Source organism: Nyctibius grandis, chromosome 23, assembly GCF_013368605.1.
Source record: "Nyctibius grandis isolate bNycGra1 chromosome 23, bNycGra1.pri, whole genome shotgun sequence".
Classification (NCBI taxonomy): Eukaryota; Metazoa; Chordata; class Aves; order Nyctibiiformes; family Nyctibiidae; genus Nyctibius; species Nyctibius grandis.
The window spans coordinates 5039223-5301073 of record NC_090680.1 but is presented as its reverse complement, the minus strand read 5'-3'; the positions used below and the strand labels follow the sequence as shown (position 1 = coordinate 5301073).

Here is a 261851-nt window from a genome sequence, read left to right as displayed (position 1 = left end):
TGTGTGTGGATAAGTCTTGCACTATGAGGTTAATCTGCCTCTGTAGCCGTACCCAGTGACACTTTCTGGTGAAGCATGGAAAATGGAAGGGTTTGTCTTCAGTAGCCATCAAATACTTTGCACCAGCTGAAGGAAATAAGGGCCGGAATCACAGAACCACAGAATCGTCTTGGTTCAAAAGGACCTTTAAGATCATCGAGTCCAACCATTAACCTAACACTACCTAGTCAACTACTAGGCAGCCAGAAGGCACCTCTGGAGGTTTCTGGTTCAACCTCTTGTTCAAATCAGGGTTGGCTGAAGATCTGACCAGGTTGCTCACAGCTTTATCCAGTCTTGAAAATCTCCAAGGATGGAGAATGCACAACCTCTCATTTTTCCACCCGCAAACAGAAAGTATAAGTTACAGTGCATGGCAAAGTAATATCTTTGTGACCAGAGGAACTTGACAATAGAATCAAAGCTGCTGTTACTCTGCTGCTTGTGCACTCCTCTGCTCTGTGGCTGTATTTATCACTATCCACTTCAAAGTGTAACATTGAAAACAGTACATTTTTCACTTTAGGAGGCATGTCCTGCCTCTGTGACCTTAGAATATTTAGCAGCATGGATGCAGATGCATGCCACACATGTAGTAAAAGTTGAAGACTGTCTCTGAGCCTATGTTAGGCACATTTGCTAGCTCTTACCTGGTTATTTTTATGAAGGATGCAAAACCCAGCAGCTAAAAAGAGTGCATCAGTGTTCTTTTATGTTGTCAGCAATGGGTTAGACCAATTGTCTGGGGAACTATCACTGTCCCTAGCCCAGTAGTGCTGCAGCTCTCCAGATGCCCTGGCAACCTTGCACCCAATAAAAGAACTGTGCTAATTGCTTGAAACTCTTTTAATATCTTTCTTCCAACAATATTTTTTGTGTATTTAAACCTAAGCTTCAGAACATCAGCAGTTCAGCAGAAGGTGCTGGTTTAGTAAATCCTGGAGTCCTGGGTTAATAAATCCTGACACACTGGGTTTAGTCATTGCTCAAGCTGGCTCTGCCACTAGACTCCTCTGTATCCTTTAGCAAATTACTTTGCCCCTTCATGTTCCTGTTTGTCCTTCAGCTCATTTTTGGTCTTTCTGATGCTGTAAGCTCAGTTGTTAAGTTACTGTCTCTTAGTATGGATTTGACAATCGATGTCTTGCAACCCCAAGCAAATGCCCGTATTCCCCAGCTGTTAACAATTTGTTTCTTGCTTCTTGCTCTCTGTTTTCACTGGAAAACCCACAAGAGTCTCTGTCTTGTCCTATTGTGGAAGAAGATGGGGAAAAAATTTTCCAACTGTTCAGCAGAAAATGAAAAATTGTTTCTTACCCAGCAGTTATAATAACTACTATGAGCCTGTCTCTCTAGATATATGATTTCCTGACATGAAATGAATTTGACATTTACAGCTGCTTTCATTTCTTCCAAGACCCTTGTCTCTTTTTTCCCCACTTAAAGTGCTGTTGTACTCTGAAAATTGTTGTTAATATTGGCACCATGGGGGCTCCATATTTCTTAAGTCAAATTTACTCAGAGCACAAACGTGTGGATCGACAGCAAGAAACTCCTCAGCTCTTGTGGTCTTTGCGTCATGGTGGAAAAGGCCTTTGCTAACTCATAACCCTGCAAACCCAGATCTCAGAGTCTGCCTGAACTGTGCAGAGGTGATGAACGGTGATGAAGGAGAGCGTGACGCACAGTGCTGAGAATAGGCTGTGCAAGAACAGCAGAGACAGCAGGCTTCTCTCCCTTGTCCTGCTCTTGCTGCTACGGAGGATTTGTGACGTGGTAACAGGCTTTGCCGTGAGTTGAATACAAATAGCACTCCTCCCGGGCTGTAGTACAACCAGCATTTTTGCTGCATTGCCTTCATCGCTTTGCTTCAGTACTCCAGTGAGCTGACTGGCAAAGTCCAAAGCTGCATGCTAAGATCCCTGCAGCGCCGCAGGCAAAACGATGCCCAAGCTGCAGGAATAAGGAAATAATGTACCTTGTAAGTGCCCTTCACTTAGGCAGAGATTCCCTGGGGAACAGTGAAAAACCTGGAAAGGGTGTTGCCAAAAATTCCTTTTTCACTGTCATCCACTGCAGAGAAGATAATTTGCATATAGTTACTGCTCTGTGAATTGCCTGACACAGTCTCAACGCTCCGCAGCAGAGAATTGCTGGCTGCCTTCATCCACAACAGACAGATCCAGATCCCCATAAACATGAGGCTGGGATGATGGGATTGCTTATAATTTCACCAAGATGAAACCCAATTAGAAAAAGCAATTTCATTGCAGTGTGTACCTTTCCTACCAGCTTACTCTATCCATTGTTGTCTCTTGCTTACAGTCTAAACATGAGACTCTCGAGTAAGGATCATTAGGTGTTCACAGTGCTGAACACAATGGGATCCTGATCTCCCTTCATCAATCACTCTCACCATCACATCAGCATTTATTTGTTTACAGTCTGTTCTTTCAGTAAGAAGCTCTGCTGGAACCATAGTGGGAATAAGGACAGAGCACTGCTTTTCTTAGTTATGCCTCCTTTTAAGAATATAAATGGTTTAGCTCTTTGTTGCACCCAAAATTACATTTTTCCACAGATACCAGTGATTATTTTCTGAGTTGGCTTTTCTCTTTTATGCCTATCTGATTTTTTTTTTACACTGTAACGTTTTATAGATTTCTAGCACTTTCCATTTAAGGATCTTGAGGCTTTTATATCTAGTGAGGTATAGAAATGTTATATCTATTTTACAAGTGTGGGAAACAGAGGAAAAACATGATACGGTTTACTTGTCATCAAAGTCATCCACTGAGTTTATAGCAAAGCTGGCAATTAAATAAAACAGGTCACCACCATTTCTTCCCCTGTTTTTAGCCATTCCCTTCCTTTGTGCTTAATCTCCCTCCTGTTGTCTTATTCTTCTACCATTTTGCCACTGTTTTATGCTCCCTTTCAACAGGTTGTATCCCTAAAAGTGGGGTTTGTTTTGCAGTTTTACGAATCTGGATCTGATCCCTAACCGTTCCTTTCATGTACGCATATGTGCTCACACACTGCCAGTCCTGTTTCTCTTTTACATGCTAGCAGCTAGGGATTTCCATAGCAAACTCCCAGCTATTTCGGGGACCTTGGACACTGGCAGTAATTCCCAGCTCTCCTGCTTTTTTTTCCTGTGGCCCATTATAGTACTGGTGTTTAACTTTGTGTTATTAGTATTTTGCTTTATAAATAGGTCATTTTGAAAAGTGTCTGTAGGCTTGGAGAACAGTGTTCCCTGGGCCCATCTGGGGATGTGGGCTGTCTTTTCCCAGCCTGTATTTCAACAGAGATTCCTAATAGAAATTTTCTGTTATTCCCACATTGAATAAAAAAAAAAAACCAAAACAGTGCTTCCTGGATGAAATCTTCAGTGCACCCCAAAAAGACAGTCATCTATGTATGATGCAGCTGGATAAAGGGAAGCGTTTAGGGTTTGAGTGGCTTGTTTGGGTTTGGGTTTGTTCTATTTTTTTTACCCTTCACAAAAAGCAACATAACTTCTGCACATGGTTATTTCAAAAAGCTCTGGGCAATGTACTCTGTGAAGTAAGAATAGCCAATTCAAAATTCTGATTTCTATGGATGTGGGCACTTTTTGTGTTTTAGGCACTGTGTAAATGCCTTTTTTGGATAGATTTGTTATCTCGTTTTTAATACATTGAAACAAGCGGCAGCTGCTAAGGAGCAGGGGAGGTTCTTTGCCCATGTAAGGACACCAGGGAAGCTGTCTGCCAATTTCAATATGAGAAGAACAATTTTTTTTCCCCTTTCCACTCCTCTACTCTTTTCCAATGCATCTACTCCTTCACATTTGCTCCTGGATAGAGGTAGGAGTTCAGTCTCCAAGCTGAATCAATTCTTGCTCCCTTCAATAAGGCTGTCAGCAGAGCAGAGCTATGTGTCATGACAGTGTTTTTGTGTTGTGGGTAGCTCTTCTCTATGCACTGGGTTGATATAAGTGGGCTTATAGCCCCTTTCTGCTTTAGCCTGCTCAATGCAACATGCATGCTGCAGATCACTAAGGCTGAGGTTACTTGGCTGTACATATCTTGCCTAAAATGACTTCAACCCCTATCTCTCTCCTAAAAGCACCACAAGATATCTGAAACTGTGTCTTTTGTCTGAGTGTGCTCAGAGGAAAAATTACTGATTTTAAAGATCTCTTTTTCTTCTCACTTGTTTTACATCACCAGTTATCTGTATGAACAAGGCAAGGCAAAACAGCCATGAGAAAGAGCAGCCCCATGCTGATAAGCTGGCTACCAGCTGATCTGACTTTGCAGCATGTTCCAATTAACTCTACCCAAGAAAAGTATCAGTAACTGGAATAACAACTGAATCTCAAGGGATTCAGCCAATGCCAAGTGGATCAGCAGCCTCATGTTAGATGCTCTGGTACCAGCGGAAATGGTAGTTTTCAGACGGGACAAAAAATTAGCTCCCTGCTATGCTATTTTCCACAAGAGTAGAGGCTGTCACAGTCTTATTCTAAACATGCGATTACTCATCCGTACATGTCTGTGCCACTTCTTACTAGATGCTGGTTACGTTTCATTTGCACTCTTCATCTGCAAAAACAGTCGTCCCTACTTTCTGCCCTGGACTGCTGCTAAATAAGTAGATGTGTTACTGTGTTGGGGGGAAATTTGTCCTGTATGCAGAGCAGAGAGTATCCTGGAAATGGCCAATGTCAGCTAGGCTAATCAATGGGATGATGAAATTTGTCCCAGATGCTTAAATGGTGTCATTCATATGTCTAGTGATGGAGTATTAATCTGGAAAGAGGAACTTATCAGCTTGGAAATCCATGCATGGTTGGCGAAACAGCATCTGAAGTTGGCCTCTTGTTCCCCCTTAAAGTTTTAAGTGCACTTCAGCTTTTGAAGCTAAACCACTCTGCTGGAGGACTGCCCAGTCTTGCTTTGGCTTGCCTCTTTCTCTGGAATCCCGCCACATGAGAGATGTTAGCTACTTTGGTTGTGTTTTAGAAACATGGAAAATGTGGCTCATGTAAGCTTATGTTAATGAATTGCTAGACTCTTCAGGCTCACGTTGACTTTTGCATTCTGCATTTCATGCTCAAGAAGGCAATTTTTTTTCCCCTTGTCTAAACCTCGCCCCTGTTGTTCGTTTGCAAAGAGAACTCTTTTGCAGAGGTGGCAGGATTTGCCGAGAGTAGGAAGGGAAAGGGGCTTGCCATGTAGATGTGATGTTTTCTGTACCTCGCTGGAGCTTTGCAGCAGGATCTTGTTTCGCTGCTCTCTGATGTCTTCTTTTGCTGTACTTTTGACAGATGTCTGTTAATGCTTAATCACCAGTCAGCAACACTTGATCTGGCTCATGGCTTGTTGAGGTCCACTGAGTATCACCATGTAACCCACAGCAGCCTTGGGTTTGTAACATCAGAGTGAGAAGAAAGTTAGACATCTAACAAAAGCACTTCTTCCTGGAGCTTTCAAAGACAGCCACCACAGCTGTTATCCCAGTGTGGGTAAAGATATGCTCATGAGGTAACAGGTGTGAAAAAAGTTATTTATTTAGTAAAATGACATATATATTTATATATCCATCCCTATTTATATATCCTCCCCCCTATAAATAAATATTTATATACCCTTTCAAAATTAGGGACTGTCAGTGATTATCTGCAGTGCAGGTACTAAAATGGACCATTTTGATATGAGGCCCTTGGGCATATGGCATCCTGGCCTCTATTAGGAATAGTGTAGCCAGCCGGTCTAGGGAAGGGATCGTCCCTCTGTACTCGGCACTGGTGAGGCCGCACCTTGAATCCTGTGTCCAGTTCTGGGCCCCGCACTTCAAGGAAGATGTTGAGGTGTTGGAGCGAGTCCAGAGGAGGGCGACCAAGCTGGTGAAGGGTCTGGAGGGTCTGACCTACGAGGAACGGCTGAGGGAGCTGGGGTTGTTTAGCCGGAGAAGAGGAGGCTCAGAGGTGACCTTATTGCAGTCTACAACTACCTGAAGGGAGGTTGTAGTGAAGTGGGAGTCGGCCTCTTCTCCCAGGCAACTAGCACTAGGACAAGAGGACACAGCCTCAAGCTTCGCCAGGGGAGGTTCAGGTTGGACATTAGGAAGCATTTCTTCTCAGAAAGGGTTATTAGACATTGGAAGGGGCTGCCCAGGGAGGTGGTGGAGTCACCATCTCTGGATGTGTTTAAGAAAAGATTGGACATGGCACTTACTTAGTGCCATGGTCTAGTTGACATGGTGGTGTCAGGGCAATGGTTGGACTTGATGAGCCCAAGGTCTCTTCCAACCTGATTGATTCTGTGATTCTCTCCATACTACAAGGCATGGGCTCCCCACATCCCTAAGGCTTACCTGCATAAGAACAGTTATGCTAAGGTATTGTGGGGCTTCACTGTTTCACTTCTCCCCTCCTTTCGTCAGGTGTGACTTCGTGCCAAGGGTATGGCAATATCATCTTGGCATCAGACTGGCTCCAGGGAAAGAGGGTTGAGTTAAGAGTTACAGACCCAGCTTGTGAGACAGTTCATTTTTTGTTTGGCCTTTGCATGCTTCAAGCGCTTCAGCCATTTCATGTTTGTAGGGCAGTAACAAACTTCTCAAGCAGATGTTAATATGTGAACACAGGGAAGAGTGGTGAAGTGCACAGCTCCTATCCCATGCTGTGGCCCTAATTGTTCTGAAGAATTACATACTTTGTCAAGTCCCGTTTGTAATTCCCCTCTTGATTCAGCCTATTTTCCACCAGAGGGAAGGGAAGGTGAACCGCTTAATTTACATAGCTCTTGGAGGAAAAAATTTTCGGAAAAATTAGGGCCTTGACATGGTGATTTTGTATGCATGTGGATGTCTTGTCAGCTCATGGTCATCCCACAGAGAGAGCGTTTCCCTGAACGGGTAGGTAAGGCCTATGTGTACAGAGTGTATGAAGTGCTTTTGGTTTCTGATGAGATGAAATGCCCTTAAAATAAACCCTGGCCCCACAGAAATCGAGAGAAAAGCTCCCAGTAACTTCTGTGGGGCCAAAGCATTACAAAACTTGACCTTCTAGAAATGGCTGAAGTCTAGATGGGCCAGACTTTTCTAAGCTGCTAATAGACTGCTATACAGAAGGATCTTTTTTTCTTAGCTTAGTTTGCTGTGAACATATATATAGTGACCAGGTCAAGAGGGGATCATAACCACACACTTGATAAGAGTCTACAGCTATAAGGGATGAGGCAATAATGCTCCTCTTTGAGCAGCGTGGGGTCTCATGGAAAAATCCTGAAGCACCCGTCTGGAAAGGCTAGGGAGAAACCTAATTGCACATCTTTGATTCAGCTACCCTGGTGTTTTTTCAGGGTTCAAATTTCAAGCCTGAACTGGAATCCAAATAGAGGAAAATGATCATTCTCTCCTTAGACAAGACCTGAAATTGCAGGCTGGCATTTCCCTGACCTCTGAGTTGTTCCCACTGTGTGTTTCGTGGCGTCAGCCCGTCTCACCAGCGGCATTAGGTCAAAAGAGACCCAGAGGCCTCCGTGTCAATGACAAAGGAGTTGTGCTTTCTTCCCTGACACATCATTCCCACCCACAGCCGAGCTCTGAGATAAAGTTGGCCTAGGAGGATTGCTCTGACGTGCAGGTCACGGGGAGGCCAAAGCATGTAACCTTGGAGTGAGTCAGCCTCAGTACGCCTGTGAGACTGACATTTGAAGATGGAGAGAGAGAAGCAAAGACAAGCTGTGAGTGTGGGTGTCGATACACTTGTGTGTGTACATGTGTGAGTGAATCTGTGGGTAAGAAGCTGAAAGCAGAACTGCTGCCGTGCTTGGCAGGCAACAGGGGTAGCTGGACTGACCCTGAGGGTGGGAGGAAAGGGTAAAGGCAACTTCAGACCTGAAAAGTGCCATCAAGGGGACTGGACTGGATTGACACCATGCCGTTCCACTGATTTCTGTGCCATGCAGTCGTGGTGACTGCAGCCATATTTAATCACAGAATCACAGAATCAACCAGGTTGGAAGAGACCTCTGGGATCATCGAGTCCAACCGTTGCCCTGACACCACCCTGTCAACTAGACCATGGCACTAAGTGCCATGTCCAGTCTTTTCTTAAACACATCCAGAGATGATGACTCCACCACCTCCCTGGGCAGCGCCTGCCAATGTCCAAGGTTTTCCTCTTCCTCCAGGGGAGGAGAGGGTCCAGAAAAGACCCACATACATTAGCCAGTTTCGGAGCTGTGCTATAGCTCTTGTTCATCCAGGGGCCTCTGAACCAAGTTTCTCACTGCAGTATGACCAGTGGGTGTTCGATACCCACTGCACAAGGCTGCACAGGATTTGCTTGTATGAGTGAGGGGAAATGGTTTACTCCATGCCAGGCAGGGTAACACCAACAGGAATTAGAGGAAGACTTGTGCATAAGAAGGAGGTGGAACTAAATCTGGCAACCTAAAGCCAAAAAAGTGTACTTCTTAGGAATTACATTAGTAGCGGTTAACTACAGGATCAAGATGAGTCATATGGGCAAAGGGCAGTAATGGGACAGTTTCTACTACAAATCTCCCTGTAGCTGTTGCACAGATCAAAAGAGACCTTCAGCATTCATTCCTGGGAACAATAACATGGAGGCCTGCCTCTCCTCTTGATTATAGCGGTATGAACCAGGAGTGAATCTGTTGGAGTCAGTGCAGTTGTCCTGACATAGTGAAACAGAGGATGAAGATGCATAAATCTATCAGCCAGGAAAGGGACAGCTCTGAAGACTTAAAGATACGCTGAAATGACTGGTGCTAGAGGCAGTAAGAGTGCAATTTCTTCTGTTTTCTGTATCTATTTTGGCTTCTTGGCTGCTCTGCACCATCAGCCAGCAGGAGGGCTGCTGTGAAGTGCCTGGCATCAGGGTACCCAGCAAGGCACCCTGCTCTGGTCCCAGCACAGGCCAAAGGCTACCTGTGGCAGTGTGAATAGCTCTGAAGGAGCAGTCAGCAGCAGGGACTGGTGAAGCCTTTTCCTTGCTAACCCTGAGGACGGGCAAGGACTCACAGGGATTTGTACTGTTTAGTCTCATTGTTTGCTCCCGTTTCTCTCAGTGCTGGATAATTGGCTGCTGAAGCTGAGGTTATTTCCAACATCTTTGGCAAAGTTTTACTTCCACTCTCTAGCTGGTCACATTGGTGCTTTCTTTTCCCACTGTTGTGCATGACAAGGCTGGCTGGACAGTGCAGCCCAGAGCAGAGCTACGCGTCCACAGAGCACCCAGAAGTGAGCCCAGGACAGCAAATATCACTGCTTCTGCTTCCATGTGCAACATGTTATGCCCACAGCAAGGAGAGGGTTTGGGATGCTTGTAGGATCTTTTTGATACAGATGACAAAGATGGTATCTTCTCCTTCCCCAAATATACACTGTCCTAGGCTGTAGCTTTGCCTAATTTCCTGGGAGCCCAGACCTTGGTGGGAACCTGTTGGCACTGTGGTATTGTGCCCCTCCACAACACTGGTTAGCCTTCATTGGCCTAGTTTTCCACTGACTCTGGCCTCCTATCAACACTGTCAGGGAGACTTGGATGTAAGGTGTCCTCTTTTATTCCTCTGCCTGTAGGAAGAGTTGGTGATGAGGCTTGGAGGACAGGCAAAGATAAAAAATTCCTACTTGCTCTCCATTTCCAGTCTCCACTTCCTCCTCTTACCAGATTAGGAGATGTCTATATTTCAGGTATATTTTTCCAGTTTTAATGGAGAATGCCTGCTAGTATTTTCTGGTTGACTGCATTTATTTTAGAGAGCAATGTTATAATTTTGTCATTCATTGTGGCCTTCTGTTCCCTCTAGTGGTGGCTGGGCTCTCTGTAAGCCGTAGCTACATAGGGAGTTTGTTTTAGGTCTGAGGCTACTTTCTAGATCTAATTTACCCTCAATCTGTATTATTCACCACAGATACTCACTAAGAGGGCTAGGAGACATTTAATCCAAGCTCTGGAGTTTGGGTATAGTCCTTCTGCAGGCCTGAACTTCACACGACCTCGTCTGTCAAGCACTGGTCCACCAGCAGGTATCCCAGAAGCCCATTGGTTTCTCACCACAGTAGGCACAAGATCTCTCCTATCTGGCCTTGGATCTTCTGAAAGGCAGTGTGGATGCTGTGCCACAAGCAGGATACAGCCAGACTAAAAGCACAATGTACAAAGGGAAAGAGTGTGGATCGTGGGACTGGGTATGCTTGAGCCACGATCTTCACCTCACCACGGGGATACTCTCCTTTCAGGGGCTGAGGAGCCTGCTGTTGCCTTGGTGACTGGAGCTGGCTCTATTAGCACGAGCAGGAGAGCCTAATCCAGTTTAGTCCAGAGGATTAAGAATGATTCCCTGCAGCACAGCTAGAGAAGGTGTGATTTCAAGGATGACGTGAGGCAGATACGGTATTTTGTGTCATGTTTGGCCAACACAGGTGTACTGGATTGAGACAGTCATCTGCTTATCATTCCCCCATGCTGCAAAGAGAGCATTATCTTCCTTATATTCCAGAAGCCCTTCGTCTTTGAAAGGGGCAAGAACTTCACTGGGGACTACCAGTTCTCTATTAGCAGTACTGTCAACAGACAGTAGTTTCTCTGGCTCTTGCAATGGAAATGAAACCTCTCTAAAGGAAAAGCAGTGATAATGTATTAGTCCCTGACAAAAGCACAAGAATATGTGCTAGCACCATCTAGCCAGCATCCCCATCATTGCATCACCAGCTACCTCTTTCTCCTTTTTTTTCCGTCTTCCAGCTCGATGCAAGTAGTTGTCCTCTATTTTCAGCTACAACTCGTATTTACTGCCTTGTATCCTTTGTCCTCTGGCATCATTGCACATCCTCCCCCACACCCCATTGTCTTTCAGGGAGAGGCTGCAAACTTGCAGGCAAAGCCATCAACTATGTTCCAGTACTTGGGAATGAGGAGAAAGAGAGATGTTCTGGTGATATCTAAAACCTCATAACCTCTGACAAGGGTGAAGCCGAGGTATTCCTGCACTCTACTTACTGTAAGTGCCTGAAACGTTGTGAAAATTGCTACAGGGCGTGTGTGGAAGCAGGCCCTGGGGAAGCTCTAGCTTGACACAAGGCACAGTCTATCAGCCCTAAAAACAGGGAGCTGTGAAGTCACATTTGCTACCTGCTGTCTCCAGGCGGGGTAGCCCCAGGCATGGGTCAGCTGGGCCCAACTGTCTCATTTCAAGACCATGTGTTCAAAGCAGCAGGGGAAGGGCCAGATCAGCAGCAAGTAATCACCTGAGGCAACTAATCACCGTAGACTAGGCAGGGCTGGGGGCCAGCCATCCTTGCACACCATGTAAGCAGCACCCTGTTTCGTGCGGTGGAGGCTGTCCTGGCAGCCTGTTCTGTCTTGAAGCTTGCGTGGCTCCTGAGCTCATCTCCCGGCCTCCTTTTTTTGGGGTGTGCTCTGCCTGGACAGTGACATGGAGGTAGCACAGCAGCATGTGAGCGAGGGCAGGAGATCCCTGCAAGCCTTGAGTCCTCATCCCCTGTGCGTGAAGGTCGCTGGCTCCTGGGTAAATTTCCATCGGATGCGGCACTCTCCCGTTGCGACTCAGCATTTCTGACACCCAACTGCAGTTTCTCTTTCTCATTTGATCATTTTCTTGGTAAGGGGAACTAACAGCCGTTACTAGAGTGATTTGGCCACTGTCCAACAGTGTGTATATTACTCACACATTTCCCTGCTAGCAAAAGGCTTTTCTTTTTTCACTGTCTGGTTGCAGCCTCTTCCTATCTTCATCATTAGATAGCTCAGAAGGTCAGTGCTAAAACAGAAATCTCGGAGGCTTTTTTTAAAACCCAGAGTAAGGGAGGGTGGGGGGGGAGGGGAAGGTTGAGAGGGAAGGGAGGGTATGCCCAACTGAATTGATTGTTCACTAGGATTGTCTCTGATACAGCTGAAAACACGATCCTGGAAAATGGGATATTTATAGAAACTGTACTGCCCCAGTTGGGTAAATCTCAAGGTCATCTGATGATCACTGCAAAAGGAATGGCCAGATACTGCTGCTGTTGCCCAGCATCATGAGACTGTAAGACCTGCAGTTCAGCACTGAAATCTGCATACAAAATGGGATCCTGCTCCCTCTCCCTAACAACCATCTCTCCTGAAACTGCAGTAAGGGAATACACAGCCCAGCAGTAAGGCTGCTCAAAATGCCTGCATGGTTGTTTGTTTGTTTTTTTTTTTTTTCTGTGAGAACATTAAGCTATTAACTCTAATTCCCTCAGAAGTAGAGGTCTGCAATTTATTTCACATATAGGGCATCTCAGGAGTTTGCCTGAACAAGCGAAGGACCAAGTGCTGGCCTGAAGCTAGTTCTTTAATTTTTGAGCCGTTCCCATCCCTTGGGTAAATTCTGCACGGAGATGCTGGATGCCAGAGTCCCCAGAGAGAAAAGACGAGCTGAGGAGTCGTGTTTTCACTATATCTGTTATATTCCTACTCAAAGACAAGTCCTGACCTCATTGTCAGGTGAACACAATCCTTCCACTGCCCTCACATCCCCAAAAGTACCAGCTGTCAAAGAAATCTGTGGTAATGGGGAGAGGTGAGAGCAAGGTCATGACTGCAGCTATTTCTCTCTGGCCCAAACAACCATCCAAGTCTAAAGAATGAGGGGTCTCCTCTGGAGAGAGTGGAGTCAAGAAGGCACTGTCCTGAGACAGCTACCCACTTCTGAGAGTTTAAAACACTACTCCTTCCAAAACATTAAAGGTAAACTCAATGTGACCTCTAGACAACCTTCCTGAATTGCCTTTCCTGAGGACAGAGCAACATCTTCCCTAGTATTTTCTGTTTCTGACATATCTTTTCTCCAGTGGTGGTGCTTGCAAGAGCCTTTAAGTTTTGTGTACAGGGTTAATAGGGTAAGTTAGGGTAATTATTCATGTATTCAAACATTTGTTCTGCTGTGAACCAAACTACTTTATTGCAGTGACAGTGTTGTAGCAAACACAATGCAATGCAAAGCTGTAACAAAAGCCAAAAAAAAGTCAGACTGTGCCACAGTGGTCTGTGATATATGTGAGAATAACTGTGTGGCAACTGCAACACGGAGCGTGGAAAGCATACAGCAAAGGCAAATGCTCACAAGAGTGTGCTGCATGAAGGGTACATTTTTTCTGTTACATGACCTTGGGTCAGATTAAGCTAGGACAAGCAAATACAAGTGTGCCAAGCTGTACTGGAGCATGTCCTTTGAAAAGGTGTGCTCACTCAGGTAAGGCTGTAGAACTTCTGCAGTCACCTCCCAGATCCTCAGCCCTGTAGTACCCCAGGGGTACATTTTCTTCTTGAGTAGCTGGAAGCTGGTCTGGTTGTCTCCATAGAAATACTAGCAATATTGCCTGCCCATCAGACTGCATTGCAGGTGGATTTAAACCTGGTGTATACTGTCTTAATGAGGGGCCATTTCTCATGTGGAAGTAGCGAGTAGATAGCTGACCAAGAATATGCAGCCCAAGGGAAGTTATGGAAAAGCACTGGAAGACTAGCAGTTTTGAACATGGTGGCTAACAGTCTGAGCCTGAGCCAAGCTGAATGGCTCATTAAGCTCGGGCGATAGGTTTTTGTGGGTCAAGGGGAAATGGATCAGGAAAAATGATGTGGAAAAGCTTAACTTAATGCTGCAGGTGAAGGTGAACACTGAGTGTGAACATGCAGTGCTGCACAAAAAGGTGTACAAATACAAAAGGGAGATACAGGGAAAGACAGTCCAAAGCATTTGACCTCCAAATTCCCAGACTGAACTTCCCTGTTCTGAGAATAAAAAAAATTATATATAAGTTTAAAGGTGGCTCCTATGCGAAAAGCAGTGGTTGCTTGTGTCTGTGAAGAGAAGAGACTGTATGGGGGGTATAAATTCCTAGCCTAGGATGGTCTGTCTTGCTAGGACTTGTGTGAAATTGAATCCACTCTAGAGGATTCATACCAGAAAGGCTGCAGCTAATACACGTGACATTCTCAAGGATTAGAAAGATGATTTTTCATGGGCCAGATGGCTTTAGAGACATTGGTGCTATTATATCAAGGTGAATCCTATTATCCATCCAGGAGTACACATGACAAATATGTGAGCACCACTGGGGTATGAAATATAGAGGCAGCTTACTTACATGGGAGGAGATGGTTAAATGCAACAGTGGGAGAGAAGATTGTAAGTACGCTGTTTGTCTTAAACTTTCAAAGTTTACGGCAGAGATTGTCTCTGCCTTGTGTTCAGTGTTCTTAGCCATATTTTAGAGAATGTAGGGTTGGCTTTTACTTAGTGAGGCCCAGCTCAAAGAGCCAAATTGTGTATGAAGCACCCAAAATATGGCTCCGTGTAGGAACTCTACACTGTTTCTTGATAGATGTTGTAAATTTTCATTTGAACACTCTCAAAAGGGAAACACATTGCCCTGATCTGCTGGCTGTCTTGATGATTAATGCACTGCTGAGGCTCTAGGTGTCTTCAGGTAGCCTCACAGAGGTGTCTGATAAACAAGAAAGACAAAGCTGTAGCTCAAACATTGTGGAATCCTGTGTCTTCTCTTTTTTCTCTTATTTATTAACACTTCTTGTTGAAGAACAACTGTACCATAATCTTTATTATGCTTATGCCCCAATCTATGTAATCGAGGCATGAGCAAAATTGTCTTCTCTAAGAGAATCTTTTGGGTGTAGCACCCAAATGTTGGAGCAAGAATAAATCCACACGTTTTTAACACTGGAACAACCATCCCCAACAGTGCAGAATGCTAAAAGGGCCCTGTGGAGAGTGTACGGGTTAGGGTCGTGCCAGGTAGGAGGGACATAATCTGTTCATTCACTCCCTCTAACACTGTTTTGTGCCTTTTAAATTCCACAAAGTCACAAGAGGCTCCTCCTGCTCTGCACATTTTTGAAAGACCTCCAGGCAGGATGACCTCCTCCTCCGCTCCCTTGGTGAGAGGACACCCTTCTGCCTACAGTGAAATGAAGCAAATAATAGCATCTGCTAGTCCAGGGGGCATCTTTCAGCAGCAGAAGCTTATAGGTTTTGCCTGGTATTTTCCCTCTTCCTAAAGCACATGTCAATGATTTTGACCTTTCTAGTAATTTGATTCCAAAAGCAGTGTTGCAGCAGCTGAGCCCTAAGCTGTCATTTTGAAGAGAGGATTATTATCTCTCTGAAGTCAAAGCAACGGGCTGCTTGTTCAAGCCTGTGTGGAGATCCCTTCATGTATGGAGATCCTCCTCCCTCATCTCTCTGTGTCCTCAGCTCTGGGCCTGCTGTCAAGAAGTTCCAGGCTGGCTGGCCAATGTAAGGATAAATCTGCTGCCAATTCTTTGCATCAGTGTAGTATAAAAAAGCTCTGAGAGCGCCAAAATGGTTGAATATTTTGGGGTGATACCAAAGGAATCCTTGAACACAGGTACCTAAGACAGAGGCGGGGGGGGGGGTGGGGTGTGAAAACATTTGTTCGTGGTGTGCAATAGTTGAAAGGACATTTAGGCTATTTGCAGATAGACCAGAAAGTGCTCCCTGCTTGCCTTAAGCAGAAGCTGGCTTGTGTGAAAGGTCTCCTCCCAGATCTGTGTTCCCTTGGCTCCTCCCACAGCGTGAATAATCCCTAACATTTCTGTGACTCAGGGGATTTGCGATAGAAATCACGGCAATATTTTCAGAGTCCCAGTTTAATACCTGAGCCCCGACAGGATTCTTGCCCCCACATCTCTGGCATTTTCCATAGTTACACAGCGCCTTTTACTCACCGCACCAAAATCAGGAGTACGTCCGCGTAGTGAGGAACTAGCGAAATTTGGGGTAAAATCCAAACCTCCCTTTTGTTCACTCTTGAAAACCTTTTCATTCATGTTTGAGTTTGCAACTGTTTTTTTTAATGTGATTTGCAGATAGCTTGCTCTATGGGCAGGAAGAATAAAGTCACAACTTTATTTTTAACTTCTTGCTTTTGTATTGCAAAATTCAAGTTACTGTGTAGAAAGAAAGTCCAAATATCTGCTTCACGAGACTAACATGAGCATCTGCCTTCAGCTTGGCTTTTCATCCCCTGTTCTCCCTGTCCCGTTCATCCTGTTCCCTAAATGCTCATTAAGAGCAGCAATTGGAAGAGCAGGTGTGTAAAAAAAGAGAAAGAAGTAATCTCATCTACACAAATCCCTAAACCCACGGCTGTGTTTCTTGTATGGACTGAACAGAAAGCTGCTGTCCTCAGAAAACTGATAATCAAAAACATTTGGCAGGCTCACTGCTCAGTGCAGAGCAATGTCTGTTCTCAAAGAGGACACAGCCTCAAGCTTCGCCAGGGGAGGTTCAGGTTAGACGTTAGGAAGAATTTCTTTTCAGCAAGGGTCATTAGACATTGGCAGGGGCTGCCCAGGGAGGTGGTGGAGTCACCATCTCTGGATGTGTTTAAGAAAAGACTGGACCTGGCACTTAGTGGCATGGTCTAGTTGACAGGGTGGTGTCAGGGCAATGGTTGGACTCGATGATCCCAGAGGTCTTTTCCAACCTGGTTGATTCTGTGATTCTGTGATTCTGGTTGCTCCTTTATGGAAAGTGTCCTTTCTGCTGTGCATGACAGAGGTGATTCTCCTAGGTTAGATGGAGCATTCACAGCCACATGCAGAGGCCACAGAGTCTTGTCATGGGGCAGGTACACTGGGGAATGGGCACAAGAGGACTATTCTGATAATTCTGTGTCATATTCAGAGAGGGGATTTTACCTGGCTAGCTGAAAGGTATGGGTAAACCACTGAGAGACTCACTGCAGACAGCTGGTGCAGCTGACACGGTGGTTGCCACTGTGTTGGCTCTGATCTGACAGTACTGCTGAGGGACCTTCCCCTTTCTTTCTCCTGAGGGTGTCTATGGTGAGAAAGTAGCTGATTATTTACACAATAGGTGCTCTTTCTTAAATTAAAATAATTCCCTCTGGGTTTTGGTCCTGTTCAGCTCAATCTTCCCTTTTTTGGCATGTGATGTAGTTGGGTGACTGAATAATTTATAGGTATCACCTGGCAGGAGCAGAGACACTGACATTTAAAGAGTCAGTAGGGACGAAACAAAGGCTTTGTTGTTTGATGGTGCTCCAAGAATAGGCTGCACTGAGAGCAAGCCACATCTAATCTGCCAGTTCTTCTTGTCTTTCAGGAAAAATTATGAGGTGGAAAAGAGCCAAACAGATTAGTTTGTATTTGGGCTAGGACTTTTATGGCTCATATGGATCTTTTATGGCTTACATGGCTATAGGCTATATCAGGCTAACCCATGATTCGTTGACTTTTCTAGTCATTCAGACTTTGCCTAGCTGTCCATCATCCTAGGAGCCAGCTAGTTTCCTGAAAACTAATTCTCCCTGCCAACACTCCCATTTCAACCCAATATCTCTGTCAATCCTAGGACACTTCTCTTACTGTTTGGTATGCTTGGGTCTGGCCTAGATAAACTAGGAGACCTTGCTATTGCTCTTTGAACAGCACAACCCTCTTTGCACTGATTAGCTGTTAGGCTAAAGTATTTGAATGCTCTAGGTGATGTGCTTCACTTTTTAAAAGAGAAAGACAGAGAAGAGCACAAATATACACACAGAAAGTACCAAATTATGAAAAACAAAGAGGTTTCTAAAGTTCTCTTTTCAGATTAATAACTGGCAATCCAGTGTTAACGGTGTATTGCCCATGTCTCCAAAAAAGATATTTAGAAGGAAGAGGGAGTTGCAGATTTCTGGATCTAGATGTATTGGAGAGGATAAACAGCTCCATCCCATAGTAACACTACTCAGTCAGGCATGTGCTGTGTGTCACTCAGTGGAGGAGTGCCTGCTCCTCACTTGTCTCGACTGTGCCATGTTTTTTGTGCCTCTGTGCCTTTTGCAGTCTCACATGCTGACCACTTCCACACTTTTAATCTCCTTTATTTATTCCCTCCCCTCTTCCCCACCCCTGCTCTTTTCAGCGTTATAATAGTATTTGGCACTTCTTCAAAAAACATTTTTAAGCCATAATCACATTTTCTTCAGGTTTTTATAGTTCTAGCCATCTCACAATGCCAGTGGGGAAAGTAAAGCTGAGCACACTTAGTGATCATCACAGAAAATGTTCATGTCAAAATCAGCAGCACACTTCAAGATATCTCAGCCTCAGTGCATGGTTCTGGCTCTCTTGCAGGGCACAGACACTGCACGCCAAGCCACTCCTGAGGTGGCAGTTCCTGCCATCACAGGTCAGCCAGTGGGATGGGCTGTGCCAGCCCCTCATAGTCTGCTCCAGTGCAAAGTCAGTTGGGAAGCCAGGCTGGTGAGCTTTGTACAGGTAGGTGAGAGTCATTCCCAGGATCCCATTCCCAGCCCAGTTCTGGGGCACCGGCGAGCGGCTGGCTCTGCAGGACTACTCTACATCTTCTCCAGATGCTTGAAACACACGCCTGAAAGCCACGGACTAGGCAAGAGGGAAGGATGTGATAAATTGGATAGATCTTTTATTTGCCCCTTCTGACATGCATGATACTACCATTTATGGAGGCTAGTCTATGTGTCTGCTGTATATTGTTCATCCTTGGACTGAGCTGTGCAATGGCTGTCAGCACACTGAAGGCTTTTATATATAATAGAAAGCCAACCTAAACTTCCCTCATCTGGTCCGGATAATCCGACTGATCTCACCATTCCTGCCGAACAATGGAAAACTGCCTGAATATTTAAACATGCATTGTTCTTAGGGAAACAAAATGTTCAGCTAGTTCAGTTGCCTTAGCAACATCCACTTCTAAAAATACAAAAGAGACAATCTACAAAATAAGTGAACGTGTAGAACAGGCAAGGAGAGAAAATGCTTCTTTCTCCCTGACCCAGAGCAACTGGGTCGTGGGCATGAAATGCTTTCATTTAAATCTCAGTGAAGTATTTAGGGTGTATCTATCTTCACGCACTTGTTGCACAAGTTTAATAGTTTAGAACATCACTAATGTTAAACCCACGCGAGCCCCTGTGACATCTCTTTTATACTGGCTCCAAACCAATTCTGCCGATGGTACGTTTTGAGTGATGTGAGCCCAGAAAGCACAGATTGCATCAGAACTAAGCAGCAGGTCACAGCGATGGTTTCTGTATGTTGGGGAGGCAAGGGGGCTAAAACTGTAAGGACTAATTAATAATGATCAAAGGCCAACCTGAGACAGACCTTGTGAAAGCAAGTAAAAGAAACAACAAACAATTCCTTTGTGATATGATGTGGAAAGGACCTGTAGATGCGTGGGGCAAGTAATGAGGGATGATGACCCAAGGACAGCATGAATTAAACGAGTAACACTTCAGTTTTCAGTAATTCTGACAACGGAGAACACAGGGCAAGCGCTGTGTGTTTAGAAAAGGAAATGACTGCGTTCGTGATGAGACAAGAACGTAAGCATCTTGATTAGCTCCAGTCACAGGGACCAGAATATCTCAGAATATTGAGATAGCTGGCATATGAAATGGCAAGTCTTCCAGGGTGGATTTTTAATTAATCTATCAAGTTGGTGGTGGCACTGTCTGACTGCAGAATAACAGATGCAGTACTTCTGTTATCTCTAAGGAAACGGGAAGGGTGCAATCTAGGGAAATGCGGACCCATTCTTCCGACTGCCACAGTGCATACAGCTTTAGAGCCAGTCTGTAGGAGGGAATAATAAAAAAAAACATGGAGGCAAAGGAACAGTGAGGTACAATGCAATATTAGTTTGTCAAAGGCAGAGCATGCCAGAATAATTCGATATTTCTCTTTGATAAGACAACTATTTTGGATAGGGGAAATGATAGAGATCTTATCTGTCCAGACTGCAATACAGTACTTGACACAGTGCCATATGTGCAATTAATAGCTAAAATAGAAGTTATGAAAAAGTTAGAAGGCAGACAAAGAGCTGGCTGATGGGGAGACAAAGGTAGGGTGTACGAAAAGGGAAGGTATCAGGTTGGAAGAATGGATTTCAGTAACTGGCTTTGCTAGTGCAGTAGCTTTAATACGCAGAAATGTACTGGCTTCTGTAGCAGCAACGCTGCGGTGGCTCAGCAGCTGGAAATGCCAGACAAGGACAAAAGCTCGCACTCAGTAATACACTACACGGTTATCACACAGTGACTGTAGGCCCCAACACGTTGCAATTGTGAAAAGGCAAATAATACCCAACAACTTATCCAGAGAGAGAAGGAAGAGTGAATAGTGGTATGCAGGACTCAGGAGAGATCTCATCTGAAAAATGGAGCGCAGTTCTTGTCGCCTACTTACTCGAAATATGTGTTCCAATGGGAACAGGTGAGGGGAAGAGCGAGCAGATGATACCAGGAGCAGGGAGACTCCCACCCTATGTGGAAAGACTAAGAGAGACTGGCTTTTACAGCCAACAAAGTGAAGGATGAGAGAGGCTGTATTTCCTCTCTATGAATGTATCAAGGTGTAAAAATCAGAAGAGGAGGAAGTTATTCCTCTTCTGAAGGACAATTGTATCCCAAGAACGAGTGGGTATAAACTGACCATAAAGCACTTTAGCCTGGAAATTAGAAGGAAGCTTCTAGCCATCAGAGCAATTAAGTTCAGGAACTGTCTCTAATGGGAGAGGTGAGGAAAGGAGGCCAGCGTGCTTTAAGAGGATTTCACTCAAATGAAAGACATTTCATGCTGTAGCTTCCTGTGGTACCATTTAGTGACCAAGAGGTTTCTAGGGCTATATTTGCCTAATCATAAATCAGTTTGGCAGCACCCATGTCCAAGAGGTCTCCACTTTACCTAAAATTAGGTATATGCTTTCAGCCATACCAGTACAACCCAGGGTACAAAACAATGATTCACTGGAAAACACTTGGTGGGGAGAGAGTGACAGGAGGGAAAGGAAAATATTATTTCAGCAGAAAGTCCTTATGCTTCCTTGGTGCTGAGGGACATGAAATAACACCACATTTGCAAACTGGGGATACAGCCCTGTGATGCTGATGCCAACAGATGAGCCAAAAGACCTTCCTAAAAGTATAGTAACTGCATACACTGTGTGTAGACCCATTGTGGAGACAGACAGAAATAGCCCCAGCTCTGTCCCAGTCTGTTTCTGTTTGGTTTCCCCCATGAACTGTTGACTTTGTTGAGGCTGCTTAGATGAAAGCCGCCTTTTTTCTGGATGTTGTTCAGCCTTTTTTTTATCACTTACAAGGTGGTTGCCATGCTGTATTTATGCTCCTCATGATATTTTGTGACAGTTCCTCTCACAGAAACTCTTTACTGAAGAGGAACTGATGTTCAAGCCGATGGGCTGACTTGCCTAAAGTGGCTTGGGAAGTCCATAGTAGAACAGATTGTCTACCAAATCCTGCTCCCTGCCTAACCACAAAACCAGTACCTCTGCTACCCTTTCTTTCTTGTTTCATTTTCCACTTCCATTTTAGTCGTCTTCTGTCAAGCTCACTCATGTCCTCTGAGAAACCTTCTCTTTGCCAGCTGAAGCACATGGTTGGGTGCTCTGCTGCAAGCCTCTGCCCTCTGATTTCTCATGGTTCTCCATTTGCTCCATTCATCGCTCTCACGGTTGTAGATCCCCACAGCAACAGCACAGGAGTGGTTAGGATGAACATAAAAGAAATGAGTTATTGTGATTCCAGCTGAGGCAATTTGCATGTACAAATGGGAAGCAGGGCTTTGGGAGAGCCCTGGGCAGGTTTCTTGGTTTATACAGTGGGTAGAAGCTAATATAACAGACTTGCCAGATCTTGCTCATCAAGGGTAAAACTCGTGCAATGAATTCCCACCTTGTACTCCCCTCAGCAGGCAGTTTTTGCTCTGTTTTCTCTGCAGTGTTGCAGCCTCTGTCTCCCCTGTGCCTCCCCTCCCATGCCAGGCACAGCTGGTGAGTGTAATCTGTGATCCACTGAAGACCTTCTGGGAGGACAGGGGTGCCACAGAGCAAGACACAAACCTCTCGTGCTGTCATGTAAGCCAGTGGGCCACATGCAATGCCCATCAGTATAATACAGGGAAGAGAAAAAGAGTTGGCAGAGAAGAAAGCAAAGGCAGTGGATACTGCGGTTGCTATGTAAGACTGTTGAAATGATCAGAAATTAATATTCTGGGGGGATCTATAATGCGAGGAAACTCACGTGTGCGTATCCTTCAACAGACAGAGTGAGCTGCAGCTCATCTCTACGTGTGCTTTGATTTGGAACAACAGCTAATTATATATCATTCACACTCTACTGTAATTATTCTGTCTTCAGAAACAAAATTTATGTGCAACGTTGAAAGGGTCTGTCAGTGCCACTGCAGCCCTTTGGGTAAGCAGGCTTGTGCAAGCCTGGTGTTTTGAGTAGGGAGATTTTATCTGAAGTATCGAACTTTTCTGTATTTAAGTTGTGATGGAATGGAGACCTTTCTCACCATCCACGTGTCTTTCCATGCAGGGAGTCTCAAAAACAACTGTGATATGGTGAACATAATTTCTGACTACACAGCCAGTTACAGAGATTCTTGCCTTTCACAATCTTCCTGTCGCTGTCCCATTTATATGTGTGTAACTTTTGGTGCAATTGCAGCATTTGTTTACAAGGAAAATGACTTGGTTATGTACAAATGTGGTCAGTGCCGTAAGTGTCTTGAGAAATTATTAATCATAAGGGACCAGATCTTCAGATGAATCAAGTTAATATTTGTCTCAGAGAAAAGTGTGCAGGGCAAGGTGACATAAGTTAACATTTTACCCAGCTAACCCTCACCCTGCAGAAAGATTAAAATGGATCCAAAGAGAATATTATTAAAAGGAGCTTAGGATTTGTGCTACCTGTGCCACAGGTATATGTCCCTTGGAGGCTGCTATAGTGACCAGAGAATTAGATGTGCTCTCCCCTGCCTGCTCCTAAATAGCAAGAGAAGCAAGAGGCATAAATCTGGGTGTTTCATGTCAGTGCTTATGAACTTGTCCAAAGACCACAGGTGCTTGGTAAGACATTAAAGGTTTTCTACAAAATACTGTAAAATATACACTGAAAGAAAACACACACCTACATTCCTGCTTGCAAGCAACAAAAAGGAGAGGGAGAAAGAAAATGCTATTTAATTTATATAAAAGGGAGGAGGAAAAAATAAAGGCATATACAAAATCCTAGTCTAATTTTTAGTTGATTATAAAGGAAAAGCAGTAAGCTGTGTCATTTTTTTTCGTAAAGACTGGATTGCTAAGAAACACTGCTACACACTGCCTCAGCACAATCCTTTTGATCAGCTTTCTGCCTGCTTTGTACCACAGGCTCTCTGACAAAGCTGAGGCCACAGATCTGTCCCACTTGCTTCCTTTTCTCTCCATCCCCCCTCTCAGCTAAGGTGCTCACACAACATGGTGAAGACTTGAGGGCTCAGATCTCACTATCTCCACTACTGTGCCTCAGTCTTACCCCCTAGAGAGTTATCACTTTATTGGCAAGATAATTAAAGGGAAGCCCGCTTCATACATCAGCAGCTCCGTTGCAAAGCTTCATGCAAAGCTTTCTGCTTTGACGTATCAGGAGGATTATTCTCCTTCCTTGTTAGCCAAATGGCTGATGTGGGCTCATGCCCTTTTATCTGAACCATCACGTCTTGATAACAGCAAGAGATTCTAACCCTCTGGTCCTATGGTCGAAAGCAATGATCCCATGACATGATTTTCTCTTCCCTGCATGTGTATTCCTGCTTGGCCTCTTTCATCAGGCTGCCTAGCTGTCACATCCCCTTCCCCACTGGTGATTTCCAGCTGCTGGTTTCCTGCTACCCCTTCTCTGACCTGTGATTAAAGTAGCTGTGGGAGTTCACTGACTCTGGGAATTGTCATCACAGGCTTTAATGAGTATGTGGTGATGTGGCAATGCATCACTTTACAGTTTGGGGACACAGAGTAAGAAAGAGGAAGGGAACAAGCAATGAACTAAACTCCAGCAGAGGTTGTGTCTGCTCGAAGACGTGGTGGCAGGCAGCCGCAACATCTGTATGTGTTTGTCTGTAGTTACATATGTCTCCTCTGTCATGCTCTCCTACGCTGCTTTCCACCAGGTGGGAGAATCTGCAAGGAGAAAAGCTAATCTCAGTGGGGAGACCCCAGGATTTCTCTCGTTAATTACAAAACCTACCCAGCTTATCTGTCACCAGCTTTTTGCTTGTAGCTTTGATCGCAATTACTGATCTGTTCCTAAAACTGGGGGCAGATATGAGTAAGACAGTAGTAATGCCTTTACTCCTCTTCCCTGTGTAGGAAGCAAAAATGGCCACGAACTTGGAGATCCAACTGGGTAAGTCCAGGAGCTGAGCGGGGCTCCTTGTTGAAGAAAGACTGCCTTGCTCTGTGGCTGCTTCTGCTCTTCCACTGTCAGAAAATGTCCTGAGCCCAGGAGTATCCCTGCAGACAGACACTAGTTAGAATCATAGAATCGTTTAGGTTGGAAAAGACCTTTTAAGATCACCAAGTCCAACCGGTAACCCAGCACTGCCAAGTTCACCACCAAGCCATGTCCCTAAGCACCACATCTACGCATCTTTTAGATACCTCCAGGGATGGTGACTCCACCACTTCCCTGGGCAGCCTGTTCCAATGCTTCACAACCCTTTTGGTGAAGAAATTTTTCCTAATATCCAACCTAAACCTCCCCTGGCACAACTTGAGGCCATTTTTTCTCATTCTATCGCTTGTTACCTGGGAGAAGAGACCGACCTCCATCTTGCTACAACCTCCCTTCAGGTAGCTGTAGAGAGCCATAAGGTCTCCCCTGAGCCTCCTTCTTTCCAGACTAAACAACCCCAGTTCCCTCAGCTGCTCCTCATAAGACTTGTGCTCTAGACCCTTCACCAGCTTCGTTGCCCTTCTTTGGACTCACTCCAGCACCTCAATGTCTTTCTTCTAGTGAGGGGCCCAAAACTGAACACAGTATTCAAGGTCTGGCCTCACCAATGCTGAGTACAGAGGGACGATCACTTCCCTCATCCTGCTGGCCACACTATTTCTGATATGAGCCAGGATGCTGTTGGCCTTCTTGGCCACCTGGGCACACTGCTGGCTCATATTCAGCCAGCTGTCGACCAACACCCCCAGGTCCTTTTCCACCAGGCAGCTTTCCAACCACTCTTCCCCAAGCCAATAGTTCCTGCTGTTGCTTCCGCTGCACAGCCTCTACCTGAGACCTGGGAGGAGTGTGAAGGAAAACTTCCATTATAGTAGAAGTATGGATCATGAAACCTGGTCTTGAATGGGCTAGTGCCTGTCCTCATGCGGAAAAAAGCTTTGTTTCAAGATATTTAAGAAACAGTTCACAGGACCACATGGAGGAACAGGGGAAGCTGTTCTTGTTCAGCTTTTCTGTCTGAAGCCAAGAACTCCCCCAAGGTTTCAAAGGTTTTGGAGATGGGGTGTATGATGTAACTAGAAGTTTGTACTTTCTAGCTAGCAGAAGGTTTCCTCATAAACAGGTCTAGTTGGCATTTAAGTACATGGCAGTACCGTACATTCACCATGCTTAGACTATGAGCAAAAACGGTTCCTGCAGGCTTCCAAGCACAGCAGATCTCCACAGCCAAACCCAGGCTCCAGTGAAGTCTTTATCTTGGATTTCAGTAGAGCCAGGATTTTGCCCCCACATCTACTTTCATCCGAATAACTTTTTTTAATCCTCCACACTGCTTCTTAGCCAGCATGCATCCCAAACCATCTATCTGACCAGTGCCACCTTCTCATTTAAATCCCTGGCTGTCTTCTGCTAAGAATTGCTTAATATGAGTTACTGCTTTTTCATTATGCGGTTATTTTAGATATCTGTAATCTGTAATCTGTCTGCCTATGCTATACCAGCCTAAACCGGGTCACTGTTTGTTGCAATTCCTCTCCCATATTGTCCCCCAATGATTTCCTTACCCCTCCATTCCCCTGCGATGAGATTCCAGGTTTCTGAGGGGAGCCCATCTAGAGGAACTAAAACCAGCAGGATTATGCCTACTGGAAAGCTCTGACTCACATCTGCGTCTCAAGGGTGAGTGCCTCCCACCCCTTGATGTCCCAGCTGATGTCCCCACCACTGTGCATGTCCATGGAGGCATGCCACCCAACCCTTTCCGTTCTTCCCAGAAAACCTGACTGGATCACAGCACTGCAGTGGGCACAAGAAAAGCTGCCCTGAAGGTTGCCTTTAAAGCCGTGAACTGATGACGTTGTCAGCACATAGTGTTCATTCCCAAGTCATGAAGTTTATTCTGGGACCACTTGAGAGCTTCAAAGGTCCGTCCCCTTGCCAGGAAAATATCTGTGCCGTAGAGCTCTCCTTCGGATTCTCTCCACATGCCATAAAGGAAATGTTCAGAAACCTAATCTGAGGGGGATCGGGCTGCCAATTCTCCTTCTCTCCGTCGACTGCATGAGGCACAAAATCTGAGGGTGCTGTAGGAATCAGGCAGCCTTTCTAATGCACACCAGCTGTGTCATGTGCATCCAGCAGGGAGGCAAGTGCTCAGATGTCCCTGCTACTTCAGGCTTTGCTCTTGCTGGTACCCTGTCACCTGTAGATAGGACTGCTGCTGTGTAAGCAAATAGGAATGATATGTTCTTCCCTTGGGGTAAGAGTGAGAGATGAAGGATAATCTTGTGATTGAGGCACAGAGCTGGGACTCAGAAAAATAAAAATTTCTGTTCTCATCTCAGTTGCTCCATTCTTGAGTGACCTTGACAAATCACAGTTACTGTTTCAGGTCCCATCTTTGACCTGAGGAAGATAATGCTTTCTTTTTTCTTTGACTAACCTGTGTCAGTCCTCAACTTTTTGTGCCACAGACTGTCCTCAACAGTATGTTTGTGTGTCATCTACCACAGTTAGCCCTTCACTCTGGGTGAGCCTTTAGGTGCTATTATGATATCCCTAAGTAGGAACAGGAGTGGAGCCTAGGGCATGCATGGGCAATGCACTGATCCTGACAGCTTCTTGCTGGTCCTGTTCTCTTGGCACATTTTGACTCAGCAAAGGCTGTCACAGTCTCTTGAGCATGAACCCCTTGGTCTGAGCTACAAATAACTACCACAGCCTCAAATGGATATACACCAGATGCTAAACATTCACTGTCAGATGCTGCATTGTAAGTGAAGGCAGATAGTTGAGCTACTTTGGGTACCTCATCCAGGATGTCAAGATGTGTTCTCAGTTCTGCTGACACAGACTTGAGGAGATAAGCTAAATCAAGCTACATAACCCCCATGATCAGTCATGTGGGTCATGTGGGCTTACGTGCCATCATTTAGAAGGACACAGAAGTGCCAAATGCCTCACAATATTTGGAAAGGAGACAACTTCAGCAAAGCAATGGCTGTTTTGGAAATTATATGTAACATGCCTATAATTGTATAGGGGGATGCCTAAAAAATGGAAGCCGCTTCTGCAAGACAGAGGGCACACAGAAGTTAGGTGGGAGATGAAGGGAGAATATGTGCCCATGCAGAAAAGACATTTCTTCACTAGAACATACTTGTTGGTAGGCTCTTTTCTTGGTCCATGTGATCCCAAGTTAAATCAGCTATTGAGAATGACTAGATGTCACCAGAATTCAACAGGAGGGTAAAGCCTTGTATAAATGAGCACCAGAAAAATATAGTTTAAGGATGTGATCCTGTAAGATCCTGCTTCAGAATCCAAACCTGGGTCAACTCTTCTACATCCTGAGCAGAACAAGAGCTGTGGGGTGGGGCAAGGTGAATTGTGAGGGAAAAATTGAAAGGAGGACAACAGAGAAGGATCTTGTGAAGAAATTGATGGAAAAAAGGAATGGGGATGAGGAGGTTTGAGAGAACAGGGTGAAGGAATGCCATGGGGGAGTTAGTGAATGGTTGGGAAAGAAAAAGAAAAGGTGAAAGAAAATTGAGAGGAGATGGAAGGACAGAAGATTTTTAGTGGGCGTGTGGTGATGCATTTGTTGAGCCAAGTGTACCTTGGAGCACACCTTGAATGATGGCCCTCCTGGTAGGCCTTGGAGAGGAATGTCTTATACTTTCCTCTTACCTTTTGATCTGGATGGGGAGAAGGATATTACTGAGGCTCAGACCTCTTCTTTTGGGTCCCTGAATATCGGAGTAAGCTAAAACCAAACTGTTTTCCCAAACACGCTTATAAAGAGTGACATTTTTTCAATGCCTGGAATTCCTTAAACTCCTATCTCTGATTTGAATAATCCCTGCAAAGCTATGTGATTTCAGGTATATCTTGCTGACAGCAAAGGCAGATTTAGGGAATGAGACAGTTTTACAGAAGTATCCTAGACCCTGAAGGACAAGGTCTTCTTTCATCAGGGAATAGCTTTACAGGCTCTTCCTGTTATTTTTATAGGCCAGTTGGAGACTCAGTGCTGGCTTAGATCTAGTATGAAGCTGTCTTTGCTTCAGCCTTTCTCCCAGACCAGCCAGTCACCGATTCCTCAAGAGCTCACTATGGCAGTTACCTCCAGCTTTCCTTATTTTATTGGGAGTTTCTCAGCAGTCAGAGGTTTTGTGTCAGAGTTACGGGCTTAACCAAGAGTCAGCTTTCTTTTTATTTAGTTAGAGTATGTTTCCCTGATGGTTGCTGAGAAGAGCTTTAAAACGTGAAAGTTAGGGGTTTAAAAACAAGAAAAAAAAATAAAAGAATTCCCCATTTCGAAAAAAATAGTTTTAACATGAATGTCATCATTGCTAGTTGCCTTATTTGTGACTTTTTAACAGATTGATTTTTTTCAGAGATTCTGAAAAGGCAAAATGAGATGGTAACCAATGTATTTGTGTAATAAATGTATTTGTGTAATAAATTTTCTGCAGGATTTTAAGGTAGGTCAGGCAAGAAATGTGCAATACTGTCACATAAATTTCTTTCAGTGTATTTTCTTCCCAAAAGTTGTTCCCTTTGAAACAGTGGCCAAAAAAAGTGTGAAACTTCATAAAAGTAACTCACTAATGGAAGTGAAGCTAAGGGCTTCTTAGTATTAGGCAATCTGCATAGATAAAAACTACACTGTGAAGGTCTCAGAATGGATCACGTTGGGATTGAACATGTGTTCTGGCATTTCCATTGGTGCACCTCCTGCATTTAAACAAGCCTTAAAACATTGTGGTATGCTGCGACAGTGTGTCAGAAATTGTGCTGCCCAGCCCTGGGAGTCACCTTTGTCTCCGATTCCTGCAGAGTCCCCTGGTTACACACAACAACATCCAGGCATTTTGCATGACCTTCCAGACAAGCAACAATGCTCAACCCCAATTCCTTAATTTAATCTTTGTGGTAGCAAAACCAAATAGACCCTAAAATTACTTCCTTGACTAAATTATTAACTTGTATTTACTGTTGCTTTTACCACAACACAATTTGTTAATAACCCTTAAGAGCCTTCTCTATCAAAGCACCCCACTGGCTAGTACAGGCTACACCACAGACAGATTACGGAGATACAATTGCAGAACAACAATCTTGCACATGTCTTGAGTCCCAGCTCTACTTGCTGTGCCGAATATATTCAGTCCGCAAATCTAGACAGCATCTAGGAACTCTCATGGTCTCACCCCACAGACACATCCTAAGTCCCACTGAGCCCCCAGGAGCAGCCAGCTGGTGGCTCCTCACCTGCCTGCAACCTGCCAGCAACCCATGGGCAGTTCTCCTGTCGATGCTTCAGTGCTCAGCCAGGAGCCCGGGGGCAGGAGTGAAGTGCTGTCGGCCAGGGGATTGCTTGGTGGTGGAGGCACAGAGCTGGGGCGTTGCAGTGCTGGGGCACTTGGCTCAGCAAAGTCTTTCTTACTTTGCTGACACAATCAGGCAAGGTTAGCTGTAGTCAAGACCAAGCGGTCATACTGGTGGCTTCTTTCCATACCTCACAGGCTGCAGTGCAGTGAAAACAGCATCTCTTTCATTTCACATTGTCTCCAGCCTTAGTAAAAGGATCACCAGCAGAGAACAAAAAAGGCTCTACCAGACAAAGTTGATTTAAAGCCTAAAGGGCATATGAGGACAGATCTAAATGGTCATCTTGGTGTGTGCTTGACTCAAGCCCTACAGCCATCCACACTGCTTCCCTGCTGGTGCTTATCTGGGCCCGTTCTGGTGTTTTTCTGGCTCCCCTTGGTGCCCTTGGGGGCTGCCACCACAGAGAGTGCAGGGGTAGCCTGAGAGAAGAGAGAGGAGTGCAGCCATCCAAGCCTGGAGAGAGGGAGACAGCAACAGCACCTGGTAGGAATACAGAAGCCTCAGTAAAGAGAGAGAAGACATAAAGAAATTGGCGGTCCTGTGGTGTAGGGCTGAAGCTCTTGGAACCCAGGATTTATGATATCCCACCAGTTTAGAGAAGGGTGGACTCTTCCTCATTTCGTTGTTCCTACATAGACTGTATATTATGGCAAGACTCTCTTGGCAATGGATTTGCATGAATAATGCGGCTGTACTGTACCCAAGTAAATCATATTTCATTCTCAAGCATTCCCAAGTGTTGTCTGTCTTTGGAGTCTTAAAATGCTACCTGCCTGACAAAAGGTGGACTTTGGTAAACAAAAGAAAGTGATTTATCCTGTAGGACAGAAAACCCTCTTCAAGACTGTAAGAATTTGGAGATTCCAGGGCTGCACAAAACAAACTTCACCCACTGTGGAGCTGTAGCTACTTCTGGGTTGAACAGCAGCTGTTGGGTATTGCGTGATACTATGATGTAGCAAATCAATTCAGGAAATGGAAAACTGTCAAGCAGATGCTGCTAGGACATTCATGGTGGGAGGAAGTACCAGGAATTTTGATTGAGGTACACCCTTTCCAATAGTCACCCTCTAGAAAAGGTATCTTTAAAGAGTCAGTCTCCTGTTGCTTTTACAGTGCATTAGAGAGCATCTTCAGAAGTGTAAGACTGCATGATACCACGTGAGGGTATTGGATCAACCCTTGAGCAGGGTTTTCTTTAAGGTTTCCTATCCAACTGCTGACAGGTGTAACTCAATAAGAATGTAACTCAATAAGAGTGAACAAACAAGACCATAGAAAAGTGGAATAAACATTATTTCAAGTCCGTGAGAGAATAACCAAAGCAAACATGCTGAGCTCTTTATTTCTAAAAACTTAGTCAGAGAAACCAGTCACCAGCCAGCAAACACCTCATAAGCTGAGGATCTCTGGAAAGGGAAACATGGTGTAAAAGTGGTTTGTAACTAATTAAACTAGAAAAAAATTATTTTTTTTCAATTTAAGGTTCTCTCATTACTAACAGGAAAAAAACAGAGAGGATGCTGTGGTAACTTGAAGCTTCTGGTGTGACTAAGGTAATTAAAGCAGCCCATATGGATTTCAGACCACCCACCTACCCACCCCAGCCCTTAGTCAAGTCAAAACAAAGCATTACGTTTTTGAAGAGTTGCAGCTATGGAAAAATATAAGCCTCTAAAAAGCTTGTTATTAGACACTGCCAAGATAGTTATTTGATGAGCATTTCTGTTAATTTGGCAACATAAATAAAACACCAGAGTTTTTTATTGTGGCACATAATTTGAGGTGGAGGATGTTTGGCAGGTATTCCCCTTCAGGGCTTGTCTCTCAGGCGTAGGAGATGCAGGTGGCAGGGCATGGTGGCATCTTCTCAGGTTTTCACACATTCATCTCAGTGAGCCAGATTCTCCTCTCTACAACGTGGCAAACCAGGAATAATTCCGTAGAAATCACTGGTACAGAGCCAGCGTGAGGTCATCACTGGAATGTGAGGTCACAAGCAGCTTCTCCCTGCGGAGTAGCAAGGGACACCCTGCTCCCACACAGCTGAGTTTCTGCAGGGGAGAAAAAAAATCTGTGGCTTAGGACTACTGCTCCTGTGCATTACAGAAGGTCCACTGTGAAATTTTCCAGCCCGAGTGATCTAAAAGCCTAATTGCCATTTACATGCAAAATTAGGCTCCTAAGCAATTTGTGCCATGCCTACAGACAGGAGTTCTGCAGCTGTTAGGTTTCTTGGTTTGTGAGCGGTGCCTTTATCATATCACCGAAGATGGTACTTGTCTCCCCGAATGTGGATGGTTGGCTGAAGTCGAAGTGCCCAGTGGAGGGTAAGCCGATGCTGTCCTCAGATCTTGATACAGTGCCCTGCAGGACATCTTTGCAGAGCGTTTCTGGAGACTGTTGCGACACTCAATAGACCATGGGACTGTTGTATCAAATTCCCATGGCTCTATCTTCCACTATGCATTTTCCACCTCTTCTAGTGTTTTCACCTCGCTGTAAATCTCCACTGTTTCTTGTGTCCCTCTTCAGGATGATAATGTTCTTGGTTCTGGTGTATAAACGGATCATGCATCCTGAGGAGACCAGACATGGGTTTCAGGAAAATGCCACAGCCCAGTGGTTGCATCTCAAGAGGAGGAGGACGAGGAGAAGGCCTTTGAGGCGTTGCTTCATTACAGCAGGCAGCACTTCTGTTTTTCTGTCTCTGAAGATCTTGAGGTCCCAGTGCACCTCTGTCCTCATGCTTCTGCTGTGACAGGTCGTCCTTTTACCTTCTGCCCATATGGGTTTCCTCTTTCCTTAGCCAGAAACTTTTGGATAGGATGAGCTCTAAGACGCAGTCTACGTCACGCTGGGTTTTTTTTTTCAGGTTCAGGTGGAGACATTGTGCATTTCAAGGACACACTGATAGGAGAGACCAGTTTAAAAAAAAAAAAGAAAAAGCAACAATAGAAACCTTATTAGATTTATACCAGTAGTCAAGAGGAGAAGTTATTTTTTTGATTCTTAAATCTTTTCTGTAACCTTCTGGGGAGATGCACGGAGGTGTTTTCCTGTCTTTGGAATTGCTCAGCTTCAAGTTATCCTTGTGGTCCCAGCTGTCAGCTTGTAGCAATAAAGCAGGGAAGATTGGTAAGGTGAGTCCTAGCAGAAAAGTGAAGGAACATGGCAGTAACTGTTGCTCTGACTGCTGTAGGGAGAGAGAGGTGGCTGTGGCTCACGCATCTCCCCCATGGCTAACGAATTGCTGGCAGGAGCAGATGCTTCGAGCTCATCCCAACTCATCTACTGCCCACCTGCTTTCAGCGTTTGTCCCAGCTGAGCTCCTCCTTGAGGCTGTAGAAAGGACTCCTCGGCAGATTGGGGCAGCAGAAGTGCCACTGCTAGGGCCAGTGTTAAAAGATCAGAGCACGTGGGAGCAGTTTTGAACCATTAGGACTGGATTCACTGACTGTTCCAAAATAATTGATAGCACTGCAAATTAGTGTAATTGTCTCTCTGCTGAGAGGCAGTCAGGTCTTTGAAAAGTGATACAATGAGTTCCAGCTTCTCACAACAGAGAAAACACAAGTCCGAAAGAGGGTCATGGCAGGGCAGTTTTGGACCTTTTTTGCTAAGAAATGTTATTTCAAGTGGAGCTTTTTGTTTCTGTCATTTAACTTGCACATGAGACACTCAGAGACATGGATAATGACTCAGGAAAGTCAGGCAGGGCAGAGCAAGCTCTTCAGTGCAAGAGCAGAGGGAGAGAGAGAATAGCTGCAGCAAGTACATTTCAAGGTCAGCTTTGGGGAAGAGAAACAAAAGGCTGTTGCTTTTGAAAGCCAGTGGCTCCTGGGTGTAACTTCTGCCTGCTTTTATGAAGTGGGACTGCAGGGAAGGATCCTGCATATTGTGACAACATTTCAGGACAGCGAATTTTGGGAAGCTCTCCAATACTCTGACAAGCCAAATCTCAAGAACTGTGATAGATGAATCTCCAAGTGTTGGAAAGTATGAGGTTTGTCTACGCAGAGAAATCGCAGTGGCTTTAAATATCCTGATGGAGTTAAAGCTCTGTGATCTCTCCTTTACTGTGAATGAACACTGTGTTTGTATAAAGGTGTATAATGCCAATACAACCATTTCTATATGTGGGGGGGAAAAAAAAAAAAAAGAAAACACACTCCCAACTGAAATAGTTATGCTACACCAGAGGGATCATTTCCTAATTTTTTCAGCCCCTCAGCAGCCATGGCTGTGGAATTTGTTATTGGCAAGCAGATATATAGTAGCTTTGATAATTCACATGGGAATGGATTTCAGATTGAAAGTTACCCAGATAAACAGCATTTTTGCTCAAGTTCCCTGGCTTCTCATGCAAACATGAGCCTATTCTCGATTTTCTCAGATCTTCTGAACTGAAACAACTTTTATGGTGATAGATGGGGTGACTTTCTAGAGGTATATACCTTTCCCTACATACATATCTGGACTTGAGCTTGGGGGTCCGCTTCAGTGGAGTATCAGCTGATAGTGGAATATTAGCAGATTCCTAGTTTAGCCTGAATTGACTTCATTTGCCTCATTCCAAATATAATTCAGAGAACATTATTCTAGGCAGCAGTGACAGCAAGGGACTTCCTCATGCCATCACCTAGGGGTGCAGGGGAGGATATCTCCTACAAATAGATGTGACAGAGTTAGGTGCCCTGGAAAAGAATAGTGTCCCCTGAGAAACTAGCAGAGGAGGGAGAAAAAAATCAGATGAGTGACTGGCTGAGTGACTGAATCCTGCTTTATGATTAGATGGGGTAGAGGTGTCCAAATAGGTAATTCCACTGGTGCAGTTGCTGGTATTCTGAAAGGGAAGCTTGGACTGCCTGACTGCTGGTTTCCTTGTCTGGTTAACTGATGAACAAAGAGTTTCAGTGTTGCTTCTCCACGATGTTTCTTCACCTTTCATACAGCCTACAATTACATGAACTCACTAAATAGTCACTAAATTTTATCTCCCTTAAACCTGTATTACTTTAGCGAAGTTGCAACCAGTTTACAGTAATGCTACTAAATTTATCCCAGTCTCTCGTCTAGCCTGTGTAACTTAAAAGGATGTGATGTATTAGTCTGAGTGCAGAAGCCAATAACTGTACATTATTCAAGCTTTATATTGAATAAAAAAGATCTGTGTAGCTCAGTAACCTACATGCAGGAAAAGGTATATAGCTTAACTCTCCCACAGAGAACTGCTATGTTTGACTGTAGCATCTGTGCCTCAGTTTCTTCCCTGTAATGAGACCAGACCTGCTTCTGTCAAGGGCTTGCAGCTTTCTGAATGACAAATAGCTGCTGTAATTGTTAAGGTTAAGAGCAGCTCTCTTGCTTGCACTAGGAAAATTGAAGCCCAAAAATAAGCAACTCATCATCTGAAATATTTATGTATTCAACCCTATAAAAGCATCTATCCTCTCTGCAAAACTACAGTGAAGCAAAATACACTTACTACAACTTAGAATGGCTATCAAGGTCTTCCTAATTGATCAATGTGAATTTCAGCGTATTTTCTTCTTTAGTTCTCTTTACTGCGTCATCCTTCTTTAGAGAGCAGATCAGCCCTCCTGGAGCATTGAATGCAAAAACTCATTGTGTACAATGCATAAAAACAGCGTCCATATTGCAGAAAATTAGTTCCAGTGTCAAAGATCTTGCATTAAAATTGCCTATCCAGTGGCCCCTTCTTACTCAAGCTTATTCTGATACTTGATGAGTTTAAGAGAGTAGAACAGCAGAAGTGCACAGATCTAAATCTTAATGTATTTCTTGGGCTACTCTGTCACAGTGGATGCTGAACAACTGGAATTATGGATGAAAAGGGAAGGAATGTATGACAATTTAAGCATTAGTCCAGGATTCAAAGACCTGCATTCAGTTCTTAGCTGTCATGCGATCTCAGTCTCTCTGTTCTCCATCTTTAAAACACCTTTAACAGCTGTAGCCTTTCTCTTTGGGAAGTCTTATGAAAGTGGATGCATTAGCATCAAGAAAATGTCTAGGTACCACACAGCTGTGTAAGCCAGTAATGTAAGCAATGTATTGAACAGTGTATTGAACAAACCATTTTTTCCATATGCCCTATTAAAAACTATGAGTCTGAAAAACGATGAAGTAGTGTGATTTTCCCTTTCCACTGATTCACAGCATTTTAGCAACCTGTAACCATTTTAGCATTCTGTAACCTTCTGTAGTCCTTTCAGGTTCCTTCCCAAGCCAGAAGGTGACTCAGATGTGCCTTCTGTGCCTTGCACATGGGATACAAAGCATCAGGACATGGTGAAGAGGTGGTGAGAAAGGGTTGTGCAGACCCATGAGGGGACAGGTAGTTCCCCCTGATGTCTCTGCCCGCCCAGTGTGCTGTAGGAAACCCAAAATGTTGGAGTTACAGATATGTTTCTCACTTGGAGCTTTTAGGAACTTGATGAAATTGAAGATACTCTCGTCTCCTCTTCCCTGAAGCCTCTCTCTAGCTTTAGCTGGTACAGCAAAGAATCCTTTATTCATTGGGAGGAAAGATAAAAAGGGGAGGAGGGGAAAAGTGGGAAAATAAACTTATCTTTAAAATCTAGTTGGAGCCGGTGATGCAGTAATTTCAGCTACTCGGTTGCTGCTTTGCAGGTTTGTTTCTGCTATCACCCACTAATGTAGTTGAAAGGCTAATTATTGAAGTCATTGAATGCCTTCTGATTTATTCTTTCCTCTGTTTTATATCCAGTATATGTTTTCATAAGTTGAGCTGTCATTACAGTGAAGGTAAAATTTCTGTCCTTTTCCTAGAGACTAAATGTAAAAGAAAATAAAACTACTAAATATGTATAGTATCACTTGCAGTGTATCTGAGTATACCTAGAGTCTAAAAATACTCATTTTAATTAGCGACCTCTTGGGGAGTGAGATGAGAGCTCCATTTTTAGTTACAAGATATTGGAGGAGGCGGAACTCCAGGACAGTTTCAGGGCAATAATGTAGCGTGGATTTCAGTAGGAGTGGGGAAAATTTGTGACTATGCTGTTCAGCGTCACAGTGCGCTTGCACTGTAACTACAATGTGACTGAGACATCTTTAAAGTCACAACATTCGATATTAAAAATCCTGGTGATGGCTAAGTGCTTAAAACATGGGGGAGTAAGAACTGCTAGGGCCTACTGTTATGGGAAAGCAATTAGATACTAAATACCTAAATGCAGATGCATTTGATAGAAGGTATTGGTTGATGGGATACTACCTGCATAGAACTGGGCTTGTAAAGAATAATTATAAGTTAATCAGTGGTATAAGACAATTTTTTAAAAAAGCTACATTAGAGAATTCTCCTCTGAGTTCTGCTTTTGTGTCCCCATTGGCATAAATGTGAGTGCACTCCTAAAGCGAAAGGCAAAGTAACAGCACTGTGTTAAATTATTTGCCAAATTTATAGTCTGTCACATCCTGCTGTCTGACTAACTCTGTTGGGCAGGGTTAATATTGCTGTGGAAAACTGAATTTAAGGTTGTCTGATTTACTAAATCTCAATCTTAACAAATATTGTATTAGGTAAGTGGGAGGAGGGAGGGGGAGCATTTATGTTGCACAGTGCTGTAAAGCAGTAATTGTAATTGAAAAGCAGTTGTGTTTTGTTATATTTACTTTTATTGTTCTGAAATAGTAATGATAGTAGACTGTTCCCTTGTTTTTCTCTAGACATTTGCAGATGTTATTGCAGGGTAGCTAGGGAAGGAGCTTATTTGCTACCAGGAGTACCAGCTTGTGTGCATGCTCTGCCCCTACAGTAAGTTTCAGCCAGCTTGCTTCCTTTTCACTAAGCATAAGCTACTTCAAGCTTTTATTTACTGCTGCATAAGAGCATGTAAGTGAGAAAATAGATAATATTTATTCCTGTGTTTGTGCAATAATAGCACTGCACTGACTTCAGAAGAGCAATGCCTGATCCTGAGGGTAAAGGAGATCAGACTGGGATCCACAGGCTGGAGTTTTCAACAGGGGGGAGTAGGGACGGTACCCACTAGCTCATGAAGTTCCCTTAGACCCTTGTGGAAGTACCACATGCTGTGCTTATCTCTGCATTCCTAGTTATTAGCTCCAGGTAGTTTAATAACAGTCGAGTTATTGCTCCATACTGTGATCAGTATGAGATACTGTTCATGTCCTGTCAGTGTGGGACATCTGGGCCATTTAGGGACACACACAGCTATCAGCAGTAGGTTAGGTTAGATGGAGGGCTTGAGCTGACTCTGCTGAAGCCAATGTGAGTCTTGCCGATGACTCTGATTTGAAGCTAGATAGAGCCATTTTTTGGCATGAAATTTATGCACACTTCTTAGAAAGTGTCCCTGCAGGACAGAGTTGAAACGCAGCGTTGAAGGAGGGCTTAAGAGAAACTTGTACAGCTGTGGACAGTGTTACACTTAAGAGTGTTCTCTGAGACGTACAAGCTGGCCCATTCCAACTCCGTTTACAGTGAGACCTCTCTTTTTTCCTAAGGGAGGTGGCATTTTTGGTACTTTATCCTTTCAGATGCTCTTCCTCCTCCAGCTGTTGTCAAATATACTGAACTGTTACACAGCGGCTGCATTTGTTATGCTGTTATATGACTGCATTTATAGGGACAAAAAGCCCAACAGGTCTGAAATGGTCTCTCTCTCTCAATGGCAGGAGCAGTGGCAGCAGCAGCACGTATTTACTAAGAATACCTCTGGAAGAAAGAGGAAGAGCAAGTACGCCTGTACGTATCACTTTGCACACTGACAGTCCTCCCAAGCGAACGGAGGAAATAAGCCAATTAAGCTTGAAAATGGCAGTGTTTGTTGAAGATCCTTCTGCCTGATTCTGCAAAGGTTTAACCAGACCTCTGAGTCTGACAAGAGATCCACTTTAAGAAACAACTGCTTAAAGAATTCCCCTTATTTGTCTGCTGTCAGCCAGAGTCTCAGCTTGCTGCCCCAGCGGTCAACATTCACCTCCACACTGTGAGTGGCTCTCTCTGTGTCCCCAGCTCTTTCCAGACAGTGGGAACTAACACCGAGGTGTCAGTGCATCTTTATTACTGGGAAGTTACACTATCTGTGTGCCAGTGCTGCTGCTGTTAACTTGAAAATCTGGCTGTGTAGTGCCAAGAGCGAGAAACATCTGTAAAACCGGGATTCCCTTCCTGGGTCTGCTGCTGAAGCCTAATCATTTGACTGTAGTTGGTGGAGGCATCACAAAAGATACACCAGCAAGACTGGTACACATAGTACTCTCGAAAGAAGTAGCCACTCAGGTGACCAGAAGGAGCTGCTCAGGTGCATTTATTGCAGGTTAGAAAGCACCCTTTAAGGTAAAATCTTCTAACTAGTCACAGAATAGGTGCAGCAATGGTAACAATTTCTACCAATGTGTTCAAGCTCTGACCACAATTAGACTCTGTGTCATAGTATCTGTCCCTGAAATCATACCTACAGGTTGTAGTGACGTCGCTTTATATGGATGACTCTCCACCAGGAACCAGATGAATTTGCTCTGCACAGACTTCTAATTGCCTGTTGAAATTAAAATAAGTTTTGGCCACTGTACCTTGGGCTGATTTTTAGTTAGGTGAAAGCATGGTAGTTCCCATTTGTATATATTAGAAAAGCTGGGAAGAGGGATGGGTATGAGATGGTAAAGTTTGCAGATAATTAGGCAGATAATTAGTTTGTTTAGGCTAGATAAATCTTCAAAGAGTGAGAAGCTTCACAGGGATATAGCCAAAGGTATGTGGATGGGCAGCAGGCTGGCCAATCTGTGCAAGTATGCATATGTATTAGTAACTACTGGGGAGCTAAAGGCAGGTAGGGACTATTAATGCCTCTTATATGAGTTAAATGCAGCCACAGAGCCAAGGCGCTTACTGCCACTGACTGTCTAATGGTGCTTCATTAGCACTATGCTTTTGAAATAAGTTCTATCTATTATAGATTACAGGACAAATTTATACTATTTCTTGTGTTTTGCCCAAAGCTTGGCCTTTCAGAGAGAAAGGACCATGGGCTGGATGATCTTGTGCGAACTGATCTGCTACAAAAGACTTAAAAAATAAAGGGCTCTGTAGTCCATTACCATTCTTCTGAATCTTTCGCATTATTAAATTAATCTCATTATAATGCCTCTTTTCAACAGGAAGCTATCAAGTGGATCCCAAGAATGTGGTCATTCTGACCCAGCTCATTCAGATACACTTATCTCACGATAAAAAGCATAGCCAGAATACACCGGCTGTATAGGAGAAGATAAATAGTTCAGATGTCTATTTGGAACCACTGTAAATAGATCTTTTCTCTCCAGTAATGTAATTTTATCTTGCTGTATCTAATTGCGGGTAGTTGCTGAATCTAATGATGCGGTTGCTCTGTTTTCTGTCTTAACAATGTCTCTAAAGCCCAAAGCAATGAGTAAAATCGAGATTATTTAAAATTGTCCTAAGTAATTCCATTGTTGCACAGAAGCATAATTTTCTTGGGTTTTCATGGATGTCAGTAGGTCAAAACTACATTGTCTTCTTTTATGGAAAATAAGTTCTAAAACCTACTGTAAGATGAGAAGGTTCATGAATTGGTTCAGTAGTCAACCACTGACATGTGAGACAGAGACTGAACTAGCCAAGTGTTCTCTTAAACACATCACCCCCAGAAGCCATTTCTGACACTTCCAAAATGTAAAATTATGCTTCTGTTTTGTGATACTTTACTGATTTACCTGTGGTTTGCATGATAATTTCTGTCTGTGGCAGCAGAAGGGATAACTGGTTGCTCTGCACTGTTAAAGCAGATCGGTGGCCTCCTGGAATGCAACTTGGGAGTCTCCTTGCCAGCCATAGACCCCTGATACCTGAGCAAGAGCTGGCTCACCATTCAGCTGTAGGTGTCTGTTTGATTTGTAGCTATCCCTGTCTTTTAAATTATTCAGCAAGTTTGATCCCTGCACTAGAGGGCAGTCAGAGTCAGCTGCACCAGCTGGTAGGTATGTCACACCAGCCCCAGGAAAGGTGGGAAAATCTGTGAGCAGAAGGGGCTGCCAAGTCTCAGGACTTGCCTTTTAGTCCTTCAGCCCCTTAGTATTAGCCCTTTGCCAGGTCCAGGAATGAGCAGCACAGGCACTGCCATTTCTCATCATGAATGAGAAACTGAAGTGTGGTGGCTGCTGGATCCCTCTCCATGAGGCGTTTACGCAAGTTAATCCCTTTTTCTTGGCTATTCTTAACCCCAACTTTGCATGTATTGGGTATTGTCTGGTCCCACCTTATAGATTCTTAATGTAGATAAATCAAAAGGAAAATAACTGGATAGGAAAGAAATGCTGAAAAAATTGCTGAATTACATGATTCCAGTGGGATAGGACTTGGACAGCTGTCATTGATTTCAATAGACATTTAAGTGCCTGGGTTTGTCTGGACGATCAAGTGTGATACATTTACACAGTCCCTTATACCACTGTAGAAGCCATCAAAGCATTTCTGTCTTCTGCAAAGCTTTATGCTGTTCACAAGTCCAATCGACTAGCTCCACATCACCTTCATGAAGGGCTACATTCACGTGTTTGGAAGGTCCTGCAAGATTTCAAATCCTGTTTGAATTGTAAGCAAGACACTAGGAGTATCCATTCCCTCACCTTCTTTCTCACGAGGGTGGCTGAACATGCCTGGCTTCTGGCTGCAGTTTGGTGTGGACTGTTGGGCTGTGTCCTGTGGCATGCCAAGGGCAAGGGATTTGGTAGATCCTTTTAGAAAGAGTGTGGCTCCCATGGGACAGAGTTCGCCCAAGATTTGGAAAGGAAAGCCCTCATGTGATCAGGGAAGTGTATGTGAGGCACAAAGCAGAAGAGAAAATGGAGTCTGATGGCCATAGGTCTCGGACACTGGGTAGTTGTTTTATTTAAGAGAAAGGAATTTTTCTCCCTCATAGCCAACACTGCACCATCCATGACATTCTGAATTTGCCTCTTGAGAAGCAGGCATAGCCTGATGCCTCAGACAAGATACTAGACTTGGTGGTTGCTAATGCGACCTGGCCTAGCAGATCCTGTGGTGTGTTGAAGGGAGAACCCTGGCAACCACCTGCTTGGAAATTCCTACCCTTGTGTGCAGCCAGATTTACAGCACCACAAGCATGAGGAAAGCATATCGAAACAGGAACCTCATGTAAATACCATGCTGCTGATTGAATGGTGACTTTGCAGACTGACCCCAAATAGATTTGGGGTAAGAGCTCTTCTTTGCTGTCAAAAAGCTGATGAAAGGCAGAGAAACAGACAGCTCTTCTGTCAGCTCTGGTTGAGGGCCCATGCCGCTAAGCCATCTTGGTGAATCCTCTTCTTCCCTTTGCATCTCACATGCACTGCTCAGGGCTGTCCGTAGCCCGCTAGGTGCCAAGCCTGGTTTTCCACCATATGCACTAGAAAACCTTTTCTTTTGGCTTGCTGGTGCTGTTCATGGCTCTCAGTTTGAATGGCAAACACGGATACAAGCATTACCAAATGCAAAGCCCCCTGTGGAGGTGGCAGTGTGCATCGGGAACTGGTCCACACTGAGTAAGTCTTCCTTCTTCCTTCACATGCTTAAGCAGGAACCAGGAAGTATCTTCAAGAAATTTTTTTTTTCTATAATTCCTGCTTATTCTTTGCATAAAGGGCTGGCAATTTGTAAACATCCCCAAAGCATAATGTGTGCTCTGAGCTTTTGCTTTCTCAGGTTTCATGTCTGTTTACACTACAATAAGGCTAAATACATGAAGGGCAACAGTAGCATCTCTTTGCTTTGTTTTCTGGCTGCCATTTCCAGTCTGGTCTGGAACAGCTGAACCCAGGAAGGGATTCCCACTGTTGTCAAAGGGCTCTGCATGAATATGTTCAGGGCCAGTCCTACATTTGTTTTATTTTTCCTGCCCTTAACTCCCACCAGTTTCACTGGGTGCTGACACTTTTTGCGAATGGCGGCATCAGATCCCCCAGCAGGGATCTCCTGTGTTGAGGCTAGAGGAGATTTATGTCTCATTTCCCTGTGCTGTGTGTAATCCTTTTGCTGCAGCATAAGGACATAGGGAGTACAAGGTCCTGCCATTCTGATTTCATAGTATTTTGTGCCACCTTTGTACTCTCGTCATTTCTGTAGGGGACTGCATGTGATGCAGGTCATGAGGAGGAGCACTGCTAGAGCCTTGGGAAGTGCTTGTCCTGATCACTGAGACTTACTAGCTCTTGGGCATGAAGAAATTAATCTAAAGAAAAGAAACCAAATCCATCTTTAAAATGTTAAGCTCTTTTCCTTTTCTTCCTTTCCCTTCACCTTTTCTTTCCCTTTTTTCTCTTCCTCATTTTTTTTCACTTTTCTCCTTCTCCTTCTCCTTCCTCTTCTCCTTTTTTAATCTCCTCTCCTATGAGCACCAAAATTTCTTTTAACCTTCTCTTCCAAATTTTCAGACAGCTCTGTCCTCAAACAAGAGCTGCTGTACCAAAACCCCGTGAGAGAGGTCTATTCTTACTATATTTCTGGCCTATTTTTGCTACAAAGATAGATGGATGCCCTCTGAAGCTCAGAATGGTATCTAGAGTCTTGTATGCTTCTCCTGACCACCATGGCACTTGTCCATCACTTGTCCAGAACACACACTCTGTTGTTTGTAAAGTACTCGTCCGCTTACAAGGGAAAAAAAAAAGTCACTACAGAGGTGAACTGCTGTCAGTCTGGAGAGTGGAACGGTGGGAAATGACACTGTCTTTCTCTTCTGCGGGGAAAAAAGTGGGAGAGCATATCATAAAATGAGCACTTGAAAGGCAGTAAGAGTAAAGGACATTTCAGGTCAGCTAGGTGCTAGGTTTTCCCCCATCCATGGTACATTACCTATTTCAAGCATTTTTCTTCACAGTTAGTAGACAAGGTACTTGATTTATGAATATGAAACTGAAAGACAGAGAGATAAAGGGGGCATTTGCTCCACAACACAAAGGTGAGGCTGTTCCCAAGGAGAAAACGCTGTCTTATAGAGACAGACCTAGGCCACTTCTAGGTGAGGCAGCAGGGTACTCGGTAGTACAATTCCATCAGCCTGGTGCTTACTCCAGCGCTGACAATAAGTCCTCAGGTAGCTATGGCTTTTTCTGTAGCTTTGTTTCCAGACAGTATGGCTAGTTTGGAAGGCAAACACCATAGTGATGATGCCTGAGGAGGGAAGTCCGTTATATTGCCTTCATGGCGCAGAATAAATGCAGGCAAGTGCTGAAGGGATGGGGGAGCAACAAACCCTACTGCATTTCACTGAAGTGAGAAGAGTTGCTGGAGAACCATTTCCATGGCAGCAGTTCTGTTGAGTTAATAGTATTTTTGCATAACAGTTTATCAGACTAGAAGTACAATTCCAAAAAAGACCCCCAAAACCCTTAATAATAATCGCTGGGTTTAAAGTAAGATGTATTTCACCTTTTTTTGTCTCTTTGGCTTTCCTTTTCCTTTGGAAAAATGCCTAATGGAAACCATATGTGTCACTTGTACACAGTAGTACATAAAATGAGAAAACTTTTCGGAAACTTTTCACCTCTTGTTTTAGAAGTCGATTCAGGCCTGTAAACAGATGCATTCTTCACTGCATTAGCAGTTTATTCCATTTTTAATCAGCCACACGATGCTATCCAAATATCATTTAACCTACAATTGTCTTTTGTCCAGAAGCCCAAATATTTGTATCACTAGTAAGAACTCATTAAAGTGGCACTCAGATTTTTTGTCCCCTGAATGCTGCCGAGTAGTTAAGTTATAATACATTCAGAGATATGAAAGGCTGCAGTCTGAGTACTCTCCCTAGTTATAAAATTGCTGTTCTGGGAACTAACTATCCAGTTAGTACAATTGCGTATTTCCAGTAGCAGCAGGTCCAACCTGGTTCAAAGGTAATATACCTGGTGATGTGTGATATCATAGTCTATATGGAGGTTCCTCTGAAGACAACTACAGTCACCTTGAAGCAACGACATTAAAAGTCCTTGAAGATCTGTGCTGTACATGGTGTTGGTAGAAATGCTGCTTTTCTTATATCCTGATGTTCTATTTAAGTAAAAAGTTAGTAGGCTCTTTTCATCACCAATAGATTGTGGCAATGTGTAGGGCAAAGCCAGGTGACGCTGCGTTCTAAAACGTCTGACTTAGCAGAGCTGAAGGGAAAGCCAGGAAGAACATGTGCTGTGCATGGTAATCTGGAATTGTGCACATAAGCAAATATTCTGGTACCAAGGATATTTCAGATCTGAAATACATGCATAGCCTTTAGATCAAAGGATCCCTAAGTGTTTTATTATGCTGATCTATCCAATAATATTGTGCAAACTCCAAAGTACCAGTATTTGGTAAACATTCACTTACCCACCTCTGATATGGAGCAATTGCAGGAATCAATCGTAGTTACTGTCTAACAGCGTGTAACAAGCTAAGCTCAGATTTGTGGCAAGAGGAAAGGAAGCTCTTACTCATATGAAATGATAGGACAAAGTCTTGAAGCTGGTGCCCTTGCCATAGTTTTACGTGTACATAGCTTGATCTTTCCGAAGGAGCAGAAGAGACAGAATGCCAGGTTAGAGGCAAGGTCTCATGGGGGGGTGCACTAGCACTGACCCAGCACAGGGAGACCAGAAGCAACTGAGATCTCCTTGAAGGTATACTGAGCTGACAAAGAGTGACTGGGGAAGTGAATTGGGGAAATGGACCTTCAGTGGTGGGTGGGTGGGTTTTGGGAAGGGGTGAAGGGGAGGGTGAAGGAGTCCTAGTGTTTGCAAGACGCTGCCTTTTCGCTCCAGTTCTGTCTGGTGTTGCACAGGTGGCTGTGCAGGCAGCAGTGGGGACTTCAGCACTTCTGTCAGGTTTCTGTGAGATTCAGCTACAGAGGGTACACTCAAATGGCTGGCACTGAGTGTGTACGCAGTGACAATTCTTGTTCAGGCTGGGAAGTGGTATCAGCAGTATCAAATGGTGCTGGTCCAGAAATGTCACTGCTGGGTTAACCACTATTGAATACGTTAACACACAAGGTGATGCAGCAAGTGGCTCTATGCTTGTCACAGCAGGTGATTGCAGAAGACTAGGAAGGGCGGCAGGCCCACTCAAGAACAGGGCAGCTTGATCTTAAGAAGGCAGAGAAATGGCATGAAACTGGTAGAGGAAGAGAAGGAAACACCCATCCCATACTCCTCAAAATCTCACTGGCTCCTCATTCATCATGCTTACTGGTATTGCCATGCTTTTCTGGCATTTGAATTGTGAAAAGTTCAAATGATGTTCTCCTGTGGTCGGCCGGAATACTGCAAATCAGCCAGAATCACATTTTTTCTCTGCCAATGGGACAAAGAATCACAATTTTTCCTATGGAAAAAAAGGAGTTAAGATGTTAGAGCTAGGGTGATCTTTTTTCTAGGCGTGGTTGGATTTTGGTTGGTTGTTTTTTTCCTCCATACCAAGCTTTTTCAGGTCTGTATTATTTTAGTTAGAACATGTTACTATTTTAATCTCTCATCAGCCCAAACCATTGACCTAAGACATCTTCTGAGATAAAATGCATTATTTGATACAGGAGAATTTGTGTCAGTTTAAAAAAATAAATTGCGTGCTCACCAGCGAAAGAGAGCCCTTAAGGATCAGGTCTCAGGTTCTGAATTTGCAAGTGAGTGCTGATTCAGGTAATCCAGTTTTTGACAAGCTAGTCAGCACCGCACAATGTCACATTGAGGCCCAAAATATATTTAAAGCAGCTGTTTGCTACGATCATGGATGTGTCCATCCATTTGTTTACAGAACTATCCTAAATACAAGGTCAAAACTTCACTGTAGTTTAGCCAAGATTCTGAAAAGAAAGAAGATCCAGTATGCTTTCCTTCTTGATTTCAGTATATTACGTGTTAATTTAAAACTTTTCCACTGCTGTGGAGAGCAGAAAATGAACCCAGCTAGAGGCAAGTGGTGAAGATAAAGACTCTGAATTGTTCTGACCCTGCAAACAGAAAATCCCAAGCACACAAATCATCTCTACTAACAGAAAAATAAGTCAAGTCCTTAACATTCTCACAGCTATGTCTGAGTCATGGCATTTTAATAACACCACTAAGAATGATATTGCAAATTGTCTGATTATTCAAGGAAGAAATTCCCCAGCCTAGGCTTTCTACCAGATCTCTTCTCACCATTGCTGGAGGACTGCTCTGAAAAAGGATGGCCTTACGCTGGCAGAACCCTTGTGGAAGTCTGTGGGAGTTTGCTTTCACTGTGAGCTGCAGGAAAGAGTTGGTGAAAATCTAAGTCTGATGGTAAGTGCTGTCAGGCAAAAGGCTAAGTCCGAGAAGGAACGCAGACACCTAAATTCTTACTGATCTCCATGACAGGCTGTGGCTTACATTTCTTCAGGTGGCTGGTCCTGTATCTTCTTTTGTCTTTTAGGATTAACAGACCGAAGTTCAAAAGCTTGCTTATTTTCATAACGAATAAAGAAGTGGTGTGTTTTCAAGAGCCGTGAGCAAACTGGGCAGCAGTGCAGAAAGGAGAGTCCTGGTGAGGATGGTTAAATAGGCAGGGGCAATCTTAGATTACCCGACATGCAGATAGGTTCTGCTGCATGCACAGTCCTTTGGCTGTGCTGCGTCGCTGGATGGAGGACGCCAACGAATGCTGGAGCATATGCAGTGATGCCTGGCAGCTTGCTGATGGCAGCTGTTCCAGTAAGGCAAGGGGTACACTGGAGAGAAGAACTAGTCCCAGGGCAAATGGAGCTGGTGCACTGGGGGCTCCGAGTGTCTTGCACAAGCATCCTAGGTGCCCCAGGTTTCCTAAAGAAAACCAGGGCATGGAAGGAACGAAATACCAGGGAGAGTTGTACCCTCCAGTTACCTTGCATCCTTGCAGAAGTCTTCAGAGGCCACTAAACCAAGTGTACATCCCTCACAATCCATGAGGCAAGAAAATACAATCTGACTGAAAAAGCTTTCCCTTTACAGAGATCTAGGAATGCATCAGATATAAGCCTGGGTGAAGTGGTATGCTGAATTGCAGCATATGTAGCTTTGATTTAGGAGTTGACAAGCCAAGCTTCCATTAGTATCCACCACACATGCAGAGCTCTCCAAGAGTTTTGTGATCTTCACAGGCCATGACTCTTCAAGGTGGCACCACTGTCCTCTTAGAGTCACTTCAGCTTGTTGCTGGGGACACACGTACCATGCAAGTGAAGTCCTCGTACAGCACCTTCTTTCCTGCCCTGTTGCGTCTCTACGCTGTGGAAGTTCTTTCAGACCAACACTCAGGTACAGAAAAACATTGCACAAGAAATGAATCTTTACCTGGGCAGGCACAGAGCAAAGAGGACCTGTTCCACCTCTCTTCAGATATCTAGAAGGTTAGTCTTGATGGTGATGCAACTTGAGATCTGCTCTTTCCTGAATCCCACCTTTCGTGATCCACAGTGGACTTTGTCTTGCTTTGATACGTAGTCTTCAGGGTTGGGCCAGCAACCAGTCCTCCCAGCTCACAGGAGCACAGCCTACAATAAAGTGAGCAATTTTGCCTGCTGAATTGACATAGACCTTCACTTCATTTGTGGCTCCTGTGAACCAACTTGGCTGTAAATCTAGCTAGGCAGGTTGAACAGAAGTTTTGCTGAAATAAGATTAGCAAGTTCAAACCTGGATTAGCATCTAACTTCCAGAAGCGGATGTGCTCTAAGGAGACACATAAATGTTTGTTTCCTTTGTGAGAAAGTACAGTATTATTTAACTCATTGTAACATGTCAGGATTTCTATTAGAACGAGAAGCTCGAAGAGGTGTACATGCCTTTTTGAGAGAGGGAGAGAAAAAACAGAAATACAAAGAACCATCACATATGCATAGCTGCTGGAGAAATAAAGAAAAATCCAAACACTACTGCACACACACAACAGAGATGATATAATTCAAAATGTTTTAAGTGCAGCATTCATGTCTGGGGTGACCACTTATCCATCTTTTTTTATGTCTTAGGGAAAAGAAAAGTATTATTGCAGGCCTTGATAAATGGTAAATGAGTCATTTAATGACAAAACTGTAGCAAAGAGTCCAAACCTTTTAATTCAAGTACATTTTAATCTCGAGTCCTGTTTAATTATCCAGTTATAGCAACTTGCATGGAGAGTGATAGACTGTATATATCAAGTGACTTAAACTCTAGATTTTATTTGTAAATTATCAGTGAAGAGGATGGTAATAGGACTAGATCCTGACCTCTCCTGAGTGGTGTTGCACTCTTAACCCAGATGAAGAGCGTGCCCAGAGAGTTAAAAGGAGTTCAGTAAAACTTCAGTGAAAATGGAGAGCCATCACACTTTGAAAGGCAGAAAGAGGAATATACGACAGCTTGCATTATCGCTCAGTCACTCCATTTTTATAACCATTCTGCACTAAAACCAGAAACATAGCCCTGCCCTGCTCCAGAAATTATAACATCCAGTCATACAGTTTGTATGGAAAATACAAGTGTTCTCTGAACTTACTGTAGGCCTTTGTTTTGTTTTGCTTTTTATCTACCTTTTTTTTTCTAGTCTTCTGTGTTTTTCCCTTGGTCTTCTGTGTTTGCTAAAGCTATTCAAGAATGCAGGGCCAAACAACGCCCTGTTACTGCTCTGCAGCTTTTGTATGAGAAGGTAGCCTCTCAAGTGTACCCATCCTAGGCAGTGGTAGCTACCTTCACCCACAGTTAAGGTTGTACAATCCACAATCATTTCCATTACAAGAGTATAGTCTTGTTTTGGTTTTTTTTTTTCCCGAAGTTGCTTGCAACTTTGCTAAACTCTAATTCAGGCTGAAATTTTCCATGCTGGGTGTCTACCTCAGGCCTCTTTTGCTTAATTTAAAACCAAACAACTTAAATATCACCCATTTCTGAGAACAAGATAATGCAAACCAGCGTACAACTGCCCACACTAGAAATCTTACTGTCAATTGAAAAGCTCTGGTGCATTCACTCCTTTGCCTTGTCTGGAGGTCAATACAAAGCTGCCCTGCTTTTTAGAAGTGCCTTTATCATTACTGTGGTATTTCTTGAAATCTGAAAAAAAGTGTAGGACTGAAGCACTCGGGCTGTGCCTGGTTAGAAGGGGCCTAGAGTTTGGAAACTAAATTCTGTAAAAATATGCCAGCCTTTCACGTGGAACCCAGCACAGCCTGAAGTGGAAGTGTCACAGCAGTGGCAGCGCCTGCCTGGCCTCAGACAAAGAGCAGAGAGAAGAGGGTCAGCCACAGGCAGAGGATTTTCCTTTCAAGATCCAGAGCTTAGGTCTGGGTCTGTTGTTCATGTTCATAATTTTGAAATTCCCTGGCAAACTAGGTACTTGGGAGTTCTTCTTAGGGTAAGCCTACGGATATGAGTTTTCCACCATGGGTAGTTTCTCTCTTCTTCAGGTGGGGAAAGGCGGATGAGGAGCTGATGTTCCAGCTACATATGATAAACCTAGTGAGGACTAAGGTGAAATTTTGATGTTGCCGTTGTTTAGTTTTCTTTTAATACTTCGGAAACATTGTGGAATGTAATTCACACACCACCATTAACACTGCAGCCATTCAGAAGCCAGAACTGTCCTTGCAACCACATTCAACCCCCCTTTATGGCATGAGAATGGAGTGAAGAGTATAGAGAAACAGTTGAGAAATTATGATGTCAAGGTGACCAACTGGAGAACCACATCCACCTCCGGACTCTGCTCATTAAACTGTCTCCTTTTGGACTTTTGACTCTTCCTTAAGACGCTTCAAAGTATTGCCATTTTCTTTATGTCAGGTTTCTTCCTCTCATCCCCTCTCCCCCTGGCTTATGATAATTAAAGTATTACTACACTGTGAATAAAGAGCACATATGTAGCTAAAAGCCAGGATTACGGCAAGATATCAGACCTTTCGTCGTAATAACTAGGTGTCAGAAAGAAAAGGCAAAAGTGTTTTTTTTGAGATGCATATGCTCTTTTATTTCCATTTTTCCTCTTCTGACAGAAACTGTAGGAGCAGGTCTGCGATACTGCCACAAGGCCGGAGCAGCTAGAGACAGGCAAGAACAGACAACACAGGTCTGCCTGGGGCAGCAGAATGCTATGGGCTGCAAAGTGATGATTGCCACACTGCCTGCTTGGCCAGTACAAAAACTTTGGCTACTGTTGGAGGTGCTGCTGTTGCAGAAGGGGCCAGGGTCCTTCCCTGGCAGCTGCCGTAGGCCCCAGTGCATGAGGACAGGGTCTCAGTAAATTCAGCCCCTGTTCTCCTGCTTCTTCCTTCCTTCCTTCTGCTCTGACACCGGCCTCTCCTCTCCAAGCAGCAATGGTAACTTTGCCTGTGCTGCTCAGTTAATTTGTTCTGTAAGGGAAGATGCGCTTACTGCTGAAGGAATATTAGAATAAGATTCTTGAAAAACACCTCACTTATTTAAAAATATTTAAGAGTTTTTCCTCTAAAATGCAGAACACAGTTCTAGGAATGAAACTGAGGCTTTGCCACTCATGAGTAATGCAGTCATATCAGCCTCAAGCCATCTCACAAGTCTCACACCATTGTAAACGATCTTTAATTCCCTCCCCAACACACATGTAAAAAATTATGAAACATGCAGAGACAAGTGATGTTGAGAAATAATATACATGTAAGTTTTTTTAAGTATGTGAACAAAACCAGCAGGACAGTTTTCCATATTTTCTGGTGAAGTTTGCTCTTGGGATAAAAATTAAAAGATGGATAACCCCAGCAGCTTCGAATTTGACTTGTGTTGTGGACTGCATCAGGATTGATCATCAAGGCAAGATCACAAGGCAGATCTTTAGCTGCACTCAACTTACAAAAACTTACAATGAGGTCATGAAGCTGGAAGTGTGCATGTTTGAGAAAGTTGCAGTGCTAGAGTGGCTGTAATCAGGATCTCTGATACCCTGTTGATGTTGCTTAACTCTTAGTACTAATGAGTTTTAAGTGGCTTAGTTATCTTAAACTGCTCTAAAGGCTTAGACTGATTTAAGCAGTTTAGCTTATAGTTGTGCCAGTCATGGTTCATAGGGTTGAGGGATCCTTATTAAAGCAGTCTATGGTCAGGAAGTGTCAAGATATATAGTTTGGCTCTGATGAATGTTCAAATTTTGAAAAGGTCATAATTTTCAGGCTTTTTTCCTGATTTTTCTTTTAAATAGAGGATTATCACACATAAAAATCGAGGCTTTGCAGCATCGAGGTTCAGGGCAGATATGAATTTCCTAACAGTAAGGATGTTCCCAAATATTAACTCTGGAACTAAGAGTTGATCTGAAAATCTGAAATGATATTTCAGTGCTCTTTGGTGTCAGTAATTTGACATGTTGCTTATTTTTGATTTTTCACTGGTGTCTTAGGATTTTTCCCTAGGAGTAGATCATTGAAATAATGCCTAGCTTCTCGTAGTGCTTCTTGAGCTTTCTGGAGCTCAAGCTACAAAGGAGGGTTGCAGCCCTGTTCTTCTTGTCTAGAGTTGAAGGGGTCCATGGCTGGGTGAGTGGCCTTATCTTCCTATCACAACTCCTCTCTCCTCCTGAGAGTTTATTTGCTTATTGGCAGCGAACTCCTCCAAGAAGGGATTGCTCTGCCATTGATTCAGTTGGAAATGTAAGAATGGACCTTGCTGAGTGAATATTTATGTCTGGAAGATGCTTAACATGCTTGGCACATTGCTAGGAATACTCCACTAATAATAACAGTAATACTGCCTCTCTAGTAAAGATCTTTACAAACACAGAAGAGAAAAATGCAATAGGAGTGAAACACTACAGCTGTCCATTCATCCTGGGGCAGTCTCAGGAAAATCCTTCGCCAGGGACAACTTTGAGTTAAAAAAAATGCTTTTTGCTAGTGCCACAAGCTCTAACTGGTGAAAATAAAGGGTCTGTTTGCATTTGTGTCGAAGAGATAATGTTTATGTGTTCCTAATTTTTAGATAATACCACAGAAACATTTAAGAAGATAAGAAACATGGCTGAATAACAAAGAATAAGACAATGCCCGTTGTGTTCCTGTGGCCTCTAATTTTGTTTTTAGAGCCTATTGAGCACAGACACATTAGTCATAGGCACACATGATGTGTCCTTTGGGATCTGCCTTACTTCTGTCATTTTAGGATGAGACTGGGAACACTTCCCTGCTCCCCTTTCACCAGTCATTCCAAGTCCTTCAGCACCATCATCACTTCACCACTTTACATTATAAATACTTTACCAACTGCCTTGTGAGGAAAGAGACTGTTATTGTACCCATGTGACTCACGGGAAACTGAATGACAAGAGTATTGAGTGGTTTATGCAAGGATACATCGAAAATCTGGGCGAGACAGGGAGTTGAACCCGCATCTCCTAAGTTCTAGTTTTCTTTAAGGCCACAGGACTTTAGCAGAGGATATCTGAACTCTCCTAACAAGCTTGTCAACACACCTACTTAAAATCTCCAGAATAAAAGCACACACAGAAATCTGATCCTTGTGTTAGATCAGAATTCAGAAAAAAAGGCATTAACTCTTTAAATCTCAAATGTTAATTGTTGCCTTTAGATAGCCACACTTAATTGCCAAAGCTCTGGGTTGCATATCCAAGTTTACCTGACATAAAGGTACAATCAGTTCTGGAAAAGAATGCAGTAGCAATCTTACTGCATACAGCAATTTTGTAAGAAATCACAGAACAGCTTATAAGAAGGACAGAGAGGGGATGATTTGTGTATTTGTAGCCTGGCTCAAGCTTTTCTAAAGAGCTAATGGGTGAGAGGGACCAGAAATTCAAACTATCTATCCTGTTCTGCTGGTTCCTAATTTCCCCAGCAAGATCCCTGATTATGGGAAGTCGTGCAGGAACCAAACAAAGGCACACAAAAAAAAAAACCCATATCTGGAATTGCAGAACAAAAATGCAAAGCAAGCTGGGAATCCAGAGAAAAATATCTGTGCGATTAACGTGAAAGAAGAAAATGTAAAGCTCAGAAAAGGTTTTTTTCCTCTGTTGTTTGAGACAATAGGGAGTTAGTAAAGGATTAGTCTCTATCAAAAGGTGAAGGAGTAAGACCACTGTCAAAGAGGAAAAACATGTCAGAACCAGACTCTTCACTTGGTCTGTATGTCAGCCTGTCTTTATAAGGCTGTGAAGTCAGTGCTGAGGTCAGCACAGTGCCTGGGCAACAGATAAGACTTGGCTTTCTTTCATAGAAGAGCCTGGAGAAAGTGGGAGAATCAAAGGTGGTTGTGCAGAGGTGGTGGTCTCCTGAACTACCTCTCTTGCCACCAAGAGGAAAGATGGAGAAAAAGAGGCAATCTAAGAGGCAGTGCTGGAAGGAAAAACTGAGGGAAGTCAAAATTAGGGCCAGAGGACAGGAGAGCCCAGGAGGACATGTGAGGATTTATCCCAGTGCTGGAACAAATTTCTGGGAACATGAATATAGAGTAATCCTTCTTGGGCTGAAAGTGTGGATCCGGGAATAATTCTCCAAGGCAAAGAAAGTGATCCTGGGATCACAAGGGTGTTCTAATTGAAACTTTGGCTAAGACAAGGCAATAGTGCAGACTTGTTCTTAGCTTGACCTCAGCTTATGATTGAGGAGGAGATGCAAAAGATGACTGAAGATATTTTTTAAAGGGTTATTCCAGTTCAAAGAATGAATGGAGCTTGAAATAACTTGCTAAATATAAATACAGAAGGCTTACAGGTCGGGAGGTTACTTTTTGTCCATGTCTGCATCCAAGACTAGATGATCTCTCTCGTTAAACCTCTACTTTTCATTTGCAAAGACTGGATGATACCCCTCACCTCTTGAAGCTGAAGTAAAGGAGAGCATCTTCCAGAGTGGAGTGAGCTGTATTCTGCCCTCACAGCTATTGGCCTTGCCATTATTTTAAGTTTGAAGTGAGAGCTGGAAGAGAGAGACTGGCTGTCATTTCCATTAAGTAAATCTCCTTTCTAGCAAGGATTTTTATTAATTCTCAAAGTGTCCCTTGGATTCCTTTACTTTTGTCCCTGCAGATGTCAGGCAGGACTTCTCTCTAAGCCTCTTGGCTGAATTTTGAAGGCAGATTTATCCTCTATTATTTGCAGATACATGTCAGCAGGTTAATGGGGAGGTATGGAGAAGAAAGGACACGCTATCTAACGAGACATGAGTGCCAGGAACTTAGTCCCACAGTGAGCTGTGAAAGATCTATGCCACAAACAATGTCAAAAGAAGCAAAAGCTAATGTTTACCTCCTCTCAGTTTAATGCTCTCAGCTGCAGAGAAACAAAGCAGAAGAGAATTCAGGAATAAAATCCAATCAGCTACGTGCTGTCAAAGGGTTTCACCTGCGCCTGGGAGCACAGGTTGGCACAGCTGTGAGACACAGCCCCCACCACTGTCCTAGTCTGAAAAAAGAATAGGCTCAGAGGGACAAGCGTTGCTGACAGAAGTTTTGTGCCAGCTAAATAGCTGAATGAGGCTATAACGGACTATGGGTTTTTTTCTTAAGGAATTCCACTTTGTGGAAGATTACAGATTGCATTGATTGACTATTTTTATTGCATGGAGAAGTAATCTGAAAAAAATAATTTCCTCTAGATCTTAGACTGGCCAGCCAGAAAGAGTTAGAGCTTGTGATTTCTAAGACTCAGTCCTATGTGTGTAAAACAGGGTTAATATCCTTTCCCCACCATCTCTCAGAGCTGTTCTGAGGATGTCCATTAAGAGGTACGTTTTGGTGGCACAATGTAAGGCTGTGTAGCTGGGTATAACATGGCTGTAGGACACGTGCAGCGTTCAGAGCTGGCCCCGGTGAGCTGGCCTAGCACTTCTTTGTGCCGTGGAGACCTGCAGTATGATACTGTGCTGAGAGTACCGGGGAGAAATATGTACAGGGAAAATACCAGTTTTGCATTCAGTGCAGGATTCAGCTTGTGGGAGGATACAAGGTGCAGAGATTCACGTGGAATGAGGACAGTAAGGATGAGCAGGTTTGTTTATTTGATCCATGACTGTATGAGATGGTAAGTCCAGTTCTAGGACCAGAGCAAGCGTACCATGGCTGCACGATGCACCGTGCTGAAACAGGACATACTTGCACTGCTGTGTCAAATGCTTTTTAAAGAAGTGAAGGGACACTCTGTTCTGGCAGACTATATATCATGCACAGTCTGCCTGCGCTTCACTGACTTCGTGATGACTCAAGTATGGTCTGTCCTTCCACAGCTGGTATAAGTCCCCTATATGAATATAAAGCTTTCTAAATGCCATCTTGTGAGCGTTGGCTGAAAAGATTGTTAAAATGTGACTGTATGCGTGCGTCTGGTACAGATGAAATTTGTAGCGCGGTGACCCAGAAGTGTGCAGGCCACATATCAATGATCGTACAGTCCATGGTCAGGTTCATCAGTTCCCTGTGCAGAGTGTGGCACGGGTTCCTCGGATAAAACACCTTGTGATCCTGCGCTTGGAGATTATATCACAGTGCCTTCCCTCCAACAGGGAACAAAGGTTTCATAGGCAGTTCTAATACCTGTGAGTGCATGATTTTGTGCCTGTGGTGATGTTCTTTTTGTGTGTCCTATGATCCCAAGTCTACGCTTGTGAGCATTTCCCATGCAGTACTTGGGTATTTTGTCTATAACTCTTTAACAGTGTGCTTTGGTGTCTTCCTTTACAGAAGTTTTGCTACTACTCTGTTTGTAATCTTTAGTGATCAATTCTGCTATGAAGCAAAGCAGCCTAAGACATGATTGCTTAAGCATTCTACAATAATGAGACTAAATTTTGGCATCGAGGAGCTGATGTATACAGAACTCCTTTGTGATGGATTCCTACTGGAAGTTATTGAAATCTCATATCAGTATTTTTTGCCAAGTTTTAAAACATACTGCTTCCTTTATTACCTGCATCCCTGTCAATTCTCTTTGTAATTCAACAAATTAATAACGCAGCTGCACCAGAAGCCAGTTTTGCATCTGAACTTGAGGGTGACTTTCACTAGAATGCAATTCAGTTACGTACTGTGTCAGGTGCCAGGCGCTGGGGCCAACCTGGAACAAATACTGAGCTGGTTTGTTACAGGGCTTTTTGGAAGTGGGGCTGCTTTCATGCCTCTGCCAGGAAGGGACGAGCAGCCTTCCTCGCTGTGAGGCTGCTCCCTACATCCCTAACCAGAGGCTGCTGCTGGCTGTTGTCCCATTAGGAGCTACAGCAGCTAACCTGATTTTCAAATGGGAGCTTGCCCTTGGTAAAATCACAAACCTTCACACTGCAAATTGAGTGCGCTTTTAAATAAATGCAGCACCTCCCCAGAGCAGTGCCAGGTTTTCCAGTGACGTAGCAAAAGTGAATTTAGCTGCTTATGAGGAACAGATACTGAGATCTACTCCTATGACAGAAAAGGGAAGGAAGGGAGGGACTATGGGTGGGAGGAGCAGTGGTGGTGACCCTGCGTAGAGATCAGAGGAGTGAGGACAGATCATACTGCTAGCCCTGATGATGGAAATAGCAGCTGCCCACACACTCTGAACCCAGTCAACCAGAGGTGGTGGCAGCAGAAAACAATCTGGCTCTCCAGCATCCTGGAACAGGCAAAATAGACAGCTAAGTCGTAGCTGGTTTGCGTGCTTTGGTTTTCTCCTCTGGCAAGTTAAACGCTTTATTGATTCCTAGATCCAGCCCTGCACCTGTCTGCACATGGCCTCAATTATTTCTCTCTCTGTTTGCATTGCACTAGTTTTCTCTCTCCCTGCTAAATCCCTGCCCATTCTTGTGTGTGGTCCATTGGGAGGGAAAGACCTTATCAGCGCTCTTTTGTAACAAGGATGCTCTTTTAGTTAAAATGGTCTTTGTTTCCATCTTCTGCTGCCCACCTCTGCAGGGTGGACTACTGCACACATTTCAGGTCTAGCAGTAACGTGACGGATTGTCTGACAGCAGGCATGGCTGAAGCATATGAAAGAACAATAAGCATTCCCCAAATTGCCAATAAGGGTTAATATCAGCTTCATTAGTGGGGACTTCTCTCTTTTTCATGCCAGCACATAATTTCAGTGTTGCAACAGCATCTTTAGCTCTTGTCTGCTAACTGGTGAGGCCATGCTGGCTGGGAAAATACCCATGTGCCTGAATCCAGGAGGGCGAGGGGAGCATTTTCCCCCGTGTTGCAGCCAAACCCACTTTCTTCCAGCACAGCGCAGGCTGCTACACAAGCTTCATGCCAGCAGTGTTGAGAGAGCGGGGTGACATACGAGGAAAAGATGGAAGTGTGGCCAGAAGGCTGGTGCCCGAATACCTCTGGTGTGGAAGCTGCAGCTGCGTTTCAATGGCAGCAGCAAAGCACAAGAAAAGTGAGCAGCATCTCTTTTGTCCCAAGGGGCAGAGCAGCACAGACTCTAATCCAGACAATGTGTTAGGGGGGCAGCCACAGTTTTGTCTGGACCCTGGGGACCTGCCAGCTGTTCACAGCTGGGAGCCGAGGCAGCGCTTCCGAAGGAGTGAGTAAATGTGAGCATCATCTGGAGTGAGATGATGAACAGAAAGGAATTGGCAGATGGAAACAGAGAGGTTATCGTATGTTGGGGAAGTGGTTGGTGTTCAGGAATACTTGTCCTGGGGACAGTGCTAGCTTATGGGCTTGGAGATTGCAGTGTGTTCTGTGATCCAAAGGTTAGAAAGAAAATTAAACTTAGCAAGTGCAGCAATAAAGTAGGGAAGCCAAGCCGGCTCACAGAGTAAAACTCAAGAGATAGTGTAACTATATCATAGGCTTGCACAGAACTGCTTAGTAGATTGCTAGGCCTTGTTGTTGAACGTGGGTTGCAAAGCTTTAAAATGCAGCTTCCTATGCTCTTCCCATTTTCTGATACAAAAAGTACGTATGGCAAGCTTGTTTGCATCTCATAAAAGGCTAGAGGGGTGTTTCTGTTCCTCTGGAAGAACAACAGGGAGAAGTTTCCCACTGTGAGTTGTGGGCAGGCTGGATTGGAGCAGTGCCCCTGCTGCTCCCATGCACCCTGCTTCCCAAGCAGCCTCCCACACAGAGGGTACTGTGTGTTCGCATGCAGGGAGCAAGTGTGGAGTAGCTTGGGTATTGCAAATGATTCCCTCCATCTTCATATGTAGAGGCTTTCATCACAGAAAGTCGAGCATCCATGCAGACATTTTCACCAGTTCCACTGTACCAGTTTACTTCCACATCTGAGATTGTGCACTACTGAGCTGCCCTAAACTGAAAGAGCCCTCTGAAAACTAAGAGGTGGTTACCCAGCCCTTTGCACTGGTAAAAATTAGTTAAATTAAAAAAAAAAAAAAAATTAAATTTAAAATGTAAATTTAAATTTAAAAATTAGTTAAATTTTGAAGACTTAACTAATCTTCAAAAAAATACTTAAAAATTTATTTTTAAAATCCATTTTAAACTTAACTCCTGCAATTTTCTTGTGGTAGCAGAGGCAAAGAGGAGAAAGGAAGGCAAGAGGGCAGAGGTGGACCACCTATGTGTGTATGTGCGTGCTGCCTTTAAAAACAAGGCCTGGCTCAGGCATTTGGATGTCGCTGTTTCTCTTCTCTTCAGGAACCAATCTAGGAACATTTTATGAGCTGCCAACTATTGATAATATACCTGAGTGGGACAGCCTCAGTTTGGATTTGTAGTCACCTTCTCATTGCAATTTCAAACAAGACCAGCAGGGCAGAAGCATGCCTGGAGTTGAGAGGGGATAAGCAGGTGTCATCATCTCTTAAAATTATGCTCCCTGCCAATAACTTGCTCTTTTCCTGTGGACAAGTAATTTAGTTTCTCTGTGCCTGGGATGGTGGCTTGATGACACAGAGTCTTCTTTGGTAATACAGGCTTCAGGTATTGCTACTTCACTTCCCAGCATCATCATCCTCTCTTTCGCTTTCTCCTGCCTCCACAGCTCATTCCTGCTCCTGTGCCACTGCATGTTACTACTGTGTTCATCATCAGTCAGCATTTTTCCAGCAGTATTATCAGTCTGGTAACTGCTGAGACTATAAAATACAACAACAACAACAAAAATGCTTTGTTTTTCAGTTGGAATAGTTACACCATCTGGTTTATGGAGTAGTGCACAGTTGAGGGTCAGCCTGTTGGGAGGTGGCGATGGCACAAGGAAGGAGTGAGGAAGAGGCAGAAGCAGCAGTCGCTGAAGACCTTGCTGCCATCACATTCTTCATACTGGCAAACTATGGCCTCCATTTCAGCATTAAACAGTAACAAGAGAAGGTGCTGTGAGTCACCACTAAAGGATGTTTGCAAAGTGTTTTGAGATCTTTACAGATACCTTGCAGAGAAATGTCCTTGAAGAACAGACATCTCTGTTCTTACCCTACAAGGTTTTCTAGGCAGACAGTAATAAACAAGAATCGTTGCAGGTCATGGCCAGCCTTGGAGCATGAACTCCCACTTGGGAAAAAGATGCCTGGATCATGTAAGAATCACATGTTTTGAGAAAAAGGAGGGAGGAGGGGTTGTTAGGTTGCAGATAATTTTCTGTTGTCTAATTGAGAGAAGGTGGAGAAGACTCACATCTACGGGTCAAGTTTTTGACCCTGTGCAGTATGCAGTGGGCTAAGCAACTTTTGTCTAGCAGGCTGCAACTGTTGAGAGCAGTAAGGATATAATTTGCAGTTACCAGCTTAAATGTTATAATTCTCCCATTCCACCATAGTTGTTTGTTGTCATTCTTCTCCTGCAACTCAGCTGTCCCGTCTGTGGTGCTGGCACAAGCATTTATGTCGTAGTGCTGTGAACCAGATAGCCATTTTGAGGGGAAAGTTATTTTTCATACTGAGCTAATTCAGCAGCCAGGTGCACAAAAACTGGGGACAGCTCAAGAGAGAGTGAGGTACAGGAGCATGAATGAATGATTAAAGGTGAAGAACACCAAGGCTTTTTAAGCCAGATTAAGGAGCAGTGGTGTGTCAGCCCAACCAGAGTAAAAAAGGAAAATGAGCTCTTGCCTATCTTATGGAAATCTTGGCTTTCGCCTTTTTAGAAGGCAAATGAACAGAAAATATGCACGAAGACTTGACAGCTAATTACAGCCAGGAGAGAAAAGGAGGAAAGAAAAACATAAACAAGTTGAGCAGAAAGATCTTACAAAAGCATTTTCTGTTGCAGAAATCTGTTTATAAAGGAACACACAGAGGCAGCCCTCTTTCAGTGGGTCCCCTGATTTGGCTGCAAGTTCACTGCTCTCATAAGGTTCTTTATCCACCACTGAAGCACTGAAGAGATTCACCATCGCACCCATGCACCAACTGCTGTGCAGCCCAGCTGCCACTTTGGGTCACCCAGCAAGCTGGATCGCCTTCCCGATCTGTCTGAGAACTGGCTCAGCAGAAATCACTAGATCTAGCACAAAAGAAGGGCTTGAACCATGCAGCAGCCCAGGGGTTGAAGAGTTTAAGCCAACTGTGAAATGGCCAGGGAGCAGATCAGGGACCTACATTTTCTCATTCCATAGGATACCTAATGTGGAAGCAAGAAGGTAGTGTTTAGTGAACACAGTTGGCCATGTGGTGCATTATACATTATACTAGGCAGATGGTTACAACCATCTGCAGTCTACAACTACCTGAAGGGAGGTTGTAGTGAAGTGGGAGTCGGCCTCTTCTCCCAGGCAACTAGTGATAGGACAAGAGGACACAGCCTCAAGCTTTGCCAGGGGAGGGTCAGGTTGGACATTAGGAAGCATTTCTTCTCAGAAAGGGTCATTAGACATTGGAAGGGGCTGCCCAGGGAGGTGGTGGAGTCACAGTCTCTGGAGGTGTTTAAGAAAAGCCTGGACATGGCACTTTGTGCCATGGTCTAGTTGACAGGGTGGTGTCAGGGCAACAGCTGGACTCAATGATCCCAGAGGTCTCTTCCAACCTGATTGATTCTGTGATTCTGTAACCAAGCAAGAGTTCTATTTTACAGAAACTCTGAGATCAGGGTATTGTTGCATTAAATGTTTTGTACATGAGACCAAAGTAGAGTGCCTCTTGCTCTGAAAAGCCTCTAAAGCCTCCAAAGACAGCTCCAATGTGGTGGGAAAGGTTGTCATCTGCAAGGGACCATTCAGCATCCATCAGGTGACAACTCCTCTGCAATGACATCAGTGCTGTTTTTTGGGAGATTTGAGATGGGAGCTCAGTGAGGAAGGAGTTGCTTTTATGACTAGAAGGAGGTGGGGAAGAATAAGGAGAAAAGAGGACAGAGAAGTGAGAATCAGTTGTGGAGGGAGGCTGGTCTGAAGGGATCAGAAAGCAGGATGTAGGAGCAAACTGCTATTCGAGAAGAAATACCTAATTTAAAATTGTAGAGAATGTGGATGACGTGAGTACAGCTTTGAGCTTGCTAATGTGATTCTATGGCTGTTCCTGCCAGCCTCCAATACAATGACCTGTGCACCCGGCTCTTTGCAGTATGAATTTTATCTTTTTTTTTTTTCTTTTTTCCACACAAGCCTGTATGGCTCTGGGGTAGAAGACTCCCCATGGCTCTCTAAAGGGAGTCAATCTTGTATAGCTACTGGTGGGTGAGAGGAATATTTACTTTTAGGGGAGCTTTTGGAAGTGCATGCACAAAAGAAGGGAGGACCCGTGCAACAGCAAAAATATCTTTTTTTTTCTTTACTTGTATGCTGCTGCTGTACACTGCTAACCTGTTACCCCAAATACGGCTGGTTTCAGGAGCAGGAAAAGTCCTTGTAACACCCTGTGGGATCCCATGGGATGGGATGCACTAGGCCAATGTGAAAACTGTGCAGCACTTGTCCTTTAATTGCCATCTCTGTCCTTGCTCCTGCAGTCAGCATGCTTTTCTGACTGGACTCCCCATAGGCTTTTTGCCAGCCCAGTTCTGTAGAAATTCTACATCATTTATGTGGTGGTTTTGAATTAAAGCACAGCTTTAAACATTGCAGGCTGGTTCTCTTTTTTTTTTTTAGTTTATTGCTTGCTTGCTTTTATTTTTCCCTTTGTTTCTTCCACCGTATTGTTCATTTATTTGCACTCCCTTTGTGCCTTGTCTCAAGGCTGTGAGCAACGTCTCAGTGCAGGGAATTCATTGCACTACCACGTCATAGTGGAAAGAGCTCCCATTCAGAGACAAGGCAGTGTTTTTTTAAAGGGGAAACCGTGTTATCCACAGACTCATGTTTGTACAGCGCAACGTACAAAGACTGTCCCCTTTGGCACGACTTTATCTCCTACTGGTTCACGACAAAGTATGAATTGCGGGAGAGAGAAATTATGACAAAGGAGCAAGTTGGAGCCTGTTGAAGGGGAGAGAAAGCAAGCAGGGCAAATGTCCAAAGCCACAGGCCACGGAGGGACCCCATGGACCTCAGCTATGATTTGGTGCAAGACATCTAACAAGTGTGTGGGAGAAGAGAGCAGGGTCTACACCTCTGCGTGAGGTGTCACACTTCTGCTCCTGAGCTGCTGCAGTTTACAGATGAACACATTCGGTTGGACTTGATGATCTTAAGGGTCTTTTCCCACCTAAATGATTCTATGATTACCTTGAGCTCATCTCAGTTTAAACTTGCACTCAGATGTTCAGCTGTGAAATGCAGCAGCTGAAAAGCAGGTACATACCCCTACTTCTGAATGGTCGGAGCGGACAGTGAAGTGGTGTAACTGCCAGACAGCCCTGCAAAATCTGTCCCTGAATATAAGTCAGTGCCCGGGGTTCCCATGTGAGGCTCAAGACAGTGGGGCCATCAGAGGAGCAAGCTGCTATGTCAGCAGTGAGAAGATTAACTCCAATGGATATGATAAAACAAGGGCTAAATGAAAGGAAAAGCTCACTGCTGTCAGAGTTAAAAATATGAACAGGGATGCTTGGGAGGGCAAAAATAAGGATGCTTTGTTAACTCCACTGCAATACATTGCAAACATGGTACCTTCTTGAGCCTGGACTGCAAGGTGGGTAATACAAGTCCCATTGGTGCTCACTGTAGTAGCTTAGGCCTGCACTGAGTTTCGCCTGCTAGGGCTCCATGGAGAAATATGAGGTGATGGTGGAAAAGGCAGTGGAGACAGCTGGTGTCTGTGGGCAAGAATGGGGAAGGAAACTGAAGGAAAGATCCTGAAACTAGGCAGACCCATAGCATAGAAAGCTTTATAAGCAAGGACCCAGATTCCGTGTTGCCTTTTGTAGGTGCTTCTGCTGATACCAGCGTGCGGCCTCTGGCTCGCGTAGTACTCAGCAAGCAGCACGTGCTGCAAGACAGGAAGGGAGGGTGGTTTGAGCCTGTGCGCTGTAGCGAAAGGAAAACTTGCAGAGTTGCTTAATACAAGTAGAGTTTCATGAAAACGCAGCTTCCTATCTGTGGTCCCCCTATAGCAGTACTTAGCAATAACTGACTGGCCCTGTGACTCGGTATTGGTCCTTGGCAAGACCAGGGCTCTAGAGCTGCTCTTGGATAAATTCACTTGCTGACATTCACACCTGAACACTTAGATTTGGCTCCCAAGCACTGGTGCTAAAATGTATAACACACTGAAAGAAGTTGCGTGCAAATACCTATTCATTGTACTTGAATGAGCTTTTCATGTTTATTCTTCAGATAGTGGATACTTCTTTGCATATTATGAGATTCATAGCCTCCATTTCAGAGATTAGTGTGACTTCTAATAAGCAATTAAGTCCATGGCAAATCAATCACTCTATAATTAGCTCCAATATGTATTCCCATCAGCTGCAACATCCTTTATCAGCCATCAGTAAAAGGTGTGAAAATCTCTGTGACCTTGGAAATGCACACAAAAACCTGAAGCAATCCTCTCCGACCAGATACTTGCAGACGACTGAGAACACATAGCAGGAGTTGTCTGTTGGAGAAAACACTGCTGAGGAAATCCTCAACTGTGGTATTTAGTAAAGCTTAGTTCTTTTTATTAGTCTTGAGAAACTATGACAGGTAATTTAACTGATGGGAAAGTAAGGATAAACAGTTCCCATTAAGGTATTTTTTGTCTGGATGTGTATCAACTTTGAAATAGCTCTGGTTTTACAGGCAGGACCAGATTTTTTTAAAGCCATACAGTGACGTAAAGACACAGGCACTTAAAAGGATTTTAAGCTGCTACCAGGCACTGCAGGGGAGATAGATACCTTAGTCCCACTAAATCCTTAGTTTGATACTGCATAAACCAGCTTGTAGCTTGGGTTTGGTTCTCTCGCTGCTGTGCCTTTATGTACCAGTTGCTTTGAATGGATCCTATCTAGTGTTTCTTTAATATGCCACAACGCAGGGATAAACTTGGAAGCTAGTTATTCGTCCCAGTAGTATTCTCTTGCTTTTTTATCATTTGATGGTATTTCAGTGCGTGTATTTTTCTTCAGATGCAAAAGACTAATAAACATTCATTGCCACGGAGAAAACAGCTCTCCTGTGTTCCAGTTAACAGGTACCTCATAGAGTGTGAGCGAAGCTAAAGACAGGCAGGATTTAGAAGGAAGAGTGTGCCTCATCAGTGCTTCTCCCCACACACTTTTAATGGCAAAAATTGCCACTGACAGAAAGATATTAACAGTGAATAGCCTGGACAGCCCATCAAAACAGAATCACAGAATCAACAAGGTTAGAAGAGACCTCTGGGATCATCGAGTCCAACCGTTGCCCTGACACCACCATGTCAACTAGACCATGGCACTAAGTGCCAAAAAACCATTCAGGAGGTCTACACAGAGCATGGGTATCTATAATCAGCTCATTTTTAACTCTGTGACTTGAAACTGTGTGCTGATAGCAGCATTATCCTAACAAGAGAAAAGCTGTTCCTCTGCAGAGGTCCCTGGCTTCCTAAGTCCTCCTTTGCACCCAGCTATCTGCCCTGCTGGAATCAGTGTACCTCGCTATGGTTTGCACATCTCCGCCTCTGAGGCACCACAGACTGGTTGTGCCAGAGCAAAGGGCCACGATGAAAAGGAGTAGAAGTTATATGTGCATGGAGGAAACCTTTCAGGCACGGTAGGAATATTCATATGTAAAAGGTGCTGAGTGGGCATCCAGCACTATACCAAAGAGCAGCATACTTGTGAACATAAGAAGGACATGGACTGGTTGGAGCAAGTCCAGAGGAGGGCCACGAAGATGATCAGAGGGCTGGAGCACGTCTCCTATGAAGACAAACTGAGAGAGTTGGAGCTATTCAGCCCAGGGGGACCTTATAGCAGCCTTCCAGTACCTGAAGGGGGCCTACAGAAAAGCTGGAGAGGGACTTTTTACAAGGGCATGTAGTGATAGGACGAGGGGGAATGGTTTTAAACTGAAAGAGGGGAGATTTAGATTAGGTGTTAGGAAGAAATTCTTTACTGTGAGCGTGGTGAGACACTGGCCCAGGTTGCCCAGAGAAGCTGTGGCTGCCCCCTCCCTGGCCATGTTTAAGGCCAGGTTGGATGGGGCTTTGAGCAACCTGGTCTAGTGGAAAGATACCTCTGCCCATGGCGGAGGGGTTGGAACTAGATGATCTTTAAGGTCCCTTCCAACTCAAACCATTCTATGATTCCATGATGATTCTATAAGGGAAGGAAAAAAAAGTCAAGTTAGGGAGCTGATCCCACAAAGACTTCTGGAGTAGTAACCTGTTACTAAAGCTGGAGGCAGGAGAGTAAAAAAGAAATTTTATTCTGCAACATTTTTATTTTTGGATGTGGTTTTTAAACAGAACCATAATGTTTTCCCTAAAGTATAATTTTTTCAAATGTGTAATTTAAGTTCAGCTGGAGCACTCAGAGTGGCTCAGGGTGCTTTTCCTTCTCCCTGTTAACCTTTTGCTTCGTAGAAAGTTTAAAAATGGAAAATTCTTTTTTTTCCGTTCTGCTACACACAATATCATTGCCATCAGTGTGTGCTCTTGTAGAGAATGGGCAACTTTACCTTGTATTTTCCCTAGGTAAACATTTTGCTGAAATATGTTTGGGACTTTGCTGTGAATGGCTCGTGCACACTCTGTGAAGGGCTTGGTTGCGTTATGGGGAGCTGGAAAGGTCAGAGGAGCCTGCAAGAGTTCCCCATGCAGCAAGCAGTTTTCTGAACTGGGGAGATTTCATGTGTTTTAATTTACTGCATTCTCCTAGAGAAATACTCCTTTAATTTACTGCCTTCTCCTAGAGAAACTGATGTATTACACTCTAGACAAGTGGTCTGTGTGGTGGGTGGGGAACTGGCTGACAGGCCACCCCCAGAGGGTGGTGGTAAATAGCTCCTTTTCAAACTGGCAACCTGTCACAAATGGGGTCCCCCAGGGATCGATATTGGGCCCAATGCTGTTTAATGTCTTCCTAAGTGATCTGGATGATGGGATCATGTGTACCCTGATGAAGTTTGCCAATGATACCATACTGAGGGGGGAAGTGGACCCTTCAGAAGGGAGAGCCACCCTGCAGGAAGACCTGAGTAGGCTGGAAGAGTGGGCTAACAAGAATCTTATGAAGTTCAACAAAGAGAAAAGTAAGTTCTTGCACCTGGGAAAACATAACCCAGGAGTGCACCACAGGTGAGGAGCAGCTCTGTGGAAAGGGACCTGGCGGTCCTGGTGGACAACAAGCTCAATATGTGTGAACAGTGCTCTGCTGCGGCAAAGAAAGCCAACAGGATGCTGGGTTGCATCAGCAAGGGCATCACCAACAGAATTCATTATCCCACTCTACTCAGCGCTTGTCAGGCCACACCTGGAATACTGTGTTCAGTTTTGGTCCCCGCTATACAAAAAAGATGTGGACAGGCTGGAGAGGGTCTAGAGAAGGGCCACAAAGATGATCAAAGGACTGGGAAGCCTGCCATATGAGGAAAGGCTGAGAGAACTCCTTTTGTTCAGCCTTGAAACAAGAAGGCTTAGGGGAGACCTTATCACCATGCTCCAGTATTTAAAAGGTGGCTACAAAGAAGATGGAGACTCCCTTTTTACAAGGAGTCACGTGGAAAAGATGAAAGATGATAGGTACAAGTTACTCACGGGAAGATTCCAATTGGACACAAGAGAAAAATTTTTCACAATAAGAACAATCAGCCATTAGGATAATCTCCCCAGGGAAGTGGTGGATTCCCCAACATTGGACACACTTAAGATTCGGCTGGACAGGGTGCTGAGCCATCTTGTCTACACTGTGCTGGAAGGTTTTCAACCTTCTTCCAATTTGCCAGCCATTAAAAATTCCAGCAGAGGTGTGGGCTCCTCTGGGGAGAGAAAGTTTGCTGCTCTTGGTCTTTATCCATGGACTCCTTAAAAATAATTCGCAGACCCTTGGGATCTCACATACCATGGGTTGAAAACCACAGTACTAGATCACTAAACAGATCCACTGGTGAAATGAGCAGATCTATTCTTGTCTGCAAGTAGTGCAGAAGTAGGGTGCGAAGTTAGCCCTGTTTCATTTGTTTGTTGTTAGGCAATGTGTGGATAAAGCACTGGTCTGGCAGTCAGGAAATTGGGGAACATACAGGACCTATAGTTGTGCAACAAGCTCTGCAAAGCAGAAAGGATAGCTGATGCTTGTGGAGAGATGAGACGGGTACTTAGTACAATATTTTAGAGCCATATTAGATAAAAAACTGGCTTCTGAAAAGGGCAAGTAATGAAGCGTGGTTGTTGGATGGGATAAGTTCTGAAAAAGACCTTTCCTGAGAAAGGAAAAGGTGCCTCTCTGTGCTACTACAGAGAGACATTTTTCTGGGACATTTAACAAAAGTGGGTTTCCTAGAGTGATGACAGTAGTAATAGTGCTGAAGATTTTGTGTTTGCATGTCCGAGTGCCGCCAGAACAAATTTCCTCTTCAGTGTGTAGAAGACCTGTTTCTCCTGTATTACACAAGGCAGTAGGAGCATAGTACTTCATCAAGAAGTTCAGTATGTCTCCAGTTAAAACTGCATGAGCTGGCTGTGGTTCAGCCTAGTCTTTAAAGACACCATCAACTTTTTAACTTTGCCAACAGGCTTTGGAAGAGCATCACATTCAGATAATGAAGTACAAAAGCTAAATTTTCCATTCCCCTTCCAAGTTGCTGTCTGAACACGACCTGCTGGTAGGACATCATTATCACATCTTACACCTTCTCAGTAAGCTACTGGGCTGATGAAGCTATCTGTAAGAGGTCATGAAAGTTTTTGCAAGAGTGTTGTGGAGAAGTGAAAATCTGGGAGTGGGAGAAAGTCTCATCTTTCTACTAAACATGCCTTCAGCCTGATGGACAGAAATATAGGAACTGTTTGGATATTGCTTTTCTAAGGTGGGGTAGGCAAATGAGGGCTGCTGTCTTGCTGTTTGGATATGCCTCAAAATGCTGAACAGGTTCCTGCAAAGCTGCTGCAAATTCCTCATATCTCACAATGCCAGAATGTTTTAAGTGGTTCTTGCTGCTGTCCTGAACAGCCAGTTCTTGCAGCTGGGTGTTTAGAAAGCAGAGAGTTTGTTTTTTTGTGATCACTTTTAACTGTGGACTAAACAAGGGTTTCTGCTGGAAGGGGAGTCAGTATAGGAAGATCTTAAACCATTTCCATGGTTGGAAATGAAATCTTCCAGACAGATTTAGTCTGGGTGAGGTCCAGAAGTAAGTGATGCAGGAGCATCACTTCTTTTGTAGGTACACTGAGTATTTTGACCACAACGTCTACATTCTGGCTGTCCTGCACCAGAATGAATCTGGATTCTTTCCACTGCAGACAGAGAGACAGAACATCCTGCAGTTTACAGATGAATCTTCACGTTTGGAGGCAATCAGGGGCGATCCCAGACAATCACCTGTGACCCACCGCATTTGTACGCAGTTTTTATTCTACATGTGACCTCATGTCCCCTCCATATATCTGCTAAGCACTGCAGATGTCACATTGAGTCCTAGGACTTGCAAGTGGAGAGTACTTGTCTGATAGTTTTGTAACTCCTGGAAGGCTTCTCGGGAGCAGGATGTGCTGTTCGGGTCTGATATTGCCTTTAGAGTGTCTGGCCCCCACCTCTCTTTTATCACACATACTCATATGGCGTTACAGAACTGCCTCACAGCCACTCCTCTGCTGTCATTTTGCTGTAGGTCCCTGCTTTTTGGTTCAGAGACCAAATACAGTGACACTTGGCATTTACAAAACCATGCAGCCTATGCAGAGTATTGTCCAAATATGAAGCTGCTGACCCACATGCCATCTGTACAAATTAGGTCACCCTGGCTGTGTTTTGTCTTCATAGTGCAGATAAGGGAAATGACTTATCCTTCTGGAAAGTGGGATGGAAGTCAGGACAAGGTTTTTAGTCCCAGCAGGACTTGTGCTGCTTTATTTACCAGCCCTAAGTTGGAATAATAAAAATGAAGAGGGGAAAAAAGTCATAAAATGCAAGGTGCATATTGTGCCCCAGGGAGAGGATGTCATGTGTATGAGTCAGGGCACTGCCTCTAAACAGAAGTCTGTGTTATCGTGGTAATACTGGGAGATCCCAGCAAGAGGCAAGCCTTATTTTAATGATCTGCAAGTAAACGCACAGGGAATTCTTGCCCCACAGGCATTACAGTACATTTGCTGGGAGGAAAGCAGGAAAATGTTTCAGCCCATGGAGAACTGAGAGGAGGCATGACTTTTCCCAAGTTGTATTACAACTTGCGGCAGAGCCAAGACTTAAACCCCTTCCCCCTTTCAGTGCTTAACCATCCCCTCTCCAAATGTCCCTCCGTGGCTGTGCCTGCAAAGCTGTCATTCTGAAGAGCATTAGGAGCTGCCTCTGAAGTGACTCCAGTGCAGTTTCTGTCTTCCTCACCCCCGCACCCCCTCTCATTAGCTTGAAAACTCCTATTTATAAACCTGCTCAAGCTTGCTTGTTTAGGGAGGAGGAGCTGAAACACTCAGCACACAGACTAGGAGACTCAGCAGAGATGCAGGCAGAGCTACTTCTCACTCAAAGGGTAATAACCAGATGGAACAAGTCAGCAGGAAGAGTGCCTGAAATGTCACAGAAATGAGATCAAGCAACAGCTAGAGCTTTGTGTCTGCAGGCAGAAGGGAGAAAATCACAGGATCTCAGGAAAGAGTAAGAAAGAAGGGCTGAGTGTAAGCAAAATATTTAAGTGGATAAGCACATTGGACTAAATGGCCTAATCGTCTCCCCACACCACCACACTTCCATTATGCATTTTTGACGCTCTCCCCCAGCCTCTCTGACAGGGAGAAACAGGAGGCCCATAAAGCTGGCTTGCTGCAAAAAAGTGTGCCAGGCTCCTAACTGTGGAGTGACTTGTCACCTCTGTTGTTAAACAGATCACTTGCCTCTCTGAATCTCACTGAGATGCTGTTTGTAAGCACAACACTTGTTAAACTCAGGCTTGCCTGCGATTTCTGTAGCACCTGGTGATTTTGTGCTGGCAAGCTAGAGAACAGGCTGATGACAACTTGAACCCCTGTGAGGGGAGAAGTGAGTACCTAAATAGCTGTCCTACATTGTATGGCACTACATACAACAGCCTGACTTCCCTTAGCTTTCCTCCTGACTATATTTTATGGTAATGATCCAGACATGACCCAGCTATCTCTGCTTCTCTGGAGAACCACAGGACAATTATGAAAGACCAGACAAGCTCATCTGCCATGAAGAAAGAAAAAAAAAGCCAGTTCCTAAGTTTTATGTAAAGAATAAACAAAACTGCAGTAACCCATAAGGAGCTACATTCATGGGGAGAAACAGAATCACATTGTTCAAAAAATCAGAGGAGAACAAAGAGGTTCAATGAGAATCCAAGACCAAAGCCATTTCTGCTAAGGGGCCTGCATCCACGTGCTGAATATAACCTCACCTCTTCCCCTTCCGGTTTACCCAATGATTTCATGGAGCTCTTTGTGCTGGTGTGCAGGCACCTCCCTCAGCTGCTTCTCTTCCCTGAGCTTCTGAGCCAGTGGAGGGCAAAGGACCTGCTGTCCTGAGTGCTCTGCTCTTCTTCAGTCTGAATTCCTCCCATTAGTCTCACTAATACCAGATTAACTCTCCTTGACATCTATGCTCTTAGGTGCTTTGTTATCTGATCCATTATTACGTTACTTCAAAAAGATCTTTTAATGCCCACAATCTTACCAGGCTGAAGTCACAATGTATTGACAGTTTACAGATCTAGTAATGGACAGTCATTCCCACAACATGCTCACAAGTTGTCAAAGACGAGACACAACCAGTGAATTTTGGAGTCACCATCTCTGGATGTGTTTAAGAAAAGACTGGACATGGCACTTAGTGCCCTGGTCTAGTTGACATGGTGGTGTCAGGGCAATGGTTGGATTCGATGATCCCAGAGGTCTCTTCCAACCTGGCTGATTCTGTGAATGAAACAGGTAGACTGCGGGCATGAGACTAAGAGGGTAACGAAAGTAACGTGATGTGCACAATTGTGGCGTTTTCATTCTGATTATTTTAATGATGTTGTGTTGGGCATACCGGAGTACTGGGAAACTCTTGTGATAATAGTAAAAATTTTCTTAAAAGAAAGTTACTGAATTTGCTTATATGTAATTGCTCTCTTTGCTGGAGAAAGCCTGTTCCAGTTTGTGGTATCATCTGACCTATCTTAGGTGTTTAAGAAGCTCTCTGCTAACATCAGAGAAAAAACATCAGCCTATCTAGAGCATGTCTCTGTATCAGACACAGACTGAAGTGGGTTTAGAAGTGAGCAATGAAAACTGTCACAGGTCTAGAAAACCTGGCCAAAGCAGAATGATTGAAGGAATTGGGTTTGCTGAGTTTAGGAGAAAGAAAATTGAGGGGGAACACGGAAAACTGTCTTCTAATGGAGCTATAAAAAGAACAGGGATTAATTGTTCTCTGCTTCTGTGGCAGGAGGGGTATGCAACAAATAGTGGCCAGCTTTGTTTGCATAAACAAAGATTTTGGTTAAGTATCAGAAGTAGATTTATTCTGAAAATAGGAAGAGAGAAGCAGTGAAGCAGCCTTGAAGGCTGTGAAGTCCCTGTTTATGGAGTCCTTTAAGAACAAAGCTTTGTTAGTCGATGATGGTGTAGGCATGTTTACTTTGTTGTAAGGAAGGGACCTCTGAGGTGCTTCCAGCCCAATATTGCTATGACTTCTACTAAGTCTACAGTTCTAACAGCAAGGCTGCAATCTATAATCTCATCATATAAATAAAGATAAATGGAAATCTCCTTTGGGTTCCCAGTGATGAACCCTGGAAAGGGAAACACAAGCTTTGGGTAAAACAAATGCCACAAGAACCTTTAAAGATTTATAGGTATAATTTGACCCTGTAGTTTCAGGAGCATCTGTGAAGATGGGCCTGGGTTGAGTGGGCTAAAGAGGCAAAAAAACCCCCTACTCCTTGTCCTTAATTTTGTGAAGGGACGAGCTGGAGGAAATGGGCTTGTTCTGTGTTTAAACAGGCGGCTTCAGGGCTGGCAGTGGGATCCAGCCTGCCTCTCAGTGACTACACTCACAAATATACAAATAACAAAACTCACAATAACAAAATACCCTGGCGTAGCTAAAGTGGTTCGCTAATTCAGAGCTGGAATAGGAGAGAAATTTGTGAAATTAAGATGCCTATATTCCTTGTCCAAAGTCAAGGGGAAAAGCTGAACAGCACACAGGTAAAACAGATGGATTTTAAATTACATTATCGGTAGCCTGTGGTATAAGCACTACATTTAATGTTGTTGAGTATTTTTAAACAGCAACCACTGGGCTTGAGTTGAAACATTAGATTTACTCAAGTGTAACTTCTCTTAGTTAATAAAACTACATATGAGTTGCCACTGTATACATGAAAATCTAGTACGTTTGCTTTGAGATATCTTTACTAGGTTTCTTTCTTTCTCCCAAGTCTCTTGCTGGTTGCTCATATTTCTGTAGTCTCAATATTTTTGGTTTTTGCTTTTTTTTTTTAAAAAAAGAGTTTTCCATATCAAATATAGAGGTTCCTAAACAGTGACAGACCATGACTGATGGTCCTACCTTAAGCTCTCAAGCATATGCGTAAGACTGGAAACACTGTGGGCTTAACTCTGGAAGATGATAAGAACTGTGGCTCCAGTCCAACAAACTATATTTGTCCTGGGCATAGTCTGATTCAGCTGAAATACTTGCATGCTCCAATCTAAGCACCAGGAAGGAGAGCAGTTCAGTCAGGACCTGTTGGGATAAAGAGCAGCAGTGCAGTTCTGATCACAGCAATGAACTGCACCTCCTTGTCTTTGGTGCAGTTCCTCTGATGTATGCAAGGGTAAACGAAACTGGATCTGGATCCCTAAGATCCTTTCTCACTTTAGACTCCAGCCTTCAACAGGATCTCTTTCATTTGGAATAACATCAGTTAATTAAGATAATAGATACTTATCACTGGATTATGACAGAAAGAAGTTGCTCAGGTTCTGTAAAAACTATCTTTGTGTTAACAGAACTTAATTAACATACCTCCTCCAAGAAGATTAAGCTTGGAGTGCCCTAAAAGTCCTGTCCAAAGTCCACAGTGGTGAAAGGAGCAGAGTCTGTCATGCTCCAATTATTAATGGCTTGGAAGGATGGACTGTTTAGCCAGGTTGGTGCGAATGGGTAAGTCTTGGTCCGGCTCATGATAGACTATGGTCGATCTCAGAGTGGCTCCACGTGAACATCCTTGCTGAGTGAGGGACTCATTCTGGAAACCTTCTCAAGCTAGGAGAGTTAAAACTGAGGCAGTGTGCTAAGATGCTAGCCTGCTAAGGGTTACAACTTTAATTCCAGACTCCCTGCATCCTGTGTTGTTGTGATTAGACAGATGATATATTTCTAGGAGTCCCCCAAGATACAGCAGGTTGATGTGACTTCTTAGCTGAAAAGGCATCATGAGGAAAGTTCTTCATAAGTGGCTTCATCAGATGTTCTTAGCACAGGTATAACTATTGTAAGGATAAGCTATGTTGCTATTTATCTTTAGATTACATTTACTGTTATTGTTGCTCCCTGCTACCTGGTCTCTCTTCTGTTTTTTCCGTCCCTTCCTTCCCAAGCCAACTCAGATCTGAAAGCAGTGTGTTGTGGCCCAGCAGTGCATAAAAGTAGCTGTACTGCCCCCACATTTAAACTGGGTACATCAGCATAGCAGCATGCTCCAGGGATCTGTGAAGGAGCCTTGGCTCAGTTTGGCCCTGCCATGAGCATCTCTGTCCCATGCTCCACTGCACAGTGCAGGGAAGCCCAAAACCTGATGGGAAATCCACAGACCAAACTGTTTCAGAGTTCAGATCCATCCTAGGTCTAGATGTTTGTCACCACTTCTCTGCCTATCAGAGCTTTGTTCAGCTTGGCCCAGAAATGAATAATGCATAAGGCTATTTGCATCATGTGGCCTCTGCTTGCTCTCAAGTTTCATGGATGAACAGTGTTTACTGTTATATGCTGCAGCACCAAAAATGCATCTAGGACTATTTTTCATCTCTTTCTTGCTTCAGAGTAGCAGGGCTTGGACCACTGAAAAAGATTAATGAAAATTCAGAACAACATCAAGTTCAAAGCTCCTGGCTTAGAGAAATGGACACTTTCTGTTTCCTGCCTCTCCCATGCAAGCTGCACAGCCTGGATCTGAAAGCCAGTTAGCCGGCCTCGCTGGCGGTCAGCTCTTTGCAGTGAATCACTCCAAAAAGACCTAACCTGGTGTGGAGCTACAGGGCCACATACAGATGATTACTCGGTAGTGCTTATTGTACGTTGACAGGAGAAGGCAAAAAAAACCACCAAACCAAAACAACTAACACAAGGTTGCCACAAACTTCAAAATAAGAAGGTAAACCACTGTTCTTTGACATACACTTGCAGTTCTCCGCTATTTGCTCTCCTTGCTGTTCTCTGCTCCTTCCATATTCTCTCAGTGTGTAAAATAATCATCCTTACATTGCATAACGTATAGTGTTGATGTCAGTGTGGAATTTGCTGCTTGGCTGTTGTATTTTTTATTAGATGTAGTGATTAGAATCTAAGCAGTGATCATAGCTTTAAAACTTCTATAAATATGTACTTGTTTCTAGTGGGATTTTCTTTGTATTTATTAAATATCTGTCTGATTCAGAACACTTATCACAACTTGGGAGAATGAGTGTGTATGGGGAAGCATGTCAGGGGGAGGTTTGGATTGTAAAAGCCTAGTCAGATGACTTAAGGGCAGCAAATTTGTACTGTAGGGTAAGGTGCTTTATTTCTTAGGATTCTGACAACTGGAAAATAGCTTCCGGAAAAAACATATGATCTCAAAAATATTGGTAAGGAGCTATGATGTGTCTTTTCATTGCATTGGTGAACCAAAGCTAGCGCAAGGCTAGTGAGAACTGCTCCTGTTGAACTTGCTGGGAACGGTGGAAAAGGGGCTCAAGTTCCAGTGCCTGCGTTCCCAAACACCAGGTCACCAGCGAAGGATCAGGAATCAGTGTTCACCTTTCCTTTACCTACATGAGATGAGACAGGGTCCCAGGAAGAGGAATGAGGAAACTGCACTTCAAGTGACTCAATTTCTGTACATCTGATTCATCTGCTTATGTGGGGCTGAATTGGAGCATCCCACTGAGGACAGTAGGCTAGGTCATGAGGAGGGAAACCCATCCTTCTGTATGTATTTGATTTGTTCAGTTTTGCCACAGGAAGGACAGTCTTAAAAGAGCTGATTTTCCCACTAGGCTAAAAATAGTGTTTTCCACATTTCATTTTGGTGGTGCCTTTCCTTGGCATGTCTGGCTCTACCTGCAGTTGCAGTTATTCCAGATAAGGAGTGCCTTTTTCTGGTTTAACATAAGCCACTTCTGTACTAGTTTATAGGTGCTGCTCAGTGTTACCTTGACTGGTCTCTTCAGTACTATTTGCTCTCCTCTTTTATGGCCATCTTGTCTCTTCAGGTCTTGTCTCTTCAGGGTGACAGTTTTTCTGTCTCTAGCTCTCTGCCTGTATAGTCCTTGGAAAAGCCTCTTATTATGAGAAAAAGAAAAGATTTTTTTGGACATTTCTCAGCATGTGTTCATGGGCACATGCAGCAGGTATGTCCTTGGGAGCTATCAACTCAGAGTCTGCGTTTCAAAAGGTGTTCTGGGACACATGGTTCATTCTGGAGAAGTCATCCATAGGTATTTCTGAGACACCTACACCTCGTTTATCAGTTCAATGTCATTTGACATTTTCTCTTGTCCTTTCACCAGAAGAAAAAAAAAAAAAGTGCACACAAAAGGGTCAATGTTTTTGAAAGGTCAGTAATTCCAGATGAAATGCAAACCTAAGGCTTAAAAAAAAAAAATCTCCATTGAGCAATAAAGCACTTAGAGTTTGACTTTGTTACGCAAGAGAGAAACTTTCCAGCTGGCTGGCAGCGGTTCGGAAGGGTGTCTGTGTGGTTACTGATTAATTAAATCTATTGTTACTCACTTCTTTCATTAATCCAAGTGTTTTCTCTTCACTTGTGTCCCTGCACAACCTTGTTTTAAAGACTTGGAATCTGTCAGAGACAAATACTTTGAATATCAGGTTGCTTCTTTGCAATGCTGACTCTTCCTGTCTCAGAAATTTCTAGGTGTGGCATTTGAGACCTCAGAAAAATGAGAAAGCTACTTAAAGTTGAAGGTGTCTCCAGTCTCATGTTCAGACCTGGAACTCTGTGTCCATGCATAACAGAGAGGAGAGTGCAAAAGCCTGGGCCAGAGAGGTGGCTCCGCTGTTTTCTGTAGGACTGTGCTCAGTTCCAGTGCCAAAATGCAAGCCCTGTAGGGGATTCCCTGCTGAGGTGAGGGGCAGATGCCTCTAGTGGATTGACACTTGCTGTTCAGGATTATAACTTAGTGCCATGGTCTAGTTGACATGGTGGTGTCAGGGCAATGGTTGGACTCGATGATCCCAGAGGTCTCTTCCAACCTGGTTGATTCTGTGATAAATCTCTGGTGGAGTGTGTGGAGGGTGGGATAGCAATATCAGCAAGTCAGCAGTACAGTTTTGCTTGTCCATATTCCCCCCCAGGCCCTAACGAACATTTCCAAATAGCCTTATACCCATGCAGGCCTCTGCTCATGGTCCCAATAACCAAAAACCCTGAGCAGCACTGCTACCCTGGCAGTAGGAGGCTCTGTCTAAAAACCCACAGAAGAGCTCAGCTTTTGCTAAGACACGTCTGTGGTTGCTGTACTGAGGGTACTTTGTTTGCTGGTCCCTGGCCCAGCGCCACTGACTCATGTCACACAGGAAGCTGAACGCCTGCCAGCTGGGAACCGCTTCTGGTCACCACCTCCAGTCATCGGTGCTCGGTTGGAGCCTGTTAACCAGGCTCCTGACCTGCCAGCCTTGCAGGTCCCAGCCATTTGCTTTCCCTTTTGAGCCCTTGAGATAGCAGAGTTTATTCTACTGGGGTGAATGCATTTAGGAAATGCCAAATCCAAACTAAGCACCGCTGGGTACCGGGAATTTTTAGCTTCAAGACTTCAATCCTGACTGGAAACGTTTGCCAGAAACTAGGACGGACTGAGTTCAAGCCCAAGAGCAGGGCAGACCTCCTTGATAAAGCTTCCCCACAGCAGCAGTGCTCGTTAAGGGATTCGTTATCGCAGCAGCCACAAGCCACTCCTGCTTCCTTCCTGCTGTATTCCAGCGTTACTTCCAGTGAAATACAGGGGTCATTTCAAGGGTAGGACTGCAGCCGTCAGTCAGGTCAAGAGATCACCATCTCCACCTTTCTGAAGCAGGGAAAGGGAGGAGACACTTTCAGTCCATAACTATTTGGCTGCTTTATAGTTTTGTTTGGTAGAACATAAAAGAGACCTGGAAATTTCAGAGGGCTATTTTAGGAAATCCTTTGCAAGTTCCTTTAGGAGATGGGTTTTACCTTAACAATTCAACTAATTACAATTAGTCACTCGATCCTGAAAGGAGAAGGAAATTGTATCATGCATATTTCACACAGGATTTACTTAAAAGTATTGTGGTTTTTAGCTTTTTGGCACCTGCTGTTAGTCCTTTTGCCTGTAATTTCAGCTGGCAATACTGATGCCTTTGTACCAGAGAAGTGGGTTTCCTCTTCTGAAGAGCTTAAAAACAATAGCATCTACTGGCAAGCTCAGTTCTTGTAAAAATCAGACGCAAACAAAATATGCGTAGGTGGTCTTCCAGTCCAGGAAGAACAGAAAACATTTGTGCCTGGGGATGTCCATTTCCCCCCAGCTATATCCGTAGGTATCCAAAGCCCACCTTGCTGGTAACGGTAGATTGCTCTGGTTATAGCAGTACTGCTAATAAACACTACAGTAAATCTTCACATAACATAGTACCAGGAAGACCCCCTACTTTCCCTAAAGCATTTAAAAATGGGACTTTTTAACCATTTCCTAGCCACAGCAACGTTTTGGCCATTGTGAGAGTCCCTCCAGGGAAGCTGAGACCTTGGAGTGGGGCTGGCACAGCAGATGGGGAGGAGCAGCTGGTGACGTGTGTAGCTTGCGTGCTTGCTTAGCAGTATAAATGTGTTGAGCACTGAGGAAAGTTGCAGTCAATTTGGTGTACAGAAAATAATATATTTCAGCATAATTGCAGTAATTATACGGGGACGCTGCTTTTAACTTAAACAGCTGTTACCTTTTTCTGATTGAATTAAATAGTTATAAGCCTCTGAGGCTTGCTATTACTCTTTCTTCCTTTCTTGCTTAAATCTCTTTTCCTGTTGTCTGTTTTATCAATCAGCGATTACGCCTGAGGATTTTGCAGTGTCTCTCTTTGGTCAGATTAGAAATGTTTGTGGTGTCTTGCTCTCTAAAGCCTTGCACACACAGGGCAATTCTCCTGGAGAAGTTCCTTGGCCGCCTCAGAAGTGCCCTTGTGCCGGCAGCCGCCTTTGCTGCTCTGCTGCTGCCCCGACCTCTGTGGAAGGGACTGATCCTGGAAATAAATTGATCCTGATCTGAATAAGCCTGTCTCTAGAAGCAGCCGACGCTTTGCTACTCATAAAGCAGTCTCTAACACACAGGAACAAAGGCTCAGCATTTCCCTGAATTAGGGTGGTGCTTCACCTGCTGTTGCAGTTGTGTTAGAGCAGCGTAAGGTGCTATGACCAAAGCGGATTTAGGCAAAACCATTTAACTCTGCACTATATCAGACGAAGAATTTGACCATTACCATCTTCCACCTGAAAAGCCACCACAAGCAGTGGTGTGGGTGGTAACATTTACAAACTGCACTGCCTGATAGCAGGGCAGTAGCAGGAGTGACTCTTCCAGCCTTGCGTCCCTTCAGAACATTTTCCGTCACTTTCTCATGATCTTATCCTCACTCACCCTCAATGTGTTCTTCATTGCACTCTCCAAACATTTCTTTGTTGGTGTTTCAGGAAGAAAAAGCTGGAAGAAAAAACTACTTTTGAAAGAGCAACAGTGATAACCAGCTCAGCAGCACAACTCCTGTGTACTCAACTCTGGTAGGTTCCCTCAAACACCAGTGCCTGGCCCCACCTGACCTGTGGCCCCAGGCAATCCTGTCTTTGTATTGGCGTAAATTTGCTGCAGATACGTCACCCTATCTCAGAAAGACCATAAGAAAAGGATCCTAAACGTTTTAATTCGCAGGCATTTCTGAACTGGCAATACTTTTGGACAGTGCACAGTTGAGCTTATAAATAGCGCTTCGAGTGCCCGTGATGTCACCAACCACAGGAGCGTCTGAGTTGTGATTTATTACATCAGATCACAGCTTGTTCATAGGCTTGCAACTCGCAGCTTATTTACAGTCAGTACACCCACTATTATTCCTAAGCCATCCCAGTGTTGAGCAGATACATAAACGCTGCCTGGAACTGAAACAGTAAACAACCAATTAAAATTTTAACCTCTTCCTTTCCAATCTCTTCCTATATTATTAACTGAGGATACTGTTGTTTAAATTAAGGTTGTGTGAGACAATGACAAATAGGTGTTCCTTCATTTGCCCATGTATCACATTTGCACAAAAAATACTTGTAGATTTTTTGAGTATTTATGCTCAAAAAATAATTTCTTATTAAAACTGCATTTATTTGAAGACATGTTCTTTCCTTTTCTTCAGTGCAAGATTGTTCTGTTACAAGATTCTTTAGAATAAAATAGTGAAAGCTCATTTCTAGAATTTAATGAAAGAAGAATTTTAAATTTTTTTTATAGTTCTTGACACTGCACACATGCACACATAAATTGGTTTACCTAAACAGCAGTTTGCAAAACCAGAGTTGGACAACGTAATTAGAAAGGGAAAAGCTTGGTATTCAGATTGATTAAGCTAAGTAACATTCAAATTTTATGTCACATCTTTTTGGTGGGGGGAGAGGGATCTCCTTCACTTTGGCCATGGTTTGGAAGAGGTCACAGTTAAGATTTAAATACAGGCCAGTATAAACCTCAGGCATTAATGACTCGTGAATGTAGCGATTCTAAGATTGGAAAATTCTTTGTCCTGCTCATGTTCCCCAGTATTTCTGAGTTCCAGGGATGACTTGGCTTCCAATAGCCCAGTCACAGAGAAAGGCATCCAGCTAGAAATCTACTGAAAGAACTAAGACTTTTCAACCAATGGTTGTCCAACTAGACACATTTCAAAATAAACAAAAGCCCACCCTGAGAAAAATGTGTGATTATATTCAGGTGTCTAAAAACTGGTATATCCTGGTATCTAAGAGTGGGCAGGGGAGTTAACTGCATCATTCAGAAATGGCAAAATGGGAAATAATTTATGTAGCTACTCTCGAGTATCAGTGAATCTCACTGGTACATTAGCATGTGTTCTCTATCAAAGGTTACTATAGAGCACTCCTAAATGTATTGTTGTGATTGCAGTCTACAACTACCTGAAGGGAGGTTGTAGTGAAGTGGGAGTCGGCCTCTTCTCCCGGGCAACTAGCGATAGGACAAGAGGACACAGCCTCAAGCTTCACCAGGGGAGGTTCAGGTTGGACATTAGGAAGAATTTCTTTTCAGAAAGGGTCATTAGCCATTGGAAGGGGCTGCCCAGGGAGGTGGTGGAGTCACCATCTCTGGAGGTGTTTAAGAAAAGACTGGACATGGCACTTAGTGCCATGGTCTAGTTGCCATGGTGGTGTCAGGGCAACAGTTGGACTCGATGATCCCAGAGGTCTCTTCCAACCTGGTTGATTCTGTGATTCTGTGATTTACTCCCTCTCTTTTAAAAAAAAACCTTCAGGTAAGTCTAAGGCTGTAGGAGAAGAAAAGTCATTAGTAGTACTAATGTCCCATAAAATAATTCAGTCTATGCCTCACAGTTTCATAGTCTGTGATCTTAAAAGCATAGCCTATGTCCTGAGATCAGAAGCTCCTTTTGTATGCCCACGGGACAAAGTACCCTAAACCAGCTAGTCAAACGAGATCAAACACTACGTGTCAGTGTGATTTGCAAGAGGGACACGAAGGAAACTTTTCTGTAGCCAGCTGGTTCTTTCTAAGCATTCGTTTATATTAATTAAAATATTTACAATGTTAGCAGCCCTTACCGGAGTTGGGGCAGAGTTCAGGTAAGATGGTGCATGAGAAATCTGGTTTATTGCAGCCTTCTCTGTACAGGTTTTGCATTTTATATTTAACCTTGTTTAGTAAATAGTGAGTTGCCTAGCTAAGGTGTACTGGTGGCCATGAAAGAGAAATCTACTGCACAGCATGTCAGCAATATTTCTTCTAGCTGGGTTTATTTCTAGCTGGGCCATCTGTAGGTGGCCTCAAAGCTATTTGTTTTTTTTTTTTTACTGGTCCTGCTTTTGAATACGAGTGTTTTCAGACTTTTGCTGAGGTAGGCAGAGGGCTTAGTGGAGATCGTGGGAGTGCCATGTGCTTGCTGTCTCTGAAAAGAAGTGCCAAGGTGCCTTGAACGTCAAGAAAAATGCTTATCTTTGTGCAAAGAAAAATATTCATATGCACTGCTACTAATCTCAGGTGTTTAGTCATCAAGAAAGAGGCCTTCAAAATGTAGAAATCAAAGGATTATTAAATAAATAAATAGGAAAAAAAATCCTTTTTTATGCCCTCTGGGTATGGGTGCCATTGATGTACAGGGAAGTTCTGTTTTCAGGCTCTTCTACGCAGTCATGACAGCTCGAATCCCGTTTCCCTCTGATCAAAGCCCTTGTTACTGGGAACTGCAGCTTTAAGGAAAATATTGCAAAACTTTCCTGTATAAACGTATGCAGATTTTTTTGTAACATTTATCATCCAGTTACTGGCATGCTGCCACTGGCACGGGGTAGTGCTGGAGGCTGACTGGGCGCCTTCAACAATTATCAGTGTGTATTTTCTGATGTCTTACCATCTCGCTGGACACGTGGTAGCAGCCACTGTCAGAGCCAGGGCAATGGCTAGATAAGCCTTTGCTCTGCTCTGATGGGGCCTTTCTTATGTCTTATTTTGGATTTGGAAGAGTTAATAAATATACAGTTTCATTTTTCCTCCTCCCTCATTAGATTCCAGAGGAAAAATGCCACAAGCCTCAACTACGTCCTTAATCTCCTGAACAATAGAAACCGTATTAAAAAAAATTAACTGTCTTCCTGGGAGGGGTGGATGCTAGTCAGTGACCCAGAGCTGGGTTTCTGGTGGGAGCCTTGCACGGGCTGGCCGGGGGCAGCAAGGGTGGCTGCCCACAGCTACAGGGGCACGGGGGCACCTCCTGCTTAGCTGGGCTGGGTTGGGTCCCTGCCAGGCAGGTATGTGTGGCCCAAAAACTGGCAGGGCACTTTTCAGCCGTGTGGAGAGGCATTGGGGAAGGGTGAGCCTGGGAAGGCAGGCAAGCAGCTTGCTCACCTCTACAAGAAACGGCTTCCTTCCAGGTCTGGAGCGCTTTGGCAGAGGGACGGGGTGGATGGATGCCCCACACTTGCCCAACTCAGCTTCTGGAGAGGTGCCTTCCCCCTCCAGGTCTGTCAGCTCCCCGGCACTAAAAATACTTCTCTGAAACGTGCCCTTCTCTACACGCAGCCATGCAGAGAGCCTCAGCTGGGCTGGCAGAAAGCAGTCTCCTGGCATTTTCTGTGTACTTCAGGAAGCGCACAATCAGCTGCCCAGGACCATTATCAAAAGAATTGGGACGGAGAACTACATACATTAACCCAGCCTCTCCTCTCTTCCTCCTCCCTCTGACTCAACGAGTGGTGTAAGCTGCAAACAGCATCCTTATCCAACAAGCGTGTGTTTTATTTCCATAACAAATTGAGGTATTAGGAATTTTAAACCCCAGATGTTTCTCAGAGTTATGCAAACCAAGAGGCACTCAGATGCCCACATAAGAGCAGAGGGAAAATCCCTTTGAGAGCACGTGCCTGGCCCATGGTTGCGCGTGAACTCAGGCAGAAAGCTAATCAGCAGAAAAAGGCCTAAATGGCAAAGAGTATCGAAAGAAAAAAGATGTAACAAGACAGGTAAATTTTACATTCAGTGTTTCTCAATGTCCTGTATTTCATTTTCCTCTCCTTGTTTCACTCCCCTTTAGAGACAGAGAATTGTCATCTGGAAACAAGGAGAAATTTCCTCTTGTTTTGTCGCATTAGGGCACATAGGGAAAGTTTGAAAATGTTTAGGTTTTTGAAAATTATTTTCTATCTTTAGAACTGTCACAAACACTGAGTCTGGTCCTTGGAGGTCTGTCTTGGTGGACTCGAGATGTTGACCAGGAGGTCTCTGAATTCTTAGAGAAAGTAGCTTGGACTTTATTTCCTTCCAACAGTTTATTTTGTCCTTTCAATTGAAGAGATATTAATGAACACACACTGTTCAAAACAGCTGTTCTTGCCTCATACTAGAGCTCATCTCCACCATAGTAGCTCTGCTGAAAAGAGGAAAGCAATCTCCTGGTGTGGGTTCAGTCCTGTGTGAGCTTTTGCTCTACTTTCTTCTGCGAGGGTCTGTCCCTCGCCCAGAACGGGCAGCCTGCCTCCATCTACCTCCCATCTGCCCTGGGATGTTCTGCGTTACAGAGATCAATGACATGACCTTGCCTTATCTCATACTAGGAAATTATAGAGCTATTAGGAATGCGGAAAATACCTTTTCTCTCCCTCTCCTCCCACTAGTCAACTGCAATCAGCACAAGCTTTAATGCAAATGCAGTGATAGAGGCAAAAGCAGCAACAGGAGGCTTTTTACTGGTGTGGTTTATTACTACCTGAGAAAACAAGCTGCAAATGCAATACTGAGGTTTGCTAGTTACAACATTGCCCCTGTAGCTGTACTTTGTTTGGTGGAGGCAAAGAAAGAGATTTGACCAGTACAACCAGTGAGGCAGGAAAGTACTTTATTAAAAGCTGCAGCACCCTGAGGAGCAAAGGAACTAAGTTGTAGGCACCTAAGAAAAGCGTTCGATAATGGGTTGAGGACATCCACATGCACATGGGGTCTTTCTAAGGGGAGCTTCACAAAACTATCTATGTGGCTTCTCATCCCAACTTGCCTCTGTTGGGATACCAAGGAATCCATGGTTGGGATACCACCAGGCCTTTCTGGCTGAAAGGTACTGACTGTAATAGCAAGTGGCTGACTCAGTTTTAGCCTAGTGGCCTCCTAAAACTTTCAATATCTGCCAGATATGAGGAGCTCTTCATCATGCAGGTATCTCCAAAGAACCAAATTGAGGCCAGCATATCCTGGCATGCAGAGTACTAATCAGCCCTCCGAGGCTGAGTCACCATCCGTTCTCACCAGACCAGGTTTTGAATCAGGTCAGAGGATCTGTTGTTTATTGTCAAAATCCTTAAGCTCTCTATCCCTCCTTGCCAGTAAAGCTATTTAGCTTTCCGCCACTGTTTCAAAGCATTACTCTTTCAAAGTGGCCTGTGCTTGACTTCTCCTTAATGCCGCTCTCTGGAGAGAAGCAAACACAGCTTCACCCTCGGTCAAGGTTGGGTGCCCTGTGTCCATGACCTTTACCATGCTAACCTGCCTTCACCTTGCCCAACAGCATTAATTGCCTCTGAGGGCAGCTTTGTCTCCAGCTCTGGGATGTTAAGACAGACAGCTCATGCTTCTGATAGTTAGGAACTAGTAATAGCCAGTTTAGGTGCCGGTACGAGAGAAGGAGAGGCTGGTAATACCCCTGCTTCAGTGCCCCATTAGAGCGGAGGAATCCTCAAAATGTGGGTTAGTTTCAGCTGAACCCCCTCCCTTGCCAGCCCAGGCTCTTCCTCATCTTCTGTTTCAGCTCTGCACCACAACCCACGTGAGGAGGGCGTGATGCTATTTATTCTTGTTTCCTCCCTCTCTGGGATCCTATCAGAAACACCAGTCTGAGTCAGAGGCAGAGGCTGTGACTGAAATGAGAGAGAGAACTCGGAAATGCGCAGATTTTAGCCCAATGTGGCTACCCCAGCTCCGTGAAGGAAAACTGGGCCTCAGAAAATGTGTGAGATGCTCAGCAAAATAGCAGCTAAAGAAAGACTAAGTGAATTAGAAACTGCCTAGCAAGCAGCTTGTCATAGGTAACGAACAGGACTCAGAAGAGTGTTGTAGCTTGGGTGTTACGTGACCTTCTAGCCTCTTGCAATATCTGCTATTTTTGGACATTTGCTGAGAAGAATCCCTCCAAGATCACTCTTCTGCTTTATTGGGTGGTGATAGCTGGCTTTTCCAGCACAAACAGAACTGTGCTACAGTGAGAAGTTTCCAGCAGGGATACTTTTTTGCATGCATTTGGATGAGAAGTCATTTAAAAGCCTACTCTCTTCATTTCATAGAATCATATAGAATCATAGAATGTTAGGGGTTGGAAGGGACCTCTGGAGATTATCAAGTCCAACCCCCCTGCCAGAGCAGGACCAATCTAGGGCAGGTTACATGGGAACGCATCCAGACGGGTCTTGAAAGTCTCCAGAGAAGGAGATTCCACAACCTCTCTGGGGAGCCTGTTCCAGTGTTCTGTAACCCTTACGGTAAAGAAGTTCTTCTTCATGTTGAGGTTGAACTTCCTGCGCTCCAGCTTGCATCCATTGCCCCTTCTCCTATCGCAGGGCACAAGTGAAAAGAGGTGCACCTTCCACACCCAGCCCTCATCTATTTATACACATTAATCAGATCCCCTCTCAGTCTTCTCTTCTCCAGACTAAAAAGCCCCAGGTCTCTCAACCTTTCCTCATAAGGCAGGTGTTCCAGTCCCTTAATCGTCCTTGTAGCCCTCCGTTGGACTCTCTCCAGTAGATCTGTCCCTCTTGAACTGGGGAGCCCAGAACTGAACGCAATACTCCAGGTGAGGTCTCACCAGGGTAGAGTAGAGGGGGAGGAGGACCTCCCTTGATCTGCTGGACACACTCTTCTTAATGCAACCCAAGATACCATTGGCCTTCTTGGCCACAAGGGCACATTGCTGTCCCATGGACAACTTGTTGTCCACCAGGACTCCAAGGTCCTTCTCCATGGAGCTGCTCTCTAGCAGATCACCTCATAACCTGTACTGGTGCATTTTATTACTCCTTCCCAGGTGCAGGACTCTGCACTTATTCTTGTTGAACCTCATTAGGTTCCTCTTTGCCCAGCTCTCCAGTCTGGCCAAATCACGCTGAATGGCCGCACAGCCTTCAGGTGTATCAGCCAAACCTCCCAGCTTCGTATCATCAGCAAACTAGCTGAGAAGACACTCTGTCCCTTCATCAAGGTCGTTGATGAAGATGTTGAACAGGACTGGACCCAGCACTGATCCTTGGGGGACTCCATTAGTTACAGGTCTCCAGCTGGACTTGGCACCATTGATTACCACTCTTTGGGCTCTATTGTGTAGCCAGTTCTTCATCCATCTCACTGTCTGGTCTTCTACCTCACACTTCCTGAGTTTGCCCACGAAGATGTCATGGGAAACTGTGTCAAACGCCTTGCTAAGGTCAAGGTAGACTACATCCACTGGTCTCCCTGCATCTACCCATTCAGTCACGACATCATAGAATGCTATCAGGTTAGTCAAGCATGAATTCCCCTTGGTAAATCCATGCTGACCACTCCTGATAACCTTCTTCTCTTCCATGTGCTTAGAGATGACCTCCAGAATGAGCCGCTCCATCATTTTTCCAGGGATGGAGGTGAGGCTGACTGGTCTGTAGTTTGCTGGATCTTCCTTCTTGCCTTTTTTGAAGACTGGAGTGGCACTGGCTTTCCTCCAGTCCTCAGGCACCTCTCCTGTTTGCCACTTGGCAAGGTAGGGGCAGGGTACCACATACCTGCCATTTGGCAGGTAGGGGCAGGGTACCGCAAACCAACAACACATGTCCAAATATTCTAGTCCCAGACATGTAAATCTGGCTGCTGGCAATGTGTTCCCATTGTACATTAAGCAGCACAGATCTGGAAGTATCTGGAAATACTTTCCACATCCAGATCTCCCCAGCAAGAACCATGTCTTGGGCAGATTGCATTTTTATTGCCTTCACTGCCTTGCTCAGATGATATCCCGGTGCTTAAGGTGAGCCGTGTGAGTAATGGGACTTCAGTATAATGGAGCCATTTGCTTCTGCCCAAGTGAACTGGTGCTTAATGGTCTGTACAGTTATATGACCTGTGGTTGCAATCTGATTGGATATCACAAACTAAATGAAGTGGACTCTTGCTGATAATGGGAGGAGAGTCTTAGGGCATTGCCCAAAGCAGGGATGATCGGTCAGTAGGTGGCAATCTTATATCTGAAGCAGGAAAGGCCCCCATAGTGCTAGAAAAATCCGTGTTACCGGCCACATCTTACAGTGAGACGTGCAATCGAGAGGTCTGGACGCTTTGTGTACCGGTTCTAATCGTGTGGATTTATTTTTTGTTTGCAGTGTGTTAACCTTGCACCATTGCCAAGTCCCAGATGTTATGACTTAGTTTCCCTTCCCTCAATTCTTCCATGCCCTCTAGTTGCGTATCTTACAGTCTTCTTCACCAGATAGCAGTACAGGGCTAGACATGTAGCCTTGCTATTTGCAGCTAGAAGGCTGCTATGGAATAGACACACCATGCAAATGTAAGTCATGAATTATCATGAACGAAATCTGCTGTTCAGATGTGTGAGAGGAGGGCATCTCGGTCCTTGCAGAGTGAATGGCTCACTGACTTCACTGGCCTGGTTTGTCTGTGCAAAGTCAGTCAACTGCAGCAGTTTGATCAACGCCACCTTTAATTCAACACGGCGCCTTGGGCGTCTTTGCTCATATAGTGCTGACTTGAGAAATGTTTTCATTTGGGGCTTTTTATTACATACAGAAAAAAGCGCCACAAACCATTTCCAGAGCATTTGACCTCGTTTGCAGCCTGACAAGTGGGAGAGAGGCCGTGAAGCATAAGGAGAGTGGTTGGGACCAGGCAGGGAAGCATTTATGGTACGTGTTGTCCTAACAACAGCAGCCTTCTCTAACCCAAGATTTCCTGTGTTAACATCTTGAGGAATCCTTGGGTATTGCCTGTTACCTGAAAGGCACTTCATGCACTTATGGGGAGGGAGGAGGTGAGAAAAAAAACCTGATGCTGCTGCTTTTAAAGCAAATTTGGCGTTGGTGAGAATAACTTGTTCACAGCCCTGGAGCCTGAAGCTTTGTCTCACCCACAGGGTATGGAAAACAGGCAGAGCTGGAGCAAACGTCCCTGTCCTCTCTAGGTGGACTGGGACCTTGCACCCATGAGAGTGCAGGTGAAGTCCTGCAGGAAAGGGGCAGGTGTTAGTGCTAGACAGTTCTTTCTTGAGGACCTTTCTGGGGCTCCTGTCACCTATAATGGCCAAACTTCATACAGACCTCAGAGTACCCACCCCAGTACTCTGCTGAAACAGTGCTTACCCCCATGTCAGGGAAGCGAGGTGAGGGGGCTAAAAGCTAGGTGACTTGTACATGGTTACATGATATGTTTGTGGCAAGACAATGAGTTACGCCAGAGCCTCCCAAATCCTTGCACTTTCTCTCAGGTTAGAGAAGTTTCAGTTGCCCATTCAGATCTCAGCCCCATAACCAAACAGCTAATTTGAGCCCATTGCAAGTGAGATGTGAACCACTGAGGCCTAAAACTCATTTTGTTCAGCCTGGCAGCAGTCACCGAGTGGAATTTGACAGCTAAGCACTGCTAGTCTGCGCTTGATTTAAGCTGGCAGCCTTCTTGCTGAAGTCAAGGTCAACAGGAGCAGTGCAGGGAGGAGAAGAGGCCATTACAGCACACAGGAGCCACCCAGGCACTCATGTGGGGTTTTGATTTCTCACCCTTTCTGTTGCCCAGTTTTCACAACGCACATCCATGGATTTAGGTTATAACCCCGAAAGTGTTGCAACAAGTTTGGAGCATGTTTTGTCTGCAGCGTTTGCAAGGTGTTGCTTTTATGTTTGTAGGAAATTTGTAAGTGGATCACCACCTAGGAAAGGCTAGGGGCCTTTGCTTTAAGAGAAGGGCTTTGACCTGGTGGTGTGAAATTTCTGTGTTTTGGAAATTTTCCCTTCATATCAGACATCTGCTCTACATTGACCCAGGAGCTCTGACCCAAGCAACAGATTCTCACAAAAGACAACCTGTAATCACATGTAAGCTCAAGTGGAAGATAATATATTTTCTTTTACAAGGATGAGGTGGAAAAGCAGTGACGAACACAACAACTGATAGGAAAAGTCCGCTCCTTATTATAAACCAGATGTCTTCCAGCCTGAGGAGCCAGTGCGTGGCTCACAGTGGAGTGGAGGAGTGCTGGGATGTATGAGAGGGCTTGGAGCCACACACTTGGCCTGGCCCAGTCGTGCATGCCCCTTGTCACCTTTGGCAAAACACTGGTTATTTCTCTCTGAAAGCCATTTGCTTTCCACCCACCTACTGTGGCAGTCCTCAGAAAAGCTTGCCTTGGAAAAAATGCCTGTTTTTCAGCCTGGTAAGTCAGGCTTCATGTCTCCCCTCTCTCTCTTGACCTTGTTCCCAGCCAGAAGCACATTTGTTGCAGCCCCACAGAACCCATAGCAGAAATCTCTGCTTTGCCTTCCCTGGAACTGGGAAAAAAGTAGAGCAGTAGCAGAGGGAAATGAGAGGAGATAATGGGGCAGGGAAGTAGCAAAAGAAACGCACAGGAAAAATGAGATCAATGTGTGATCCCAGCCTACAGGATGGGTATGTGAAGGAAACGAAAGGACAGGGCTTTTGCCTGTGCTAGAGAAGCTCCAAGGGGACTAGCTGGGAGACGTGGGAAATTTTACTGGAAAGGTCTCCAAGGCTGAAAGATGTCAAAAAGCTGTTACGTGCAGGGAGACAAAACAGTATTCATCTTGGAAAACAGGAAGCATAGGGATAGCTACGGCCCTATGGAGAGGTTCACATTCATTTCTTTAAATGGCCCTTGCTTAATTATGCTGTGTACCAGTACTCACAGCATAGCCCTGCTTATGCTACAACTTTAACCTGCAATGTTAGCAAGTGGCTGGAATGGCTGGCCCCAAATCCCATGGGTCAAGATGCCACGTGGTCTTCCTTCTTGGCCAGCACCCAAGAAGGAGCTGTAGCAGCTCCACAGGTCCCATCCCCACCCCGTCTGCCTGGAGGCCTCCCCATGTCCTGGCCAGCCCCACGTGGGGGCTGGCAGGACAGCAGTGCTGGTGTAACTGGTTTGGTCGGCATACCGGCCCAGAGCAGGTGACAGACGGCATTGCTCCAGCCCCGGGGGCTGCTCCTCCAGCACCTCCTCGGAGCAGGGCAGCAGCAGGGTACCTGCACCCCACACCTCCTTGGGCTCTTTGCGGAGCAAGGCTGGGCCATGTAGGCGAGGGAGCAGGTTTCCACTGATGAAGGGCCCCGTGCTGGCACACGGGCAGTGGAAAGCCAGCGGGGCATCGGAGCGAGCAGGAAAGAGTATGTACCGGTGCTGGGTCCAGCTGCGGGTCAGCCTGGGCGACCGGCTGAGCAACAGCACAGCTATCACGCGTGAGGTGCCTCTGCAAGGCCGAGTGGAAGGACAGAGGTGCTTTACGTCAGCCTCCAGCCATGTGTGCATGGGGTCAGTGCACGGCACTGCCCCGGGCATGACTGGGTGCTGCAGGCTGGTTTGCAGGGGAGCAGTGTCCTTGCAGAAAAATGACTCTCACGGTCACTCTCTTTTGCTGTCCTAAGTTGCCCTTAAGGGTAGAGGAAAAAGCCAAGAGGGGAGTCCTGTTCTGCAGCATTTTCTCCTTGAACTCCAGAAGGAAAGTTGGTGTTGCTGTAAATGCAGCAACACACTTCGCCACTGAGGCATTTCTGTGTGGCCGACAGGGATTTTACCTAAATGTCACGCAGGGAGTCAGAGACATGTAGCCCCAGCCTGAATAGCTTTTTCTTTTCTTCCTGCTCTGAGGACTGGCATGAAATGATGAAAAGGGCATCAGGCAAGGACAGCTAGCTCCTATCTTCTACCAGTCAAGGTCTCAGCAGGAGATTCCTGCTCTGGAGTTCATAAGTCAAGAAAGCCTCCTTGGACCAAGCAGAAATACCAAATCCTAAGTCTTGAGCTGAGACTTGGTCTTCACCCTTGTCAGGCTGGAAGGACAAAGCCAGGCTGGATTATTTCCTGTTCTTTTTTTAATTCCTTTTGACTCGAGGCCCTGATGCTGTGGACAAGAGTAAGAAACTTCCTCTTGGCCCCCTCTTCTTTGGGCTTTTTCTAATGCTGCTTGTATCCCGCCCCTCTTACCACGGATTGTATTTTTTTAACCCCTGTTTTCCGCAATGCATTCCAGTGAGAGATGTGTCCTGTAAGGGCATTGTCTCAGATCATCCTGCCCTCCACAAGCCAGGACTTGTGGAAAGGAAATCTCTTTGGGCCAGGAATGTGTTAACAGTTTGGCGCTGGCTCTCCCATCAGGGCCTGTGTGCTGTGCCGGGGATTTTCCACCCGCTCTGCCTGTTCCAGCTTCTCAGCTGGGTGCATTTTCCCACAATGATGTGGTCTCAGAAGTGCTATCTTCACTGTTTAGTCACTCAGGTAAGGCAAATGGTTACAGTGTTGTTCTTATACTGTCTCCTTCCTACCAGGCACTTGGATTTATCTTGCATTACAACTGAGACTAAATCTTTTTGAAAAACTATGTGTCAGAGCTGAATTATTTATAGTCATGTCAAACATTCCTGAGTACATGGGTAAAACCCAGGATAAAGTATCCTGGTATGCCACTGATGACAAAGATGTGTTTTGCCAGTCAGAGAGCTGACAAAGACGTGATGTAGGCAAAGATGGTTTTTGCCAATCAGAGAGGGGAGGTTTATTATAACAAAGTCAAACAATATGTCATATTTTATTATTACCTTAATAATCACATATATCATAATATATTTTTTTCAGCAGCAGACCACAGCAGGAGATAAAAGCCTAGAATTATGTTTGTGAATTTGACTGGAAGAGGTTGCAGTCTGTTTCCAGGCCATATTTGTTCTTTTCACCAAAACAAAGTATTACTTAAATAGAAGGCTAGAGACTAGTCTTAAAATTAAAAGTTAAAATATGACCCTTTAGAAATGCTTGAGACACCACAATTAAAAACTCAATAAATTCTAAATCATTTCTCCCAAATAAAACTGGGGGGAGGGGAGGTAATTGTATTGGTGCATCAGTTATGAATCCAGATCTTGCTTTGTAGCTGCTCATTTTCTTCATACGCTATTTGCCCTTTTTTAAAGAATAACACAGGCCTTATATATGTGCATATAAACCATACAATAATACATCATTATCCTGCTTACACTTTATTAATTTTCTATTTAAAAAATCTTCCAGCACTTGGAGTGCTCATTCCTGTTTTCAAAAACTGCTTGGCTTTAGTGGCTGCTCTTTCCTGTTCTGAAGATAATTAAGACCTCCAGATCTCTAAATGTTTCATCTCATTTTTGTCTATGTTCTGATGGGTATTGACCAGCCCAATCTCACTGCCCTCCACTAGAGGAAACTGTGATAGATCATGTCTTCAGTTAGAGCAGTTCTCAACACTGGCATTTGGGAATTCTTACTCCCTGCTTTGCTCTTGAGTTGTCGGTGCATTGCTCACGTGAATGGGCTGGAGAGTTGTCAAAAGAGTGGTTAAACCTCAGCCAGACCTGAGAGGGTTCAAGTGGAGTCTCCAAGGGCAAGGAATGAAAGCCTTTCACCTGTTTTGGTGTTCTCAGTTGTATCATAGCAAGACACGCATGCTTGGTCACTCCCCTTCGAAAAACAGCTGGTCTACTGAAAAACTAGATCCTTTGATTTGCTCTACATTTAGGCAAAACCAGTCTTGATTCCTGGACTACAGAAATGAACACTTTCCCTTCCACCCTTCAGCTAAGGAAGAGGGGAGAACAAACTTTTGAGCAAATCCATCTATAATAGTGTAATATTTTACATGTCTGTTTAATAGACAACTACAGCAGCGAGGGAAAGCTCTTCAGTCTCGCTCTTCATCTGGATTCCACCAACACTCTATCTCCTTGGGAATAAATTTATGCATTGCTGACAAGTCACTGCTGGGGAGCCCAGGCACTTTGTGTTGGCATGTGCTGTGAAGGCTGCTCAGCTTCTCCATTGTCCTGCAGAGTTTGCAGATTGGATTGTGCTTTCATGACGGTTTTAGTTGATGGGTATAAGTTTATTTTCTGGTAATGCTTAGACACAGGTAGAAAGTTCCCAACCATAAAGGAACCACTGGCATCCTCAAGGTCCTGAAGGCTGAGGACAGACCACTGAATGGAAAAGTTAAATAAAAAGTGGCAAAAATCAGAGTTACTGCTGTTGGCTCTTCAGCAGAGCTATGTGATTTCTCACACTGGAGTGAATATTCTTCCCTGGGTTTGTTTTTCCCTTGCTAAAGGGTAATGGTGATATTGATAATGTGCATACAGATTGTTCTGCGTTGAAAATTTTTCCTGTCCGGCCAGGGTATACTAGTTGGGAGTATATGGGAGAATATACATCAAACTCATATCAGTGCTGGCCCTAACATAATTTCAATTATGCTTGCAAAAAAAAATTTACATAGCTTAGTCTATTTAGGTAGCTGAGAAAATAACTCCTTCAGTGGTATGAATGGCATCTCCATTACTGAAATATTTTTGTCATGGCTCTAGCAATATATATATATATATATATATATATGCTGGAAAAGTCCTTTTAGTGTAGACACACTCTAGAGGAACTGAGTGTCCACCTCCCTGAGAAGGTCACCTAGGTACCTAACTCTCTTAGACACATTTGAAATCACTATCTAAAGCCTATTTTTATTCTTTTGAAATGATGGTTCAACCCATTTCTCCATGTCCCCCCCACCCTGCCGTGAAGTCTCCATGAACAATATGGCATAATCTTCCCTCAATCCCAAATCCAGCCTACCTGTTGGTCACCTTGCCTTCAGTGCTGCCCCTCAGACATACCCCAGGCAGCAAAGCTGGGGGAGGAAGACTGGGCTGGGCTGGAGAAAGTGGAAGGGTAAGACTAGGTGTGTCAACAACAGGTAGCAAAGCCTATGTTTTTAACTGGCAAATAGAGGGACGTTTCCCTTTAGTGAATAGACCTGCCCCTGCGATGCAAACGAAGGGGAAGATTTGCAGTTTTATACCAGTGGGTGTAGATTTCACTTGTTTTACGATACACAAATCCTAAACCTATTTTTCTCTTTCTTTTCTGCCTCTGGAGCTAATGCGTTTAACTCTCAAAGAGGAGACAGCTGGTTGTTGCTTCAGCTTCTCTTGATGTTCATTTTCTTTTTAAGCGAGCTTGCATATTATTCTAGCTTAATTAGATCTTTCTGCAGATAAAATCCTTGGAAGGGGTCCACCCCCCTCCCCTCATTCTGCTAGGTTTCTTGCTTGATTTCTTTCACATGTCCCTTCCCCAGTGAATATATCTGAATGTTATGTGGCGGTAATTAAGGATCTCAATTGCATATTTGTCTTTGCAAAGCTTGCCAGCATGTACCGGCAACCATGACTGATTGACAGCACACGAAGAACAATGGAGAAGCCTTAATAAGGCTTGGCAAAGCAATACAATCAGTTGGGAGCATGCAGAGGGGAAGAGCTTCACACAAGGACTTCAGGAAAAATCTGTGCTTGGTGACTTTTATTTCCTTAATCAACAACAGGAAACAGTTCAGCCCACTGCAGCTGATGATAAAGTAGCTCCCCCAAAGCCCACCACTAGATGAAATAACCACATGGCTTGAGGTAGAACAAGCTGTTCTGGAACATGCAGTTGTATGGTTATTCAGGGAAGTCTTAAGAAACTGTAATCCTTCCGAGCAATGGCATGGAGCTGGGAGATTTTGGTGTTGGGCTCTGCAGCAGGACAAGGTGCTTGTGATGCTGGTGCAAAGACGTTTCTGGATGGGAGGTGGAGAGTCCCCTTCTAGTTGAGGTCCTGACTAGTTGACCCAAGGCTCCACAGGTCAGCCATCTGTTCTGCTGGCCTCCTAAGACAAAGATTTAGCAGGCCAGAAGAAACAAAGTCTGGATTTAACTTATGCAGGAGGTCTTCCATACGCAGGGTGCGCTTCAGTTGAGGCCACCTGCCTTGCACATCAGGGAAAAAGCTCATCATGGTTCTGTCCACCAGGCACAGGGATGTCAGTTTCCTAAGCAATGATGAGAAATCCTGGGGCAGAACCAGGAATTATACGTGGGTTTCCCGTTGGCATTCCTCGGGGAGTTACCTCAGGGGTTTCCTGCCCACAGGGACAGGACTATGGCCAGTAGCAGATAGTAAGCGGGCGCACTGGTTCAGGTAACACACTGAGGAATCACAGCAGTCTGGGATCTGTTACATTTGGGAGCAGTAGCATAATGCAGCAGCATTAGAAACTCCTTTCCCTCCATCTATCACGCCTGGAATGGCATTTACGCAGGCAGATCTCTATGCCAAGGGGTCATGTTACAGTGCAATTCTCTGCTAACCATGTTACTGCATGTTTTTGCCTCACCTCTGTACGCAAGTCCAATCCATGTTACAGCTCAGAGGAAAAATTCCTTGCTCAAACAGCATTTGACCTTACGTATATCAGCAGCAATAACCACTGTTGTAGCAGGATTCCCAGGCCCCTTCAGTTTTCTGTACAGAGAGCACTGTTCACACCAATGAAGAAGGCTGCCAAAGCGAGGTGTGCGCTGTAAACTTTAGTGGGGGATGATGTGCCAACCTATAAAAGTTTGCCTTTTAGCCAATTCACAGAATCACAGAATCAATCAGGTTGGAAGAGACCTCTGGGATCGAGTCCAACCATTGCCCTGACACCACCATGTCAACTAGACCATGGCACTAAGTGCCATGTCCAGTCTTTTCTTAAACCCCTCCAGAGATGGTGACTCCACCACCTTCCTGGGCAGCCCATTCCAATGTCTAATGACCCTTTCTGAGAAGAAATTTGCAATTGTATAATTATCATCTCTTGCGTATTTTACCACCTCCTCCCTGTCCTGCACTTGTCTCCTGAGTTGAGAAGCACAACGGATCCGGTGTCTGGGCACCAGCAAAACATTTGGGAGACCTGGAATCAATATCTTTGCCTGCCGCAATCCTTTGCATCTGAGCTGGGTGAATCCCTTAGGGTATGTCTGCACCAGGTGAACTAAGTGCCTGAGAAGTTCTACCTTGTAGGCAACAGCTGGATAAATTAACCCAGGGAGAACATGGCACGACTATCTCCCCATTGATTTAGAGCTTGTCTCTTGAAGAGGCTGCCTGGGCAGCAGGGATGGCTCAGTTGCTTATGAAGCAGTTGGTGAACCACTGTGGTTAACAACCCTCATCATTAAGGTAAATTAGCACCAACATAGAAAGTTTAAATGAAAAATGGTCATATTGGATCACTCTAAATGTCTGTCTAGTCTAGTATCCTCTCTTCATTGGTGGTTGGTAGCAGACGTTTAAACTGTATGAAAAAGACAAGCATGTAGTGGTAATTCTCTGGTGTACTTGCCAGGCTGTGGGTTCCTGAAAGCTTCCTAAAATCTTGCTGTTTAACAGCACTTAATAGATCTGTCCACGACTTTGTAAAATCATTTTTTGAAATCTATTTTTGGCATCCGCAGCACTGTTGGCAGCAAGCTCCAGAATTTAACTATGCATTTGATGAAGCGTTTCCTTTTGTTAGCTTTGAATCTGCCACCTCATAACTCATTTTATGCCATTTCTTCTGCATAATCCTGCCATGTGACTAAACTGCATGGAGGTCTTTCTTCAGTCACCACGAAACTTTTCAGGCTAGTGTCTGATCTGTAGTTGCACGCCTGTGCAACTGTTGTGGTTACATCTATGTGTCACGGGGAGGTTGTTTTTGACTTAGCCAAGTCCGTACCAATATAACTCCCAGTTTTAAGTTCCATTACAGTAGCCTGAATAGGTCTGCCATTGATTTAACTCCTCTCTCTTCTTGGAAGCGAAAGCTTTGCCAATGTAAAGCACCGATATATGAGTGTGACCACACTCACTCAGTGAGCAGGTGTAGTCAAAAAAGCACGTCTTTCAGCCACAGCTTTGTTACAAACACTTTTCCAACACTAGCGAGTTTTACCAGGGAGGTGTTTCTGCCGTGGAGATGGCGCGTTGTCAAGGCTGTGCTCTGTACTGGCCTGTAACCCACAGGCAGAAAACAGTCTCCCTGCCCAATAACTGTACTAATGACACGATGTTCACTGAAGGCCTGTGCCTATGATTTGCATAAAAAACTATGTCCTCAAGACCATATCTGACAGTCTGATGAAAGACACGATTTTTCAGGAACCCTTGAGTTTCTATTAAAAGCAGCGAGAGAGATTGTGAGTTCCTTTGAAATCCAAACCATTTACTCAGGAGTCTAAATATGGAGTTGGACTTTTATTTTATGATATATTGGCCTTTGTCTTGGGCTGTTGTAAAGCAAACATGATAAGCTAACAACTGGCATAAAATTTTCAGTTACTTTCTAAATGTTACAGCAGCAGAGAATGAAGTAGAATTACCAAAGGGTCAAAGGCATAGATTAGAAACATCATTAAGAAATGGTAAGAATTACTGATAAGTTCTACTGTCTTTGTTTTATTACTTCCCTGTCTCAGTCAGGTCTACAAACACACCGATTCACATTTAATTGAACAACAGCTTCATTGTGAAACCTGCCATTCTTAGCTCCAGTATAGAAAATACCTTTGAAAACACCACCCCCACTTTCTAACATTGTACAGACAAATTACAGCTCATCTGCCATAGGATATACACTAAGTGGTATCATCTTCCTTAAGTCTCATTTTCTCCTTCATACGTGGTGTTGTAAACAGCATGCCTCCCACTTCCCTGAAAGCAGCACAAAGTGAGGGATGGTCTGCTTCCTTTAGCCATGGGCTACTGTATGCTGCAACATTGGCTACATATGATCAATCGTATAGATTTGATTGCTCTCATGTAAATAAAAAAGGATTAGCTGTCTCAGAGCACTTGGCCTACATTTCACTGTTCTGCTCGTGAAGCTGATCTGGATAGGAGCATGAAAAAAAACAGCTTGTGAAAGCCCTGGTGTTGACATAGTTATGTCAGAAAAAAAAAATCTTTTGTCTGGATAACTAATTTCCTTTTGAGGGATGCATTCCTTTGGTGCTCTCAGTTGTGGCTTCCTTTGCTGTACTGGCAAGCCCCATCTCGAGTAGATCATGCAATGCATAGATGATAGGGTATCCAGTCCAGCTTGGCAATGACTCAGGCTGTGTGGTGCTGGCAGCTACTCTAGGTAGTAGTCTGATGACCCTGGTGCAACTCCTAGGAGTGGTATGCATCTATTGCAAAGTCTAGGCTTAAGAAGAATTCATGAGAGGCTTCTGACCTGCCTCTAATTTAGGATTTTCAATCAGCAGGATAGTGCATAGCCATGTGCTCAGTGTTTGTTCACCTCAGTTTATTTCAATTCCAACGTACAGGGCACGGTGCAGTGGGAGATGCAGTGGTCTGGAGGAGAGTGGATGGCCCTTTGGGTCAGATGACAGAAGCAAGCATGCACGCAGGGTGCCCCATGCTATGTGATAGGCCCCTTTATCTGCCTTAGACCATGTGAGATTTCACAGATCTAGCGTCACCATAAAGTTAACTCACCAGAGAGATCTAAATTGACTTAACCAAGGCTAAAAGTGACAGTTCAGTAAAGATAAGCCCTTCATTTTTAAGTTGGTTATTTACATTTGATCAGCCTCTGTGAGTCACAGCATCTGACCTGAACAGCCCATTCCACTACCTGGGTAAGGATTTGTCTGGCTCTGTCATTTTTTGCCCTTTTTAAACTCCTTATGCATTCAAGACTAGTAGAAGGAGGCTGGAAGCTTCTCTGGAACGGTGGCGCCTTCCCTCCTGCTCTCAGTTTTAACCTTTAGTAATTTTACTTTCAGCCAAAATTGCTGAAAGCCCTTTCCTCCCAATCTGTGCACTAAAGATTATGAGAAGCTAATGAGAAAAGCTAAAACTCATTTGCTCAGAAAAAATAATTCCAACTCTCTCCTGTGGCAAATGAGAAAGGCAAAGGTAATGCATTTGTCATAGACTCAGCTGAATACGCTGTGTTTTATTCAGCTTCATGTAAGGGTACTATAATAAAGGTCTGGGCAGGTTAATGTCCCTGACAGGTTAATGACGACTCCAACATAGTTTCTACAGGGCTTGTCAGAGTCCTGTAGTTTTCCAGATTGAGAAGTGGCAGCCTGAGGAAAGGTCTGGGCCCAAGGGATCTTGGTATAGAAAAGGTGGGATGGGTGGATATCTGTGAATGTTGCTAGAGAAGATCACGTCCACAGATCTCTACCTAATGATTGTGCCCAGCTCTGCTGTGGACCCTGTGAACTTTGGCCAGATGAGTCTATGAATCAGGGTGCCAAACATACTGGAACTATCATTTGACTTCTGGGTGTTGCACCCAGTTCTCTAGTAAACATCTGTCTTCCGTGACCAAGGTCAAGTCGCTTCTCCCCATTTCTCAGTTTCTGCCTCAGGAAAAGGTAAGAAATAGTGCTTCTTGTCCTTAGTATCATGTTAAGATCCAGCACTGGAAAACTTCTTATGTATATTCTGATTGTTACCGATAATCCCAGAATGCTGAGACAGTGCAGTGTGGTAAGTCTAGTCCAGTAAGACTCAAATATTTGTGAGTGAATTATTTACCCTATAGAGGCTATGATCGATTTTTCTGCCTTGCTCATTTTTATGCTTTATTCCAATGTGTATTTGAATCTCTCTGCACCGCCCAACCTCACACTGCCATTGGGGTGGGGGAAGAGAAAAGGCTAAATTCATGGCTCATGTAACCACCTTGAAGCTGCCCACCAGGTTCTCTTTTTGGTTCCTGAGGAGTGCCTGAGGCTGGGACCACCCTGTACAGCTCACAGGCTTTGGTGTTCCTGCTCCAGCTTCATTGCTGACAAGGTGAGGTAGGCAAACGAAGACACTGTATGTCCTGAAGAACCTAGATATAGCAGTGACAATAAGAGATGTATTTGAGGTTAGGAGAAATTCACACCGGTGTAATAATTTCAGACCCCCAGAAGGGAATGGGTTTTTCTCCTCTTTTGTTTTGAGCTGCTATAGATGAAAGCTGCATCCCCAAGAAAGCAATGATTATGAATTTGGAAGTGCATGTCTGTCAGAGGGGAAAAGATTATAAAAAAGTAGTTTACTAAAAAGAAAATTGGTTCCAATGGAAAACACACATCCAACAAAATGCCTGGAACAATTTGACTGCAGCAAATACCTGACTTTGTGCTTCAGTCAAAGATAAGCTATCAGGCCGACTGAAGAAGTAGCGGAATGAAATTATACTGTCTGTATTATGCTGGAAGGGCAGAATAAATGATCCCCAGACTCTGCAGTCTTGAAGGACTGTGGCATTTTCATGAATTTTCTACACAGTGTTGCTTGCAGCCAGACAGGATACCTGTGAGCTCGCTCTTCCTGCCTTGCCTCTGCTGTTTGGGGCTGTTGCAACGCCTGGTGTGGTAGGGGTAGAAAAAGAGTGCGGTAGGGCTAGATTCACCGAAAACATTTCCAGCAATGAGAGAAAGGTAATGGAGAGAAAAGCTGCTTCACTGAATACTTGTGTATGTCTGGGCTCCCCCACTTCTTCTCTTGGCACTTCTTTTGGATGATCACACAGAATCACACAGAATCAACCAGGTTGGAAGAGACCTCTGGGATCATCGAGTCCAACCATTGCCCTGACACCACCCTGTCAACTAGACCATGGCACTAAGTGCCATGTCCAGTCTTTTCTTAAACCCCTCCAGAGATGGTGACTCCACCACCTCCCTGGGCAGCCCCTTCCAATGTCTAATGACCCTTGCTGAAAAGAAATTCTTCCTAATGTCCAACCTGAACCTCCCCTGGCGAAGCTTCAGGCTGTGTCCTCTTGTCCTACTGCTAGTTGCCCAGGAGAAGATGCTGACTCCCACTCCACTACAACCTCCCTTCAGGTAGTTGTAGACTGCACTAAGGTCACCTCTGAGCCTCCTCTTCTCCAGGCTAAACACCCCCAGCTCTCTCAGCCGTTCCTCGTAGGTCAGACCCTCCAGACCTTTCACCAGCTTGGTCACCCTCCTCTGGACTCGCTCTAACACCTTAACATCTTTCTTTGTTGATCCTAAACAAGTCCCTTCTCCTCTCTCGAAAGGCTTCTTTACAAAGGAAAACTCGGGAGAAAAGTCATCTAATTGAATTAAAAGCGTGAATTTCAAATAGGTAAATCAACCGCTCTAAAGTGGACACCTTTGGTAAGAATTAGGGTAGGCTAAATTAAATGTTCTTCAGTTTGCTTTGGAGGTGAAGTATACTGCAGAGAATAAACATGCCTTTAAGTTAAAATGCCCACATGGGGCTTTAATGTGATTTCATTAAGTTTTTTGAAGTTTTGTTAGCTTGCAAAGTTCATTCAAACGTGGGAAAACTGAAACAGCAGTATCTGTCCAGTGCTTCAGACTTTCAGTCCAGAGGCAGGTCAGAGCCCCCCTGAGCTGGAACAAGGCTGTCAGTATAAAGATAGCTGCTCTCAGCTGTAGGCACCCAGTGGGCCTAGGTGGAGGCAGAAGTTACATTAAACAGCCACACTGCTTTCGGAGTCACATGAGACCTACTGACATGCATTTTCTAAGAGACCGATGACATTTAAAGCTCTTTGAGTAAACTATTTGCTTTCCATTTATAACAGGATATTCATCCCACTGCTTGTCATGGAAATGAAGCACACTGATCACCATCCCAGAGACCAAACATTTGCCATCTCAAAAATGTTCTCCTGGAGAAGAAAACATACACCTTCATTGTTAAATTCTGTCTCATCAGTAATGCTGGGACAGATTCTTTTACAAAGGTATCAGATTTAAGAGACACCCAACATACTAACCACACCAGCCTTTTTTCAGATGGCATTTTGAATACAATACAGACCAGGGCCTTTGCTAACCAACCCATTATTCAATTACTTAGCACTTATAAATTAAGTATGTGCCTAGCAGAGCGTGTCTTTCAGTGTGGCAAGCCTCCTCTCAGGAAGGACTGTGAGTCAGTGGGTCACCACAGGTGACATGCAGGCCACCTCAGTTGGTCATCTCCACTGAAAAATGAGAGGCAATCCCCATGTGCTAGGAGGCTGCATCTGAAGGAAGAGCTCAGAGTCGAAGATTCAGAGCTCTTTGTATACTCTTATGTTATAGGCTAGTATGTTGTTTGGTGGTGTTGACATGTGGATGGCTGCTCAAATACCACCGTGAGAGCAAGATGAACATGTAACTAGGTACCTCACTCATCAGATAACCTACCATGTGTCCACTGAAGTCTATGGTCCGCTTGTTACTGCACGCCCCATGGGAAGGCCGATCTGTGGGCCCCCTGAGGCTGGTGGTGGCTTACATAGCAAGACCAGAGACAGCTTTAAACCATCTTGCTGAACCATGATGCAAAGCATCAGTGCAAAGCCTAGAGCAGGCTATAGCTGTTCACGTGTGTGGCTGTGAGACCTGCCCTCACCTCTGTGCAGTTGTTGGCCTCTAAAGCTCACTCAGGCGAACTTGCAGAGGCTGCAGTCACACCACCAAGCTGGAGGGTGAGGTAGAATGTGCTGGATACAAACTGCTTCTCCAAAGTGAGACACAGATTAGGTTTGGGACTACGCACAGTTTACTTAGTTGTCAGTGTACTCCCCGGTTTGGGAAATCCCAAGGTGGCAGGCTGCTGGCATCTGGGAGGTCACATCAATCACTCTGTTCTTAGGCTCTTTTTCTAAATATTTGCTACTGGCCACAGCTGGAGAAGACATACTGGATTAAATGGGCCTTTGGTGCGTTCCAGGTGTAGCCAGTCTTAGATTCTTACAATCGACAAAACTAGCTTCTAATAAAACTGGTTAGCTAAGGCCATTTTGGTATTGAGTGTTTGTTTGTGAAGTGCTTTGAAAATCAGGTGACAACAGCTAATCTTTGATCATCAGTAGTGACTGCTTCTTCAAAAGGAAATATCGGTGGGGAGAAACGGAAATTTCTGTTCAGTTCCCAATCCTGTTTGCCTGGAGAATACTTTTAACATGCAGAAGAACAGATTTGCATGTTGGTATTTTGGAGATGTTTCCCAGGAGAAAAAAAAGTGCAACTCAAAACTCTAGCTGACCTGGGGGTCTTGTCACGATTATATCCTCCAAAGGTTTGTGTTATTCAGCTGATAAACAGGGTTTAAATAACAGAAAAAATAAAGGTATCGCCTATGTAAATAACAGCAGCATCACCACACGTGCTGTCTTCCTCTACCTGTCCTGTTGTTAGACCAGACATGATGGAGTGGTTTGCTTATGGTGCTCACTTCCCTCTGCCCCTAACTTGTGTCTTATTCAGCCAGAACTGATAGTTTCTGAGAAAAGCCTGATGGATTTGTGGACACCAGTGACACAAGTGCCCAGCTCCCGTCATGCCTTTGCAGAACGGATCTGCTTTGACGCAGGTCTGGTACAAATGTCCATGTCAAATGTATCCTGGCAATCTGAGCAGAAAGGCTGAACTGTGGAAAGTCAAAGCAGATTTTCCAAGGTATACAAGCATCTAAAAATACAAACTTAAGCATGGTTACCACAGCTGGACATCAGGGAAACGAAGACAGACAGCTCCCATTCTCCAGTCAAAATGTGTTTGTTTTTAATATGTATTGCGTTACTGTGTTGCAGGTGAGGGTGCAGTGTTGGTCATTGGCAGACGTTGCAGTGGAACCAGACAACCCAAACCGAAGTAAAGACCACCAAGAAACCCACAGTGGACAGCAGGTTTCCCACTTTGCAGAGTCATCTACCTTCAGTCAGTAAGAACTTTTAGTGTGGACAATACTGGAGTAATCGTTAAAATTATCACAGACATCTGTGAGTTGTTTTAGGGAAAGGACCTCCCATGAGGGGAAGGAGAAAGGCCTCTAGCAGGCACTGTAAATCATGTAGCATCCCACTGTGGCCCTGACAGAACAATTAAAAGAAGATGCTTAGGAACGAGTCGAACCCTAACTTACCATTCCCATTGCCAGCTCCTGTGTGGTGCTGCTTAGATAAGTCTTGCTCCAGATGGCTAAAGATAGAAATGTTTTTCCACTCTGATTTTGTTTTTCTTTTTAAACTCTGTTAGAGCAGACCTCAGAATAGTTTTGGAGTTTATTTAGTTCTTGTTCTTCGACTTGGTTTCGTGCTGGACGTCCCAGACTGGCTGGCCCTGGAGACAGCAGAGCTCTAACTGCCCAAAAACAACCTGCCATCAGAAACCCCTTACAAACCATGGTTAGGAGCAAGTAGAGAGTGAAGCCTTGTGATCTTGCTGCCAAGACAGAAAACTAATGAGAGCCTGTTTTAATGGTGTGTAGTGCTGCTATATCCAGTAGCAGCCAAATGGGGACTATTTTGTTTGGACCAGCAGGGGTAAAGCCAAATCAGTCCCCCAGACTTGCAGCTGCTGGCTGCACCAGGAGCTCATGTAGCTGCCTGAGCTTGGTGGCTGCGTACCAGGAAGCTGGCTGCTGCTCTGGTAAGGGCTCCAGGTGCTTATTGTCACAAAACATGTGTTGTTCTTGCCAGCTTCATAGCTACTTCCCGGGTAATGCTTCTTCCCTGTGTGGCAGTCACTTCCAGATGTGCCAAGGAAAACAAGGTGGATTTCATGCAAGAATGCATATTCATATTATTTTCATATTATTTTCATATTATTTTCAGTGAGGAAATGAGAGTCGTTTTTCCTGCATCAGCCAAAAAGAGAAATTCTGGCAATATGGTTTGACTTATGCTGCTTTCAACAAGTTGCCTTTGCCTCCATCAGGTCACCCACACACCCCCAAACTGTGGGTCCCAACATGATGCACCTACAGGGTCAGACCACATGCTGGGTGCCGGCTTCTGACCGTGTCTCATGGATGGGGAAGCTGCAGAGGTTGTGATGTGCCGGACTGGGTTTTGACTGCTGCTCTGTTCCCAGTCCGAGGCCTCTCCCTGCTCCATTACAAATTCTTATGCTTCTTTTATACAGCTTTTCAGATGAACTCGTTCTTTGTTTCAAAATGGTCTTTGTCATTCCCTGGTTACCGTTTAATCCAGGTGATGGCTGCCATCTCTTTAGCGTGATCAGCTGAGGACTGATGGTTGTTTCCCTCTTCACCATGATCAGTTTTGGGCAAATGCCCTCTCAGACACTTTGGGGTTTTCCATCCGCGGATGCTGTTTACACTCACTTATCTGTCTTAACAGCTGCTGTTTTCCACATCATTTTGCCAAGGGTGAGCTGTGCAGGCACCCCCTCAAGTTATATTACACAACTATCAAACTGATATTAAAGAAAAGAATCCTGGCCCCATGGCTGGATTTGGAGGGAGGTTATTTCTATATATATTTATTTTCTCAGTGCCTACCAGTTCACAATTTTTTGAACTTAGTTACCTCGGCTTGCCTAGGCTATATACAATTAATCTGTTCAAATGCAGTCATTGTGCTCAGAGGACCAAGCACATGTCTGTAATCCCTAGTGACCCCACATCTGTGGGGAGGACAAGGAGGGGAAGGAGGAAGGCTTGAAAGCTATTTTTGTCATACTGTATTCTGGGAGACTACAGACCCTGCTTGGGCCAGCGTAATGTGCAGCAGCCCCTGAGCAGGCTCTGTTTCTCCTGAACCTCTGAGGCAGAAAATCAGAGGACAGTCCTAAGGCAGTGCCCTGCAGGACTGGGAAGCTGGCGTGGGGACCTCACGCCGGCACTTGCCTCGCTGGGACACTGAGGGCAGTTCTTGAGGGTTGCTCCTCTCCCCTTCGAGGTCCCTTGCAGCTCCCAGAGGGGCGTAAAATGCTTGTGTGCCACCCGGCCTCTCGCTCTCAGTCTGCAGGGCTGTGGCAGCTCTTGTCACCCGTTTTGCTCCTCGCCCTCTCTCACCTGTTGTGTGTGATGCAGGCTTGGTGCCAAGCTCTTGAGCAGCTGCCCTTTTCCAGCTCCCGAGCTTGCCAGCCTGAGGAGGCTCAGCCCCGTTTGTTTGCAGCGGCAGCCCACAAATAGTAACTACTTGAGGCCATTTTGCACACTTCTGTCATCTTATAATTAGCACTTGGTCCCGCAGTCTGTGAGGCACCCACGGCGTGCCTCTCTCCTTCTTCTGCTGCCTATCACAGCATCATCCCCAGCCACCTTCAGAGATGTTTCTAGATCACACGTTACCCAAAGTTCCTGCATGTGACCGTCAGCCGCACAGTCTCATTTTCCGCCACAAATGGCACTAACGGGCAGAATAGTCACGAAGCTGGACAAACCCTCACTTTGCTTTGCTCTGCACTGGGCCCTTCTCTTTTGCCCCTACATCAAAAGTAATTGTCCACCCTCCTGCCCTGTAGTGAGACCCCTCTCCTTGCCCTAGGTGCTTTCTCCCAGTCCTGCAAGGCAGGAGACCCAAAGGAACCAGGGATCTCATTGGTGGCTACGCCCAAACCCATGGAGAAAATCAGGAGTGCTCTTCACACGCTCAGGGCAACGAGATAAACCCTTACCCACTTCCATCTTGCAGGTCGTTCGTCCCTAGGTGCCGGTGCGCAGTTTTCCCCAGCCCTGTCCTTCCTCCTGCAGCTAATCTCCTGGACATGGATTGCTTTGCACATTTTGTTCTTGGCAGTTTCAAACATTGCCTCAAGCCCTTATCACCTTCAAAAATCAGATCATAAAGTGGTGGCCTTAGAGACGGCCTGATTGATATCTGAGCAGTCAAACAAACAGTAAATCTGAAAAAAATCTGGCACCCCGTTGCCTATAGTTCTGCCGATTCTGAGGGGATAATTCACCGGCACCAAGTAAAGCGCATGTCCTGAGTCTTCGGGTGTGTAAAAGTTTGAAGGAATGATGTGCAATCCTCATGAAGAGCCTTTGGCCTCTTCCAGATCCTGCACGCGCTAGCCTGTGCAGTCATGGGGGTTTGGTGTTGCTGGCCACTGCCAACCCAACAGGACTTCCCTGTGTATTCATACAGAAATACAGACGTTTGCAGGAAGAGGAGAGAGTCTCCCAGTGATCCTTAAACAAACACTGATGAAGCCAGGAGCTCCTGCAGCTCAGCTTCCACCAGCACCACGAGAGCTTGTAGCGACAGTGGGAACGTGCTCAGAGGAAGGTCATGTTTCTGGGTGCTCGTTTACCGTGTAATCGTGATATGATTATTCAGATATTCTCTAGCCGCTTTCTCCAAACTCGTTCTCTGTGGTCTTAGGAAATAATGCTGTGGCAGAGTGTACTCCCATTCAAATCTTCCCTGATTTGAATATCACCATGAACCTGCCTGAGTATCACACGCCTGTTTTATTTTGGATGACCCTGTTGTTCGGGCAGAAGGCAAGGAGGGGAGGGCTGCACCGCCTGCTGCTGTTGCACGTGCCCTGAACTAACTCATGTGGTGTTTTCCTCTGCAGCCTAGCTGAGCTGATTCCTGGCCCGTGGATAACGCCAGACACAGCATCCAAGGGTAGGCTGTCTGATGAGTAGACTTCATGCTTGGCTGACGCCACCACGCACCCACACATAATTCCCAAACTGCTGCCCTTTGTAGGGTAGCATACCTAGGCCATTAATTGCACCCGGGGCATTGGAAGGAGAGTTGGTTCTGTTCCCCAGTGGCCAGTGCAGACCTGGCAGCCCAGCAGCCGAGAGAAACTGCCTGGCTGGCTACAGCCCTGAGGTCTGGGAGTTAAAAATGGGTGTTTTTTCCTCCAGCAGTGCTCATCTACTTATTGGCCTGATTGTAATCACAGCCGCCTTAATTTGTAACTGATACTGTCCTCCCTGCAGGGTAGATGATGTTCGCTTGGGTATCAGATACTGCTGTCTGTGTTTGCTGTTGTTATCACCCACCATCAGCAGGTCTCTTTAAAAGACCAGCTCTGACCAGACACCAAAGAGAAAAGAAAGATGCCATTTATCCTCTTCCCTCTAGCTGATCAGCCCTTTGCGATCACACCAATGCCACCGAGAGCTGATTCTCCTAACATAGGATGACAATCCATGTGGCACACCTGGCTCCCTTTGATCAGGCATAACGTATCATGGAACGTTCAGCAAACCGGACACTCCCAGTTAAACACCCACAGCCTTCTAGGCGCACGACCTCTCTATATGTCCTGCATGATACCTGTCCTCTTTCTAACCCACAAGCTTTGAGAAGTCTGGTCGTACACCTACAGCGAAGGAGGCCATGCTTAGCCTTGAATGGTGGCATGACCTTGAGGCTATCTGGCCTGTGTGGAGCCCCTGCGGCTCCAGTAGGCTAAGGCTGATGGCCTAAAGAAGCAGGTGTCTCGGTTGGTTGCTTCAGGGCCTGGTTCTGGTTTGTAGCCATGGAACCCTTTTCAGAAAGGGTTATTAGCCATTGGAATGGGCTGCCCAGGGAGGTGGTGGAGTCACCATCTCTGGATGTGTTTAAGAAAAGACTGGACATGGCACTTAGTGCCATGGTCTAGTTGACAGGGTGGTGTCAGGGCAACGGTTGGACTCGATGATCCCAGAGGTCTCTTCCAACCTGGTTGATTCTGTGATTCTGTGATCACTTGGAGAAGGGTGCCACATTATGACTTGTCCCCTGACTGCTAGCTTAATGGCTTAGGAAGGGTAGGAGATGATGGTGGCCAGACTGCTCCTCCTTGAGGTCCAAGAAGAGCACGCTGAGGCTGGTTGGTTGGGTGGTCCTCAATTTCAGGTCATTCTTGCAGGTAAGTTACAGAAGAACATGCACCTGCTAGGAGATACTAGGAAAGGCCCAGCTTATACGCGTTCATCCCGATTCCCAGACCAAAAAGAAAAAGGAGAATGGCGTTAAAGTGGAATACGATATCGTAAACAAATAGGAAATTCAGAGTTCATCTAAATATGCTTTGGAAACGTGGAGGTAAGGATCACGTGTAACTTTAACCGTCCTGAAACGGTACTGTGGGATGAAGGCATGTTAGTTACCAGTGATCACGGAGCAGATTAAAACGATAGTTTTAATGGCGCATTAAAACGCCCTTTTTCTTTTTTTTTTCTGTTTTCCTGCAAGGTCCAAGCGTCGGATTGATGAGACCCCCGGGGGCAGCGGGATGACTTCCCAGGCTGAGATGCCGCAGCCCCTCCTGTGCCGGCCTCCCTCAGCTCCTCCCTGGCGGGACACACGGTAACCCCGCTCACCCCCATGCCCTGCTCCCCCCCCGACACCACCCCTGCCGCAGCCCCCCCACCCGGGGGAGGCGAGCGGGGAAGGCCGGTGCCGCGCCCCCGGGGAGCGCCCGCCCCCCGCTCCCGGCAGGTGCTTCCACCGCAAACGCGGCGGAGCTGTTTGCGTTAAACATTCCGCAGCCGGAGCGGGGCAAGAGCAGCAGCTGCAGCAGGAGGAGGAGGAGGAGGAGGGGGGGGGGGAGGCAGGCGATGCCCACACCCGGCCGACCGGCCTCTGCTGCGGCGTGACCCGCGGGGAGCGGAGCCGGGCGGGGCGGGGGGCGGTACAAAGCCCCGGGCACAACCATGCAGGTGCGCGGGCCCGCGCACACATGCGCACGCAGCCGCGCATGCAGCTACCGGGGGGGGCTGCCCGCCCGCGCCCGCACACACCGGGGCGCGCGCGCACCCACGTGCCCGCCCGCCCCGCCCCGCCCCGCGCCGCCGCCGGCCCCGCTGCCCGCCCCCTCCCGCCCCGCCGCTCCCGCCGGCCGCGCGCCTCTACCGGCCGCCGCCCGCCGCCGGGCCCCGCCCCGGCCCCGCGACAGGCCCCGCCCCCGGGAGCCCTCTGCCTGCGCCCATTGGCGGAGGCGGCGGCGGGGCGGGGCCGGCGGTGTATATGAAGGGGCGCGGCAGGCGGCGAGCGCGGCTGCTTTGTGCCGTGTGGGCTCGGCTCGGCTCGGCTGCCCGTAACCGCCCGCCGCTCCCGCCCGCGCGACCGGTCGGTTCTTCCCCTCTCACCTCGCCGGCTGTCCCGCAGAGCGGGCGGGCGCACCCAGACGTTCCCGGTGCCGCGGGGCGAGGAGCCCGGCCGGGGCCTGCCCGCGCCGCCCGCCAAGGGCTAGACTTCTCCCCGCCGCCGTTCGCCCGCCCTCCCGCTCGCCATGGCCCGTGGGAAGGCCAAGGACGGCGACGGCAACTGGAAGAAATTCATCTGGAACTCGGAGAAGAAAGAGCTGCTGGGCCGCACCGGGGGCAGCTGGTGTGAGTGCCGGGCCGGGGGGCGGCGGGGCCGGGGCGGGGGGCGGCGGCGATGCGGCGGGCGCTGCAGCACGGCCCGGCCTCTGCCGGCGGCGGCCCCCGGCGAGGGCGACCCGGAGCGAGGGTGGGGGGTGTGCTGCGGCCGGGGCCGGCGACGCGTCCCCGCTGGGTGAGGGCGGGGTGGGGGGGCCTCCTCCCGCCCCCCCCCCGGTGTCCGGTGGGGCCCCGCGGGGGGTCGGGGGCCGCTGCCCGCGTAGGTGTGACTTCAGGTGGGGCCGGGGGTGAGGCGGGGTCGGCCCCCGGCCCCGGGATGGAGCCCAGGGCCGGCCGACCTTGGCGAGGGCGCCTCGTCCTTGGGTCTCCTTCCCCGGCGGCTGGCCCGGCCCGGGAGCATCGCCGTCGGGGGAGCCTGCTCGCCCAGCCCTCACCTGCCCCGGACTCAGGGTGGCTTTGCTTTTTTTTTTTTCTCCCTTTTCTCTGGATAAAGGAAACTGAGCTAATTTTACCTCGTCGGGAGAGAACAGTTGGCTTTTAATGCGTCTGCGAGAAGGAAATGGCTCTATGTATATTCGTGATTAAGTGCCCATGATGTATTTATTAGGTGCTGTGCCACTAGCACTTAGACTAAGAGGCTTTTAACGTTTTTCTTCACGCAAATAGACAGTCTTCCAGTTGCTGCCAACCACAGCTGGTGTGCCACCCTTGCGATGTTGAATTCGGCTCCTGTTGTAACGGATCAGCCGGAGGTGCCACATCCGGAGCTGCCAGCTTTAGCTCTGGCAGGCGGGCGGACTAGAGCAGGCTTCTGCTCTAGCTTTACGTGAGCAGAATTGGGTTGTGGGTGCGCATGGATAGGTATTTTCTGCTCCTGAGGCACCAGGCAACTGCGCACCGCTTCAGATGCGGAGGCTGAACCGGGTCCTTCTCCCAGAGCGCCTGTACCTACCCGCTTAGGACTGATTGCCATTTGTGGAGTCAGTCTGCAGGCTGATGATCTGATTCCTCTGTCACAAACCTACCTGTTGTGGGAAGCCTTCTCGTTCAACCCTGTCTAGACCTGCTGTGTATTTTCTGAGACCTAGGAGTGCTTTTGACCTTTGAGGTGTCTTTGGCGTTAAGAGCATCCTGGCTGGGAACCTGATTAAATAAGCTACCTCCCAGCGTTTGCCTTTTGATGTTACAAAACTCAAAGGCGTTACGCTGCGGACAACAGCATTAGTGTTTGGTTTGTTACAACAGCACCTCCTATGACCGTGCTCTGGAAAAAATTTCCACACGTCCCTGACGTCACAGCCATTTGCTTTACGCTGCCTGGATACCAAAGAGTGCTTTTAACTCCTGGAGCACCACGCTACCACATGCAGCTCTGCCCACCAGCCCTGGCTACCTCCCCTGCGCCGGTGCACCACAGGAAGAAGAGAGGTTGGAGTGCCTTTCTGACGGTGTCCCTCAGCCGCCGTCTTGCTGTCTGTCCTGCTCTCCTGTCTTTCATAGACTTGAAAAGAAAACAACCTGAACTGCCTGCTTTCATCCGGAGGCTTCTCCACTGATGGAGCTTTTTTTATGGTGGGGCTAGGGGAGGGAGGAGGAATACTTTTACCTACTGCTTCCTCCCCTTCCCTTGTAGACGGTCACTTCACGTCCTTCAAATAAACCACCTCTTTTTCATTTGCAATTAGGTGAGGACAGTCTGAGATCAAGCAGGCTCTCTTTTCGGCCTCTGTGCTGGCCTGCTTGTTCCTGTGGCCTGATTAGCATATAGGTGCTTGGCATGGGCTGGCCTAGCCTTCCCATGGGCGGCCTGGTGATGCTTAGTATGGCACGTTACTGGGCAGTTAATCAGTCGAGATAATCCTTGTAAACTGGGAACTGATACCCAGAGTCTGAGCCATGCTGTGTCTCCAGGCTCATCTCCCCACTCCCCTCCCCAGATCACTCTAGGCATCTCCCTTTAGACCAAAACTAAATTCAGTCTTTCATTATTATGTAATTCACTTTTTAATTGGTACGAGCAGTGCTGGAGTGCCTTTGTAGCCGTACAAGGCTGCTAAACCTTGTGGTACTGTAACATGTCAGAGTACTTTCCTACATTGGAGATGGAGTATTGGAGTCAGTTTAGGCCTGAATTTTGCTCCTGTTGTCTTTAATGGAGGTGATAACATGAATAATTAATCGGGGGGATCAGGCAATTGCTTGTAAACCTGCATGTGACATTCACTGTAGACTCTTCTGGAAATAGCTTTGAGGCCCAGAGCGTTGTGGAATGGCTGTCACTCGGAGCACACCCCTAGTACGGCTTCTTGCTGTTGGGCACTTGCTTCACTGAAAGTTTGTCACCTGTGATGGGAGCATTGGGGTTAGCTAAGGGATCCTTTAAAATATGGAAGGATAGGGTTTAATCTTCATGTTTTACAGTCCCAAATCCTGATTAATGGATTTCTAGGTTTTCGGGGGCTTGTGCTTCCAGCCCCCCAAACAACTAGAGTGACACTTTCTGCCTGCGTCAGGGCAGAATCTCGCTGTTAAATACGTGCCTGTGCAGCAGGGCTTGCCATCTGAATCCCGTGTGCCCTGCAAGTGGTAGAGGCTGGGAATTTTGTCCTGAGAGGTGACTGCCTTGAGGGCTTGATTTGATTCCTCTTTCTGTTTGTGTTCTCTTGCAGTTAAGATCCTCCTCTTCTATGTCATCTTCTACGGTTGCCTGGCAGGTATATTCATTGGGACCATCCAAGTGATGTTGCTCACTGTCAGTGAATTTGAGCCCAAATACCAGGATCGAGTGGCACCTCCAGGTAACAAGAGGCCTGTGGCTTGACTTGGTGCAAGCTGTTCTGGGGAGGCGGGTTGGTTACTCACCTCAAGAAGGAGGATGAAATAAGCATGTCGTTGCTGCAACACATATTTGTAGGGGGTGGGTATGTTCTCAGCCTTCTGTGTTAAAGAGTACCGGGGCTTGAAGGCACTCCTGCTAGAATTAAAGGTTGCATCATGTGAAATATGCATCCTGTCTGCAAGGAGCTTGAACCTGGATTGCTGCTCTTCCCTTAAACTGAAGCAATGGAGTGAGGCTAAGAGGCTTCACTTGGGAATGAGCTGTACAAAGGAGCTGGGTTCAGTTTTTCTTTCTTCATAGCCACTGTGTTCCCATGGGTAAGTGAAGGGACAAAGCTAAAATGTTGGCTTTATCTGTGAAGCTGGGGGGGCACAAGGAGAAAGGGGACCATACAAATTCTGGGTGTGCTTAATGAGTTGTGTTAACCAGCACTGAACCACGCTGTGTGATCTAGAGGAGGTGGGAGTATTTACTAACGGATATTTCAGTTAAATATGTTGGGGGGGGGGGTTAAAGGTGGGTCTTGTCGTTGCTGATGCATGACCTGCCTTTACTAGACAAAATAAGTCTTTGATCAAAATTAAAATGATTGATTGAGCAGTGTCTGTGGCCAGCCTGCCTTGGGTAGGGGCAAATGGAGTCCCTAGCCCTTGCTGCAGGTTCCCTGCTCTGCCCGTCTGGGCTCTGACTCCGGCTGCCGCCAGCGGCCGCTCAGAGCGTGGCGGGGGAGCTGCGCAACTGCTGCTTTCCCACGTTACAAATGACCTTGAGGCTGCTTGGCACTGGGGATGGTAATGATCTGTCTCCAGTTGCTCTGTAAAACAGTTCAGAAGCTTTTAATAACGGTGGTATTTAAGTGACAATTGTGAGGCTGATGGCTTGTAGCTGCAGAAGCTGGCTCTGGTCTCACATGGTGTCTTACAGCCCCACTGTCTGCAGGGTTGTTCCCTGCTGTAACAACACAGGGCACGTCACCATCACCAAATGGTGTTATATCTCAGCAAAGAATCATCTTTTTCAGATAATTGCTTTTCCACCAGCATTTTTTAATTGCTGTGTTAGTGTGTGGTGCTTCTCAATGCACCAGCGTGGCTGGGGTAAATGCTGTCTTAAGCACTGAGAGAGGCTGTTTCCGTCTCTGCAACGGGCTCTGACATTTGCAGGAAGGACTAAACTGTCACCGACGCTACCCAGAGCCGTTAGCTCCATCTGAGAAGCCAACATGGCTAATGGTGGAGTAGTTGTTATTTTAATAATGTGTTTTTCCCCGGCTGAAGCCCAATGGTCTCACCAGACGTGAAATAATTAGCGAAGAAGCCCGTGAATCTTGGGTTACATCCAGCTAGACCTGCTGGTTAGCCTGATGTCACATAATTACTCATTCTAGGTAAACTGTTCGCTTTCTGTGTCATAGCAGTTTGCAGTTCTAATTTCAAAGCAACTCTGTGGTAAAATTTCTGTGTAAGATTTCAGCCTGCAGAGGATTTTTATTCATCTCTTAATTGCATACTGCACCCTTTTTTTTAACCAAAAAAGGGAACTGAATTTGGAGACACTCTTGTAGCGTGTACTACAGAAATCAAAATGGAGGAAGAACGAAAAGGTCATCAGGGATCTTTGTAATGGGCTTTCAGGACACGTACTGAAATCAAGGGGAACAAAATCCAGCTCCTTGAATATAGGCAGCCCAACAAACAAGGGTTTTGAACCAAGCTGTAATGGCACATGTGTACAACTTCAAGGGTACGTGTACCAGTTAATAGCACAGGGTCCTTTTTAGGGCATTATGTGACAACTCTTTCTACAGATGTGGACGAGCTGGGGGAAAGGGGCGGTGGAGGTTGGCTCTTAATGTCAAGTCCGTTCCTTCTCCTGTAGCACAGCAGCCACAATGAGTCAAAAATAACCTTTTAATATGGGCTTTCACAGACTGGCACTGCAGTGAGTTGCTGCACTGCTGTGTTTGGGAGGTTGCAACCCCTGTATCCCCCTGCGGTGTAGGGCTCTCCCCAGTGCTGCAAGCACAGCTGCTCTCCTGGTAACACAGGCATGGGCATGTTCACTCCTGCTCTGGGTGAGCATCTAACTCGAGTTTTCTGTGATCTGGGACCCCTGCAGACTATGAACTACATAAGACAGGGTGTTGGGCAAGTCTAATTCCAGGTTCTTGTGGGAAGATTTGCAAGCCAAGTAAGTATATTGGCAGCTTGATACAGCCCTGGATTTTCTAGGAAGCTAGAAAACCTGGTTTTATTCCTGTTACGGTGCTCTGTCCTTCTTGGGCAAGTCACTGCAGTGTCAGCCCAAAATGGCTGGGAAAGGGGAAACTACACCTCAGGATTTGCAGGAGAAAATGCTGTAGGGGCTGCTATAATATCATTCTTGTTCTCAAATACAACAGATTTCAGAACAGCAGCAGAACCTGCAGGAAGTTTTATTGAGTTATTGACATGGGTATAACATTGAAAGCCATAAAGTGCTATTTTTGTAGCCAAATGTCATTACTATGCTAATTGGTTTCTGCATTGAACACAACAGGAATGTTACACAGGGCTTCAGGGCAAGCTGAGTTTTGTACCTTTCCATGATACTTTTTTTCTCCTCTTTTGTCTTGGGGTGGGGGAAGGGACAGCGCAGGTCACTTCCTCGTCCAGCCTTGCCATTGCAACAGCCCAAGCTCCCAGCTCCACGTGTGCTGCAGGCTCGGACTCTGCCTTAAGCACAGAGGACTTACCCTGCTAAGAGGGGAGGATGAGGATATTGCCTCTTAAACACAGTGTACTGAGTGTTTAAAAAAATACCACTGCCTTCTCCTCCTCCCCTTCCCCACCCCAGTATAAATTGGGCTGTGTATCCTGCCATCTTGTGGTGTGCACCCTGTGGAACAAAGCGTCCTCTCACCAGGGCTGGTGGAGGGGTGACGGAGCTCACTGCTGCCTAAGGCTCTTTAAGTGGCAGCTGGAAGGAAGAATCCCTGCTCCAGCCGGTGGATTTCAGGTGTCCCTGCTTCAGGTGTGCCTGGGCAGTGACTGTGTCATGGAAAAGGCTGCTCTGGTGTGTGTTCCCCACTTGGCTCATCCAGCTTGGATAGCAGCAGGGAGGTGGCAGGAAAGCCCCAAGCTGCCTCCTGTGAAGCTGCACTTTTCTGCTTCGGTCTCTTGTCTCAGCACCCATGTTTGGAAAAATCTCTGAATCTTGAGCTCCAGGGATGTTATCTGCCAAGCAGATTTTGCTGCTTTTATAGAAAACTTGCTCCTGCTTTTTGCACTTCAGGAATGAAGTAGAGGGTGACTGGAAGCTCGAGAGGACATCGCTTGGTATGGAGGCTTTTAAAGTCTATCCTCATCTAGTGAGCTGGGGGGGTGTGGTAAATAGAAATGGTGTAGTGATCACTCAGTTTGTCATCTGTGCCATCCCAGGAGTGTTCAGACTCGTTCTGAGACAAGATTACTTGGTACTTGGAAATGAGCATTGCATGATGAAGCAACGGTGGTTACTACGGACTTACACAACCATTCCTAATAACAAGCCTGACTTCCCACTTCTGGTTTCTTCCTCTTCACCCTCAGGACGCTTTTTCCTGAAGTCCTGCTTCTGCAGCTTAGAATGATAAAGTCTATGTAGAAAATCTGATTTTAAATGAAGTTGAATAAATTATTTTAATCTGCAGTTTTGGAGTGGAACTGTAGCTGAAAAAAACATCCATGACTTCACACAGTTGTTTTGTTTTAGGTATCTTGGTACATCCACAGAGTTAGAAAGCCAACAGAAGGTGGTGTCTGTTACCAAGTCAAGGCATCACTCATCATTTATGTGGACAGTGTCAGTCAAATGATGACAGTAATCATATTTCCTAGCAATGCACTCTAAGAGGCAATTATGGAAACTGTCAAAAGTAGTTTGTCAGTATTTTCTTAGCAGTAAGTTACTTGATTCTTCCATGTGTGAAGGACAGCATCACCACACATGACACCATGGCACATCGCTGTGTTCAGAGCATGAGATGCAGAACTGTGGCAAACAGATCACAGTCTGAAGCTGAGGACAGGGTTGTTTAGACTGCTGTCTATGAAAGCACTTGAGGCTTTGCTTCTCTTCCCACATAGGGCTTGCTCATGAATGGCTTCTTCATGTGCACAAAGCCCCTAAGAGGCTTATTCATCCCTGTACTTTATTTGAACCATGTACTTCCTAGGTGTCTAGCAACCCATGGTAGGTAGCACTGTAATGGTTCAGCTTTGTAGTTTTTTTCTTGTCCCTGTGTGCCTCAGTTCACCTAATGGGGATGAGAAAAGTTTTCAGAAGAGTTATGGAAGTGTTCTGCAGAGGTTACCTCCTCGTCATAACAAATCAATGTGCTTTTTTTTTTTCTTTTAAACAAGATTCCTTAAGAAGGGTTTGATGATAGTACTGCTCTGAGAAAGCAGTGAAGCCTTTACAGATCACAGAATCAACCAGGTTGGAAGAGACCTCTGGGATCATCGAGTCCAACCATTAATTTATTAATGTACATTTATTTTGGCTATGGGATGTACAGATGGAAAGCAAAGAAGGAAATGGTAGATCTGTGCTTAGGGCTTTGTGTTTGGTCAGTTGCAGGTGTGCAAGAATGGAGGTTGTGGTGGAAGCCAGTAATACATTTTTAATGGGGATAAAGCTATTTTCATAACAAGCCTCTCATCTTCACAAAGATTTGCTTCCTCGCTTCGTGAGAAGACTGATCTCTACTTTGCTCTTGTCCTAAACAAAGCAAGCACCTGCCATACCAAAGCCCAGTCTGGCCTGGTTCATCCAGGTACCTGTAAATGCCCAAAGTTTGGCTGAAAGCAGCCCAGCTCTGGCCGCAGGCTGAGTCTGCCTGGCAGGAAGGGTTGTTCTCTTGCGCTGGCCACTGGAGCAGCTGTGCAGAGGTGCTGCTCCGGCTTTGGTGCTGCTCTGCAAAGACCTAAAAGATGGGGATGCTTTGGATGGGAGTCTGTTCTCCCAAACCAAGTCAACTTGTCTCATGGGCAGAGGGTTGGCTTTGGACCGTAGGTGTCAAGGGCCAGGCTCTCCTAACCAGAGAAGAGAGTTAACCTGCTAGGTTTTACACACCGCAGGGTGTATATTGGTGACCTTCCCTTTGTCTCTGCCTGCATGGGTGTGTTTATGCATTACCTTGGATAAGACAAACAACAGAGGTGGAGAGTTCCTCGGTTTTAGAGGTTCTGAGCAAAAATGTATAGCATATATATAACTCAACTGCCTGACTGAAGCTTAACAAGCCTGCCCAAGCTTGCTTGAATTTTATATTTATATACTTGAATGACACACCTGTAACTTGACCTCTGGAAAAGGCAGACCCAGGAGAGGAACCAAGGCCTGGCCTTGCTTTCACTGCAATTCCAGATAGCCACTTCAAGAGACTCTGAGCCTACTGCTTCCCAGCTGAGTGGTAACATGAGGAGGGTTTGGCAGGATGGGATTGAAGTCCCTTACTAAAATTGAACCCAGCTTATTTATTTTATGTGTATTTATTTATAACCATTTCTGAAGCAAGAATGCAAATAATTGCTTGAAAAGGGGTTGAAAGCCACTGGCTTTGGAGGGTAGGACATAATTCTGCTAGTGGAGTAAGTTGCTTCTAAACTTTTAACCCTCAACCTGGTCAATTTGTACCAGAGGGAGTTTTGAGCGGTTAAAGCTGCTTCCTGGAATAAAACTTGAAACCCCAAGCTACTCCCTGGGTGTCTCGCTATCTTTGGCTACTAGGAGCTGCGTTTAGGGGAACAAAGCTAATCTTTGTCCTAGGTTACAAATTCCAACTTAGTGGGTAGTGGGAGGGGGAGTGGTGAGCTGGCCCGAGGAGGGACTAAGCAGAAGCACTCCAGTGGCTTTGGAAAAATTGCTGGAGTCACAAGCTGCTGCGGGCTGGGGCCAGCCAGCTAAGCTGCCCGGGGTTTGCACCGGGGGAACTTGTTGGCAACAGGCCTGTTCTGAAAGCTGTCAAAGCAAACGCTGCTCCTTTTTCTTGTTCTTGCTCAAATGAAGATGACAAACTGAACAGAAGTCACGACCTCAATAATTACAGTGGCTGCCACAAAAGCAGCGTGAACTCCAGTTCCCGTTACTTAGGTTTAAAGCGTTAGCCATGCATCAGTGCAGTCAATTAAAATGTGACCTGAACGTCACGCAGCAGCTATTTCCAAGTCCCATAATGAAAAGCAAAGGGGTTGGTGCTTTCATCATCTGTAGGTGTTACTTCTATCTAGTCCCTTCTCTTCTCCATGCTTCCTTTTTCTGTTCATCCTCCTAAAGTCAAAAGCAGAGCTAGTTACGCAGCCCAGAATCTAGGACGGTTTTAAACACCTCTCCCATGTGGTGGTATTTCCTACTCACCTACTCAGTGATGAGCTGCTGGTTAGAGAGCTCGAGCAGCTCTTTCTGCAATCAGAAATACCTGCTTATGGGGTGAAAAGACCAGCGAAAGCTGATGAATTTACTGACTGAGAAAATGCCTCCTGCCCTGCATCCCACAAGGGAGACTACACAAAAGCAATGTGGATTACAACCAGCAGAGACCACACCTGACTTGAGGAACCTCTCGTGTTTTATTGCCAGGATTCATGGGTGGGCAGCTCTGATTTTGAACCTAAACACAGAGCGTGTTTTGCAGACTTTCAAGTCAACCCATTAGGGATACGCACATAAGAGTAGGCTTCCGTGGGACTTCGTTGTGTGTGGTTGGTCTCACACACAGACAGCTTCCCTTCTGTCCTTGGGGAGGAGGCAGAAGTGGGCAGAGGACCTGTGGTTGACTGTTTTTCTTGAGGAAAACCTTGACTTATAGCCTCCCTTCTGGATTCTGTGATTTTTATCTGCTTAGTGATGCAAACATCATGACGAATATTCCAGACTGTTGTTAGAAAGAGGAGATAAGAGCCCGTCAGAGCCTCCCCTCTAGTGAGCTTAAGCTGTTTCATGCAAGTCCTGAAGCCTGAAAAACAGATTATTAGAATGAGTTATGTTCTTGGTGTGCGTTGCATTGCCCGGAGGCTGTGCAACTCTGAGGTGTGCTTAATGTTTTCTTCCTGATTTTGCTTTTCGTAGGACTGACTCAAATCCCCCAGGTACAAAAGACAGAGATTTCCTTTACTGCCTCCGATCCGAAAAGTTTTGAGCCGTATGTGAGGAACCTTGAGAAGTTCTTAAAGGACTACAATGATGATCAACAAAACGATAACATAATATTTGAGAACTGTGGGGGTAAGTCTCTATTGTTTCCTGCAGCTGAGGGCTCTGACCAATGCCTCTGTGTCAGGTCCACCCGAAGCTGAGGGTGAGCAGTGGTGATCTCTGCCTTTGGCTTTTCCTTTTATTGTAACCAATGGCATGTTGGTGAACTGGCAGGTTCTGGTTTCAGTCATATGGCTGCTCATTAAATGAGCAGTTTGGACAGACCAGACTGGGCCAGGGAGGTACCTGGGAGCTTATTGTAGAGGATATATGGTTGGGAACTCCCAGATTTCACCTGGAGAAAGTTGCAGCTGACCCTAAAAAGCACCTGGTGCTGACCTTATCCTCTCGGAAAGCCACGGGGGGTTTACTGGTGACTTTGCCAAAGCCAGTGTCAGTCCTCTTGATGCAATGCAGCAAAACATCTGGGAGGTATTAACCTTTAACAGATTATATGTAATAATGCAGAACGAGACTATCGCCTCGTAATACGTGCATGTAAAATCTGAGGGGAACCCGCTTGTAAAAGCTGCCAAAAATCTCTGAGCCAGTGGATTACAGATGTATTTGTTCTCGTGTAGTCTGGAAGAATCCTCAGTTAAAAAACAAAACACCTGCAAACTTGCTGGTCTGGGACCAGCCCACACGTGTGGGGTGGCTGGGTGCAGGTCTGTGGTGTCACTTAGCTGTCTGGACAAGGGGGAAATCCTGACTACACAGTGAAGCATGAGTGTTGGTGTCCCTGACAAGCAGAAGGTCACGTTGCATACGGTTGTCTCTTCATTCCCCCACCGTGACAGACACACCTGCCGATTACAAAGAGAGAGGACCATACAGTGATGTCCAGGGCCAGAAGAAGGTCTGCAAATTCAAACGTGAATGGCTGGAAAACTGTTCTGGAATAAATGATCCCACCTTTGGGTACAGGGATGGCAAACCATGCATCCTCATCAAGCTCAACAGAATTATCGGCTTCAAACCTAAGGCAAGTATCTCTTCCCTTTCTAGCAGAAGCTACTGGTCAGGAGGAGGAGCTGGCTGCAGATTTGCTGTGCCTGTGCTCTGGTGAGCAACCAGTATTAAACCCCTTCTGCAGGGGAGAAATTGTGAGATGATTTGAGTAACTGGCTTTAAAAATACTTTTCATTGCAAAGCAATGAATGCTGCACACCACAAGTGGGTAACAAATAGCAATGAACCTCATAGAGCAAACTCCTGGTTATTTATCTGGTAACTTCTGAGCCTGGTAACTGAACTGCTCTAACAGGGTATTTTCTTCAAATGATAAAACCCATTTTAAGTTCCTGTGTGCTTCCATGGGACCATCCCAGGCTGACTCCATCTGTAGTAAGATCAGTACGTTGTGTCATGCCCCGATCTACTCCATTCTTTCCGCGGGCAGTATAGAGTTGCCTGCCTTGCTAAAACCCCTTAATTAAATGAAGTCGTGCTAATATTCACTATCAGACTGATACAGTCTATAAGGCGTAAACTACATCTGGGAGTCCAGCACAGCTCTTACTGCAAGAAAGGTGAGGAGATCTTTAGGTTATTTAATGCAGTTCCCCAGGTGCTATAGGATGTCTCTGTCACCTCCTTGCTCTGTGCTGCACCTGAAGGCACGTTTGCAGTAATGCTGGAGGATGTTAGTCTGGACAGGAACGGCTTTTACTTCTAGTTTTTTCTCCAACACATTTAAATGCAAAAAAAAAAAAAAATCTCGTAAGAATTCAGTGGCAGAGCACGTGTTCTTGACTACGGTGATGTGCAAAACCTGCCACTCCATCTTCTGGATGGAAAATGGTGCAAATGGTGTGCTAAGCCACCTTCATCACTGTCCCTCAGTGTAGCTGAGGATGGGGAATAGTGCTGTCTAGCTAACGTGTTTTGAGGAACATTTTTCTTTGAAGGGAGCCTGCCCTGTGCTGAAAGAAATGAGTTGAATTTTGGCTCATCTTATCCAGGGTAGAAACAGCGGGTGCTGTGCTTGGTACGTGGTGGTTGTGGGATGACCTGAGATGTGTGTGTTTGATGAGTGGGGAAGAGAAGAGTTTGGTGGGTTCCTCTGTTCTTTGCCACAGAGCTCTGAAGAGCTCCAGACCGCATTAGACAGCAGGGTCTAGTCCAGGAATGACTTTACATGTTTCATGACGTGTGTATCCAAGGCAATATTTGTTTTCCTCATTCCACGCTCCAGCAGAGACCCTACAGCTCTTGTGCTGGGTGAGGTGTGTATAAAGCAGATCTGAGACTTGCAAGGTTGGGAAGCAAAACTACTGCACTTTTTAAGAGACCCAAGACTGACATCAGAGCTGGCACTCCCACCTCTCCCTTGTCCTTCCCTGTAGGTGGTGTCGAAGTTCAGCAACGTCCGGGTGTGACTGCCGCTCTTTGTTCTTTCTTGTGCCTTCCCAGCCCTAGCTGCGCTCGCCTGGCAGGGCAGGCAGGTGGCAAATCCTCCAGCAGCGCGTCTCTTCCTGCCCCTGCCTGGGCTCTGCACAAACAAGCCCCGCTAGCTAGTGCTCTGCCGTGAAATGCTCTCCCCAGTGACACCATGAAATGGAAAATCACCCCATCTGCTTGCTTTGGTACCCAAAGCTGTTAAGAACAGACAACAGCTCTGCTTGGGTTGAGTTCCCTGGCTTCTAGTTGTGTTACGCTGTGTGTCTGTCCCAGGAACCACCACCAAGAGCTGGTGCCTCTGAAACTGAGCTCGAAGGGATTCGGGTTAATGGCACGTGTCTGGTACCACTGAGCTTTGCTGCTGCAAAGGTGCTGCAGTCTGCAGAGGAGTGTCCGGTGTGTAACATCCCTTTGTTCTGGGTTTCTTCTAGGCTCCGGTAAACGAGAGCCTCCCCGCAGACGTTACGGCAAAATACAGCCCCTATCTCATCCCTGTCCACTGCGCTGCCAAGGTGAGTTGAAACACAGTCGGGAAGCTGCAGGGGAAGACTGTCCAAGCCTTTGTCCAAGCATAGTGACCCCTTTCTGCAGACAACTGGGGCGGTTCTTACTGGGGATGTCTCCCCGTTTGGAACAGAAGTTCCTCAAAACCCTGTTGGTGACAATGACAGCGCTGCCCTCGCAGGGAGGGGTGACAGCAGGGCTGGATAGCAAAGGGTGGCCTCAAAAGTAGCTGTTTTGCTTCCAAGTGCTGCACTGGAGCTCTTAGCAGGGGTGGCGGAAAAAAGGACTCCAAGGGAAGTGGTGGGTTCCTTGGCATTGTAAAGCAGCTGAGAAACAGCAGACTTTCGTTTTTAGCCAAAGACAGTGCAGTGGGATGGCAGGAAGCTGTGGTGACTCCTGAACATGTCAAAAGTGGTTGAGTTTTTAAATAAAGAAAAGCCCTTTTCCTGGCTGATGGGTGCTGGGAGGTGCTTATTGTCCAGCTGCTGGTTAGAGAGCGCTGTGGTGTCCTTGCCACCATCGGGACCATCCTCGTGCTGTCACGGTGAGGATCAGCGATGACGGGAGAGAGGGCGCGGTCTTGGTGAAAAACAAGGGGAAGGGGCTGAAAAAGGTAGAGTTTGGGTGATGGTCATCATTTGTTCTTCCTTTTCCTGCCTCCCTAGAGAGAGGACGATGCAGACAAAATAGGCACGGTGGAGTACTATGGGATGGGCGGCTACCCCGGCTTTGCCCTGCAGTACTACCCCTACTACGGGAAGCTCCTGCAGCCGCGGTACCTGCAGCCGCTGGTGGCCGTGCAGTTCACCAACCTGACCTACGACGTGGAGGTGCGCGTGGAGTGCAAGGCCTACGGGCAGAACATCCAGTACAGCGACAAAGACCGCTTCCAGGGACGCTTTGATGTGAAATTTGACATAAAAAGCAGCTGATTGTAAGCACAACCCTCTTCCCCCTCCCCGCCTCCTCCTCCTAGCCATTAAAAAATGTTTAAAAAAAAAAAAAAAGAACAAAAAAGAAAACCTCCTAGTCTTGAACAAACTGTCATACGTATGGGACCTACACGTAATCTCTACGCTTTACACTAGCTTTCTGCATTTACTAGGTTAGAATGTAAACCAAGTGTAGCAATAGCGACAAATATTTATTCTACTGTAAATGAGAAAAGAAAACAAAATTGAGCCTTGGGACATGCCCATTTTTACTGTAAATTATGATTCCATAACTGACTTGTAGTAAGCAGTGTTTCTGGCCCCTAAGTATTGCTGCCTTCTCGTGTATTTTATTTAGTGTACAGTACTATAGGTGCGCACTCTGGTCATTTTTCAAGCCATGTATTGTATCTGTTTTCTACTTCTCGTGAGCAAAGACTTTTGCTGTCCAAGGTGTAAATAATCAATGGGACTAGAACTGGCATGATACTTCTCATTATTTTGTTCCTTTTCAAAGACAGGCCCACCTCTGAGACTATATTTAACAGCACTCCGTCCGGCTTTGACTGCTCAGGGGTGGTAGGGTATGTTAGTGGGGGGGGGGGGCAGGGGAAACTAACTTAAGTTCAAGAGAATAGGTGATTGTGTACTGTGCTTTGTAGCGAATGCTGTCTCTCTCTCCCCCCCCCACCCCCCTTTTCCCTCACCCTCCAGTATGTTGTGTGAGAGACCGGGTCAGACTATCACTCTCCGCAGTGATAGGCGTTAACTCTCTGCTTTATATATTTTCTTTTCTTTTTTCTCTTTTTTTTTTTTTCCTGCTGGAGGCATCGCACACTGTGGTGCTAATGTCTTTATTGAATGTTTTAACCATTTTCATGGTGGAAGAATTTTATATTTATGCAGTTGTACAATTTTATTTTTTTCTGCAAGGAAGTGTAATGTATGAAATAAACCAAAGTCACATGTTTGAAAAGAAATCTTTATTTTAAACTTTATAAAAGCAATGCAGTACCCCATAGAATGGTGTTAAATGTTGTCTAAAGTGCAAAACTCTATGTTCTAACATGTAACAATAGCCAGGAGTACAGTGCTCTTGTTGATCTTGTATTTCAGTCAGGTTGAAACATTGGACAAATAAATGAATGAACACACCGTTCTGTGTGCAGGCCTCTTGCTTTGGGGGAGGAAGGAGCCTGTTAGTTGTCCAGAATCTTGAAGAAGTACTGCACCTGTTTCAAACAGAAAATACACCTGTATCATTCCCAGGGAAGGCAGTTGAAACATGCATTGGGGTGGCTTTAATTGCTGCTCCCACGTGTGAGCAAGGCTATTTCACATCAGGGGGGCTTTGGGGTTAGTTTGTTTTTCCCGCTCCCTGAGCTGCATTAGAGGCTGCTGTGGCACGTGTGTCCGTGATCACACCAGTCAGCAACCAGTGTATCCACCATTACTGCAAGTTCTCCGTGTCTCCAGGCACAGGCCACGTGTTCTAGTAGTTACTACAGGTAAGAATGGTTTATCCTTAGTGTGGGTTAAAGCAGCCACCAGAGGTACGTGCTGCGGGGCTGGGAGGGCACACACAAATCACAAGCAGAAGAAATGGAGTTTCACAGCACAGACACATTCTGTGTTGCTGCTGGGCCAATAGCTCGGCGCTGAGGACAGGCTATGCCTGACAGGGCTCCTCAGACATGACAAAACGTGGCAGCTGGCTTGCTGCAGGAGTCAAGATCACTTTGTGCTGCGTGACGCAGATTGCCAGGGAGGATTTCTCCGTGTAAAGTGACAAAACGTGCCTATCCTCGAGCAAGCCGCTCGGTAAAGCCGCCCTCATCGGAACGCAGGACGCTGGAAAAGCAAGCTGCTGAACTGGTAGCCACCTGCTAGAGGGCAAGCAGAGTCAGGGTACGCTACGGCGGAAACCTCGCCTTCGTCTGCTGCGGTTGTGAGGCAAGGACTTGACAAAGACACTGATTAAAATGCTCCCTGAAGGCAGCTCCACCTGCACAAGAGCTGCAGGAAAGCTGAGCCATTTTGGCTCCCAGCAACTGGTGGGTGCACTGCTGCCACCTTTGGGAGGGGGGACATGGCTCAAGGGTTGGTAGGATCACCTGCCCCTACAATTCAGTTCTTTGCTGTACTGCCTGTGACAGTTTTAAAAAAAACAAAACCCACAAAACCACAACAAAAGAAACCCCAAACTGCTTTATTTATAAAAGCCCCACCTCACAGTTAGATAATTTATCTCCTTTTAATTTACTATATGAGTGCAAAGTCCAAGCATGAACTACTAATAAAGATTAACAGCTTATTCCAGGGGTGTGGGACAAATATTGTAGCAAGCTTACGATGCCTGTGTAGGCTTCACTGAGCAAGTGTCCAAAGGGACGCATATAATGTACATGAAATAAAGCCAAAACAAACCTTTATGCCCCCCATCACTTCCTAGTACCAAATCAGTGAAAGCAGGCTGGCCAGCTCTCATCACTAATTAACCAACTCATCAGTAACGGCAGTCGCTGCCCCAGCTGCACACACTGAAAAGACCTGACTAGTCCCACTCTGCTAATAAAGGGCCACACACACACACACACAACCCCCCCCACCAAAAAAACAAACCCCCACAACCCACATGGCCAGGAATGACCCCTTCACCCCCCCGCCTTAGAAATGCTGCTGTGACTTGTCAGACCCACCAGATGCATTAAATGACTGCAGGATGCTTAAAAAAAAAAACCAAAAAACACACACACACTTCAAAAAACAAGAAACAATGAATCAAACCCCAACCCCCCCCAAAAAAAACCACCAACCAAAAAAAAAAAACACCCCACCAACCTCAAACACACACACCTGCCCCGACACAACAAGCAGGTGTAGCCTTTCGGCTGCCCAGCCAGCTCGCTCAGTGGAACCAGTACTTTTGGGACACAACAGAATTGATACTAAAATGAACTTTCACAAAAAAGCTGCTGACACAGCCTTGCTCTGCCAAGGGACTGGTCAAAAGCCTGGGGCGGGGGGGTGGCAGGAGAAAGGTGGGGGAGGGTGGTGGTGTCACGACATGACAGCTCATCAACCCAATTTAAAAACCAGCATTGGTTTCAAGAAGTGGTTTTTTTCTAACCTGTGTTGTAAAAAGCTGTTCTCAGGCAGGCATCGCTGTCCTTCCTGCCGCACAGGCCATTACACTATAAACTGCCAACTTGAACACGTTGTTCTTTCTGCCATGTTGGCTCAACATCGTTAAGTATAATTGTAGCCATTAAAGGGACTTTTATCTCCCTTCTTGTTGATGTAGGACACCTGCATTTCAGGGTTAGAGACACACACAACCACTAATAAAATAAAAAGCAGAGAGACAGACACACACATTTCGGGACGAGACCCATGAAGGCTGTGTCTGAATGAACGCTTGCACTAACACACCCCAGCTCACAGTTTGACAGCTCCAAGCGCTGGCACTTCTGGGCCTCTGTTCCCAGTTTGGCCGAGGGCAGCGAGCCGGCACGGGCCAGGCATGACCCTCTGCGTGTGCAGGGAGCTGTGCCAGGAGCTAAGGAAAAGGCCAAGTGCGGTGGAGCCTGCTCCTTTGCGGGTAGTAACTCTCCTGGGGTGCCGATACACCCGCCGCAGGCCCCACGGCCCTGAGGTGGGGCAGGTTTCCTAGAGCTGCCTCACTCCCACCCCTTCCTGCGCTACCCTGGCCACAGCTATGTGGCCTCCCGGGGTTCGGTAATCACAGAATCACAGAATCAACCAGGTTGGAAGAGACCTCTGGGATCATCGAGTCCAACCATTGCCCTGACACCACCATGTCAACTAGACCAGGGCACTAAGTGCCACGTCCAGTCTTTTCTTAAACCCCTCCAGAGATGGTGACTCCACCACCTCCCTGGGCAGCCCCTTCCAATGGCTAATGACTCTTTCTGAAAAGAAATTCTTCCTAATGTCCAACCTGAACCTCCCCTGGCGAAGCTTGAGGCTGTGTCCTCTTGTCCTGTCGCTAGTTGCCCGGGAGAAGAGGCCGACTCCCACTTCACTACAACCTCCCTTCAGGTAGTTGTAGACTGCAATAAGGTCACCTCTGAGCCTCCTCTTCTCCAGGCTAAACACCCCCAGCTCCCTCAGCCGTTCCTCCTAGGTCAGACCCTCCAGACCCTTCACCAGCTTGGTCGCCCTCCTCTGGACTCGCTCCAACACCTCAACATCTTCCTTGAAGTGCGGGGCCCAGAACTGGACACAGTATTCAAGGTGCGGCCTCACCAGTGCCGCGTACAAAGGGACGATCCCTTCCCTATATCAGCCCCTGCAGCACACGCTGATATGGGTGAACGCTGTCCTTGCCCAACTCCCACTCACACACTATTAGCAACAGAAGGCTGCTTTGTAGTCCTTAAAAGCCCCTGATTTTGTGCAGCCAATTTTCCCAGGCCAGGCAGAACACCCTCAGCTTACTTACAACTCACCGAAAACATCTTCCTTCTCAATTAGCTTTTATTGGATTGTTGAAGAGCCACAGCCTGCGCTGGCGAGGCTCAGACATCAGAACAAGCACACTGCGTACTGTGTAACGTGCCGGTATGTTCCCTTCATATATAATTTTCTTTATATGGGTCAGCTGCCAACTAGCTCCCAGTAAAACCAGTAAGAGCTGGCATGCCTGTGGTACACAGAAAGGATCCTTCTCTTCCAAGAACCTCACCCTCAGGATCAGAGGTGACCTTATTGCAGTCTACAACTACCTGGAGGGAGGTTGTAGTGAAGTGGGAGTCGGCCTCTTCTCCCAGGCAACTAGCGCTAGGACAAGAGGACACAGCCTCAAGCTTCGCCAGGGGAGGTTCAGGTTGGACATTAGGAAGAATTTCTTTTCAGAAAGGGTCATTAGACACTGGAATGGGCTGCCCAGGGAGGTGGTGGAGTCACCATCTCTGGAGGTGTTTAAGAAAAGACTGGACATGGCACTTAGTGCCATGGTCTAGTTGACAGGGTGGTGTCAGGGCAACGGTTGGACTTGATGATCCCAGAGGTCTCTTCCAACCTGGTTGATTCTGTGATTCTGTGGGAGCACGGCAGTGCTGGCCCAGGAACACCAGGAAATAAGGGCCATCCGTTACCCCACTCACATGACAACACGTGGTGTTCTGCAGAGGAACCAAGACCAGGGATTTCAGCACTACCAAGAGATTTGGGGTGCCCCCATCTTATGAGGCCCCAGCTGAAGACAGCCTGGAGAACCCAATGCTAAAAGCACCCAGTCCTTTTCCAAGGGGAACCACGACTTGGAGGTACTCGCGTCGAGCATCCAGATGGGGGTCAGGTATTCCAAAGCACTCTGTAATTTAGGAAATATAGTTATTGTCTTTCCCAGGGTCTGAGTATAATATAAACCACGGAAAAGGGAGCTGTGCCTGCACTAAACCTCTCAACAAGCCTCACATTTGACCTAGGGCAAGGTCAGCTTCTCTGAGCCAAGCACACCTCTGGTCTCTTTACAGGCAGCAGAGGACAAACCCACACCAGGAACTGATCTGAAACCAATCAAATGCCCTTCACAGATGCCACCCAAATGCCCTTCAAATGATGCTACCATTCAGGTGTGCTCACTCCTTCCCAGGGATTAAACAGGATTAAATTTAACATCAGCACTCTCCTTACAGACCCCAGGAATCATCTACCTGCTTTACAGCACACAGCTCTGCCTGCTCCAGCTCCTGTTCAGGGACAAATAATAATGTTCAGGAAGTAATAACGGGTGAATAACTGTGACCTTCTGGCTCTGACCCTATAAACTGCTGCGCTGAGGAGGAGCTGAGAGCTGCTCCAGCTCCACGAAGCTTTGCTTCAGCCACACGTGCCCTCTGCAAGGCTCAGGTTCATGAAGTCAGTGGCTCCCTCTGGGCATTACCACCAAGTTTCAGGAGTTAATACAGCAGGCAATAACAAAATCCAGCCTAATGCCCTGGCTCAGTGCAAACGATTATCATCTGAACAATGTGTGCCCTAAGAGCATGGAGTAGCCAGGCAAAATTTAAAAAAAAAAAACAAAAAAAAAAAAGGAAAGCAAATTGAGTGAGGCAGCCAGTCTTCCATGGGAGAGGGAAAGATCTTGGCAAGAACGCAGGACCCAGCGCAGGCACAAAGCGTCCTGAAGATTTCAAGTGTGAGAATTACAGACACCTACAATTTCATTCTCCTTCTGCCCAGAAAACAAAGGAAAAAGCAGCGCTGATGAGAGGGGCCAGCTGAGCAGCTCCGGAGCCAGAGCTTTTGTCTACATAAAGACAGCCCAAGGCACACCTTGAGTAGTACCAGCGTATCCTCCAGGCAGCATTCCTTACATCTCATCTCAGAGAAAACCCCGGCACTGACAGGGCACCTCAGCATTCACAGCCCATTCCCCTCGTTCCCTTGGGCTGGCAGTTTTCAATCAGAGACCCTGTCAGTATCATTTGTGGCAGAATCCACGGGGCTGACGGGGAGACATCCTAGTAGGAAATATGCTGAGCTCACAGATTAACTGCTCATCCATCACCAGAAAGATGACGGCAATTTCAGTCCTTGCTCATCTCTGCTGAACCAAAGCTGGCAGCTGGGAGATGGAAGGCTTGTTCATCCCTGTATTCATCTAGAGCCTGTCAGTCATCTCAGTGCCTTTGACGCAGCTAGACAGGCACTCACCAGTACCCTCTCCCCAAAACCACCACAAAACTGTATCTCTTTGGCTCAGCATTAGTATCCAGGCACATGATCCAGGGAGTCTTTGCTGATCGAAGGTTTCAGCATCAGGACACTCCCCCTACACACTTCGGTCTTCTAATTTTTTACAGGTTTTCTCAGTTTGAGGTCACTAGTAGGAACCAAAAATGTCTCCTTGCCCATTAATGTTAGTTTGTACATCAGCATGAACCTGCCAACTCTGTTAGTGAGGGCACTTGCTAACACGTAAGATGCATTTCAGCTGACTCATGCGACCAGATCATTAGATGAACACACCAACAACCCATGGATTCACACCATCCTTCCAGCCACAAGCCGTCCAGAAATAAAAACGGTTGTCAAAGAAGAGGGGCTACTTATGCACTTTATTATTTGTTCTGAAAGCAAAGAATTATTTTCCCACATGAACCTGAAGAAGGTTTAGTCCCACAAAGTTTGTTTTTTTAAAAAAAAGGGTAGTTAGAAGTTAGTCACTCCTGCCTCTCTCAAGCGTCACGCACTGTAAGAAATAAAGCCGGTCAGGCTGCCCAAGGCAGAACAGTCTGTACACATGCACCTCAACTGGCCAAGGTAATTTTTTTAAGTACAGCTGGGACAAAACCCCCTATGCACCAAAAAATACAACTTGGCAATGGAAGGTTTTATTAAAGAAACACTACAGGATAACATGGAGCGTATTCTGCTTTTCTGCTATGTGCTGTTAACACAGTCACCTCCGACACTGTGTGTGGTTATGATCAACTCTGAAAATCCAGTGAAAGAGAAGAGCAATGGAAGCTATGTGGGAATTGTACCATAAAATAAAAGATTAGAGAAATCTGAATTCCAAACAGGATAACAGAATCACAGAATCACAGAATCACAGAATCAACCAGGTTGGAAGAGACCTCTGGGATCATCGAGTCCAACCGTTGCCCTGACACCACCCTGTCAAATAGACCATGGCACTAACTGCCATGTCCAGTCATAAACACATCCAGAGATGGTGACTCCACCACCTCCCTGGGCAGCCCCTTCCAATGTCTAATGACCCTTTCTGAAAAGAAATGCTTCCTAATGTCCAACCTGAACCTCCCATGGCGAAGCTTGAGGCTGTGTCCTCTTGTCCTATCACTAGTTGCCTGGGAGAAGAGGCCGACTCCCACTCCGCTACAACCTCCCTTCAGGTAGTTGTAGACTGCACTAAGGTCACCTCTGAGCCTCCTCTTCTCCAGGCTAAACAACCCCAGCTCCCTCAGCCCTTCCTCGTAGATCAGATGTAAATGAGAGGACAAGACAACAATTTGTTACACCACAATCAAAACAGCAAGAAAGTGAGCTTTATGCTATTTACTCTGTGATACTACAAGAAAAATAAGTGAAACCAAAACCATTTAAAATAACAAAGTGTTGTTTTTACATCGTACATAACTACTGTGCTGACTCAGATCACTGATTTCTGAAGTATAGATACTTGCAGATGTAATAAGAAGGTACAGGTTCACTGAATCTCCCCACACCAGGGCACAAGCCAACTGCTCAGTAGTTGGGGCTGAACATATTACCCAGGACTCTCCCACCAGGAGCTCTACTCCTCCTTTGGTCGCCATCAGAAGAGATCACTGGCCTGGTAGAGCCACTGGAATGAAACAGAGTGAAAGGTCCTGTCTCCCATCTCACGTGAAGAACTACAACATGACAGCAAGTACTGCTTTCCCAAGGGTTCCAAGACCTCGCTGAGTCACCAGGATCACTGCCTCTGCACTTCACGCTTAGCTTGAGGGACACTTGCCTGCCTCAAAGTCAGGAGCTCTTGTATGATGCCCTTGAACCAGTCAGCTGAGGTACAGACGAGACACCACAGATGTCAATGCAAGCTGCAAACGCGTCCTGAACACTGGATAAAAACACTGAAACGGGGCCCTGCTGCTAGTACCTGAAATATGGCTGAGCTAAGGTTCTCCAGCCTATTCAGAGAGCACTGAAAGTCATGGTCCTCATGAGCTACCAGATTACGGCCAACAGAGGAGAAAGCGATCGCAGACTGAGAACAAGAACGTGTTTCCACCCACATCATGGACTCAAGTGAGGATGGAAGCAAAAAGCAAATAAATGAAGTAGAAGGCAGACAGCATTTAAAGCTCCTCCTGAGCAACCAAGACGTTCTGCAGGGTAGCATTTGGCCAGGGGACCCAACAGGCTACACCAGGCAGAAGAGTAAAAGTTATGACAAATAAGACAGTAACAAAATATCCTGACAAAACCCAACCAAACAAAAGCACCACCCAGTCCACAAGTAGTGGCCTTGTATGCATCACCACAAGCCCCTGTGTAGACTGTGGCTACCGTCATGACAGGGCTAGACTGAGTGACACCCGAGTGACCAAGTTCCTATGCAATAGCTGGACTGAGTAAGGCAGCTTCCAGAGAAAGCCCACAGTTCCTGGTTTGTGGCTGGACAGTCTCGGCACACCGTCTCTCCCCAACAGAACAGCAGTGACTACCACTGACACCAACATGGAAGGAAACTTGCCCACTTAGCACCTCTGGCCACTTAACTGCCTCTGGCTCAGCGGCTTGCTTACTTGTAGATATATCTACAAGATATACTTGTAGATGTATCATTCCCTACCTATATGCCAATGCACTTAGGGTTGAGGAGGAAGAGGGAGAACCTGGCTCTTACCACACCCAGCACCCTTTCGGGTGACTGCTGCCATCTTGTTCTGTTTGCACAGCTGCCAGCACAAGATCATCACGCCCAGTGCCTCAGCCCATACTATACCAGTAGTATAACGACACCAATACTGGTATGACACTACACTTTGAATAATTAGTTATTAATACTTATGAAAGAAGAAGTGGTTTCTAGAGCCTGATAAACTCTTAACTCAAGATATCCCATGGTGTTAAGCATCAATGCAGGACAGGAAATCTTGCTCACAGTCTTCTATCCATATTCACACGTTTGGCTTTAGTTTTTCCTTCCCACGTTCTACATACATTTCACAGAATCACAGAATTGAATCACAGAATCAACCAGGTTGGAAGAGACCTCTGGGATCATTGAGTCCAACCGTTGCCCTGACACCACCATGGCAACTAGACCAGGGCACTAAGTGCCATGTCCAGTCTTTTCTTAAACACATCCAGACATGGTGACTCCACCACCTCCCTGGGCAGCCCCTTCCAATGGCTAATGACCCTTGCTGAGAAGAAATTCTTCCTAATGTCCAACCTGAACATTTCAACACAGGTATGCAGATAGCTAACTTAAATTCTCCTCTTAATTACTACTCATTTACAGTAGTCAGTCAAGGAAGTTGCACTGATGAGGGAAGGGGTAAACCCCACACAGAAAGTACTGATAAAGCTAATCATTTGCCTATGTGACCTCTGAGAGAGAGGTCGGAGGTGCAACTGGCTGAGGTCAATAATAGGCATCCACGTTAAAATATATTTGCATCACACAGCAGTGTGTGCTACAGGAAAGCAGTGCTTCTCTTACCCCAAAAAGGTGCAGGACCCCTTGCTCAAGGAACAAAAGGAGATTCTGGGCTTCCACGTAACTGTAACTCCAGTGTCCCCTTACTGCTTTTGCCATATAAGCTGTTCCCCTGGGCTTTTCTCCCTTCTTTGCTGTACTCTGCCCATCACGCAGCTGAGTTGCAGCTGACTTGTTGCCATGCTTCAGCTGGAGGAAGAGGGGTAAAGGAAAGAGGACCTGGGCTTTTTGGTTCAAAATGACAACATGCCGTGGGAAAGAAAGAAGTCAGCAGCCTCAAAGCCACAAGCCGGGCCTCAGATGAGTTCCCAAGAAGTCTCACGCCTTCCCTCCGCCTTGACCTCCCCTCCACAAAATGACCTTGCTCAGCGCAACACAGACGTGTGCCAAAAGCCAAGCCCTGTTTATCACGTAGGTTACCTTCAGGATCAGGTGAAACTTAAAGAGCTTTGGGAGCTGCTTGGTTCACACTCGTTAACTTCTTCTCTCTGGCACTTATAAACCTCAGACTTGGCAGAACAAGGGGCAGTTGGACCTCGGATCTTACCCAGAAGGGGAAGCACAAGAGCTGAACTATTTCACAACTCTGTTTAAACAAGTTTCTAGTTTAGTTTGCCTGTCTGGCCCACAAGTATAATAATTATACAACCTATGTTCAAAATTAGGCTGCAAATGACCTAATAATACCATAATTTTTTTTAAAAAAAGAGAGATCAACATGTATTCGAAATCTATCCCTCTGTTATTGCTACTTTTAATTTTAATTTCTCTTCAGATAGGCCTAGGCAAAAAGATTACTTAATTCTCTGTACAAGTATATATACAGCATCAGGAAATGTTACGAGACAGAATTCCAGTGCTGGCTAACATCCTCTGATATGCAAACCCACCACCAAATAAGATGTAGTTTTCCTACACTCCAGATTCTTCCCAACCTGTTCCCACAGCTGTTGGATTAAAAAGTCTCAGAAAGTTAAAATGGAGAAGCACTTGAATCATAAGTGCTGGGTTAATGGTTGGACTTGATGATCTTAAAGGTCTTTTCCAACCAAAACTATTCTATGATTCTATGATAATAACCATTATCTGACAGATCATTTTGTACCGGGAGAGCTTGAAATTTCCAACTGACTGACAAAAATAGCTACTGCTTTGATGAAAACTTGCAAAAAAAACCACAACCCGCCAAACCCTCGAATTTTTTTAATTCTTTTCACTGGAGATGATTAAAAGCATCTTACCCTGGATTATGCAGCTCAGTATGGGCCCCTAATAAAAGACTTCACTGCAAAATTGCCGTATGACTGAGCGAAACAATGGCTTCTTTATTAATATTTTAAAGGCTCCTGAGGGAAATGCTGTACAGCTGGAATGCCCTCAGTGAAAGGTTCATTGCCATGCTCTGCACTTCTGCTGTGTAATGTTTTACAAGCTGCGCTGCCCCGTGAATGGCGAGAGTTAGTTCTCAGCTGGTAGGGGCAGCTTGCATAACACCAGACGAGTTAATCGGTAACAAGCAATGCAGGAGACCTTTGTGCTGAGTGTGACACACACAAATTCCACACTAAGCACACTGACGCTTCTGAGAGTTACTCATTGACATGCTTTATTAAACTCCTTGGACTATACCTTGGTGCACCCAAAAGATTAGTTTAACAGAGCTGCATCCCTCTGACGCCTTCCACCCTGAACTGCTGCACCATAACCGCAACCCACGGGTCAGCTCACTGCTGGCACGAAGGCATTTCCGAGGTGGGCTACAGCAAGCACCTTGCAGCACGCCCACGTGTCGAGACAACGGCAGCGGGCAGGCGAGGGAGCAGCCAACAGAGAAACGCAAGTTGGCAGCCCGCAGAGCACTTCACAGAATCACAGAATCACCCAGGTTGGAAGAGACCTCTGGGATCATCGAGTCCAACCGTTGCCCTGACACCACCATGTCAACTAGACCATGGCACTAAGTGCCATGTCCAGGCTTTTCTTAAACACCTCCAGAGATGGGGACTCCACCACCTCCCTGGGCAGCCCCTTCCAATGGCTAATGACCCTTTCTGAGAAGAAATGCTTCCTAATGTCCAACCTGAACCTCCCCTGGCAAAGCTTGAGGCTGTGTCCTCTTGTCCTATCGCTAGTTGCCTGGGAGAAGAGGCCGACTCCCACTGCACTACAACCTCCTTTCAGGTAGTTGTAGACTGCACTAAGGTCACCTCTGAGCCTCCTCTTCTCCAGGCTAAACAGCCCCAGCTCCCTCAGCCATTCCTCATAGGTCAGACCCTCCAGACCCTTCACCAGCTTGGTCGCCCTCCTCTGCACTCGCTCCAACACCTCAACATCTTTCTTGCAGTGCGGGGCCCAGAACTGGACACAGGATTCAAGGTGCGGCCTCACCAGTGCCCAGTACAGAGGGACGATCACTTCCCCAGACCGGCTGGCTACACTATTCCTAATAGTGGCCAGGATGCCATTGGCCTTCTTGGCCACCTGGGCACACTGCTGGCTCATGTTTAGCCGGCTGTCGATCTGTTACTTCTGTAACAGGACTCTCTTCTTACGGAAATGGTTATGGGAAGCATTTGTCGTGCCCCTCCGCCACAAGGCGAATGCTCCCCTCCCTGCTCTGAACAGCTTGCTAAAACACCAGCCTACCCCCAGCCACCCCGAATAAAGGCAAAGGGAAAGGAGGCATAAGGCGTGCTTCTCCTGGCACTGTTTGGAATGAGAGACCAAGGACAGCTGGCTTCTAGCAGGTGGAAGACATGCTGCACCTAAAGCCCAGGAGCAGCACAGCTCCTAGCACTCACCAGAGCATTTAGTTAACACCAAGTCCGAGGAAAATGGTTTTCATTGCCCACAGCACTTGTCCAGACAAAACACATCTGCTGAACTGGCCCATCCTATCACCGCTTATAGTACGACATCACCTCCCATCTCCCCAAGGCTGGATCCAGCCAGATGAGCTTCCAGTGCCAGAACTTGTGTGAGCCTCCGTCTGTCAGACCACCACGGCCGATCTGTACAGCAGGATGATATTACTTGTTTGCTTAAATGGCTTAGAAGCAGTAAGCCAGGCTCACAGCACAAGGCTGAGCAAGGGAAAGAAGAGCTTCCAGCAGTACCTTGCACAGTCTGGAGTCCCCAGCCTTATTCTTGAACACCGCTGCACAGCTGAAATTCAAAGAAGTGATAGGGAAAAAACCCCAACCATCGTGCCAGCTCTCTCAGAAGACAAACAAAACCCACTCCTCTTTGATAACAGCAAAATCATCCGCCTTCGATAGGTTATTTTCATGTCTGTGGATGCCGCAAATAGCTCTGAGGCAAGGGAGAAGGCCAGCAAATGATACTCGAGGAGGTCCTTGCTCTTGCCTGGCTGGAAAGCTGCCTGCGACACTGAAAACTGACACATCTCCCTCCACAGTCTCAATGCCCATGCGGAGGCACACACGCAACACCCGGAGGAGTCAGGGGAAAGAGCACCCATGGGGACGCAAGACTGAGAAGGAAGTTGGCACATCCTCCACCCCCACGAAAACTGGATTAACAGCCCCCTCCCCTCCACAGTTTCACACACAGCCTACCAGACAGGCAAAGGCACAAGTAAGCACACTCCCGCAGCAATTGCCACATTATTGTCCACCAGAAGAATTAGTCACCTAATAACACCATCTTCCTCTGCAACAGGGAGAAGGTTTTTCACCCAGAACTCAAATTTTACCCATCACAGAATCACAGAATCACAGAATCAATCAGGTTGGAAGAGACCTCAGGGATCATCGAGTCCAACCATTGCCCTGACACCACCATGGCAACTAGACCATGGCACTAAGTGCCATGTCCAGTCTTTTCTTAAACACATCCAGAGATGGTGACTCCACCACCTCCCTGGGCAGCCCCTTCCAATGGCTAATGACCCTGGCTGAGAAGAAATTCTTCCTAATGTCCAACCTGAACCTCCCCTGGCAAAGCTTGAGGCTGTGTCCTCTTGTCCTAGCGCTAGTTGCCTGGGAGAAGAGGCCGACTCCCACTCCACTACAACCTCCCTTCAGGTAGTTGTAGACTGCAATAAGGTCACCTCTGAGCCTCCTCTTCTCCAGGCTAAACACCCCCAGCTCCCTCAGCCGTTCCTCGTAGGTCAGACCCTCCAGACCCTTCACCACCTTGGTCGCCCTCCTCTGCACTCGCTCCAACACCTCAACATCTTTCTTGAAGTGCGGGGCCCACAACTGGACACAGGATTCAATGTGCGGCCTCACCAGTGCCGAGTACAGAGGGACGATCACTTCCCACAGCAAATCCTTTTTCATGCATATCTTACTGAGGGCAGCATCCTCTCCCTCTATGTAGAAGTATACACACACATATACATGTATGACTATTAAGTATTTTTTAATTATGCAAAGAAAGCCCATGAGACTGACTGCCCAAACACCATGGCGTAGGAACATAAAGCTAGTGTGGGTGGCTCAGACACAGCAGGCTCCACCTCAGTGGAGAGGCCTTTCAGGTTACCCCAGATGTGTGCAGTCTTATCATCCCCGGAGTGTTTTGCTGCAGTACAAATGCCCTTACGGAACTGCTCGCGAAAACAAAATGCCTTGAACTGCACAGTATGAGCAACAATTTACAGGCAGAGCGTGCCAAAACCCAGAAATACTGGTTTTGTTATAACTGCAGGTCTAGGCTACCAGTTTTTTAGTAGTTGCAAATTATGTGGATTCCTGCATAATCTGAAAGGTACTCGGTCACTTGAGACCCAACGACCTGAGGTGTGTGTACAGCACCACCTCCTGTGGAAAGTTTTACTCACTGTACTTCCAGCGATGTGAATAAGGCCTTCACTGACTGATTTTTAATTTCACTTCTTCAAGGGGCCACATAAACCCTGAAGTCTGGTAGCCACACCACCTTGTACCAAGTACTTCGATTAAAACTAGTCCAGGAATGACTAATTTCAAGGAAACTTGTTTTGTCTAGAGAATGATGATTCATCAGCTCCAATGGTTTGCAAGCTTCCATTTCAACAAGATACTTATCAGAAATGTTCCTCAGGTCAAAGACAGTGAATTGAGAAACAGAATCATCTTTCACCACGTGTACATGAAAGACACAAATGCAAACCCGTCTCTAGTCTGAGAGAGAGAGCAGAGCACTTGGCACATAAAACATTCACGTTCCAGTCCTTGCTCTACCTGACTCAGAAGGAACGTGAATACAGGTGAGTACTGTAACTGTTTGCTTGCTCCAAATAGTACCTGCTTTATGTAAAACAGAAAAAAACCTGATGAGACGTAGGGCAGTACCTGCTCTGGATGTGGGATGTTAGGAAGAATTTCTTCTCAGAAAGTGTTATTAGACATTGGAAGGGGCTGCCCAGGGAGGTGGTGGAGTCACCATCTCTGGAGGTGTTTAAGAAAAGACTGGACATGGCACTTAGTGCCATGGTCTAGTTGACATGGTGGTGTCAGGGCAATGGTTGGACTCGATGATCCCAGAGGTCTCTTCCAACCTGGTTGATTCTGTGATTCTGTGATTCTGTGAAACAAATGTGAAACAAATGATTCTGCTCTGAGTGAATGTCCTACACAACATCAGTTGATCAGAAAATTTACGAAACTGCTGGTTTAGCCTTCAGTCACGAAACCCCATCATCTCACAAACACTCCATTGCTATCAGATTCCCTTCTCTACTTCCTCCTTTCTTTCCTCTCCCTATTAAATTGTGAAACTGCTGACAAGGCTGAGAAAATGGACTGTTCGTGTCTATCCATTGTCACTTGTGAAAATACACTTTGTACTGATACGAGGACACACAAATCTATGAGGTGAATAAATAAGTGCCTGACCCAGTAAGTCAAAGAGCTCATCCAAGAGGCTTCAGGTCAATATTCACCCTCCTCCTGTATCACTGCTAGGAATAAAAGAAGCAGTTACAGCTTTACAGCTGAAAATACACTGATTTTTCCATTGTGACCAGTTGCATTTTAGGCTCAGCTGCATCTCCCCTCCTCTCTTGAGCCAAAGCGAGCTATTCATTAATTCTGGTATGCTTTAGCTACTGCCTAAAACGTGAAGTAGTTTGTAGAACAAAGACAGGAGTTAAGGGTCAAACTGGTGGGACCAAGTGCTGGTCCTTGCTTTTGGGGTTTGTTTGTTTGTTTGAGGGTTTTTTAAGATTAAAAGTGAACTTTCCTTTTTCCAGGGCCATGGAAAAGAGGTCTAACAAAAAAAACATTGAAAAACTGCTGTACTACATTAATTAAATATAGCGTTCTAAAACTAGGTGCACAAGCTGACCCTTACTTAGTTAATTAATCCTTGCTGTTCCTGAGACAGGGTTGTTCTCTCTCCTTTCCCCAAGTACTCCTTGGTCATGATTTTTCAGAGAAAGGTCACTACCACTAGTGACTGTCAACTAAGTATGAACCACCAAAGTCACCCAGAGTTTGGCTATTAACTCCAGCGAGCGTTTGATCTAGCCCTCAATTACCTCTCTCATCTCCTCTAAGAAGTCTCCGTTTGCGGACAATCAGATAGCAGCTGCCATTGCAAACACTTTCCAAATTTCAGTTAGATCTTAAACTGTGGGTGATGAAAATTGCAGAGAAGGGTGGAGAAATCTTAAAATAAGCAATATCTGGCACTGAGGATACCTAACTGAGTCCTCAGGAAAGCATCGGTGTGTTCCCTTCTACACAGGAACACACCTTTATTGTGCTTCCATAAATACTATGCATTTAAGGCCCATGATAGGACAGTAGATCAACCAGATATCTCCCCTTTCCACCTCCGTTTGGTTCTGAAAGTTCAAAAATCACAAAAACAATTAACACACAGACCAACCTATTCAGCTTCCTATCCACAAAGTGCCAACAGCAGTAGTCCCTTTGACCATCTTGCCTTCAAGGTCCTTTGGGCACTGCTGACCCTGCAGATGTGCACACCAAACATGCGGCCACAGCGGAGTCAGGACTGTGGCAGGGATCTCTAAAAAAAGCCAACAAACCACACCACCACCAAACAACCCCAAACCAAAACCAAACAAAAACCAAAACACCCCACAAAACACCATAACCAACCAACCCAACCCCCAAAAAACCCCACCAACGTGTATGTAGTGGGAACTGGAGGAAAAAAAGTGTCAGAAATTTTGTGTCATGATTTGTAACAATGATTCTGCAGTTTGCTTTCTAAAATTTGTTGCATTTCATATTTTATTTTGGAGAAGAGAAATACAAATCAGAATATCTTCATACAGAATTTCAGAGCCACTTTCATGCCAAAATTTGAAAAGTGGCTTTGCCAAGCTCAGATAAAATTAGCACCAGAGTTAGAAATGAAACTCTGGAGTTCCTACCTCTTGTACCCGCATTCAGCTTGCCAAACTTACCTTTCATCAGCAAAACAGGAGTGCAAAAATTTGCATATAGGCTGGTTTTTGGAGCTATACTGGGTCGTAACTGCAGCAGAGTATTAACACTGCAGAAAAAACAATGCCACTTGAAGAAAGGAAAGAGACTACTAGGGATGAATTAATTTTCTTTGAGGTTTTAAAAAGCATCCTTCATCTTTGTAGCATAAATCTAGTAGTTGGTCAGATTTCTCTCTGAAATTTACTCCAGACTCCTCCTCTACTTATCAATTCTCTTACAATGACACTGTAAAGCTTTTATAGCAACAGCAGCGTTAACATCTCAGCAACAGCAACGTCTCCTACCAGAACACGGGCGTCAGGAACACACGCAAACTCCGTATCAAAAGAAGCAAGTTCCACTGCGTCAACATAGCCAAGGTCATTCTCCTCAATGACAAGTGCCTTACCTATCTCTGAATTCACCTCCTCCGAGGCTGGGAATAATTGCCCTGTTAAGCTCAGTATATTAAAATATTCAGGATTTGAGCTCCTCTCACAGAAAAGCTCACTGAGGAAGAAGTCCTTCCCAAGGCTGATCTCTGTGAATACTGTATCATTTCTTTTTCATCAGTTGTGACACGCCCTTGCACTTAAATAAATCCAGAGGTTATTTTTTTATTTTGCTTACCTAAGTTTTCAGGCAGCTACATTTCTTACAGAACACAGATTTAAAGATACTCCAAGAGTTAAAGTCTTAGCAGCAAAAAGGTTTCCATAGTTTACATTATAATGCTTATTTGCCAAACAATCAGAATGACATTCACTGCTTGATTTACTCATTAAAGAACATTGATCAATGTCCTTTACAACTGCTGGCTTAACCTGGACTGTTATGGAAGAAATAGAGAGGCGAAGAGCTACAGTCTGTGTACAATTATGCCTACGGTAAAAAAAGGTTTTAGACCCCTCTCCCCAAAAAATCCGATCAATAAACGCCTGTTAAAATGACCAGTCTGCAACGGGAACTGCAAGGTGTGTAGCCAGAGTTATACCAGATCAAGAACTTAGCTGTGAGATTCAAAGGACAAACACATGTAGGGGAGACCCTGAGAAAGAACTCCAGCCTCAATTTTTGTTTTGGAGAAGCAATTCAACTGCTTTATCCCACCCACCTCACTTACAGTGGCTGTAAACTCAATTTAAACAACTAGCAAAATGGAGTTATACCTTATACCTGCTTTGCACCAGCACAAAGGACACAGACTCTGGACACGAGAATTCTGCTGAAGTACTAAAATGCTCTGTAAGTGTTGGTGAGTCTTCCATTTTTCCCTTGCAGGTGATGCCTTTTTTTCTGCTGCCATTGCAAAGCCATGACTGAGGGATTTGTGGCATGTGGTGACAAATACCTGTTTGCTTGTTTAAATCCAGTCCCTTTGGGCAGAAACCAGAAGTTGTCAACGTCTAATGACAGCTTGGAAACCCTTTAAAAAGCTGCAACTTTGTTGATACTAGCTGCCACTCTCATGGTTGAATTTCACTACCCTGTTCCTTAAAGGAGATGCAATTTCCTGGCAGACAGCACTTGAACACACAGATCTGAATTTATTTCATGAAGGGAGATGGTGACGCAGTTAGCTCTTCCTCTCCTCAATGAAAACACCATTTTGGTAGTGTAAAATTACCCGAGCTAGGAAAACTCTTGCTGCTCCATCATTCTGCTATAGTCTTGACAGCAAAACACTCACAACTACATGTAGAGTATGAGTATTTTTCAAGTATATGAAAAATATAGTAGTATATTTTGAAATAAATAGTATATTTGAAGCTATGCATGCACTGGAAAAACATCTGCACTGATGCAGAGTTCCACCCAAGATACGCTTACACACCGCTTCAATCCCCTGGCACTGACCTTAGTTTTGAGGCGTAGAATTAAGTGAGTGAGCTTGTTCTGGTTTTCATAGTGAGTGAGTACTTCTGTCTTTATAAACTCCCTTAATTTAACATTTTCCCATTTTATTGGACTTTAATGAAAGCATACGAAGTCAAAATTAGATCATAATTAGTAAGCTAATATAAAACACAGGAAATATCAACTGATGTGCATAATTATGACTGTCTACAAATAAACCTGGACCCTGTTTGGAGAATTTGAATCCCTAGTAGCTGTAATATACCAAGCCTCACACAAGCTCATTGTAGAGACAATCCAGATCAGGAGTCATGGTGATCATCCAAGAAAGGGCTAAGAAGGTGTCCCTGCAGAAGCACTGTTAGGTACTGATATCCAGTCCCAAGGACACATTCAGCCGGAGAAGACTCTTGACTTTCATTTCATTAAATACTTCATTGTACTATATTCACTCAAGAAAACTGCATGGATTAATTTTTTACAGTATCAGAATTAACCTTAATACACTCTTTGCTTTTGTTTCTAGTTGATCATTGGTCTCCAACACAGCTACTCCACATATAAGACACTTCAACAGCTTAAAACAGTGTCAAGTACAGCCTTTCACTTTAAAACTTCCTATGATACAAATATAGCATATGTTTGTCTATCAAGTCTTACCTCCAAAAGCCCATCTTCAGGTAGGTCTGTGCAGTGGACAGCATTCTGAATCTTGTTCTTCCCAAAGACAGCACGCAGAGTTCCAGGTCGGAGATGACGGGCTAGTTCCTGGTGAACACAAGAAAACCAAAAGACCTTTGTGACCCACAGTGTTCCTTTATATCATGGACCCAGTAGAATCTTATAAAATAAAATATTATTGTGCTATTAATATATGTCTGGTACACCATAAAAGAAAACAAAGAGGGAAATTCCAGCTTGCACTACGCATACACAACTGCTGAAAAACCATGACCAAGACTGTGAAAACTAACTGCTCGAAATTGGGCCACTCAAGCCACCTCAGGTGAAATCCAGGACCCTTCATATTACAGATACACCTTCCTGGGACTTGTATTAATACAATCAACTCATGTTAACACCTTTGCAGCTCTCAAGCGCAGAATGTGCTGTCCTTAGTAAGCAGACACAAGCACAGCACCTTGCAGACGGCCTCCCCTAACACTGAACTATTCACCTCAGAACTTGACATTTGTGAGGGCCAGCTACCGAGCAGCCTCTTGGTCTTCTCCTCTGTGGTGTTTCTCTGACACTGTGACTAATGCCAACATCTGATCCCCTCTGAGGATCAGTCCAGACTCTCTCTACATCTTTCTCTGTTCTTTGAAGTTGACATTTCAAGACTTCTTCATCCACAATGCCAAACAGCTCCTTGGCCTCTCGGAGCGTTTCTCTTACTACAGCAGATACCACTCAAGTCCTGAGATAACATTCCTCCCCTACCTCTTTCCTACGGTATATCTCCCATCTCACACTGCAGAGGACGGCCTTCATTGGCTCTCCCCTCCACCATGCTCTTTCTTTCAAGGCATAATGCAGTCCTGCTATACTTCTCTGCACTATCACCTTGCAATGTTGTCTTCCAACCCCTTTCCTGTGCCAACTGTGCTACACCTTGTCGGCCTCTCTTCCCAACACCCTTGAGCTCTTTGCCAAGCCTACCTCATGCACAGCGTGCCTCCTTCTAAAATTCAGTGGTGATGGCATTAACCACCTTAAAACCCTTTGGACACTCTTCCATGAGTGCCTCCTGAGCACTGCTGCCTGTGAGGGGACAGGCCAATGACAAGCTCACGCTAAAACAAAAAAAAGCATTCTTCCTTGCCGACAGAGCCTGTGTTGGCCCCTCTCTGAAAAGGCACCGCGTACGTTAGGGTGTAATCACTTCGGAAGTAGCCAGTGCGGTTTCACTGTGCCACTCCCAGGTGTTTGTTTCAGTGTCACAGCTGGAGGTTACTGCCCCCGCAGCCCAGTCACCAGACTGGATCGCCCAAGCATTTCTTAACTTTCAGTGTCAAATGGGTTCAAAGTGACTTCAGCAGTGGCTCTTGGCTGACCTGGAAAGCTTTGCACGGGTACAGACAAGAACCACTCACATGATGCACACTCTCTTCTAGGACGGCAGTGGATGTTTTAAGCTAGTCCCAAAAGATCTCACAAGAGCATTAACTGACCACACCCTTCAGCCACTTTCCAGCTTCACCCACTTGTTGTGTCTCATTACTAAACTAAGACAATTGGACTTTATGGGCAAGATCTTCTCTAAGCCCAGCAAGTCCTAGATATTTTCTTGTAATAACAATTAATAATTATGGTGATCTGTTACCTAGTAACCCAACCCTGTTACCTATGGTGATCAGTTACCCACCTGGAAGACAATTAGATTGCTTTAATGTTTGGAGTGTGTCTAACCCAAAACCCCAGGAGAAGTTTCAGTTCCCCATTGTTGCTCTGTGTACGTCACAGGTTATACAGGATCTTTGGACATGGATGTCAAGGATATTTGAATAAGATACACTCAACATCAAAGCAATTTTGCTTCAGAGGAAAGTTCAAGAGTTTCATTTTAAAAAAATAAGCCCCAAGGAGAAAAAAAAAAAACCTCCTCTACATGGTCCTCACTAAAGGCTTGTGATAAGAAAGTCTTCTGGAGAAACAAAAGTCACATGCTAGTTAACTATAGCTATGTGACACTTTAATCAAGCCTTCCTTGAAACGACTGTTGATTCCAGTAACAACTAGCTGTCAGGAAGCCAGCAATAGCACTAGGCTTTCAATTAGTTTAAGGAAAGTTTGAGCATATTAGAAAAAAATATTATGGCTATGAAACCTTTGGAAACACTTTAGCAAGAAACAGCTCAGATCTAAAAAGCTAAATCTTGGTATTTTGCATTCTGTTTACTTCCTATCCAACAAACTCTTTTGCTCCGTCGTCTGACAGGTCCAAAAATGGTGCTTCTTATGAAACTTTGCCAAGTTTTCCCTTGACCCATCTGCCCCATCAAACCCACTTTTCTTTCTTTTTTTCTCCCTTTAAAAGCAGCTATGACCTCCTGACTTATTATTTGTCTAAGCTCTCATTTCTACTTCACAACTTCACAACTTCACAACAGAAGACCTCATGTTTCTTCTTCTCTCGGACTCACTCCCTCTTGCTACCATTGGCAAAGGCTCCTACTGTCAATGGACGCTATCTCCTGTTCTTCCTTCCATTTTTCAATGCAGGTTGCTACGCGTTCTCCTGCCCTCCTGAAACTCAGCAGCCATCTTGCACAAGAAGGGACTCATCCTGTCTGCCTGGGATTGCATTAGGTCAGAAGTACACAAAGGTAGGTCCTCCAGCACTTTACACTGTTAGCACCTGATCAACAAGAATCTAAATAAGCCTTTGCCATCAGTTAACAAGCAGGATGAGAGGTGAAGCTGTCTCTGCTTATATTTACACAGTCAAAAAAGGACAATAATTGTCAATTCCAAAGTTTTACTATTCCACCTCTTTCTTACTACACCACTGAGGAACCCTCAGGGAACAAGGCCTCTGTAAATGATGGAGATACAACAAGCTGTATTGATCATCTATAGGTGTCCTTTTGTATGTACGGCTGGAAATTTTGGGTATGTTTCAGGGAAGGAGGAAGAGAGCTCCTTACAGAACTTACTCATCATAGCACATCTTAATATACACTCTTCTGCACCACAACAGGAAGCTGGCCAAGCATTTTATTTATGGGGCCTCATCTTCAACAACAGGGAGACACAAATATAACAGCGGGGTTTGGGTTGGTTCCCCCACACCTCTCCATCCCCTTTTAAACATCTTTTTCCCCAAGCTTGCTGCTGAGTCTAGTTGCTGGAGTATGTGTTTTGTGTACTGGTTTTCAAAAACTTTTTGAAAGGAGTTAAGAGTGGGATGATGGAGGAGTTAAGACCAGCTACAGCTCTACCATACGCATGAGAGGAGAGTAACATATGTGTGCACAGGAACTTCGTGTGCGTGCGTAGTTGGGGATGCCATGAACTCACACCTCACGTGAAGAATACACTGTCTGTGGCAAAACACACCAGGGCTGCTGTACCAAGAGGTTTCATCCTCCTTGGTCTTACTCAGCAGGCTATTTCATCCCACCTTACAGGCCAGGCTTTGATCTACAGCTAGCCCCTTTGAAGATCCTTGTCCTACACAAGATACAGTTGCACATATTTCATGTTCCTCTCTATCACATCACTGTGCCCAGTGCAACGCTACCTGTATGAAGTGTTTGGCACATTTAAAATCTTTCTATTTCTATACAAGTGAAGGGAAACAAAAACGTCACGAATGTAACTAATATGTCAAAATCAGACTGAAAAATATATTTGTGAGCAAAGCTCATTAACTGCTTTTCCTTCAAACATCTGTTTTTTCATGGGCTGATGGGAAGTTATATAGAATAGTAACACGAATTCGAGCCAATACTGGAGATTTCAAGAAAATTTGGCCAGGTTTTTTAAAGCATCTGCCCTAAACACTTAATTGGGTACCTAGAAAGGCTGAAAGGCCACTGCTCTTAAACATCTCTGCATGCTTTGTTGTTTAAATGGCATTCAAGAAAAAGCCAAGGAGGCAACCACTGACTCTCTGCAGCAACCATTCCCTCCCTTCTCAGTGGGAAACAGCATAAACTCTGAATGGACCAAAAACACATAAAGAAACTTTTGCAGCTTAAAACTTTGCTCTACTTGAACATGAACTAGAACAAGGGAACCTTGAAAATTCATTACTGGTCCTCTTGAGTGAAACAGCATAAAAATAAGGGAGTTTGTGATCAAACCCTCTCCTACCCACAGTGTGTTCCCAGGGCAGGTTCATTCTTTTAGGTTTGCTTTCAGCCCAGCAGCATCCAGATGACCTCCTGGGCTGCAACAAACTCTGCACAGTCCCCTCTAAGCCCCCAGTAAAAAAACCTTGTTTTCCTTCTCTATCCGAGCCCTGACGGCGCATCTGCTCCTTGCTCTTCTCGGCGTTCCTTATTCATCACCCTTTCTGAAGGCTTTATGCTGCCTTGGTCTCCCCACCTCTGCCTTCCCCACCCTGAACTCATGAAGCTTTTTCCTTCTGCAGTTCTCCATGCTCCACTGCTGTCATGAAAGAGATGGTCCCTGTTTCCCCTTGAGGGTGCCAACTGATTCAGAAGGCAGTAGCCAGCCTCAGGCAAACAAGCAAGTGCCTTTCTCCTTTTAAGGACCAGCTATGCCCTTGTCAAGAGAACAGAACACACATTAACTGTGAACAAACAAAATAATGTAAATTCCACCACTCACCGTGGAATTTGTCTGGTGGAACTTCAGCCATCTGAAAGCTTCCTCTGTAGCGAGCAGAGGGTGATAAGCTCTTTCAGAAGAAAAGAGTCTGTCTCTTTTGCAGTACAACAGCTATACAAACTAGGTAGGATAAGTGCTTCTCTCTTCCCTTCCCATCATCACAGCTCTTCAGCTGGCTTTTATTTTCAGGGGATTTTAGCACCACTCATATCACACACTGCTGGCTGCAGCAGGGAGCTGCACAAAATACTCATTCCTACACAAGCCATCAGCAAGAGGTAAAATGGTAAAAGCAGCACAGCCCCTGTCATGCAGAATATGATACAGAATCACAGAATCACAGAATCAACCAGGTTGGAAGAGCCCTCTGGGATCATCGAGTCCATCCGTTGCCCTGACACCACCCATACTCCTTCCAAACTCCAGCCAACCCATTTTGATGTGTGCTTCCTCCCCAGTTCCCTCAGCTCTGACCTGGTTTATGTTCCCCAGTTTCAAGCAATGTGCCACCTTACACTCGACATCAGCTGCTGCAGAACACAACAATTTTCTACTCCTGCATCTGTCCAAGGTCCATTTAACCATCCCTAAATGCAGTGCTAAGCCTTCTGTCTACATTATACAGAGTAAAATCCACATAAGATGGTGCTGTTGCCACTGTAAAATCTTTTACTGGGGAAAAACACATTTTGCCCTGAAACCTGGGGCCCACTTATTGAAAGGTACTTCAGAAAGTTTCTAAACACAAAACCAGGTCAAGGTTAAAGACAATGCAATAGGTTTCCTTCAGCTTACATTTCACAAACCAGTTCAGAAGTCTCTTGTTGACAGAGTGACACATTTTCTCTTTCTTTGCGTTCCACACAAGCTGCAGCAACGTCAGGTACAAACATGGAGTCAGGATCAACAGCCTTACGCACACTTCCAGGGGAGTCAGTGTTATCAGGAAGTCTTTTGTACTTTCCACGTATCACAAAGAAGTAATCAAACTAAACCAACCCCCTCCAAACACACACACACACACTAACCACGCCTCATCTTTTAATCTTTATCACAAAACAAACTGATACACAGGTTTGCAAGAATCTGGAAAGGCTGCATTGAAAATCTTTATAATATTCAGCCTAATCTTCTATCTCCTGAGCACTGTGCCTTTGACCTAGACATTCAGGTTGTCTTCTCCTGACTGATGGTAAAATATTTGTGCCTCAAATCACTTACTGGCCGTCCTGACAACTTGCTCATATCTTTAACTGAGCCAAGTCTGTGTGCGTATAGTTATGTACTTGAAACAGCGTGGCTGTAAAGTTTGTTCAGCAAATTAAATTATCTGATCCAGGCAACAACAGACAAATTTTCAACTGCAAGGCTGTAAAAAGTGCATCTGAGGCTCACCTCCTTCCAAAATCAAATAGTTTTGCAACAGTAGCAGCAAGTAATCAATCCATAGTTTATTTTGTTACAAATGCCTACTCTGGTCTGAGTGAAAAAACAAACAAACAAAACAAACCAAAAAAAAAATCTGCTTTTCTGTTTATTTTAAAGTCAACCTACCTCTGAACTACCAGTCTGAAGCCCTGTATCTTTTGGAAGCTTTGTTAACCGACCTAAAATTATCCTCCCCGCTCCAGTGTCGGCAGTTTTTCAGAAGCTCACAAGTCTGTACAAGTTGTTACACACTGTCTCCTTCTCACCCTCCATCCCCTGAGGCACTTTGATTCTCTGTGCTTCACTCCCCCACCTTCCCCAGCACTCCTCCTCCCTGGCAGCCCCAAGGTGCTGCACCAGCTCCCCGCAGACACTCTGCTGTGGGCAGCAAACGTGGCACGTTTGCCAGCCTGAGACAGCGTTTTTACTGGTCTTGGCACTTCTGGTTGATGCTCAAGCAATTCTAATGATAACTGCCCTCCTCAGAAACTTATTTACTGTCGTATTTGTGTGCACTGCCACGGCTGGTGTGCTGAATTTAGGTAAGAGCAAGCAGCCATGCTGCTGAGTTAAGTGTAAACTAGATGGGATGGTGAAGTCTTGAGGGTAACTGACATAACAAATCTAAGTTGGTTGCAAAATAGGAATAAAGATAAATTATCTAGCTATCTTGTTGTATTATCTGGGTGCAATAAGGGATACTTACATTAGTTGACAAGTTGGAAAAGTGAAGCGTTTAAGAACTGAAAAGCAACTAACCCCACAAGACAACAGAAAACACAGTATAACTGTAAATTTGATTATTAGTTGCGTTACTGTAAGCTTTAAAGGTGTAAATCAGTATTTGTCCTACTGATGCTTTTCCAGTGCCTTCAAGGCACGCAGAATTTCATCCATATATTAATTCACCTGTAAAACAAAGATAAAAAAATGCTAGGCTGCAAGGGATATTTTGGGATTTCATTAATTCACATCAGCGAAATATCTGGAGAGCCTCCAGTGAAAGCTACTATGAAGTTGCAAGACATTATTTTTAGTCTGCAGATATCTTAGCTGAATTTTCCCCTTTAAGAACAAGAAAAATGATAAATTATCTTTTTCCTCTGCAATTTTTGAGACAGAAACTTACATTTGCAAAAGCAGTCCAGCTATCTGAGCTTTACACTTTGCAAAGCAGAAAAAACTGCTTCAAAGTACTATGGAGACTTCCCCAGCTGAACCAACTTGGGGCTATCCACTTCACCAGAACATGCAGACGGACTGAAAGACAAAACTCACGAGTCTGCTGCAAACCCCAGAGATCCTTCTCACTCGGTGCTTAGCATGGGGGAGAGCTTTCCCTTCCACTCTGTGCCCTCAAACCTCTCCGATCCAACAGCAAGCTCTTCCTTGGAGGCAGCAGTGCTGCCATCTCTTCCCACACAGTTGTGAACAGCCCTGTTCTGACAGAAGGAATCACTCATTATTTGTGTTACAACTGTTTTTTAAAAGCCCATGCTGTGTTCAGGACTAGCTGTACTAGTCAGTGTTCCTTTACATACTAAGAGACAGTTCCTGGACTTGAAAACTTATACGAAGAGACACAAAGAACAGAAAATAGGAGCAGAACAGACTCCATTTTTTGGAGTGGGAAACCAAGACAGGGAGACCGTAATTTCCCAGGGGCACAAAGAAATAAACACTTCAAAAGGATCTTAAGTTCAATATCTAGCTCTTAGCTCAGGTCTTTTGAATCCTGGACCAGTTCCTCAACTATTCTCTCTTCCTGATTTAATGCTGCTTTAATTCCTGCGTAGCACTCTGATGATAAGCCACGGTTTGCAAAACTCAGGCCATGGCCAGGTCACCCAGGGGAACTTGAGAGCTACCATGGGAACATGAAGAACTGCTGCTCACCCATCTTCCACCCCAACCTCGTTCTAGCCCCTTGATCTGGGAAGTCAAGGGATGCAGAGAAAGGGAAAACTTCTTAGTAGGAGTATCCAAGAGGAATCCCACGTGCACACCAGATGCAGTCTATCATACTGTAAGCAAAAGAGGCTGCTAAAAATTCTGCTCAGGTGGCCCTGCAGTAGAACAGAGAATATCAGCCTAAACCAACCAGACCAGCAAGCAGCACCCCAAATTATTCAGCAGGTTCTCAGCATTTGAATTAATCATTTTATATCCAGTTTTTAAAACGCCTTTGTTTAGTTTCCAGTGTCCACAGACAATGAGACCAGTGGTACAGAATGGAAGCTATTGCTGCAGCTGTTCTCATGGCTGTCAGCACTTGCAGAGAGGAGAATTTTAAATTAATAATAATAATACCCATCATCATCAGAAATGCAAAACCAGACTACCTGCTTCTTTTTCACTGAAAAAAGGGAAGGCCTAGGCCATGGTATTTGTTTTCACCCCCTTTGAAGCCTTCAATGATGTAGCTCAAGCAGAAAATAACTGCAGATACGTTCTGGCCACAGCATGTGCATCTTGCATTACTCCAATGGCATGCAAAGCACCTAGGGAATTCCAGTCCATACACACCCTGTTGCAATATACAGTACAAGAATACCACCTATGCCACCTAGAAAGCCAACTGATCCCTCTTACGGGAAACCCACTTGAGAAACTGATAGATCTCCTTCCAGCAGTGATCAGTTCCCCTCAGATCAATCTCTTCTGTACCGATTTATCAAGAGTACATAAGATACACTGTGATCTGCAGCTCCTTTTCTGTTTGGTTATTATTATCTCTGCCACCAATTTATTAACCAGGCAGAGCCTGAATAAGCAGTCCCGTCGGATAAGAGTTTGATTGGTCTGATCATCCTCTTCACCTGTTTATTCCAAGGGATCTTAAAAAAAGAAAAGTCACGCACATCCAAGAACTGACTACTCATACATAAGCTGCCAACTGAAAGACATCAAACCTTTTGGGACAGCTACAGTCAACTTCAGGATACTCAAGATCACATCATCATTGTGGTTATATGGAAAAGTAAGTGCTCTACTGCCCTTTTTCTACACCTTTATAACTTCCTCTATTGCACGTTTCCAACAAGCACCTTTGTGTGCTGACTCTTGCTAACTGCCTTCTACAGTGCTCTAGAAAAAGCGCTTGTAGCCTTTTCTACCAAGTTCTACCTTGACTTTTTATTTTCTTAATAGTTTTTTTTTACTGGAGATATACTCCGTATTACTTCATACCTTGAAGTATACATAACAGCACTACAAAACTACTATGTTCCAACCAGAAGTCAGGAAGCATTCAAGTGAAGGACAAGGCTATCTATAGTCAACAAAAGCCTGAGTCAGGCATGTAAGCAAATGCTTTTAATCTATTCAAATCAAAGATTCTGCAAACACACAAGGTCACTGTGACCAGGATGCTAAGAAACTGGAGAAGGAGAAAAGGTGATTTAGTGCAGTAACAGTATCATTTTCTTTCCCAGAGCGACCTCAGCACTTCCCATATCTTCTGGAAACACCACTCCCTTTTTCCAAGGAAGGGCTGAAGTTATACAGAATTTGTTTTTTGCTGAATGTTTCTTTTCAGGGATTAACTTTTACATACTCAAAAACATCACTGTCCAACAAGAGTGATCTGCTGTCTGCTGTAACCAAACACAAGGGAAGCAAAGAAAACAACCACATAGACTGAAATTAACTGAGAACCATCATGTTCTCAAAAAGGCTCTTACCTTGTGCCTTTACGGACTGAATATATCATTGAATCTATTCTCAGAAACCTCAGCAGCTACAGCAGAACCTTAACAGAACAGTCCAAAGGAGGAAGTGGGGATTAAAAAGAAAAACAAAATAAAAAGAAAGGGAATTACCAATGAAGGTAGACCTGTGATCACAGAAGGAGACTACAACCTAGGAATTCTGATGCCCAGCTCTGTGTCGTGCTGACAAAGACTACATTTTCACAAGGGGGAAGAATACTTTGATTTTTAAAAAGTGTTAAAACCCTCCCGTAGGCAACGTAAATTGCATTTTAACCGGTGTAGCTGGGAGAAACAAGCCCTAGAGAGAACCCTGCTGATTACCTTTGATCAGCCTACTGGTGTAAAATTACATTGTGTATTTGTCTTTACCATCACACGATCACCTGCTATGTTAGAAGCCTACCTCTTTTTCTACAGTAGTGAGAAACAAAACTTCTCTCCTTAATCCATCTAAGACACGTAAGCAGAGTTACAATAAATATGTGCTATTTTGAAATGTATTAGCTAGCATTATTTAAAAGACAAACAAGCAAATGCTAAAAGAAACTAGGCAAGCAAGCGCTTTTAAAACTTTGTGTGGTCACCGTTTAAATAAAATATGATCCATCTATACGAGATACTAAATCTGTAACACCACTTTCTAAAACATGGCATAGATTCAAAGCTTGGAGAGAACCTCATCAGGAAGTCGCAATACAAACAGGACATGGAAGCATTCATTTTGCAAAACAAGACCTGCAGATGTGCAGTTATAACCAAAACCCTGCACAGTCTGAAAAAAAAAAATGCCCTCAAGGCTGAATAGACAAATTTATGTAACTCAAGCATTTATAAGAATCTTGTGTTCATCACAGATGCTTAAAATACCACTTTTTTTTTTTTTTTTTTTAATAACACTGACCTACTACTGTGGAACGCACTCAGTCTGAGTGCAAAGGGAGCCTTTATGATCCCTAAGCCAGTCTTACAGGCTTCTGTCATACCTACCTATAGATACAATTAGTCTTTGGGATTTCAGATTAGGCTAAACATCTTCATGTGTCTGCAGGGCTGAACAGTACAAAGTCCTTAACCAAGAAATTGGTTAAGGCATGAGGTTCCACCGGCATGAGGTTCAACAAGAACAAGTGCCGGGTCTTACACTTGGGCCACAACAACCCCCTGCAGCGCTACAGGCTGGGGGAAGAGTGGTTAGAGAGCGGCCCGGCGGAAAGAGACCTGGGGGTGCTGATCGACAGCCGGCTAAACATGAGCCAGCAGTGTGCCCAGGTGGCCAAGAAGGCCAATGGCATCCTGGCCACTATTAGGAATAGTGTAGCCAGCTGGTCTGGGGAAGTGATCGTCCCTCTGGACTGGGCACTGGTGAGGCCGCACCTTGAATCCTGTGTCCAGTTGTGGGCCCCGCACTTCAAGAAAGATGTTGAGGTGTTGGAGCGAGTGCAGAGGAAGGCGACCAAGCTGGTGAAGGGTCTGGAGGGTCTGACCTACGAGGAACGGCTGAGGGAGCTGGGGTTGTTTAGCCTGGAGAAGAGGAGGCTCAGAGGTGACCTTATTGCAGTCTACAACTACCCGAAGGGAGGTTGTAGTGGAGTGGGAGTTGGCCTCTTCTCCCGCGCAACTAGCGATAGGACAAGAGGACACAGCCTCAAGCTTCGCCAGGGGAGGTTCAGGTTGGACATTAGGAAGAATTTCTTCTCAGCAAGGGTCATTAGCCATTGGAATGGGCTGCCCAGGGAGGTGGTGGAGTCACCATCTCTGGATGTGTTTAAGAAAAGACTGGACATGGCACTTAGTGCCATGGTCTAGTTGACATGGTGGTGTCAGGGCAATGGTTGGACTCGATGATCCCAGAGTTCTCTTCCAACCTGGTTGATTCTGTGATTCTGTGAAATTGAGCTTCAATCCTTACAAAAAATGGCTAGCCCTATGAGGTTTTGCAAGGAAAGGCCTAAAAACCTAGCTCCAGGATACCCTGACACATTGTCCATTCTGGGGAGCAGCTAGGAGGTCTCTATAGCAGCCCAGTAAGTCAAGGAAGATCAGTAACCAATGCTGTTAGTGCCTTGTGGCACATCCCTGCTTTCCTTCAGTCTCTGGGCTCACGTTCAGCTTCTCTCCTCTTGCTAAAATAGGGTAAGCTCTTCCAGCCTGGAATCAAGCACGAGGAAGAACTAGCTCAAAGCCAGAGACAGCCCAACACAAGGGAAAGATGGGAACACAGATGGGAAGCCTGAGGCTTCTGAAGTTGATGCTACTTTCCAGGAGGTCATACAGGATTTTTGACAAAATGTTGATAACTTCCTGAAAATGTCCAGAAATTGCAGTTAAGAAGGTGCCTTGTCATTAGGGAATATTAAAATATCATAGTGACAGGTAGCAGAGGAAACTACAAAAAAGCCCTACATAGACTAGAGGGGCTTTGGCAGCCAACTGAGGAAAAAAAAAAGCATTGTGGCAACTGGAAACCAGATGCAAATGTACTCCAGTTTCAGTCCTCTCCCAGAGGTCCCCAGCACCTTCTCTTCGAGGATGAAAGCAGCAGACTCCTCCAGTGTCATGCCTCTGTGGTGGCAGTGGGCTCGATATCAGACAATGCAACATATTTTATTATCTATTTCACCAAATGACGGTAAATCGTGACCACTGAATCTAAGTCCAGTTACCTCCTATCCAGGATTTTTTTTAGGCAGAAAATGTAGTACTGCTGACATGTTCAAGTCTGGTAGCTCTGGAGCCTCAGAGAAGGAGTGGCAGAAAAAAGTCTGAAAAAAACCCTGTAACCTTGCCAACATTCCTCAATCACATTGGATTTAAAGCAGAGTTTGGTCTTCAGGGCTCTGTCAGCATTGAGTTTCCTGATGGAGACTGCCAGTCACCACTAATAACAGCAATTTTCATCACATATGCAAGCTACCCATCAAGAATCAAAGTGAGCCTACAAACTCCAGTTCCACATGACAGTGAACAGCCATCATATGACAGCAACCTTCAGGCAATAACAAGCCACATTTAAAGCAAGCCACTTGCAAGCAAAAGGCTCCTCCACCACTACTAGTGCTCTGATTTTTGTTCTGATCTCCCCACAAAGACGTATTTCAGTGAGGCTGAAGTCCCCCTTCCTATCAAAGGACTTCCCATCGCCTGCAAAGGGTGGCTTGGAGAAGACAGTATGCAAGAAACAGAGCTCTAAGCAGGTCACCTCAAAATTGTAACTAGGTCATGCCACCACAAAGCACACACACATGATTAAAGCAAACGGGGTGGCAGGGGAAGGGTGGCAGGGGCTGGCAGATCTCTGCAATACCCACAGAATCACAGAATCAACCAGGTTGGAAGAGACCTCTGGGATCATCGAGTCCAACCGTTGCCCTGACACCACCATGTCAACTAGACCAGGGCACTAAGTGCCATGTCCAGTCTTTTCTTAAACACCTCCAGAGATGGTGACTCCACCACCTCCCTGGGCAGCCCCTTCCAATGGCTAATGACCCTTTCTGAAAAGAAATTCTTCCTGATGTCCAACCTGACCCTCCCCTGGTGAAGCTTGAGGCTGTGTCCTCTTGTCCTATTGCTAGTTGCCCAGGAGAAGAGGCCGACTCCCACTGCACTACAACCTCCCTTCAGGTAGTACCCATTCAGAAGCAAGAGAAACACGCCAGGAGATCTTACTATGAACACTGAAATCATGCCTGTAGAAATTAATTATTGGATTCTTGACTCTCAGCTGCTCCCAGGGCTACAAACAGTTTTGACAGGAAGAGCAAATATGACATTTCTGTATCAGTCTTGTTTCTAGTGCAGCCAGTGCAGACTCCATCTGTTTTAAACCAGGGAAAGCAACTCGCTGCCACAGGTGTGGTGTTTGGCATCCACACAGACACAGGCTTGTCTCTGACAACAAGCTGTAAAACTTGCGGGGGTAAATTCCAAACCATACACCCACATATCGATCATCTAAAGCGGTGGTGGCAACTCATGGGTGCAAGTCACATTACAGCTGTGGGTCATTAGAGCACAGCTGGCTTAAATCTTCCTTTCTTCTAGATCTAGTCTTAATAAGCCTCCTGTCCATGCACAGAGGGGTGACACAGAACAAGGGAGGAGAAGTCCTGAACCCACCGAGACTTTGGGCTTTATGAACCAGCAGCGTCATCTCAGCAGAAGGGGGCTGCACTAGAGGGAAGAATCCCCCTCCACAGACACTTATTCAGTCAAAAATTACCACGGCCCCCAACTAAGAGGCCTTGGCACTGTCTAGAACACACTTCCATTAGACCTGCAGAGGCTGATGTGGAAATTACAAACTGAAAGGACAGTCAGATGACTGACCCTAAATCACATCTAAGCAGTTCAATCATGTCTTTCCCATTGCAGGCTTAGACAGCAGGATATCGTAACTGGGATCAATTGATCTGTTTGCTGCTCTGGCTGATAATGGTCTAGCGCTGAATGAAAATTTTTATTATTATTACATGACTCAGGCTATCTAAGCAGATAATCAATTATATGAAATCTTCGTCAAAGAATTAGATTAATAAATCTGATTTCTCTTGAAACACATTATGTATTTCACTGTCATTACTCTGACCAAGGCTCACTAGGCAACAGGGAGAATCCACATTGAAACAGCTATGAAGGTATTACCAGAAAATGAATACTTGGGAGCTCAAAAATAGTCTTTATATTTCTTTATATCTTCCACTGAACTACTTTTTATGTGATGTAATATGAAAATGTTGTGCTGCTAACGTAGTTCTAGGAATGAACTTGAACATTTTTGGCCTCACGTGTAGATATTTTTTCAGTGCTAGAGATTCACAGGATGTCTATACAAACAAAAATCTTACAGCTATTGTGCTCTTTGGCTCATACCGTTACCCTTATCTAACTGATGTGATAACTGAGGCAGAAACATATTGAACTTTTCATCCAAGGTCACACAGCGAGGTCAGGAATGGAGCTCTTTCAGTTCACTGCTTTGTTTTAAACCATTTACTCTCTCTTTTAACTCTGGCGTTGATTCAAAAGTACAAAAGACTGTTAATACACTGTCACCCTTCAAATTGCAAATCCCCAATGTAAAAAGAATGTTGGTTAGGATCTAAAGCAAAGATACGAAAATCCCTTTTCAGCCCACTGGATGCAGAAATATTGCAGCACGTCCCATCACTTTAATAATATCTCACAGCAGAAGGTACTTGAGTCACTTGTAGCGTACTGCCAACCCTAACTAAAAGCTCTTAAGACCACTAGAAGTTATGCAATCAGCCAGAAACATGTAGCTGATGTAGACTCCTGGAATCACAGAATCACAGAATCACAGAATTACAGAATCAACGAGGTTGGAAGAGACCTCTGGGATCATCGAGTCCAACCGTTGCCCTGACACCACCATGTCAACTAGACCAGGGCACTAAGTGCCATGTCCAGGCTTTTCTTAAACCCCTCCAGAGATGGTGACTCCACCACCTCCCTGGGCAGCCCATTCCAACGTCTAATGACCCTTGTTATGATCCATGTGAAGCAATGTCCAATCAATGCAGAACAGTTTGCATTTTTTTTTCTTACCATATTTAAACAAAACAGCTTTCTTGACAGTGCATTTACCGCTGATCCTACAAGAACTTTAATTTCTTTACAATGAAGAAAAAGAAACAGAGCTTCTTTTCTGTTGGACTTTGGTTGCAGTTAGCAACTCTAAGTGACAGTGTGTATCAAAAGCTCAAAAGGTTTGTGTTCTGTATTAATCTGATTTAATTAACTTTTTAACTCTTCCTCCTAGCTTTCTAGAGCAGTTACCTCTTTTCCAGAGGTGTAATTTTTTTTCTCTTGATGTCAGAACTGCACCAGTGGAAACAGAGTGAAATAGCACTCAGCACAAAAAAAAACATAATTTAACAACCTGCATAAAAAGATTTGACAGTATATTTTGAAAAAGGGCTTAAATGATTCAGATACACCATGGAAAATCAGTGGAACTCAAAGTCATTTCAGAAATCCCATTCCTATTTGAAATTTAAATATCCAAATAAAAGTGCTCAGCTGCTCATAAGATCTCAGTATCTCAAACTTCCTAGCTTTAGGTGCACAGCAGAGGCTGTGGGTGACTCTCCTCCTTGAAAAGCTACAGTCTTGTGTGGAATTCAGAGTTTTTTAAATAGTCCTTATTAACATTGTAAAGAAACAGTATTTTCAAGATGGGCATCAGAATGACCTGCTGGCCTTTTATAGGGGTGCTACAACACTAAGAAAAGCATAAATACCTGTTTATTATAGTAGATTTGGAGAGAGCTTTCCATTTCTAAGCCCTACACGTTACCCACAGTGGCATTCCAGGACAGAGAGAACGAGGCACAGAGTGACACCAAGAGCAAATCACATGAGTATCCTGGGACGTGGCTGTGAGGAACAGCTAAGCTAGAGGCTGCAATGGGAAGACAAGAAAAACAAGCATCACGGCTGATCTGCAAGATCACAGAAAGGCCTCAGATGAGACCACCACCGACACAAAAAAAATCCATCTGCACTCCATGAGCTTAAGCCTAGTGTAATAGATGCTGACAGAGCAATGACCCAGCCAGCCACTCACTAGAAAAGTGCCAGTGCACAACAAGAACGCAAGCAGCAGCAAGAGCTGCAGAAAAAGCATTTCTCCTAATGCATTTACTATTCACTGGGAACAAATATTACACAAGCCTGCAACCTCTGACACTGAGCCCTTCCATCAGGTCACAGGAATTTTGAGAGTGAGCAGGTCCAGCACAGCTCCTTATAGACAAGTATCTTTATCCCCCTGCCTGCTTTCCAGAGTTGATAGGCTGTTCATACACTACTACAAAGAGGCTCAAAACAGGTTTTTGGTTAGTAGTCTTCCCTGCTACCACTTGAGAGGCTTTAATAAACTGTTGATAAGCTGGTTTATAATGAAGGATATTTTTGGCAGAGAGCTTTACTGACCTTCAGTGCTAACAAAATATTACCCGGTTATAGAAAATAGCACAAAGTTCCATTTCATTTTTAGCATTGTACGCTTGGTATAAATTGCTATCTTAATAAAGTATAATCCTCAAAATGGAACAATTCTAATTCTTTCTTCAGCCCTAAACATCATGGGACTTGGACAAAACCAGATCTATTTCCAAATGACATCTTGCTTTGATCTGGGAAAATTTGTATCACCTCTTTCTGGATGCCTTTGATTGAAGTGTACCCCAAATGCCTCCCTGCAAAACTAAGAACAGACTGAAAGGGCCGTTAACATTCACACCCAGTTTAGATATCTGACTTGCCACAAAGTAATTACTACGTTTGCTATGTATCTAAGATATAATAACAGCACATGTGATGGGGAGAGATTCATTATATAAGTCAAATTCCAACACCTTTACTCACTTCAAACAGCACCTCGCTTTGAGAGTAATCACAGGTATTTCAATGGCACTACTTGCCAAACAGGGTACTAATTAACAAGAGCCAAAGTGATCCAAGCAGGTACGTTTTGTAGTAAACTTGCTCTTCACCTGTCTTTATAAACAGGCTGTACACACATCAGGATCTAGCATATATAAACAAACTAACGAGTTACAGAGAGATCCAGATCTCTCAATGATAACGCACTATTTGCACGACACTTAGATTTACTTTAACCACAAGAATATCAAGTCCATGGTATCTTCATGGTCTGTATATAACCTTGCTAGATAATGAAACTGCTGTTAGGGTTTCTGCTACCCCTATTTGAGATACATATTGTAACCACAAAGTTCAGTTGTGCCCTCCTCTGTTGATTCTGGGTGGGAACGACAAAGGACCACTGAGATACCTTAGCCCTTCTTCCTCAAGGACAAGCTACAAACGCTATCTGAAAAGACAGATAAATTTCAGGCAAAGATCACTCTTGAGAGCAGCTGTAGCTACTGTACATGCTTTATGTGCCTGAAGAATTAATTAATTTGCAATTCTGACAGAAAACAGCAGACAGAAATATGTAACAGAGCTGTCTGTCTTCCAAACATACCATTACTGTAACTGCTGTGAAGTCAGCGTCCAAAACTTGTACTCATTTTCACTTCACAAGTCACACAGTTGACCATTAAAAGGGAAACACAAACAGCAGAGGTAGGTCACTAGCGAGAGATCTGAAACACGAGAATTTAGTTCCCTCCTTTGCTGTTTTCTTGTGCTACCCAGAGAAGCCATCAGTTTATACATCAATCAGTTACTCAGCTCATCAACAGCTCCTTCGTCACACACACGTTGCATGTTTATGATAGAGCTTTTCATGTGATGTAGTAAGGGAAAATAGAGAAACTCCCCTTGTATAGGTACACTTGTCTTTGATAACCTAAAGTAGCTGTGATGTTCGCAAATATATTTTGATTTTAATGTATCAGGCATTAAACAAGCAGAAATAGGAAAAGGATATAATAGGCCCAAATAAAACAACTGCATCTTTGAAAGTTTTAAAGACCAGAAACCTTAAACACTGAGTTTGAAACAAAACTGAAACCATCATATTATGTACATTACTACCAATATATTATCCTGCAGTTAAAACTAAGTCAGATAAACAGGTTATGCTCTGCTTACAACATGCTAACCCAGGAGAGAAACATTTTAATGTTACCAAACAGAAGGGGGAAAAAAGGTTTGGATAATGCCTTTAACTTGTGCTTTCTGTAATGGAAACTCTGGATCTGAAGAAACATGTAGCCTGAACAACTTGTTCTCCCCTTCAAATATTAATCTGCATGATTTTTTTTCCATGGAAACTGGTAAACCCACTCAGTTTGCAACGTCAAATCATAACCAAAAAACATACTAACCCTGACCTCATTGTCTCCATCTTGATATTTCACCTCATGGCTCCTGGGTGGTACAGCAGCCTTCACTGTTTACAAAAAACTGCAAACTTTTTGAGACAGCACTTATGCTTGTCTCCAAATTGCACACAGTGTCATGCATATCCAACTAGTCACCTGAAGAAATGAAAAATAAAAGCTAGAAGCATTAGCATAGCAACCAGGTACGAGAACTTTTACACCCTTTTTTGTTCGCTTCCTTCTAAAAACCAAAGGAACCGATTCTCCTTTTCCAGTTTCATCCTAGGCGAACGCCAGACTGCAGTGGACTAACATTTGATTTACACTGGCATGCACAAGTGATAACTTTGTTCCAGGGCTCTGAAGCATTGCGTTAGAATATTTATAAATCTTTAACCGAGATTTTTTCCTAGATAGCTTTCCTTTCCCATAAATATCACCACAGTATTTTATCACCTGGTTTAGGTAAGATCAGAAGAGTTGCTAGAAGATTTGTGAATTGGTCCACCAAGACTGGCATTTGACCTCAATAACAAGGTAATGCTCACATATTTCCAAGGAATGCAGCAGGTACGTGGCAGCCACACTGTGGCTGATACACTGATAGAATTAAAATATCACCACGCCGTGATATTTTAATTCACATAGAGAGCATATCAACTTTTTAAGCATTACTTATCACTCAAGCAAGTACTTACAGGGTCAGAAGGACCACAGAAGTCTCTGAACACTTTTGGAGGCTCAGACTGTATAATCTCCAATGCTATGCAAGGGCCTGAACACAACTCTGTAACCATCTCCTGGAAGAGAAAAAAGACAGAAACAAATCTGAGCTTCTTTGGGCATTAGAAAGGGTTGTATTCCTCCCCAAGAACAGACCCAAACTGACAAGACAGGAACGATTAAGAAATATTGGTGCATTTAGGAAAGCAAAGACATGAAACAAAGATATCATTAGTGTTCACAACAAAATAAATGTTTTCCATTTTGCTGCTCGGTTTAAAGGGTAGAGACTTCAGCTTCAACAGGATACTGAATAGCATGCAACAGCATCCACAATAAATTCTTTTGTGGGTACATCCTTATTGATCTGGACCTGGATTTCACAGAAGTACCCCATAACTTGTCAAACTAGACTGAATCAACAGAACACACCTGGCCTGAAAAAAAACACTCTATGTTCAGCCAGTTCCCCAGGCAGCAATGCACTTTGCAGTGTTCCCTACAGGGAGCATGGTACACACCCTATATTTGTTTCCAAATATACACCTGTTTAATGGCTTGAAGTCATTAAAATGTCTCTTGGGCTTTTGTTTCTCACTGTCTTTTCCTCACATATAACTACAGAAGCTGAAACACACAAGCCAACAGAACAGAATTGAAAGGGGCCTTGATCTGGCAACGTTCTTGTGGTGTACTGTTACCAGAATCTCAGTTACGCCAAAATCATCTGTTTCCCTGGAGCCTCCTGGAGAGTAAAGAGACAGCGTGAGAGTTCTGAGTGGGTGATGAAGATGGGTCTTAGTTTTTCATAAGCTTAAATTAACTCTGGGCATTAGTGCCAATTTGGAGTTTGTTAATTAAAGGTATAGGTTTCACAAGCAGGAAGAACCTATTTTGATGTTCTAGTCTGAATTCCTTTTTTAAAACATGTCCTTATATTTGTACACTTTTCTAGAAATTTGGGCAGACAAGTTTTAAACAAATCAGGGCAATTAAAAGAATCAAAACCAATGAGGAAAGGGGAAAGGAGAAAAGATTCACAGGAAATAAGGGGGGACAGGGAAGGACAAGCAAGGTACTGCAATCACGCCCACCAGCCATGGGCAGGTCAAGGATGAGCCATGGCAAAGAACAAGAGCACACAGAATGGGTAAAAAAGCAGTAGGAAAAGAAGAATTAAGTCTTCCTCTGCCTTTTATGAATTGTGATGGAAACTAAATACACAAAGACTCCAAGTCAAGAATCATTGTTCCAAAGAGCTGCTATCTTCATAACGGATTCCAGGCTAAGAGCATGGGCTTAATCTCCCCACTCTGAAGTCAATGAGACAGAATTTTAGCCAAGTGCCTCTATCATCAACTCGATCCTAGGAAACGTAGGTACAAGTATTTCTGAGAGGACATGAAAAGAGTGCAGACTGTTTTCATGCTCTACAACATGAATAAATATTTTAATTCCAAAAACTGTCTTATCACCATGGATCCTCTGTTAAGAACAGGTCAAAGGACAATATATTTCACCCTGTTAAAAAACAGTAAATTGCCACAAAGTCACTACTCTGTACAATTTCATGGAATCCTGTCATCTAAATAAATTTTAATAGGAAAGTGGAGAAAAAACAGGCTTATAACTTTATTTGAATCAACTGAATTCCTCCCTGCAAACTGTGTTTTCTCTTGTTCCTCCCTTTTCTATTGTTTCTGTATCAGCACTGACATCCCACCAGCAACAGCAAACATGAGCAAAGTTACTCCTGACTTCTCCATTACAACATAAAGCTGAGGACTGAAGACCAGGTGCCACCAACTACAGCACAGACGCAGGTGGTACTATGTGAGACAAGCTTGGTCTACCTTACACACCCTCATCAAGTCCGGAGTTGAATTTAAATAGCAGACACTTTCTCTGGTAAGGCTCCCAGTTACAGCTAAATCAAATTTTCTTTAGTAAATAGTTTATGCATCAAGTAACATGGCTTGTGGTCAACAAAACCCATCCCTGGAGCTGGATGAAGCTCAAGGACTTTTGATTAACAGAGCGGATTCTGAGCTGACCCAAAACAATCTCCCTCCTTTTTCCCCCTATTTTCTATTCTGGCTACAGTAGGAAATACAAAGCAAAACAACACAAAAACTAATCAATAGTGTGCAAAATCCCATGCAAGAGATACCAACAAAGCTAAAATTTGGGGCAATTGTTCCGCTTTCTTTTTTCACGGAGAAGCGCTTCATATACAATGTCAAGCCTTTATCTGACTGACAAGGGGTAACCAGAAGAAATGGGAGTACAGTTTTTGAAAAGGATTTCTGGATGCCAAGTATCTTCTGTGCTGAGTTATTTTGAAATGATAAATAAAATTCAGATCAAAACAGACGGTTCTGAGTCACAGATAGAAGAGGTTATATTCTTTCTTCAATATCCTGTTTTGCAACATTCTTCTTCCTATTTGGCCTGCACTGACAATATCTATTGCTCTTCCCATATGTGCCTTCTCTGGATCCCTTTACCATCATTATTAGCTTTCCCACGTTTTCCTGTTTCACAGATACGCTGAGTGCACAGAGATAATTATTTAATTTGATTTCAACTGAGTGCATCCAGCACACATGGCTTGCAGGACAGAGCCCTAGATTCTCACTTTTCTTCAAATCCCACCTAAAACAAATCTTTATTGACTTACCCTGTTTAAATGTCACCTTCCCTTCTGAGTAACTCTCCAATTAAAGTATATAACTAAAATTTGCAACTTATTATGGGGTCAGAGATTGTACAAAAGAGCTGTGAAGACCGTAGAGAATTTCCCACTTGGTTCAAAACAGTGATTTCTGCGGTACCACGGGATGCTCTGGGCCCTGAAATACTGGTCAGATATTACCATATTTGAATTCTGCCACGTGCCTACAAGTCTGCTTGTCTAATCTTCCTTTGGTCCTTGTCAAAAACAGTGTTATCAGAGGAGACTTTAAGAGTATTCCCCAATCTGAGAATGAACTAACAGTACTCCTAACCTTTTTAACAACAAATCCACAAACCCCGTTGAAGTAAGTTAGACCAAACAATCATAAAGGGGGAAAAAAAGAAAATAAAAATGTCATTATCAGAGTAATATTAGTAACTGTCTGGAGTAATATTAATAACTGTGAAGAAAACTTTTAATAATTTAATCATTTAAAAATTAAGGATAATTTGCATAGTATATAGCATGGCAGTGAAGCTAAACTCATTACTATTTGTAAAATGAACCAGAATCCTCTGACAGAAGGTGATACAGAAATGCGAGATTGTCTTGTATTCCTGTTGTTCTATCTGCAGTCAGGAAGTTTTATGTGATACTACAACAAGGCATAATAATATAGAGAGTCTTAGATGTCCACTGGGATTACAGCATATCTTAAGCTTCTTAAATTTTCTGAAGATCCACAAAAGTCAGCGCAATAAACTTAAGAATAGCTCAAAATGTCATTAGCAAAGCATTCAAATACAGCAGCCTCATTGTAAACAAAATAATAAATATATATTCTGGTCCAAGTCACTATTGCAATATCAAATCAAACAAAGACACAGATATAACACATTCTCATAGCTCTACCGCAATAAAACAACTTATCTGAGGGGTTTTTTTATTCACTCTGTTATACTTTACAAATTCCTTGGCTGAACAATTTTCACAAAAGACTCTCCTTTCTTACAACATAGATAGCACGATTTTCAAGATGAGTTAGCTTGAGAACAAGCTAGAAGTGGTCAAGACCAGGTTCCTAAAAGAAATCCTATCACAATCCCCAAAAAGGAAAGATGTGGCCACTTCCTCATTTAATCATATTTTATTTTTAAACAGATTCTTGTCAAACTTCTGCTTACCATGTATTCAGCGACAACACCTTTGTAAATCTCATAAAATTCTTCCACATTTGCACGCTCCATGTTGAACTAAGAAAACAAAAATGTTAGCCAGTCTGCCTTAAACAACAACAAAAACATAGACAGACACCCCTTCTTAAGCAGCAAACATTCAGAATACTCAATTTTAAGTTTTATTAGGTAAAAGGAATGGCTTTACAGCGCGAGATTAAGTTTGTCAACAACTTAGCCAACATCACAGGCAACATAGCGCATCTTCTTCCACCTTAAATATAAGCAGACATCATAGCGTTGGCTCATGCCACTAAGACATGCAAGAGGATCTGTTTGTTGCCCAGTAAAGGGCCATTCTCCACTTGTGGTGGGGATTTCAGTCACAGGGGGATGGCAGATCTCGAGACTTTCACACAAATCAAAGGGCAGGACTTACAGGACTACTCTTGGGAACAATCTCTGTGCCAACTTCCTTTAACTGCTGAGGGTGATCAGGGTGTCAAAATCCTTTAAGTATCTTTAAAAACCTTCCCCTAAATTCATACTAAATATATATTAAAAAATTAAGGAAGGATATTAACAATAATTTCTCTGATCTTAGCTAGTACATTTTGTAAAGATATCTCAGATTGCTCCAGAAGAGACAGATATCATCATCCCCTTTCTAACTACAGGGAAACTGAGATACAGAGAGGTAAAAGAGTCTTGGCTCAAGGTCACCCAGCAACGAGAAACAGATCAGCTGATCAAATAATAAAACACAAATATCACAAGGACAATGCTGATCCCCAAACATTGCTGCACAGTCTGCACAAGGGTTTTATATTGCAGGAAGACACTGTGAAGTGCATACAGCACTTCTCCAACTTCTATTTATCAGAAAAACATCCACAAAAGGAAACCTACCATCTGCAAAGCTGAGATCTCAAATCCTTCATTGATGATGGCTTTTATGATCTTTCCAGCTAGCCCTGAAGAAACACACAAAAGACAGTATTCAATTTTAAAACGCAGAATTTACAACTGGAAGGTATTTACGCCAATGTACCACTTATTTTCAAACAAACAAAAAAAAACAACAGTGTTTGTGCAATGTGTGAGAGGAAGCAGAGAGCAGAGCCGAGGTCATATACTCTGTGCTCTACCTAAAGTGACATGTTGATGGTTTCAAACAACTAAATTCCACGCAGTTGTTCAAAAGAATCTCTACCAACTCTAACAAAAAAAAAAGGTCATTAGTGAAGCCTTTGCTTTTCGCAGATCAACTGCAGAACACCCAGTTGCTGCAAGAGCAAGATTTATGTTTTTAACACATTTCCATTGGCAATACTGATGCTTAAACAGTAATAACCAATTCAGGGCACAGGCTGCCTGTTTTGATGGTTTTATACAGCGTTCACCAGAGTGGAGAAAACAATGCAGGATTAATAATAAATATTGCCAATAAACCAGCACAAAAGTTCATGTCTTCTACGGGTAAAACACATTAGTGCAAAATTACCTACTGCTTCTAAGGTTATAACTCACAAATATGTTATTGCTGATCATACTGCTTGCTTTATTCTCTCCAGAATACATCCTCAAAGGCTGAATGACACTGTAAAACAAAACACTAAACTTTGGAGAACAAGAACCACTGATGTTCCACTGAATGTCTATTTTAGATTTGCCTGTGCTTACAAGATCAGGCCATTCTGAAGATGATGTCAGCCAAGCACAGTATTCTGTGTGAATGAATTTCATAGAATCACCGCTTTTATAGGATGTAAATGCCTGTCCTCTAGTACGATCTGTGAGAAGCTACAAATTTCTGGACATTTATTCAGAACAGAATTTACCACAGAAGAATAACCTGTAAAAAGGATTTGACTTCTGGTCATTAAATCATTAAGTAGTCTTTAAATTGCAGGATTTTTTAGCACTGCATAAATTTAGTAGATGAGAATAAAACAAAGCTAGCATCTAGGTTCTAGCATGCCCAAGACCTGAACTGTACACACTGTGCTAATACCTGTGGCATAGGCTTGGTGAGCTTCCTACCACATTAAAAGGTCAGTGGAAGCTCTGAGTAAATGAGACGGATAGTTGGAGGGCTTTCAAAACTTGTATTTACAAAGAAAATGAAAAAAACTGCCCCTGAAGTATCCCCCACCATATTTTCACATTAAGGTTTATGTAGAAAAGCCTTTCACATATAAAACAGTGGACACTTCTTCCAAAAATCTTCAAACTACTGAAGGGAAAACCTGAGATTTTGGTACATACTCAGTCCACACAGCTCTTTGGTTTACAGGACGTAGAAACAAGTGGAGGCAGGTGCAGTTCCTGTCCCACTATACTGTTACACCATGGCTCACTAGTACTGATATAAGTTTTCTTGTAACACTCATGTGAAACCAGGAAAAATATTTCCCTTTTTTCTTCAAGGTGAAAAAAATAATTGCAGCAGCAAAATGAAAAGACTTGGACAGGTTTCCCCAGGAAATGCAAGACCATGTCAGAGAGAGAAACCAGACTTAGTTTCTTTTTGCCCACACTACTGGAAAGGCTGAGCAGCTCAGAATCACAGAATCACAGAATCAACCAGGTTGGAAGAGCCCTCTGGGATCATCGAGTCCAACCGTTGCCCTGACACCACCCTGTCAACTAGACCAGGGCACTAAGTGCCATGTCCAGTCTTTTCTTAAACACATCCAGAGATGGTGACTCCACCACCTCCCTGGGCAGCCCCTTCCAATGGCTAATGACCCTTGCTGAGAAGAAATTCTTCCTAATGTCCAACCTGAACCTCCCCTGGTGAAGCCTGAGGCTATGAAAGATGCTTCCACAGGGGTTCCAGCGAGGCAGCGAGCCTATGGTCTTGACTTCAGAGATGAACGGCCAGTTTATAAAGAGATTAAGTGACTGGCCGAGGATCATTCAGGAAATAAATAAATGAATAAATAATCTGGGACATTTCCTCATTCTCAGTCTTCAGAGTCAATATTCCAGTCAACAGCCACTGCTTCACCAGAAACCAACAAAGGCAAAGAAAGGGCAGCAGCAGACAAACGGCAACCGCCACTTGCAGCGACAAGGCTACTTTGGTATGAGAAAGCTGCTTTGCCCGACAGATCTCCATTTTACACTTTATCAGTCAACAATGGGCCACTTGCATAGGCCTTCACAGCTGGCAAAGATCTAATTAAGATACTCATCAGGTATCAGGTTCTGGGGTACTATGGAGATCTGCTTTTAAGAGAACTTCTGTCCTCGGCAGTTCTACGAGCTGTAAGCAAAATCCATGTTTTAGAGGAACAAAGGGGGACTCAAATATTCAGCTTTCTGGGCTGTTTCTCTACTGAAGTCATTAAGATTTTTCTTCTCCGTAGAGAGGAGAGAGGCTGCTTTAATGATAGAAATCAAAGTAGAAATGTATTTTGCGTCAAGGTCTTTAATACAAGGTTTGTTTAATAATTAACTGTGATAAACCTATCAAGATTTTCCTCTATGTTGTATTCCTGAGTTCACTCTCACTCATCAGAGCAACAGAGCACCTTATTGCTCCAGCCAGACTGCCCGTGACTGCAACGCCCAAAATGCTTAACCAAAGGAATTATTGCCACCATTGTAGATAGACAGATGTCAAAATTCAAAGTGCCTTGAGGAAGAAGCATGAGATTTCATTTATGTTTGCAAAGCAGGATGGCAGCTCCACTTCCCAGATGTGGGCACTGAGGCACAGGAGGAGAAGTGAGTTGCCAGTGGCAGAACAGATCTACAAATCCAGTGACTTGGCCTCCCTTGTCCCAGTTTAGGCAATACACATATCACTTCTCCTAGGGACACTTTCCTTTCGAATTCTACCTGAACCAAAATAGAAACAAAAAGCACAGAGGCGATCCCCAAGCAACAGAAGAGTGGAAGCTCAAGGCTCGGCTTGGGATCTGTTTCAGGCTTTCAGCCAGTTGCATGACTGAACTGGGACGTGTCCTCTCCTCTGTGGTCAGATAAGGCTGAGGAAAAGAAGAACTAATTAGACAGAACGCCATTTCAGCAGCTTTCAAAAATTTGTTTTCAACTTCAAAATCCAGATCTGTGGTGAAAAAACAACTTTTTAAGGACCCTTCAAACAGGGCCAGTGCATGTTTAAAATGTGATTACAGTAAGAACCCAAATCAAAGCTGCAGATTAGGCACCAGTTACGATGAACTTTCAGTCACAAAGCACAAAAGAATCAGAAGCATTACTAAATACAACTGGGGGAATTTAATACTAATCGTAACAAACATGAGAATAAGAGAAAGAAAGAGACAGTGTGCACATGTCTTTATGTCTCCTAGGCAGCATTATATTACTACGCACCTAGTACAGGATAGATAATCTTACAACATATTTTAATCAGATAAAATGATATGGCACCAAGACCGCCTCAGTTACATTGATCTTCTACAATTTGTTGCTTTACAACACACAGTATTTGAAAATTGTACTTCATTAAGAAGCAGAAAGCAGCAGGGAAGACATCAGACTGAAAAGCATTACAACTGTTTGCAGAATTATGGATTGAAATAAAATAAAACAGTTCATGAAAGTCACTTTTAACCTAACAGCACTTCAGTTAACAGGGTGTAACGGCTGTGTGAGTGGGACCTGCCAGTCCCAGCACACTACGAACCACCAGCCCTATGACTAGGGATGTTACATTCTCTTCCCTTCATTCTTGGCCTGTTTCCCAATTTAACCATACCACTGTTAAAAGCTTATTAGGCAAGACAGCAGGCTGCCTTCAAAGCAAGTCAAGAACTACCTTCCTCATCTCAACCTCTATACGTCTTTTTTTTAATACCCTTCCAATAATTAAATTGGAACAACAGTTTGACAGGAATACACAAACTGCCATGACTGATCAGATCAATGACCCACCTAATCTAGTAATGTATTTCTAGAAGTAACTGGTACCAGATGCTTCAAGTGGCACTAACTAGAAGCAGCAATTTCATTTCATATCTATTTTTGACATTTTACAGTGCAATTTTGCTTCACAGTATAATGAAATTATCTAATTCCTTATTGCTAAGCGTTAAGGTCCTGTCCCAAAACACCAGAGAATCACGATGAGGCTTGACTCCAAGCAAAGTCCTTTTTGAATTCCAGAAGAGGAAAAAGTGGGACTCAGAGCTGGGCACTCCTGCAATGTATTTCACTTGAAGTTCTCACTAATCTTTGTTTCAGACAACGTTGCAAAACACTGTGCAGTAAGAAGCTGACAGGTGTCCTCAAAAAGTGCACTTCTTCCTATCAGTTGGCCAACCTATCCCCTGAAGAACAAGGTTTATCTATCTCTTCTCTTTTGCTTTTTCTCTTAGAAATAACACACCTCTAGGCATTCTTACTATGCAACATAAATACACCATTTCTGGACTCCCCACAAGTTTGGCCATAGTGATAATCTGCAGCTATTGAACTCCCAGCCTCGCTGTGTGCTGTATGAAAAAGGATATCCAGTCATTTTTGTATTTGTAGTCTGGAGCACCAAGAAGTGAGCCACAGAGGCACAGAGGGCCTCCTGAGTGACACACGTTGGGCCAACAGAGAGGAGGAGGGGAGATCAAAAGCTACCCAGGCTAACCATGAGGGAGGAAAAAAAAACAGACAAGTGGATGCAGACAGAAGATCACAGAATCACAGAATCAACCAGGTTGGAAGAGACCTCTGGGATCATCGAGTCCAACCGTTGCCCTGACACCACCCTGTCAACTAGACCATGGCACTAAGTGCCATGTCCAGGCTTTTCTTAAACACCTCCAGAGATGGTGACTCCACCACCTCCCTGGGCAGCCCATTCCAATGTCTAATGACCCTTTCTGAGAAGAAATTCTTCCTAATGTCCAACCTGAACCTCCCCTGGCGAAGCTTGAGGCTGTGTCCTCTTGTCCTATCGCTAGTTGGCCCGGGAGAAGAGGCCGACTCCCGCTTCACTACAACCTCCCTTCAGGTAGTTGTAGACTGCACTAAGGTCACCTCTGAGCCTCCTCTTCTCCAGGCTAAACAACCCCGATAGAGAGGAACATGTGAGAAAATGAGAGAATATTGTTCACAGTGACAGAATCCAAGATTTTCCATCATTCCTCATTTGTCTCTAGGCATTGTATTGAAGGAGAGCCTTAAGAAGTTTGAAGGGCAGCTTTAGAGACATTTATGGAGAACTCTATCAACACTGCAGCACTGATGAAAATCTTGACCAATAATATTCATTTGGAAATACTAAAAGGGTGAAGACAAAAGATAACACCACTGCTTTACTGCAGAATAGAAGTCAGCATTTTGCTAGCACAAGAAAAATTATGCATACAGACAGTAAATCTTAGGGGACCTTGAAACCAAAATTGCTGAGTGTTTGAATCAACTGAGAATGGGAACCAACAGAAAGCTTCAAAGGGGGTGAAATGTTCAAAGGCTTAATCCCAGCTGCAACTTTCTGAACAGCTATGAACAAGGCAAGACCACATTTTGTGAATGCCAGACAGGGCATTAAGACACAAAATGATGAAAATCTGTAGGAAAAAAAAGGTATTCTGGGACTTCTTGCATGGGAAGAGATGGGAAGAGTCACACTTAAAATTCAGATACAAAAACCCACACAGAAATTCAAGTCAAAGATCATAGCCAGGCTACACAAAGTATCCAGCCATTTGGCTATGCAGTGTGTGCCATTTGAGGAGGGAATCTGAGGAAGAAAGAAAGATTAAGAGGGAAAGATCAATACCTCTGCAACAGTTCTGCTGAACTCGAACTGATGGTTGTATATTTTTCAAAAAACATAAAGACTTAGGTTTCTTTCTTTCTTTGTTCTTGTGTTAAGAGAAAGCTTAAAATGAAATATCCAGTTTGTTTTCCTTTTTATTTCTTTCTTTCAAGATGTTCACTATTTTGTACTCCTTTAGCACATCCACTCTGATTTTTTTTTTTCACTTAAGATTGCAGTCAATCACTCTGGCTAGGAGAATGTTTCTATGGATATAATGATTTTCATTGACTTGTGCTTATTTCTTGAGTGTGAAACTAAACACGATATTTTAGTTGAGACTGTACCACTGGATTATACGATGGCATTCAGTATTATAATTCAAACCATTCACATGCTTACTAACATTTCTTTCTTTTCTCTGGTTATCCCTAGTGAACACTGTGCATACGACTTTTGATGAACAGTTACAGTTACAGAGAGGAAGTGGTTAAAATTATGCCTTGTAGTGTACATTAGCCCGTGACTATAAACAATAATTTTAATCTACTATTGCACGGTCAATTAACTTAACTCTGGAGGTTAAAACCCTCAAGAGATCCCCTACAACCTGCTCTAGCCTTTACTAATTTTATATTCCATGTCCTGTCGAAGGTTTACCAACTCACTCTCCTAGATCAACAGTAAATATACTGTGAGCTCTATCATTTATTTTCGACTTGGCAAAAGACCATCAGATATTCCTACATTCTGTGTCTTGGCTCTTTTCAGACCCAATACCTTGCCTTTCTCCTTACACTGTGATTTGAAAAAGGCAGTAAGAGAAGAGTCTTTAAGATATTTATCTTTTGCTCCAAGGTGCAGTGAAGTTAAGACTATGCATAAATTTTTTGATTTTTCTAAAACGTTCTCAGAAACTCCCGGTAACAAAGGCTCCATTATACCCCCAGATATCAGGCCAGGGATATACTTTGAAGTTTTCCTTAATGATTAGATTAAATCTTCTTTCATCTAAATTAGTAAATATGCACGTATTTTCCAAATTTACATATAGAAAGGTGTATATCCCTGCCTTCTCCATCTCAGCTAAAATAAATGAAAACCTTCAAGTTTTCATCAAGATTTCATTGGCTAAATCTCTTACTCTTTTTGCTCTCAGTTAATTATGTTACTTTTGAAACAGAGTGCCCAGAAACTGGACATGGTACACAAGCAGAGTTCTCACCAGCACTGAGCAGAACAAGTTGCTGAAAAAACCCTAAACAAAGTGTGCCCAACATTCTGAACACTGATTGTGCTTATGATATATCATTATTCCAACCATTTCTCTACAGACTTCTCACTGATACCCTGCCTGCTCTTCTCTATTTTATATTTGTGCATTTATTTTCCCTCCTCCATGGTGCTGCTATGCAGTTGTTTATATTCAGTTTCATCTTCTTCATATTGCTTCATTTCTGCATTTCATCCGGAATCTTCTGAATTCTAGTCACATCCTCCAAACCTGTAGGTAGGCACTTGGTACCATCTGCAAACACTGCAAGCACGCTCTGTCCTTCCCATCCGAGTCATTAATGACAATATTGACAAGAACTGGCCCAACGATGGGTGACCACACTTCACTTGCAAAGCCCTTTTAATTTGACATGCTCATGTCCAGCCCAATGTTCAGGAAAACATTTAAAGCTATGCAGATGCTTATGCTGTACAGATCTAAACATACGAATTACTTCACTAAAGGAAAATTTTGGTTTCTTAACAGCAAGGGACTTTAACAAAGGCACAGATATTCCAGTGAATTAGACTATGTGGCTCTGTTTTACCTTCCTTTATGGAAGCATACTTAGAGAATTCAGAGATCAGCAAAGCATGTTTTCCCTCAAAAAAGACATGCTGGTAAATGTCCATCATATCATCACTATTTAAGTGGTTTAAATGAAATTATAGAGTCTTGATCCATCAGTTTCCTTGGTATGAAAGAAGTTTCATTAGCCTGAAATTCCCTGGACCACCCTTAGAATTAACTTTTCCCTAACCCTTTAAGAATGAAAATACAAAATGCAGTAATAAACACTCATTCCTAATGGTTTTTTTCTTTTTCATGTTAACACCAGCATCCCTGCACAGAGATGATTTTCAGCAACATGAGCACCACTAATATAAGTCTACTGAACACTACTGGGAAACACTCTTTCCAGTAGTAGGAGGAGACTTAAAAGCTTCAGCAAGGACTGGCTGTGCCATTTGATCTGTTTTCTTTTCTCTGAAGTACAGCTGCTTCTCTTCCTTCCAGTCTCAAACTGTCAGAAAGGATTTCCAGATTCAGTTCACCTCCCCCTCTACCTTAATCAATTCAAATGTAAAAATATATTTTTCATACTTCAAAAAAAATAAATGTCACTTCCCCACTAGCCACAGAAATCCAATGTTGGGAAGCCAATGCCAAGCTGCTAAAACTTTATGCAGGAAATAATCAAGAAACAACATAGGCTTGGTTTCAAAACCAAACATCCCAAGCAAGGAATATCCATCATCACAACTACAGCAAAGAATTTAAAACACAGATGGAAGTGGATGGACTACTGTTCTCATGGAAGCTACATTTTTTTCTAAAAAATGGTGATAAAGTGGTAAAGTAGGTTGCTTTTATTTTAATCACTTTTTCCTATCTTCTCTAAAGAGAAAAAAACAACCAACCAACCACCCAAACCCCAGCACCATCAGACACCACCAAACACTTCAACACTCTTTATATAATATATTCAAGGAAAACATAAGAAACAAAGTGCATTTAATTTTGCATAAATACATCTTCTGCCACAAAAAAAAATGCCTGCATCTGAAAGCATAGTGCTTTACTAGGTAGTTTTCACATGATTGCAGCACTAAGACTGCCATATTATGTGGAAATATCCAGAGGTCAAATGATCTGCTGCACTTCTTTGAAGCATCTGCAAAGATTTGTGTTCATCCCATATTTTTTTCCAGTTCCATATTCGATCTTCAAATAATTCCTTCCAGACTTCTAATTGTTTAGTGTATCAAGGCTATCACTGATGCCCCTTTGCACTAATCTTGTAGACAAGACATAGGAAAAGTTCTGTCTATGATGTGGTGAAGTCCAGAGCATCTGCACTTCACCTTTCTATTATGCATACTTATCACAAACAGAAGACACACTTTCAGACTATTTATGAGAAAATTGCTTTGCTCATTTTTTCTCAAGTAGGAGAAAACAGCTTTCTGGAAACCTTGTTCTACTTCTAAGTTTCCTGAAAATAAAAATAATGAGTTACTCAAACTTAGGTCCAAAAACCCAGGGTGAAAAAAAATAAGTTCCAGAGTTTTATTTACAATTTTTAAAAATCTTATCTAATGAATACCAATCATCTTGATAAAAACCAATGAGATAGATCCTTAGTCCTGAGAATGACGATGGATTTGCACCTCCTCTATCCCATCCTCTTTTTCTTTTTCAGCTTATTTCCTTTCCTAACTACATACATGTAACTATACTTAGCACACTACAGAGGTCAACTGGACATTTTCACAGTCATGCCTTCTCTCTTTCAAAGAGCAACAAGTATATTGCATGTTAGGAACAGCTCTTCAGTCATTTGGAGTCAGACATATAATCTACTAAAATGCTGGATTTTAGTTCTTCTCTCCACCCTCTTTCTTGTAAAGTAACTTCATTTGAGATCCTACATGAGTAAACCCTGTTTCTGTACCTGCTTGAGACTGAACTACTGTCCTTGGTATTATTTCTGTCAAAGTTACATTTGTCTCTGGAGCAAGGAACTACACTCTCCATTAAAATTTTTCTAAGTCTTCGCATAAATAAGGGAATATGATTCTTATGGTTACCTGTCATGAAGCATTTTGTTGGTCAATATAAAGGTCTATGAATTTCTAAAGCAATCCAGTAGGTATTAAGTTAAGACAGGAGCACTCTCTAAGATTTATCATCCACTCAGAACAGGTCTAAAACCACACTTCCACAAAATATCTGTTCCATGTGGAAAGAACCCACTCCTGCTCCTTTTGTTTTCTATGAGACTTAAATTTTAGTTGAAGAATAATGTGGAAGACGTGTGGAAGATATGTGGAAGACATAAGCACTGTAACTTTTTTTTTTCCAATTACAAAAGAGGGACAAGAGTTTAAGTTACCAGCAATGTTAGAACAAAATCTCAAGCTTAACACATACTAGGAGAACAAACCTGTCTGGGTAGCCAGTCTCACATCTAGAAGCCCTCAAGACCATAGAGGCTTCCTTACCTCTAGACAGACCTTTCAGTTTGCATCAGGTCCAATGAATTCCTGACTAGCAGTTTGGCTTTTCAAGTTTGTGGCACAGTTCTAGCCCCAAATTTGTTTTTGCCAAAACTCTGATGTTAGGAGAACCCATGTCTCAGCTTGCGAGTGGAGAAAAGGAGGGCAGGATTTCATCTCTCAAGCTCTGTGCTGTAACTAAGTCCAAAATGTGAAATATAACACACTTCTGACCTCAGCTTTTCTAGCCTGATCATCACTACTTTCATGATTCTTTTCCCTGCTTGTTTTTCAAAGGAATTAAGTAAAAGCCACATCAAAGAAACTTTAAACCAGTCATGAGATATCAAATTCTAATTCCTGCAGCAAACATGACTAAATTGTTACACATAAATACATGAAAGTTAATCCCACCCAATGATCTACAAGGTGCTATTTCTGCTGACAAAACAGTCGAGTCATAACTGGCCTCATGGCATTAAACTGAAGTTCATCCATTTTGGTGCATTTACAATTTTGGCTTCTGAGCACTACCGCTAATACCTCCAGATCTAGTAACATGAAGGGAATTACAAAAAGAGAATGCCTAAATGATTGCAACTGTGGCCTTGTATCGGAATTATCAGCAGCTCCAAGCACAAGAAGCAAGTGGGTTACAGAACACAGATCCCCACTAAAACTCTCCAATTATTAAACAATTAAGCCCTACAATCCTAATCAACACACTGAGGAGATGTCCTTACTAGTTACCACCCTCCTCAACTGAAAACCGGTCTCAGGCAAAGAGAAGGAAGAGGCTAAAAGACCCTGAAAAGCGTGGCAGATTCTAGAGAGGTCAAACCACATCGAGTCTCCCTGACACACGTCTAGTCAGAACAAGTCTGCATGGAGCAGCATCAGGTTGCTTTGGCATTCTTTCAGCTCCCAATAACGAGGAGTTGGACTGCTCTTGCAAACCCTCTTCAGAGTTAAAATACAACCACCTTGCTGCTGCCAACTTTCCAGCCAGCCAGGGAAGTGTTTCATCTCCACCGAGAGGAGCCGCTAGGGAATGAGCTAAAGCTGCCTAGTCTGGAGCTTTAGTCGCCTTCCCAGCTGGTTCCCATCTCTGATCCTCCACAGAAGATGTTATGGTGATACCAGACTGACAAAATAGCTATTGCCTTACTTCTTTAATAGGTGCGTATGATACATGTTCCTAGAGGGCTGGCGATACCACCCCTCCAGAATTACCAGCACCCTTGACAGCTGAAGTTAAACTTCACATAACTCCCCTGACACCTTTTATCAGGCCCCAGGGTTCCTCTGCAGCCTGGCAGACACTTTCAGTCCTCTCGCTTACAGGACTCATCACGTGCAGGAGGGCTGCGCCAGGTCCTGCTGCAGGTGGCTGGGCCGCTGCTGCTGTGGCTGCCTAGCAACAGATGTTTCTGTATGCTGGTCAGGAGAGGGTCAGTAAGGCCAGAGATAAAACCCACAGTGATTTTCCACTGCTCTGTCGCTGGATAGGAACCCTCTAAACCCTCTGCGGTAATTAAAGGCAGTTTTTAAGAAAGGACTCTGAGAATTAACCAGTATAAACTAGATTAGATGCAGCCTTTTGACAGCAAGGTAAGCTCGCTGAAAAGCCTTCTAGCTAACAGCTGTGCTTAAAGCAAACCATCTTCCAGGATGGAAAACCAGAAGGTTTTTCCTTCTAAGAATCAGTTATGCAATGGACTCCGGAGGAAAAAGAAACACTGGGAAAAAGGACAGAAAAGCAAAATTCAAATCACGAATTCGGTCAAATGTTTCTGCAGAAGTAAAGACTAAAGCTCTGTATAAGCTCAAACGTGTAAGTGAAACTTATTGTACATGTGTAATGAGCAGATTATACTAATGGTAATTAGATAATCAAGTTCAAAGCCTCAGCAGCGCATAGGAAATGGCAAAAAGGTTTATTTTTAGATAATACTGAAAATTTGTGGAGCACAAATCAAATCTGCAATGCATATGAGGCTCTGCTGCTTTGACCCACATAAATTCCTCTCCATGCCTCCGCCAAACCACCTTCTCACCCTGATGGCCACACAGGATCTCCTTCCTCTCCAGCTGCTGTGTTTCCACTAACATTCTCCCCACCAGAAACAGCAGGGTGGACAGTCACAGCCAGAAACGCTGTTGCTGGGGGTAAGCAAGTTGCTTATTTTTAAGACCTTGCAGTCTCCTACACGAAATTTTGCCAAAAGGGCAGCTCACTAGTTGCTGTAGGATCTATTTCAACTGAGACAGAGATGTTGCTGGCATAACCAGAATGTCTCAGGTGTCACTGAACACGGCTGCTAACAGCAGTTAAAAGGGAGATGAGCTGAGCAGGGCCTCCCTGCTCTGTTGTGGATCGCTGAGCCCAAATAGGTCAGCCCTTTCTTTCTCCAACTTTCTGCCTACAGATGCACAATCCCATGGGGCCAACCAGCTCTGCTGCCATGTCTCTGCTCTCTAACCCCTAAAGCCGGGCTTCTCCCTTCTTGCCTGCCTATTTCAGACAAGCAGTTGGGAGTTCTCCTGAGCCGATGGTTTGGTTCCCCCAAACCCTTTCAGTATGCTATTCCCTGCCTCCAAATCAGTCCACAGAGGGAAGGAGGAATGGTGGCATTTCTGTAGAGACAGCCTGCCACTGGATACACAGTGTGCTCAAAACTTTAAAAGGTTTAAAATCTATAGGAGGCAAAAGCTACGTTCCTTCAACTTTAAAACAGGCAGTTTAATCATAAGAGAGTAATTTCAGAATTAAGACTTCCAAAAACTGTTGCAAAGCTAGCGCACAGCTCTCTACTCTGTTGCACATGGTTCTTCCAACTGTGACAAGATCACAGAATCACAGAATCAATCAGGTTGGAAGAGACCTCTGAGATCATCGAGTCCAACCATTGCCCTGACACCACCATGTCAACTAGACCATGGCACTAAGGGCCATGTCCAGTCTTTTCTTAAACACATCCAGAGATGGTGACTCCACCACCTCCCTGGGCAGCCCCTTCCAATGGCTAATGATCCTTTCTGAAAAGAAATTCTTCCTAATGTCCAACCTGAACCTCCACTGGCCAAGCTTGAGGCTGTGTCCTCTTGTCCTAGCGCTAGTTGCCTGGGAGAAGAGGCCGACTCCCACTTCACTACAACCTCCCTTCAGGTAGTTGTAGACTGCAATAAGGTCACCTCTGAGCCTCCTCTTCTCCAGGCTAAACAACCCCAGCTCCCTCAGCTGTTCCTCGTAGGTCAGACCCTCCAGACCCTTCACCAGCTTGGTCGCCCTCCTCTGGACTCGCTCCAACACCTCAACATCTTCCTTGAAGTGCGGGGCCCAAAACTGGACACAGGATTCAAGGTGCGGCCTCACCAGTGCCGAGTACAGAGGGACGATCACTTCCCCAGACCGGCTGGCTACACTATTCCTGATAGAGGCCAGGATGCCATTGGCCTTCTTGGCCACCTGGGCACACCGCTGGCTCATGTTTAGTGCCGATGCAAAGTGCTTTACAAGAAGACCAAGCGTACCAAAAGAGATGCCACTCAGTGATATTTTTGTTGCTACTCACAAAAATAGGCTGAAGAATATGAGGAAGACTAGGGAAGACAGAAGAGGGCAGGCTAAGAAAGCCAAATCCTCTCCCCTGCAACACTCCTGGCCCACTGGACTGATGCTGGAGAGTTCCTGCAGCCCTTGTGAATAAGGATTCAGCTTGCCTGAAACTGCAGACTGGAACCAGTCCAGTTGCAATATGAAGCCACACCAGTGCTCTCAGTCAAAGAGGGAGGCCATGGCCCAGCCACAGTGACTCTTCCCTTCCCTAAGCCCAGCTTCCCGTCAGAAGCCAGACTTCTGGAAAGTTTTACAAGACTGCCTCAGTCTCATGATCTCTTTAAGAGATGCAGCACCTGTGGCTTTTGAAACATTCAAAGTAACATTGGAGAGAACAGGCAGGAACAGCAGAGCTTAGTAAGGTAAAAGCATAGCCAGTTCCTGAATTCCATCATTCTTGATATTAATTCAAAATTGATAAAACGCTTTGCTGACTTAGAAAAGAAAATTCAGTTTTGATTTCTTCATCCTGTTGAGGGTAGTAATCAAAGCTGTATGGATGGAGAACACTCAAAGAACACACTGTCTTTCAAATTTTAGTTGCTATTTGGCAGCTGTGGTCTGCCTTTACAGGCCTCTGTGTGTGAGAAAAAGGACTAGGCCAGTCTTTCTAGTGCTTACACTGCAATGCTGGGCGTGCACTTACATTTTCTGTTTATCTCTATCCATACTTCTTTCTCTCCCACCACCTCCACCTCCCCCAGACACTCACACTCCCAGAAGGGAGTGCAAACAGGGCCAGAATTTGTCCTTTGGTGATTCAGAAAAATTCTGAGCAGTTCAAGAAAAGAAAGTAACAGACAGTGCACTATGAAATCTACATAAATGAAGAAGATTAAAAGTAGGAAGGGACAACCTGAGCTCACTGAGAGAGAGTCTGAGCCCACATAAGTAAAAGAAATTATATTGTAAGTATAAGAAAGCACAGCCCAAGCCAACCACTTCGCTATCTTCACAAATTAAGGACGCTGACAATCCTGCCATCGAAAAGTTTGTCCTCTGCAAACATTTAGCTAGGTAAGATCATAGTCCCAGCCGCTGCCCATATTTCTGTAAAAGGACCATCACGCTGTCTTTGCCACATGGCAGACTTATCAGTAGCAGATACCATGCAAGGCCTCAAAGAGATAACAGGCATATTATCAGCAGTGAGTGTGAGACTCTTTCTTGTGAAAGCCATTTTTTTTTCAGCAAGCTCTCCAGACATCCCACTTGAGGTGTGAAAGGCCTGGGAACTTCTACTGCCACTTCTGCTGTTTCCATTTCAGCTATTCACAGAGAAGTGATTAAAATGTTGCAGTGTGCTCTGCATCTTACCAAGAAAAATCTCAATGCTCTCACATGGCAGTATTTATTCTGCACTCAAAAATACTGCTGCAGTGCTAGAGCCAAAATATTTTACTGCACTTACTGCTCCTATACATGGTTCTGTGTCTAAGTACAGGACACAAAAGTGAGATTACTTTTGCGTGGTAATGGCTGGGCATTAAACATTTCCACTACTCACATGGTAAGTTCACAGAGCATTCTCCAGCACAGAAAGTATCATGGAGTCCAACAAACGATTTAGCTCTTTGGCTCAGTTTCATATAGTAAATAAGCCTTTTCTACTTTCTCTTCCCACTGCATTCAGCAGAACAAGATTCATATCAGCACAAATCTCTCTCTGTGAGTAGTTTTAACGTCATGTGTTACTGCGTGAGTGGAATATGGCCAGGTGTCCTGCTTTCACTCTGCCGTGAGGATGCTAACCTCCAGCAGATGAGTGTGGTGGGCAGACAGGAGCAAGGACATGGTAAGCTGTCACAGCAAGATTCATCAAATCTCATGTATATTTTTATCATTCTTCTTTTTTTCACCTCTCACTTCTTATTCTGAAATTAACAATCATCCATGTGGAAAGCACACAACCCACTCTTCATGGAACTGAACTGCAGAAATATGAAAGGTGTATGAAAGACAACGTATTTGCATATACTATGAAGTACACCCTGTGCTCTTGCAGTCTCATTCTCCTAAAAAGGGCAGAGGAATGATCGTGGATACAATGAAGCACACATTGCTTTCACCTCCACTATCTGCATTGCTTACCTTCATTAACTGCATGAGGCTTAATAATGCAACAAGTACAGTTTGTGAATTTTGCACTGTTGACTGGTCCACGACCTCCACTGGAGGGAAAGAACAACTCCAGCTCCTGAAAACAATTGCAATTAAATACATTTTAGTTTGATCTAGCTGCATACATCAGCTTTTCTCATAAGTAACAACACCTGAAGTATCCATAGTCACAGAAGATAAACCTTAATTACAGATATTTCTGCCACAAATACTTTTTCCCTATAATATTCTCTCAAATATATCTTTGGCACCATTGCTACAAACATAAAAACATGATTTGAATATTTCTTGCAACGTCTTTCTTTTCACCTCCGCAACGCAATCCATTCCCATTCAGAGCATTCAAAATGCTGCTGCCACAACCACTTGGTAGAGGTGTTCCCAGCTTTCTGAATTCTCTCTTTCCTCAGTATCTTTCCCAAATCCATTCCCATATACACCCATTTTATCTTCCCTCTTTTCACTTCATCTTTTCCACTATATGAGCAAAAATGCAACTGCCACCCATTTCTCAGTATGTTTTCTTTCCATTTACAAAACTGACCTCCATCCCATTTGTTTACAACTTTTTTCCCTTTGTCTTAAACAACTAAATTTTGTCTAAAATTGTCAACTCACTCCTCATGCCTTCTTGACCCTATTATTTTTTTTATCTTACTGAATTGAAGCTGATGAACTTATTTCCTCTGATTTCAGGGATGAATCAAAAGAACCTCTTTGCCTCTGATCACTCCCTTTCTTCCCACCATCACTATTCAGGTAACATATAGCTCAGGTCTTAGACCATACTGGGGTGAGCTTGACAGCCAGGCTTCTCTCCTCAGTGATATCTTTTCACTGTTCACTGCTAGCTTCATACTTTTTCCATACCATTTATTCACATATGTTACACAATCTGCCAATTAACGTTAGTCAAATGCTCAAAACACAGATTCCATTTCAGACCTATGGGTCAAATTCAGTAAAAGAATTGATGAATTTCTATTTAAGGGAAATAATAATATCCTGGAAATACTACTGCTGAATCCATCTGATTTTTCCTGTGTAACAGTAGCAGTGCTAAAGGCCATTTCCTGGAATTATCTCATTTAATTTACTAGCTCAATTCAGATGGAATAGACTTAGCTATCTCCCAGTCTTTAGCTCATGGCACTCTGACAATTCCTGTAATCCTTACTTGAACAATTATATTACTCAAACTAATGGATCTTTCCATAGAAGGGAAAATGTTTTTTGTTTTTCTCCAAATACTCTACATTTTAAGTGGGCATATCTGAGACAAAAGGGTTCATTTCCTACATCCCTCTACTGATAAAATGCCACGTGCTTCAAAGACCTCGTCCCACTCTGCTAACTAATGTTTACTGTAAAAGAAGCAGCCAGGAAAAGGTAGCAAAACATTTACAATATTTAACACTTTGTTGTATCCATTAAAAGTCATAAAAGGAAAGTAACTAAATAATGCTGAAGGACCGGAATAATGAAATGCCAAACTAGTGGAGCCTTAAAAAGAAAATTCTTTTCCTTTCCCTTTATTCCTGATCTAAAGAAATTCCAAAATTTGACCTGCAGAGAGACACCAGCTCAGAGTATACGAGAGGCATACTTTCACTTGTCATTTAGCCCCCAAAAGAACCATGCAGTCTCCCACTCTCACTGTTCAGTTTACAATACATTCCTTAGATGTGATTGGGACTTTGGTTTTCCTTCAGAAGAGTTTGGTTTGGTCCCTTTATGTCTGTCTTTTCAGCAAAGCTTCTGCAAGGTGCAGCCAACTAGTTTCCATGGCAACAGCCATATAATACTGGGCCTACTAAATTAAAATAGGCTCAGCGGTATTAAATTCACAATTTTGGTTGATTTATTGAAGATTGGTATCAGTAACACCGCCAAAGATGCACACACCTGCAAAAGATCAGCAAAATAATCCCACAGTCATAAAAATACTGCAGATGAATGGGGCCTTCAAAGAGCTTTTCAAAAATAATGAAATGCAAAAAGAACAACAAACTTAGGCCAAAGCACATACTTCTGATCAAAATTTTATGCTAATAGATACTCTTCCCTACACGTCTCAGTTCAAAAGCTGGCACAGTTGTCGTGGCAGTACACAGGAACAAAGAGAAACTTTCACCCTTATATATGAAGACATCCAGCGATTTAACCAGAACTACAAAGACTTTTCTGACTAAAATCCTTCTTCATCAGAAAAGATCAATTTCATCCAAATGCTTTCTGACTACACACCATCTTCACCAAGTTTGCCAGCAGAAGTACCTCAGGTCCAGCATATGATTTCTTGTCAAAACCAGAGGCACACGGAGAAGATCCAGCAGCCCAGCAGGTAAGCGAGATGAGTGCTTGAGCAGCAGAAAACCACTCACGCTTTGCAGTCAGCTGTGCTACTGCAGCTGTTCCAATTTATATAGTGGAAAGACTAGGATCAGGGAAGCAACAACTGGTATCTTTTCCCTGCTGGTCTAGAGCAAAGGTACCACAGCACAGTATCACAGAATGACAGAATCAATCAGGTTGGAAGAGACCTTGGGATCATCGAGTCCAACCGTTGCCCTGACACCACCCTGTCAACTAGACCAGGGCACTAAGTGCCATGTCCAGTCTTTTCTTAAACACATCCAGAGATGGTGACCCCACCACCTCCCTGGGCAGCCCCTTCCAATGGCTAATGACCCTTGCTGAAAAGAAATTCTTCCTAATGTCCAACCTGAACCTCCCCTGGTGAAGCTTGAGGCTGTGTCCTCTTGTCCTATCGCTGGTTGCCTGGGAGAAGAGGCCGACTCCCACTCCACTACAACCTCCCTTCAGGTAGCTGTAGACTGCACTAAGGTCACCTCTGAGCCTCCTCTTCTCCAGGCTAAACACCCTCAGCTCCCTCAGCCGTTCCGCGGAGGTCAGACCCTCCAGACCCTTCACCAGCTTGGTCGCCCTCCTCTGGACTCGCTCCAACACCTCAACATCTTTCTTCAAGTGCGGGGCACACAACTGGACACAGGATTCAAGGTGCGGCCTCACCAGTGCCGAGTACAGAGGGACGATCACTTCCCCAGACTGGCTGGCTACACTATTCCTGATAGAGGCCAGGATGCCATTGGCCTTCTTGGCCACCTGGGCACACTGCTGGCTCATGTTTAGCCGGCTGTCGATCAGCACTCCCAGGTCTCTTTCCGCTGGACCGCTTTCTAGCCACTCTTCCCCCAGCCAATCAATGAGGTAAACTCAAAAATGAGTACCAATCAACCATGAGGTAAACTCTATTCTTGCCATCATTTATCAGCACACACACAAATAGTCATCTTAATTCTGCAGAAATGCTGGGAATATCTCTCCCTCAGTCCCAGGGCTTTTTCTTAGCACTAAGGAAAGACACACCGCGAACAAAGCAAAAGAGACCCAAACTCCTCAAAGACAGGCCCACTGCATTACCTCTCAAAACACAACGCAACACGAAGTGGCCTGTTTTCATAATTATTCGTTCTGAACAATAACAGCAGAGAAAATTATGCTGCAGGCAGAGGACTAGTGAGGACTGTGGAGGAGAACAGATAAGCAAAACACAGGAGGACGCAAAAGGATTTAATTGTTTAGTTCCTTTCTTTTTATGACCAACATTTGTAGGTTATAGGCAGATTATGCAGACTATGCAATTAACTCAATGTTTGTGATGTACAGAAGACATTACAAATGACCAGGCATGCTCTCCTGATCAAAGTGCCCAAGGTTCCCCTTTGTGACAGAGATAAACGAGATTTCTTTTTTCAGACAGTTTATTTTTCCATGCTAAAAAGGATCCATGAAGAATATCTAAACTAGTTCTGAATTCAAGTGGGAAAAAAATGTGGAATTTCTGACCCAGCTGTTGCCAGATAAAGTAAAAACACAGTCCACAAACACAGTCAAAAACTTACTTGAGCAGCTGAAGCAACCGAATCTGGGCCATGAGCTGCATTTCTTATGCCATCCTGTCCAAAGTTTGCTCTAATGCTGTCCGGTGCATCAGTCCGAGCCATTACAGAGTTTGCTGGCCCCAGTAATGTTTTCCATTTACAAACTGCATCATCTCCCAAGATTTCCATAGCAACAATGGGACCACTCGTTATAAACTGGAGAAGCTCACTGCAAAATGGAAACAGCACATGGTGATCCAGCTACAAATCAAAACCAACAAGAACATATGATCCAGTGGAGATGCTCAGAGCCCAAGTCGGCAACTTGAGCAACCTGATGTAACTTTGAAGTAGGCTCTGCTTTGAGGAGGAGGCTGGACTAGGTGATGTGCACACATTCCCTTCTTATTATGGTTGTAGAAAAAGAACCAGATAATACAAACTCACTCAAGCTACTGTGTAGTATGTTAAATTTCAGAAGAATTTTTAAAACATCAGTACTGGTAACAGTGAAGGAGACCCTCCCAACCATTTGTCTGACAGGAACAATTCCTAAGCATGTCTCTTCTGCACAGCAGGATTTCAGGATCCTCACACATGCCCTGTGTGTGTTCCCCACTGATGCACCTTCAGCACTGCTGTCAGGACGGACTGTTCCACTGCCCCGTGGATCTCTCCCATGGATTTTGCCCAGCCAAAATCCAAAGTGGGAGAGAAGGAAGAAGCAAGATTTGGAAAGTTTGTGGGGGAGAGGGGACTTAACCATAAAGTGAGTTATGACATCCTGGCATAAGAAGAAGTCAAGTGATTTCAATGGGATGAATCTGAGAAAGGAGAAGAGATAGTCAGGAGCAGCCTGCCTCCTGTCCTGACTCCTTCACTTACACGGAAAACAACCATCCAAAATTGGAAACCCAAACGTTCTATTTAAACACTAAACAAAATATATAATTCTATATCTTTACAAAACATGCATACCAACAAGCCTGCCTTTTCATTGTGTAGTCTGGACAGAACCAACAAAGGAGAAAGTTGACTAAACACTTTTTGTACTACTTTCTTAAAAAAAGAGCTTTACACAATTATAATTGTGGATGTGTGTGCTTCTCCAACCATCTTCTCCCTAATGATCATTTATGCAATGATCAGTGGGCAAGAAGAGAAAAGAAATCCTACTAGTTCTTTGATAAAGGAACTATATTAGAACTCTGAAAAGTTACATAAACATAATGAAACTACAGAGGGAAAAGCTATTGGAACTATTCTGCTGGTCAGAGACTGCTTGCTTAGGCTATAGTTAAATGGCTTACACATACATGCATCCAAGAAAAAAGCAGTTTCTATAACACTGCTTACTGTGCAGACTAATCCTGAATATTAAATACATTTTTAAATGACATTCTTTAATATGACAAACATTCTTTTCCAAATAAGTAGAATTGCTATTTTTCCCTACTATTCAACTAGATTTACATTGACTAGTGAACTTGCAAACTAAATCTGAATTTAAAGACAAGTAATACAATGCCAGATACAAATGAGTCAGAGATTTTTACATTTCACTGCCTTGAAGATTCTTGTTCTGTTTGATTTGCAGTGCTTTATAACTATTTGTTTCTAATTTAGACAAAAATCCTTTACAGAAGCTGTAGCCAACAGGACTGCAGGATGGCAAACAGGCACATCACTGGGCAAAGGCTACAGTTCCTCAGATAACTGCCATTAGTGGAGATAGACATCTGTGAAATAACACTACAGGCAAAATTCTTGCTTATTTATCAACATATTCAAGCAGTCTCACTCAGCAAAGAAAAGGCAATCCTAAATCTTCCTTTGATCTCCAACTTGGTCAGACATAGCCTGGGGCCATGTCTCCCTGAAGACCCACAATAAATCAGTTGCTGTTGCAGGAGAGCAGCTGGCAGATCCTAATACTCGATGACAGTTCCAAAACCAGGTCTTTTGACCAAGTCAGTGCAAACCCAGGTCCCAACATGGCTGAAAAACACAAGGGAGAGCTGCACCCTCTTCCTAAAAGAGGCAGACCACCAAGTCCAGAGGGAGGAAAAGTTGTTTGTTGGCAATTTCAGGCTAAGTAGAAACAACACAACCATAAGCACCAATCTGGTCAGTTATGGAAAGACTACGGTTTTTCATGGTAGGTGGAGCAGTCTAGCACTATGGAAGTTTGATGTTTTGTCCAAGGGTAGCAGTACAGTAAACTGCCCCATGCACTATCCTTTCAGTTACTTATGATTTGGGGTACTTGCTACCAGATCAATTCTCACAGCTAAGTGTTCCCTGCTAATTCTCATTACCTGCAAGCTCCACCCTGATCCTGAAGATGCTCCTTCCCTTGGCTTTAAAGTTTCGCCTTGCTAGGAGCATTTTTACTTCTGACACACCAAAGACATTCCCCTGATATCATCAGGTTGTAAATAGTGTGAGTTAAACCCCTGGATAGCTGAAATAAGGATCTGTCCCTGGAGGAAGATGAACAGGGTGCATACTTTGCAAAGGGCTCCACTCAACTAAGACAAGTTCTGATTTTCCCATGGTCCTGCAGTATCAGATACGGTAAATGAACCCTGTGCATTCAATAAATAAGTTTAACACGTGTCAAGCTGAAATTGATATACCTACTTATAAAAAGGTTTTGATTGATGGTCTACGCAGAAATCAGCTGCTTCTTTTCTGGAAGAGTAAAAAGACATAGATATAGATGTATAGATATAGATGTACACACACACACAGATATCTCAACCCCCCTGAAAACCACGAACTATCATTCATCAACATGTTTCTACAGGTAATGTCTTCGCAAGCTGGACAGCTTGTGTGGTGTTCATGCCCAATAACAGAAACTGCATTTAATTTTCTGTCATATTTTGTGTGGTTCCAGGTGTAGCTAGGAATGCTCCTGTTCTGGGAAGGAAGGAATTACTGAAGCCCATAGCATGGACTTTCAGGGTCACTGATGGTCCCCTCATTCTCAGGCTGAGAAATAAATGCAGCCAATAAATGCCAAGCCATTCACTGTTATGTTGTTTTCATCCTTCATCCCAGTTGAGTGTGTGTGTTGGTTAACGAAGTTTGGTTTTAAAGCATAAATAAACAATTTATCTGCTTTACTGGAACTTATTTCCTTATCAAGGCTAGTGTTTGATTACACTGGTGCACAACAGAATATTGCATAACCTGGTTTCTATTCAGTATCCTCAAATGTTACAAGTCACACAGGGAGCACAATGCCCTCCAGATTAAAACTTGCTTTCTCCCACACTTTCCCACTCGAAAACTCAATTTCATCTTGCACTTTCCCTCGGGGAACACAGCAGTTACTACACACTGCCCTCTCCCAAGGCAATGGAGTTTCTGTAATGAGGAGGGCTCCTTACATTGCCAGGCAAACAAAGGCCACCAGGCATACACAGTATGTCTGTACCAGAGCTGTTACTTAGCCTTTACTCAGGCACTGGAAGCAAAAAGATACCCTTTTCAGACAGGGTGGTGGCCCTCTCCAAGCTCTGCATTGCCACAGCCACACTGCTAGCAGCACTGGGCTCAGCCACCCAGCTACAGAAGTTTCAAGGACCATGGTGCAGACCCACCATCCATCCACCTGCGAGCATACCATGGGCTTTTCACCCCCTCACCCCCTGCAGCTAGCCAACCTACTCTCTTCCCTGTTGTTTTCTCCAGCTGCTTCTCATGTTTAACTCTTACTTACTGCACTGCTTTTTTTGCATGGCAACAGTTCGAAAAATCCATGGGGGTGTTCAAGTCTAGCCCTGTTACTTTGCAGCTTCAAAATTCCAGTTCAGAAGTATAGGCTTGGTCTTGGCTTTCTCCAAACCCTGCTGTGCACCACTTTCTGAAGCTTGAATTTGTGAAGGACAAGCTCTTCAAGAGCATTGCCAGGTGAAAGCAAGCATTATTGTTCACCTCTAGTCTGGGTACAAAGTTCATAATCAAAGCAGACCTGCAAGGAAACTAAAAGACTCCCACGTGGAAAAACGTTTTTACATGCAGAAACAGTCTTCTGATTTTTTTTAATCTTCATGATTTTGTTCACTTCGAGCAGCCCTCTTTACTGAAAGAAATTACCTGCATGTTTTCAAACAAGAGATTCCAAGTCTGAACAAAGGCACGGTTCTGACACCTGCAATGCAACTTCTCACACCCCTCTCCCATTTGCAGTCCAGACTTAAGCCCAATATTGCCAGAGGAAAGAAATAACCTCAAGAAGAACCTAAGAACAATTTAGTTTTCCTAACCTTGAGAAATATTTGAAGAGTCACAGCCTTCTCCAGCTTTTTTATCAAAATGACCACCTGCTCATTGGAACCAAATAATTCCTGGTTTGTCGCTTTCAGTTCAGTTTAAGTATGAGCCGTTCAAAATTCAAAAGATTTTCATTGACCATAGAGCTAATACAGAATCACAGAATCAACCAGGTTGGAAGAGACCTCTGGGATCATCGAGTCCAACCATTGCCCTGACACCACCCTGTCAACTAGACCAGGGCACTAAGTGCCATGTCCAGTCTTTTCTTAAACACCTCCAGAGATGGTGACTCCACCACCTCCCTGGGCAGCCCCTTCCAATGTCTAATGACCCTTTCTGAAAATACGCTTTCCTTCCATTTCATAACTAAGGCAGAAACATGATTTAAAAATTATGCCAGTCACACGAACTCTTACAATCTCAAGCTTCAAACCTACACTCTACAAACAGCCTAAAATTTTTGCTTACAATTCACTATTTAACTAGAAAATCCTCTTTTGAAACTAATTCACCAAATAATTTTGGAAAGCAAATATGAAAAAGGTATGCAAACAGATTAGGTATTATAATTTCTGAAGGCGAAGAAATATTTGAGGGGTATATCTGTGATTCTGTGATTTCTGAAACAAACTGAGCTCTACTACTCAGTTAAGAATTCCTATTGCAATAAATATAAAATTGCAGTTGTGCTGTATAACTCAGTTTGGTTTTCATTTCATCTCTCTCATTCTCTGCTTTTAAAGAATGGAAAACAGTGTTCATCTGTGAATAACAGACTGAACTGACATGATTACATGAAGAGACTAGGATGCTGACCTATCAAAGCAGGTGCCTGCCCTCACTATCATATCTTGGCTACAATTTTTCCAGAAGGCATGAATCTACTTAACAGTGATTGCCAGGAAAACATCAGTAATAATCCCTTTAAAGAAAGCAGCAGATGATGATGGTGGTTTGAATCACAGAATCACAGAATGTCAGGGATTGGAAGGGACCTTGAAAGATCATCTAGTCCAATCCCCCTGCTGGAGCAGGATCACCTAGATCATATCACACAGGAACGCGTCCAGGCGGGTTTTGAATGTCTCCAGAGAAGGAGACTCCACAACCTCTCTGGGCAGCCTGTGCCAGTGTTCGGTCACCCTCACCGTAAAGAAGTTTTTCCTCATATTTATGTGGAACCTCCTGTGTTCCAGCTTGCACCCATTGCCCCTTGTCCTGTCAATGGATGTCACTGAGAAGAGCCTGGCTCCATCCTCATGACACTTGCCCTTTACATATTTATAAACATTAATGAGGTCCCCCCTCAGTCTCCTCTTCTCCAAGCTAAAGAGACCCAGCTCCCTCAGCCTCTCCTCATAAGGGAGATGTTCCACTCCCTTCATCATCTCCGTGGCTCTGCGCTGGACTCTCTCTAGCAGTTCCCTGTCCTTCTTGAACTGAGGGGCCCAGAACTGGACACAATATTCCAGATGCGGCCTCACCAGGGCAGAGTAGAGGGGGAGGAGAACCTCTCTCGACCTGCTGACCACACCCCTTCTAATACACCCCAGGATGCCACTGGCCTTCTTGGCCACAAGGGCACATTGCTGGCTCATGGTCATCCTGCTGTCCACTAGGACCCCCAGGTCCCTTTCCCCTACGCTGCTCTCCAACAGGTCTGTCCCCAACTTGTACTGGTACATGGGGTTGTTCTTGCCCAGATGCAGGACTCTACACTTGTCCTTGTTATATTTCATTAAGTTTCTCCCCGCCCAACTCTCCAGCCTGTCCAGGTCCCTCTGAATGGCTGCGCAGCCTTCTGGTGTGTCAGCCACTCCTCCCAGTTTGGTGTCATCAGCGAACTTGCTGACAGCGCACTCTATTCCCTCATCCAAGTCATTAATGAATATATTGAATAGAACTAGTCCCAGTACCGACCCTTGAGGGACTGCACTAGATACAGGCCTCCAACTGGACTCTGTCCCATTGACCACCACTCTCTGGCTTCTTTCCTTCAGCCAGTTCACAATCCACCTCACTACCCGATCATCCAGACCACACTTCCTCAGTTTAGCTGCGAGGATGCTGTGGGAGACTGTGTCAAACGCTTTACTGAAACCAAGACAGACCACATCCACTGCTTGACCATCATCTGTCCACCGGGTTATGTCCTCATAAAAGGCTATCAAGTTGGTTAAGCATGACTTCCCCTTGGTGAAGCCATGCTGAGTGCCCCTAATGATCCCCCTATCCTTGATGTGCCTAGAGACAGCACCAAGGACAAGTTGTTCCATTACCTTTCCAGGGATGGAGGCGAGGCTGACCGGTCTGTAGTTACCCGAGTCCTCCCTTTTGCCCTTTTTGAAGACTGCAGCAGTATAGACAGAGGCAAAGAAGGCATTCAGTAACTCTGCCTTCTTTTTATCCTCTGTCTCCAGGGCCCCCACCTCATTCATCAGTGGGCCTACCTTGCCTCTAGTGTTGGTTTTATCTGCAATGTATTTGAAGAAGCCCTTTCTGTTGTCCTTGACCTCTCTTGCAAGGTTTAATTCCAAGGAGGCCTTAGCTTTCCTAGTTGCCTCCCTACATCCTCTGACAACAGACTTATATTCCTCCCAAGTGGCCAGCCCCTCCTTCCATGATCTGTACACTCTCTTCTTCCACTTGAGTTTGCCCAGCAGTTCCCTGTTTAACCATGCAGGTCTCCTGGTACCCTTTCTTGACTTCCTACCTGCTGGGACGCTCTGATCTTGAGCTCGGAAGAAGCAGTCCTTGAATGCTAACCAACTATCTTGGGCCCCCTTACCTTCTAGTGCCCTGTCCCATGGGATTTCCCCGAGCAATTGCTTGAAAAGGCCAAAGTTGGCCCTCCTGAAGTTCAGGGTTGTGATTCTGCTAGCTATTCTGTTCCTGCCACACGAGATCCTGAACTCTACCATCTCATGGTCACTACAACCAAGGCTGCCCTCAACCTTCACCGCTTCAACCAGACCCTCCTTGCTAGTGAGAATAAGATCCATCAACGTTCCTCTCCTAGTTGGCTCATCCACCATTTGCATCAGAAAGTTATCATCAATGCACTGGAGGAACCTCCTGGACTGAGGATGGTTGGCTGAGTAGGCCTCCCAGCAAATATCAGGGTAGTTGAAGTCCCCCACGACAACCAGGGCCTGTAATTGTGAGACTGCTCTCTGTTGCCTGTAGAAGGCCTCATCACCCTCCTCGTCCTGATCCGGTGGCCTGTAATAGACACCCACAACAGTATCACCCCTGCCAGCCTGCCCCTTAATTCGCACCCACAAACTCTCAACTCGCTCCTGATCCGCCCCTGGACAGAACTCAATACATTCTAGCTGCTCACTCACATAAAGAGCAACTCCACCACCTCTCCTTAGTGTCCTGTCTTTCCTGAACAGGACATAGCCATCCATGACCACATTCCAGTCATGCGAGGCATCCCACCAAGTCTCTGTAATTGCCACTAGATCACAACCCCCCGACCGAACATGGATTTCTAACTCCTCTTGTTTATTCCCCATGCTGCGTGCATTGGTGTACAGGCATTTCAGGGAGCGAGCTGAGCACACCGATTTCACCCCAGGGGGATGGGAGGCCTCCTGGTCTTCATCAACACTAGAGTGTTGCCCCAGTGGTGCAAGCCCAGCTACAACCCCATCCCCCTTCGGATCTAGTTTAAAACTCTCCGAATGAGCCCTGCTAATTCCTGTCCCAGAACCCTTTTGCCCCTACGACATAAACCTTTCCCGTGTATCACTGTCAGGTCTGGTGTCTTATAAAGCCAGCCATGATCAAAGAAGCCAAAGCCCTGCCTGTAGCACCAGTCTCATAGCCAGGCATTTATGGAGAGAATCCTATTATTCCATCCCATGTCATCACCCGAAAATGGAAGGAGGGAGGAGAAAACAACTTGTGCCCCAGACTCTTTCACCAACCGTCCTTGAAGTCTTTCTTCATCCCCCTCGGACTATGAACAAGCATGCCTGCAGAGATTTAAGGGTAGAAGACTTTGGCAAAGCCACAGTGCTATCATTTTAAAATGGCAAAGTCCCTAGAAACAGAGCATACAGTATGCAAAGAAACGACAAATACTCAAGATATTATTGTAGACATACCCAGTATCACAGCCCAATCTTGTGCTTATTAATAATTATTTTCAATTATACAAGACAAGCAGAAATTTTTATACAGCAATAGGCAATAAAAGCTCAAGTCTCAAAGTTTCTTTCCTTCAGTGTGAGTCAACTCTAAAGCACGTGACTTGGCTCAACAGTTCTTCAAGTTCTCAGGCAGGCACTGAAATAAAGAACCACCCAATACAACACTTCAGGATGAAATCTCTCAGACTGCAGGAGAGCAAGCCAAAAAAAAGCTGGCTTGAAAGACATTGTGAATTGGAAATCAGCATTAGAAATCGAATTGAACTCACAAACTGGAATTGTTTGAGGGAGAATCTGGGACCAGTATCATCAAACATGGCAGCAGGTGAATGCAGAAGCAAGAGTAGGAAGTCACACAGTTGTTTTATCAGTATTTCAGAAAGCCAAAAAGGTTTTGAGGTAAAAGAAAATTGTTTCGGACCTCACACAGGAACCATGAGAACACATGACAATGGTATTATGTAAGACAGATAGCTTTGCTTTTCAAAGACATGTTGTATATGAACATGTTTGGCAAAGCAGCAACAGTGAAACAGTGCAGTAACTTTGGGGAAGTCTTCCAGGGTAAATTGATTATGTTTTCTTTCCTCTGCAGCATGTCTTTTTTTACATCTTGTGGTTCAATGAGATAAGTGGAGAACAGTGAAGGCTGGGGGGGATTAGGAAGATGCATGAGTAAAATCTGTCCAACCCTGCAACAATATCAAAAGATCATTTGCTTTGCCTGGGACTTCCAGTCGTTAAAAAGCAAACAAGTTTGGGTTCTGAGAGTACAAATTAAGACAACGGATTTACTGAGAGTGGACATTAAAGACAACCTGTTATAATCAGCAATATGGTTTGTATCAGGAGGCCACAAGGTGAGGACATGCAGACATGTCAGCAGTAAACACTGCTGAATTGCTATGGTAGTCACCTTGGATTCATACAGACACATTGCATATTTAATCACTCATACTCATTTGCACAGAACTTTTTAATACTTAGCTTAACTCTCTACATGCTTTCAGAAACCTACATGATTATGAAACAGATGAGTCTTCTCTCTGTTACTCACTGGGATGGATTTGATGTGTGGAACAACTCAGCATAGCTTCAGAGAACGTTCTTAACTGCAAAAATAATTTTTAGATACAATAGAGCTAACCTTAAAAATTCCTTACCTTGAAAGCACCATCATTTTGGCCTTGGTTATTGTTAATCCTGCATTAATAATGATATCAATTAATTCTCCAATCTTGGGCATTGCATCAGGTTTAATCAAAGCCAGAGTTCTGGGGGGAAAAAAAAAAAAAGTAGAGAGATACAGTCAACACTGCTTTCGTTAGAGCATTTGGTGTGCATGTTGAGTTCATATTCAGACAAAAAAAGTCACATCAAAGAGAGAAATTCTGCCCCAGTCAAACATCCTAGTCCCAGTGTCTCATCAATTTCCACGCTGTTCTTGAATGCCTACACAAGACTTTATTCTGATAAGAACCAGCTTTGCACACCACAATTTCCTGTGCCTCCTAACCCAAGTTAGCCCATAGTGGTCCATCAGCAGTCATTATTTACTGGCTTCTCCCTTCACTCTCAGAGCAAACAACTTGACCACCTATCCCTCAGCTAGTGTATATCTCTATAGGTCCTCACTCATGGCTCTGGGTTAGAACACAACTGATTTATTAATGTCTCCCTATGCTCGCTCAGCTCCCTTTTTTCCTAATATTAATCATTATATACATAAAAATGAAGCTGTTAAAATTCCCTATTTAAAAATACTACTTAAACACGTGCCTCTTCCATAAAACTCAAAGAAAAATTATTGTTTTATTGTTACTTTTAAAATATGTGGAGGTCTCAGTGAGAAAAAGGTCCTGTTGTGCAGTGTACACTGTTTGTGTACAGTACAAACACTTCATGGTATACAATTTGCATGCCAAATAGCTGACATGCTATTTGGGCAACTAGCAATAGGACAAGAGGACACAGCCTCAAGCTTCGCCAGGGGAGGTTCAGGTTGGACATCAGGAAGAATTTCTTCTCAGAAAGGGTCATTAGCCATTGGAAGGGGCTGCCCAGGGAGGTGGTGGAGTCACCATCTCTGGATGTGTTTAAGAAAAGACTGGACATGGCACTTAGTGCCATGGTCTAGTTGACAGGGTGGTGTCAGGGCAACGGTTGGACTCGATGATCCCAGAGTTCTCTTCCAACCTGGTTGATTCTGTGATTCTGTGACACTGTTAATAGACACAATAAAAGGTTGGCAGAGGAGGTACTGCGTCTCTTACACTGACTGACAGCTATATTCTAAGGGAGACCAACCCAAAATCTCTACACTCTCCCCCACATCTTTGTTTCCAAGTACATCCTGTCTCCTTGATAATTATCTTTTCATCCTGTACATCCCCAAGGCCAGGACTGTTTTATTAGCGCGCTTTGCATAGCACCAAGTATACCATCAGCGCTAAACATATGATTAATCAAAAATAACAAGCACAAAAAGGAGGTCTGTAAAATGGCATTTTCTATTTGCATTCATCTTGCAGTGAGTCAGCTTCAAATGTGCTCGGCTTACAAATCAACAGATTTATTCAACCCTGCATCTCAGAAACTCCATGTCTCTGACAATCCTAAAGAGCTCTTTCCATTTTTTACACTGTTTCCAATAACGAAGGCTACCCAAGACAGAATTTTTTATTGCAGTACTTCCCTAAATGAAAGGCAAATAATTGCAAATTTCTCATTTTATACACCAGCACAGCATGGAAAGCAGCCTTTAGGTTAGCAGCAATATATTCTAGCCAGGGCAAATACGCTGAGGTTACAGGAGATGGATGAACTTCCATTATATTTACTTTGAACCTTAAGTGACCTCAGATTGACAGATGCTTCGGGAACAGACAGACTGTCTATTTCACAGAATCACAGAATCAGCCAGGTTGGAAGAGACCTCTGGGATCATCGAGTCCAACCGTTGCCCTGACACCACCATGGCAACTAGACCATGGCACTAAGTGCCATTTCCCATCTTTTCTTAAACACCTCCAGAGATGGGGACTCCACCACCTCCCTGGGCAGCCCCTTCCAAGGGCTAATGACCCTTTCTGAAAAGAAATGCTTCCTAATGTCCAACCTGAACCTCCCCTGCCAAAGCTTGAGGCTGTGTCCTCTTGTCCTATCGCTAGTTGCCCGAGAGAAGAGGCCGACTCCCACTTCACTACAACCTCCCTTCAGGTAGTTGTAGACTGCACTAAGGTCACCTCTGAGCCTCCTCTTCTCCAGGCTAAACAACCCCAGCTCCCTCAGCCGTTCCTCGTAGGTCAGACCTAAAGGAAGGGAGGTGTTTGGACCAGGAAATGTAAAGAGGAAGATTTGAACGTATGTGACATTTCATCTGAAACTAAGGGAGAGACATGGATGAACTTCAGAGCTCAGAAACAAACAGAGATTTCCTCAAGCATCAGGAAGCTCATATACACGGACCAGCTTCGGCCCAGATCTGTTGGGAAATATGACACACAAAGACTGATGGACTAAGGGTGTAGCCAGAAACTGCATGAAAGCAGGCAACCAAGCCTATGCTTCAGCCCATTTCAGCGCAAACTAGTTAGTTTAGCCTTATCTTCAGATCAGGAAGGCCTGACCTCTGGCCAGCATTCAACACAGCACACTCCACGCAGCCTACGGCCCGTAGCCTGTTCCCCTCTTACCCAAGGATTTCACAGCTCCACCTCATTTTGTGATATTATTTATCACACAACAGGGTGTGTCACGTGCATCGAGACACATGACGGGGAGCAGCTGCATGCTGGACCGATGACACGTCCCCGCCCAGTCACACAACGCATGACCTGCAGCCTGGCACGAGAGGTTTTACCTCTTGTTTACCATGAACAGGAAGGCTCAGAGCACTGGAACGAGATCTCCAGTGCCATTTGCATTTCCTTGAGGAATACTTTTTTGAATCTACGTTATCACACAGGCTATTTGAGACAGATTGCTAATGCTAGAAATAAACTGTCTCGTACTTTTCTAATTTCAAGCTTTCTAGTAAAACTGGAATTCCTACCAATATGTCATGAAATATTGCATTATGAAGAAATTTACCCAGAAGGCATTAATACAAACTCCAACAAGCAACTCTTATAACATCTTTTCTCTAACACTGATATATAAATTTTAATATTTCAGCGTGAGCTTCTCAGAGGTGTGCAGGATAAGAAAAGTATAATTCAGGATGCTGAAGACTGTTTCCCAGATTGGATTTTCATTCCTGTGCCCTATTTTTAGTTTTAATTGGGAATATGTTTTTTGTAGTTTGACATGATGCAGTCTGCCAAGTACGTTTTGAAATAGTTTTATGTCTAGGAACAAAGGAGAAAGAATGAAAATTAAGCTGATTTGCTTACATTTTCAGAGGGACTGTACGACAGGACTGCAATGAGTACTGAAACAACAGGAGACGGGAACTGATCAAAGGAACGGTGCACGATGCGTGCTGTGGCTACGCTTGTGAGATCTACTTATTTCTAATAATAGGACTGTTGCATGTACAGTAGCGTATGTCTTGTAGGGGAAGAAACACTGATTATGTCAATGACTGGAAGCAGAAGAATAACATATCCAGTCAAAAAAGAACTCAAATCTTTTTTGAAACACAAAAGAGCTTGTGTTGAGACACAAGCTTTCTAACACCATTTTCAAAAGCAGTGATATTAACTGGCTTTAAGTACAGTCTACTCAGGACACACTATGGCTACATGTTAAAATTGGCCCAAGACAGAAGAAAAGTAAGTGTAGAAACTGAAATTCTGTAGAACTGTCTTAATAATTTTAGTCTAATTCTAGAAAGAGTCTTTGCAAATCTATCCTCTTTTTACACGTTTTGTACCTCATGTACCTAGAGTCGCATTCACTTGCTTTACTGACAAAAACAAAGGTCCCTAATTAAAAATGTTCAAGATTTTTAGCGTACATTCCTCAGTCTCCCTCAAAGGCCTTTGCTGAGCCTGTCTGCTCATACATACTCAGTGACCAAATAACGTATTTCCAAAGTTGAACTAAATTGCTGACAGTCCTGTACAGCACAAAGGCAAGAAAAAATGGGGAAACATTCTGCCTGATACAACATCCTTAAAATTATTAATAGAATTCCAATTCCAGATTATTTTAGGAATTATCACGTACTGCAGAAATCTTACTACATCTATTTAACTAATAACTGTTGCAAGACCTGCTAGGACCAGGCCAAAAAGACAAATACCTCATATGCAACTGTTTTGCCCAAGGACGTTTTTATTATGATCCTGTTTACCCAGTGAAAGCTTCTGTGAAGAAACTGGATTTTGAGGATCCCTTGCCTGTTTAAGACACCTTTCACTGTGTTCCTTTGGGCTATTCTGAATACGTAACACCACTTGTATATCTATGTTATCTTTCAGCCAACATTCCTTAAATGTTTTCCAAACAGCTGACATGTCATAAATTCCCTTCCTTCCTTTTGTAGAGCAGTACAAAAACTCACCCCCTCCCAGGACCTCTTCATTGACATAACTATAGTGTTTCTATACAGACAGCAACTTCCCTTACAAGGAGAAGAAAATATCATTTTATCACAAGCTGCTTTTTCTTGGTATAACAGCATCAGCACCAGGGCTTACGCTAGTTTAGTCAGAGCAGGAAATACCCAACTATAAAAAGTTACACTGATATAAAAACCATAAACAAGACAGATAATCTACCCAAGGCTCCACTGAGGAACAGCGAGAGTAGCCACATATACAGACGCCATCCTCTAGTGTTCTCCACCTCCTTTGCTACTCTTCCACCATTCCCAACCCCAGCTGCCCTGGGCGAGTAACAAAGCTGAACAGGACCCCCTCTTTTCCTCCTCCCCTTCTTCTCTCCCAAGAGACCTAGAAGAGGCAGCAGTTGACACCATGGAGAAGTTGGCCTTGAAGATTTACCAGGTAACAATGGCAGTCACGGGCTTGCCCACAAGCAGGGGCCACTTTGCTTCTCTCCAGCTATCAGTATGCCAGATCACTTCAAACTGCACGCAGACTTGTAGCTATCTCCTCCTCTCCCCATAGTACAGAAAACTTAGCTCATTTTCAGCAAAGAACAACAACGCTGAAAGCCCAATCACAAAGGAAGATTTTAAAAAACATTCTTACCTCTCTCTGCGGCTTCCCAGCTTGCGGGCTGTGTATTGATCCCCATAGTCCACTAAGGAGAGGTGACGTGAAAAAACAGTAATTTTGTTGCCCACAAATAAATCCTCAAGGTGTAAGCTCTCATACTTGGTGCGCTTCAGAAAGGTGCGATGGTTCTTCACATCGTACTGTAGAGAAAAAAAAGATTAAAATCCACCATAGCAAGAGATTTAAGCTGTAGGCAAACTCAACATAATTTTTACTCTACTTTCAGAAATTTCCATAGTACTGTGGGATTGAACGTGATCACTAAATTGATTTAATTCCTAAACCTTTGAACTTCCAGGTGTACCAGGAAAGCTTAGAAGACTAAACCACAATTACAAATTTATTCCATTTAAATAGTCTCAGCCTGACAGCTATCTTTGCATTTTTTATTTTAGCATTTGCTTGTGCTAAATAGAGCTGTGATAAATGGTTCAGGTGCCTAGTGGATATCTCTGCCCAGTCTCACTGCGAGTTCCTCCTAGCAGATCTATGCTGTTTCACAGACCAATGGCTCGCACCAGGAATGATCCAGATACACACTGTGGCACGTCTCCTCTCCAGGGCATTGTTCCAGTGATACTGTGCTTTCTTTGACTGCGTTAAGACTCAGAATTAGGGATGGATGGATGATCGCAACACTAGGTCGAGACGTTCTCACTGCCTAGAGCTGCAAGCTCAAAACCTGTCAAGACAATTGCTACATATCATGATTCCAAGCTAGAAGCAAGACATTAACGTGTAGTTTTCTGGGTTGGCTGGCAAAGCACAAGAGGTAACCTGCTGAATAGTTTCTTCACCGCATTTAGATATTACAGGTGCCTTCAGTTTCCCGGGGAAGTGGAATCCTACAAAAGGAAGAGTTTCATCCTCCTCAGGCCAAACTTCCCCTTCTCCATCCTGACTTACATGTACTGTCCTCCATTGCAATGGTATATAGACTAGAACAGCATTAAAAGAAAGAACATAATTACCACAAATTTTGGAGAAAAAAAAAAAAAAAAGAGCAAGATTACATACTCCTCCATGTATGAATGTATGAAATACATTCATCAAATGTATGAATACATTTCTCTCCTGTTAGAAGGCTAGAAGAATTGTAAATTTTTCCAGAATGGTCAAAACTTTGCAGATCACAGAATATAAATTATTTTGATATTTCCTTCTGCTGAGGCAGGATTATAAGGAAGAATCTTTCCCTGCTGAAATGTCTTCAGCCCCTCATACATGCTCCTCCTAAGTGTCCTCTATTAAAGTGCGGTAGGGAATGAAATGACAATATGCTGGAAAAAAAAATTACTTGAATAGAGCTACTTGTGTTTTCCAGGACTTTGCCAGGAAGCCTACTAACTGACTTGACCATATTCAAATTCTTCAATATCTTGACTAAAAATGTGAACAGTTGCTAGAAAGGCACCTGGAGCTGTTTCTCTCTTCTCAAGCAGAAGATAAATGTGAGGGAAGCATCTACCTGTGTTAAAGAATGCTTCTTTAGAGTAGAATTTTGGATCTGTTTAAAAGACCTTTTTATAAAGTGAATGACAAGCCATAGTAGAAGAAATGTGAGACTTTGGACTGTTCCCCTCCTGCCCATGAAGATGTAGACGTAAATTATCCAAAACAAAATAGTTCTCTTCTAGGAATCTGTCCTTTTTAAAGATTTCTTCTCTCTTTTTAGGAAATCTCCTGTAGAAAGAAAAGTTGTTCAGGCTTTAAGAATTCCCCATCAGAGTTATTAACCATGGAAAATTCAGAGAATGGGGCATCTCTGTCAAGAGATCCAGCTTGATCATAAGAGCTGGTTGCTGTCCCTGGACAAAAACCTATACTGTCTTCTTCCAGCTGCAAAGCAAGCTGGAAACTTGTCTTGTTATTCCCACTATTACTTTTCTTCACAGAAACCAAGACACAAAGGACTGAGAAAGAAAAGGAAAGCTGAGCACTTCACATAACACAAGCCTTCAACAGCTCTGCTCCACCCTCAGCTGAAGTGTGTGATAAAGGAGAGCTGCTGTCAGGGAGGTGGGAAAGGGGATGAAACATCTTTCCCATAAGCAGGGAGAAGCTGGCACATATCCATTACCTCCCTTCTCCTCAGACATGTCAGAGCTAAAAGCGGGCTGTCATCTCCTCAGGAAGATACCAAAAGATGAAGAAGAATTAAGCAGTAATAAAGAATGAATCACCAAATTCTGCAGAAATTTTAAAAAATATCCAGAAGAGAATTCTAAACTTAATCTCTGTTCATAAAATCACCCCCAAAAGTGATTTTAAGATGTTCTTTCTCTAGAGCTGTTACATGCATTTTTACTTTTTAAACTCCTGTCCTGATCACACATAGTCCATATACACTTACGACTGTGTACTCACCATACTATCTTAACCTAGGAGCACACTAGCAAAATGCAAAAGTCTACCAAGCCATAAGTATTTGATGCTGAATGTATTAAGAAGCTCAAGAACACCTTGAAAGCTCTTGGTTTTGAGAAGGCTAGGTGAAATGAACACCAATTTTGGCAGCCTACACATGGTTGTGTAGGAAGATTATTACAGCTCCTGACTGATTAGCTAAACTGTCTCTGGGAAACAAAAAAGAAAAATGCTCACATTTTGACAACTGTGCACACACAGACATCATACAAAGAACTAACTTAAAAGCGACAACATCATGACAGAGTTTGTTTAAAGACACTACCAGTAAAAAGTGCAAAGTGCATCTCCTCACACAGGTGGGTACCATGGTTTCAGTGAGCAGTAGTTTTGGTAAGAAAAGGAAGATTCCACTAGCTTTCTTACTTCTGCATTTGGTATTTATAGCAGGAAAAATAAAATCTGATAATGAAGTTACTAAGTGTGAATATCCAAATCTAGGCTGTTCTCAGACCCTTAGGTCTTCATTAAAAATCGGAAAAGTCCAAACCATTCACTTATTCCTAAAAGAAAGCACAAAGCCTTGGTTGGTTTATCAGGATTATCTTTATAGTACATATTACGTTTTTATATATATGCCTGCTACTGCAAAATGCTTGTTTTAACTTGCTGTCAATAAACAATGGGGATTAGTTGTATGAACCACAAGTCAGAAACGTCTGTGCAAGCACCACTGATGGAAAAATTTAGATCCCGCTCTCTGAAACATCCTTCCTTTCATTAAAACCAAATTAAGAGCAATTTACCATTTCCTCTACTTTGATAAGATTCTTTTACATTTTACTCTTCAGAGGCTTCTGGAATTCCAGCTGAAGCTTATTCCCCTGTTTGGAATGAGCTTCAATTTATGTTTCTCAAGCAGTAGGTCAGTGCTGCCGAGTTTCAATTCTGAAACCCAAGTAGAGACTGAATGAAAACACATTTGTGAAAATGAATGTCTCCACACCTAAGAAAGCTTTAAGGAAAAAAACCCCACCAAATCATAAACGTGGAAGCTCTTCTACATGCTTCACTGTGAACTTGTATTTTTGCTTTTCTTTTAGTTTCAGAAACAGAACAAGATACATCTTAAATTACATTTTCCTTACTTGGAAAATTAATAGGCATAGGCAGTGGCTTGAAACAAGCTGTTTAATTGGATATTACACTTATGACAATAGATTTTTTTCTGTTATTCTTACCATTTCAACTGATCCATCTTTTGGATAATACAGAAGTTCATAACGCCGAAAGAGTGAAGCATTTGGGTCATACCATTCAGCAGTGAAAGCAAATCTGTCATCTTGACTCTGGAAAAAGAAAAGGGGAGAAAAAAGCACACATTTTATATGTAAAAACACACAAATAAAAAACTTCCTTGCATTTGTTATCAGAAAAGTAAAAAAAAAATCATTAGTAAATGTGGTTGCACACTCTGCATGTAGTCATCTGCTTCCCACAGCTGATGACACCTTTTCACTTGTTAGTTATCGTCTTTTAAGTATGATGGAAACAGCACGGCAGTTTTCCAGGCAGTCCCAAAACTTATGCTGATTTCATCAGTCTTGAAACGTGGACTGTTGTAAAGTTGTTGCTAGACTTCTTAACTTCATGAAAGTATTTGATTGACTTTCATTTGTTAAAAAGAACGTGTTTGCTCACAAATAAATGGTAGAATCTTAACACATTTTCTACACATCCTACAAGAAGACACTTTCCTCTTCCTGAGCAGTCATATCGGAACTCCTGTTAATGATGAGATCACACAGAATCACAGAATCAACCAGGCTGGAAGAGCCCTCTGGGATCATCAAGTCCAACCGTTGCCCTGACACCACCCTGTCAACTAGACCAGGGCACTAAGTGCCATGTCCAGTCTTAAACACATCCAGACATGGTGACTCCACCACCTCCCTGGGCAGCCCCTTCCAATGGCTAATGACCCTTGCTGAGAAGAAATTCTTCCTAATGTCCAACCTGAACCTCCCCTGGTGAAGCTTGAGGCTGTGTCCTCTTGTCCTATCGCTAGTTGCCCGGGAGAAGAGGCCAACTCCCACTGCACTACAACCTCCCTTCAGGTAGTTGTAGACTGCAATAAGGTCACCTCTGAGCCTCCTCTTCTCCAGGCTAAACACCCCCAGCTCCCTCAGCCGTTCCTCGGAGGTCAGACCCTCCAGACCCTTCACCAGCTTGGTCGCCCTCCTCTGGACTCGCTCCAACACCTCAACATCTTTCTTGAAGTGCGGGGCACACAACTGGACACAGGATTCAAGGTGCGGCCTCACCAGTGCCCAGTACAGAGGGACGATCACTTCCCCAGACCGGCTGGCTACACTATTCCTAATAGAGGCCAGGATGCCATTGGCCTTCTTGGCCACCTGGGCACACTGCTGGCTCATGTTTAGCCGGCTGTCGATCAGCACCCCCAGGTCTCTTTCCGCCGGGCCGCTCTCTAACCACTCTTCCCCCAGCCTGTAGCGCTGCAGGGGGTTGTTGTGGCCAAAGTGTAGGACCCGACACCTGGCCTTGTTGAACCTCATGCCGTTGGTCTCGGCCCATCTATCCAACCTGTCCAGATCCCTCTGTAGGGCCTTCCTACCCTCCTCCATATAAACATATTCAAGTTAAGGACAACGTTAGTTTGATTCACTACTTAACTCCCTGAAATTTACATAAAGCATAAGTAGCCCAATCTCATTTACTGCTCATTTTCTGCCCCTAAGGAGTGTGACAAGCAAGCTAGACTGCAATAATTCTAAAACTGTAGCTACACGCACAGCTTCTCCCCACTCCTCATCCTTCAGAGGACAACCCCCTGTAGGAAAGCAAGCACAAAGGCGATGCAATGCATGTGGCTGTGCAGCTCTAGCACCTCTTAGTGGTACATGTCTGTTAGCTACTGATACTGCAATATTAGTTATTTGACAGCTGTTAGATGGGGCTCTAAATTTTTATTTTCGATGCCTCCTCATCTGACTGCTACTCCTGGGTCTTGTCACAGGCTTCCACTCTTTAGATGTATCTGTACTCTTATACATCTTAAACATTTAGATGCCACTGGGAGTTCAAGTTGAATCCATGCAGGCTTTTTTAGTCCTTCAGATTTTAGAAAACAGCAGGATTTCTGTTGTTTCAAAGACTGTTCAATAAGCAACAGGACAGAAAGAGTTCCTGTGGGCTTCCATGACTACTCTGGAACACCAGCAGGAAAAGAATCATAATCATTTTCCTAGCGAGTGCAAGCCTATAGACATATAGACATTTAAAAAAACCAACTAAACCAACCAACCAAACAAAAAACCCAAAACAACAACAGTGATCTTGCTTTTGTTGTCATTTTTTCTTTCAGCTTAAAACTGAGTTAGGACTAAGTGCTTTTGCAGGTTGAAGTCCTCACACAAGCAGCAGCAGGAAAGAATGAGATCATGAAGAACAACTTCAGAATTTTACAATGTGATGAACACTTGTACCTGTTCGGATAAAAGCATCATGGCAAGTGCCCCACCCTCCTGCCAGCCCTTCTGGTACCCCTACACGGCAAAGTGAAGCCATGATTATATCACAGAAGGACATATGCAGTGGGGGCAGCACAGTGCTCTGCGAAGGATGCAAAGCTTCCATTTCTAACTGTAGAATTATGTACAGCACTGAAAGCCTTATTTACAAAAGCTACTTTAACTTCTGTGTTATCTCTACACTACACACTGCAGCCTTTGACAATACTTAAACTCATGTTTTAGGTGCAGCATCCAGCACAAAAACGCCCTGGGTACTTAGCCTGGTTTCTGGCCCTTAGTTAAGCTAGACGTGCTTGTGTCTTCATTGCCACTGTCGTCGTTCTGGAGATATAGAAGTCAGAACAAACTCTTCCTTATTTCAAAATTCACATCTTAATTTTTCTATATAGGCATGTCGTTGGCGATAAGCAATAACAAGGGTTGGCAGACAAAAATAAATTACTGATTTCAACCTTGATCTTAAATACACTCATCCTGCTGGAAGACAAGACAAAAAGTTTGATCGATTAATTTAACCATCATCTTGTCAAGGCTGGGTATTATATTATAGAGAAGCAGTTCTCTACCAAAGAGGCTGTCTAAAAAGCAAAACCATCCTTGTCTCTAGAGTACTACCTCCACAAGTTGACTAGTGATGTATGAAATAAAAAAGTTGCACCATCCTTAATCAATGCCTCCTCATAATATGAAGACATATATAACTGCACTACTTCATGCTACTTATTTCATACTATAGCACCACTTTCAAATATATTTTCTAGGTAGCTGTTTGTCAGAGAAGCTACTAATTTTCATTTAAGCAAAACTTCCAAAATATCCAAATGTTTACTTGTCTTGGGGAAGTAATGTATTTATGTGAACAAGGAAAGAAAACACCAGTAGATTTTTCACTTAGTCACCAGTATCAGTCATCAGCACCTTCATGTTTACAGTGAGAAACTACATTGTGTGACCTGTCTGGTGAGGAATTGGTTTGCTTTTTTTCTTTTCACAGAATCACAGAATCAACCAGGTTGGAAGAGACCTCTGGGATCATCGAGTCCAACCGTTGCCCTGACACCACCCTGGCAACTAGACCAGGGCACTAAGTGCCATGTCCAGGCTTTTCTTAAACACATCCAGAGATGGTGACTCCACCACCTCCCTGGGCAGCCCCTTCCAATGTCTAATGACCCTTGCTGAGAAGAAATTCTTCCCGATGTCCAACCTGAACCTCCCCTGGCGAAGCTTGAGGCTGTGTCCTCTTGTCCTATCGCTAGTTGCCCAGGAGAAGAGGCCGACTCCCATTTCACTCCAACCTCCCTTCAGGTAGTTGTAGACTGCACTAAGGTCACCTCTGAGCCTCCTCTTCTCCAGGCTAAACACCCCCAGCTCCCTCAGCCGTTCCTCGGAGGTCAGACCCTCCAGACCCTTCACCACCTTGGTCGCCCTCCAAGCACAACCTCGGTTTTAAGATGCGTTTGAAATTCATTTTATAATATCTTACTCAATGTCTGAGCTACTCGTATTTGTTATTCGGCAAACTTTGTTGGCCACTGGTTCTTATTCAGCTGAATGGCAGAAATGCACATTCTGTATTATTTTCTTTCAGCATTGTAAGCAAAGGCAAGGTAATAAATGCTACTTCGACTTGAAAAACACTGCAGACCTAACCCTCAAATGCCCAGTAATGGAATCAGTAAGCAGGAAAAGTTGAATCAATTATTATTTTATATCTGGAAAATATGGAGAGCTAACAGTTTGCTAAAATGACCAAAACAAAATCTGTAAAGCTTCTCCTGGGCCTCAACTAGAATTTCCTCTGCTTTACGGACGTAAAACTATCACAGTAAATATCTTTAAATGCAGAGAATAATACAACAAGAAAACTTAAGAGCTTATGCAAAACACTGTAAAAAATAATTGGAAATTAATTATGCTTGTGAACAGGTAGATTGTTTCAGAGGAGCGCACTGCAAAGTGAAGACATTCAATATTAAAAGCAACCTAAAGACCCTGCCAAACAAGTATAATGTAAAACACAGCAGGGCTGCAATTTTACTATTGCAGATTCATGCAAATAGTCTTAAAACAGACAGAAGACAATCCTGAATATAATCATGACATGGAGTAATGTGAACATATTCTGGTGAGCCCTTGCCAGGCACCACTGTAAAACTGTCACTCCAAGTCATCAAAACCACCAATCAATTTAAAATCATAGTTTTAAAAAGTGAGTACATATTAAGATCCTAATACATCTTTTTAAATGAGAACTTAAGACTTTTATTTACTTATTTAATGCAGGAGTGGGATTTTGAAGGCAAAAACTAAACACAAAAACACTTCCCATCACGTACTGTAAGGATTGCAATAAAATTTTACATCTTCACAGCCCTGAAATTACCTTTCCTGGACATCTACTTTCACCTGCTATTAAGGTGCTCAATCAACAGAACCGGTACAGCAAACAACTTTCTTACATACGCTTTCACTGGCATGCCCTAGACTGCAATGTGGGAAGGAGTCTTAAAGATGAGAAAGTACTAGGGGAGACATGCTGAGCTTCTTCCTTGGCTTCTGTTCATTGTCCTAAAAAAGGAAACTCACAGAGAAAGCAATTGTCCAGAGCAGAGTGATTAGAGACCAGCAATGATGACCTGTCATGTTCAATCCACCACACTGCTCTGGATCAACACCGAGTCCTGAAAGTGGCAGATTTCACAGCCCTGGACCAGAAAGCCCTGGCACCTCATTCCCCCAGGCAATGGCTGAAATATGTTAGTCACTAGTGAAATCACATCACTGGGGACAGCTCAAGTAATAACAAATCAAGTGAATCCATAAATACATCATAACTCAGAAAATTCTCACTCTAAAGCATTAATTTCATAGAATAGAATCATAGAGTCAATTTGATTGGAAAGGACCTTTAAGATCCAGTCTAACCATTAACCTAGAACTGCCAAGCCCACCACTAAACCATGTCCCTAAGCACCACATCTACACGTCTTTTAAACACCTCCAGGGATGGTGACTCCACCGCTTCCCTGGGCAGCCTGTTCCACTGCCTGACAACCCTTCTGGTGACAAAATTTTCCCTGATATCCAATCTAAACCTCCCCTGGCACAACTTGAGGCTGTTTCCTCTCATCGCATCACTTGTTACCTGGGAGAAGAGTCCAACACCCGCCTCGCCACACCCTCCTTTCAGGTAGTTGAAGAGAGCGATAAGGCCTCCCCTCAGCCTCCTTTTCTCCAAACTAAACCACCCCAGTTCCCTCAGCCGCTCCATTCATTTCTGTACTGTACCCTCATCACCATCACATGTAGCCTCTGCTTTCACAACTATGCAATTAAACAAGCAATACCTAATGGAGGAGAAATAATTTTTCATAAGTTTTCACATCAGTGGAAAAATTACCAGCATTAAAAAACTCAGCAGTGGCTGTATGCTTTATATTCACCCACTGATAGTTTTAGAGTAGCTGTCTTTAGCTCTGTTTTTACAGCCCCTTTCCATGGTAAAATCTAGGGCAGCTGAAATCAGGGATGTCAAGAGTTCACCTACTGTGAATATGGAAAGAATCTTTTTCTTTCTTCCTCCTTTTACAAGCTGCACAGAAAAACATTTGGATGCATGTGTAGGTTTTGCTAGCTTATGCTTTTTTGTTTATATTAGTACATGTGAATATGCAGTAGGATGGCTCTATGCACATGAGAAACATTTACTGAAGCACAGCTGAATTAAAAAAATTTAATTTTGTGATTAGTTCTGAAAGTGATGGGGGAAGCAGTCCTTCTTAGCTAGCATGGGACTAAGTTCTAGAACATAAATCCGAGCACTTATGAAAGAATTGTGCTCACAAAAAATTGCTGCAGAGGGAAATGGTTTGCCTGGAACATAGCAGCCAAGGAATCACAGAATCAATCAGGTTGGAAGAGACCTCTGGGATCATCGAGTCCAACCATTGCCCTGACACCACCATGGCAACTAGACCATGCCACTAAGTGCCATGTCCAGTCTTTTCTTAAACACCTCCAGAGATGGTGACTCCACCACCTCCCTGGGCAGCCCCTTCCAATGTCTAATGACCCTTTCTGAAAAGAAATTCTTCCTAATGTCCAACCTGAACCTCCCCTGGTGAAGCTTGAGGCTGTGTCCTCTTGTCCTAGCGCTAGTTGCCCTGGAGAAGAGGCCGACTCCCACTTCACTACAACCTCCCTTCAGGTAGTTGTAGACTGCAACATACATCTGGATTTGGTTTTCCCAGCTTCAAGATGCCTCCTGACTGCCACACTATTTTGCTGTTCTGGGGCGAGTACTTCTGTCCTCTTCCTCTAGTTTTGACTAGAAATTTCATCCTAGAGTTTCTCTTACAATAGAGAACACAGGAAATCAGGAGCGATGGCAATTTTTTCTGCTGGTCATACGCACTCTTGGACTTATCACAGTCTAAGGGAAGGGCAGTTTAGATTATTCCCCTCACTATTATATGGGCAACACATTTTCACTAAGATCCTGCCTTTCGCCTGACTTTCTTTTTTCCATTATACAGATAATTCTGTCCCACCAGTAAGCCTGCAGTCAGTATTTTTCTGCCAGTTTGTCACTTCATGCTTTTGAGCTGTAATCTCTGTGATCTGTAATTGACTGGAAACAACCATCTGTGCTTAAGCCAGTTATTAGCCTGCAATGTACCATAACCCCTTTAGCTACTCAAGAAAACTTCACGTGAAACAGTATCAAAATACTTCTTCAAATTAGAAAAGCCCTGAGGTATCTAGAAAGTTCATCTTTACATGCTATTATCAATCTAGTCTCTATGAGGCTTATACACGCTATCAGGAACTTCAACATTCATGACATATTTGACACAGGCTCACGGCCTGTTGCCCACATATTTACAAGTTTAGAAGTCACGAAGAGTATTGCTACGTTTGAAGTCGGCAGCTTCGTGTCTGCTGCTCCTTCGATTTTCTCAGTGACTCAGTGACTCTGAAATCAGACCAGAGAGAAAAAGAATCAAAGGACCTGAATCAACTCCCAACAAAGCAATCAAAAGACTGCACAAACCTCATTAAAAGCTGAATCAGAGCCAAAAGGATCCATCTTGATATCTGTATTCTATATTTTGTAAAAGTCTCTGCAGTCACAGAGAAAACCTGCAGTCACGCCCTGATCTGAAAATTACTGGGAACCAGCACACAGGAACAATTCTCACATTGAACAGGTAACACTCCTAATACTCAAAAAAAACTTTCAGGAAAGACTGCCCTGAAACTTCCTAAAAATCTGGCAATAATTTTAAGAGAAACGTTGTTTTCACAACCTGTCCCCCCCCGCCCCAAACCAGGCTGGTGGCATTCTCAGAAATATTTTGGAAGAGCAAGGATATTTTTATAAAAAATGAGATGGTATCAAAGGACAAGGATACAAATCATTTTAAAACTTCTCAGGTGAAGATATCATGAGGCTGACTGACTCCAACATCAGGTAGTCTGCTGATGCATTAACAAGTACTTACCTTATGCTTTTAGAAAAAATGAGAAAAAAAAAAGACCAATGTACGCAAGTTTGCCGACTACTCTCTGGCAAAAAACAGAATTTATTGAAACGGCCAGTCAACAGGTACCTTTCTCCTTGTCTTTCCTCTTTGTAGGTTCCACAAAATAACTATTGCCATATGTGTTGGTGCATTCCTTAGACAGACGTTGGCCTCGTGCTCTTCAGACAGTGGGCTGAACTGGGGGACCTGAGCAGCTGCCCTCCTCAAGAACAGTATTCTCAGAATCGGGTCCAGAAGTCATTGTTGTAGATGTATGATCAACCTCTTAACAGCACATGTCTAAGTCCTGTTATGAATTATTTGAAACAGTTCCTCAAAGCTCAGAAATCACCATCACTCATCTTCCAGACCAATTGCCACTTCAGATTTAACTCTACTGTGAGAGGACTTCAGCACAAATGAAAAGAGAGCCACCAATAAACTCCTAGTCTGAGGAGCAAGAGTGACAGATTTCAGACAGATCTATCTCCACCGTCCACAAAGGCAGCTACTCACTGTCTATACTCCCCCAGCAGGCCGCACATACAAGCACTGGCACAGTATCACCTGCTTTCTTAAATACTTTGACTGCTTTAGATGGTTCACTATTAGCCTTCCTGTTCTCCCATTCTAACATCCAGCTTTGCTTGATTTTCAGCTGAATGCTTTTTGTGTGCATCTGCCTAGGGAACTGCAGGCCCAGCAGTCCGCCCAGCTTCCCAAGTAGCACAAAGTGCTCACAAATTCAGAACATCAGACAAAAAATGTAACTTTGATTCATTCTGAAGATTGCCTCAACCAGTGGATTAGGAGCGCTTTTCTTTCATGTAGGGACATCTTAAATGTGACAGTCCCCTGAAGACAGATCTATAAAGCTGAAAGAGGAAAATCAAGAACACGTAAAACAACTGGAATCTCTAAAAAAACATTACATAAAATAATGAAGTCAAGACATCAAACAGGACACAGCAAGCTAAATGACATTAGTAGATGCCAAAATATTTAATGAACTTCCCTACTCCATTTGTGCAATCAATTTTCACCTGGGGGGAAGGGGATAGCAGAAAACACAACCAACCTTCTGGTTTGCTAAATAAAGGTTGATGGAAAATAGAAAATGGGAGTGGGATTCCTGCGTTCCCAGCTCTTCATGGACTCCTGTGTAATCTCAGACAAGTCAACTTAACATTTTGTGCCTCCTTCTCTCCAGCTATAACAAAATACTTACTACGGGAGGGCTTGCCACACTCTGGGCACTAGTAAATGAAAGGGATACTCTTTACTCATGTTTCTCATCCCTGACTGTTTTGACCACTGCCTCTCTTCAGAAGCTCATAACCACAGGGATTCTCTGATGTCTAACTAGGGATCAGCTCACACTGAAGGCTTTCTTTAAAGATGCCTTAGAGGGTTTCTTTCCCCTCCTCATTCTCATGAAACCTGGAGGGACATTATTATCCCTCTGCCAAATCTGACTGAAATTTGTCAGTAAATTTCAAACTTACTGGGCGGGAGTAGAACTTAGGACAAAAGATAGTGCTCATATACACACAAGCAGACTGTGATCACACAAACTTTGGTTTTCTGAGGCAAACAGGCTGAAAGCAGCTGTATGAAAAATTCTATTTGCACACTAAAAGCAATTTTCCATCATCAATAATTCTTTAAAAGAAAAATCTCCATTTGTGAAAGAAAAGGGAAGGAAAAAGTGCAGAAGTAGCTAAGCCATTAAATGTTACCGACAACTTTGCAAGACAGAAACAAGAGACTTCAGACCTACTGGTGGTATTTAACAAATAACATTCTGAGTGGTAGAAAGTGCTCTCATCTTCAGCATTGTAACGCACCTTAAATCCCAAAGTGAATCCTCAGCAGTGCACGCTTACTAAGTTGTGTTATTCAACCCATCTTCTACCTTCACAGTTCCTGTAATACAGGATATTTTCCAGGCAAAACTCAAATCCACAATACTGTGTGGATAGAGCATTCAATTAACTCTGTCTCTTAAAACTCATTTTCCTCCTCCTCTTCCAGTCATGTTTCTGACAGACGAGCTGGTATAATTTTTTAGAACTCCAATTTTGCAGCTCTCTCGCTGCTGTTAGACCTCCCACCACTTTCTCAACGGGCTTTTCTTTAGTCAAAAAGAAAAAAGTAGAAAAAAATCAAAAGGTCACTTTTGAAATGGAGAAACATCTGGCAAATGCAATTTCCATGACAATGTCTTGACTACAGATGATTCTCAATCTAAAGCTCATATTCAGAAGCTCACTCATGAATTTTGCAAGCAGACCTCTTTTGATCCTCCCCTTGTAGAAAGCAAATCCTGCCTATTGAAAATGTCACACAAATTCTATACAACTATTTCAAACTAATTAAGTATTGGTTAAATTATTAAAATTCTTAAACAGCTTTGGAAGTCTACTGAGTCAGACACTCATATTTTTATATTTACAACATTTACCCTGCTGCAAATAGATGCTACTTCTTTTAGACCCACAGTTAGCTGACTCCCAGTGTTACAGGTACCTGGGCTTCTCAGATGCCTTTTGGACTATAAATGTTCATATTTCTATTACTGCCTGGACCATCTGTTGCCAAGTAACACGGGAATGCTTCTGCCTCTGTAGCACTGACCAAGTCAATCTTCCTCGTGGATGGGGATCTCAGTTCTGTAAATTATCCCCATACGGGTTGTGATGAAAACAGCTCTAGAAGGCTGAAGGCCCCAAATTTTCTTCTCAGATTTAGGAATCTGCAATCCCACCTCACATCAGCAAAATTACCTGGCTGTTCTGTCAATTTACTAAGCAAGAAATCTTCTTTTACTACTAATTATGTAAATTCTGCAAGCTTCCTATGAAGCATGTAGGCATAATTAGTGTAACCTATTCTTTTTTTTTCCCAGTCTCTCATATAAGAGAACCACGAATTCAAATCCTCAACCATTAACTCAATCCTCTGCAATTACATGTTATAGTTAAGTACTTAGTTACAGGATTCATGTTATTTTGTTAATTATGGAACACAATTTCTCTAAAACACATGAAGGATGCCATACTGCTATTTACTGGTCTGTGCAGACAGGTTTAACTTTAGAAGATCAGCTAAACCTTGTCTTTAGGGGAATATGTCACCATTTAATGCACGTTACAAGATGCACTTTATAAAGCTGCAGATAGTAAGTTATATTATTGTACTCTTAATTACACGATCACAGATAATTCCTCTAAGAGCAGTCAGTAGTGCTCAGCACGTGCCTATCTGCCTACAGCGAAGAGTCTGACAGTGATTTTAGCAAAAGCAGAGCTGGTCCCTGACTCAGAACAGCATCTGTAACACAAGTCATCTCACTCAATTACATTTGAGCATAAAGTTGAGGTGCTTTGCATCTAATCAGTCAGTAGTGGCAGAAGTAACGCTGCCACGGTCAGCTGCTGAATGCTGGGTCTCTGACTTCGAGCTATGAGGTTATTGTCTGAATGTGATCCCAGAAAGGGAAACAGGGATACACACAGCTTGAGCTACCGGTGCACAGCCCATTACATTCTCCAACCCATATTGCACTTATGGGAAAAACATTTCTGAAAGGCTCAAAACTTTGCCCAACAATAAAGCTGATGACAATACTCAAAGGTAGTCTTCTTTTATAGAGACTATTCCTCTGGCAAAATTTCAGCTTTCAATTTCCAACCTTTTCAGAACTAAAGCTCTTCAGAGGAACACCAATTTTTTTTTTTAATTAGGATTCTGAAATGTTTTCAATTCCCCCCCACACACACACATTCTTATTCAAGACTTCCATTAAATTTTCAACCTCTAGTAGAACATGTCTGGAAAACTTCAAGCAGAATGGTTAAAATTTCAGAAAGTTATGAGCAGCTGGATGTAGAGGTTTGAAAAGAAACACCTACAAATCCTGAATCAAAGCTGTCAACAGCACTTCAAAGCAGTATAATGCCTACAGCATCTTCAGATTATCTCAGCTCATAATAATCTTCTGAAAAGCATTCTTAACAAGAACCGGTTGGTTGCCTTGGAATCACAGCTAAGGGAGAGAGGGTCCTTCAGCCACCTGATACCACGAGCATCAGCACCCAGGAGTTTGTGTGAACGCTCTAAGACCACACATGCTGCATCTACCTTGAACAGTCCGAGCTTGTAACAGTCGAGTAACAACCTACAATCCTATGAAGCAGACAAACAACTCTGATGACACGTTTCTTATTCATGACTGTGGGCACTTAAAGCAGGCATTTTGTCTGCACTACTATTTAACCAAATGTTGACGTTAAAATACCATTTTTTCTCAGATTGTGTCAAATATTAATTCTAAGGTAGCTGGACTAAATCCAGATTTCAGCTAGTACAGATGTCATGGTCATACATCCTTTATTCTGAAGTCAGACTAATGACAAGTTACATGTGAACAGAAGTTCTCATGATAAAAGCTGTTTTCCCATTAGTAAACTTGCCAAAAAGTAAAAAATTCTGTGGGGTAGAAGCAGCAAAGTGGGTAAGTACAATCATGTTCTTAAACTCTGCCAAACCTAACAGGCTTTTACAGGTTCATCTTCTGAAGATTTGTTCTACAATTCAAAGATTTATTTCTCTCCCAGAGCACAGAACTTTTGTCATCACAGTTTTGAGCAGCCTGTGTAATTCCCCAGAGATGCAAAGGTCTCTGCTGGATGCAGTGACTAAGAGATTCCAATCCCATACACAGTTTTAGTCAAATTACTTAGTTCCACCTTCACAGCTGCCCCCTGCATTAGTGCATTCGACGTTCAGCACTTTTAGAAAAAGGAGGTTATGTTTCCCACTTTATCCATTTGTAAAATAGGAATAATCATAATTCCTTTCACAGAAGGAGAGCAAGATTTAATAGCTAAAATATCTATACTATTCAGGCATTATGAATCCCCCGTGGTTTGGCCGAAACCATCGCAGAGGCAGCTCAGTTAGTTCATCCTAATTTCCTGCTTCTGCAGACCCTTCACTGCAGCACAGGAACCACACACCCGTGAAAGGAGTCACACAGAATCAACCAGGTTGGAAGAGAACTCTGGGATCATCGAGTCCAACCATTGCCCTGACACCACCCTGGCAACTAGACCAGGGCACTAAGTGCCATGTCCAGTCTTTTCTTAAACACATCCAGAGATGGGGACTCCACCACCTCCCTGGGCAGCCCCTTCCAATGGCTAATGACCCTTTCTGAGAAGAAATTCTTCCTAATGTCCAACCTGAACCTCCCCTGGCAAAGCTTGAGGCTGTGTCCCCAGAACAGGGCTGCTAATGCTGCCCAGCCCGCTGCCTCCGCAGTTGCCACCAGGAACCCCTGCTACTCCAGAATGTCAGGAGCTGCAAGGACTGGATCCACACCACGCTTCCCCCCCTCTTCCCCAGTGATTTGGGGATGTTCAGACTTAGAGGCCGTGGTTCAGTTATCAAAGAGTGTACTGTAACAGAGAACATCAGACAGGGCGAGGACAGCATTGCTATCATGTAACTAGAAAACACACAGCACAATACAGTCCTGCTCCTAGATACTACAGTAAGAGAGAGAATGCATAGAAAGGATGAAAAAGGAGGGATACTGAGTTTAGTGAAAGATCATACTTAAATGTGCATATGTTCATGTGGAAGAACAGGTACACAGCCCCAAGCACGCATGCCCACATCTCCCCCTTCCCATGTGTAGACCTCTCTTTCCAAGGGTGTTAGAATATTCTGCAGAAAAAGTGTTATTTTTTTAAAAAAAAAAAATAAGGTAGTTAAAATTATTGTAGAATCTCACACAAACAAAGAACATGCAACAGGCTCTCTGGAACACATCACCAGAGAGAGCCACTTCTTTGCAAATACAGGAGCACCCTCTGGTGCTCACAGACAGGTTGAGCACCTTATTGAAACCTCAAGATTTCACTTATGAAATGATCAGTAAGAAACCAGCTCTGTTGCTGTCTCTTCCTAGTGCACTATGCCTCAAAATTAGTAACCTTGTAAGAGGAGGGAGAAATGACTAAATTATAAAGCACAGATCACCACAACCTGGGTGATAAAGTCCTTTCACATAGGAAAACTGCTGACATAAGGGCATGTGGCCTTCTTCAACACCCAGCCTCCAAAAATGCCAGTGCCACACGTTTTAAATAAGTCTCAGAGCTGTCCGCTCCAGGACAACTTGCAAGGGCCACCTCACAGTTTATCTCGTACGGGGAACATACTTCTCTATTAGGCATTAGTGTGAGAAAAAAAGAACTTCTACCTTTTGTATGTGCTCATCTGATGTGGGGATATTCTCATTATATATGCAAATATTTGCTGAGCTCTCATTCTTAGTATTAAGCTGAAGCACTGTGTTCCAAAACCCAGCTCTACAAAATTTACTCCCTTCATCAAACCTTACGCTGTTTTTAATTTCCATTTTGTTGGCTGGGAGAGAACTACTGTGTTCCACCCATGAAACACAGAATCATAGAATCAACCAGGTTGGAAGAGACCTCTGGGATCATCGAGTCCAACCGTTGCCCTGACACCACCCTGGCAACTAGACCAGGGCACTAAGTGCCATGTCCAGTCTTTTCTTAAACCCCTCCAGAGATGGGGACTCCACCACCTCCCTGGGCAGCCCCTGCCAATGGCTAATGACCCTTGCTGAAAAGAAACTCTTCCTAATGTCCAACCTGAACCTCCCCTGGTGAAGCTTGAGGCTGTGTCCTCTTGTCCTATCACTAGTTGCCCGGGAGAAGAGGCCAACTCCCAGTTCACTCCAACCTCCCTTCAGGTAGTTGTAGACTGCAATAAGGTCACCTCTGAGCCTCCTCTTCTCCAGGCTAAACACCCCCAGCTCCCTCAGCCATTCCTCGGAGGTCAGACCCTCCAGACCCTTCACCAGCTTGGTCGCCCTCCTCTGCACTCGCTCCAACACCTCAACATCTTTCTTGAAGTGCGGGGCCCACAACTGGACACAGGATTCAAGGTGTGGCCTCACCAGTGCCCAGTACAGATGGACGATCACTTCCCCAGACCGGCTGGCTACACTATTCCTAACAGAGGCCAGGATGCCATTGGCCTTCTTGGCCACCTGGGCACACTGCTGGCTCATGTTTAGCCGGCTGTCGATCAGCACCCCCAGGTCTCTTTCCGCCAGGCCGCTCTCTAACCACTCTTCCCCCAGCCTGTAGCGCTGCAGGGGGTTGTTGTGGCCCAAGTGTAAGACCCGGCACTTGTTCTTGTTGAACCTCATGCCGTTGGTCTCGGCCCATCTATCCAACCTGTCCAGATCCCTCTGTAGGGCCTTCCTACCCTCCAGCAGATCGACACTCCCACCCAGCTTGGTGTCATCTGCAAATTTACCGAGGGTGCACTCAATCCCTACGTCTAGATCACCCATAAAGATACAGAACAGATATCTATAAAGACATTGACTTGGTCGGTTGTTTTATCTGTGCAAACTGCTTGTTCATTAGTGCCCCTGCACCGACATCCTGCCACCTTCCTGGCGTCACTAAACAGAAGATCCAGACAAGAACAAAGACCGTCGCACCTCAAACGCGTTCCCTCCTCAAAACTCACCAGCTGCTTTCCCACTGGGTCCCTCAGGAGTTTCCGAACCGGCCTGTCCCTAACGCAGGCGGCTCGGACGCGCAAACAGCTCCCAGCTGGGCACCAACGGGACCCAACGGCACCTTAAAATGACCCACTCACGGCGCCTCACTGGGCCCCTCGGAAAAGAGCGAGAGGAAGGGCCGGGGCAAACCTCGGGCCGGGGCAAACCTCACCGGCGCCCCCCGGGCCGCGCGGGCAGGCGGAGGACAGCGGCGGGACCCCCCTTCCCCGCCCCGCTCACGCCGCCTGCACACCGGGAAGCACGGCCCCCGAGGGGAGCCCCGGGCGGGCCCTGCGGCCGTTATTCCGGCACCTCGGCACCACCTGCCCCGGGGCTGAGCTTCGCCCCGCCGCCCGCCTCGGCGGCAGCCCCGCATCACGGCGCGGGGCTGTGACCCCGCTCGTCCCGACGCCCCCGCTCACCATGGCCATGGCGGCGGCCCGCGGCCCGCCCGCCCCTGCTGCTGCCGCGAGCGCGGCGTGACGCTACGTGAGGCCCCGCCCTGGCAACCGAAGCCCCGCCCCCGCGCTGCCCAGGGATTGGCTGAGGGGGCGTCACCCGGCAGCGCTCCGCCCACCGCGGGAACCGGAAGTCGGTGGAAGTGGCGGTTGTGGCGGTTGTGAGTTCCGCTGCCTCCGGTACCGTCCGCGGGGGCCCCTCTGTCCGGCCCGGGGCGCGGCCCGGTCTCTTGGGGTAGGGGGCTTGGAACGGCAGCAGAGCCCGAGCTCGAGAGCGGCCGGGGCTGGCCCCCTGGGGCGCCGAGGCGGGCGGGGGAGGCCTCGGCCCGTGCTGGGCGGTACCGCCGTGGACTGACAAACCTCTTTTCCGGAGCGGTGGGTAACGTCCAGCTGTCGCTTAGCGGCAAGGTGGGGGGTGAGGTGAGAGCTGGCCCCTCCTCGCCCCTGGCAGCCGAGGCGCTGGGTGGCCGGGGCTGGATTTCCGAGGCCCGCGTGGGTCGTGACTCAGCCGCGTTAAGGCAGGATTTCCTTGCGTTGTTTGTCCTGTGTGGGGTTCTGCGGGGCACGGCGTTAGCTGGGAGGTGCAGTGGTTAACGCTTCAACCAGTGAAGGAGTTTTGCCTGTTGGAAGATAATAAAAGGCAGATGTGCGCAGCGGCTTGCCTTGAGACTTTGAAAGTAACAGGACAGTAAGAACAGCGTTAGAACATGAACAGCGAAGGAGCAGGATCATCAGCAGGTGGGCTCAGATGCGGCAGCTAAGATCAAATGCTCATTATCAGTCTTGTATTGAGTATCTTGCCTCCCTCTGAGCTTGCATCATCCTCATTTTCCTCAGATGAGTGGAGATCCTCAATCAAAAATGAACGAACAGTAGTGATTAGCAGCACATCATGGTATTAAATGAGCAAAAAACATACCTCCAGCTGTAGAAGCAACAGATAGCAAGAAGTTCCTGTATCTGTAGTTTGAGAAAGCTGAAGGAGGAAAAGTTGCTTCTTTTGTCATCTGGTCACCACAAAAGATAAACCTACGTTCCACAAAACAAATAATCTAGAAAGCTGGCAGTAGCATGCTCATCGCTACCATTATTTTCTCAGGGCAGAAAGCTGTAGCAATGGAGGTCAAAAAAGTTGTAGTTAAGCCTTTTCAGTTAGTGGTATAAGGAAAGGAAGCAAGGGCTTTGGGAGATCTCCCTTGAAGAACAGGGAGAACTGAAGGAAAAAAAAAAAACACAAACCAGAACAACTGATCTCAAACTAATTGGCTCTGTTAAAAAAAGAAGTTGTATTAGTAAGCAGGACTAAAGCAATTGTGCAACTGTTACCTCCTCATCTCTTGGTCTCCTTTAAGCACAGTGTGGGATTTCCCTTGTGGTTCTGTGATGATCTTAGGTTACCTCTGCATGGTCGCGCAGTTGTACTCTGGGAGCGTTACGAATTTTTAAACTCTGTAACTCCCACTGAGAACAGGAGGGAGACTGGAAAGAGGAATTTGAGGATGGAGCTGGATGAGGAGCAAGAAGTAGGAATTGAAGTCTAGCTCTTAGTGAAAGATAGATGAGGAGCAAGAGATAGATAGGAGTTGAAGTCTAGCTCTTAGTGAAAAATGAAACAAGTGCCAGAAATCTCATAGGCCGCCTTCTTTTAACACTCTGGGTCCTGGTGTGTTTTTTATCATTTTGGGTTTTTTTCCTTTGTTCTGGTGTGTTTTTCTTTCAGCGTGCTACTGAACTGGGGTTTAGAGGTTGCACTAGAAAAACAGGGTAATCCAAGATTAGCTGTCACTGTTACCGTGCTAAAGATTTATATTTTTTTCCCCTCTCTCCTCTCCTTTACTCCTCAGACTTCTGTAGTTAGAAGAGCTGACTGCTAAAGAGAAAATGACTTCTCTAGAAAAAGGTAGGTGGTTCACATGATATCTGAGCAGACTGGATTAGAAGTACCTTAACTTGAATTCTAAAGACCAGTTACACTGTTCGCTAGGCTCCATTCATTTAAACTTATTCTTTTTATGTATCTATTAGAAAGTACTTATGTGACTTCATTATTGCAGTGAAAACCAGAGCTGCCTGGATGAAACAGTTAATTGAATATGGTTTTCTAATCCAGCTTTGTATCGAACACCAAATTTGTCCTTTGTACTGTCATCTGTCTGTACACTCGTCTGTCAGTCCTCCTCTAGTATTTAGAACCTGTTGGTACTGATTCAGCCAACTTGAAAGCAGGGCAATATAATGGTGCTACTACAGCATTTTTGAAATGTGTTATTTAGAGGATGCAGGCTACATTACTGCCCACAGGAAGAGGAAAAAAGCAGTATGTGTAGCTATGTTGTAAGAAACTTTCTTGCCTTCACCCATTGTGAAGAAACCTTAGTGTGACAATATTTCATTCAGCTGAAAACTCAGTGAACTTAATGTTTACTGAAATTCATTTTACTTCTCATGCATATTGGGGAATTCAGAGCAGAATGCACTATTACTGGGAATACCAGGGTCTGTTGGTTAAAAATGAAGCAGAACTGGCTTGTTGGCTTTTCTTAAACCTTCATTTGGACAACTAAAACACATGGTAGACAGTACTTAAAAGTCTGCTAAACTTTTTAAGGTGTTAGCTATGTAGCAAATAGCTGCTTTTCATTTAATTATTGCTTTTAAATGAGACTGCTCTGATTCTATCATTTCCCAAAACCTGATTTTGCTTTCAACCTATGAGTCATATTGTCAAGAGTTTTCTCCTTACTAGCTCCTTTTCATGTCTGCATCTACCTGATCTTGTATAGGAGCCAGAAACTGAGATTAAGACAATTCAGATCAATGTTTGTGTCTTGTACTATTAGTATTAATGAGCAACACACACTTGAGTAAGGACTTTTCTAACTTTTGCTTGATAATAACTGCTGCAAAGGACTATTTTACACATGCAGCGTGCAATTAAAATCTGTAACTTTGAAGTAGAGAAATTAAGTGAGGAGTTACAATGAGACTATAACAAAGTAAAAGGTGGTTAACTTTCCCTCCACTGTTTCTAAATTCTAGTTGATGATACCTCATCAGCCATCCGCGGACCCGGAGATGGCATGGAAACAGAGCAGACAGCTGCATCGGTGGAAGTAACCACTGGAGACAACACTACCAACCACCACATCCACCGCAGCCCACATAAAAAGAAAGTCTCTTCCCCAAGTCCTGGAGTTCTGCAGCTGGGGAAAGTACATGCTGATAAATCAGTGGAGATTGAAGCTATTCGTATCTTAGTCCCCAAAGCAGCTATCACCCATGTTGTTCCAACTAAAAATGCTAAGGTGGCTAAATCAGTGGGACATAAAGGAGACACATTCCATCAGTCAGATGGAGCCGCAGATCCAAAGAAAGAACAGATAGAGCTGAAAAATGCAATCAAAAAGCTAAAGAATTCAGAGAAGCGGTTGTTACAGGATAAAGAAGGTCTCTCCAACCAGCTGCGTATACAGACCGAGGTAAGAAATGGAAGGTATATTCTCTCACACAGCTGCTGTGGTTTATATAAGCAGTTTATGAATGTGACCAAAGAGAACTGCTGTGACACTCTAGCCTTGAAACAAATAGTTTCCCCTTTGAACTTACCAGCTAAGATACAGAGTAGAAATACACTTAAGTGATCCAGTGCTGCTTCTCTGACAACAGGTGAAAGTATCAAAGGCTTGAGTCTGGGAGAAACACGTTAGAGGGCTGCAGGGAAGTGGATCTTTCATGAGGAAAGATTTTGGTCCTCAACTCAACTTCTAAGTGAAAAATGTTATGCCATAGAAGGGATGACTATAATTTTCTGCATAATATAATCTGTGGATGTCTTGTCTAATCCTTTGTTATCTTACTGATTCAGGACTTGAATACTACTGAAACTTTCTTTGTTTCTTGTAGCAGGCTTTCATTCTTCCTCTTTGGCCTCTTAGAATTTAAGCAAGAATGTGTTAAATGTGCATTCACCTCAAATGTTTGTGCTCACTGGATTGGATTCTGAGGCTTAATATACTCTGCATTGCACGCATCCCATTCTGGAAAAAGAAAGGCAATTTAGTGTTAGCAATTTGCAGTAAGTTACACTGCATTCTGGAAGTAGGAGGTGTTTCATTCTATAGTGATAATTACAAGACTGGTCTAATTCTAGGTGAATCGTGAGCTGAAGAAATTACTTGTTGCTTCTGTTGGGGATGATCTGCAGTACCACTTTGAACGGATGGCTCGGGAGAAAAACCAGCTGATCCTAGAAAATGAAGTCCTGAGCCGGAATATCTCTCAGCTGTCTGAACAATTAGAGCGCATGTCTATACAGTGTGACGTGTGGCGAAGCAAATTCCTAGCAAGCAGGTATTCCCTCGTACAGAGCTGTTACAACAGCATCCTCCTTCAGTCTTTTGTTACATATGCCCAGTGCAATGCCTGGGAACATGCTTATGTATGCAGAGGACAGGCACAACAGCTATACTGACACCTGTGAAATTTGAGTTTACAGAAGGTACAAAGAAAGTAAGCTCCTTGTAAATCGAATAGTTCTGCTTTTCAAAGGTGATGCAGTGGGTCCTAAACCTCCTAAAATCTTAGCTACAGTTCTTAACTTAGCAAGAGAAGTTCTTAATTCTGATACTGTGTAGTTTCGGGTTTAAAAATGTCTTCCAGGACAGCTGTTTTGACTTGTCTTAAAGGTGATTAGCTTGATTTTCATCCCCATCACCCAGCATGATACAATCAGTTTGCAAAGAAGCTGCTTTGGTTAAGAACTCTGCTTACAGTGACTGGGAAGGGCAGCTCAGTACTGAAGAAAGAGTAGGGGCACCTTTTCATTAAACACTTCTACTGCTCAGAACCCTACTCTTACTTCTATAACCATAGAATAACGGGTAACTAAAGTCAGGAGCAAACCTTACGCTGGTCTGAGTGCCAAAATCTCCTTTGACAATGGATTAGACTTTTAACTTGCTAAGTGTAGTCGTCTTACCAGATCTGTAAATAGTGTTCTAGGATTTTTAATCTTTTACTGTACTTGGATATAACTAACTAGATATGCTTAGTGCGTATTACAAAAAGGCCTTACTGCTTGAAGGAAATGGTAAGAGAATACAGTGTCCTCCCTTTAATTAGTGGTCTTAAGACCATTAATTCTTAGCAGTCTTAAGAAGTTTCTGCATATTGAGTGAATGTAAGTACTTGTAATAGTCCTAGCTAGGCTAGTCCTTAGCTATGCTAATTTAACTTGTTTCTTTAGCATTAAGTTAATACTTAGTTTGAGCTGACAAATTACGGTCTGTAGTAGAATAAAGGTGACTCTCAAACTGCTCACACTACTGACTGGAGACTCCTTTTGCAGGGTTATGGCCGATGAGCTGACCAATACCAGAGCAATCCTTCAGCGTCAAACCAGGGATGCACAAAGTGCAATCCAGGACTTGCTGAATGAACGTGACCAGTTCCGTCAAGAGATGATGGATACACGGAAGTATGATTTTTCTAATCCAGGCTGCCTCTGTGCAAGCTTTTCATTTCTGTCAGTTTATTTTAGGCCTTTTATTTTAGACCTTTCCCCTATTCCAGTGATGTTCAACAAAAATCCATTATGCTGATGGATAGTACAGTTACTTTTCAGTCTCAGAGCTGAAAGAGCCACAGTAGCATTAATTCTTTCTTCATTCCCTGGAGGTGTGAGGTCTTAGGGGTACTATACTGTACAACTGACATCCCTCATTCTCAGGCTTTCTCTATTTAATCACTTACTGTCTTGACTTCAAGTCTCCTCTGTCTACTTCCAAAACATACAGATTCTCTACCCACATTGACTTTTTAGGGTTTGTTCTGCCAGACGTCAAATAAGTTTTACCAGTATTAAAATACTATGGTGGTGAGGCCTTGCCTTGGAGAATAGCCTCTTTGCCTCCTTGTTTTTAAACATTTTTTTCAATTTTTTTGGTTAAAGTAAGTCTTGGGAAGGGATGATTCCTCTGAAGTATGCTGTGTGCTGATAGTATAGAGGAGAAAAAACACTAATGGTGCTTTTTTCCTTTCTGCACAGGCTGCTCGAGGAGCTGATGGTTTCTCTTCAATGGGGGAGACAGCAGACATACTATCCTAATACCCAGCCTTACACTACAACAGAGCTAGCAGCTGTGAATTGTAAGCTAGCCAAAGCTGTAAGCTCACATCTTCTTGGAAATGTTGGCACTAACAGTCCAAAAAAGACTTCAACAGCTGTAGAGTTTTGTAATACCCCTGCTGAGAAAATGGCTGAAATGGTAAGAACTCTTCATACATCTCAATCATCTGTCAGAACAGTGTCTTCTTTCCAGAAAGAAAAGCCTTGGTTTGTTAACTATTTATATCTTGCATTTTTTAAAAACTATATGCAAGGGAAACATGCCAAATAGAGTTGTCTGTTTCCCTCATTTAAAAAAAACAAAATAAAAACCACCACACCATCACCACCCCCCCAACAAAGAAAATACCCACACAAAACAAACAAAACCAACCCACACAAAAACCCTGGAAGAATAAGCAGAACAACATAAATGATATCATACCTACTGTTTCCTTCTCTGTCCCTAGCACCACAAATAACTGGGTCAAAATTTGTTTGGAGTTAGTGTGTCAGGAGGAAGCCAACTGAAAATAATTGAGTTTAAGAACTGAGTGGGAGAAGAAACCTAGTTCAGGTAGGAAACACTTCAGCAGTAGTTTCTGTTGCCCTAAAAATCTGTTCTGTTGAAAGTGGGTGGAAACACAGAGAGAAGCTATATGATTATCTTTCAAGATAAGATTTCACTGCAGGAAGCTTGATGTTCAAATAGCAAACTAGACTAACGGTTCAGTCTGGAAGCAGCTGAATAATAGTTGAGCAGCAGGAGGCTCACAGTGCCTAGTTATCTGTGTTGCCTGGTTTTGCTCAACTCTGCTAAAAAGATTAGAATTTTTTTTTATTCTCAATAAAATCATACCTTGGCTTTCTGATGGACATTACTAATTTATAAACAGTACTTAATGTCTTTATATTGAGGGTCTGGATAGATGGATATTTAGTTTTCAACTTGAAAAACCTTGCTTTTGAGCAGAAATCCTTCCTAGCTGTTAGAAAAGGATAAACCCCATTAAACTTGAAAGATCTGTGTTCATTCTCAACTTTTCCATCCTTAGGTGCTACGTGTACTGGATCCATCAACAGAAGTTTCTTTTTCTGAGCCTTCTCCATCCTCCTTCCTTTCCACAAAGAAGAGTATTGGAAGGTTTCACCCATATACAAGATATGAAGATGTAACTTTCAATTGCTGCAATCACTGTCAAGGAGAGCTGATCGCCCTTTAAGAACAGTCAATGCAACTGCCCACAGACTCTTTCTAAAGAATCACAGTAGTTGATGTTCACCAGGCTTCCCTTTTTCCTCTTTGTTTCCATAATGGTTCAGTTTAATGTTGGCAATTATGCACTTTCTGCTTCTCTGCCCCTTGAAGTTAGGGACTGGCAGGATTTTCTTAGCTTCTGGCATATTTTTACTACTTTTCAGTCTGGAAAGCTACTTATTTTCTTCTACAAAGGCAAGACCAAAAATGTTACGCTGGTCCAATTTGTAAAGCATAAAGATGCCCTTGACTATTTAAGGTTTACTGTCTTATTAGCAAATTTCAGTGAATCTCTTTAGAGGGAGACAAAAGCGTAGCTATACCAAAGTAAATGAAGTGCTTACAGGTTATGGTTTAAAAAAAACAATGGAAAATGGGTCAGCTCCGTGCTTTTTTTTAATCTTAGTCAAGGTGATGAACTGTCCCCAAGTCTATGCTCAGCCTTTTAAATTGAGTAATAAAAAGGAATATGTGCAATGATTCTTCATAGCTGTAAGTTCTGAAAATAAGAGCATATGCGGTGTTGCAGCCTGCCTGGCAAGAAGGGGAAAAGAGCTTGAATGAACTCTAGCTATGATATATAAATAGTAACTGGTTTTAAATAGATTCTGGAAAGCTGTGCAGGGTGAGATTATTCTTTCCATAAAGCTAAAATAATGGGTTTTCCATCTATTTCAGCTTCTAGAGTGAAGCTGTGGCATAGCTGATCCTCAGCAAAGACACACTGATATACCTCCTTTAGTAGAGAGTGTTGAAACCTGACCTAGTATTAGAACTCAGTCCTTGCCCAAGGTCAAGGTCTTCCTGGGTGTTACAGGAAGCTGAAGATAAGCACTAAGTTTGTACTGGTAAAAAAATATATTTTTTTAATTGAATGGTTTTATAATCTTGACGTAGGTTCAAAGAAAAATTTTAGCAGATAATCTGCTAAATCCAAAGAAGCCTATTTAAGTTGCAGATGTAAAGAGAAAAGGTAGGAGGATGCAAATATGCATTTTCATTTCTTAGTTTCACTCCCAAATTTATCCTATGTAGCTGTGTAGTTTGGAGAAGGAGTTTCTGAAAGGGTTGCTTTTACCCAGTTTTCCTTTGAATCTCATACCGTGATCAGAATATGTCAGAAGTCCTTGTTGCTGGCTGTGCTTTTGTTTGCATGAAGAAAACTACAATAAACTTTCTTTGCTTGCTTACAAGTTGCAGGTTTGGATTTCATATAGGTGTATTTCTGACCTTGTTTTCTCTGTAGCATAACAGGAACTATATGACATTGAACTGTAAAACCCTTCACTCTGCTGGTCTGAGGTAATGAACCAAGAAGCACTTCTTTTGTAGCCTACTACAATTAGGGAGATACTGTGAACCTTTGCAGCCTTCCCCCTGCATTTCTTGCTCTTGGTGTTAGGGGAAGGTGCAGGAAGGAGGAAGGCACCTGTTACATTTCTCATTAGCATGTGAAATTTTCATGGGCACATCCATGCCCTTTATCTGTGCTGGTAAAAGTTGCAACAGCCCCCTCTGGTCAAAAACCAGTACTCTCTCAACATGCTTGTAACTATCTCCAAAAGGGTAAGAGAAAAATACTAATGGCAAATTTGCTTTGCATCTGCTACACCTCTGTCTGTTACAGTACTTCCAGAAAACACTTTGAATGTGGCAAAATGTAAGAACAATGCCAGATCATGAAATCTTGGATAGCCAGCTGGGCAGAATGTTCCTCATCTTTCAATAACTTGTATGATTTCATGAGTGACCTCAGTATGTTCTCTGACAGAGTTTTGCTGGGATAGACTCAATTTTCTGTTCAGAAAAGCTACCTGTTTGAGAAGACTGCAGCACCTGATATGGTGGGAACAAAGCTGATAAGACTGCTTATTGTTTAGCCCTAGGTGCGGGCTAAAGGGAAACACTGGGTAAGGTGATGTAGTTTATTATAATTAATTTAACAAACATGGACATGTGTACAAGGAATCCAGCTTCCTAATTCACACAACCTTTTAATTTCATGGACCAGAAAACTACAGAATATGACTCTCAGAAAACCAGTTTCAAAAGCTGGTTCACATTCACATACATGTTTGTTAGCCTTCCAATAACCGTTTGCCCTGAACTAAAATTAAATAGTCCTCCGGTCCAGCCAGAATATCAGCTGGTTAACAGATCACTAGCAAGTGGTACAAGAAACAGCATTTTCCAACAACATAACACCTTGGATAGTCTTCACCACAAGCAGCAGCAAACAGCAATATTAATCCAGCAAAAATTCAACATTTTACATAATAGCCTGCATCCAGGAATTCATGGTGGAGTTGAGCATAAAGTGCCTTTTAAAGACAGGAATGTGTATTATTTGCCACCCTCACATATAGATCTCACACTCATTTAGATTTGGTGAAACCAAGAATATCCCTGAGTTATACATAAAAGCAGGCTTTTCAACAAAATTACAAATAAATAGACAGTAAATTCATTGTCAGTGAATGGACTTGCTAAACTTGCTTGAAAGCTTTGAAAACACCACAAAGAGTCAGTAGCTGTAAAGAGCAAAAGATCAAGCCATGAAAATTAAGAGGGTTGCCACCAAGAACTCTTGTTACATGAAACTTTCAACAGTAATGGTCTGTGAAGCGGAAGGATTGAGCCTCTGAATTAATGCAGCGGATGTTCTGCAGCTGTTTTGCTCTTCTGGCTTCTAATCTAATCTGCCTTACTCTCTCTTTAGCAGCTAGTTCTTCTGCTCGTTTTTCTTCTCTCTTTCTTTTTAGCCATCTGTGGAGAGAGAAAGAGGACTAGAAGTACTGACAGTTGCAAGCTGGAAGTTTTACGTCATCCATTCAAAGGAGACTTGCCCCCATTTAGCCAGAGTCACCTTGTCCTGTAGGATAAGGTTGGCTGTCACGGCTGAGCCAATCTAACAGCCTGGCACTCCCAAGCACGGGAGGTACCACTTTTCCATCCCAATTCTCCTGCTTCTGCACCCACCTTTACCTCCCCCCCTTTTGTTGAGCTGATTCCACTCATGGACTCAAGGGGCAAAAATACTATTTTATTGGATTAACTTTCTGCTTGTTTAATGAACTGAATCAACCCCAGCCTGTTCCAGAACAGGCAAAAAGGGGCAAGGGAGAAGGATCTCCCTTTTTCAGCAGAAGAAATTCACTATTTCAGCTCAGGTTCTGGCAAGTAATTTCACAACAGGGAACAAACAGCATCAAGGAATTTATGTATTTTTGCTAGGGTGTAAGTTTATGAGGGCATATTCATTCAAAAAAAAAAAAACACTACCAAAAACCAGTAAGAACTTCAGCAATAAAGATGTACCATAAAATGACTACAGTCTTAAGCTGATAGACTATAAAATTTTCAAATATGATTCCCTAGGAATGACCCTACTCACTCTTTAAAGGCTCTGTTGCATTCCTCTGTTCTTGGGAAAAAGGCAATTCCCTCTGCTTGGCGTCTCAGCATTTCTATCTGTTTTTCTTTCATGTGTTCCTGGTGCTTTTTTTTAAGCCATAACTTGAAGGCTTCTTCTGGATTCCTGCTCCTCTCCTATTGAAAAAAAAAACAACCCGACATCTATACACAAGGCTTATCATGAAATGACCTTTATATTAATCATGTTATAATAATTTTTTGCACTCTGCTGGCATCTCCCATCCACGAAACATACTCTATAAGCAAACTAGAGCATATGCTAATCTGGCATGGAACATCTACCTGAGCAAGCATTCAAAGCAGAATCTAACCAGAGCACTAGAGATCCCAGTCCTGTGTTAGGGAGATCTTACTTTGCCGTTCACGTCTTCTAGCTCCTTTGCACGACGCATTCGCTTTTCTTCTTGCACTTGTTCTTTCTTCTTCTGCAACCAAGCTTTAAAAACCATCTCATTCGCTCTTTTCTTCTGTTCTTCTTGTTCCTTTTTCTTTTCTTCTTCCTTGAATGGAATTAAGAGTGAATAAACTTAGTTTTTAAGAGAATCATCTTCATCTCCAAAGGCCTTCACTGTCACAACAGACAATAAATAAGCCATTTGAATCATATGAGAGACACACAAAACTACTGATGGAACAGGAATACTCAAAGACTGCATCATAGTTGATACTACTTTTAGGAAGACATGAGTTTGAGCACTTCCACGGTTCATGTTACATTCAGATACTTTCAGGCTTTTTGTGATTACCTCCATTTCCGTGATACAGCTCAACTCACAGACACTTCAATAGCAACAGGTGAAGACGTTTAAAATTAAGCCTGCCCAAGAGCTCTGACTGGCTTAAAATCAGTTTAAACTGCTGCATTTTTAAAAAGGAATGCAGCTCTCAGGCTTGATGGACCACTAAAGGATATTTGACTACCTATGGACTGCAGGCACTACCTTATAAATAAGGATTTTTTTTCTGGACATGAAGTTGTAATGTATTTACTTAAAGAGTATTAATAGCTTAACACTTTTTTGAAGTTTACAAAATGAACTGATTTTTACAAAATTGAGAAAAGTTTTTTTTTTTAGTTATTAATCGCATTTTAGCTAACAAGTATTTACAAGGAGGAGAAAGGTTTTCAAACAATGCTTCAGAAGGCTGATAAGGACATTTTACCAGGTTTTGTCTCTGACACAAAAGCTACAATCTCCACTCATTTCAACTCTCAGATAAATCTATTCTTGTTGTGAATAGATGATGTTCCTCCCACCTACACCAAACTTTCAGACAAATTTATAATTTGTAATTTACTGAAATGAAAGAAACTTAAATGAATTTACTTAAATGTCAAGAAATGTTTCATGCCTGTGAATTCCATCACAGAATGGAAGAACTCCATTCAAGAATGAAGAAATAAGGTAACACATTCTTACCTTATCATAAGTCAGCCATCAGAGGAAGGGATTTAGCACACAGAGTTAGGAAAATAACCCTCCTTACCTCCACCACACTACCTTTTACTTTAGATATGGTGTCAAGAGATCTAGTTTTGTGCGTCCAAAGAAAACACATCAGTAACTCTTCACATTTCATACCCCTCGTTACTGATAAGCCTCAGCAAACTTCTCAAAACAGGCTAGACTGATTTCCACTAATAGAAAGCAACCTTGGAAACTACTCAGCCAGCTTACTTAGAACATCAGGGCACAGAAAAATGGCAGATGCTTCATGCTCTTTTTACAGAGCAACACACATAGTAAGTTACCTTTTTGTAATTGTACCATCATAATGCAAAGTGAAGAAAAACATCTAAGTTTCTAAAATCTTTGGTAAAGATCTCTGAAGTCCCATTACAGCTGTCAGAGGCTGACTCTCTATTAAATAACTTTTTTTCTGAATAAGGAGCTGAGAAAGAATTAAAAGGGTTTTTTTCCCCCAGTAATATGTAAGATAGAGTTGATTTTCTAAAATAGAATTTATATTTTGTTCTTTTCAATGACTGCCCTTTATAGATACAAGAAGAATAACCTCAGTACTGGGAATATTTTCTTCTTTTTGTCCTCTGTGTAGTGCCCAGGTAAAACCAAATAAGGAGGAAAAGTAGTATTGATTAACAGAGAAAGGGGAAAAAAAAAACCTACTTGGCAACAAACTCATTGAGAAAACTTACTACAACACTCACCCATGCAAAACCCTTACAGGAAGAAAGTCTCCAGGTATATTATTGGTCAGCTTGACTTCACCTGCATGCATCTTATGCAAGCAACAAGGCATGCCACTTCTGAAGTCAGCTCTATCTTCCATACAGGTTAAAGACCCCCCCTAATAATTGCCTATTACATACTTGATGAGCACCCAAAGGTGCACCTGCCTCACTGTGGTTAACGTTAACCTCCTGCATTGCAGTGTGATCTGGAGAGATGTGATACTGGGCACTACGTCCCCCTGAACAGTGGGCCTGTAATGGAACCTAGGCAGAGAGAGAGTCAGCAAGCAAAAGCAGGAAGCACAATCCAGCAGAAGGCCTGCTTAGGAAGGATATATTAAATAAATACTTAATTTCTCCTGTAAGCAAGGCATGATCCTATGCCACACTGTGTTTTTTTTTTCTTTTAAGGAAAGGAGTTTTGAGAGATTGTGTACAAAGTCCAGAGAATTATTATTATTATTATTATTATTACTGTTATTGCTGCCTCTTTTGTCATGGAAAAATGGAGTAAATGCCCTGAACACGTGGTCCCTGTGAAGCAGAGGAACAGAACGGTCACTGTGATCTACTTGTTGCCCCTATATCTTTACCTCTTTCTTCAGTTTTTCCTTCCTTTGTTCTAACTGCTTCCGCAGTTCTTTTTGTTTGGGAGAAAGGCAGTAAGTGGAGCTCCTCACGGGCAGGTTTGCAGACTGCACCCTCTGCAGAGTCTTCCATTTTCCAGGACCTCTTGCAGCATTGGTAGCAGAATTTGAAGAACGCTTAGGGTTAGATGGAGGCTTAGGCAAATACACACACTCTTCTCCACCAGGAGAAAAAGAATGTGCTCCTGGTCTTCCTGGAAGTACTTCCTCCATTTGAGAGACAGTGCCAACAGGCTCACCACGTTGAGTTTCAACATCAGTAATAGAAACACTTATTGGGGGCAAAAAGCCCTGGCTTTCAATGTCATGTAAACTTAAGAGTTCAAACTTTCCATCTTTTTCCACTAGGATTTTACCATTCTTCTTTTCCTCATCCTTGTCAGCACATGGTGAAAGTGATGTGCTTTCTTGTCCCATTTCATTAGAAATATGCAACTGAGATAGTCTATTTGAAACATCATCTCCGCTTGCAAGGTCAGTTTTACAAACTTCAGCATCTTCTAGAGGAGGAACTTCAAGATCCACTAACTTATCCTTAAATTTTAATTTCCGTTCTCTGTTCTGATCCTCAGGAGCCTGATTCTCCAGCAATTTGTTGGCTTCTTCAATCTTTTCCAAGATGTAACGCTTTATTTCTTCATCCTCTTCTTCATCTAGTTCCTGCTGGTTTTTCAGCTTGGATTCCTGGACAGAGCTTTCACTATCAGTATCAGATACATGGTCCCCCTGTTTAATATCAGACCTGGTTTCCAAACTTTCTTCATCGGGGGGTCTCACATCTGTATCTGCCTCTACAAGCTCATCTGGTTTTTCTTCCATTTCATCATTGTCTTCCTCAAAGTTGTCTGCAACTTTATCAATTTCTGCTTCAATATCCTCTTCTTTTTGTTCAGGATTCTAAAAAAATGAAAATAAACTCGTCTATTCTCCCAACAAAGAACAGTATCAAAGAAAGAGAAAAGAAATAGCGAGAGAGAAGAGCAGTACTAACTACCCTGATTCTAAAACAGGCTGTCAGATAGTGCATGTCCTACTAATACCTTTTTTTGGCACTAACAACTTTCTTGCAGTTTCTCCACGTTCACATCTGCACAAAGTTTCACTAACCGTGGCTTGCACAGTAAAGTGATCAGTGACAGCATAAAAACAGCACGTGTGTTGCACAAACACTTAAAGGAACCCAGAAGCACTTTTGAAACAAACGTATTATTTTCAATGAACACCAAATTTTCTGTTTTAAGGCAATTATAACCAAACTAACCAGTTCACTGAATTATTTTTCACTGTAATTCCAATAACGTCCCTTGTCAAAATTCAGTGAATATACCTACACATTTCAAACCGTATTGAATTTTGTGCTTATGATTCCAAATATTACTCAATTTTGCCTTCTAAATAAGACAATTAGCATTTCATTTAACGAATACCTCTCTTTCACCAAGGTTTTCTTTTTCTTCTTCATCAACTGGCCATTCCAGGTCTTTTTCAAAGTCATCCTCATATTCTGCAGTTTCTGTTAAATCACCCACGTCTGCTGCATCTCCTTGGTCTTCCTTTTCACTCATTTTGGTGAGGTGTTAGAGTAACACTAGAAAAAAGGAGAAGAAAAAAAATTGTTTTAAAACTCTAGTGACACACAGATATAGAACACTGATATCTCTTATGTCACCCACATCAAGCTTGTGAGCAGTATCAATACAACCACGTTAGATAGTGCCACAGCACCTCAGAACTAAGGATCACGAACGATTTATAAACATGAATGGTTTTGGCATTTCCAGCTCCGACTACTAGGGGAAGATTTGAGTCAAAGCAAACCGAGGTGACTTACTCAATGTCTTGCAGTGAGCCTCTGACAGAGGCAAGACTAGAACTCGTGATCTCTGAAGTGCTAGTCCCATCCTTTAACAAAGAGATCGCTGAGTTATGTTCATTAGAAGGACTACCAGCTTTCACTGCTCCCAGGTGTGTTTTACACTGGTGTTTTCTATCTGCCTGGGCCACTTTCCTTTAAAGAAATCTTAACTTGTTTGAAGTTACATTGCAAAGATGTGGGATACACAAGTCCTAGAAGATCCATGCCATGGCTTACAGTAGATCAAATTAGCAAAAAGGTTCCCATAATGACATATTAAAACGAGAAGACATGCATTGGACTCTTGACAGGAACCTTCTGCTACAGTGGGTGAACATTTACAACCAGCTAGCTTTCAAACCACATCACCTCCACCAGTATTAGGGGTAAATAAAGTCACACAGACACCAACAGAGACTGCTGGGAAAAGGATTCAGTTCTGGTTTGAATTTCTGAGGAGGACAACAATGGGAAATACTCAGTAGCCAGTGAACCAGGCTGGATATAAGTCACATTCATGACAAAACTGAAGATGAGCCACTATAAGGACTGAATCTTTTAAACAATCTTTGGACTGCACAGCACGCAGGCACCAACAGCTCCTGAAGAATTGCTTAAATGCCAGTGCTTGGGGTCCAGGCTGCCTGCCTGCCACCCCTCGCTCAGCTCACTCAGTTGAAGGCATCTGTCTCCATCTAAAGACACAAAAGGGTTAAAGACATGTGGAGACACACATCACACTAGACAGCTGATTCTGCTCTACGGCTTTAGCCACTCATCATTCCTTCCCTAATTTGTTTATTATTGTTTACAGAAACAACATAAAAGAAGGAAATGTTGATTATTCAAAAATTCCTGTTCTCTTTGTACCCTCTGCTGTGGGCTAAAGGTGCCTCTTCTAAGTGTCTCTCTAGTAGGACAAATCTGTGTCATTTACAACATACTAAAAGATCCCGATACAAGCATTAGCATATGGCAACACACTACGGGATGTAAGAGTTAGCTCGGACCTGGATGGCTCTTGCTGGGTGACCATCCTGCCCTTCCAGACAAGAAGGGTTGCACCTGGACTTCCCCACCTGTCTAAGCATTTTGTCACGCATTTTGTATAAACCCTTCCATCCAGAAGATGCTGCTTAAATTCCTTCAAGCTTTTGTTTTAAATTCTGATGGGCATCTCGGAGTTCGCAGTTATTTACTCACATGAATACCAGCTCCATTTCTTAAAACTCTTGTGTTTCGTGCTTGACAAGAGTGCTGCTCTTTTAGACCTCAAAATTTAGTCAAGATTTGTTTAAGAGGAAAGAATGGTAATAAAGCCGGGCACTTTTGTTGCAAACTTGTCTGTACACAAACATTATAAAAGCTCTTCTTTCTGTTTGATCCATATTTTGTTCAAGAAAATCTGGCATTTTTTTTCTCCTAATTCACTTCTTTTTAGCCATCACTTGCCACAAGAATTACTGTAGATTTCTCTGAGTTTAAATTTTTCACACTTGTTCAGACTGTTGCCTTGGCTTTCCACACCGTCTACTTCCATTATGTTTTTGCTGCACCTCTTCTCATACAACATGTAATCATTTTTGCTGGGAAATGCCTGTTCCTTCACAAACATCCTTGGTTTGGGTGGTGACATGTACCTGGGTTCTTAATGGAGGTTACTTTGCTCTAGTACTTATTCAGCACAAAAGAACTATTTAACTTTGTCGTTGTTATGGTAAGTGGATGCAAAAGCTACAAAGCTGAATTGTGCCCTTAACAAAACATGTCCAGGTCAGTCTGTGACACTCAACACAAATGCTGAAAACTGTTCAAATTATTTAGAATACGTTTAATTAAGGGGAGCAGCATAAAAATCAGCCTCTTCTGTTGTAACATAGACACAGCTGAAGAGATAATTTCAGTTTAATGACCTTGTTTCAGAAATCCTGAATCAGCTCCTGTTCTATTTAGGGTCTTATGAAGTAAAGATTAAAAAGTTCTTCGGCTTTAATGGGGACCAAAAGGATTCAGAAAATCTCAAGTCTTAATTTTTGCTTGCTAATATTCTAATGGGGGGGGGGCGGGGAGGGTTGTATGCTGTGACCTAATTGTGCTGCAAAGCTTAGTAACACCTCTACGGGGTTACACTGAGGTGCAGGCGAGGCACAGGCACAACAAAAAGAGGGATACGGTGATGGACTTTTGTTTTTTTCACAGAATCACAGAATCAACCAGGTTGGAGGAGATCATCGAGTCCAACCGTTGCCCTGACACCACCATGGCAACTAGACCAGGGCACTAAGTGCCATGTCCAGGCTTTTCTTAAACACCTCCAGAGATGGTGACTCCACCACCTCCCTGGGCAGCCCCTTCCAATGGCTAATAACCCTTTCTGAGAAGAAATTCTTCCTAATGTCCAACCTGAACCTCCCCTGGCGAAGCTTGAGGCTGTGTCCTCTTGTCCTATCGCTTTGCCCCTTTGTACCAAAACACACCTACATACGCATCTACAAACCCGAACCCAACGGCGGGGAACGCCCAGCACCCGGCTCCGCATCTCACCGAGGGCAGCTCCTGCTCGTGAACGCCGGCAAACGACACTCCCCGCCGCCCCGCCGGGGAGCGGCCCCGCAGCCGGAGCCTCACCGCGACCAGGCGAAGCGGCCTCTCCCCGGGCCGCAGCGAATAAGGGCCGGCAGGTGCGGCCGCCGCTCGCCTCACCGGCCCCACCAGCTCCCCGCCTGCCTCGGACACCGCGCTCACCGCGGCCCCGCCGGGTCCCGCCGCTGCCCCCCGGCCCGAGGTGCCGAGGCCCGCCCCGCCGGTGCGGTCGGCGCCGTCGCCACGGCAGCAGCGGGGGCCGCCCCCCCCCCCTTCCCCGCTCACCTTCCTGCAGCACCGATCACCGCCGACGGCGGCCCCCGAGGACCAAACGTCTCCCCGCCCCACCCGCCCCCTTCCCCCGCCGCCGGCGCCGAGGCGGCAGCGGGCAACGGGCGCGCTCGCGAGGCGGCCCCGTCCCGTTGCCGTGGAGACGGGCCGCCCCGCCGCCATGGAGACGGGCCGCCCCGCCGCGCCCCGCCCCGCCCTTCTCCTTTGTCCCCCATTTCGAGGCCTGAGGGCCGCGAGGGGAAGGCGCTTTCTTTCCCTTGGCGTTACACAACTTCATTTAACGCTCGGAAATTACAGCGCAGCCGGGCACGGGGGTGAGGGCCCCACAGCCGGGGGGGCCCGGGAGAGGGCCAGCGGCGCGGCTGGCGGCTGTCCCCGCCCGCAGAAAAGCCTGTTGAGGCTGTTAAATTATGCGCTTTTTTGGGAGCAGCCCGAGTGTCGGCAGTTTGTGTTGTATTATCGTGCTCCAGCTGGCGATGAGCGATTTGATCAGAGCAAAAGCTCGCGGTGTCAAAATTTGAGCTTTCGTTAATAAAGACAGTGCCACATTGCTCCTCCGCATTCATCACACATCACTCCCTGAACTCTGAAATGGGAAAAGAGGAGGCAGAAAAAGCCACCAAAAACCACTCTAAAATGCCCTTCTAGAAAAAGCCACCAAAGGACAAGGGGAAGGGCCCCATGCTGCCAGCAGCCCTCCTTGCCAGAGCCAAGGCTGCTCCCCTGGCCACGCAGGGCTGGGGAAGGGGAGCTGGGATGGGGTAGTTCAAACCAAGGCTGGTCCTTCCTTGGGGTTTGGGATTTTTGCCCAGGGAGGTGGTGGAGTCACCATCTCTGGAGGTGTTTAAGAAAAGACTGGACATGGCACTTAGTGCCATGGTCTAGTTGACATGGTGGTGTCAGGGCAACAGTTGGACTCGATGATCCCAGAGGGCTCTTCCAACCTGGGTGATTCTGTGATTCATCCCAGGTCTTTAATGCCACAAAATACAGCGGAGGCCATTAACTTACCTCTAGGGATGCTGTGGAAGGTGGGGGAAGCAGCCACTGGGGTGACCAAGGCTCATTGCAGTGTCCAGTGGTGCTTCCCAGCACCGTGTTTTGGGGGATGACCCTCCTCAGCCCACGTGCCAGCTGGGGGGCCTGGGCCGCGGCAGCACGGCCCCCCCCAGGGCTGAGGGAGGTGGGGAGGGAGTTGTCCTTGCTGGCAGCACTGACATGGCACCTGTCACTCCGTTCCCCACACAGCCGTGGCCCCCAGCTTTGATTACACTGGCCCAGCAAAGTGAAGGATGATGGCCTACAAATGCACCAGAAAGCCACACAACTCGGAGAGCAACACAGCCCCTGCACTGAAGGGTTAATGTTCATGAAAGGAAATATGGGCAGAAAACGGCCATGAATAAGTTTAGCCAGGGTGTTGATAACTCTCAGAGTAATGCGGGTAGAGTTACCCTTTCACTCAAAGTCACGTGGGGTAGAAAAGCTAAACCTCTTCAAGGGGGGGTTCAGGAGGTCTCTGAAGACATCTGTCATCACAGGCCACATGAGGAGGCTGGATTCCATGACCTTGGTGTTTCTGCTAATCCTACACCATACAGTGAGAAAGAGAAATGGGTTTTGACATTGTTTTCAGTGGGTTGGAAAGGCTGCCTGATATTTGCCTGAGATAACACTCAGGTACCTGCTTGGCAATGGTTCCTGCTGTACCTGGAAAAATTTCAACCACTGACCTCAAACAGGGTCATGCAGTTATCCTGCTCTTGAAGACAATAGGCCAAACTTCTGATTTTCCACATTTCACAGACAGGTGGCTTTGACAAGTTCATAGCAGACTAAAGAGAACTGGGCACAATATCAAAGCTTTTTGCTCTGCTTTTATCGTAAGACTATGCTTCATCTTACAAGCCAGTCCTACCCCTTTCATTCACAAGAGATGCTTTATTCAACTAATTACAAATCAGCATGATTGTAAGACAAGGATTAGACCCCATTGTTGGTAGATCAAGATGTGATGCTCGATAATGATGATTTAATGATATCTTAAGGTGAAGATAATTAATGCATGCATTCATTAACCCACGTCATTAAATTTAGGTTTTCAGATGTTCCCATCTGTGAGGGAGCTACAGAGCAGTTATGAAAAAATGCATCGGAAACAACAGCTAAGCTATGCAGGTCTCTGAGGACAGACCAAGCAACGCAGGACTCCAAGGACAGGCCCTGACATGTCGGTTGCTCTTTTCCGTGTCACTAATGCATCAGACACTGTGTTTAAGAACACTGATTAATTCAGAGTGAGTATGCTCGACAGAGAAAGGCTGTGTAACACCTCCAGAGCAATGTTAAACAAGCACCTTAGCACCCTTTGTATGTTGTGTAGGAAACAGTTGACACTGTCAAGAGTCACTGGGAACAGGGTGCAGAGCTCCCACTCTCCTGCCCCTTCCATAACCAAAGTCCCTCTTTCCTGCCCAGTACTTGGCTACGATCACACCGATAGAGAAGAAAACATGATCATTTCCACACAGAGCCCTTCCCTTTCTTTGAGAGCACTGCCAGAGCAGCCGGCTGTTTCACACACGCACACAGCCACAGCACGGCTGAGTGTAACCCTGCCATGCCTTGGTGGGCTGTGACAGCCAGGGCTAGCCCAGGGGGACAGCAGTGGGTGCTGCTCCTGAAACAGCAGCCTCTGCCAGCTCTTGCTGTTCCTCACTTTTTGGACAGAACAAGTCCAGCACCTGGCCTCTCCCCCTAACAGTGATCCTAAAGCCCAGGAACTTTACCACATCTTACCAGCATCATAGCAAGCCCAGTGCAGGACACACAGATTCGGCAGTAACACTCACCTCCAGCAGCCCCAGCATCAACCGGAACAAAGAAACAGCCACAGCATCACAGGCACACACTCCACGTGTAGTATTTATCTCATCTTCATCAAACCACACCGTGTGCTTTATCACTAGTGCAGGAATTCAGCTTCTCGACAATAGCTGTGTGTCCCTTTTCAGATCTCTCAGCAGTGTGGCAGGATGTGATGGGAGGAGCGAGGATGATTGCCACAGTTCACGTGGACCTGCTTCGCTCGCAGGCAAGGGCAGCCTCAGGGTTTTTGTCATAGCAACTTTCACCAGCACCAGAAACATGAAACGCTTGAATCGACCTTAAAGGGTAATGCTATACCTGTATGAGCTACTAACTACCTTCCTGTTATATGCAAGCAGAGATTTTAGTACCCCACAGTCAAGCAGCTCATCCCTGCACAGCTGACTGCCAGGGAAGGCAGATGAATGAAATTCAGAGCACACCTGACATGCTGACAGTCCTATCCCTCCTGCCTCAGCAATAAGGCTCTCAAGGAAATACCTCTAATAAAGGCCCCCCCCTTTCCTCCCCAGGCACCCCTTTTCTCTTGTTTTTTTGATGTTGTGCAGAGGGCTTGTGGAGCTACTACCCACACTGACCTACATCAAACTGGCAGCAGATACTCAGAGACCACTTTCCCCTCCAGCCCAGTCTGTACTATCAGGTACAAGCCATCTCTTCTAGAAGCACAAGACAGGGAGAGCTTTCCAAGGCAGTCAATGTGAGTGTGCCAGGATGGGGAGTTTACCGCATCTCTTCTTTAAGGCCTCAATTTTGTAATTGGGTCGATGGAAATAGGAAGGTCCTCCTGCATGGCAAACCTGCACCTGCTTTCCCTTACAGTCACCCTCAGACTGGTGCTTCCTCATCACGGTTACCTTGCACCAGTGAGTAAGGAATTTTCTCCCTCCCCGCAGACCCATCTGCACTGGAACTACAGAGTGGTATTTCCACATGCTCAGCAATTAAGGATCCTCAACGCAAGACACTTATACAGAGTTCTGCAAACCTACATAAAACAGTCAACAATTATAATATTTAAGACTTGGTTCTTTTTGCATGGTTTGTCCTGTATTTTTTTTCCCCTCTTTGTAACAAAGATGCTCAGAACAACCTGCATTAGTCCACACAGCAGCAGTGCTGTGGATTAACAATGTATCAAAATGCAAAACAAACACTGGCCACACAGGATCTCAGCGTATTTTTATTTAACAAAAATAGCTATTCACCTAGAAACCATCAATGTCAATGTGTTTACAGAATTTCATAGGCATCAGCAACTCTGCATACAGCTCCAGCCAGGCTCTATAGTCACCTCATCACCACAGCAACAGCACAGGAACCTGAACAACATCCAGGTGTGGCTTCCACACATCAATAGGCCTGAAGACATACGCAGTGCAGCGTGCCTCTCTATTGCAGTTGCCCCCGTTTCATTACTTTGGTAGAAAAAAGTCATTGTTATTGCTGCAACTTGTTAATTTTTGACTTGCTTTTAAATATCTGGGTTGTTCCCCATCAAAGATTAGTTCTCTGTATGAAAAATGTGATTAAAATTGAGCTGCTTCTTTCAGTCACTTGACATGAGTGCTGTGTACCCACTCCTCGTGGGTGTCCTCCACTGCCATCAGGCCAAGGAACCCAAATGGCAGGATATGCACTTACTATCCCTCTCCCAGGACAGCTCATCAGCTACCATTTCATGGCTTCTGATCTTATTTTTTTTAAAAAACAAAGAACAGTAAAGAAAGGAATATATACATGGATGGTTTCAAGTTTTCATTTCAGGATAAGGCAGTTACGTTTACATTAGCTGAGCCCCTCTGTTCAGGGGGACATTTCAGGAGGCAGGCTACAAACACAGAAAAGCTTTGGGGAAGTGGGTTCCCCTGAGCAGCCAGCCGGGAAGGGCTTCCCAGACCCCAGGCACCACATCCCAAACACATTCATCATTCACCTTGCATGGTAAAGGCTGAACCTCACAGAAGCGATGAGAAAGGTCGTACCTGTCCCAGCCAGGGGAGAAAAGCCTTCCCAACCCTGATGCTGTGAAGTCTCCATGGCACTAAAAGCAAGCAATGAACCAAAGCTGCTGCTTCAGACTCTGACTGGAAGAAGCTCAAACCAGCACACAGAAGGCATGGAGGGAAGCAGACTACATGGCACCTTCTCCCTTGTGAGTTCTCCTGTGCACTTAAACTCACCACAACCTGCACAGCAACAAGGACAGTCCACAGGCCATTTCTACAGTATACTAAAGATATCTGTTGCTGTGCTGGTCATGGTGCCTGAGTATCCAGGTGCCCAAGCCCAGAAGAACTCTGTGCAACTCCTTCCCAGTGCCGAAGCAATTTGGAAAAAAATTAATTATTTTTTAAAGCCAGGTATGAGGCAAGTCTCAAATCGCTTAGACTAGACAAAATAAAAGAACTGCCTGCTCCAAACATTCATTGTCCTGCTTAGGTGGGAAAAAAGAGGGTGAACTAGTGGACAGAGACCCAACAAAAGCATAAAGGCATTTTAAAATAAGGAGAAAAACTGACAGACCAGAAATTAGCATTTTTCAAAGCCTCAGGCAGTCATCCTGCTAACTACCATAACTGAAGGTGTCTATTTAGTCACCAGAGTCACAATTCTCCAAGGTCACAAAGAATAGCTCAAAGTTCTGCAAGTCACCTTCCTTCTCAGTGCTAAACTAACATCCACCATCCCACTGAAACAGCCCAGCCTCCAGCGTTGTGAGGCAGTGACTCCTGTACTGCAGGAATCTGCAGTCCTAAAGGGCAAAGGCAAGGATGTCCGAGGGTCCCTCAGATTAGCATTTTGTCTATTTAAACTCCCTCTAAGATTCCCCTCCAACTTTACAGTCCCTTGGGCACAGGCCCCCATGGCACAAATAGCGCTGCTGATAGCCAATTCACCAGTGTCATGAGTTGCCCAAGGACACAGTTAAGTTTTTGGGGAAGCACCATGATCAGCTATGGTAAAACTCAGGCAGCAGGGGTGACAGGAACAGCAGAAACAACACAAGCAACTCAAGGGAGCGTGTGCATATGCAGAAACACAAGTGTAGTCGTCCTCAAAACAGAGTATCCAGCATCACAGGACCGGCACAGTGAGAGCCACACTGCAGAGCACAGGCCCAGGGCCACCTCCTGCCCCAGGCCTGGGGCTCTCCACAGAGAGGTCTAGGAGTGTGCCCTCACTTCTGCCCTGCAGCAGCATCTCAATGACAGAGAGTAGCAGCTGACTAGACAATCATGAAGCTGCCTATTCAATGGCAGCCTCCAGACGTACAGCCTTAGACTAAAATCTCCCATGGCTGACATTCTTTGAGAAAACTTAGTGTTCTGTGCTGCACATCCCATATATGCAACAGGAAAAAAAAAGGCATTTTAGAAAGAAGATATTTGTTCTTACTTATGTAAGAGCTAATACATTTACCTTCTAAAATGTGCTAATATAGTACAAATATGGATGAAATACCATTAAGGTGACTGCCTTGGGCAGAAAAGGCAGAGATTAAAAACCAGACCCATATATTCCTAAGTAGCCACCGAGAGTCTTCACTTAGTGCATTACTGGCTTTCAGGAGATCTGTTTTGCACCTGCTCTTGTCTTCTGCAAGCTCTCATTATACTGTATATTCCACTGCCCAAGAACACCAGGGAGATGGCCGCAAAGTAAGATGCATAAATCATGAACTGCAGAGAGGGGAAAGAAAATAAAAAAAAAAAAAAGAGTGGTTAAACCAAGCAGTTACCAAATTTGTAAGAAGGTTAATACGTGAGCTCCCTTCCTCTTCTAAAATATGAAGAATCAGTGATTACTTCTCTGTCAGCAAACCCTTGACTCAGAAACAGGTAGCTGAGCAGCTTTACAGCTTGGTTTACCTTCCTCCTCCCTCCCATCAGTAAAGCTAAGAAAGTCTGTCATACCTGGGTGAAGATGTCCAACCCAAGCCCACTGGCATCCACAACAGTCAACGTGAGCAGGGTCTGAAGTGCTAAGGCAATGAAAGTGTTGACCCCAAACACCAGGGCGTACCGCTCCACACTGAGATTTGTAGCGATCTGGAACCTGGAAAGAAAGGAATGACAGAAATATAAGGACAAGCACAAAGCAGAGAAATGCAAAAATAGGAAGAACATCTCTGGACAAGACAACTCTGCAACCTGAACAGTTACATAGACTGGTCCAGTATTCTCCACAGCTAAATTACCTCACACTGACAGTGTACTTCTCTAAACAGGATCATGACAGACTAGCATAGAGGCTAGAAAAGACCCACAGAGACATCGAAAAGGAAAAAAAAAAAACAACCCACACTTTTGGAAGCTCTGTGGGTTTCAGTCTTACTGAAACAGTACTCCTGTCCGATGCAGCTAAAGGGCCTTGGCAGCTAGGGAAGATACAATGTTCTCTGATCCCAGAGACCTGTTGGCAATCTCAAAGCATCAGCCTACTGCAGTGTGGTCCACAGCCTCCCACATTCTTCTGACCACAACTCCTTTTGCAGTTACCAGTTTCAGCATCACCCCTCAACACTGTGCTTGAGCTGTCTTATAGCGATTATGTATGTGTGGTTCAACTACAGCTAGGTTTTCCTCCCCAAAATGACAAGTAACATTGAAGAAGTTTTCCTCCTTACAGGTTAGGGAAAGTTGACCATACAACACAGGCAAAGCATTGTCCTGTCCTGACCTGCTAACGCTTCACTCCAGCCGTGTTTATCAAAAACATTCCCCTGGCAAGCAGCACTATCTAATATTTAGAAATAGTCGCTTCAGTGTCATAAGACTTTTGAGCCTGGGCAGGCTGCCAGCCAAATATATCTCTGTGCCTCAGATTCCAACCTGAACCACAACACAAACCCTCACAACAGATTTCCAGATTCCTGGTGGGTGAGACCATACTTACATGGAAAATATGCCGGCTTTCACACCAGCTGTAACCTTGAGAGCAGTTTACATTAGAAAGATACTCACGTTGCTATTGTAATTAGCAGCATGTAGATAATTCTGAAGACAACATATGATGCATAGCACACCCAGATGTTACGAACAGTGTCCATGACATATACAGCAGCAGCAATAAGAAAGGAGAACAGGGCAAGTGCCACTTCACCCCACACTGCCCATGAAGTTTTTAGGTGACCCACAGCAAAAACTGCAACAGCTCCTGTGAAGGGAAGGAAAGCATAACTGTTAGTAATTGCAATTGGAGCAATCTGGAGACTGTGTGTTAGGAGCTGTACAGCCCCTAACAGCCAAACATGATTGAAGTGGAGGACACTAATGTGCACACCTTAGCAGCATTCCTTCCCGACCTCTCCTTCACCTGGAAACCTGCTGTAAACTCCTATTCACTTTCACAGGAACGAAAAAAAAAGCCCAAAACCAAACAAAAACCCACAAACAGGTGCCAGCCTCTGAAGTCTCCTCCCTGGCTTCAGAAGCACAACAGCTCCAGGACTCAGACCACTGCCACTTAGCCCTCTGTGCCTGACTGGAGCTATGTCGTCAATTGGGCTACAGAGAAACGCAAACCGTGGTTCTCAAAAGCACTCAGCTAATTATTTTGTGGCGCTTTGCGGGTGGTAGAAGGGAGGAAGACCCTACCCACTTTGATACACAGCTATTAGAGCTCTCTCCCAGGAAGCAGAAAAACCTATATTTATTGTCACCTTCACGCTGGACTGCAAGAGTAAGAGCAGGAGTCCGAATCCGCAGCTCCTGGGATGCAGCCTAATCACAAGCTACAATCATGCACTGTTGATTGTGCAAGAACAATCCTATATGACCAGAACAGGTTGGTAACTCCTGCTGCATTTTACGAAGAGGGGATGGGGAGAGAAGACAGATCACAAGAGAGAAAGCATGTGGTATTTCATGGAACTCAACGAGCAGACAAGGTGTGTTTCACGTAGTTGTAACTACTGAGAAGCCCACATACGTATCACATTGCAAGAAAATTCCCATTCGAAGCAGCCCTTGTTCTGCAAAAAAGCCAAAGAGCAACCAACAGCATAACAATACTGCTGTACACAGTGAACTAGATAAACAGCATACTAACAAAGGGAGGTTTACTGGAGATCTCTGGAAGATTGTATTCAGCATTTGACCACTGTGCAGAAGTGCTACAGTGCAGCACCTAAGGTCTTCGTAGCCCTCAGCTGGCCTGCTAGCTTAGAAATCCTCCAAGCACACGAAGACTCCTTATGTACCATCAGTGTGTACAAGCCTGAAACCTTGTCAGACCTCACATCACTGTTGAAGACTAGTGAAGGCGGCAGCTATGCCAAGGGAAAGGAATTTATTTCCCCCCCACTGAACTCTTCTTTCCAGTACCTACTGTGACACTACCTGACTGACATTTTGCTCTTTGAAAGTCTGTCTCCCCCAGTGGCAAACTCCTGAGACGCAAAAAGAAGCCAAGTCCTAGAGCATTCTTTCTACAGTCCCAAGCAATTCTGAAATTTAGGAACAGACATCACTCGCTGGGGATCTCACAGCAATTCATGACGCTGTACTCCCACTATGTCTCAAGGTTGCATCAGCCTGACATCTAATTATGACAGGATATACGATCTGTGTCCTGTAATTAGACACCTACAGCTGATTCAGGAGTTTCACAACCCAACCTGATAAAGGATTGGCCCGTGCAGGGATGCAGCTTAACAGTCAGTTGACCTCACTAGAAGGAATACTATTTATCTCGCCCAGGACAGGAAGCTGACAGTCACAGGAGTTACCACACTCGACTCAAAACCCTTTTGCAGGTACAGGCAGGGATGGCAACAGTATCTTACACAAAGGTTGTCAAACATTGCTCATAACTGGGCACAGAATGACTAACAGCCATGAAAATGGCAAATCAGTTCTGGGATGCACCAGGAAAGGTATTTCTAGGAAAGGGAGAAGAGTGAACAGTACGTTCTTCTACAAGTCTGAGGCATCACTGAAGAAAGCTGAGTGCAGCTCTGGTCATCCACCTTCAAAAAGAAGGCAACTCAAACCAGGTTTGGTGAAAAGAGGGGCTAGAAGACGACAAAGTGAACAAAGAGCTTAACTTTACCAAAGAACAACTAGAAAAACTTGGCTTCTTTGGCCCAGAGTAAAGATTTTGTGCTGAAATACAACCTTGGCATGACATCAGAGATAAATAAACTGCTCATTAATAAATTCAAACTGGAAATCAGAAGAAGTTAGAACATTTGCACTAGTGCCTAGGAAGCCAGGTCACTGGATGCTCATCCTTAACAGGTCCCCTCAGTCCTGTTATGCACTTCAAGCTTTTAGTTGAGATTATTACTTAACTTCACTTGTTCCAAGCAATGAATCTGTGTCAACCAGAAGGATTTTTTGGTTCTGTCTTTTGAGCAGTTCAGGGATAGAGGCTAATCTGCTTTCAGAAAACATCACCCAAAGTGATTCAAACTAGAGGAAAAAAAAAAAATCAAAATGGGAAACTAAAAACTTCAGTTTTCAATGAGTTTAGTGCCACCCACCTTTTCTTCCAATAGATCCATTGTTCACTGGCCTTTAAAAAAAAGGACCTTGATATCAAAGACGTTCATAATAAGGTTTGAAGAATACTCCTCTTTTTTTTAAAAAAATCTGATGACATTTGGCCACGCTATGGGTCTTCTTTCCCTTGATACCAATTCTTCTCCTTCCTGGGACCAATGCAGGATGGTAGAGGAAGCCAAATCAAACAAGAAATAAGAGCCATCGGCATCATGCTAGAGTGGAGGAACAGCGTCTGACTGCATGCTAATGAAGTGCAGGCTCAGCACACCAAAGATGATCTAATAGCCAAAGCCTTCAGAATCAAGTTGCCAACAGTTTCAAACCCAACTAACAATGGGTGGTAGACCAGCTTTTAGAAATATAAAACAGCCACGGCTTCCCACTGAACTCCAAGAGGGGGCTGAGCATGAACAAGAAAGTACTAAGCCTTCCTTCTTTGTGCACCTTGGTTTCTTTTGCCCCCAAGTAGGTGATGGCCACAGCAGATGGTGGAACGATGACTCCATCAAAGAAAAGGAACGTACTGCAGCAACACCTAGAAAGCCTCTGCAAGGGTATGTTAGCTATATTAAAAAGGTATTGTCCTAGTTCTGGTGATGGAACAGTATTAAACAACTTAATAAACAAATGTTTGTGTTGACTGACCTACCTGTCCCTTTCAAGTCAAGCAACTTCTTTCATCTTAATAGCTTTTCTGCTTAGCAGTGCTCAAATGACTAAATGTGGCTCACCACATGCTGCATGTGTACAGGAAACCTTCATATGTTCCCTACACTGCCAGAGGAAAAAAAAGTGATAAACCCATAGGACTCTTAGTCTGACTTAAAACAAGCATGACCCCACTGCCACAGTGACAGCCAAGAACATGGTCAGTCAGTCAGTCACATGCCTAGAGCCTTCTGCCAAACATTTCAGAATGAGGATTGACTTGGAAGGCTCCTTCAAACTCCTACGCACTGGATTACAAGAATTAGGGCTGCACGCAGCAATGAACTCAACACTGAGCACCGTACCCGTGCACGTCAGGGAAGACTCATCCCAAATGCCGGGGCTGCCTCTCCTGCGTGCTTGAGGGAACGCAAGACACTTCCAAACCGTGCTCTGGTGACCTTGAGGGACACAAGGCATTTCTCACAGCAGAACAGGAGCTACGCCAGCAGCTTACCTAGCAGTGTTGAGGCTGCCTCCACGGCACCATTGTAGATCTCCGCGCTGTGAGAAGGCAGCACCATCTCCCACAAGGCCTGAGCGTAGTTGATGACCTGGAAGTAGCCGCAGGTGGACAGTGCCCACCACACTGACCAGCAGAGCATGGTCCGGGAGGAGTAGCACTGCAGGAAGTCCTGCCAGAGATCTTTGAGAACCTTTATGACGTCTACTTTCTGTTCCTGCATAGACTGGAGAAGGAAGGGGAGAGAAATGTTAGTGTTTGTTTATAAATACTTCATACTGCTCCACGAAATTGCCTCTTTCAAATGGTCTGGTCACTGGTGAGTGATGGTACCACTCTTGGACACAAACCTCCACAGAGTAACGAACAAAAAGCTTCCCCATCCCACAGTCCCAGCAGCTGGTCTCTGCCCTAACCCGGGCTGTCCCCTTAGGTGCAGATGAAGGGTTCAGTTCCAGGCACCCCTCGATCTCTGGCTCTCTCTCAAGCAGAGAGCAGTACCTGCTAGATGTTAGAAGTACTACATGAGCAACTGAAGGGTGCCAGAGAGAAGAGACGCGGGAGAATGGGATACAATATCCACTTTCACAAGACAGGATCAGAAGCCAGTCACTCAAATCATAAAGGTAAAAAGCATCATTGACACTTGTAAATCCTGATCCAAATTCAACCAAATTTGGTAACGCAGAGAACATGAAAGCCACCAGAGGAGTATCTTTGCCCATAAATAATCAATTTTCTTTAGTACTAAGCAATCAAGGATTATAAATCTTCAAAGAAGCAATCTCATTACACCGCTCTACCTCTGTTAATGTTCGCCAAGGCTCCGAGAAGGTGAGAGATGCTGTCTGGGGATCTGAAGAGAAATGGGAGCTCCTTCCACCAGACACTGCTATCACAAATGGCAACTCTTGTATATACAAGTGCTCTGACAAATGGCATGAGATAAAAATGAAGCTTTCCCCTCCACATCTTTCTTGAAAGCGCACAAAAGGGGGCAGATCCATGAAGTGGTTTGGAAAAAAGTTTGAAAATAGATCAGTTCCAGCAACAGGGGATGACGACAAAGGAAAATTGCTTCTTACACTCAGGCTGTTACAGTCCTGTTTCTAACCACTTTGTGCCAACAGCAGCAGAGGAAACAAGTATGTCTTTATAGAGAAAGCTGCAAATTCTGTTTGCTGCACGCATACACATACAGAGTCTTTGTAGACAGGCGAGACCGTTCTCATGTGTGTCAGAGCAGCAGTTACTTCATGTGAGAGTGGGCAGAGCCCCCAAAGCCCACCCAGCAACTCCAGCCCCCATGAGCTTGGATTCCCTGGAGGGAAACACACAGCACTGTCACAGGACTGGGTTATTGTGCTGTTGCACATCCAGTTTTGGAGCGGTTTCCAGTCTGCAGCAGCAACTTTGGGCTCTTGGCAGTATGCCCTTTCCCTGGGGAAACAGTGCAGTGCGTGCCTTGGAAAGACTATTCTCCACGAGCAAGAAAACTCATTTTAAAGTGTTTCTACTAAAACCACACAGTCCCGTTGGTGCTTTGCCAACAGCAAAACGCTTGCTCCGCATGTGGACCCCGTTCCTTGAAAGCCCAAGAGGACAACCTGGGAAGAGGTCAGCTTGCAGCACTGCGACTTTGGAACCTGCTTCGGCAGGGGGTTGGACTAGATGATCTCCAGAGGTCCCTTCCAACCCCAACCATTCTGTGATTCTGTGACTTTAGCAACGTAACTCCCACACAGAAGGTTTCAGGCGAAGCTCAAGTTTAGGCCCAGGAAAAACAGGGAAGGGAACTGTCACGTGCACTGCAAAACCAGATTTGGCATGTTCAACCCAAGCACGTGCCTGACAAGCCAGAAAGGCCCATCCACCCTCCCACCACCTGGCAATGCTTCTGCAGTACAATTATTTGTACAGCCATTCACTTATTTTCGTGAAATACGGTTGCTGTCACCTTAGTAAGAAGAATTATCATCACACGCCAACGCTGCTCAGCTTTTAGCACCTGGTATAACTGAACTCTAGGTAGTTATGCAAGTGCACCTGCTCCTTTTTTAAAACTTTCACCATCAGTTCCAAACCACACTTGCTCTCACAGGATGGGAGCAAGATAAACAACACTGACAGATAAGGGATATTAATGCCTTAGTCATTATTGGCACAGAATTTGTGTTAACAAATACCCTTCAGCATGCAAGTATAACATGGTTAAAGATACTTTTGCTCACACAAGACTGGGCTGGATGGGGCAGGATTAGGTCCCTGGAATGTTAATACCTTTAATTCCCAGCTGTAGCCGGAAGAAGCTGAAAGCAGCCCTGGATGCTGTCTCCCCCAGCCAAGCTAACCAGGACTTACTTGTTAAAGGAAATACCCATTAGCTGACTAAATCAACAGCAGCACTTACCTTCTGGCTTGTTTTCAGGAGGAGCACAACCTCCTCCTGACTGAGGAGCAAGGCTGACCTCTCTGCCTGGCCTTGAGCCCCCTGTCATGACAGACTCCGTATCCACGTTACCTGGAGCAGCGTGGCAGAGACCTGCCCAGCTGGCAACTGCACACACACATCAGGCCTCAAAACTGGAAGCTGCCCACTCGTCACCTTGTGGGACCCAACGTTTCCTGCATGTTGCAGGAACAAGGGCACCTGCACGCTTGTTTCCATACAAGTGGCTTTGTTAGAGGTTATGTAGCCAATAAAATCCACAAATCAGGGCACTACGTGGTGCTCTCAGGGGCTGCATTAAGCTGTTACTGCGCAAAGGTGCTTCCTGCGATTTATCCATATTCTGTCCATTTGTAACTAATCAATGTCAGCCTGGAAGCGCTCTCAAAGACTGCAGCTTCCTTCCTGGACCAATTTCCTTCCAGGATCATAAGATAAAGCCAAATTACTACACAGTTTATTACTGCACAACTTGCACAACAGCTGAAGTAACAAGTGCTTTCAACACAGGAGCACATGAAGAATTGCCTCTTTTCTGCAAGTCACGGGGTGCATCCAGAAGCACACACAGAATTTGGCTATATACACAATTTTTAGTGCCCCAGAGACGTCCCTTGCTTTGTATCGTTGATGGCAATTTGATGTCCATAGAATTTTAACCACAGCCTTGTGAGAAATAATAATGACCTCATAAAGATTAAGGAGCAGCCTGCCATGCTTAATCAGCGAAAGGAAGCCAGGAATAAGTTTTTCCATGCTATAAATAAGGAAGCAGGATAAGCAAAGGGATATTTTTCACTGTTGGATATTACATATGTACTGCTGTGTACATATATGCACACATGCATGCATGACAACCACATCTGCATTACGTAAATCCAGGGCACAACTCACGTGTTTCTCTGCTGAATGACTCTCTCCGTTTAAGGGCACTTTTGTCTCCTCCTCCCAGCCGGGTGCCCTCTGCACGTTGGGATGGTCTTGGACAGCTGATCCATTTTTACAGTCCATGACCTTCATTTCCCAACTGAGCTGCTGATGTGAGACATGGTGAAAGAAAAGGCTTTTTTGTGGCATTGGCAGGAACCACGCTGTGCCAAAGGCAATGGAGATGCTGGTTAAGGAGATAACGTTCAAGCTGAAGAGGGACCATCCTGCCACCGACACAAGGACTTGCCCGGACACCGAGCCCACCGTGTAGCCCACCAGGGTGGCACTCCGGCAGTAGCTGGTGACCTTCTGGTACAGGTCGACATCGACAATGCTGTAGATGTAGGAGTAGTAAGCGATGTCGGTGGCGGTCCCCATCCCATAGAAGAACTCGAGGAACTGGATGGCCCGCAGCCCCTGAGCGTAGAGCAGCATGAACCAGGTGATGATGAGGCTCAGGCCCTGCAGCAGGACCACGGGCTTGTACCGCAGGTAGTCTGTGGCCAGGAACACGGGGAACAGCAGTGCCAGGTAGGAGTAAGTCCACACCGGGTAAATCTCGTTGAACACCTGGGGGAGGAAAGAGACGGCGGTAACCGCCAGCACCCACAGACAGACACCCAGGCGGGGCTGCGAGGTGCCCCGGGCCGCGCTACCTGGGTCTCGGAGAGGTTTTTGTGCGGCTCCAGCAGGTACCGGGTGAGGAAGGGCTCCGAGGGCCGCACGTTGCAGAAGAAGCCGTAGGCGCACAGCAGCCCCGTGGGCAGCGCCCAGCAGCACGCGCCGCCGCCAGCCCGGGAGGAGCGCCGCGCCGGCCGGCTCCCCCGCGGCCCCGCCATGCCGGGCCGGGGCAGGGGCCGGGCCGGAGGCGCTGCCGGGGCCGGCCGGGGCGGTGGGGGGTGGCGGCCGCGGGCCCGTCCCGGGTCACCTTACCCGCCGCCGCCTCCCCCAGGGCACCTCCGCGCGCCGGCCCGCGGCGCTGCTCATAAAGACCATTCGCCAGCGCGCGGGAGGCGGGGCTGCACTCTGCCCTCCGATTGGTCCCGACCGCGTCCCCTCGTCCAAGCCGGCCAATGGGGAGCGGGGGGCGGGAGAGGGGGAGTGTGTGGGGAGAGGGGCACGTGTGCACGCGGGCGGGCGGCGCAGGTGGAGGCGCGGGCGGTGCGGGGGGGCGCGGCCCGGCCCGGCCCGGCCCGTGGCACCCGGCTTCGAGGGCTGCCTGCCTCACCTGAGCGGCGTGAGGGGGACAAAGGAAGGGACGGCACACGGTCAGAACTGGCCGCAGAGAGCAAGGAAACACGCAGCGTGGCGGAGCCCCAGTCACTGCTGAGGGCCCCCTCCCCCTAAAACTCCTCCTCTCCCCTCTCCCCCGAGGGGCAGGTACAAGCCTTTCCCGAAAACCAACTCTACAAAGAGATCCTTTACCTGCCGAGCTGTGCTTGCTCTCTCTTTCCTGGCCCGAGCGCGTTCAGCTGCGGGCCGCTGCCGCTTCAGCAAGAGCTGGGACCGCTGCAGTGGTTTAATAAAAGAATTATTAAATTCTTAATTTAATAATCTTCTGGTCCAGCCAGAAGAATTATTCGACAAGAGAGGAAAATAAAACTATTACACTCAATGTAATTATCTAAAGCTTCGCCCAGGACTACTGTTCTTAAAGCTTTGCCAATCCTTCTCTAAACTATTTGCTGTTCTGCTACTCCATCTATCCCACGTTGTCTTTCTACCTACCTGCTTTGCCTTTCCCTCTGCTCCACTCCCTTGGTCTCCACCACGTTGCTACCACTGCTGGGGCTTCCTGCTCCGTACCTACGGTTTGTTCTCCACGTTGGCTGACGCCATAGAAAGTTCACACCAGGGGTCAGGCCTCCCACCCGTGCAATCTCGTGTCCTGCCTCCCAGCTGGGGTCAACGCTCCACGAAGCAAAATAAAAGCCCTCAGAAGGCATCTGGCTGTGCACAGATGGGTGGGCAAGAACAGGTTCCTTGAACTGCAGAATTTTATTACTATCTCCCATCATCATAGCTTAATAAACATAGCTACAAAAGTTTTTAGGGCCATAAGATTACTCAGCTCTCTGTAAAAGGCAGCGAAACATGTTCATCCTGCATCACCTGGCATCAGCGGTTTGCTGCTTTCTGGCTGTCTTCTGGGTCTAGCAAAATTTCCTTTCAGTTGTTCGCAGGCTGTTGCTCCTCAGCATCTCCATGTTCTCTTTTGTTTGCAGGTTTATTAGAAAAAAAGAAGGAAAAATATTACAATTTCTAAATAGAAAGAAACAGCTCCTGTTAATACTGGCACCCATCTCAGCCGTTTGCAAGGAACTGCTGATCTCTTAAAATAGCACGGTTAGAGTGAAATGAGCCGAAACAATGAGTGATAAACAAGTTGCCATGGGGAATTGAACAGAAACGCACGGTTCCCTCTCAGTTAGCTCTTAGCAGCCCCTCTGTTCCACTGGCATGTGGCTCAGTAGCAGGTACTAAAAGGGTATGGCCTGCTAGCAGGAGGTGTAGTGCTGCTTCTTCCCCATCTGGCTGATCGCTTCACACCCAGCAGAGGTGGGAGGAAAGAGTAAAACCTTGGAGCTCCCAGGGCACACCCTGCCTAAGGGCAGAGCTTCCCACAATTTCCAGGCTGCTCACAGGATCTGATGGGGGGCCTCAGTCCTTTCCACAAGTCCCTAGAGTTGTGCCACTGGAGCTCAACTGCTGTTTCCAGGAGATCGGCTGGGGCAGAAGGAGTTATGTTAGCTCAACCCATCTCCTTGAAACCATACACAGTCAGTCAGGCAACCTAGATTTCTCCTCCCAAAACTGCATAAGAAAAAGAACCTGCAAAATTTTAAGTTCTCCAGCTTTTCTCAGGGTTTCTTTTGTTCTCAAAACAACTCCCCTTATTTTGTTTTCACAGAATATTTTCAGACTTTGGAAACAAGATAAAATTTTATTCCCTGAATTTTTAGTTTTATCTTTCCTTCCCTAGCCTTCCTCCCCGTTTTCTCTCTCCATCTTACCACTCTACTAGAAAAAGTAAGGTAAGGTTAAAGGTGTTTGATAGGAAAGAAGAACCTCAAAACTTCCAATATTTTTTTCCAGGATGGAACACATAAGCTGTGAAAAGCTTTCTCACACTTTCTTTCCTTAATCTTACCTGCTCCCTTCCTCTCTCAACAAGCAGCACCTTTTTCAATGGAAAAAAAAAAAGGAGTAATAGGAAGTTTAAAAATAAAGAAATAGGAATAGGGGGAAAATTCCTACCCTTAAACTGTAATTTTTAAAATTTCAAAACCAAAATAACCTTACAATTTACATTAGCATTAAATAATGACTGATTTCATCCCAAAGCTACGTGTTTGTTCATTTCTAGCTTCCCAGAGAGGTGATGTGAAGAGTGTTTTGAAAATCACTCCATTCCACACAGGATTAAACCATTTTCCAGAGAAAATAATTCTCTTCCCAGAAAGATTTGACCAATTTGAGTGACTGCTCGTATTCTGAACGCTTCCTCAGAAACAATATTACGTGGAAATAATTATAAAAATCTTTCAAGACTGTAACAGTCAATGCAAGTCTGCCAGACAGGGACCACCTGCACTTGTGTGATCTGAACCGACTGAGTGATGGTTGCAGCACGGATGCACTGTGCGACGGTTGCCTTTCACAGACACTTGCCCAGAACTCTTCAGGTTTTCAGATCTGTCTCAGAAATGGCTGCTGGCACTTTGGAAGAAAAGGATCACATCAAGCCCTTCAGCAGGGCACTGCTGCTGCTTTCCTTGGTACTAAGAATCCCTTTTTGTCTGAACCTAGGGTGGAATCACCCCTAGAGGATGCTTGATTCAGCAGGAGATCCAAGCAACTCATCTAAATGCACACGTCAGTCTCAGAGTTAACAACATTTTAAGGTCACATCCACACCATAAACTCTGAGGTTTCACCCAAAAATGCAGCAGAGGGGAGCATTGTTAACCAGCTCTGGCCTGCAGTTTATTGTGGAGGAACTTATAAAATATACGTGCAAGAAAAGTTCTCTTAAAGTCTTGCCAAGTTGTTTGGAGAAAAGCTTCTGCAAGCTAAAAGCTTCCTGCACTCTTGTGAAGCAGTTCTTCAGAGTGCGCTCTCGGCGTGTGAGAGCACCAAGATGGTGCAAATACCTCAGAAACTCTCCAGAAGGAGGGAGTAAAACACGACCAAGAATTTGCCCCCGTTTGCATTTGGAAATACTTTGGGATAGAGTGAATTTTTTTCATAGCAGCCTGCACAGTGCCATGCTTCGGATTTGTGACTAAAACAGCGTTGATAACACACCGATGTTTTAGCTGGTGCTGAGCAGTGTTCACACAGCACCAAGGCCTTTGCTTTTTCCCACCCTGCCCCACCAGCGGGTAGGCTGGGGGTGCACAGGAGGCTGCGAGGGGACACCGCTGGGACAGCGGCCCCAAGGGATATCCCAGCCCATATGACATCGTGCTCATTGAGAAAAGCTGGGGGAAAGAAAGGAGGAGGAGGAAGGGGGGGTTCAAAGTTCTGGTGTTTGTCCTCCCAAGTAACCGTTAGGTGCCAAGGCTCTGATTGCCAGGAAGCGGCTGAGCACCTGCCTGCTGATAAGAAGTGGTGAACGAATTCCTGATTTTGCTTTGCTTGCACGTGCAGCTTTTCTTCACTTATTAAACTGCCTTTATATCAACCGACAAGTTTTTCTTGCTTTTGCCCTTCCAATTCTCTCCCCCAGCCTGCTGGGGGGAAGCGAGTGACTGAGTGGGGGCTTAGCTGCCAGCTGGGGTCAGCCCACCACAGTCCTTTTTGGTGTCCAAGGGAGAGCAAGAGGACTTCGAGATAACAACATCTGATCAGTGTGCTAGGTGAAATTTAGAGTTGTTAAGCTGTTAATTGGCAGAGTCCTGTGCTTGCCTTACTGTATGTTAGAGTCTGGTGCTTGTTAGTGGCTGTTTTGGACTTTGCTGTTTATTGCAGCACTTGCCATCTCACACTGCTGTGCCAGGGAACACTGTTAACAGCAATGGCCACGTGCCTGGGCTGGCACAGGGCCCAGGCACTGCTGCTGCTCCTGTGCTGCTAGACTGGACATACTGGAACACCAGTGTTACAGGGTTAATCTTCATGGTAGCA

General features: G+C 44.5%; 5 protein-coding genes across 7 annotated transcripts; 2 read left to right on the top strand and 3 right to left on the bottom strand.

Moving 5' to 3' along the window:
• Nucleotides 1-111068: 111068 nt before the first annotated feature.
• On the top strand, nt 111069-126435 carry ATP1B1 (ATPase Na+/K+ transporting subunit beta 1). The gene is made up of 6 exons (XM_068417324.1): nt 111069-111396; nt 114057-114185; nt 121316-121471; nt 122242-122426; nt 124276-124356; nt 125014-126435. Exons 1-6 carry the CDS (start codon nt 111297-111299, stop codon nt 125278-125280), a joined length of 918 nt encoding a protein of 305 aa, XP_068273425.1. The 5' UTR covers nt 111069-111296; the 3' UTR covers nt 125281-126435.
• Nucleotides 126249-223446, bottom strand: NME7 (NME/NM23 family member 7). The gene is made up of 12 exons (XM_068417323.1): nt 223367-223446; nt 207486-207593; nt 203851-204017; nt 198853-198963; nt 191886-191936; nt 189264-189471; nt 185308-185413; nt 169502-169566; nt 168602-168670; nt 164716-164817; nt 145414-145521; nt 126249-126512 (listed from the first exon to the last, which is right to left on the bottom strand). Exons 1-12 carry the CDS (start codon nt 223373-223375, stop codon nt 126480-126482), a joined length of 1137 nt encoding a protein of 378 aa, XP_068273424.1. The 5' UTR covers nt 223376-223446; the 3' UTR covers nt 126249-126479.
• Nucleotides 223447-223529: 83 nt separating this feature from the next.
• BLZF1 (basic leucine zipper nuclear factor 1) lies at nt 223530-231978 on the top strand. Its single transcript, XM_068417424.1, has 7 exons — nt 223530-223777; nt 225247-225302; nt 226442-226881; nt 227553-227752; nt 228750-228878; nt 229449-229668; nt 230564-231978. The coding sequence occupies exons 2-7, from the start codon at nt 225284-225286 to the stop codon at nt 230729-230731; spliced, it is 1176 nt and encodes a 391-aa protein (XP_068273525.1). The 5' UTR covers nt 223530-223777; nt 225247-225283; the 3' UTR covers nt 230732-231978.
• Nucleotides 231979-232740: 762 nt separating this feature from the next.
• CCDC181 (coiled-coil domain containing 181) lies at nt 232741-241804 on the bottom strand. Of its 2 annotated transcripts, none has more exons than XM_068417522.1 (6): nt 241766-241804; nt 238470-238630; nt 236989-237939; nt 234555-234701; nt 234161-234315; nt 232741-233532 (listed from the first exon to the last, which is right to left on the bottom strand). In XM_068417522.1, exons 2-6 carry the CDS (start codon nt 238605-238607, stop codon nt 233370-233372), a joined length of 1554 nt encoding a protein of 517 aa, XP_068273623.1. In that variant the 5' UTR covers nt 238608-238630; nt 241766-241804; the 3' UTR covers nt 232741-233369. The 2 variants fall into 2 exon arrangements, with proteins under 2 accessions (XP_068273623.1, XP_068273622.1); XM_068417521.1 differs by lacking the exon at nt 241766-241804 and adding an exon at nt 241442-241664.
• Nucleotides 241805-245825: 4021 nt separating this feature from the next.
• On the bottom strand, nt 245826-257575 carry SLC19A2 (solute carrier family 19 member 2). Of its 2 annotated transcripts, none has more exons than XM_068417325.1 (6): nt 257375-257575; nt 256686-257291; nt 253337-253568; nt 249628-249820; nt 248578-248719; nt 245826-248343 (listed from the first exon to the last, which is right to left on the bottom strand). In XM_068417325.1, exons 1-6 carry the CDS (start codon nt 257558-257560, stop codon nt 248218-248220), a joined length of 1485 nt encoding a protein of 494 aa, XP_068273426.1. In that variant the 5' UTR covers nt 257561-257575; the 3' UTR covers nt 245826-248217. The 2 variants fall into 2 exon arrangements, with proteins under 2 accessions (XP_068273426.1, XP_068273427.1); XM_068417326.1 differs by having other exon boundaries at nt 257378-257575.
• Between the last annotated feature and the right edge of the window lie 4276 nt (nt 257576-261851).

What these genes read in the sequence shown, in the direction of transcription:
- ATP1B1 (XM_068417324.1), top strand. Translation starts at nt 111,297, where the DNA reads ATGGCCCGTGGGAAGGCCAAGGACGGCGACGGCAACTGGAAGAAATTC. An exon ending in GGATCGAGTGGCACCTCCAG is followed by an intron (nt 114,186 to 121,315) that starts GTAACAAGAGGC and finishes TGCTTTTCGTAG; the next exon opens with GACTGACTCAAATCCCCCAG. An exon ending in CTGTCCACTGCGCTGCCAAG is followed by an intron (nt 124,357 to 125,013) that starts GTGAGTTGAAAC and finishes CTGCCTCCCTAG; the next exon opens with AGAGAGGACGATGCAGACAA.
- NME7 (XM_068417323.1), bottom strand. An exon ending in AAAATGATGGTGCTTTCAAG is followed by an intron (nt 191,937 to 198,852) that starts GTAAGGAATTTT and finishes TTACTCTTCCAG; the next exon opens with AAAAGAAGCAGCTGATTTCT. An exon ending in CAATCAAAACCTTTTTATAA is followed by an intron (nt 189,472 to 191,885) that starts GTAGGTATATCA and finishes TCCATTTTGCAG; the next exon opens with TGAGCTTCTCCAGTTTATAA.
- BLZF1 (XM_068417424.1), top strand. An exon ending in AGCAAATTCCTAGCAAGCAG is followed by an intron (nt 227,753 to 228,749) that starts GTATTCCCTCGT and finishes CTCCTTTTGCAG; the next exon opens with GGTTATGGCCGATGAGCTGA. An exon ending in GAGATGATGGATACACGGAA is followed by an intron (nt 228,879 to 229,448) that starts GTATGATTTTTC and finishes CTTTCTGCACAG; the next exon opens with GCTGCTCGAGGAGCTGATGG.
- CCDC181 (XM_068417522.1), bottom strand. Translation starts at nt 238,607, where the DNA reads ATGAGTGAAAAGGAAGACCAAGGAGATGCAGCAGACGTGGGTGATTTA. An exon ending in AAAACCTTGGTGAAAGAGAG is followed by an intron (nt 237,940 to 238,469) that starts GTATTCGTTAAA and finishes TCATTTTTTTAG; the next exon opens with AATCCTGAACAAAAAGAAGA. An exon ending in TGCAACAGAGCCTTTAAAGA is followed by an intron (nt 233,533 to 234,160) that starts GTGAGTAGGGTC and finishes CTCTCTCCACAG; the next exon opens with ATGGCTAAAAAGAAAGAGAG.
- SLC19A2 (XM_068417325.1), bottom strand. Translation starts at nt 257,560, where the DNA reads ATGGCGGGGCCGCGGGGGAGCCGGCCGGCGCGGCGCTCCTCCCGGGCT. An exon ending in ACCTCTCCGAGACCCAGGTA is followed by an intron (nt 257,292 to 257,374) that starts GCGCGGCCCGGG and finishes TTCCTCCCCCAG; the next exon opens with GTGTTCAACGAGATTTACCC. An exon ending in GGTTGGACATCTTCACCCAG is followed by an intron (nt 248,344 to 248,577) that starts GTATGACAGACT and finishes CCCTCTCTGCAG; the next exon opens with TTCATGATTTATGCATCTTA.